Below are 288,358 nucleotides of genomic sequence, written 5' to 3' on the forward strand. Positions count from 1 at the left end.
CGGCGAAACCCCGTCTCTACTAAAAACACAAAAAATTAGCCGGACGAGGTGGCGGCGCCTGTGGTCCCAGCTACTCGGGAGGCTGAGGCAGGAGAATGGCGGGAACCCGGGAGGCGGAGCTTGCAGTGAGCTGAGATCTGGCCACTGCACTCCAGCCTGGGTGACAGAGCGAGACTCCGTCTCAAAAAAAAAAAAAAAAAAAAAAAAAAAAAATGTACATTGGCTGGGCACGGTGGCTCAAGCCTGTAATCCCAGCACTTTGGGAGGCCGAGACGGGCGGATCACAAGGTCAGGAGATCGAGACCATCCTGGCTAACACGGTGAAACCCCGTCTCTACTAAAAAAATACAAAAACAAAAAAACAAAAACATAAAAACTAGCCGGGCAAGGTGGCGGGCACCTGTAGTCCCAGCTACTCGGGAGGCTGAGGCAGGAGAATGGCGTAAACCTGGGAGGCGGAGCTTGCAGTGAGCTGAGATCTGGCCACTGCGCTCCAGCCTGGGCAACAGAGCAAGACTCCGTCTCAAAAAAAAAAAAGAAAAAAATGTACATTATAGCACCATTTGTATAAAAATTTTAAAACCTCAGAAATTGGGCTAGGAGTGGTGGCTCACGCCTGTAATCCCAGCACTTTGGGAGGCCAAAGCAGGTGGATCATTTGATGCCAGGGGTTTGAGACTAGCCTGGTCAACATACCCAAACTATCTTTAGTAAAAATACAACAATTAGCTGGGTGTGGTGGTACACTCCTGTAGTCCCAGCTACCCTGGAGGCTGAGGCACAAGAATCGCTTGAACCCGGGAGGTGGAGGTTGCAGTGAGCTGAGATCACATCACTGCATTCCAGCCTGAGTGACAGAGTGAGACCTTGTCTCAAAAAAAAAAAAATCAGAAATAATGGATGCCAAAAAAACCTCAGAAATCAGTATTATATTTATGGATATACACTATGTAGTAAAGATAGGAAAACATACCACAGGAAGGACCCTCACCAACTACCAACTTGAGGATAATGGGGAGGGTAGAAGGGGAATGGATGGGGAGAATGCTAATCGTGTGTGCAATGTTTTCTTTCTTCTTTTTTTAAAAAAGGATCTAGGTCAAGACTAGCCTGGCCAAGATGATGAAACCTCATCTCTACTAAAAATACAAAAAAACAACTAGCCATGCGTGGTGGCGGGCACCTGTAATCCCAGCTACCTGGGAGGCTGAGGCAGAGAATTGCTTGAACCTGGGAGGCGGAGGTTGCAACGAGCTGAGATCGCACCACTGCACTCCAGCCTTGGCAACAGAGCGAGACTCCGTCTCAAAAAAAAAAAAAAAAAAAGGATCTAGGGTAAATATGACAAAAAGTGAACATCTTGAATCTGGGTTGTGACTTCATAAAGTGCATATTATGATGGTGCCAACCTCACTGGGATGTTGTGAAGAATGAGATAATCCATCTAAAGTGCTTTGAACAGGCTGGGCATGGTGGCTCACGCCTGTAATCCCAGCACTGTAATGGTCTCAAAATAAATAAGTGCTTTGGACAGGACTGGTACATATAGACCCAGTAAGTATGAATCATTAGAATCAGCTGTTATTGTTTCTATACTTTGTTTCAAGGGTTTCTGAATCAAAAATATTTATATTTAAAACCAAAAATAGCAACTCCATGTAAAAAGGCCACTATTAACTGCTGAGCACGTTCAGCTCAGATAGGACTATCAGGAAAACAGTAAAATGACATTTATTATGAGTCACTTCATCTAACTGCAGTGAGAAATGGACAATGCTGCAGAGGCATCAAAAGGAAATGCAGGCTGGGCACCATGGCTCACACCTGTAGTCCCAGCTACTCTGGAGGCTGAGGTGGGAGAATTGCTAGAGCCCAGGAGGTTAAGGCTATAGTGTGCTATGACCACAACTGCAAACAGCCACCGCACTGCAGCTTGAACAACATAGAGACAACCCTCTTAGGTTTTTTTGTTTGTTTGTTTAAAAAAAGGCAAGGCATGATGGCTCACGCCTGTAATTTCAGCATTTTGGGAGGCCGAGGCTGGTGGATCACTTGAGGCCAGGAGTACGGGACCAGCCTAAGCAACATGGTGAAACTCGGTCTCTACTAAAAATACAAAAATTAGCCCGGCATGGTGGCGCATGCCTATAATCCCAGCTACTCGGGAGACTGAGGGAGGAGAACTGGTTGAATCTGGGAGGTGGAGGTTGCAGTGAGCCGAAATTGTGCCATCTCACTCCAGCCTGGGTGACAGAGCTATACTCCGTCTCAAAAAAGAAAAACATGGTCCAGAGAACAGACAGGACTTATGTGATGTTGCCTAGCCACTCAGTGGCAGGTGGGGCAACAGACAGAACTTGCATGCCCTAATTTTTCTGTAGGGCCTTCATGCTTTTTTCGAGACCACTCTGCCTTCCTGGCCCTTCAGACTCTAAGCTCTCCACCTTGGAAACAAGGTTAGCTGTCCTGGGATGCAGCTCCCTTCAAAAAATTCACCTCCTCTATGCAATACATCATCATCTCATCAGCCTCACGGGAGCTTTTTTCTGTTTTCTTTTTCTTTTTCTTTTTCTTTTTTTTTTTTTTTTTGAGACAGAGTCTCACTCTGTCACCCAGGCTGGAGTGCAGTGGCACTCAGCTCACAGCAACCTCTGCCTCCCAGGTTCAAGTAATTCTCCTGCCTCAACCTCCTGAGTAGTTGGGATTACAGGTGTGCACCACCATGCCCAGCTAATTTTTGTATTTTCAGTAGAGATGCGGTTTCACCATGTTGGCCAGGCTGGTCTCCAACTCTTGGCCTCAAGTTGATCCACCCCCCACCTTGGCCTCCCAAACTGTAGGGATTATAGGCGTGAGCCACCACACCCGGCCCCTGGAGTTTTGCCCAGGTTGGTCCAGAGAGGTAGCCTTCCTTTATGATGGCTCTGCTCTAGCAGCATGCATTACTGAACCTTGGAAGGACAGAGAACAGTCTTAACATGTAGCCAAGGACCTGAGTTTTCAGCCCAGAATGATCAAAGCAAGCATCTGAGGGCTGCACACGATGCATATGGAGGTGAGGATGCGGGCCGGGGGGTGAGGGGGCAGTGAAAAGCAGTAGAGGCCCTGCAAGGCCCAAGAGCAATGAGGGGCCAGATAGGACAAAAGGTTGAAGGGGAGAGTAATTGCCTGACAGGCCAGTGGGGAGCTCCAGGAAGCTGCTGAGAGGATATGATGGGGGTTAAGAGAGGGTGGGTGGAGACCGAAGGTAGTGAGCCGCTGAGCCAGGCAGTTATTTAATTACTCCAACTTTGCCTTTTTTCAGAAGTGATTTCAGGTGGCTTGCAAGGGCACACAAAGTATATCAAGGCAGTGTAAATTAAAGATAGAAAAGCAGGGGAGGGTGGACACAAAATATAGCCAAGCATCAGGCTACAGATACATACCACAAAGACCTCTGCTCCCACGAAGGATGGGCCAAAAAGTTGGCTCTAACTAAAGCTTTCTAGCAGCCAACAGGGAAGGGGAAACCTTGTTGTTACACAATTCACAATGTCCAGAAGATAAAAACAAACGAATCGCTCAGAAGGGCAAGTGTTTTCAGTACTAAGATCAGACAGGAATTCCTCCCAGGGGTCCTCAGAGAGGATGCTATGGGATACAATGAACAACAGCCTTGACAACATCCTTTCAATAGCAGTAGCAACAAGTTTCAAAGGGCTGCTTTTCATAAGGACCCTCAGGATCGACTGCCTGTATCCCACCACAGCCAGGTAATTAGGAGCTAAAAGTAGCATGTGAAGATGCAGAACAGTGTGTCTAGTATGTTCACATTGGTGGGAAATGAGAGGGTTATATATAGGTATGCATATGCATGGAACTCCTCTGGAAGAATACATTGGTAACTGGTTGCCTCTAGGGAGAGGAAGTGGAGGACTGTGCCCTGGGGTAGGAGAGAGACTTCCTTTTCATCGTATACTATTTTGTACTGCCTGGATTTTTGTTAACCATGGCTTATTTTTTCAATAAAAGCATTGGTTACTAAGATAATAATGGCATTCAGGGATCTGAAGGTCAGCTGGATATTCTCTCTGAGCCACAGCCAGGCTGAGGATGTCTGAAAGTTATCCTTGATGTTTCAGGAAAGAAGGAAAGTAACATTTATTGAGCAACTCCTGGATGCTAAGGGGCTTTCATTGACATGATCTTATTTAATCCACACAATAAAGTGCCTCATAGACAATTAGCTCAGTTTCCCTGGAGCACACACATGACTTACACTGCTTAGTTTTCTTCCTGCGATTGGCATTTAAAAGAAATGAGCAATTAGGAAGAAAACAAGCAGCTATGGGGAGTTTAAGAAAGCAGTTGTCAATGGGAGGGACTACTCATGAACTACCCACTCAGCTCAGCCTCTTCAACTTACTTTCCCCCATCTCCTTGTCTGGGATACTGGTGTTCAGACTGACAAATCTTATGGTGGCCAGACCTCAGTCATAAAATCAAGATTCACTCACAATTAGGGCAGCCAGATCAAAACCGGGATGCACAGGTGAATTTGAATCTCAGAAAAACAAAGATTGTTTTGGTATATGTCCCCAGTATTGCATAGCTTTGTTCACATCTGGTGGCAGTGAAAATCCCAGCTCTGTAGTGGGCCTTTTCTGAAACCTGGTGGGGGATTGGAAATACCTTCTTGCAACCTGGCTTCCCACTTGGCCCTTGCTGACATGGGTGGGGTGGGGCCAGTTGACTTCGTGGTGTTTGGTTATTGTCTAAAAGTTTTGTCTTGATCGGCTGCCTCTTGCCTGGTCCTTTGCCTAGAGAGAGGCAGATTTTGTTGGGGCTTTTTTTGTCTGTACCCACTGGAGTTTCTGGGTAGCCAGTCTCTCTAGCACCCAGTCTGGGATATGTGAGGCAAAAAGAAAACCCGGGGAACTCACTACCTGAGGTCCTGAGGTCTCTACTGGATCTGCCTTCTCTCCATCTTTCAGAGTCTTATGGTTTTTCAATATATAATGTCCAGACCTGTTATCTGACATGCTGTATTTTTATTTAAAAAAATTTTTTTTTTTTTTTTGAGACTGAGCCTCACTCTGTCACCCAGGCTGGTGTGCAGTGGTGTGATCTGAGCTCACTGAAACCTCTGCCTCCCAGGTTCAAGCGATTCTCCTGCCTCAGCCTCCTGAGTAGCTGGGACTATAGGCATCTGCCACTATGCCCAGCTAATTTTTTTTTTTTTTTTTTTTTTGAGACTGAGTTTTGCTCTTGTTTGCCCAGGCTGGAGTGCAATGGCGCGATCTCGGCTCACTGCAACCTCTGTCTCCTGGGTTCAAGCGATTCTCCTGCCTCAGCCTCCCAAGTAACTGGGATTACAGGGATGCACCACCATGCCCGGCTAATTTTTTTTTTTTTTTTGTATTTTTAGTAGAGACGGGGTTTCTCTATGTTGGTCAGGCTGGTCTTGAACTCCTGACCTTAGGTGATCTGCCCGCCTCAGCCTCCCAAAGTGCTGGGATTACAGGCGTCATCCACTGCACCTGGTCTTTTTTTTTTTTTATTTTTTGAGATGGATTTTATTTTTGAGACTGCACCCAGGCTGGAGTGCAGTCGTGCGATCTCGGCTCACTGCAACTTCTGCCTCCCAAGTTCAAGTGATTCTCCCACCTCAGCCTCCTGAGTAACTGGGATTACAGGCATGTGTCACCATGCCTGGCTAATTTTTGTATTTTTAATATAGACGGGGTTTCATCATGTTGGCCAGGCTGGTCTCAAACTCCTGACCTCAATTGATCCACCCACCTCAGCCTCCCAAAATGTTGGGATTACAGGTGTGAGCCACTGCGCCTGGCCTGTATTTTTATTTTCTAAATCTGGCAACTACCCAGGATCCCTATTACCAGCTGAGGGAGCAAAGAGGATTTGGGAATTTTGGATGAATTTTTGACCACAAAGCGTGGAACAATAAGAAGCTTCTGCTCAACCCCTGTTAACTCAGGAAATCCAGGGTTTTTTTTTAAGGGAATTAAGCTGACTGGCCAATTTTCTTGCCCATTTCTGTTAATCAAAGTTTTGCTGTGCTTCTAGAACCTTGGCAAACTTTCCTTCCCGTATATTTGCCAGTGACATTGAGTTTGTGCTAATGAGGCCCTCTGCTGTCTGCAGAGAGAAGGACAATTCCATAAATCTAGAGGCTGTAGCAAATTTCTCTGCAGAGGAACAAAGTGGATCAGGAGTTCATAAATTACATTCAATTATGAGAGTAGCTGATCCCAAAACTTTGGGGAACTGTAATGCCCTACATCTGTTTAATTTCAAGATACTGTATCCTCACAGAAATGTGACATAGTTTGAAAATGAAGGTCATGGCCGGGCGCGGTGGCTCAAGCCTGTAATCCCAGCACTTTGGGAGGCCGAGGTGGGCGGATCACAAGGTCAGGAGATCGAGACCACAGTGAAACCCCGTCTCTACTAAAAATACAAAAAATTAGCCGGGCGCGGTGGCGGGCGCCTGTAGTCCCAGCTACTCAGGAGGCTGAGGCAGGAGAATGGCGTGAACCCAGGAGGTGGAGCTTGCAGTGAGCCGAGATCGCGCCACTGCACTCCAGCCTGGGCAACAGCGTGAGACTCCGTCTCAAAAAAAAAAAAAGAAAATGAAGGTTATCTCAAACTGTATTTGGGCATTTGGTGACAAGCTCTCCCAGCAACCCTCAAATTGGGGTACTGGGAGCCATCTGGGGACTTCACTGAGGCAGGCCTGGGCACAGCAGTCAGTGGCATTTGCCAAAGAGAAGAAAGGCCTCACAGAGGCCAAGCTAGGACGTGCACCTGTGCTAGCCCAGAACTCTCCAGGGCCCTTACTCCACCATACTGAGAGGGAAGTAGAATAGTGTTCACGCTATGGGGCCAAGTGAACCTCAATCTGTAGAGAGGGGCTAGCTTTACCATCAGCATTGCTTTCTGCTCCATCCAGGCCTTTGCTGATGGAGTCCTGAGTAGGGGCACAAAGGGAGGCAGAGAGAGGCAGTGGGAGCTGTCACGCCGCATACTCCCAGGAAGTACTGAGAAGGACACCACCTACAGTACAGCCACTCTCCTCCCTGGAGCTTTTCCTTCCCTCCCTTAAACCCAGGAGAACAAACATAAAAAGTACTTACTCCCTAGTCCTCCCCTGAAGGGAGGAAGGAAGGGAACAGTGTCAGGAACCTTATCAGGTAATTTACATAATTTATATTATTTAGTGTTCACAGTAGCCTTAATAATAAGGATAGTAACACTTACCCTTGATTGAGGGCTGGCTTATATGCCAAGCACCACTGTTCACTTCATCCTTCACCACATGAGTAATTCTTCCCTCCCTTCTCTCTCTCTCTCTCTGCTTTACTTTGTTCCTACTTCCTTCCTTCCTTCCTTCCTTTCTTTCTCCTTCCTTCTTCTCCCTTCCTTCCTTCTCTTTTTTTCTTCTCCTTCCTTCCTTCTCTTTTTTTCTTCTCCTTCCTTCCTTCCTTCTTCTCCTTCCTTCCTTCCTTCTTCTTCCTTCCTTCCTTCCTTCTTCTTCCTTCCTTCTCCTTCCTTCCTTCCTCCCTTCCTTCCTTCCTTCCCTTTCCTTCCTTCCTTTTTCTTTTTTTCTCAGGGTCTAACTCTGTTGCCCAAGCTGAAGTGCAGTGGCACGATCATGGCTCACTGCAGCCTTCAGCTCGTAGGGTCAAGCGATCCTCCCACCTTAGCCTCCTGAGTAGCTGGGACTAAAGTGTGCACCACCTTGCCTGGATAATTAAAAACATATATTTTGTAGAGACAGGCTCTTACTATGTTGCCCAAGCTGGTCTCAAACTCCTGGCCTCAAGCAATTTTCCTGCCTCGGCCTCCCAAAGAGCTAGGATTACAAGCCTGAGCCACCATGCCCAGCCTGAGTTGTTTCTCCTAAATCTCACAACATCACGCTGAAGTCAGTGCTGTTATTACCTTGCTATAGATCATACAGCCAAGAAGTTATAGAGCTGGGATTTGAAATCAGGTTCAACTCCAAATCCCATACTCTTAACCACTACATTGCACTTCTGGGAATTAATGTAATTCAAATTTGAATCAAGGTCTGTGAAGAACTTTCCAACCTAAGGTGCCTAGGTGAGGAAGTCAGACTGTCAGATGTGCAAGAACCCATATGCACACACACAGTCTGGAAATAACTTTGAGCCAGAGCAGGTCTCAAGCTGTCAGTGCCCTCTGCTACGCAGGCCAGGTAAACGCTATAGAGGCAATGATTACTCTTGTGTGTAGTAAAGTAGTGGCTGAAAGGGGACAAGAGGGGACTTCTGGTTTTTTATCTGGATGACAGGTATATTCAGTGTCTGAAAATTCATTGAGCTATAATTTTTTTTTTTTTTTTTTTGAGATAGGGTCTTGCTCTGTCACCAAGGCTGTAGTGCAGTATCATGATCTCAGCTCACTGCAGCCTCAACCTCCTGGGCTCAAGCAATCCTCCCAGCTCAGCCTCCTAAGTAGCTGGGACCATAGGCACATGTCACCACACCTGGCTAATTTTTAAAAATTTTTTGTAGAGATGGGGTCTCACTATGTTGTCCAAGCTGGTCTTGAACTCCTGGGCTCAAGTGATCCTCCCGCCTCAGCTCCCAAAATGCTGGGATTATAGGCATGAGCCACCGCACCCAGCTTAACTATAAATGTATGGATTGTGCACTGTCTGCTTTTTTAGAGGTATATAGCATTCTAGGAAGATAGAGTAGTTCCTTGTGGTGAGTTCCTTGGGTTTTCACTTTTTTTCTTTTTTGGGTGTGCTTTTTGCCTCCTATATCCCTGACTTGGAGCTGAAGAAGCTGACAACATGGAAATGCCAATGGGTGTAGACCAAAACAAAGTCTTCTGTCTCTCGGTGAAGGACCAGAAAAAGGGCAGCCTAGAAAGACAGAACGTTTTAAATGCTGATCACTCCGTTGTAGCTACACGCCACAAGGAAAACTGTGGCCCCCCGCACCCCACCAGCAAAGCCTGAGTGGAGAGCAGGGACTTCAACCTTTGCCAGGTTGTAATGAGGCACCCACCTGTAGCCCCTGCTAGAGTGGGTGTCAGAGAAGTCCAAGTAGGGAGCTGGGACTTTCATCCCCGCTGAGTGGTAACAATATCCTGCCTCCAGTGGTGTCAATGGAGACCACGTGGAGAGGCTGGACTTCCACCCCTCCTAGGCTGTAATAAGGCGAGCCTCCCCTTCCTTGCTGGGGTGGTATCAGAAGATCTACAGGAATGTTGATTTGACCACCATCTACCAGTAAGAAGGTCACCAGGTTATGGGTGAGGCTTCTTACACACATCTCCCAAATTTTCTGTGATGCTGTTGTAAAATATCTATAATTGTTAAAAGACTCATTTTTTTTTTCCTTTAGACTCTAAAGTTTAAAGTCTTTTTAAGAAGGAGACAGGGTCTCATTGTGTTGCCCAGGCTGGATTTGAACTTCTGGGTTCAAGCATTCCTTCCAGCTCAGCCTCCTGAGTAGCTGGGATTACAGGCACTAGAGCCTTCTTTGTTGGCTTCTATTTATCTTTCTCCTTTAGATATCCCATAACCCAAATTTATATCTTCTGCATTTAATACACTTAATTTCTTCATTGTTCCCTAGCTTTCCTTCTATTCCATAACCTCTCCTACTGTGTCCTTGTCCTCTCAAGACAAACACCAGGATATTTAAGGCTGGCCTAGTTTATAGCCCCATTGCTTCAGCTTCTTGACTATCTGAAGATAGCATTTGGGCAAAAATGCATTGATGATCAAAACCTCTGCTACCTTCAATGGCTGCCTGTTCAGTCCTCCTGGTGAGGTCCCTCAGGCACCTCAAACTTAGCAGTTCCTGAACTTCAGCCTCATCTCCTGTGCTGCTCGGTACCAGCATCCACCAGTCACTCAGGCCAGAAAAATGGAAGTTGTCCTTGACTCCTCCCTCTCCCTCAATCCCTACATTGAAACATCACCAACTTCTCTTGAATTTTCCTCCAAAATATATTGTAAATTGTTCTTCCATCCCACCAGCACTTTTCTCACCTCAGCCGCCTTCCTCTCCCACTTGGGCAATGCACAGCTTCCTAACCAAACTCCTTCCTCTACACTTGCCCCTTCCCAACCCATTCTTCACATTACTGCCAGTCTATTTTAAAATCGAAATCTCATCCTGTTGATGCCCTGTTTAAAATGCTTAATGGCTCCTCTTCGCTCCTAGGATAAAATTCAAACTCCCTAGTGTGTCTTACAAGTAGGGTTCCTGTATAATTTACCACCAAAATCAGGACCCTTTTGAGAGTGAAGGGGAGTGCTGGTAATAAGTATGCAGGGACAACAGACATGTGTACACTCTCCTTATACAATCCCTTATGATCTAGTCTCACCAGCCCACCCCTCATCACGGCTCTTCATCCTACCTGAAAATACACACACACACACACACATACACACACACACACACACACACACACACACGCCACTACCTTTGGGGTGTCCAGGTAAACGTGCTATCCTGCCTGGCTGAAACACCCTTCTCTTCACTCACTCTTTGGCCAACTTCTAGTCAACTACTTCAAAAGTCAAAGTATTTTTCTCCAGGAAGTGTTTCCTGACTCCCAAGGCTGGCTTAGGTGCCCCCCCGCCAACCCCTATGCTCCCATAGCATTTTGTTCTTCCCTTATCATAGTACTTATCATACCACATTGTAATTACCCTATCTGTTTCTTCCCCTAGATCAAGTGCATCTCTGGGTCAAGAACCTTGTCAGGCCGCTTCTGCATTCCTAGCGTCTAGCACAGTTGCTTGGTGTGTGAAAATGACTGAGCTATGCCCTTAGGGCATGCACACATTCCTGTCTGAGCTATGCCCTTAGGGCATGCACACATTCCTGCTGAATGAGTGTGGACTAGGCACTGTGTTGTCCCCTGGTTGCAGCGGCCATACAGGGGAAGAGGGAGCCAGGAGGACCGACAGGTGCTTCGGCTGCCGCTCCTCCCACTGCTGGAGCCCCCAGTCCTGTTGCCCTGGGTGCCCCTTCCCTCCATCCTCTCTGCTAGGCGCCCCCTAGTGGCAGATGGGCAGCAGCGACAGGCCCTGTGAGCCAGGTGGCTGCGGCAGGAAAGGAAGCAAGTGTGTGAGCGTGGAGGGGGTGTCCTCAGCCAGGAGGTAGTTCTGCAGCCAGTCCTAGGGAAGGCTGGGATGAGGCTTTAGCCGGGGAAGCCCTCCCGTCACCGTGCTCCTCCTCTGCCTCGCTGCAGCCCCTCCCACACCACAAAGTCCCCGCCCATTGTTATCATTAGAGGCTCTACCTCAAGAACTTTGAGGGCGATGACTAAAATTGGGCTGTGTGGCTCCGGGCTGCTTACAAGCGGGAAAATCTCTGCTCAGCGTATTGCCCAGGAGGAATGGATTGGTCGGACCTGGCTGGCCTGTTTTGTTTTATATTCAAACCCTGAATCAGAGCCACACCATACGAGTGAGCTCACGGCAACTCTATGGGTGAAGCAACAAGAACCCAGCCACAGCAGTTAGTGGACACGCCAAACGGGGGAGGGGTGGGGACTTGGCTAAGAAGATAAAATCTTGAGCCAGTCAGAAAACAACTACAACAACAACAAAAAAACACAGTGGGGCTGAGGGAATAGGGCCTATTGTCACCCTGTACAGTTTCAGCTATTTTAGCTTCAAAATAACCTTCCCCTTATTTTTTATAGCTGGCAGCTGAGCTATTGGAGGAATGAATATATTGGGGAAGAAAAGCTCAGGAAAGGGGAAGGATGGGGAGAGAAGTATGACTGTCAGTGGAGAGTCTCTGGTTTTCCTTAGGGCATGGGGTCGGGGGGGACAGTAGACCAAGGAGTGGGCATACAGTAGCCCATGAGCAGTGAGGACTAGGGAAGGAGGAGCCACACCCACATGGGCAGGTTTTTAAGTCTCAGGCTCATTCCTGCCTCAGCCTACCAAAGTGCTGGGATTACAGGTGTGAGCCACCGCACCCACGCACTATTTTATTATTTATTTATTTATTTATTTATTTATTTATTTCCTGGCTCCTAGAACTGAACATTTGTTTTAAAAAATAACTTTATATGCCGGGCATGGTGGCTCACGCCTGTAATCCCAGCACTTTGGGAGGCCGAGGCGGGCGGATCACAAGGTCGGGAGATCAAGACCACGGTGAAACCCTGTCTCTACTAAAAATACAAAAAATTAGCCGGGTGCGGTGGCGGGCGCCTGTAGTCCCAGCTACTCGGGAGGCTGAGGCAGGAGAATGGCGTAAACCCGGGAGGCGGAGCTTGCAGTGAGCCGAGATCGCGCCACTGCACTCCAGCCTGGGTGACAGAGTGAGACTCTGTCTCAAAAAAAAAAAAGATCTGCAAGAGAAAAACAAGCCTCCAAACACAGTGGAGGCAAAGCAGAGGGGGAATCTGGCTGTAGCACCCTTGCTTTTAAACCACCATTGCCAAGACAGAAGCCACTTGTTTCAAATAGCAGCATCCATTCTATGTCATACCCCCTCACCTCCTGCATCCTCAGGACCAGAGAAAAAGCTCAGCAGCTCCCTAAGTTGGTGCCTCTATAAAAGATTTTTTTCATGTAAGTTGGGACTGCTAGTCCTGGTCTTCTTTCCAGATTTGGATACCAAGTGTTTTCTGCTATAAGTGTTAACTTGTATATTAATCACACGTTGCCCTTAACAACCTGAAGGCATTAAAATCATAAAAAGCCTGAAATCCCAGAAAAGCATCATTTTCCTATTGCCATGCCCTCCTGCCATCTCATCCTTACTAGTTCTCAGTTGTGGGGGAGGACGAAGAGGCCTCTAGAAGGGAATCTGGTTATTGGAGGTACCTCCCTTACAAAAACTTGAAGTGAGGCTGAGGGGAGGAAGCTTTGCATTACTGCCCTAGGGACCACCACTCATAGAGATGTTGAGTAAACACATTCTATGTGTGAAAAGCAGCCATTACATTAGGTCAGGAAATAAAGGCAGCCTGCTACCCTTATGTTAGTCTGTACCTCCAGTCTTCAGACAGGTGTTCAAGGGCAATCATGTAGCTATCACAACTAGAGTTTCTTGTCAACTGTGCTCGCTGCAACTCCACTTAGCTTTGGTGCTGCCTCCTCCTCATGCCCTGGCAGGTCTGCTTCTGCTACTATCCCCACAGTCAAGAACTGCTTTGAGGCTAGGCATCGTGGCTCACACCTGAAATCCCAGCGCTTTGGGAGGCCGAGGCAGGTGGATCACCTGAGGTCAAGAGTTCGAGACCAGCCTGGACAACATGGTGAAACCCCATCTCTACTAAAAATATAAAAATTCACCAGCTACTTGGGAGGCTAAGGCAGGAGAATTGCATGAACCCGGGAGGCGGAGGTTGCAGTGAGTCGAGATCGCACCACTGCACTCCAGCCTGGGCAACAGAGTGGTACTCGGTCTCAAAAAACAAAAACAAAAAATGGAACTGCTTTGAAAGGGATCAAAGTTGGGGACTGGGCCTTTTTTTGAATAATCTCAAAAGCTCATCCTAAGAAATGAATTACCCAAAAGGGCCCACAAGAGAGATCTTAATGTCAGAATATTCTGTAACAATGAGACCTGACCCACTGATTCAATACTTTAGGAAATAGCATGATGAGCAAGTGAAGGCATTGGTGCTTCACATCAGCTTCCCCCAGAGCAAAGATCTGAGATTAAAGAGGTCTAGAGGGTTAGAGGTGTACATTTCATAATATACTTTAGTCCCTCCTGAATCACTTTTGTCAAAGAGCTAGTTGTAAAGTAGAAATCCCGATATCCAACCAAAGCAAAAACAAAATAAACAAAAGTAGACTTGGGCTTCACAAATAAGGAAGCACTCTTCATGAAGCTCTGGAGCCATGTAGCTTCCCAAAGTAAAAGAGCACCCTTATTTGATGATGGGCCAAGAAACTCACTTAAGGCCGCCATGGTGGCTCACGCCTGTAATCCGAGCACTTTGCGAGGCTGAGGTGGGCGGATCGCTTGAGGCCAGGAGTTTGAGACCAGCCTGAGCAACATGGCAAAACACTGTCTCTACTAAAAATACAAAAATTAGCCAGGTGTGATAGTGCACACGTGTAATCCCAGATAACCTGTAATCCCTCTCAAGGCTGAGGCAGGAGAATCACTTGAACCCAGGAGGTGGAGGTTGCAGTGAGCCAAGATCGAGCCACTGCACTCCAGCCTGGGTGACAGAGCAACAGAAAGATGAAAGACAAGACAGACAGACAGACAGACAAAGAGAGAAAGAGAAAGAGAAAGAGAGAGAAAGAAAGAAAGAAAGAAAGAAAGAAAGAAAGAAAGAAAGAAAGAAAGAAAGAAGAAAGAAAGAAAGAAAGAAAGAAAGAAAGAAAAGAAAAGAAAAGTAAAAGAAAGGAAAAGAAAGGAAAGAAAAAAGAAAAGAGAAAGAAAGAAAAAAAAAAGAAACTCAAAATTTTGGAATGCACAATAATTCATCCTTAAATTTTGTACATTTACCTTCTCAAAATAGTTCTTATTTAGAAGGGATGAAAGTAAATGCCCAGCCGGGCACGGTGGCTCATGCCTGTAATCCCAGCACTTTGGGAGGCTGAGGCTGGCAGATCACCTGAAGTCAGGAGTTCAAGACCAGCCTGAACAACATGGAGAAACCCCATGTCTACTAAAAATATAAAATTAGGTGGGCGTGGTGGCACATGCCTGTAAATTCCAGCTACTCAGGAGGCTGAGGCAGGAGAATTGCTTGAACCCGGGAGGCGGAGGTTGCAGTGAGCCAAGATTGTGCCATTGCACTCCAGCCTGGGCAAGAGCGAAACTCTATCTCAAAAAAAAAAAAAAAAAAGAAAGAAAAAAAGAAAGAAAGAAAGTAAATGCCAAACATATGTCAATTACTGATGAATGGAGGGAAATGATCACATTTGGCAAAATTAGTTCAAAATGAATAAATCACAGAAACTCTCCTCCCATAAGAAAATACCTAATTTGGATCTTCAGGAATAAGAACTAGAAATCCAGCAGACATTATACATGCTATAATTTAGGTATACTGCACAGAATTACACCCTATCACATTCTCAGTAAACTCCAGACATCTTAGTCTTACAGTTGAATAAATCTGCTGCCAATGTCTTCTCTTGCCTTAACAATGAAGCTAATGTAGTTTGGAAACAAATAAGAGCTATCATTGGACAGTGAGACATCTATCTAAACCAAACTTTCAGCAGAGAGATCAGTATAGATTATGATACAGACCCTAAATCACACAGGTACACACACTTTATTAGTTTCCTCTACAAGAGACAATAACATCAATCTTTAACAGGAATCTCAGTTCATTTGAGAGGCCAAATAGATCCAAATGAAGATGAAAATTAAATACTTAAATTAATCAAAAGGCACTACGATACCACCTAAAACCTACTGACTCAGCGGCAGTAGGCTAAGGAAGATCAAACTACAACACATCATCTAATGTAAATGTTAGCAATTACATAGCAGGAAGCATGTTTGCTTTCCAGAAGACTATGGTACAATGTTCATTTGGGCCCAAGAGGATATGTGGCCAGGAAAGGATCAAGATAGATGAAGGTAAAGCCAAATCGAAAGGGATAGGTACAAAGGAGACTCCAAGCTACATAGTCAAGCAGATGGCGATGGATCAGGCTTCTTCCTCCCAAGAAACATTTGCTGCACTGTGCTGCCTCCCCCCTCAACCACCCCCCACCCCCCACCCAATGTCTGCTCAAGCCGAGCTGTCTGCTCCTGCCTTACAGGATGCTCAGCTACCAGAACTAGGTTTGGGGTTGCCCAGGGCTCTTGCTATAATTTAGCATAGACCTTGGGGAGAACTGGTCACACATGGGTTGCTTTTGTTGCTAGTTGTTCTCAACAAAGAAAACACTGAAGCATTTACATGCAAAGTAGTCTAAGCTTCTCCAATTACAGTCAAACACCCTCACACAACATCCTCAAAAGTCTGAAATCTTGCAGCAGCTGAGCTACAGTTAAAGCTGCAAGGCTCACAGAATTATCAAGGAAGCCAGAATGAGATAATGCAGGTAGGAAGTCCCAGCAGTTAATCTCAATCCGTCTTTCCCCAATTCGGACAAGCTCTAATATACCTGATGTGGGATGTAGAAAGCTACACTGGAGCAAGTCGGGTCTTCTGCTGAATTTGTCATCAAATACCAAGGGGAAACAAGGGGTGGGGTGGATTTTATTCTCAAAAAGCCTCAGAAGTTACTCTATTATAAAGGGACATGGCTGAATAGGTAAGAAACGGATTCTCCATTGTGAGTTCTCCTGATGGCTTCTGCAAGGATCATAGAGATGTCAATCACCTAGAAAGGCAGGAAAGGAAATCAGGTTAATATCATATGGTCAGAGATGACTGGCCAATTTGCAGACACTGATGAGCAGCCAAGCAAGTGCCCTTCCTCTTAAAACTACAACACTGTGCTGTTTCCCTGTCATGAAGCTGCACTCAGCTATTCTTCATAACATTTTTAAGATAGCCACTTAGGGCTGGGCACAGTTGCTCACACCTGTTAATCCTGGCACTTTGGGAGGCCAAGGTGGGCAGATCACTTGAGGCCAGGAGTTGGAGACCAGCCTGGCCAACATGATGAAACCCCATCTCTACTAAAAATACAAAAATTAACCAAGCATGGTGGTGTACGCCTATAATCCCAGCTACTCGGGAGGCTGAGGCATGAGAATTGCTTGAACCCGGGAGGTGGAGGTTGCGGTGAGCCAAGATTGTGCCACTGCACTCCAGCCTGAGTGACAGAGCGAGACTCTGTCTCAAAACGACAAAACAAAACAGATAGCCACTTAGGAAAGAGTCAAAATGCTAATGGAGAAAAAACGCTGACTCTGGTTCATCAAAATGGCTGGGCATTGTGGCTCACACCTGTAATCACAGCACTTTGGGAGGCCAAGGTGGGAGGATCACTTGAACCCAGGAGTTGAGACCAGCATGGGCAACATGGTGAAACTCTGTCTCTACAATAAAACAAAAATTAGCCAGGTGTGGTGGTGGTGTATGCCTGTAGTCCCAGCTGCTTGGGAGGCTAAGGTAGGAGGATCGCTTGAGCCTGGGAGTTTGAGGCTGCAGTGAGTCAAGATCAGGCCACTGCACTCCAGCTTAGGCAACAGAGTGAGACCCTGTCTAAAAAAAATGGTGGTGGGTTCGCATTTTAAAATCCTTATGAATAGGCTGGGCACGGTGGCTCATGCCTATAATCCCAGCACTTTGGGAGGCCGAGGTGGACGGATCACCTGAGGTCAGGAGTTCGAGACCAGCCTAAGCAACATGGAGAAACCCCATCTCTACTAAAAATACAAAATTAGTCGGGCATGGTGGCGCATGCCTGTAATCCCAGCTACTCGGGAGGCTGAGGCAGGAGACTCGCTTGAACCCAGGAGGCAGAGGTTGCAGTGAGCCGAGATCGCGCCATTGCACTCCAGCCTGGGCAACGAGAGCTCCATCACAAAAAACGCCGTCTCAAAAAAAAAAAATCACCTGTAATCTCAGCACTTTGGGAGGCTGACACAGGAGGATAGCTTGAGGCTAGGAGTTTGAGACCAGCCTGGGCAACATAGGGAGACCCCGTCTCTACACATAATATCAAAAAAATTAGCTGGGCATGGTGGTACATGCCTGTGATCCCAGCTACTTGGGAGGCTGAGACGGGATGACTGCCTGAGCCTGCGAAGTTGCGGCTGTAGTGAGCTTTGATTGCGCCACTGCACTCCAGCCTGGGCAACAGAGCAAGATCCCTTCTCAAAAAGAAAAAATAAAAAGAATGACGATAATCCTCCAATTACACATATTAATTTCAAAAAGCTCATAGATTAATGTAAACATTTTTAATTAGGCAAGGCCTTGTTCTTTTAGTACAAGAGCACTCAAACTTTAGTGTCTAACAATTACTTGGGGAATTACTTTAAAATACTGGTTCCAGGACCTCTGGTTTTATAGGTCTTAGATGGAGCAAAGGAATCTACATCATTTTAATAAGAACCTTAGGTCCAGAGCACACTGAGAAACACTGAAGTTGGCAGAAGCGTATAATTAGTTTAAAGGTTTCACGTTATATCTACAGGGGCCGATAGTTAAGAGTTGGACAAACACATACTGTAAAGTATGAACTTGAAAACTTTAATTTGCATCAGAATCACTGGGAGAGCCTGTTAAAATGTAGAATCTTAGGCTCCATCTTCCAAAGATTCTGAGGTCTAGCAATTTAAACTTTTAAACAGGTGATTTTCCCAAGGCTTGGCAGTTTGAAAAGAAAAAAAAAGGGTGGTGGGAAGAAACAGGTGATTTTTAACTTTTAGATCACAAATTCTGATGACAAGACTAAATCCTTCAGATCAAAGAAAGATATCTTCAGAATCTAGAGACCTAAACACTTAGAAAAGTCTTGTTTTGCACAAATCTCATCCTCACCTGTATTTTGGAGCAATGCTTCATCTTGTCCTCCTGAGGTATGGTATTGGTGACTACTACTGCCTCAAAGCATGCGTTGTTGATGCGAGAAATAGCCGGACCGGAGAAGATTCCATGAGTCAAGATGGCATAAACTCTGGTGGCTCCAGCTGAGAGAAGTCTAGAGGGAAAAAAAAGTTGGATTCATCTTACTTGTCATTGCAGAATTTTAGTCAGAGAGGAGTATATTAGCCTGCTTAGGCTTCTATAACAAAATACCATATGAAAAAAATAAAAAATAAAAAAAATATTATAAGGCACAGTGGGTTAGGGGAAAAAAATTTTAAGGAAAAGAAAATACCATAGAATGGGTGGCTTAAATAACAGAAACAAATTTTTCATAGTTCTGGAGGCTTAAAGTCCAAGATCAAGGTGCAGACAAAGTAGGTTTCATGCTGAGGCCTTTTCTCTTGGCTTGTAGGTGGCCACCACCTTGCTGTGTGCTCAGATGACCTCTTTGTGTGAGTGTGTGTGTGCACGAGCACGTGTGCGCATGGGGAAATGCTGGCCAGTTCTCCAGTATTCTCTTCTTGTAAGGGCATTCATCCCATTGTAAGGGCTCTGCCCTAGTGACCTCATCTAATCCTAAATATGTGCCCCTCAGGTAACTCCAAATACCATCACATTGGGGTTAGGCCTCAACATACATGAATTTGGGGAGAACACAATTCAGTCCATATCAAGAAAGAACTGCACTAAGAACTTATCTGAATGGGTCTGAATTAGTGTAGAAGGACTCTGGCACAGACTGCTGCACTCAACAAAATCTACTTCCTCTTCTTTCTGGGCACACAGCTGAACTACATTTCCCAGCCTCCCTCATATAGTTCAGTGTGGCCATGTGGCTTAATTCTGGCTGTTAAAATGTGGGCAGACACAGTGTACACCAGTTTTTGGTTGGACTTACAAAAATCTTCCAGGGGTAATCCTCTGTGTCCTTTTCTTTTTCTGGCTGGCCAAAATTGAAATGTCTTCCAAGGTAATCTTGGAAGCCCCATGTTAAAGATACAGCACCAAAGATTGAAAGAGTTCCTAACTATTGCTTAGAAAAAATGAGTCCAGCAAGAACACTTGCATTGGAGTGTGCCATGGACAAAAAGGAAACTATCACGTTAGGGAGTTGATCTGTTATAGCAACTAGTATTCCCTTACTTGCACAAGGATGAAATGGGTTTTATGAATGTTTACTCCAGGATCCCAAACCAAGAATCATTCAGCACCCCAATTTTGTTTTTAGCACCTTATTATGTGCCAGGCACTGTGCAAGGCACAGATACAAGAAAGTTTAAAAAAACCCTTCTCAGGGCTGGGTGCTGTGGCTCACAGCTGAAATCCCAGCACTTTGGGAGGCTGAGGTGGGAGAACTGCTTGAGCCCAGGAGTTCAAGGACAGCCTGGGCAACATAGTGGGACTCCGTCTCTACAAAAAATAATAATAATAAATAATTACCCAGGTGTGGTGGCACGTGCCTGTAGTCCCAACTACTCAGGAATCTGAGACAGGAAGATTTCTTGAGCCTAAGATTTCAAGACTGCAGTGAGCCATAATTGTACTACTACACTCTAGCCTGGGTAACAGAGTAAGACCATGTCTCAAAATAAAAATAAAAGTAAAAATACCATTCTAAGAAACAATGCTACTCATAGTGGCTTGGATTGTAAGTAATGAGGGGCCACTTAAAATATTAAAGAGTGATGGGATCAAACCTCAGTTGCAAGAAGATTAGCAAGCGTGGATAGATGGAGTGGGGAGGTGAGAGAATGGTGTCTGGCAATGGAGAACAGAGTGGGGAGGCAGTTTAGAACAGTGCAGGCAAGAGATAACAAGTAACATAAACATTAACCTGTCACAGGATTAGAGTGAAAAAAAGAAGTAATATGAACAAAAGTAGCAGCCGGTAAAACAGTCGAGAAGTAAGACCAAGGGTTCCAGCTTAGGTAAAATATAAATACGAGCACACATGCCTGTCTGCTCAGGATTTTTACTTTAATTCATTAAAACAAAAAGCAATCGCATGTAGAATACTCAAGGTGATCAAAAAACTTTGGTAATCAGGCGATGGTTGTCTAACATTGTGAATATAGTTAATGTCATTGAACTGTACACTTAAAATAGTTAAATGGCAAATTTTGTTATATATAGCTTAGTACAACATAAATTCAAAAAAAAAAAACTAAGAAAATCTGAAAAAAAAATAAGAGTACTCAACAATTTCCATGTATTATAATCTAAGCCTTGGGTGATAAAAAATCTCCCAAAGTTACTTATCCCCTCAATTTGGTTCCAAAAGGAATCAGCAGGCTGAAGACATTCAGACAGCAATTGCTAGCTTTTTCCTTCTAACTACCAGCCCCATCAATCCACACTTACTTGTCAGCTGCATGGCAGATTGTGCCACAAGTGTCAGCCATATCATCCACAAGGATGGCCACCCGATCCTTCACATCTCCCACAAGCACCATGCGGTCCACTTCATTGGCCTTCTTCCGCTCTTTGTGAATCAAGGCAAAGTCCACATTCAGCCTGTCTGCAATGGAGGTCACTCTGCAAAACAGAGGGTGTTCATATGTATATGTGGCTTCTAAGACAAAAGAAATGGACTAAAGAGGCTGGTGCAGTGGCTCACGCCTGTAATCCCAGCACTTTGGGAGGCCGAGGTGGGTGGATCACAAGGTCAGGAGATCAAGACCATCCTGGCTAACACAGTGACACCCCATCTCTACTAAAAATACAAAAAATTAGCTGGGCATGGTGGCGGGCACCTGTACTCCCAGATACTCAGGAGGCTGAGGCAGGAGAATGGCATGAACCCGGGAGGTGGAGCTTGCAGTGAGCTGAGATAGCACCACTGTACTCCAGCCTACGCAACAAAGCGAGACTCCGTCTCAAAAAAAAAAAAAAAAAAAAAAAAATGGACTAAAGAATGAGCTTGTTTTGGGGAGGAGAATACTCCATGAAACCAATAGTTCCCAGGGCTGGAAGAAAGCAAGCAACTATCATTGACTTCTCATAGGCAAATACCACAAACTGGGTTTTATAAACCAATGCCTCCATATCTCAACAGAAGCTTATGAATGTACTGATCAAACTTAGATGAGTATTCATTCTGGGTAGAGGACAGACACCCTCACCAGTCCTGGGAAGCAGTATAACGCTAAGACACGCATGTTTATTTAATGGATTGGCAGTAGAAAGAATGAGGAAAGAATTAAATAATGCCAGGAGTACACAGACTGTCCCAATTCCCATCATGGAAGACCCGTGACTGGGGATGTATTGAGAAGAGAACCTGACTGGCAGGAGAGGAGCAGCATCCAGCCTGTTCCAATGACTGTGCCCTCATCACTTCCCTCAGTGCTGTTCGCAAAACATCCATCAACTGTCACCGTCAACTGTACCTGGACACCAAGCTTGGGAGTTTCTTTTACAATTGCTAGACAGAAAGTTATACCAATTACCCAGACAAGCTGGACATCTCATCATTTGGTCCAAAGTATCTTCTAATCAAAGAGAATTCTTATTTTTCTTATTACAAGAGAAAATAAACCAGACTAGAAGGTGGGATAGAAGAAAAGTTTGTCTTTTGACAAAGTACCACATAATTCAAACAAAAATCTATTCAGTGTAAATGACAGTGAGCTGCCCAGTGGCATGCCTGTCCGTGCTCCACTATGCCATCTCCGTCATGTGTGAAGCAGCCCATGCTTGGGGATTTGTCCTGTTTTTTAATGTAGAACTGAACAAACTATAGCATTTTGTCCTGTTTCTCTTGTGACTATGGTCACATGAGTTTTTGCTGGATAAGTGAGAACCTGTGACCACATAATAAGGTTTGAACCATAATCTAGGTAACGTTTGTACCTTGATCTAAACCAACCATACCCTGTACTCTCCACTACTACTGCATAAGCACATAACATTAATGGTAACCAATTTGCTTGGAATGATTACTTATCCAAGGCAAATTCATGATCAATTAGTTCAAGTATCCCAAACCAAACATACTCAAAGGTCAACAAATTCAGTGACCAACAAAGCATCAAAAGGGCTAGAAAAAGTAACTCTCTACACCTTTTCACGAGAGAACTACTGTACAAATGAAAATCACACAGGAATCTCTACCTACTCCCCAAACCCTGCCAAGACTGAAGTGATAGACACCCAATTGGAAAATACTCCATCACTATAAGACAATGATAATGAAAAAAACAAATCAGGTAGCAATAAGTTGTCTACTAAAGGCAGTTTTCCTATACCCACCTTTGGAAAGAAAATCCTGCCTATTTCAAATGTGACTATTTTCTAAGTCCCATAGAAAGATATGAAAATAATGACCAACAAATTAAATATGACAACTACTAGCTGTGGGGATGTTTCTTAGGCTGTCTCTAGCTTTACAGATGGTAACTAGCAATTACATGGGACTCACCAAGCCATATATCTGGCTGGATAACAGAACTCAAGTTCTCAGCTTATCGGTTCTGTTGAAGTTACTGAAATAAAAGAGGTTGTTGAGAAACAGTCATTGAAGATTTGAATGGCTTTCAGAAAGTTCTGAATTAGCTCTTCCTAATCATCTGTGTTTTGTAGCTTTTCACTCTATTTCCACAAGAAGAAGAACATGTGTCACACTTTTGAATGCATTACTAACGAGTAATCCACTAAGGAAATCAAGAGCTCTTACTCTGCACCATGTGAGCTGCAAAGCACTGTAACTGGCAATCCCTGGCAATCAGTTTGTTTAAAATGTTAAGATCTTGGCTTTAAATAAAAATATCACGCTTTACTTTCCTTCCTGCTTAATATTTTAATCCCAAGGATCAAAATGATCTAACCAACAGCATTGTAAGTGGAGTGTAAAAGCGAATTTGTCCACCAATACGTGGTTCAATAGCAGCTGCTATTCATTAGAAAACCACATTTTCTACCCTTCCCAAAAGGTTTATAGCTGTATTGCTAGCTCTGTAGTGCCAAGTTACTCATAAGTTATAGTCAAGTCCATAATATGATGATTTAGGACCCCTTTTCTGTCTTGTCTTCCAAGTAGTAACTCAGGACAGTAAAAGAGGAGAGGGTAAAACTATATTCAACCCATGTGCTAGCTACTTATATCTATTCAAAAATACTTAAAAACTGCCACTTGGATAGAAAAACATCACTTTGTGACACAACCATCTGAAAGATTTTCCCAGTACATTGGGAACAATACTAATTTCAACCATACCTCTTAGCTCCACCAGCATCAGGTGAGACAATAGTGCAGTTCCTCCACTCAGAGATATTCTCCCTTATCCACTTTAGGACAGCTGGCTCTGCATACAAATTGTCTACTGGGATATCAAAAAAGCCCTGTAGAAAGAAGCTGGATCAGTTTTGCTTCACTTTACTTCTCTTCCATTTATAAGTGGCAAACACAAAGTAGTAACTCGCTCAGGGAATGTCTTACTGCAACATTCAAACCGATGGGAAGGCAGGTCCAGTGTGGTAGATTATAAAAGCCTCCCTGAATCTGGGCTATGTGAGAGATCCCAGCCAAGATCAACAAAGTCAGCCCTTAGTCAACCCACAACTGAACATAGGAACGTAAGTGAGCCTTTGTAAAGAATGGCTAAGTCCAGAAAAAACCATTAAGAACTGCCAAGTCAACATGCAGACTCAGTGAATTAGTAAATACTGCTTTATGCCACTAAATGTTGGACTGATTCGTTAAGAAGTAAAAGCTAATGGATAAACCAGTTAGAGATGCTATGGTATATAAACTTAATGGAAGCTACTTATAATAAATGGTCACAATGAATAATTAGAAATCAGGAGAGCTGTGTTCTAATTCCAGGTGATACAAATTAGTTGTATTTCTCAATTAAGTCATTCCTTTTCATAAAAGGAATACAGTCCCTATCCAATGTACCTCATTGAATTCCCATAAGCTTGAAATGATGATTTGAAAAATATCTTTGAAAAAATATAAAATAAAGGTGGTATTCCACCCCCCTTACTTTGGGTTTATGCTGGAAAGCAGGCTCCAATATCTGTGGCTCTAAATTTAAGACCACGAGGCCAGGCACAGTGGCTCATGCCTGTAATCACAGCACTTTGGGAGGCTGTGGTGGGCAGATCACTTGAGGTCAGGAGTTCGAGACCAGCCTGGCCAACATGGTGAAACCCCATCTCTACTAAAAGTACAAAAAAGTTAGCTGGGCCTGGTGTCGGGTGCCTGTAATCCCAGCTACCTGGGAGGCTGAGGCAGGAGAACCACTTGAACCGAGGAGGCAGAGGTTGCAGTGAGCCAAGATGATGCCACTGCACTCCATGAATATTAAAGGGGAATAAGAATGATAATAATTAACAATAACAGCTCCTATCTATGAGTACCTGTCATGGGCCAGGCATTATAATATGAATTTAATGTTTTATACTCACAATAATGAAAAAGTATATGTTCAGAGAAATTAAGTAACCTTCCCAAGCTTACAAAGCTAGTAAATACCAGAGCCTTTATTCAAAGTAGTTCTGATCCCAAAGCCTATGCTCTTGCCATAAAACTAGACTGCCTCCCTATCTAACCACCTGAAATGACTAAGATCATGAAGTATGCTTAAGGTGAACACATTTAAAATGTTGTTAACATCTAGTTTATTTCAGATGTACTTGGGCATAATTTTTGGCTTCTCTGTGGTCTTCACCATCATCAGTCTTTTCCTCCCACCTTTCAAACACCAATATTTAGCTTCCACTGATACCTGAATTTGAGAAGCATGTAGGTCCATGGTGATAATATGATCTGCACCTGCTACAGATAGCATATTTGCAACAAGCTTGGCTGAGATTGGTGCCCGGCTCTAAATGGAGGGGAGGAAAGAAAAGAAAAACCAAAAAGCCAATTTGAAAAACAATTCATTTGCTCAAGAAAGTATTTATTGTGTACCTACTATGTTAAAGGCACTATGGTACCCAGAAATTCATAGAAGGAGACATGGCCATTGACTTTAAGTGGATCATAATTCAGAACAAATATTAAGTGGAACATCACTTTTCCAAATCAGGATACACTTATCAATAAAGAAAATACCTTCCTAACTTTTATTTTCTTAATTTAATATACACATTTTCATCCTATTCAAGTGTTTCCAATGCTCAATTATTCAAACTAGGCAGACTTTAAAAAATAATTTTATTAAAATCTCTTTCAACACATACATATGTAAACCTTTAACACCTAACATGTCAGGGTTTGAAGATACATCACAGAATAGATATTATAGTTTCCTTTGTAAATTACATCACTACTTACTCATCTGGTGGTCAACTTTCCAACAACTATGAACTCCTCAAATAAAACATACTTGCCGCACTGTAAAATAGCAAAGTCCATGCCCTTTACTTTTTTTTTTTTTTTGTAGAGACAGTTGTGCTCTATCGCCCAGGCTGGAGTGCAATGGCATCATCTCAGCTCACTGCAACCTCCGCCTCCCGGGTTCAAACAATTCTCCTAACTCTGCCTCCCAAGTAGCTGGGACTACAGGCGCACAGCGCCACGCCCGGCTAATTTCTTTTGTATTTTAGTAGAGACGGGATTTCACAGTGTTGCCCATGCTGGTCTTGAAACTCCTGAGCTCAGGCACTCCTCCTGCCTCGGCCTCCCAAAGTGCTAGGATTACAGGCATGAGCCACTGCGCCCGGCCCATGCCCTTTACTTTATACTCTGTTGGAATAAAAATATCTGACCTTCTTCGAGGCATTGTATGTAAAATTGGGCATTAATTACAATAGACTTGCAAAGTTTTATGTATATGCCTTATCCTCTAATATACCAGATAAAGTAAGATATATATATAGTTTATCTATCTATCTATCTATCTATCTATCTATCTATCTATCTATCTGTCTATCAGATCAAGTATTCATGTAACAGACTTCAAGTTTTATGAAGAGGTCACAACTAGGATCCCAATCTTACACTTTGAAAGGATCTACCATAATTTTAAAGTATACTCCAGTACTCCAGAGGAGTTGGTGCTTAGTCTTACTGATACAATTAAAAATACCAGTGAGCTGACTGAAAGTTATATATGTATCACTGTAATAAAACACAGACTACAAATGTGTTGCTTTATACAAACCAATAATATTTCTATTGTTTTGAAGATAGGGTAATACCTAAGAAAAGGTGATTTTTAAAATTCCCCCTAAATATATATTTGATAATTTTGGAATTTATTTGTGATCTGGGGCAAGTGCTCCTGCTTCCTCTGCTCAAAAAATAAGATTCTGCTCCAGGCCGGGTGCAGTGGCTCAAGCCTGTAATCCCAGCACTTTGGGAGGCCGAGACGGGCGGATCACGAGGTCAGGAGATCGAGACCATCCTGGCTGACACGGTGAAACCCCGTCTCTACTAAAAAATACAAAAAAACTAGCCGGGTGAGGTGGCGGGCACCTGTAGTCCCAGCTACTCAGGAGGCTGAGGCAGGAGAATGGCGTGAACCCGGGAGGCGGAGCTTGCAGTGAGCCAAGATCACGCCACTGCACTCCAGCCTAGGCGGCAGAATGAGACTCTGTCTCAAAAAAAAAAAAAAAAAAAAAAAAAAAAAAAAAAAAAAAAAAAGGATTCTGCTCCTACCTTATCTTTCTTATCCTGCCGGGCATAAGGGAAGCATGGGATGACTGCAGTAACCCGGCTGGCTGAAGCAATCTTGCAGGCATTAATCATGATCAAAAGCTCCATTAAATTGTCATTGATTTCACCACAACCACTCTGAACGATGTAGACATCCTCTCCACGTACACTTTCACCAATTTCCACACTACAATGAGGAAAGAAGGACAACATGAAATAGATTTTAAACCACTGTATTGTCAGACCTCCATATCCATAGGGTCCACATCTATGGATTCAACCAAGTGTGGATTCAAAATATTTGGAAAAAAAATTGCACCTGTATTGAACATGTACAGATTTTTTGTCACTATTTTCTAAATATAGTATAACAACTATTTACATAGTATTTATATTGTATTAAGTATTATAAGTAATCTAGAGATGATTTAAAGTATATAACGGGGCTGGGCACAGTGGCTCATGCCTATAATCCCAGCACTTTGGGAGGCCAAGGTAGGTGGATCACTTGAAGTCAGGAGTTCGAGACCAGCCTGGCCAACATGGCAAAACCATGTATCTCTACTAAAAAAAACAAAAATTAGCCGGGCATGGTGGCAGGTGCCTGTAGTCCCAGCTCCTCGGGAGGCTGAGGAATGAGAATCGCTGGAACTCAGGAGGCAGAGGTTGCAGTGAGCTGAGATCACACCACTGCACTCCAGCTTGGGTGACAGAGTGAGACTCTATGTCTAAAATAAAATAAAATAAAATAAAATGAAACAAAATAAAATAAAATATATGGGAGGGCCTGGCATCATGGCTCAGCACTTTGGGGAGGGCGGGACAGGGTAAAAGGAGGATCATTTGAGCCCAGGAGTTCGAAACCAGCCTGGGCAATACAGTGAGACCCCATCTCTACAAAAAATAAATAAATAAAAATAAAGTATAAGGGAACATGTGCATAGATTATTTCATACGGCCAGGCACGATGGCTCATACCTATAATCCCAGCACTTTGGGAGGCTGAGGTGGGTGGATCACCTGAGGTCAGGAGTTCAAGACCAGCCTGGTCAACATGGTGAAACCCCATTTCTACTAAAAATACAAAAATCAGTCCGGGTGTGGTGGGTCACACCTGTAATCCCAGCACTTTAGGAGGCCGAGACGGGTGGATCACCTGAGGTCAGGAGTTTAAGACCAGCCTGGCCAACATAGTGAAACCCCGTCTATACTAAAAGCATAAAAATTAGCTGTGCATGGTGGCACGCGCCTATAGTCCCAGCTACCAGGGAGGCTGAGACAGGAGAATCACTTGAACCCGGGAGGCAGAGGTTGTGGTGAGCCGAGATCACGCCACTGCACTCCAGCCTGGGCAACAGAGTGAGACTCCGTCTCAAAAAAAAAAAAAAAAAAAAAAAAAAAAAATTAGCTGGGTGTGGTGGCAGGTGCCTGTAGTCCCAGCTACTCAGGAGGCTGAGGCAGGAAAACTGCTTGAACCCAGGAGGCGAAGGTATATATATTACACTATTTCATATCTGCAGATTTGGTCTTGGGACCAATCCCCTGTGGATACTGAGGGAAGACTTTACTATACTTCAATAGAAAATAAGGTCTAAGAAGAACAGCTTCCCTACTAGTATGCTGTGAATAGTTACAGCTACATGTGGATATTGATCACCCAGGCTTCAGGAGATCCTCTGAAGGAGCCTCTATACCAGAAGCAGTTCACTGCCTTAGTTTACTCCAGTGTACTATACAAATGTTATCATTTTCTATGGTAATATTTTCTACTGTTACCATGTGACATACATGAAAAAGATTCATGAAATGGTTGGCACATGTTAGTCTAAAGTACTTACAAATAACTGGACCACAATTTTAGCAGGTGGCCTGTATCTCATTTCATATAGGTACATGTGATGTATATAAAATTTGATGCATCACCTGTTACTGTTACAGAGTCCACAAAAAGCCAAAAAAAAAAAAAAAAAAAAACAGTAGAAATATCATAAGGAGTGAATCACTACCGTTCTATAATAACACTTTAACAGAAGACAGTACCACCTCTACCGTATTGGCAATTTACCCAGTAAATACTAAATGTTCATATGCTCATCACTGTACTAGGTGCTAGGGAAACAATGGTGAATAAAATGTGGTCCTTGCCGTCATTCTGTGTTAACTGTACTCTGGTTCAATTACTAAGTAACTCTATAGGGATTTACTCTAAGTATGAAGTAGGGCTATATTTTACCACAAAAGTTTCAATACCCATATTTGGGTCTCTACCAAGAAAAACCTATCATCTAGAAAAAAAAAATCACCTCTTCCTGTTCACCAGGTTTGAAAAAAAAGAAAATAATTTTAAAAATTTTAAAAATCACTTTAGTGATACCTCAAACAACACTATATTCCCAATTAATCCTCTAGGTGAGGTAGGGGAGTATGTGTGTATATAGACAAGTAGATCAGAATGGCTGACAATACCTACTGAACAAGAGAAAAACTTCAGTTCAAATCAAAAGGCAATAGAGTTATTAAATAAAAGATCTGCCAGGCGCGGTGGTTCACGCCTGTAATCCCAGCACTTTGGGAGGCCGAGAAGGGTGGATCACGAGGTCAGGAGATCGAGACCATTCTGGCTAACACGGTGAAACCCCGTCTCTACTAAAAATACAAAAAATTAGCCAGGCGCGGTGGCGGGCGCCTGTAGTCCCAGCTACTCGGGAGGCTGAGGCAGGAGAATGGCGTGAACGCGGGAGGCAGAGCTTGCAGTGAGCCGAGATCGCACCACTGCACTCCAGCCTGGGAGACAGAGCGAGACTCCATCTCAAAAAAAAATAAAAAAATAAAAGATCCATACTTCTATCTCACTCAAGCACTATCTTCTGTGTGGCTTCAGGAACCACCTACTGTCCTATTTCTGTCACGATCACTTTTACCCACCCTTCTCTCCCCAAACAAAACATCAAGGAGAATTCCAAAAGGGACTTATATGAAAACTGGCAGAGGCAATTCTATTGCCAGAAGAAGCTGACGTAGGAGATAATTATTTATTTATTCCTTTCTAACCCAAGATGAAAGGGAGCTGGGAGTGGTGGCACACGCCTGTAATCCCAGCTGCTCAGGAGGCTGAAGCAGGAGGATTGCTTGAGCCCAGGAGTTCAAGTCTAGCCTGGACAACACAGGAAGACCCTCATCTCAAAAGCAAGAAAAGACAAATGGGGTTAGTTTATATTGTAAAGCAAGAAAAATAAAAGCAAGTGAAAAAAAAAAATCAAACTAGAAACCCATTAAAAACAGGGAAGCTGAGATTCCTGGCAGCCAGAACAAAAAAGAAAATGCACTAGTTCAGGATAAACCTTTTTTAAGACTGGACGCAGTAGCTCATGCCTGTAATCCCAGCACTTTGGGAGGCCAAGGCAGGCAGACTGCCTGAGCTCCCAATTTCAAGACCAACCTTGGCAACATGGCAAAACCCTGTCTCTACCAAAACACACAAAAATTAGGCGTGGGGATGTGCATCTGTAGTCCCAGCTACTCGGGGGACTGAGCTACTGAGGCAGGAGAATTGCTTGAACCTGGGAGGTGGAGGTTACAGTATGCGAAGATGAAGCCACTGCACTCCAGCCTGGGTGACAGAGCGGGACTCCGTCTCAAACAAAACAAAAAAAAACAGGCAGTGGTCATTTCAAGGGACTTTTGGGACTTTTTCAGGTCTTTTTTTTTTTGAGACAGAGTCTCGCTCTGTTGCCAGGTTGGAGTGCAGTGGCACGATCTTGGCTCACTGCAACCTCCACCTCCTGGGTTCAAGTGATTCTCCTGCCTCAGCCTCCTGAGTAGCTGGGACTACAGGCGCACGCCACCGCACCCAGCTAATTTTTTGTATTTTCAGTAGAGACGGGGTTTCACCATGTTGGCCAGGATGGTCTCGATCTCTTGACCTTGTGATCTGCCTGCCTTGGCCTCCCAAAGTGCTGGGATTACAGGTGTAAACCACCGTGCCTGGCCCAGATCTTTCTTTACTACTAGCTCTGCCCTTTGAGAGATGTCAAGCTGAAAGAATCACTTTTATGTTTTATGTTGAACAACTCTGTGGTTGGGAGGCAGACGCAGGAGGATCACTTGAGCCCAAGAATTTGAGGCCAGCCTGGGCAACATAAAGAGACCTCCTCTCTACAAAACAACTTAAAAATTAGTCAGGCATGGTGGCAAGTGCCTGTGATCGCAGCTACTGGGGAGACTGAGGTGAGAGGATTGCTTCAGCCCAGGAGTTAGGAGCCATGATAATGCCACTGTATTCCAGCCTGGGTGATAGAGTGAGAACCTGTCTCCAAAAAAAAAAAAAAAAAAAAAAAAAAACCTCAGAAAATTTTAATCCTGCTCGCATTCATTCTCCATATACCAGCTCCTTGACCAAAATATCCATTTCCCTGGAGGAAAATAAAAGTCAGGCAGGCATACTGATTTCCAAACATGTATCAGAAGCTTATGGCTCTTGTTTCAGTCAAGAACACAGAATACCATCTGTGCTTCAGACATTCACTTGCCAGAGTCAGGATGTTTGATTAAAAGTTGGAGAAGAAATGAACAAACGTAGTTTGACAATTGATATTAGACAGTATAAGGGACAAGCTATTCCGCTATGTTTTTAAACCTTTATCATTATCAAGTAAGACCAGAAAACAACATTCTTAGACCACAGCGGCTTATCTCCCTTTACAAATGCCTCAACTATCAGTCAATATAAAAAATACCCACAAAATTGCTATATTGTGCATGATGTTACTCGATATCACTATTTAGAGGTCTCACCCATAAAATTCTTAGGATTTTGTGCCTGGAAATTTCTAAATAACTTTATGAAAATAAAAACCACATAATCCATTGCATATGCCTTTAACCCTCTGGCTGTCAGGAAGCCAAGGGATACAATTTAAAAAAAGTAACACTAGGAGGGGCAGGGTGGCTCATGCCTGTAATTCCAGCACTTTGGGAGGCGGAGACAGGCAGATCACCTGAGGTCAGGAGATCGAGACCATCCTGGTTAACACGACCATCCTGGTTAACACGGTGAAACCCCGTCTCTACTTAAAAAAAAAAAAAAAAAAAAAAAAAAATTTGCCGGGTGTGGTGGCGGGCACCTGTAGTCTCAGCTACTTGGGAGGCTGAGGCAGGAGAATGGCGTGAACCCAAGAGGCAGGGCTTGCAGTGAGCCAAGATTGCGCCACTGCACTCCAGCCTGGGAGACGCTCCAGACTCCGTCTCAAATAAATAAATAAATAAATAAAATAAAAAGTAACACTAAACTTTAGTAATTGTTTTATGCCAAATTGCTGCCACAATTACTGTAGTCCATGGTTCTGTAAGGCTTCTGATACCTACCTTAACAAACAATTTGTACTTGTGATTATCAAACATACTTCAAATCATTTCTTGAAAGCAGGTGAGATATTATTTAAAAATTAAATTATCACTGCTAATTAAAACATCAAAGGGCATCTAATATATAGCTTTAGTAGAGATTATTATTTTATTTTATTTATTGATTGATTTTTTTGAGACGGAATCTCACTCTGTCACCCAGGCTGGAGTGCAATGGTGTGATCTCTGCTCACTGCAACCTCTGCCTCCCGGGTTCAAGCGATTCTCCTGCCTCAGTCTCCCAAGTAGCTGGGACTACAGGTGTGTGCCACCACACCCGGCTAAGTTTTGTATTTTTAGTAGAGACAGGGTTTCGCCACATTGGCCAGGCTGGTCTCAAACTCCTGACCTCAGGTGATCCGCCTGCCTCGGCCTACCAAAGTGCTGGAATTGCAGGTGTGAGCCGCCGCACCCAGACAAGGTGATTATTTTTAAAATATACATATTCTAACATCACATAAGGCTTGAATAATATTTTTTTATAAATCACTTATCAAACAAAAAATATAAAATAAATAAAAATCACTTATCAGCTCACCACCCAACACAATCGCTAGTACCATTTTTGTTATTATATCACTTAATAATCAACCAACAGCTCAGCTATTTCTCAAAGCCAAACTTTTTAAAATTAAAAGCTACCTTCCGCATAGAAGGATATTTGTTATAAGGCATGTATCTAATAACTTGAAAAGGTTATTTAACTGTTTAAAAAATGTGGTGCTTTTAAAAAGATCTTATAAAAACAAAACAAAAATAGAGAAGCTTAGAAAGAAAATACATAAATAAAATAAGGTGGTGCAAGTAAACTACGTGATACTGCCTTGTTTTACTGTGTATAATTCTAATTTCACTTATTAAGACCAATCTTTCCCTATAGTAGTACTATAACATACAGACTTTGTTTGACAAAGTCTTAAAGAGTCCATGAATTGCACTCCGATTATACAGCTTGGTTCAAGAAGTCCTCTAAAAATCTTAACCTTATTCTTATGGTTTCTTCTAAGTTATGGCAGTGATTGAGAAGAACACTTGTGCCTAAAACCTGTTTGGTCCTAACATAATCTATTAAGTGGAAAACCCTAGTTCAGCAATTTAGAGAGTAATACTCCTTGTTCTCTCCCTCTAGTTAATGGAGTGTTCTCCAAATGGCTTTGGGCCAATCATTCTCTCAGCTGTTTTGGTGAGGCCAGAAGACTGGCTATGTCTGTCCAATAAGTGAGAAAACTAGCTTCTCTTTTCCCTTTCCTTTAAGGTCAGGCATAAGTGTATCCAATTGACATGGAATGTCAAGAAACACCCAAAGTGAGTCTACAAGGTGGATAGTATTCTTAAGAAAATCTGAAGAATTTAGATTATGGAGATACTGGCAAGTGCAAAATACATGGGATGAACTAACCACAACCAGAAAATACAGCTCTCAGGAAAACCCTAGGCAACCAAAGTTCAAGTCTTCCTCCTCTCAGCTAGTACAGAATAACCAAATAAACCAAAGTTATTTACAAATATTGAAGAAAATAGAGTCAAAATTTTAGAATATCTAAAAGTTTTTTTTAAAGCCAGGTGAGAGATCTTGTCAGCAACAATTTAAAAGAACAATAATACCCAGAGCTGGGCAAGTTACTCTGCATCTTACTGTAGTTCCCTTCTCTGTAAAATAGGGATAGTAAGAGTTATTCCTCATAACAGTTTTAAGGGGATTAAACACAATGTATACTAAATGCTTAGCAGGGAAACTAGCACATGTTAGGCATTCACTATACATTAAATATTATGGCTGGGTGCGGTAGCTCATGCCTATAATCCCAGCACTTTGGGAGGCCGAGGTAGGGGAATCACCTGAGGTCAGGAGTTTGAAACCAGCCTGGCCAACATGGTGAAACCCCGTCTCTACTAAAACTACAAAATATTAGCCGGGTGTGGTGGCGCATGCCTGTAATTCCAGCTATTCAGGAGGCTGAGGCAGAAGAACTGCTTGAACCTGAGTGGCAGAGGTTGCAGTGAGCTGAGATCGCACCACTGCACTCCTGGTCAACAAGAGTGAAACTCATCTCAAAAAATAAATACATAAATATTGTTAATATTGTATTATTGCTGATGAGACACATTGGTTCAACTTTTCTGGGGAGTAATCTGGCAATAGGTATCAAAAGCCTGAAAAATGGTATCCACCCTTTAACCTAATAATTACCTTCCTAGGGATTTATTTTAAGGAAATAATCAGAAATGGTCAAAGATTTATGTTCATGGATTTTCATATAAAAGCATTAGATCAAAAACTAGAAATGTCCAGTAAGAATTTGGTTATATAAGCTGGGTGCGGTGGCTCACGCCTGTAATCCCAGCACTTTGGGAGGCCGAGGCGGGCAGATCACGAGGTCAGGAGTTCAAGACCAGCCTGGCCAATATAGTGAAACGCTGTTTCTACTAAAAATACGAAAAATTAGACGGGCATGGTGGCAGGTGCCTGTAATCCCAGGTACTCGGTGGGGCTGAGGCAGGAGAACTGCTTGAACCTGGGAGGCAGAGGTTGCAGTGACCCCCGAGATCACGCCATTGCACTCCAGCCCGGGTGACAGTGCGAGACTCTGTCTCAAAAAAAAAAAAAAAAAGAATTTGGTTATATAAAACTATGGCATAATCATAAGGTAAGACTATATAGCTATTTAAAATAACATAAACTAGCCCACCTCAGTGGTACGTGCCTCTATTCTCAACTACTTGAGAGGCAGAGGCAGGCAGATCACTTGAGCCTGGGAGTTTGCGCATGCAGTGTGCTATGATTGTGCCTGTGAGTAGCTATTGGACTCCAGCCTGGGCAACATAGTGAGACCTCATCTCTAAAAAATAAATTAAAATATTTAATAATAAAAAAAAGAAAATCATATATACTAAGTATTAAAGGGAGAAACTGTTCAAAATATATTGCTAAATAAAGAGAGCTATAAATGTATTAAACATTCTTGAAAAAGTGTATCTTACACAAATATCTGGGGAGTCAGAAATGATCATGTGACATTTATGTCAGGTGGTGAAATTAAGAGGCATATCTTCTCCCTTCTGTGTTCTACATTTTCCACATTTTCTGCAATACCATCACCACCCCTTCTTGTCAACATTTATTGTTGTACTTATGTTTTGGACAAGATCCTAAGAACTTTACTTCTAGCTCATTCAATCCTCATAATAACTGTATGGGTAGGTACTACTTTACAGATTACTGGGGCAAAGAAAGGTTAAGGATTCAGATCCAAGTTTTCTGATTTCAGCACTTTTAACACCCACCCCCTCTGTGTGTGTGTGTGTGTGTTTCCTAAATAACCGGACAGCCAAGGATGATCCTTATGTTAGAAGAAAAGCTACTCTGCTCAAGAAAGCATCAACTAAGAGTCACCTGGGGGAGCAGTTACAGGAAGCAGTTACCATTTCTTCAGTGTAGGAAAAACAAAGATGGGGGGAACTCCATAAAAAAAAAATTGTGATTATGTTCAATGAAGATTTCAGAATATCTAGGAACCAAGAAGTTAATGATAAAGCCAAAAACAAGGAAATCTAACCGGTCAGCAATTATCCATGTTGGACTTAATAGAAATCAATCAGTCAAAAACTAAGTTGTCCTCCCCCTCTCCTCTCCCAATATATCTTCAGGTTCTGGGGCGCTGCATTATGCAGAGGGCAGAAGGATTAACACAAGGAGAAAATAAAGCTTTCAAGCCTTCACATTTTTCCTAGACACATAGGAAAAGGATTAAATATCCACAGGGGCCAAAGAAAACCTCTAAATGAAAAACATTATTGTCCCCTAACTATATTGCCAATCACAAAGTCTAGTCCTGTTTTGTATTCTTTATTAAGGCCCATGAGCCATAATGGTTTGGAAAAATCTAAAGACAGCAGTTTGTAAGCCTCTGTTGACTAAGGTATTGCCTGGTTACAGATGGCAATCATTTGCATCACAATCAGTAGCACAATAATTCGGGAAGAAGCTGTCCATTATCGATGACATTACTTTATCAGCTGGGTCTAAAAGAGATAAGGGGAGTTACACTTGGAAATCAGTACAAAGAAAGCAAAAAAGTCAGCAAAAGCATTTAGGAAAAAAATATTCGAAATATTCTTATCCGATTATTAGGTGAAAACTTTCCCCTTAACAGATCTGTAAGATTGTGGGCAGAGCCCTGATTTAATCGATAGGGTAACAACAAAATACAAATTATACCTATCAGAAACTAAAGATCCCACACTTAGGTGGAGGGGGCACTGAAATAATCAGGTAACCAAGTTATCTCTAAAACAGTCCCATGGTGCCGGTAGAGGGTGTAAGTCAGGGAAGGAAGCAAGTTTTACTGGCAAGGCAATGGAAAAAATGCAAGATGCAATGCACTGTCCAATCCTGGTCTTCCACTACATTAGCTGTCCTCAATTATCTTTAACATTCAGGTATAAAATTGCTTCCTAAATTCCCTACACAGAGCTTAAGAAGTAGCCAAGTTCAGGATGGACTCGGTTACTGAAAAATACGCTTTTGCATTATCTGTACCACTAGCTGCACTGGGGAAGGTCAAAGATTCCAGAATTGAGGTTTCCAAGATTTTCTGGATGGCTCAAGCTGAGATGCTGGCTATCAAGGATGCAGAGTCAACGCATCACTTTAACCAATCAAGTATATTTATGGCTCCGATTACTCAGGTGGATGATTCATAAGATGAGAAAAGCCAACGCTTGCTGATCTAAGGGAAGTCGTAATAATTTTGGCGCCTGCAGTACATAATGTCAGTTTCTCTCAACACCAAGCCGAACAGACCAACACCATTTCGAATTAAAAAGCTGCTTCTTGGACTCTAGGAGAAGAAAGACCAGGAGAGCTCAGTACGCAGGTAGGCTCTCTAAATGCAAGCTAGTCCAAGAGCTGAAGCAACCCTGTCCAGCCTGGGTGGCTCAAGAGCAAAGCCAAGCCACGTGTCCCTACCGCCCTGCCTAAGCGTCGATCCCCTCTCGTCGCTCTATGCAGCCACTATCTATTGGGTACCCCAGCCCTTGCCCTCAAATGCAGAAGCTTCGCCTCACGCTCCATCTTTTGACTCCACCCCACGGCATGGTAAGAATGAACGTGACCCTCGCGCGAGAGGTAAAATAACGGAAACAGCCCGTGGGGTACGCTAGTCACAGAGCTGCACCCTCTCCCTCCTCCCCCAGTCTGAGTTCAAGCGGCGACCCCATCCCTCCTGTCCTCCGCCGCCTGTGCAGGTGAGGTCTAGGAGGGGTCCCAACTTGGTCCTTACCAGGTCTCCTGGTTGCTGAATTTTTTCGTCACCACCTTGCCTAGCTCCAGGCCCAGGCGGTCAGCAATTTTCTGAGACAAATCCTGGTGGGAGCTGCCGCTGAAGATTTTGATATTCGGCATCCTGGCCAACTACCCTAAGCACTCCGCTAAGCGATCACGGATGCTGCAGAGACGGGAACCGAAGTCGGCCAGAGACTCAATACTAAACGCTTTGCGTTGCTACTCCGCCATCTTACATTCCCGCCCGGCGCGCGGCTCTAAATTACCCAGAGCGGCGGAGGTGGGGTCAGCAGCGAAGTCCACACCCAGCTGGCAACGATTAGCTAAGAGGGAGCGAAGGGCGGGGTTTGGTCCTCACTGTAGCTCTGCCTCCTTCTGATTCTCTCAGGTATTGGCTGAAGAGCATGAACGGGGACGAGTCTAACCCATAGCCCGGCCCCTTGTAGCTAGGCGGTCGGGCACAGGAGACGTTGGACTAGGGGTGGAGGGATGCTCGTGACGTCTGGGGCCAGATCGTTCCCGCTAGCGGGAAATCAATCATGCCTGCTTCTTTATTTCCCCTCCCTCAGCTCAGGAAAGTAAGTCTGGCTCTGGTTTAGAGTTTCCTTTAAGAAAATCTGTTTATCAGGATGACAGCCACGAGTTTGCATGTTTCTGAACACATTTTTTATCTCTTTATAAGGATAGGGCTGAATTAAAACGTTTTTACATCACAGACGTGCATGCAAAGAGTTTGCTTGCCCATTGTAATTGCAGTGTCGCCTTTGCCTGCAAGACAGTTTCCAAGGGGGAAGTGACTGAAGGCATGCCACCTGAATCATCCAAGAGACACTGCAAGAGAAAGTTGTTTTGTTTCTAGTGCTGGAACCAAGTATGTTGAGACAAGTGAAGGAGGATGGATTTTCCAAACTATCTGGACAATAAAGATCTAACTTTTATAGCCCTTGGAAAGGAAATACAGTGTTCTATGGGACTTCAGATAAAGAGCCCTGAAGGGACTGAAAAAAACCTGGGTTTTAGTCCTGTCTGCCTCATGTAAGCCTCAATGTCATCATCTACATGTTGCTAATGTGGACTTTTACACCATGTTTTATTATTTTTATAGTGATACTTGTTAATTGGACCTAAGTGAGCCTTTATTCTTGCACCACGTTTCCATTAAGCATATTTCAAGCATGGGTTAAGAGAAGATAAAAATCATACAATTCTGGAATCAAAAGTGACCATTGTGCTCAAAACTACCAAATGTAAAAATAGAAGGGACCTCAGAGATCATATAGTCATTTTACATATGATAAAACTGAGATGGAGGTGGTAGAGGGATTTATCTAAGTGGCAAAGGCAGAAAATACTCAAAGCAGCATCCTATCTTTGTCTTACCGCTATTTTCAGCAGTGTCCATGGAGGACTTCTCCTGACCTTTTGTTGCACGTTTACAAGCTCAGAAATTTAATGTAAGCCCATGTATGTAGGAATACTCAGAGAACGAAGTAAACTGCAAGGTAGAATATTAGTAGTCTTCCATCATAGGCCATTCATCAAATATTTACTGAGTGTTCTATTGCATACAAGGCAGTGTGCTAGGCATTGAGGGGACTACAAAGTATTTGCCCCAAGGGATTCGTTCATTCAATAAACATTTAGTGAACATTCTTTATGTGCTAGGCCCTGTTTATTAGCACAAGAATACAGTAGTAAACAATTAAAAATACCCTGCTCTCATGGAGTTTACGTTCTCAAGCAATAAACATGTAAATAAGCAAAATACGTAGTATGTCAAATGGCAGTAAGTGCTGTGGAAAAAAAATCAGGCAAGGAAGGTGCGATAATGTGCCAGAGTGTAGAGGAGAGGAGTACAATTTTAAGTAGGGTGGTCAGAGAAGACCTGTCTGGGAAGGTAACATTCAGGCAAAGACCTGAAGGAGGAAAAAAAAAAACAAAGAATGAGCCATGCTGATATCTCGATAAGCAAAGAGAACACCAAGGGCAAATACCCTAAGGCAGATGTATCTCGCTTGTTTGAGGAATACCAATGCGGGACCAGTGTTGTGTGGTGGAGGTGGAATGTGTCTATAAAAGGAGGAAGGTGAGGTCAGTGAGATAAGAGTGACTGGAGGCCAGCACGGCATGGTGGCTCATGCCTGTAATCCCAGCACTTGGGGGCGCCGAGGCGGGCGGATCACTTGAGCTCAGGAGTTCAAGACCGGCCTGGGCAACGTGGCGAAACCTCGTCTCTACAAAAAATACAAAAATTAGCCAGGCGTGGTCATGGGCACCTGTAGTCCCACTGAGGCAAGAGAATCACTTGAATTTGGGAGGCGGAGGTTGCTGCAGTGAGTGGAGATCACACCACTGCACTCCAGCCTGGGCGACAAAGTGAGAGTCTGTCTAAACAAAACAAAACAGTGACTGGGGGACTCAGGTGGGCACGATGGCTCATGCCTGTAAAACTCAGTACTTTGGGAGGCCGAGGCAGGCAGATCGCTTGAGCTAAGGATTTGCAGACCAGTCTGGGCAACATGGCAAAACCTTGTCTTTACAAAAAATACAAAAATTAGCCGGGCATGGTGGCAAGCACCTGTAGTCCCAGCTTCTGGGGAGTATGAGGTGAGAGGATCACTTGAGCCTGGGAGGCAGAGATTGCAGTAAGCCGAGATTGCGCCACTGCCTTCCAGCCTAGGCAACGGAGAGAGACCCTGTCTCAAAAAAAAAAAAGTGATTGTGGGGAGAGTGCTGATCATGCAGAACCTTATAGGTTATTTTAGGGGTTTTTGCTTTTACTGAATAAGAATTTTTAGCAAAGAGTGACATGATCTAACTTCCCTTTTAAAAAGATCACCCCAGCTACTGAGAACAGAGTGTAGGAGGCAAGATAGGAAGCAGGAAGACCGATTAGGAGTTAACTTCCAAAGAAAGTTGGTAAGACATTTATACAAACAATTACAAAGCACAGACAGTGTAATACACTACCATAGAGAAGCCTGTGCTTGGATAACGTGGAGGCTGCTGTAACAAGGAGACTCTAAAATATAGCGGCTTTAGTAAGACAAATTATTTCTCTCTTGCATAACAGGTTGGCTGGTCTAAGCCAGTGGGATGATTCTGCTCCATGCTAGGTCATGGACACATCCACATTCTAGCTCAGAGAAGAGGTCTAGGCAAGGGATTTCCTTTTAAGCAAGTGAGATGAAATTTGTCCATCCCACTTTGTCACATCCCTTTGGCAAGAGCTCAGTCACAATTCGCACCTAGCTGCAAGAAAGACTAGGAAATGTTTTGTTAGGTGGCCCCGTTCCCAGAAAGAAGAGAAAGTGAATTTTGGGTATGCAACTAGAAGTCTCCTATAAGTCCCAAATAAAATGCTGTGCAGGTCCAGAGGTAGAAGATATCACCTCTGCATGGAGTATCCTGGGAAATATTTTTGGAGGTAGAGCACACCAACTAGGCTTTGATTGATGAGTAGGGTTTTGACAGGCAATGATTGGGAGGAGGTGGCTCTTCCAGGCAGGAAGAAAAGATGAGGAAGCAGAGAGAGGTTTTGAAGAAGAGAAAATAGTTTAGTTTTGCTGGAATATCAAGTACCATATTGGGACTTCATTCAGCAAGCAATAGGAAGCCATTGACTGTTCTGGAGTAAGAGCATGACACGATCATAACTGTGCTTTAGGTAAACTTTTCTGTGTAGGGTGAAGAACAGGGAAGAGATTGGAGGCAGGCAAACCAGATTGGGAGAGCAAGTTAGTAATGTCATTAACTATGCCAGTAGCTGTAGGGTTTAAGAAGAGGAATGGTAAAGACATTGTGAATCTCAACCTTTTAGAGATTATGGACCGCTTTGAGAATTTTATGACCACTATAGATCCTCTCTCCAGACACAAGTATTCCTCACTTTATTGCACTTTACTTTATTGTGCTTTGCAGATACTGCATTTTTTACAACTTGAAGGTTTATGGCAACCCTCTATTGAGCAAGTCTATTGATGCCATTTTTCCAAGAGCATGTGCTCATTTTGTGATTCTTTGTCACATTTTGGTAATTTTTGCAATATTTCAAGCTTTATTATTATTATTTTATATCTGTTATGGTGATCTATGATCAGTGGTCTTTGATGCTACTATTGTGATCGTTTTGGGATGCCATGAACCATGCCTATGTAAGACAGGGAACTTAATTGATAAATGTTGTGTGTGTTCTATGTTCTGACTGTTCCGCTGACCAGCCATTCCTCCATTTCCCTTTCTCTCCTCATGCCTTCTTATTCTCCGAGGGACAACACTATTGAAAGTAGGCTAATTAATAACCCTGCTGTGCCCTCTAAGTGTTCAAGTAAAAGGAAGTGTTGCACGTCTCTCACTTTAAATCAAAAGCTAAAAATGATTAAGCTGAGTGAGGAAGACATGTCAAAAGCTGAGACAGGCTGAAAGCTAGGTCTCTTGTGCTAGTTAACCAAGTTGTGAATGCAAAGGAAAAGTTCTTGAAGGAAATGAATAGTGCTACTCCAGTGAACACATGAATGATAAGAAAGCAAAACAGCTCTACTGACAATATGGAGAAAGTTTGAGTGGTCTGAATAGATCAACCCAGCCACAAAATTCTCTTAAGGCAAAGCCTAGGCCGGGCGCGGTGGCTCAAGCCTGTAATCCCAGCACTTTGGGAGGCCGAGACGGGCGGATCACTAGGTCAGGAGATCGAGACCATCCTGGCGAACACGGTGAAACCCCGTCTCTACTAAAAAATACAAAAAACTAGCCGGGCGAGGCGGCGGGTGCCTGTAGTCCCAGCTACTCGGGAGGCTGAGGCAGGAGAATGGCGTAAACCCGGGGGGCGGAGCTTGCAGTGAGCTGAGATCCGGCCACTGCACTCCGGCCCGGGCGACAGAGCCAGACTCCGTCTCAAAAAAAAAAAAAAAAAAAAAAGGCAAAGCCTAACCCAGAGCAAGGCCCTAACTCCCTTCATTTCTGCGAAGGCTGGGAGACATGAAGAAGCTGCAGAAGAAAAGTATGAAGTTAGCAGAGGTTGGTTTATGAGGTTTAAGGAAAGAAGCCATCTCTGTAACATAAACGTGCAAGGTGAAGCAGCAAGTGCTGATGTAGGAGCTGCAGCAAGTTATCCAGAACATCTAGCTAAGATTATTGATAAAGATGGCTATACTAAACAACAGATTTTCAGTGTAGATGGTAAAAGCCTTCTATTCAAAGAAAATGCCATCTAAGACTTTCACAACTAGAGAGGTCAATACCTGGCTTCAAAGCTCCAAAGGACAGATTGACTCTCTTGTTAGAAGCTAATGCAGCCATTGACTGCATCGGTCAATGCTCATGTATCATTCTGAAAATTCTAAGGCCCTAAATAATTAGGCTACATTCTACTCTGCCTGTGCTCTATAAATGGAACAACAAAACCTGGATGATAGTGCATCTGTTTATAGCATGGTTTACTGAATATTTTAAGCCCGTTGTTGAGACCTACAGCTAAAAAAAGAGAGATTCCTTTCAAAATATACTGTTCATTGTCAATGCACCTGGTCAGCCAAGAGCTCTGATGGAGATGTACAAGGAGATTAAAACTATTTTCATGCTTGCCAACACAACAACCATTCTGAAGCTTATGGATCAAGGAGTCATTTTGACTTTCAAATCTTATTTTTTAAGAAATATGTTTTGTAAGGCTGCCATAGATAGTGATTCCTCTGATGAATCTGAGCTAAGTAAATTGCAAATCTTCTGGAAAGGATTCACCATTTTATTTCATTTTATTTTTTGTGATTGAAAACAACAACTATTGTATTTATTCACAATTCTGCAGTCAGGAATTTGGGCAGGGCTCAGCTGGAATGTTCTTATGCTTCATATGGTGTCAGTTGGGATATCTTATAAGGTTGCAGTCAGGGTCAGCTTCACAGGCATGCAACCTATGTAGTTGCGGAGAGCCCCACACTCAGAGGGACCTTGCAGTTAGTTTAATGCTCTGCTGTTGCCATCTTAAAATTCTAAATAACTTTTGAACAATGGATCTTGCATTTCTGTTTTGCACTGGGCTCCACAAATTATGTAGCTGGTGTTGGTTATAATCAGATGGTGACTGGGGCTGGACTATCCAGGATAGCTTCATTCACAAATCTAGGGTCTTAGTAGTGTTGACTGGGAGGCTGGGACCTCTTTGTCTCTCTCTCTACATGACTAGCTTGGGCTTCCCCACATGGCAACTGGATCAAAATATTCATAAGCCTTCCATGTTATCAGTTTTTTTCTTGTTGTCACCTCCTCCTTTTTCCAGGGTACATGCTGCTGCTGGATTAACCCCATAGAAAGTTTCAGTTCATAGAGGGACACCAGATTCACCACTTTAGATACCATTAACATTCATGATTCATGGGAGGAGGCCAAAATATTAACAGGAGTTTGGAGGAAGTTGATTCCAGCTCTCCCAGATGGCTTTAAGGAGTTCAAGACTTTAGTGGAGGAAGTAACTGCAGATGTGGTGGAAATAGCAAGAGAACTAGAATTAGAAGTGGAAACTGAAGATGTGACTAAATTGCTGCAATCCCATGATAAAATTTGAATGGATGAGCAGTCATCTCTCTCTCTTTTTTTTTCCTTTGCTTACGGATGAGCAAACAAAGTGGTTTCTTGAAATGGAATCTATTTCTGGTGAAGATGCTGTGGGCATTGTTGAAATGACAACAAAAGCTTTAGAACATTACATAAACAGTGGCAGGGTTTGAGAGGATTGCATCCAACTTTGAAAGAAGTTCTGCTGTGGCTAAAATGTTATCAAACAGCATTTTATGCTACAGATAAATCTTCTGTGAAAGGAAGTCAATCAGTGTGGCAAATTTCATTGTTGTCTTTTTAAGAAAATTTTTATAGCCAATTCACCCTTTAGCAACAGCCACCCTAATCAGTCAGCAGCCCTCAATGTTGAGGCAAGATCCTCCACCAGCAAAAAAGATTACTACTTGCTAAAGGCTTAGATGATCATTAGCATTTTTTAGCAATGAAGTTTTTTTGTTTGTTTTTGTTTTTGTTTTTGTTTTTGTTTTTGAGACAGAGTCTCACTCTGTCACCCAGGCTGGAGTGCAGTGGTATGATCTTGGCTCACTGCAACTTCCGCCTCCTGGGTTCAAGCGATTGTCATGCCTCAGCCACTTGAGTAGCTGGGATTACAGGCGTGCACCACCACTATTGGCTAATTTTTGTATTTTTAGTACAGACAGGGTTTTGCCATGTTGACCAGGCTGGTCTCAAATTCCTGGCCTCAAGTGATCTGCCCACCTCGGCGTCCCAAAATGCCAGGATTACAGGCATGAGCCACCGTGCCCAGCCTACCATAAAGTATTTTTTAATTCAGGTAGTGATATGGTTTGGATATATGTTTCCTCAAAATGACAAGTTAAAATGTAATCCCCAGTTGGAAACGGTTCTGGTGAGAGATGTTTGGGTCATGGAGGTGGATCCCTCGTGAATGGCTTAGTGCTGAACTTCAATAGTGATTGAGTTCTGTATTCTGAGTTCATGGGAGATCTGGTTGTTTTAGAGTGTGGCACTTTTCCCCTTTGTTCCCTTGCTTCTGCTCTTGCCATGTGACATGCTGGCTCCCTGTCACCTTCTGCCATGATTGGAAGCTTCCTGAGGTCCTCACCAGGAGCAGATGCCAGCACCACATTTCCTATAAAGCCTACAGAGCTGTGAACCAGTTAAACCTCTTTTTCTTTATAAATTACCCAGACTCGGGTATTTCTTTATAGTAACACAAAAAAACAGCCTAATATAGGCATGTACTTGTTATTTTAGACATAATGCTATTGCACACTTAACAGACTACAATGTAGTGTAAACGTAATTTCTATATGCACTGGGAAATAAAAAAAATTCATGTGATTTGCTTTATTGCAATGTTTGATTTACTGTGGTGGTCTGAAACTGAGCCCACAATATTTTCAAGGTATGCCTATAAATTATCATAGAAGCTTGGACTCATTAGTTTAAAACTAAACACAGGCCAGATGCAGTGGCTCACTCCTGTAATGCCAGCACTTTGGGAGGCCAAGGTGGGCGGATTACAAGGTCAGAAGTTCGAGAACAGCCTGGCCAACACGGTGAAACCCTGTCTCTACAAAAAATACACAAATTAGCCGGGCATGGTGGCAGGCACCTGTAATCCTAGCTATTCGGGAGGCTGAGGCAGGAAAATTGCTGAAATCTGGGAGGCAGATGTTCCAGTGAGCTGAGATTGCACCACTGTACTCCAGCCTGGGTGACAGAACAAGACTTCGTCTGAGTGATGGGGCGGGTGGGGAACTAAACATTCCATTAGGGCAAAAACTAAGTGCTGTGATCTGATTGGCTATCTGTGGAATGTAAACGTATGTGGAAAGAATGTTATCTTTGCTCCTTATTTCTCTCTAGAAAGATAAGCACAATCAGGGTATGTGGGCAAGGAATTACTCTTTGAGAGATTATTTATTTACTTATTTTTATTTTTGAGATGGAGTTTGGCTCTTGTCGCCCAGGCTGGAGTGTAGTGGTGCGATCTCAGCTCACTGCAACCTCAGTCCGCCTCCCAGGTTCAAGTGATTCTCCTGCCTCAGTCTCCTGAGTAGCTGAAATTACAGGCACCCATCACCATGCCCAGCTAATTTTTTGTAGTTTTAGTAGAGACGGGGTTTCACCATGTTGATCAGGCTGGTCTTGAACTCCTGACCTCAAGTGATCCACCCGCCTCAGCCTCCCAAAGTGCTGGGATTACAGACGTGAGCCACCTCGCACGGTAAGAGATTTAATTTAAATCTCTTTGAGGAGATTTGAATTAAAATACTTTAGGAAAAAAAATGTCCTCAGCCAGGCGTGGTGGCTCATGCCTGTAATCCCAGCACTTTGGGAGGCTGAGGCAGGTGGATCACCAGAGGTTAGGAGTTCGAGACCAGCCTTGCCAACATGGTGAAACCCCGTCTCTACCAAAAAAATAAATAAATAAATACAAAATTAGCCGGATGTGGTGGTGCATGCCTGTAATCCCAGCTACTTGGGAGGCTGAGGCAGTAGAATTGCTTGAACCTGGGAGGTGGAGGTTGTAGTGAGCTGAGACTGCACCACTGCACTCCAGCCTGGGCAACAAGAGCTAAACTCCATCTCAAAAAAAGAAAAAGAAGGCCAGGCGCGGTGGCTCACACCTGTAATCCCAGCACTTTGGGAGGCCAGGCGATCTTCTGACAAGGTCAGGAGATCGACACCATCCTGGCTAACATGGTGAAACCCCGTCTCTACTAAAAATACAAAAAAAAAAAAAAAAATTAGCCAGGCGTGGTGGTGGGCGCCTGTAGTCCTAGCTACTCGGGAGACTGAGTTATGAGAGTGGCATGAACCTGGGAGGTGGAGCTTGCAGTGAGCCGAGATCACGCCACTGCACTTCAGGCTGGGCCGCAGAGTGAGACTCCGTCTCAAAAAACAAAACAAACAAACAAAAAAAAAAAAAAAAGAAAGAAAAAAATCTACTCAAACTTTTAGGGATGGATGAACATGGACAAATTAGACCATCAGAATAGGGAAAATGTATGTGTCAGGTAGGCATTAAGTTCATAAGAGATTTTTAAAAACTGGCAGAATTATATGTAAATCATGGCGAGTTCTGTAAATCTGATATACTGTCATTCAAAAGAAATGTGCTGAGTACCTATATACCAGGGCCTCTGGAGGGTGTGCCTACAGAGAATTAACAGTACACTATCCTTTCCCTTGAGTGGAGCAGACAAGACAGATACTTACAGAAATAAGGTTAATAATGGGGGCATGAGAAACATGATCATATTGAAAGAATCTGGGAAGGGTCTTGCAGAAAATGGGTGAGGTAAGACCAAAGATATTAACCTGAGGATACAGAGCAGGGAGAAGAGCTTTAACAAAGGCCATGGGCAGGTGAATATATGTGTGGGGTGAGGCAAGGAAGGGTGTGTTCAGAGCTCAGGCAAGAAAGGCAGCTAGAAGCCTGTGATGGTCAGATTTTTTTTGTTTTTAAAGACAGGGGCTTGCTATGTTGCCCAGGCTGGTCTCAAACTCCTGGGCTCAAGTGATCCTCCTGCTTCAACCTCCCAAGTAACTGGGACTACAGTCATGTGCTGTTGCACCAGCTGATGGTGAATTTTATGTGTCAACTTGAGTAGACTGTGGTCACAGTTATTGAATCAAACACTGATTTAGGTGTTGCTGTAAAGGTATTTTATAAATGTGATTAGCATTCATAATGGGTCGACTTTAAGTACAGAGATTTTCCTAGTTCGTCTGGGTGAGCCTGATCCAATCAATTAAAAAGCCTTAAGAGTGGAGCTGAGGTTTCTGTAAGGAAAAAGAAATTCCATGTGTGGACTGCAGCTTCAGCTACTGCCCCGAATTCCAGCCTGCCCCTCCTGATGGCCTGCCACACGGATTTCAGACTAGCCTAGCCAGCCCCCACCATGACGTAAGCCAAATCCTTACAATAAATTTCTTAATATATGTCTTGTACTGGTTCTCCTTCTCTCTCTCTCTCTTTTTTTTTTTTTCTTTTTTGAGATGGATTTTCGCTCGCTCTTGTTGCCCAGGCTGGAATGCAATGGCATGGTCTCACCTCACTGCAACCTCTGCCTCCCAGGTTCAAGCAATTCTCCTGCTTCAGCCTCCCAAGTAGCTGGGATTACAGGCATGTGCCACCACGCCTGGCTAATTTTGTATTTTTAGTAGAGACGGGTCTTCACCTTGTTGGTCAGGCTGGTCTCAAACTCCTGACCTCAGGTGATCCACCCACCTCGGCCTCCCAAAGTGCTGGGATTACAGGTGTGAGCCACTGCGCCCAGCCTGGTTGTCTTTCTCTGGTTGACCCTGACTGATATAAAACCAGACTGTGGAGGGCTTTGAATGCCAGTTTGAGAATACTGAATGCAGTCCAGATGAGGGGAGCTCTGAACTCTGACCTAGAAGGAAAGGGAAGGGAAGAGCATTGATAATTCTAGAAAATGCTGAGGGCTGCCCTCTTCCCCATATTTCATATTTCCAACCAACTCCAAAGCTCAGGGAAAATTATGTAAACACCCTTCTCAGTGGAAGGGCTCCCACCCTCTCCCCACCTCGTGGGATGTTTTGGTCTGGCTGGCTATACCTCCCTTTGAGATCCCAGGCATTATAGGAGAGTCTAAATTCATCCACTTGTTCCAATCAGTCATTTCTTCTGTAGGCATTTCTTTTTGTTGCTGTGTATTTTTTTGCTGGGACATGATAATTTTTATTTATTTATTTATTTATTTATTTATTTATTTATTTATTATTTATTTAACAAGGTCTCACTCTGGTGCCCAGGCTAGAGTGCAGGGGCGCCATCTCAGCTCACTGCAACCTGTGCTCAAGCAATCCTCCCACCTCAGCGTCCGAAGTGGCTGGACTACACGTGTGCACCACCACACCCAGGTAAAATTTTTTGTATTTTTTTGTAGAGACGGAGTCTCACCATGTTGCCCAAGGCTGGTCTCAAACTCCTGGCCTCAAGTGATCTGCCCACCTCAGCCTCCCAAAGTGTTAGGATTACAGTTGTGAGCCACCGCACCCGACATTCTGCAGGCATTTCATTCTTTCTTTCTTTCTTTTTTTGAGACGGAGTCTCGCTCTATCGCCCAGGCTGGAGTGCAGTGGCACGATCTCAGCTCACTGCAAGCTCTGCCTCCCAGGCTCACAGCGTTCTCCTGCCTCAGCCTCCCGAGTAGCTGGGACTATAGGCTCCTGCCACCATGCCCGGCTAACTTTTTTGTATTTTTAGTAGAGACGGGGTTTCACCATGTTAGCCAGGATGGTCTTGATCTCCTGACCTTGTGATCTGCCCGCCTCAGCCTCTCAAAGTGCTGGGATTACAGGTGTGAGCCACCGTGCCCAGCCTTTTGCAGGCATTTCTTGGGCAGCAACTGTGGACAAAGTACTGTATAGCGCTCAGCTTCCAGATTACAGAAATGAATAAAATATGACCCTTACCTCTAAGAAGCTTTACAAACAGACTTGTTGAGCACTAACTTTAACAGCAGACAGAGAGAAAGAAGCCCCCTCCTCTCCTCCCTGAAGGACCAGATCATCCTTTTCTGAGCCTGCCACTTTGATCCCCAGCACAGTGGGCTTCTTGCAGCCCAGTGGAAGATTTGACTAGCTGGGCTTCCTTTTCATCTTCAAGCAACCTGGCCCACTCCTGGGTATTAGCATTTCTTTCAGGGTATTTTCTCTTTTCTTTCTCCTATGTCGGCTCCAGTTTTTCCCTCTTGAAGCTAGTGTGACCTACTCTCATTGCTCATATTCCCTCCTTGGCCTTGTCAGCCAACCCCCAATTCAATGCCAACTGGTGGCAGGTGGGTGTTTCACTTTTGTAAGCACGCCAGAGAGCTTTCAAAGGTCACCACAAAGTCTATCACAGATGTAGAGACTGCCCATGCTGCAGCCCATCCTGGCCTCACTACCTCTCAGGAGTTGGTCCTTCTATTGGGGCACAGACTCCCAACCTTTTTTTTTTTTTTTTTTTTTTTTGAGACAGAGTCATGCTCTGTCACCCAGGCTGGAGTGCAATGGCGGGATCTCGGCTCATTGCAACCCCCGCCTCCTGGGTTCAAGTGATTCTCCTGCTTCAGCCTCCCGAGTAGGTGAGACCACAGGCACGTGTCACCACACGCGGCTAATTTTTTGTATTTTTAGTAGAGACGGGGTTTCACCATGTTAGCCAGAATGGTCTCGATCTCCTGACAGACTCCCAACCTTACATTCTCTGAGTCTTCAGCAAGAATGCAGGCTGTCTGAGGGCAGAGGCTATATAACTCTTACAGTCTCTAGCATAGATCAGCCTCAGAGAGAATGCATTTTTTTTTTCCTTTTTGTGGAGAACGGGGTCTCGCTATATTACCCAGGCAGGTCTCGAACTCCTGGGCTCAAGCTATCCTCCCACCTCTGCCTCCCTGAGAGCTGGGATTACAGGCGTGAGCCACCGCGCCCGGCCGAGAATGCATTTTAAACACTTAAAGATTTGAATTGAAAATCTGGATTGACACTGACAGATATCTCAGGAGGTGACTTTATTTATTTATGTATTTATTTGAGACAGAGTCTGGCTCTGTCGCCCAGGCTGGAGTGCAGTGGCACAATCTCGGCTCACTGCAACCTCTGCCTCCCAGGTTCAAGCGATTCTCATGCATCAACCTTCTGAGTAGCTGGGACTACAGGCGCGTGCCACCACACCTGGCTAATTTTTGTATTTTTGTTTTAGTAGAGATGGGGTTTCACCAGGGGTGACGGGGTTGGCCAGGCTGATCTTGAACTCCTGACCTCAAGTGATCAGCCCGCTTTAGCCTCCCAAAGTGCTGGGATTACAGGCATGAGCAACCATGCCCTGCCAGGAGGTGACTATTAATGGCCTCTCCAAAGACTTCAACATAGGAGTCTTCTGAAAGAGCAGAGGACTTATACATGTAAATCATGGTTTTATTAATATAAGTCGATCTTAAAATGAGTCCTGTTCTGGAAGATTTATCTCATAAAGTGAAGCTGGCTTGTTTTACCTTAGATAGGATTTGGCTGAAACCTTTAGATGTGTCTCACTCTTCTAGGGTCCCCGCGAGTTGGTTTCTTGTGAATATAGATGTTATTGTACAAGGTCAGCATGACGGGGAGCTAGAATCATGTAGGGATTTAAAATATGGGAGGTTTCAGTCCTTCCTGACAGAAGGTGATTAGATAAAAACAGCAGGGCCAAGTGAGCTTTGTAGTTTGTTCTGGTGCTTAAGTTTTATGAACTGGGGAGTTCTCCCAGTTTAATTACTGACTTGGGGAACATTGAGTGATGCTGGAAGTACTTGCCTTTGTTTAAAAATGCTTAAGTGAAAGTATGATGAGAAAAGGTGCTTTTTAAAAGCTAATAGACCCTTTAGTTCAACCCATTCATTTTATATGTAAGAAATTGATAGCCAGAGAGGGGAAGTGAATGCCCAAGGTCACACAGCTAGTTTTTGGAAGAGCTACAAGTCAAATCAAAGTCTTCTGGCTCATGGTGTAGGGCTTTCTTCGCTTGCAACTTTGTTACAGAGCCAAGCTAATATGGGCTCAGGGCAGCAGGAACTGCAAATCAAATAAAAGCCTCTTTCATTGTTCAGCAGGGAAAATCTGTCCAGTTTCTTCTTGGTTCCTTGAGTCTTTTCAGGTCCCTGGAGGCATTGTACATTCCTGCTGTGCCAGGTTAGGAAAGGGGCAGGGATGCTTGTCTTTGCTGCCTTGCTTTACTACCAATTCTGTCCTTGGTGACCAAGGCCATGTAGGCTTTTTTGGCTATAAGTCAAACTAGGACGCAGGAATTGCATTTACTTCCAAGAAACTGCAAATGGCTTGCCCATACTGCAGATTTATTCTCAAATTTATATGAGTGAATCAGGGAGGGGCAGTTGAGATCCTTGGTTTATAAGGGAGCAGGCTGAGGGGTTGAGTGATTAGGGCTCTAGAGAAGGCAGAGAGAACAGATGTTACCTCAGTGGCTTGGGCACTCCCCACTGTTATAATCACATAATTGAGAGAAGGGATTTCTGACGGCCACATTACCTAGGTAACACAGCATGCATATCAATTAAAAAAAATCATGGCCGGGCGTGGTGGCTCATGCCTGTAATCCCATCACTTTGGAAGGCTGAGACGGGCAGATCACCTGAAGTTAGGGGTTCGAGACCAGCCTGGCCAACATGGTGAAATCCCATCTCTACTAAAACTACAAAAGTTAGCTGTGCATGGTGGTGGACTCCTGTAATCCCAGCTACTTGGGAGGCTAAGACAGGAGAGTTGCTTGAACCCAGGAGGCGGAGGTTGCAGTGAGCAGAGATCGTGCCACTGAGAGAAGGAACTGCACTCCAGCCTGGGTGAAAAGAGTGAAACTCCGTCTCAAAAAATTTTTTCTTTTAATACAAAAATTAGCTGGGTGTGGTGGTGCACACCTGTAGTCCCAGCTACTTGGAAGACTGAGGCAGGAGAATCACTTGCACCTGGGAGGCGGAGGTTGCAGTGAGCTGAGATAGTGCCCTTGCACTCCAGCCTGGGCGACAGAGCCAGACTCTGCCTCAAAAAAAATCAGATTCATTGCATTCTGCATTGGATATGAGTATATCTGACATTGTAGGAAGCCTTTATGCCCAGCACAAAGTGCTTTATTCAGTTAATCAGATGGCTGAAGTTCATTATATTGCCCTGGCAGAGAAAATAGGGAGATGCAGTTCAAAAGATACAAAGTAGTAAATATGTAGGCTGTAGTATGTAGGATGAAGTCTAGAGATCTGATGTACAACATGTAACATGTCTATGATACCAGGTTTTGCTTGGGGAGAGGAAGAGAAAAAGGTGGGTTTTTGTTGTTGTTTTGTTTGTTTTTGTTTTTGAGACAGAATCTCACTTTGTCACCCAGGCTGGAGTGCAGTGGCGCCATCTCGGCTCACTGCAACCTCTGCTGCCCAGGTTCAAGCGATTCTCCTGCCTCAGCCTCCTGAGTAGCTGGGATTGCAGGCATGCACCACCACGCCCAGCTAATTTTTGTCTTTTTAGTAGAGAAGGGGTTTTGCCATGTTGTCCAGGCTGCTCTCGAACTCCTGACCTCAGATGATCCATTAGCCTTGGCCTCCCAAAGTGCTGGGATTACAGGTGTGAGCTACTGTGCCTGGCATGTTTATTCTCTTTAAAACAAAAACAAAAACAAAACAAAACAAAAAACAAAACAAAAACCCTTTCCTATTAAGCCTAAATGTTGAGGAAAAATTACAAATTCAAGCTTCCTTTAATTACAGCTGCTTTTAGCAAGGAGGATGAAGATGGAGGAAGAGCAGGAGGATGTCAGAGAAACATGTGAGGGGTATTGGCCAAAGGCCAAGATGAGCTTTGTGTTCACCAGACTGTGTCCACTGAGGACAGGGATTCTCCATTGAGGAAGTGAGCTGGCTTCGCAATTTCGAAAAAAAAGGCCCAGAGGAAAAGAGGTCTTGCATGTCTTTTTTGAGGGAAACTGACTGAAAACGGCTTTGCCTGAGAGCAATAGATATTTTGAGAAAACAGTCCCCCAAAGCTCTGTTGGCCAAGTTTCTAGTTCCAGGCCCTTGGTGCAAGCTTAATTAGTTTCTGTGGACCAGCTGCAAATGGGGCAGTTCGATTTGCACTTGTTAAGCTTGTACAGCTAAGACTCAGGATTTTTACAGCTGCGTTTTCAGCATCACCTCATTAATCCTCACAGCCATAGAGGGAGGCTGAAGACTCAGTCATCTTCACTTTAGAGGAGAGGCCCAAAGATGTAAAATGACGTATAGCCCATCATATGGCAAGTCAGTGGCTGGGCTGAAAAATAGAACTGAGCCCTGATTCTAGGGTGAGCTGCTCAGCCTAGCCCACACAGCTTCCCTACTTTGCTTGCTCATTGCAGATGCAGAAATCTCCGGCTGGTTCCCCTCAGTCTGGGCTTGGGGCTGACCTGCTGCTAAAGTGTGTAATAGGCAACAGTTGGGGGGCAGGGGCAGGGAAGGGGAGGGAGCCTTTGATAATGCTGCCCCATCTCCTCTTGGTGTCCCTTTCTGACACCCTGTCACTCCAGGTCTTTCTCCTTTTTTCTTTTAGATACAGGATCTTGCTCTATCACCTAGGCTGGTGCGCAGTGGCAGTGTGACTTCCTGGGCTCGAAGGATCCTCCCACCTGAGTCTCTTGAGTAGCTAGGACAACAGGCATGTACTACCATGTCTGGCTAATTTTCTTTAAAGAGATGGGGTCTTGCTATGTTGCTCAGGTCTCCAACTCCTCAGCTCAAGCGATCCTCCTGTCTTACCTCCCAAAGTGTTGGGAAAACAGGCGTGAGCCACCCTACCTGGCCATTCCAGGTCTCATATCCCTGAACAAGCACTTGACCCCCACCCTGTGCCCAGATCCATGGAAATAGATGGGTCCCAGCTATCCTCCCCTTGAGGCTTATGCAACAGCTGGCTCATCTGATGGGCCCCAAGTGTGTCAATACTTCCATCCAAGCATCTCTATTAGTTGAAGAGAGTGAACTTGGACGCTAGGTAGATGGCTATGGGAATGTCACTGAAAGTATCAGACACAAGACTCAAGTGTCTTTGAAATGATATGTATCTTTAAAAGGCATTCGTGTTTGCATTCCTCACATGATACTTTTAGATAAAAATATTTAATGTGGGCTGGGTGTGGTGGCTCACGCTGGTAATCCCAGCACTTTGGGAGGCCAAGGTGGGCAGATCACCTGAGGTCGGGAGTCCGAGACCAGCCTGACCAACATGGAGAAAGCCTGTCTCTACTGAAAATACAAAATTAGCTGGGCGTGGTGATGCATGCCTGTAATCCCAGCTACTCAGGAGACTGAGGCAGGAGAATTGCTTGAATCTGGGAAGCAGAGGTTGCAGTGAGCCAAGATTCCACCATTGCACTCCAGCCTGGGCAACAAGAGTGAAACTCTGTCTCAAAATAAATAAATAATAATAATGTGTCGTCAGAATGATATTTTCCTCCAAAATCTTGGAGAAAAATTCAAATGTGTCAGGATTATGGGCCACATTGTGACTGTGGCTTTTTGTATCTGCCAGAAAATTGCCACATACTCTGGGGGGCTCAGACCCCAGGTGGAGGAGCACAGGGAGTCCCATAACAATGGGCAGATGGTAGAGGATGAGGGGACCACCTGGGAGCCACATGCATTTTTTGAAGGCTGCTTTTTGGACATAACGCTCAACCCACAAATTTCCATGCACATATACTCTTTCATCCCTGGCTCCCTCAAAGAGGCATGTGACGCAAGGGCAGAGCAGCGAAGATAGGTTAGGGGACAGGTGGACTTGCACTCATACTCCAGTTACAGGCCACCTGTTACACACAGGCTGCCTGGACCCTGAGCAGCAATTACAGGTCATCTTCTGATGAGTGTGGCTGCATCCATGTCTCTGTTTCCGGGAGAAGTGATTGGCAGGTAAGGTTGAATCCGGGCATGGTGGCTCATGCCTATAATCCCAGCATTTTGGGAGGCTGAGGCGGGCAGATCACTTGAGCCCAGGAGTTTGAGACCAGCCTGGGCAACATGGCAAAACCCTGTCTCTACAAAAAAAATAAATAAATAAAAATAAAAATCAGCTGGATGTGGTGGTGGGCACCTCTAGTCCCAGCTACTTGGGAGGCTGAGGTGGGAGGATCACACGAGCTCAGGAGGTCTAGGCTGCAGTGAGCTGTGATTATGCCACTGCACTGCAGCCTGGGTGACAGAGTGAGAACCTGTTTAACAATAACAACAAAAACCCCACAAAGGTGGGTTCCTCCCTGCACTTCCAGATGCTGCAGAGAATGATCCTGGATCCACAGAAAGGTGGGGTCAGGCTAAGTACTGTAGGGTAGTAGTTGAAAGCATGATGGGCTGGGTTTGAAAACTGATAGGCTTACCACTTACCAGCTGTGTGACCTTGGGCTAGTGACTTGTCTAGGCTTCAATTCCTCTTCTGATAAATGGAAATGATAATAGTACCTCTCTCAAAGGATTATTGTGAAGATTAAATGAGATCATGTGTGTAAAGTACTTAGCAGGGTATCTGGCATATGGCAAGTGTTCATACACAGTTGTTTTCGCCTATTTAAGGGCAAAGTTCAATTTTTCTGTGTTGTGGAAGACTCCCAAAAAGGTACAGATGCATATTCCTTTTAGCCAAAACCTTGAAAATGAGAATGAGGAATCAATACCCAGAGGGAAAGACATCACAGACAGGAGAGCAGGAAAAGCTAAACCTGAGCTCATTCCTAAGTGGTAGGTAACCTACCTCATTCCTAAGTGCAGGTAAACCTGCAGCTGAAAACATCACATGGACACCAGAACATGTTCCTGTTATGCTGGGGTGTGGCATCAACCAATGACTTGGTGCATGGATGCGTGGGCCTTTGTGGGAGTCACTAGAAACGCTCATGTGAAACAAGCAGTTCTGTACCTGCAAGAAGGCAGTCTTCATCATTTCCACTTTACAGTGGCTTCCAGCCGGTAAGGACATTGAACCCAAGAACCCCGCCTGGTGTCCAGGACATTTCTCCAGGGACCAGGACTGAATCCTCAGAGGTCATTTCCTCCGACTAGGTGGAGGACTTCCTCCTCGCTCCAGATGTACACCCATAGTCTGGCTTCCAGGCTGCAGGATGAGGAATGGGATGTGGCTATTACCCTGGAACTGGATGTGGTTATTACCCTCATCCTACTGGCTGTTTGCAGGAATTTGATCCTGAGACATAAATGTATGCCCCCTCCCAATGCTGGCAGTTGAGCCTCCCCTGCCTCTTTGGCAGCAAAAATTCTGGCTGAGGCAGGTTCTTTCAATTCATTGCTGATGAAATTACCTATTATCCACAGTGCCTTCACAACAGCTTGAAAAAAAATGTGATTGTGCCAGCACCCACTGGCATTCTGGGCCCATGCCAATAGTATGAACCCATTTTCCTTTAAGTGGCTGAAGTCAGAAAGGCAGGAGTCAGGCTCTGGGACACTTGGATGGGGTGACTGGACAGCATCAGCTTCAGGTTCAGGTTGAGGCCAAAGATGGCAAGGAAGACGCTGGTGGGAATATGGTCTTTCCCTGCACTCCCAGATACTGCAGAGAATGACCCTGGGTCTGAGGTGACTGTCAGTCACCTCAGGAGAGTTTCAGGAGCTTTTGGAAAATAGTTGGTGAAACTCAGCTGAGTTGGTGGGGCATGGGATGATGGCCCCAACTCATCTTTTGATAGGATGCCAGACTGTCTAGCCATGTCCAACTACACTGCCCCAAATCAACCACTCCCAGAGGAGACAGAGCCCTTTTTACTCGCACACAAGTCTGGGATGGCTCTCTCATGACAGTCATCTCATTCAACACTCATTCATTCTACAAATATGTGAATACCTACTATGTGCCAGGTACTGTGTGGGTGGGTACCCAGGGTGTAAAACTAAGTAAGAATGTTTCCTGACCTTAAGGAGCTACCAGTGTAGTTAGCGCAGGGCCTTAGGGCTCCCAAGTTTTTGGATTGTCCAGTTGGGTCATTTTGAGTGGCAGTGGGCTTCACTTTATCACGGCATTGACTCGCACTGAATCCCAACCTTAGTGTTTTGGGACAGTATGCCTGGCAGGCAGCACCCGGAAGAGCTCTGCCTCTAGTCCAAGGGCTGCTGCCGGTGGTTCCCTCCCATGTTTAAAGAGGAGCTTTGGCTTGGTGTTGGGGAACATGCAGAGAAGCCCAGCCTGACTGTGCTGCCCCTGGCTCCTCTTCAATGCTTTGCTTCCAAACCTCTTTAGCCATAACCGTTGCAGACATGGAAAAAAGCAGTCTGTAGGCCAAGTGTGGTAGCTCATGCCTGTAATCCCAACAGTTTGGGAGAACGAGGCGGGTGGATCACCTGAGGTCAGGAGTTCGAGACCAGCCTGACCAACATGGTGAAACCCCGTCTTTGAAAAAAAAAATTAGCTGGGTGCAGTGGCAGGCACCTGTAATCCCAGCTACTTGGGAGGCTGAAGCAGGAGAATCACTTGAACCCAGGAGGTGGAAGTTACAGTGAGCTGAGATGACACCATTGGACTCTAGCCTGGGTAACAGAGCGAGACTCTCTCTCTCAAAAAAAAAAAAGTCTATTATCAATCTTTGGAAGTGACTAAGTAGGATCACTATACACGATTGTGTAGCTTGTATACCTAGCCAATGAAGCAAGTGGGGCTGGACAGGGCTGAAATTACCAAGCCATGTGCCCATCACTCAGAGGGTGTCATGATGGGGGCATGGGCAGCAGGAAGAACCTTTTTCTAATTTGGACAAAGATGCCTCATAGGCTAGTGAAGACCTGTAAGTACCGGAAGAAAATTAGGAAACAGGAGAAACAAAATAATTTCTCACGCTTGGGTAACTCTGAAGAGCCCGAAGGGTTAGCTCTGATTAGGGTCCTAATGCTTCCATACTATGGAAACAATCCCTCCTTCCCACCCCACTACATGGCCAGCGGCTGTTGCAAGGGATTCCATAGCCTAAACTGCGAGGCAGTCAGGCTGCACTCTGAGAGCAAGAAGGCACGGTTCAGAGGGAGAGGCGCCATTTCCCAACCCCAGTCTGAGGAGTGGCCTAAAATCCTAATTTCCAGGCCATCTGATACACTAGGCACAGAGCACACTGTGTTTTTCCACATGCCCCCCCCCACCACCACCTACAACCCTTCAGCTCTGAGGTCACAGCCATGGTGGCCAGGTGAGCCAGAAGCCCCATGGTCAAGAGAAAGTGGTAGACAATTTCCAACTCCCATGAGAAACAGGAGGCTTCAAAGAGGAACAAAGGGGATCCCCTGCGTGTTGCGGAGGTGGGAGGAACAGGGTCCTTAGCTGTCATCACCCACCAGTTCCCAGTACATAAGAGCAGGGGTCCAGGAGGAGCACACAAAGGGCCACCACCAACCAACAATTCAAGGACACAAGGACACCCACAAAGAGGCACCGCAAAGACTTATTGGGATAGTAAGATGAATAGATTTAATCATTCTTGTTTGAAAAACAAGACATAAATTAGTATATATATATAATTTATATATTTTATGTAGTATATATACTATATACAGACATTAGAAAATGTTTCCTCTCCATGAGGCTGAGGGAGAGGTGAAGGATGGCAGTGGAATGACACAGGCAGGGGCTGAGTGGCGAAGTTGGGAGAAAAAGAAGACCATGTCAGCACTCCAGCTTGCAGTGGCTGAGGGGAAAAGGATTCCCCGCTGGCTGCATCTCTGGCCCATTCAACAACTTGGTCCTGGGGGAGGAGAAGCAAGGAAGGGAGGGGCTGGATTCTGCAGAAGAAACTCCCCTCCTCCTTGCTGGGAGAACTCACCACTCAGGGAGACTTTATTGTACTAGAGGCTACCAAGGATGGGCAGGGGTTAAGCACAGTGTACATCTTTATAAAACTCACATCAGAATGAAAGATTTCACATGGACCTCTGACACAGTGATGAAACAGAGGCAGACACAGGGCACAAGGGTGTGGGAAATGGGGAGATATGGAGAGGTGAACAAGAAGCAATCTACAGAAGAAACATTGGCTTTCTTTGTTCCCTACAGTGGGACAGTTGGTAGGGACTCCGTGTCTTCACTCCCAGGAAGGTTGCGGGGGCGGGGATGGGGGTGGGGGGCGGGGGGAGGGTTGGCAGCGGTGGTGGCGGTGGTGGTGGCAGCGGCGGCGGCGGTGGCAGCGCTGGTGGCGATAGGAGGTGTGTGTCAAGGTGGATGTTAAACAGTGTGAATTCCCTTCCAGATGGCTCCAGAGAGGGAGAAAGAGGTGCACGACTGCACCAGGTAAGGCGCTCAGCTTCTTTTCTTAGAGAGACAAATCCACAGGGTCAATACACAGCCAAAAGCATATACTCAGGATTAACATATCACGCTAGCTTCCAAAAGTTTAAGATATAGTCATCAACACCCCCCACCCCTACCCCTTTCCCCCCTCCCCCCACCCCCCTCCCCAATCCACAGCTTAGTCAAACTCCTAAGGACAGTCTATCTGGTAGAGAGATGTTGAGAGCGGAGCCTCACGCCTGCAGCAACAGCCCCTGTGCTGGGCTGGGCGGGCTCCTAGGCCTGCACTGGGTCTCCCCAGGCAGACGTTTTCACCAGGTACCTTACCCAAAACGAGTGGGGTGATTCCAGATGCTTGCTCCCTAGTGGACTGAGCTGCCCTGCCCATCAGTGAGAGGCAGGGCACTTTGGGGATGGCTGGTGTGGAGCTACTGGACCTGGAGGTGAGGGCTCCCCAGGCTGGCAGCCTGTTGGACGGCTGCAAACAGCCAAGTGTGGCTGTTTTCTGCAGACATCTCACCGAGGCACAGGCCCTCAGGGTGGCACCTGCCAGGTGAGTGTGAGCCCAAGGTGGTTGGGCACATCTGGACTGAGCGCCCTCTCCCCTTGGCACGGCAATGTGGCCTGCTGCTACTGCCATTGCTCCCAGCAGGGGAGCCAATGCCACGAGGAGCTCAAGGCCTGAGGGTCCGCTTGCTTCAGGCTCTGGCTCCCCCAGCGCCCAACATGGATTGAGCAGGAAGTGAGCCTGATGTCACTTCTCAGCCCGAGAGAAGAGATAAAATACAGCCCTGCTGTGAGCAGAGTGACGAGGGGCCTTTTTCCTCACAGTGAGGCCCAGAGGCCAGGGAAGGGGTGAGGACACCCAGGGCGGCAGCTAAGTCTGCAGCCCTTAAGAGAGAGCCTTAATCGAGAGAGTTTCCACTCCCTGGAGACTGATGGGCTCTTGGACCCTGACTGGCCCAGCAGATACACACACACTCACCACAAGATGCAAGGACCACAAAGCTCAAACCTGGGGCCATGGTTGGGGAAGGGGGACAGGTGTGGGCAGATGCCCTACTTAATAAGGGTTTTTAAGGAGTGGGTGAATGTGCTCATAACAGTCGCCGAAGTTGGGGAGCCTGGTGGGTGCTCTGTGGCTGCCCCTGCAGCTGCTGCCACCTGCTGCTGCTGCTGCTGCTGCTGCTGCTGCTGCTGCTGCTGCTGTTGCTGTTGCTGTTGTTGTTGTTGTTGTTGTTGTTGTTGCTGCTGCTGCTGCTGGTTAAGGTTACGGGCTGTGGACTCCTCAGCTGCACGCAGCAGGAAGGTGTAGTTCCTCACCACCTCTTCTACCTTGGCCAGCAGCTCTTGGCGCTGGGCCTCGGAGCGCACAATGAACACCAGCCGCACGAAGGTCTCAATGAGGCTGCTCAGCACCTGGAAGCTGCCCGTGATGGCTGCCAGCATGTGAGTTGGGCTCTTGTCCACATTGGCCACACGGCGGCAGGAGGCCCGGAGCTCCTTGAACTTGAGAGCTAGCTCGAGCTTATACTCGGAGATCTGAGAGACATAGGGCTTGGGGGCACGGGCCTCGGGGCTGGCCACACACTGCCGCAGGACTGTCAGCAGCTCGTTGGTGTCCAGCCGGGCAGCCAGGAAGCCATCAGGGAGGCCATAGGCATGAGCCCGCAGGGCATTGATCTTGGCCAGGCTCCCCTCGAAGGTGGACACACGGAGGTCAATCTCCTGAGTGCGGGAGGCCTCAGGGCTGCTGCTGCTGCAGGTAGCAGCATCTAGCACCTGCAGGGTCCTGCTCACCACAGGCACCACCTGCTCGTCCAGCTTCATGCCAGGCAGAATCTTCATGGGGATAGAGTAAGAGAGCTCATCCTTGCCATCACTGGCATCATCTGCCATGTCACACTTGCGGTAGTAGAAGCAGTAGCGGATGGAGCAGCACTTGCTGCTCTCACTGTCCTCGTCTAGCTCGGCAGGCTTCCGGTACACCTCCGCGGGCAGTGAGAACACGGCCATCTGTCTGGGGCCTTTGGTCTCTGGGGCAACCTGGACGTAGGAGGGGTCTCCCAGCGTCGGTGACTCCAGAGACCTGCTTTTGGGACCCAAGGCTATGGGCAGGCTTGCCTCTAACTCCTTGGCCTCCCTGGGCAGCATGCCCAGGGGCGGATGTGGGTAGACATCCGAGGTCAGCGAGGCCCTGTCACCCTGGTCCAGTTCACTGATACTGTAGCGGCGCATCAGTTTCCTGTAGTTGGGAGCTCCCAGACACTCGCCCCCTGAGGCACACGTGGTCAGGCACGAAACACCACTCTCAGGGTCCGATCGGCACTCTCGGGATTCCAGGCTGGTAGAACGAATGCGCCGGACATTGATGGGGCTGCTGAGGCTCACGCCTGGGCCAGCCTCTGGCTGCCTCTGGCTAGGGAGGACCCTGTCCCTTTCCCTCCCCCGGAGGCTGGGCACTGGTGTCTGGGTGGCTTGCGGCCGGGCCCCCCGGCAGATGCGCTTGCAGTCGCAGCTGCGCCTCTGCTCGCGGGACATTCCCGGCCCCTGCTGCACGGGGCTGCTGCGGAGCTGGCAGCTGCAGCGGCCAGGTGCTGGAGGTTGCAGGTACTCGGTGCCTGGCAGCTCCCCCTGGCTTGGTGGCTTTAGAAGTTCCTCAAGGAACTCCAGCTCATACTGCTTTACCTTCTGCAGTTGGGCCTGCCGCTCATCTGTCTCCTTCTTCTGGCGGGTTGGGAAGGTGGCAGAGAATAAATTGCGTAGCCGGAAAGGACCTCGGGATGACTTGGGTTTTGCAGGGCCTTCAGAGGTCGAGTGGGCTCCATTGAGAGTTGTTTCAAGCTTCCTAGAGGGCATGGTGCTCACCTGCCGGCTGGCAGCCTGAGACCTCAGTGGGCTCTGGCCTCGAGGTTGGCAACTGGGGCTCTGGCCTCGAGACTGACTGCTGGGGCTGTGGCCATGGGGCTGGCAGCTGGGGCTGTGGCTTCTTGACTGGCAGCTGGGGCTCTGCAGAGCCATGGAGTAGGTAGCTCGGGGAACCAGGCTGGTCTCTTCGAGCTTGCTTCTTTTGGGTGTGCTCTCCAGCTGCGCCTTCTCTCCTTGGCTGGAGATGGTGCCCTGCTTCTGCAGGGTGGGCTTACCACCCTCTGGCCCACCTTTGCCTGCCATGTCCCCTGTAGCTTGCTTGCCCACTGACTCTCGGCTTGTTCGCAGAAGATAGCTTTTGGGAGGGAAATTTTGAACAGGCAGCCTGTCCTCCTGTTGGGAGAGGTGCAGGCTCTCAGCCCAGCTGCCTGTGGGTGCTCTGGGGCTGGAAGAGACCTCTGCACCCAGCTGATGCTGAGAATTCCGTGAGGTCTCTGGAGCACTGGGGCTAATTTTGAACTTCAGATTCTTATTTGCACTGCTACTCATCATGCTAACCTCTGGCCTCCCCATGCTGGCCTCCAGCCTTCTCTCACCCCTGCTGGGGGGGTTCCCCAAAGCCCCACCAGGAGTGACTAGACTCTTACTGTGAACCACTTGCTGTAGGGCAGCCGAGATGATGGCCGGGGTCACACTGCCCTTTGGGTCCAGGATAAGCTTGGGGCTCAACCTGACCTCCTTGGGCAGGTTGTCCCTCAGCTCAGAGACCTGCTCTTCACTGAGGGATGATGTGGCTGCCCTCAGTGACATTTCTAGGCCTGCCCTAGTGTGGCCAGGCCCTTTGTCCTCAGGAACTGGGGACAGCAGGCTCAGATTCTTCTGTTCACTAAGCTGTGGGGACAGTGCTGGGTGCACTGCCAAGGAGTATGTTCGTTCTCCCTGTACCTGGCCCTCTGACTGGGGCAGCTTCCTCCGAGCGCCAGTGGGGCCAGTACTCTGGCCTGTGGCAATGGGTTGGAGAGATGGGTTGGGATCCGGGCGCCCGAGAGAGTAAGGGGCCGTAAGAACGGCCTGGGCTGCACAGCTCTGGATCCGGAAGGGCAGGTCCTTGCGGGCAAGGAGGCTGTCCTTGTTGAGGTGCTGGGCCAGGAAGTAGGTGGTGTTCTGGTGCTGCTTCATGGCCGACATCATCTCTGACATGTCTGTGAGCTCTGAAGAGTTGGTTTCATGACCCGAGTCCAGCGATGATTCAGGAGTGATTGTGGCCAGCACAATCAGACCTGGAGGAACAGGGATAGGGCTTGTTACGCTTACTGAAATCAAGTTCTTTTCCAGCTCTACACGGTTGTCCCTCAGTATTCATGGGCGATTGGCTCTAGGACTCCTGAAGATTCCAAAACTTGCAGATACTCAAGTCCCTGATATGAAATGGCATAGTATTTGCGTGTAACCTGTGTACATCTTTCCATGTATTTTAAAGCCTCTCTAGATTACTTATGATACCTAACACAATGTAAATGCTATGTAAGTAGTTGTTATACTGTGCTGTTTAGGGAATAATGACAAGAAAAATCTGTACATGTTCAGTATAGACATATTTCTTTTTGTCAAATATTTTTGATCTGCGGTTGGTTGAATCAGTGGATGCAGAACCCTCAGATACAGAGGGCTGACTGTATAGGAGGTGCATAGAAGCCAAGGTTAGCCGGCAGTATTTCCAGCTGGAGAAAAACAATCAGGCCTGGTGAGAATGTAGGGCTGAGGGTGGGAAGAGTGGAGGGGAGGGGACAAAGAAGGGCAAGCTATAAGAAGGGGATGAAAGGCTGGAATCCAAAACAGAAACAAAAGAGGTGGAGCGAGGATCTGGGCAGTTTGATGGCAAATTACCATGCAAATCACATGCAAAACAGCATGCTAATCACAACTATTTTTAGATTCAACAGCTAGGAAATTTTTGTTAATTGTCCTAAAGAGGGGCTGGCAAAGAGAGGTCTCTCTCTATCCCTCCTCATCTGGCCAGGCCTGCCTACAGTCATTGCAGCTGAGGCCATTTAGCTGAGCTTGTCCTCTCTCCAGCAGCCACATGGGACTTGAGCCTGGGAGCAGCTAGCACTCTCTCCAGACTCTAAGCAAAGAGAAATGCCAGCCCTGGGGGCCAAATACATGGGGGCTGCCCAATGTCAAGGGTATCCTCACATACAGAAAAGGCAGGCTTTCTCTGACCCCAATACCTTCACCCTCCCTTTCTACACTTTTCCCTGCCTCACATGCTTTCTCGTGGTCCCTATTCCTCCCTATTCCTTTTCTGTTGCTGTGTCATTTACCTCTTCTCTCTCTCTCTCTCTCTTTTTTAAAGAGTCTTACTCTGTTGCCCAGGCTGGAGTGCAATGGTGCAATCTCAGCTCACTACAACCTCCACCTCTCAGGTTCAAGCGATTCTCCTGCCTCAGCCTCCTGAGTAGCTGAGACTACAGGTGTGCACCAGCCTACCCAGTTAATTTTTGTATTTTTAGTAGAGACGGGGTTTCACCATGTTGGCCAGGCTGATCTTGAACTCCTGACCTCAAGTGATCTGCCCACCTCGGCCTCCAAAAGTGCTGGGATTACAGACGTGAGCCACCACGCCCGGCTCTCTTCTCTTTTTTTAAGGTGTATGTGTATGGAGGGACATATGTGTGACTATGGGTACATGTGTGACGTGTGTTTGTCTACAAGATGGACATACGTGTGTCTATAACAGGGAACAGCATGCATGTTGTACAGTTCTCCTATGAACTAATACTTAGTAACAATAGCTACCACTTACTGAGGCCTTACTGTGTGCTAGGCAGTGCTTACATGCTTTGCATGAATGATCTCATTCAATCCTTATAACAACCCCATGTGATAGAACTACTTTTATAAAACCCATTTAAGGTTACAGAATGAGGGTCAGAGAGAGTAAGTGCCTTGCCAAAGGTTACACTGACAATGACTGAAGAAACCAGGATTTGGGTGCATCTGATTTGGAGCCCATGTTCTTAGGCAGGATAAAGACCTCAGCCATGAGCAGTGATGGCCTTTGGCTCCCCTGGTCCCAGGTCACTAGGTAGTGAGTTGGTCGTTTTGCTTTTCTTTCAATCATGTGCATGCTGGATGTTCTGTTCTTCGCCTGTCTTCTACATCTCTCACAGTTTTTCTCTGATCCTCCATCCTGGCCTGCATCCATAGCTGTCATGACCTCAATCCCTGGGATCTATCTGTAAGGTATTTCCAAAGAGATGCAATGACGAGAGCCAGAACTCTAGCTAGAGCTGAGCAGCTGCTCCCTGCTGCAGCATCATTGCTCCTCTGACACTATCTAAACAACCTTTGGTCCTTCCACTGCCCTGACATACCTCAGTGACTCTGACATCTATTTGGGAAGACACAATGTTACTCACTGGCCCTTCCTGGACAGGAGAAGTGGGAGGAAGGAGGGAGAAGGAATCGGTCATTACCTGCAGTCTGTGGGGGTGGTGGGTGTGGTCCATCCTCGGATGCAGCCAGGGCTTCCAGGGCCTGCAGAGTGGACACCAGGGCATCATCTAGCTCCTGGGCATGATCTCGAACTGTCCGGGTCTGCACACTGTCAATCAATGTCACTGGAATCTCATCGTACAGAAGCCCACGCAGGTGGCGTCCTTGTTCCTGGCTCTGGACAGCCCGGCGCTTGGGGTCATCCTCGTCAGAGCTGTTGTCTCGGAAACCAGGGGGTGGGGCAGCAATGGCTGGCAACAGGGAAGTTGTCTCATCTTCCTCCTCCTCCTCCTCCTCACTCCCAGGTGGTGGGAGGGACATCAAATCTACTATATTGTCACGAGATGAGCCAGGCTTCCCACCTTTGCGAGGGCCCAGCTGCTCCTGGAGCTTGGCTTTGCAAGAGTCACAGTAGAAATTCAGGGCGTCAGCCCCAAGGGAATTGTCCAAGGTGTAGGACCGGGCCCTGCTGGCACAAGGCTCATGGTCTAGGCTAGCTGCATCAAAGTCATCAGGGACTACCTCATAACCTTGGCCGGAACTTTTGGATGTGGGGTCAGACTTGGTTCGGGGCCTGGTCTCCTCAAAGAAGATTAGGTTCTCGTTGACATCTGTCCGACTTTCCTGCTCCTTTCTTTGTTCCCGCATATGGAGGTAGCAGAAGCTGACAAGCTCAGAGTCGGCAGGTGGGGGCGTGCAGCGGCTCGATTTCCTGGGGCTGGTGCCCACGCTGCCCACATAACTACTCTCCTTTTTCCCCAGGTGGCCCCCAGTGACAGGGCGGTGGGCGCTGTGCATGTAATCTAAACCCAGAAAGAGAATCAACAGATGAACCCTGGTGCCGAGGATTGTGACTGAGCTCCCTTGTCGTCTCTGCCCCATGTCTCTGCAGCATGACCGAGTGGCAGGTCCCAAGACAAAGCATTGCCTGGCTGCCAAAGATTAGGGGTAGGGAAGTTGATGAGCTATGTTACTGCTGACCCTGAAAGCAGAGTGAGTTGAGTCTAATAACCTGAGCTGCTAATAGCCCCATCACCTCTGAAATGGGAAAATGCATGGGGTATGGTAGGGGTGGGAGTGAACACCTTGGTTTAGAGCCTGGTATCTGGGCACAGCTGGACTCTTACATGGATACCCTCTGTTTGAAAGTCAGCTGTAGACATATGTCCCACTTGGAACTGTTCCTGCCCCTGCCCCCACCTCTTTTCAGAGCTTTTCCAACCACCAGTGCTCTGTTGTTCTTGTTATCTTGAATCTCTTCTAGCAGAAGGAAATAAATCTGACAAGTTACTAATGCTTTAGGGTCAGAACCCGTTAAACAGGCTACATATAATGCCCAAGAGTTTGCATTTCAGAGACGCCTGTTGATGGAGGGATCCTAAAAGAAAAATGCTCTATATTAGAATTCCAGGGTCTGAATGTGTAAAGTATATGGGAGATATGCTGGGATGTGCATATGTGGGAGGAGGGTAAGGGAAGCATTCTTACAATTCTTCAAATTTTATTCTTTTCTGCATTCATACAGGGCCAGCCCTACCTATTACACATACATGTGGCAAATACTCTCGTCAATCGCTCTTAATGATGGTAGGTGTGTGCATCTGAGAATTATCTATTGCAAATGCTTTATCTGTGAATACCTTCTCTCACTGATTTTGGAGCTCTTCCCTATTTTATCTGCGAGAATACACTCGGACAGCAGACAGACAGATGACAAACAAGCACTAACTTAGGCTAAGGTCCTAATATATGTGATCCTACTTAATCTTCATAACAACCCAATGAGGTAGTTATTATCATTATCTACATTTTACAGCTAAAGAAACTGACTCGCTGGCCGGGCGCGGTGGCTCAAGCCTGTAATCCCAGCACTTTGGGAGGCCGAGACGGGCGGATCACGAGGTCAGGAGTTCGAGACCATCCTGGCTAACACGGTGAAACCCCGTCTCTACTAAAAAATACAAAAAACTAGCCGGGCGAGGTGGCGGGCGCCTGTAGTCCCGGCTACTCGGGAGGCTGAGGCAGGAGAATGGCGTAAAAACCCGGGAGGCAGAGCTTGCAGTGAGCTGAGATCCGGCCACTGCACTCCAGCCTGGGCGACACAGCGAGACTCCGTCTCAAAAAAAAAAAAAAAAAAAAAAAAAGAAACTGACTGGCCTAAGGTTACATAGACCAAGTGGTAAACTGGATTTGAGCCTAGGTCTGAAGGACTTCAAAACCCATGTTTTTAGTCATTGCCCTTATAGCTCATCATGGTGATCAAGATGCTGGAAAACAAGACTTCGAAATGCCACTCAAACTCCAGTTTGACAGAGTCAATATGCCAGTGCTGCCTTTCACTAGAGATTACATGTATGACAAAAGTACAGCACTGGCACCTAACAACAAAACCCCCAAATACAGGAAGAAAAAACTGACAGAATTGAAGGGAAAAATATACAATTCAACAACAGTAGTAGGAGACTTCAATACTCCATTTTCTTTCTTTTCTTTTCTTTCTTTCTTTTTTTGAGATGGAGCCTCACTCTGTTGCCCAGGCTAGAGTGCAGTGGTACGACCTCGGCTTACTGCAACTCCGCCTCCTGGGTTCAAGTGATTCTCCTATCTCAGTCTCCCGAGTAGCCGGGATTACAGGTGCCTGCCACCACGCCTGGCTAATTTTTTGTGTCTTTGGTAGAGACGGGGTTTCACCATGTTGGCCAGGCTGGTCTCGAACTCCTGACCTCAAGTGATCCACCTGCCCTGGCCTCCCAAAATGCAGGGATTACAGGTATGACCCACCGCACCCGGCCAATACTCCACTTTCAATAATGGATGAAACAACTAAGCAGAATATCAACAAGGACAGAGGACCTGAGCAATACTATAAATCAAACTAGATCTAACTGAAATCTACAGAACCATCTATCTAACAACAGCAGAATATGCATTCTTCTTGAGTGCATATGGAACACTGTTGTGAATAAACCATATGTTATGATATAAAATAAGCCTTACTAGATTTAAAAGGAATAAAATAATACAAAATATATTTTCTGAGCACAGCATAATTAAATTAGAAATCAGTAACAGAAGGGAGTCTGGGAAATTCACAAGTAGAAATCAAACAAAACCCCCCCTTTTTTTTTGGATACAGGGTCTTGCTCTGTCGCCTAGGCTGGAGTGTAGTGGTTCAATCTTGGCTCACTGCAACCTCCACCTCCCGGGATCAAGTGATCCTCCCGCCTCAGCCTCCCAAGTAGCTGGAATTACAGGCACCTGCCACCATGCCTGACTAATTTTTCTATTTTTGATAGACATGGGGTTTCACCATGTTGGCCAGGCTGGTCTCAAAATCCTGGCCTCAAGTGATCTGCCTGCCTTGGCCTCCCAAAGTGCTGGGATTACAGGCATAAGCAACCACGCCCAGCCAAAACACTCTTAAATAACCAGGCGGTCAAGGAAAAAAAATCAGAAGAGAAATTAGCAAATACTTTGAGATGAATAAAAATGAAAATACAATATACCAAAATTTATGAGATCTAGCTAAAGTAGTTCTTTTTTAAAATTTTTTATTAATTTATTTTTTGAGATGGAGTTTCGCTCCTATTGCCCAGGCTAGAGTGCAATGGCACAATCTTGGCTCACTGCAACCTCCGCCTTCTGGGTTCATGTGATTCTCCTGCCTCAGCCTCCCAAGTAGCTGGGATTATAGGCATGTGCCACCATGTCCAGCTAATTTTGTATTTTTAGTAGAGATGGGGTTTCACCATGTTGGTCAGGCTGGTCTCGAAGTTGTGACCTCAAGTGATCTGCCTGCCTCAGCCTCTCAAAGTGCTGGGATTATAGGTGTGAGCCACCACGCCCGGCCTAAAAAGTTCTTAAAGGGGAAATCTGTAGCTGAAAGTGCCTACGTTAAAAAAGAGGAAAGACTGGCCGGGTGCGGTGGCTCAAGCCTGTAATCCCAGCACTTTGGGAGGCCGAGACGGGCGGATCACGAGGTCAGGAGATCGAGACCATCCTGGCTAACATGGTGAAACCCCGTCTCTACTAAAAAAAAATACAAAAAACTAGCCGGGCGTGGTGGCGGGCGCCTGTAGTCCCAGCTACTTGGAGGCTGAGGCGGGAGAATGGCGAACCCGGGAGGTGGAGCTTGCAGTGAGCCGAGATCGGGCCACTGCACTCTAGCCTGGGCCACACAGCGAGACTCCGTCTCAAAAAAAAAAAAAAAAAAAAAGTAAAAAAAAAAAAAAAAGAGGAAAGATTTCATATGAATTACCATAAACTTCCACTTCTACCTTAAGAAACCAGAAAAACAAGAGCAAACTAAATAGAAAGAATGAATAAGACCTACTATTTGATAACACAATAGGGTGACTGCAGTCAAAAATAACCTAATTGTACTTTTAAAAATAACTGAAAGAGCCAGAGTAATCAGACAAGAGAAATAAATAAAGGACATCCAAATCGGTAAAGAGGAAGTCAAATTGTCACTGTTCACGGATGATATGATCATATACCTAGAAAACCCTGAAGACTCATCCAAAAAGCTCCTAGATCTGATAGATGAATTCATTAAAGCTTCAGGATACAAAATCAATGTACACAAATCAGTAGCACTGCTATACACCAACAGTGACCATGCTGAGAATCAAATCAAGAACTTAACCCTTCTTACAATAGCTGCAAAAAAATAAAACACTTAGGAATACACCTAGCCAAGGAGGAGAAAGACCTCTACAAGGAAAACTATAAAACACTGCTGAAAGAAGTCACAGATGACACAAACAAATGAAAACACAGTCTATGCTCATGGGTGGGTGCAATCAATATTGTGAAAATGACCATACTGCTAAAAGCGATCTGCAAATTCAATGCAATTCCCATCGAAATACCATCATCATTCTTCACAGAACTATGAAAAAAATCCTAAAATTTACATGGAACCAAAAAAGAGCCCACATAGCCAAAGCAATCCTAAGCAAAAGAACAAATCTGGAGGCATCACGTTACCAGATTTCAAACTATACTACAAGGCATGGTACTGGTAAAAATAGGTACATAGGCCAATGGAACAGAATAAAGAACCCAAAAATAAACCCAAATACTTACAACCAACTGATCTTTGACAAAGCAAACAAAAACATAAAGTGGGGAAAGGACACCCCTTTCAACAAATGGTGTTGGGATAATTGGCTAGCCCCATGTAGGAGAATGAAACTGGATCCTCATCTCTCACCTTATACAAAAATCAACTCAAGAGGGATTAAGGACTTAAATCTAAGACTTGAAACCATAAAAATTCTAGAAGATAACATTGGAAAAACCCTTCTAGACATTGGCTTACACAAGGATTTCATGACCAAGAACCAAAAAGCAAATGCAATAAAAATAAAGACAAATAGTTGGGACTTAATTAAACTGAAGAACTTTTGCACAGCAAAAGGTACAGTCAACAGAGTAAACAGACAACTCACAGAGTGGGAGAAAATCTTTGCAAACTATGCATCCAACAAAGGACTAATATCCAGAATCTACAAGAAGCTCAAACAAATCAGCAAGAAAAAAACAAACAATCCCATCAAAAAGTTGGCTAAGGACATAAATAGACAATTCTCAAAAGAAGGTATACAAATGGCCAACGAGCATATGGAAAAATGTGCAACATCATTAATTATCAGGGAAATGCAAATCAAAATTACAGTGCAAAATCACCTTACTCCTACAAGAATGGCCATAATGGCCAGGCGTGGTGGCTCATGCCTGTAATCCCAGCACTTTGGAAGGCCAAGGTGGGCGGATCACAAGGTCAGGAGTTCGAGACCAGCCTGACCAACATGGTGAAACTCCATCTCTACTAAAATACAAAAATTAGCTGGGCATAGTGGTGCATGCCTGTAATCCCAGCTACTCAGGAGGCTGAGCCAGGAGAATGGCTTGAACTCAGGAGGCAGAGGTTGCAGTGAGCCGAGACTGTGCCACTGCACTCCAGCCTGGGCGACAGAGCAAGATTCTGTCAAAAAAAAAAAAAAAAGGCCATAATTAAAAAAAAAATAGGTGTTGGTGTGGATGTGGTGAAACGGAACACTTTTACACTGCTGGTGGGAATGTAAACTAGTACAACCACTATGGAAAACAGTATGGAGATTCCTTAAAAAACTGAAAGTAGATCTACCGTTTGATCCAAGAAGTCATTATATGAAAAAGACACTTGCACATGCATATTTGTAGCAGCACAATTCACAACTGCAAAAATATGGAACCAGCCCAGATGCCCATCAGTCAACGAGTAGATAAAGAAAAATGTGGTACGGTCGGGCACAGTGGCTCATGTCTGTAATCCTAGCACTTTTGGAGGTGAGATTGCACCACTTCACTCCAGCCTGGGTGACAGAGCGAGATTCCATCTAAAAAAATTAATAAATGAATATAAAAATTTTTTTTAAATGTGGTTATGAGATTGGACACATTCAGGGTCGTATGGCTGTAGACTAAAATGTGGTAAATATATATAATGAACTACTACTCAGCCATAAAAAAGAATGAAATAATGGCATTTGCAGCCACCTGGGTGGAGTTGGAGACCATTATTCTAAGTGAGGTAACTCAGGAAAGGAAAACCAAACATTGTATGTTCTCACTTACAAGTGGGAGCTAAGCTATGAGGATGCAAAGGCATAAAAATGATAGGGTGGACCTTGGGGACTTGGAGGGAAGGGTGGGAGGGGGTGAGGGATAAAATATTACACACTGGGTACAGGGTATACTGCTCAGGTGATGGGTACACCAAAATCTAAGAAATCACCACTGAAGAACTTATCTATGTAACCAAACACCACCTGTTCCCTAAAAAATATTGAAATAAAAATTAAATAAAATAACTAAAAGAGTATAATTGGATTGTTTGTAACACAAAGAAAGGATAAATGCTTGAGAGGATGGATACCCCATTCCCCATGATGTGATTATTTCACATTGCATGCCTGTCTCAAAACATCTCATGTACCCCATAAATATATACAACTACTATGTACACATAAAAATTAAAAACAAAACAAAAATAAAGGCAAACAACCCAAAGCAAGTGGAAGGAAATACATAGAGGATAGAAAAAAATAGAGAAAATCAATGAAACTAAAAGTTGGTGCTTTGAACAGATTAATACAATTGACAAACCTTTAGCTGGAAAGATCAAACAAAAAAAGAGAATACTCAAATTACCAAAATCAGGAATGAAAGAAAGAATATCACTACTGACCATACAGATATGGAATTGATTATAAGGGAATATGAATAAGGGTATATCAACTGGATAACCTAAATGGTATGGACACATTCTTAGAAATATACAACTTAGGCTGGGTGCAGTGGCTCACGCCTGTAAATCCCAGCACTTTGGGAGGTCGAGGTAGGTGGATTGAACTTCTGATCACTTGAGATCAGAAGTTCAAGATCAGAAGTTCAAGATCAGCCCAACCAACATGGTGAAACCTTGTCTCTATTAAATACAAAAAATTAGCTGGGCATGGTGGCACATACTTGTAATCCCAGCTACTTGGGAGGCTGAAGCAGGAGAATACTTTGAACCTAGGAGGTGGAGGTTGCAGTGAGCCAAGATTGCACCACCGCACTCCAGCCTGGGCAGGGCAACAACAGCAAAACACCATAAAAAAAAAAGAAAGAAAGGAAGGAAGGAAGAAAGAAAGAAAGAAACAATTTGCCAAAACTGATTCAAGAAGATAGAAAATCTGAATAGACAGTAACAGGAAAAGAAACGGAGTTAGGAATTAAAACTCCTCCCTTACCCCCTAAAAAAGTCCAGGCCCAGGTGACTTCACTAGTGGGTTCTACCAAATGCTGAAAGAAGCACTAATACCAACCTTTCACAAACCTTCCAAAAATCAAAAGAGGAGAGAACACTTCTTAACTCAGTGTATGAGGCCAGTACTACCTTCATACCAAAACCACACAAAGATGTCACAAGAAAACTACAGACCGATGTCTTTCATGAATACAGACACAAAATCCCTCAACAAAATACCAGCAAACTGAATTCAGCAACATCTAAAAAGAATTATACACCACGACCCAGCGGTGTATAAATACTAACAAACTGAATCCAGCAACATATAAAAAGAATTATACAGCATGACCAAGTGGGATTTATTGCAGTAATGCAAGGTTGCTTTAACATCCAAAAATCAATGTAATACACCATGTTAATAGACTAGAGGACAAAAACTACATGATCATCTCAATAGATGCACAAAAACATAAATAAAAACATAAATCTAACACCCTTTCATGATAAAACACTCAATAAACTAGGAATAAAAGGGAACTTCCTCAATATGATAAAGGTTATCTATAAAAAACTCACAGCTAACGTCATACTTGATTCGAATGAAAGGATAAAAGCTTAGATCAGGAAGAAGACCAGAATGTCTGCTCTCACCTTTCCTTTTCTTTCTTTCTTTCTTTCTTTCTTTCTTTCTTTCTTTCTTTCTCTCTCTCTCTCTCTCTCTCTCTCTCTCTCTCTCTCTCTCTCTCTCTCTCTCTTTCTTTCTTTCTTTCTTTCTTTCTTTCTTTCTTTCTTTCTTTCTTTCTTTCTTTCTTTCTTTCTTTCTTTCTTTCTTCTCTCTCTCTCTCTCTCTCTCCCCTCTCTCTCTCTCTTTCTGTCTTTCTAAGTCTGGGGTCTGTCCAGATGTTCTCACCACTTCTATCCAACACTGTACTGACTGAAAGTTCTAGCTGGGACAATTATGAATTAAGATGAAATATAAGACATTCAGATTGGAAAGGAAAAAGTAAAACTATCTCTTGCAGGATACAAGCTCAATGTACAGAAAATCAATTTTTTTTTTTTTTTTTTTGAGATGGAGTCTTGCTGTATTGCCAGGCTGAAGTGCAGTGGCGTGATCTCGGCTCACTGCAACTTCCCCCTCCTGGGTTCAACAGAGTCCCCTGCCTCAGCCTCCTGAGTAGCTGGGACTACAGGCATGCACCACCACACCCAGCTAATTTTTTGTATTTTTAGTAGAGACAGGGTTTCACCATATTGGCCAGGCAAGTCTTGAACTCCTGACCTCAAGTGATCCGCCTGCCTTGGCCTCCCAAAGTGCTGGAATTACAGGCGTGAGCCACCGTGCCCAGCTAGCAATGAACAACCTGAAAATAAAATCAGGAAGCCCTTCTATTTACAATAACATAAAAAAGAACAAATAGTTATGAATATACTTATTTTTTATTATTTAAACCTTATTTTACTTAATAATTTGTCTTTTTAAAATTTGACTTTGTCTTTTATTATTTAACTAGTTATAAATTTAAAAAGGAGGACAGGGCGGGGTCAAGATGGCTGACTAGAAACAGCGGCGATCAAGTTTCCCATAGAAAAGAACCATAATAAGCATATGAATCCTTTACTGGCAACCAACATATCCAGGTTCTCTCATCAGAACTGACTAGGAGGTTGGCATGATCCATGGAGAGGAAGGAAGAACAATGTGGTGAGGTGGCTTACCTGAGAGCCACACAAGGCAAGGGAGCCCCCATCCCCCAGCCGAGGGAGGTGCCTTGTTGAGCGACATCTCCAGGAGCAGGAGTGAACCGGATGAATAGGGCCTGACGTGAACCCCTAGCAAATAGCAGCAGCCCTACAGAAGAGGGACCTGACCATTGAAAGAAAAACAAACAGAAAGCAACAACAGCATCATCAACAACAAAAGCTCCCACAAAAACCCCATCCAAGGGTCTTTGAGGTTTCAAAGATTGAAACTACACAAACTCATGAAAAGAAGAAAAAATCAATGAAAAAAACGCTGAAAACTCAAAAGGCCAGGGTGCCTCTTCTCCAAATAATCGCAACGTCTCTCCAGCAAAGGCATAGAACTGGATGGAGGATGATAAGAACGAATTGACAGAAGTAGGCTTTGGAAGATAGGTAGTACAAAACTATGCTGAGCTAAAGAAGGATGTTCTAACCCAATGCAAGGAAGCTAAGAACCTTGATAAAAGGTTAGAGGAGCTGCTAACTAGAATCAGTTTAAAGAGGGACATAAATGACCTGAGGGAGCTGAAAAGCACAGCACAAGAACTTCATGAAGCATACACAAGTATCAATAGCTGAATCAACCAAGCGGAAGAGAGGGTATTAGAGTTTGAAGACCACCTTGCTGAAATAAGGTATGGAGACAAGACTGGAGAAAAAAGAATGAAAAGGAATGAACAAAGCCTCCAAGAAATATGGGACTCTGTAAAAAGACCAAACCTACGATTGATTGGAGTACTGGAAGGAGACAGGGAGAATGGAAACAAGCTGAAAAACACACTTTCGGATATTATCCAGGAGAACTTCCCCAACATAGCAAGACAGACCAACATGTAAATTCAGGAAATACAGAGAACACCACTAAGATACTCCATGAGAAGATCAACTTCAAGGCTGGGTGCAGTGGCTCATGCCTGTAATCCCAGCACTTTAGGAGGCTGAGGCAGGCAGATCACCTATGGTCAGGAGTTTGAGACCTACTGAACCAACACGGAGAAACTCCGTCTCTACTAAAGATACAAAATTAGCCTGGTGTAGTGGTGGATGCTTGTAATCTCAGCTACTCAGGAGGCTGAGGCAGGAGAAACGCTTGAACCTGGGAGGCGGAGGTTGTAGTGAGCTGACATTGCACCATTGCACTCCAGCCTGGGCAACAAGAGCGAAACTCCATCTCAAAAAGAGAAAAAAAAAAAAAGAAGAAGAAGAAGAAGAAGAAGATCAACCACAAGACACATAACCATCAGATTCACCGATTCTCAAAAGTCGAAATGAAGGAAAAAATATTAAGGGCAGCCAGAAAGGCAGGCCAGGTCACTTACAAAGGAAAGCCAATCAGACTAACAGCAGACCTCTTAGCAGAAACTCTAAAAGCCAGAAGAGACTGGGGGCCAGCCTGGGCGAGGTGGCTCATGCCTGTAATCCCAGCACTTTGGGAGGCCAAGTGGGTGGATCACTTGAGGCCAGGGGTTCAAGACCAGCCTGGCCAACACGGTGAAACCCTCTCTCTACTGAAAATACAAAAACTAGCCAAGTGTGGTGGCATGTGCCTGTACTCCCAACTACTCTGGAGGTTGTGGCAGGAGAATTGCTTGAACCCTGGAGGCAGAGGTAGCAGTGAGCCAAGACTGAGCCACTGTACTTCAGCCTGGGCGATGGAATGAGACCATGTCTAAAAAAAATATTGAGGGCCAATATTCAACATTTTTAAAGAAAAGAATTTTCAGCTCAGAATTTCATAACCAGACAAACTAAGCTTCATAAGTGAAGGTGAAATAAAATACTTTCCAGACAAGCAAACGCTGAGGGATTTTGTCACCAACAGGCCTGCCTTACAAGAGCTCCTGAAAGAAGCACTAAATATGGAAAGGAAAAACCGGTACCAGCCACTGTAGAAACATACCAAAATATAAAGACCAATGACATTATGAAGAAACTGCATCACCTAGTGTCCAACATAACCAGATAGCATCATGATGACATTAAAATTAAAAGAGCTAAAGGGCCGGGCGCGGTGGCTCAAGCCTGTAATCCCAGCACTTTGGGAGGCCGAGACGGGCGGATCACAAGGTCAGGAGATCAAGACCAGCCTGGCTAATACGGTGAAACCCCGTCTCTACTAAAAAAATACAAAAAACTAGCTGGGTGAGGTGGCGGGCGCCTGTAGTCCCAGCTACTCGGGAGGCTGAGGCAGGAGAATGGCGTAGACCCGGGAGGCGGAGATTGCAGTGAGCTGAGATGCGGCCACTGCACTCCAGCCTGGGCGACAGAGTGAGACTCTGTCTCAAAAAAAAAAAAAAAAAAAAAAAAAAAAAAAAAAAAAAAAAAAAAAAAGAGCTAAAGAGGCAAGAGCAAACTAATCCAAAGGCTAGAAGAAGACAAGAAATAACTAAGATCAGAGCAGAATTGAAGGATATAGAAACACGAAAAACACTCCAAAAAAAAAAATCAATGAATCCAGGATGTGGTTGTTTGAAAAAATTAACAAAATAGACCGCTAGCGAGACTAATAAAGAAGAAAACAGAGAAGAATCAAAAGGACGCAATAACAAATGACACAGTGGATATCACTACTGACCCCACAGAAATACAGACTACCATCGGAGAATACTATAAACACCTCTCTGCAAATAAATTAGAAAATCTAGAAGAAATAGATAAATTCCTGGACACATACACCCTCCCAAGACTAAACCAGGAAGAAGCTGAATCCCTGAATAGACCAATAACAAGTTATGAAATTGAGGCAGTAATTAATAGCCTACCAACCAAAAAAAAAAAAAAAAAAAAAAAAAGCCCAGGACCACATGGATTCACAGCCAAATTCTACCAGAGGTACAAAGAGGAGCTGGTACCATTCCTTCTGAAACTATTCCAAAAAATTGAAAAGGAAGGACTCCTCCCTAACTCATTTTATGAAACCAGCATCATCCTGATACTCAACTCAGGAAGAGACACAACAAAAAAACAAAACTTCAGGCCAATATCCCAGATGAACTTCAATGAAAAAATCCTCAATAAAATACTGGCAAACCGAATTCAGCAGCACATCGAAAAAGTAATCCACCACAATCAAGTTGGCTTCATCTCTGGGATGCAAGGCTGGTTCAACACATGCAAATCAATAAATGTAATAAATCACATAAACAGAACCAAAGAAAAAAAAAACACATGATTATCTTAACTGATGCAGAAAAGGCCTTCGATAAAATTCAACATCCCTTCATGTTAAAAAATCTCAACAAACTAGTTATTGATGGAACATATCTGAAAATAATAAGAGCTATTTATGACAAACTCACAGCCAATATCATATTGAATGGGCAAAAGGTGGAAGCATTCCCTTTGAAAACCAGTACAAGACAAGGATGCCCTCTCTCACCACTCCTATTCAACATAGTATTGGAAGTTCTGGCCAGGGCAATCAGGCAAGAGAAAGAAATAAAGGTATTCAAATAGGAAGAGAGGAAGTCAAATTGTCCCTGTTTGCAGATGACATAATTTTATATTTAGAAAACCCCATCATCTCAGCCCCAAAACTCCTTAAACTGATAAACAACTTCAGCAAAGTCTCAGGATACAAAATCAATGTGCAAAAATCACAAGCATTACTTTACACCAACAATAGACAAGCAGAGAGCCAAATCGTGAATGAACTCCCATTCACAATCACTACTAATAGAATAAAATACCTAGGAATACAGCTAACAAGGAATGTGAAGGGCCCTGTCAAGGAGAACTACAAACCACTGCTCAAGGGAATAAGAGAGGATACAAGCAAATGCAAAAACATTCCATCCTCATGGACAGGAAGAATCAATATTGTGAAAATGGCCATACTGCTCAAACTAATTTATAGATTCAATGCTATTCCCATCAAACTACCATTGACGTTCTTCACCGAATTAGAAAAAGCTACTTTAAATTTCATATGGAATCATCAAAGACCCTCTATAACCAAGACAATCCTAAGCAAAAAGAACAAAGCTGGAGGCATCATGCTACCTGACCTCAAACTATACTACAAGTAACCAAAACAGCATGGTACTGGTACCAAAACAGACATATAGACCAGTGGAACAGAACAGAGACTTCAGAAATAACACCACACATCTACAACCATCTTATCTTCATTGAACCTGATAAAAACAAGCAATGGGGAAAGGATCTCCTATTCAATACATGGTGCTGGGAAAACTGGCTAGCCATATGCAGAAAACTGAAACTGGACCCCTTCCTTACACCTTATACAAAAATTAACTCAAGATGGATTAAATACTTAAATGTAAAACCCCAAATTATAAAAACTGTAGAAGAAAACCTAGGCAATACCATTCAGGACACAGGCATGGGCAAAGACTTCATGACAAAAATGCCAAAAGCAATTATGACAAAAGCCACAATCGACAAATGGGATGTAATTAAATAAAGAGCCTCTGCACAGCAAAAGAAACTATCATCAGAGTGAACAGGCAACCTACAGAATGAGAGAAAATTTTTGCAATCTATCCATCTGATAAAGGTCTAATATCCAGAATTTACAAGGAACTTAAAGAAATTTACAAGAAAAAAAAAACAATCCCATAAAACAGTGGGCAAAAAATATGAACAAACACTTCTCAAAATAAGACATTTACGCAGCCAACAAATGAAAAAAATGCTCAACAATCAAAAAAACAAAAAACAAAAAACAAAAAACAGGGCCAGCCATGGTGGCTCATATCTGTAATCCCAGCACTTTGGGAGGCCAAAGCAGGTGGATCACCTGAGGTCAGGAGTTCGAGACCAGCCTGGCCAACATGGTGAAACCCCATCTCTACTAAAAATACAAAACTTAGCCAGGCATGGCGGCAGGCGCCTGTAGCTCCAGCTACTCGGGAGGCTGAGGCAGGAGAATTGCTTGAACTCAGGAGGTGGAGGTTGCAGTGAGTCGAGATCATACCACTGTGCTCCAGCCTGGGCAGCAGAGTGAGACTCTGTCTCAAAAAAAAAAAGAAAAAAAAGAAAGAAAAGAAAAAGAATGCTCAGCATCATTGATCATTAGAAAAATGCAAATCAAAGCCACAATAAGATACCATCTCATGCCAGTCAGAATGGCGATTATCAAAAAGTCAGGAAACAATAGATGCTAGTGAGGCTGTGGAGAAATAGGAACATTTTTACATTGTTGGTGGAAATGTAAATTAGTTCAAACATTGTGGAAGGCAGTACGGTGATTCCTCAAGGATCTAGAACCAGAAATACTATTTGACTCAGCAATCCCGTTACTGGGCATATACCCAAAGGAATATAAATCATTCTACTATACAGTCACATGCACACGTATGTTTATTGCAGCACTATTTACAATAGCAAAGTCATAGAACCAACCCAAATGCCCATCAATGATAAACTGGATAATGAAAATGTGGTACATATACACCATGGAATACTATGCATCCATAAAAAGAAATGAGATCATGTCCTTTGCAGGGACATGGATGAAGCTGGAAGCCATCATCTTTAGCAAACTAACAGAGGAACAGAAAACCAAACATCACATGTTCTTACTCATAAACGGGAGTTGAACAATGAGAACATAGGACACAGGGAGGGTAACAACACACACCAGGGCCTGTTGGGGGTGGGGGATGAGGGGAGGGAACTTAGAGGACGGGTGAATAGGAGCAGCAAACCACCATAGCACATGTATAAAACCTGCACGTTCTGCATATGTATCCCAGAACTTGAAGTAAAAAGAAAAAAAAGAAAAAGAAAAAGAAAAAAAAAAGAGAAAAATAAAAAAAACAAGAGGTGTAAAATTTGTACACTGAAAACTATACAACATTGATGAAGGAAATTAAAAGATTTAAATAATTGGAATATATTCTCTGCTCATGGATTGGAAGACTCAATCAATATTGTCATAATGATAGTACTTTCCAAATTGATCTATAGATTCAACATAGTCTCTACTAAAATCCCAGCTGACTTTATCAAAATTGACAGCTAATTCATGAATTAATATAGAGTCACAAGAGACCCAGAATAACCAAAACAGTCTTGAAAAAGAAGTACAAAGTAGGATGACTCACACTTTCTGATTTTGAAATTCACTACAAAGCCATAGTAATCAAGACCGTAAAGTGGTGGCGTAAGGATAGATGTATAGATCAAGGCAGTAGAATTGAGAGTTCGCAAATAACCCCTCACATTTATGGTGAAATAGTTCAATTTAAAAATGGACAGATGATTTGATTAGATATTTCACCAAAGAAGATATACAAGTGGCCAATAAGCCCATGAAAAGATGTTCAACATCATTAGCCATCAGGAAACTGTAAATCATAAGCATAATGAGCTACCACTTCACACACAATATGACAGACATATTAATAAATAAAAAGATGGCCAGATGCGGTGGCTCATGCCTATAATCCCAGCACTTTGGGAGATCAAGGCGGGTGGGTCACTTGAGGTCAGCAGTTCAAAGCCAGCCTGGCCAACATGGCAAAACTCCATCTCTACTAAAAATACAAAATATTAGCCAGCTGTGGTGGCACATGCCTGTAGTCCCAGCTACTCAGAAGGCTGAGGAAGGAGAATTGCTTGAACCCAGGAGGCAGAGGTCATAGTGAGCTGAGATGGTGCACATTCACTCCATTCTGGGTGATGGAGTGAGATTCTGTCTCCGAAAAAAACAAAAAAAAAAGATGGACAATAACAAGTGTTGATGAATATATGGTTAAAATTTAACCCTCCAATATTGCTGATGGGAGTGTAAAATGGTATAGTCACTTTAAAAAACAATTGGGCAGTTGCTCTAAAAGTTAAACATGGAGTTACCATTTGACCAGTAATTCCACTCCTAGGTATATACTGGAGAGAAAGGAAAACATATGTCCCTATAAAAACGGTCCCCATATAAACACGAATGTTTATAACAATATTATTCATAATAGTCAAAAGGTGGGAAAAAAAACAAATGTCTATCAACTGATGAATGGATAAAGAAATGTGGTATATCCATACAATAGAATGTAATTCATCAATAAAGAGGAATGAAGTACTGGTGCATGCTGCACATGAATGACCCACGAAAACATGCTAGGTAAAAAAAGCAAGTGGCAAAAGACCATATATTTTATTATTCCATTTACACAAAATGTCCAGCATAGACAAACCTATAGACGGCAAGTAGACCAATGGTTGCTTAGGGCTAGGTGGTGATTAGGAGGGAAATAGGGAGCGACCGCTAATAGGTACAGATTTTGTTTTGGGAGGGGCAAAAAATGTTCTAAAATTAGATTGTGATAATGGCTGTATAACCCTGTGAATATATTAAGTATATTAAAAAAAATTGTATTGTGCGCTTCAAATGGGTGAATTTTATGGCTTTAAAATTATATCTAAACAAAGCTGTTAATTTTTTTAAAGCACAGCTCTGGGCACATGATGAACTCTCAATCTTTAAAAAAAAAAGAGCAAAAGGCTGGGGGTGGCGGCTCACGCCTGTAATCCCAGCACTTTGGGAGGCCGAGGCGGTGAATCACCTGAGGTCAGGAGTTTGAGACCAGCCTGGTCAACATGGTGAAACCCCGTCTCTACTAAAAATATCAAAAAATTAGCTGGGTGTGGTGGCGGCCGCCTGTAATCCCAGCTATTCAGGAGGCTGAGGCAGGAGAATAGCTTGAACCCAGGAGGCGGAGGTTGCAAGGAGCCAAGATCATGCCACTGCACTCCAGCCTGGGCAACAAGAGCAAGACTCTGTCTCAACAAACAAACAAACAGACAAACGAACAAACAAAGCAAAAAAGGGTACTCTGTATTGTGAAGGGACTTTATGTGGTTTATCGCACACAATCCTGTCAAATTCCTCATGAAGCAGGTAATAGTATTATCCTCATTTTACATATGAGGAAACTGAGACGAAGTTTCTGGCATTTAGTTATGATCACATAGCTAAGATATGGCAAAACAGGGACTGGAACCCAAGTCTCTGTGACTTCAGATCTCAAGCTCTTGCAATTTTCCATAGACCATGTTGCTGCTTTAAACATAGAAATTGTCAATGAGTGGGGTTGGTTCAGGCCTTATTGGGCTTTACTGTATCTCAGGAACTCTGGGTCAGTTGGGGGAATATTGTGTAATTACCCTTCATCCAGGCCTCTGAGACTTAGGGAATAAGTGCTCCAGAGGAGCAATCAGCCAGGAGTATGAACTATAAATTCATGATGTCTCTCTACATCAAGACTTTGTCCACAGGTCCTGGGGATATACCAGGTGCTAACTACCTATGAGACAGCTGAGCAATCAGGATAGCCAGCCTGGCAATAAGCTGCCATCAAAGGTGGCTCCAAGTGGCATGCCCAATAAGCGGATAGTGACCCCTCTCAAGCAGAGGCTGGATTCTTTTTTTTTTTTTTAATTTATTTATTATTATTATACTTTAAGTTCTAGGGTACATGTGCATAACGTGCAGGTTTGTTACATATGTATACTTGTGCCATGTTGGTGTGCTGCACCCATCAACTCGTCAGCACCCATCAACTCGTCATTTACATCAGGTATAACTCCCAATGCAATCCCTCCCCCCTCCCCCCTCCCCATGATAGGCCCCAGTGTGTGATGGTCCCCTTCCTGAGTCCAAGTGATCTCATTGCTCAGTTCCCACCTATGAGTGAGAACATGTGGCGTTTGGTTTTATAAATTATGTTGCTATAAAGACACATGCACACGTATGTTTATTGCAGCACTATTCACAATAGCAAAGACTTGGAATCAACCCAAATGTCCATCAGTGACAGATTGGATTAAGAAAATGTGGCACATATACACCATGGAATACTATGCAGCCATAAAAAAGGATGAGTTTGTGTCCTTTGTAGGGACATGGATGCAGCTGGAAACCATCATTCTTAGCAAACTATCACAAGAGCAGAGGCTGGATTCTAAGGGTGGCGGATAGTGACCCCTCTCAAACAGAGGCTGGATTCTAAGGGTGGCTTCCCTCCCTGCAAGATGGAAACATCTGTAAGCATAGACTGTCAAGGCCAGGTAATGCCCTGTCCACCACTTGGTACTATGACTTCCAGATCAGAAGACAAAATGCGCCTGGAGAATCCCAAATCTCCTCCTGGCAGAAGATTAGAAGTGCCAGTAATGCCAGGTGCAGCTGGCTGATGGTTCAGGACAGTATGCCTCCCAGACTGCAAATATGGTGTAAATTGCTCATCAGCTTTCCCCAAGGGGATTGCCCTAGTCTATCCCTCTGTACTCAGTCACTCAGAAGACTCACTAGAAAAAAAATGCTTGCAAAGAACAGGACGGTGATTCAACTGGAGTTGTGTTTGAAAATATATGCAGCTTGGAATACTATGCAGCCATAAAAAAGGATGAGTTCATGTCCTTTGTAGGGACATGGATGCAGCTGGAAACCATCAGTCTCAGCCAACTATCACAAGAACAGAAAACACCACATGTTCTCACTCATAGGTGGGAATTGAACAATGAGAACACTTGGGTACAGGAAGGGGAGCATCACACACTGGGGCCTGTCATGGGATGGGGGGAGGGGGGAGGGATAGCATTAGGAGATATACCTAATGTAAATGACGAGTTAATGGGTACAGCACACCAACATGGCACATGTACGCATATGTAACAAACCTGCACATTGTGCACGTGTACCCTAGAACTTAAAGTATAATAAAAAAAGAAAATATATGCAGATATATATATATATATATATAAACATACGGTCTGTGTGACATTGACTCACCTAGCATTCTAGTACTTGGCCCTGCTCTATTCTATAGTCCAATAATCACTGGTCATAATGACGACCTAGAGGCCTTGCAAGAACCTCATGCTCTTTCTGAATCATCCAAAAAAAGTCTACTATGTTCAGTCTTACTTTAGTACTCTGTACATGTTGCTGGGTTTTAACTACATGAAAATTGGTAAGCCACTCGAGGGATATATAGTAACCATTAACCAAAATGTTCAATTCACCCGACCAAACTGTTTTCTAACCATGGTAGAAAATGTAGAGTGAGTTCCTCCAACTGAGGCCCTAACAGGGGCCCTCAAAGCCTTTTTCTCCTGGATTCCCCCAGGATACAGAGAGCTCAGGGCTGCAGAAAGATGGTAGCTGCCTTTGGATTGCCCACCACCTCATTAGAGATAGAAAACTGGCATTTTTCTAGACCTTTCTCTAAGCTCAGAGCCTTTCTGGGCCCTCAAACCCAGGCACTGCTCTGTTGTATCTGTTGAATCTCTCATATATAAAAGCAAAGGTACTTATGTTATTGACCTTATCCTTTTAATCATCTGTCAGTATTTCCCCTCTATTAGATTGCAAGCTATGTGAGGGCAAGGACCATAAGGACCATGTCTGTTATTCATGGCTGCATCTTCTGCACCTGGCACATGATGAGTGCTTGATTTGTTAAGTGAATAAGTATAGTACCTTTGGTGAAGCTACTGATAAAGCCCAAGAGGGAGTCCCTTCCCTACCATGTCCCCATTCTCCTTTTTTTCTGAGACTTGAAGGAAGATGATGTTTTCACTTTCCCAGTGGCTGGTCTAACTTCATCCTTTAGGCCCAATAGGTTGGGCCCTGAGTTGGACTTGGCTGACAGCCAGCAGCTGATGTGGGACAAGAATAGTGCTGGCCAGACCTCTTCCTCCCTTTCCTGAAAAACCGGGACCTAAGTGGGCTGTGGCTTTGGACCCTGGGGGAAAAGTCCAGATAAGGTTGGGAGGATACCTATTCCCTATTGGCCTTTGTTAAGGAACAACAGTTGGCATTGGGGCTTCTGTTCTGAGTGAAAGTAAGGCCTGGTGTAGGAAACTGATTTCAATTTTGGACCTTGGTCCTAAAAGTCTACAATATCAGGAACTGATAATCCTTCACTGTAACCTGAGCTGAGGTCTCCTCAGTTGTGCCCTTCCCTTCTTAGAGGTAGTAAGACAAAATGTGCACACCAAGTCCTAGAACTTTGCTGGGGCAGTGGCAGCTCAGCGAACTCAAGTAGAGCCGTGAGGATCACTCCGCCCCACTCCACCCACCAAGAGCACCTAACAGTTCAAAAAACTAAGAAACGGGGTCCAAGATTTAAACCATGTACCTAGTGATATGATGCCTAGTTCAAGTTCTCATGTTTCTGGCCAGAAGAGATGGGGAAGGAAGAGCAGAACTTTTTGTAGGTCTCTGCCCCTGAGCTGATTATTTCTACCCAAAAGGGAGAAGTACCGCAAAAACAGACACATCACAGTGCTCCATCTGGCTCCTGCATGGACACAGAGGCCCTGTGCTGGAGGCAACCTGAGCCCCCATCATTCTACAGGCCCAAGGCGGTTCTCAGAAGTCAGGAAAGTGGTTGGGGGTGGGGTGTTTTAAAGCCATGCCTAGCCCATAGAGAATGTAAGAAAACAGATTTGCCTTTGGAAAAGCAACATGGAATGTTGGAATGTGTTCAGTGAGGCTGCGGGAACATACGAAGCACATATCCCTCTACTTGGTGCCACTATCCCCACAGCGAGAGGAATACTTGGGGTCAGCATTGGCTAGGGTACTGATGGGATGACAAAAAACTGTTAGGTAGGGTGGGACTACAGAGCCATCTCCAGTGCCTTCTGAAAGTGCATTCCTTCCGAATAATCTTCACTGTCACATTTGGTCTTTGGCTGGGTTCCAGGTTCTTCACTTTATCTTCCCTTTTCCTTTTCTCCCTCTCTAGCCTACTCAGTAGGAGGTATAGTTTACTTGGATGTGATTAGAGAGAGGAAGACCAGAAGTGACAGTGATAATGCTAATGCTGGCTTTCCATCATTCGGCCATCTGTAGGTTTGCTAGTGTGGCCGCCTCTTCAGTGTTGTTCACCTGGAGACTTGCAGCAACTCAGCCCCCTGGTTTCTTACTATCCTAAGTCAGCTCCTTTGCTTTTCTATGTGGAATCTCCTTCATATGTCTTAGGGCCACCTATCCTTTCCCAAATCTGTGTTTGATGGATTGCCATTTAGTTCCTGTGGACAAGGTCATGAGGCATGTCATGATGATTGTGATGAAGAGACAAGAGGTGAGAAGATGTGTATGGGTGAGGGGTGTCCACAGCCTTCTAGGTCTGGGCCATCCATCAGGAGTGTGTTTCTGCTCTCAAACACCTCGATGGAGATCTGATCTGACTACTGCTTGTTTGTTAGTTTTTGAGGGGGAGTTTTGCTCTGTCGCCCAGGCTGAAGTACAATGGCGGGATCTCGGCTCACTGCAACCTCTGCCTCCTGGGTTCAAGCGATTCTCCTGTCTCAGCCTCCCGAGTAGCTGGGATTACAGGGACCCACCACCACACCTGGCTTTTTTTCTTTTTCTTTTTCTTTTTTTGAGACAGTCTCACTCTGTCACCCAGATTGGAGTGCAGTGGCATGATCTCGGCTCACTACAACCTCTGCCTCCTGGATTCAAGCGATTCTCCTGCCTCAGCCTCCCAAACAGCTGGGACTATAGGTCCACACCACCATACCCAGCTAATTTTTGTATTTTTAGTAGAGACGGGGTTTCACCATGTTGGCCAGATTGGTCTCAAACTCCTGACCTCAGGTGATTCGCCCACCTCAGCCTCCCAAAGTGCTGGGATTACTGGTGTGAGCCACCATGCCTGGCCTATTTTTTTTTTTTTTTTTTTTTTTAGTAGAGACAGAGTTTCACCTTGTTAGCCAAGCTGGTCTCAAACTCCTGACCTCAAGTGATCTGCCCGTCTTGGCTTCCCAAAGTGTGATCTGACTACTCAGAAAACCACAGCCTTGAAGAAAGAAATAGTCAAGCAGCAAGGGCAAGTGGGTTGAGAGTATTCAGCATGTGAGAAGGGCAAAGTCTCAGCTTCACTCATTATTTCTGGGTGCTGGGGTGGAGAAGCACTTACTGCATCTACATGAGCCTTAGGTCTAATATGTGAAGTATCTGTTCTTTGAGCCACCTCCTTTTCATCAGACCTTTATATTCATTTTCAACTCCACTTCAACTGAGCCAGCACACCTGTAAATTTCCTCTAGATCTCCACACCGCTAAAGCTTTGCCTTAGATCCAATGCAACCATTTAATTGGCTCTATTTATCATGTTTGGTATTTTAATAATACATTCATTGGTTGACTCAATCACAATGTTGTCACAGGTATCCTTTGTGGAACAGGTACATGTGAAGGCCAGCTGTCTTTCCCATTGGGCTGTGCCAGCTAGGATACAGTGCTACAGTTTTGGCTCCTGGCAAATCAGGCACTGTTGGCACGGGGTGAGCACTAAGGCAGAGAAGCTCTTCCCTCCATGTCTCCAGGGTCCAAAGGGCCTCTGGCACAGCAAAAACCAACCGAGGTTGAGCCCTACCTGCCTTGATCATTGGAGGTGGAAGTGGCTGGCTGGCAGGCCTGGAGAAGACCATCTTCCTGGAATCCAGCAAGAGGCGGCAGTAACCCGCGATCAGGCAGGCAAAGTTGGTGGCTTCAGGCCACTCCATCAACAGCACCAGAGGCTGCAGAAGAGAAGGGAAGAAACATGAAGACACGGGAAGGAGGGAGGCAGATGCATTTCCAGAGGCATGGTAGCTAGGAAAAGATGACTTGCATAATTAAAGGAACTATACTTTCTGAACCAAAAATTGAGGCACAGGGCTTGACAAATAGTTTCTTCTGATTTGAGAATTTCTTTGTAATAACCTCTTACCCAAGTATCAAAATTAAATCAACCTTTATACATTTAATGAACTACCTTTACTGAAAAGGACTAAAATTATATAACCTCATGTGACTGCTATGTAGCTGTATTTGTGTTTGCCAGGGCTCAGCAGATGTACAGGCCAGCTGGGAGAGCGGGGGTAAAGTTGGGAATCTAGGTTAGACTTCAGAATGGCCTAGATCCCCCCTCGATTCTAAGTCCCTTGGGTGCAAGAGTTATGTCTTGCTCATCTTCACATGCCCCCTGTAACACCCAGAACACCTCCCTGGACATAAAGGAATCTCTGTGGAATCAAGTCGTAACTCTGCCTTTAGGGCCAAAGTCTTTCCGGCCTGCTGTTCTGCTCAGAGCATCATGCTCGGCCGGGTGCGGTGTCTCATGCCTGTAATCCCAGCACTTTGGGATGCTGAGGCGGGAGGATCATCTGAGGTCAGGGGTTCGAGACCAGCCTGGCCAACGTGGTGAAACCCCATCTCTACTAAAAATACAAAAATTAGCCCGTGCCTGTAATCCCAGCTACTCCAGAGGCTGCGGCAGGAGAACCGTTTGAATCAGGGAGGTGGAGGTTGCAGTGAGCCAAGATGGTGCCACTGCACTCCAACCTGGGTGACAGAGTGAGACTTTGTCTAAAAAAAAAAAGCATCATGCTCTATCCCTCTTCCTTTATTTCCCTGTGTCTTTGAGATGTTGTTAATTGGTGCTTATTAAAAGAACTCCTTGGTCAAATATGTTTGTGATATTGGGTTAAAAAACACTATGCAGATAGTTTTACTATGAGAATTCATAAGACCCTTTAATATATCGTTGTGCACTGGGAAACCTCAAAAGAAAAGCTTTAATATTCTAAGTTTTCTAAATTTATTAGACCACAATGATCTATTTTTATAGAACATCTCATGGTAACAAGGTTGTTGTTGTTGTTAACCCACCTTGGGAAATACTAGCATACATTGTTGACTTCTGTTCCTAACTCTAAATCAGTCAGATTAGTCCTGGGGTTAACTGGTTAACTGCTTCAGAGACCAGGCAATGCTATTCAGGAAAATCAGCACTATTTCAAGAAAACCTCCTAGTATCTGTACTATAATTTTAACTGTGGCTTGATCAAGTTTGAGCCAGACTGAAGTCAGCCTTGGGAACATTCTCCTTGGAATAGGGCAGTAGTTTCCGGATAAAGATCGCTGAAGACTGGCTAAAGAGGGAGCCATGGGGCTGTGGGTCACCCAGACCAGGCATTAAGAAATATGAGAATTAGGCAGAAGAAATGAGGCCCCTCTCTGACCAATGAGGAGGCTACTGCAACAGAGGTCAGGGCCTCCACTAGAGTGGTGGCTGGTCCAGTGAAAAGGAAGGGACATTATGAAGACCTGATAGAACTTGATCACCAACTAGATTAGCCTTCCTTGGCTAAATCACCATTACCTGGGGCACAATTCTGATTCCAAACCAGCTCAGCTGTTAGCTAAAGTTGCAGTGGTTTTCTTTTTCCCAGGATTCCAACACAGAGCCTGAGCTGAATATTTTGTAGTTCATATAGGTCAGGGGTCAACACACATTTTCTACAAAGGGCTAGAGAGTAAATATTTTAGGCACTGTGGGCCATGCGGGCTCTGTCACAACAACTCAGCCATTGTACAGAGTGTGGAAATAGCCACAGATAATCTGTAAATTAAATAAATAGGCATGACTGTGTTCTAATAGAACTTTATTTACAGAAACAGGCAATGAGTCAGATTTGGCTCATGGGCCATAGTTAGCCACCTGATCTAGAAGTGAAACTTCTTTCTTGCCTTTTTTTTTTTTTTTTTTTTTTAAATAGAGACAGGGTGTCACTATGTTGCCCAGGTTGGTCTTGAACTCCTGGGCTCAAGTGATCCTCCTTGGCCTCCCAAAATTCTGGGATTTACAGGCATGAGCCACAGCGCCCACTGAAGTAAAACTTCTTTACAGCTAGAAACAATTGTATTCATTCATCACACATCTCAAGTTATTACATTTGCTAACAGCAATCACCTTCTTTGGAAATTCTTCTCTTGGCTTCTGTTTCTGTGAGCTGTGTTCTGGTTCTGTAATCTGACCATTTTCATCTCTCTCTTCGGCTGGCTCTTCACGTGCAACCTCCTCGCCCTAGCTATATCCTAGGCTCAGTGTACAACCCTCAATTCTTCTCCATCAGGGTGTCTGCTTTAACCTCTATGCTGGCGATTCAAAAATCAACATGCCCAGTCTACTCCCTTGAATTCTTTTCCTATCGCAGAAATCATATAGCCCTATGTCTATACTACACAGTCTTGTGTTGGATCAAATACTAACTTGAATTCTTTCATAGTTGTTGTACATTCAATTACAATGCATGCCACAATAAGGCATTTGGACTTTGCCCCAACTTTAAGGCAACAAGTTAGTGATGCTCCTATGGAGTTCATGCAATACCATTGGGAGGAAAAAGGAACAGTTTGTACCCTGAGGAGCAACAGCTTTTTTTTTTCCAGTGAGAAAGGGGCCAGAGATAGGTATTACTTTTTAGTCATTATTAGGAAGGGGTAGAGGGGACATTCATACCTCCAGTTAATGAATGCTTCTCAGTCACAACAGAATAGCCAAACTTGCATACAACAAAATAAAGACAAAAAAGTATGGAAAGGAAATGAACTTGGGGGGCAGGGAGTCAGATACCCCTTCTTGCTGTCTTGCTGCCACTGCAACCCTGCCACTGATGGCAGAAGGATATACAGATACTGAGATTTGAGTGTAAACGGTGGCTACCACCATTACCACGAGGGCCCAAGACTCACTAGGCTTGCCTCAGGGGTATGCACATCACAGCCATCCCTACTGCCACTGCTTCATTTCAGGACCTTATCATCTTCCTGCCAGATCAAAACCCCTCAAGGTATGTGTGAGTGGGTGGCCCGTGTGCTGAGATACTGAGCCTCTCGGCTTCTCAGCCCTATTGCCTCTGGCCACAAGCTGCCTCATCTGGTATATATGTATGCCTCATTTGTTTGTATGTTTTGTCATATGAATTGTGACATTTCTCATGATATGGAAAAGGTTGGGACACACTAACCCAAGAACCTCCAATAACTTCCTGACTGGCCTTCCTCCCTCTAGTTTCTACCCACTTGAATCCACTTCACCTCCAAATTGCTGCCTGAAGATTCTTTTCTACTTTATTATTATTATTAGTAGTAGTAGTAGTAGAAGAAGAAACGTGGTCTTACTATGTTTACCAGGCTGGTCTCAAACTCCTGGCCTCAAGTGATCCTCCCACCTCAGCCTCCCAAAGTGCTGAGATTACAGGCATGAGACACCATGTTTGGCCCTGAATGACCCTGAAGACTCTTTCTTTTTGTTTTTGTTTTTGAGATGGAGTCTCACTCTGATGCCCACACTAGAGTGCAATGGCAGAATCTTGGCTCACTGCAGCCTCTGCCTCCTGGGCTCAAGCAATTCTCCTGTCTCAGCCTCCCAAGTAGCTGGGATTACAGGTGTGTGCCATCACACCTGACTAATTTTTGTATTTTTAGGAGAGACGGGGTTTCACCATGTTGGCCAGGCTAGTCTCGAACTCTTGACTTTCAGTGATCCACCCGCCTCAGCCTCCCAAAGTCTGAAGGCTCTTTCTAAAGCACAAGTCTCATTGTCATTTAAAATCTTCAATAGCTCATTACCTGTAGAAAATCCAACTGCCTTACAATGGCATACAAAGCCCTTCAGGACCTGCACCCAACCTCCATCTCCAACCATATCTGCATTAACTCCACTGGCGCTCCCCTCCCATCACTGTCGCTCACCTTATACTCCAGCAATTACAAAGTATTTACAGTTCCTCATGTTCCTTCACATCTTCATGCCTTAACCTATGCTGTTCCCTCTGGCTGAAATGCTCCTGTACCCTGCTTTGTCCACCCAACAAGCTGCCATAAACTGGCTCGATGCCTCCTGGAGAACATGACAAAGTGAAAGATGCATCCATGCATTCCAGAACCAAGCCAACCTAGTTCCTGCCCTCATGGAGCTTACAATCGAGCAGGAAATAAGACATAACCCAAATCAAATAACCATGCAAATAAATATGATTGCGAGGTGTGATAAGCACTTTGAGGAAAACGTATAGAGAGCTACCCAAACGTAGAATGTCCTGGAGTGTTACGTGGGTGGGTAAGTGTGAATGTGTGTGTGTGTGTGACTAATTTGGTTTCAGAAACTGGAGACAGCTTTGAGAAAATAGCATTGGCTGACAAATATAATGTGAGACCATTTGACCAAAGTAGAGGCTGAATGGCTGGCTGACTAATGAGCTGGCCGGCTGCAGGGCAGTCTGACTCACTCATGCCCTGGTTGACAAGCCAGCTCAGGACAGACAAAATGCCTAACAGCCTCACATTCTTACTGCTGAGCTACCTGGCTGGCTTGTTGGCTGGTTAATGGACAGAATTACTGACTGGAGGCTGGGAGAATGGCTGATTGACTTCATTGACCACTTCGGTTTCCCCTCTTACCCCCAATATAGCCCAGTGCCAGTAATAAAACAGCACGAAAGAAAAATCCTGTGCACAGAGAGGGCCAAGCACATCCCCAGCTGGCTCAGCACAGCACAGCTCATCAGGAGCCTCTCCTTGGCATCCCCAGACAGCCAACTTGGCCCCAGCATGGGCCAAATGCAGCTCGCAGTAAAAGGAACACAGACAGACTTTTTGCCAACAGAAAAATGAAATTTTTGCCAACAGGTAAAAATGAAATCAAAAGCAGGCAAACAAAAAGGTTGGACAGATTCCTTAGAAACCTTCAAAAACAATTTTTTATTTTAGATGGGATTTTAATGATCATGACGTGTAATGTAATGCTTGTCCCTACAGACAGCAATAGAGAAATAAAGCTCAAACATGAGAATAGGAGACATGCTGGGCCACAAGATATCCCTTGGGACATTCCTTTGATGATTTCTTTTTCCACCTTATGTGCTTCTGTGGTAATGGGGTATGGTAATGGCCCAGGTATGCCTCAGTCCCGGGCTGCCATCTCTTGAAGAAAGATATTTGAATACTACCTCATGTTTGCTCCACTAAGAGCAAGTAAGCTGAGTGAAAACTAATTAATATGCCCAGGACATCTTCAAATGTAGCATGAAGAAAGGAGAATGGAGTTGGAGGCATGAGCCAGCCAGGAGAAGGTACAGCAGGGATTCATTTGACATGCTCCAGCCACATCTCCTTCCCAGGGTGCCCTGGGAGCTATCAGGCACTTAGCACTCTGAGATGCCAACTAGGAAAAGGATTTTCCCTGGGGTAGCCTTCACTCACTCTAGCATCCCTGAAAACAGGAAAAGGATGGAATCCAGGGGCCTGGAGGGGAAGGGTAAAAGATGATGGTCTAGAGACCCAAGGGATCAGTATATTTGGTTCTTGCCTCCACAGCCCTAGGAAAGGCTAAATGGGCACAGCCAGCCAATTTGGCAGCAAGGCAGAATATCACTTAAGGTAGTGGTTCTCAGGCCAGATACAAATTAGAATCACCTGGAAGTGGTAAAGACCTGTATACCCCTGGGCCCCAACCCCCCAGAGTTCTGATTTTAAATGGTCTGGGAGGAAGAGTCTGGGCATCCAGTGGTTTTTAAATCTCTACATATGATTCTAATGTGCAGTCAGGGCTGAGAACTACTTTGAATGGATCATCTTAATTTCACCAGACCCTTACAGAATATTACTAGACCAGAGTGGCCTATCTAGGGGGAAATGGGCCAAGTCTGATTTCTAACTTCCATGTCCCCTGTTAAGGATGTTCAGACAGTCCTTCTTCAGTGTATCCTATGCAGTTGTGTGCTGGTAAACATTTCACAACCAGTTCTTTCTTTCCTTTCCTTTCTTTCCTTTTCTTCCCTCCCTCCCTCCCTCCCTCCTTCCTTCCTTCCTTCCCTTCCTTTCTCTCTCTTTCTCTCTTTCTTCCTTTCCTTTCCTCTCCCTCTTCCTTCCTTCCTTCCTTCCTTCCTTCCTTCCTTCCTTCCTTCCTTCCTTCCTTCCCCTCCCCTCCCCTCCCCTCCCCTCCCCTCCCCTCCCCTCCCCTCCCCTCCCCTCCCCTCCCCTCCCCTCCCCTCCCCTCCCCTCCCCTCCCCTCCCCTCCCCTCCCCTCCCCTCCCCTCTCCTCTCCTCTCCTCTCCTTTCCTTTCCTTTCCTTTCCTTTTTTTTGACTGGATCTTGCTCTGTCACCCAAGCTGGAGTACACTGGCATGATCACGGCTCACTGCAACCTCTGCCTCCCAGGCTCAAGCCATCCTCCCACCTCAACCTCCTGAGTAGCTGGGATTACAGGCGCAAGCCACCATGCCCACCTTATTTTGTATTTTTAGTAGAGACGGGGTTTCGCCATGTTTGCCAAGATGGTCTGGAACTACTGGCCTCAAACAATCCACCCCTCTCAGCCTCCCAAAGTGCTGGATTACAGGCATGAGCCACTGCGCCCAGCCCACAGCCAGTTCTTTCAAGTAGTAATTTGTAGCATTGGCCAATTTCCCTGATGTACATACACCCACCATGGCTGCTTTCAAACTATCAACATGATGGCACTGAACAAAGAGATGGGGAGAGATGTGCCCAGCTGGCTCTGATGCACTGTGTGAGCCAGCTCCAGCACACCACTGGCTCAGTGGGTAGATTCTTACTGAGCCCAGGGAAGCCATTCTCTAGTAAGAAGCTTCCCAATTCCTTCCCAGAGCCACCTCTCACTAAACACAAATATTGCTGATATATAGCACCTCTAATAAGCTTTCCTTAATGCCCCCAGCCAGAATTTTGTCCTCCCCTGTACTCCCCTAACATGCTCTTGGTAGCTCTCCTATGGCACTTCCTTCTGTGTGTCATGTATTTGTGCATTTTTTTTTTTTTTGAGATGGAGTCACACTCTGTCGCCCAGGCTGTAGTGCAGTGGCACAATCTCGGCTCACTCCAACCTCCACCTCCTGGGTTCAAGCGATTCTCCTGCCTCGGCCTCCAGAGTAGCTGGGATTACAGGTGTGTGCCATGACACATGGCTAATTTTTGTATTTTTAGTAGAGATAGAGTTTTGCCATGTTGGCCAGGCTGGTCTCGAACTCCTGACCTCAGGTTATCCACCCACCTCAGCCTCCCAAAGTGCTGGGATTACAGGCATTAGCCACCGTGCCTGGCCATATTTGTGCATGTCTATCCTACAAGCTAGGTAAGCTTCTTGAAGGCAAGGAGCCATGGTGTTCTCTCTTTCTTTCTTTTTCATTTTTGTGGAGAACGGGATCTCGCTATATTGCCCAGGCAGGTCTTGAACTCCTGGGCTCAAGTTATTCTCCCACTTCTGCCTTCCTAAGTTCTGGGACTACAGGCATGAGCCACTGCACCCAGCAAGCCATGTATTTTTCTCTTTTAATTTTTTTTTTAAATTTTTTGAGACGGAGTCTCACTCTGTCCCCCAGGCTGGAATGCAGTGGCATGATCTTGGCTCACTGCAATCTCTGCCTCCCAGGTTCAAGCAATTCTCCTGCCTCAGCCTCCCAAGTAGCTGGGATTACAGGTGTGTGCCACCAAGCCCAGCTGATATATATATATATATATTTTTTTTTTCATTTTTAGTGGAGATTTAGTGGAGACAGGGTTTCACCATGTTGGCAAGGTTGGTTTCGAACTCCTGACCTCAAGTAATCTGCCTCCCTTGGCCTCCCAAAGTGCTGGGATTACAGGCATAAGCGACCGTGCCCAGCCTCTTTCTTAAAAAAAAAAAAAGAAAAAAAAATTCTGTGTTTAGCATGCTTCCCAACAACAGCAAGTTCATACTAAATGACAGTCAAATCTAAACCTTGATCTTTTTTTCTCCCTCAATCTTCCCTTTCTCCTTTCACCACAATACCATCCATTTTGCTTCTGCTGGGCACATAGTACCATTCTTCAGAGTATTTGCGACCCATGAAGTAGGCAGAAGGGCTAGGAATAATAAGACATGTGCATTGTCTGTGCAAGAGTGGTATGCAGGGGAGAATATGCACCCACATCTTACTGATTTCGCATGTTTCACATCTCCTCTTTTTTTCTCATTACCACTGCTGTCCCTCCAGCACAGGCCCTTGTTCCTTCACTCCTGGACTAGTGCCATGATCCCCTCCTCACTGCCCTAGCTCCACATTAGCTTTGCTCTCACCCATCTTACACCCTGGTCCAAATCAACTTTCATTTAATCACCCCTCTGCTCAAAGACCTACTGTGGATTCTCACTGTTCTACCACATTGAATCTAAATTCCACAGACTGGCCTTTGAGGCTTTTAACCAACTTGTTCTGCTCACCCCCAATCTCTGCAATCTCTTTTCTCGTTATTCTCCTCTCCAGCCAAGCAACTATGCTTATCGACCTGCACATATGGCTTGCTTATTTCTGTGCTTGCTCCTTGCCTTTGAACACATCCCACTTCTCTCTGCTAATTCATGCCTATCACTTCAAGATCCAGCTTAAAACACCCTCTTGTGGGAAGTCAGATCTGGTTAACTCCTTCCTGTTCTTTTGTTCCATATTCCAGATCACACTTGTCTGCAACATTTACTTCATATTACTTTTTCTTTACTGATGTTTTGCTTTTGAAAAAATAACAGGTCTCATTCATTGAGTACTTACTGTGTGCCAGGCAGTGTGCTAAGACATTTTATGTACATTTTTGCATTTAATACAATGGGCCAGGTGCAGTGGCTCATGCCTGTAATCCCAGCACTTTGGGAGGCCGACTTGGGAGGACTGCTTGAGCCCACGGGTTCAAGACCAGCCTGGGCAACATAGCAAGACCCCCATGTCTAAAATTAAAAATAACAATAATAATCCTGACAAAAACATTTTGAGATAGGCATTCCATTTTGCAGTTGAGGGAATCAGGATTCAGAGAGGTTAAGACACTTTCTGAAGGTCACACAGCTAGGAAGTAGTAGAGCTGGGATTTGAGCCTTGTCTGATTCCAGAGCTCTATACATGTTCTGATGTTGTGCTTTTAAGGCAGGTCGTGTGTCTTTGTCAATCTAGTCTCTCCCCATGACAATGTAGCCTCTCTAGGGCAGCATTCATTCCCACAACTGTGGCTGGATCACTCCTAGAAATAAGCATAGTGCTCCTCACTCAGGCAACACCCACTGATCCCCTGTTCAGCCTGTTTCCTCCCAGAGCTCTGGTAATATAGGTCTCAAGCCTGTGCATTCTCAAAGTGGTTGCATTACACAATCACCTAGGAAACTGAAAAAGTAAATAAATCCTGATGCCTGGGCTTCACCCATGACCAATGAAATCATAATTTCTGAGAGTAGGACCCAGGCATCTGGTTTTTTCTCAAAGCACTTAAGGAAATTCTATTGTGTAGTCAATGTTGAGAATCACTCAAAACATAGAAGACTCAGTTGGAAAGCTGTGTCTCTATTTTAAACCTCTTTTATTTCTCAGGAAGCCACATCTCCCCTGCATGCCTTGTCTTCCCTGCCCCCTTCTCTGCCAGTCCATTTGGCTTTTTACCCAACAACATCTGAGGAGGGCAGCAACCATTGGTTGAGGAGGTAGCCACAAGCCAATTAAACATCGGCTCCAAGCCAGTTCCTAAACCAATGGGAATCCTGTGAATCACAGGTGGAAAAATTAACATATTAAAGCTTTCTGGGTTTCACAAAGACAAAAATGAAGCAAATAATTTTCTGTTTTAGAAACAGCAAACACTCCACCTCTTAATCTGCTACCAATATCTCCCCCTGGGAAATCATTTAAGAAAGGAAAGTTGCAACTCCTCTAGAGCTTCCGCCAGCTGGCAGGCAGGCCTGCCCCCCACCCACAGTGGTCACTGGTATTCAAACAGGAGTGCTGTGGAGGGGGTGGCTGACCAAGACTGCCAGACTTTGCACAGGCGACAGCTGCTTGCCAGTCCGAAGGAGCGGATCTATGGGAATAAATCTAAGGTTCTGGAAGGGCTGGACTCTGGGGGTGAAATAAGGACAAGACTCTGCATGTTCCCCTTCTTCCCAGGCCCCCTCTGTTCTGTTCACATGCTTAGACAACCGCTCTTCAATGACTCAAGGTGCATGTGCCTATGGCAGGGCCCCCTAACTGGTGTGCACATGGAATGGGTAAAGATGGGCCAAGATATTCATTCCTATAGTTTCTGGGGCAGCCAGGAAGAACCTGGGGTGGACAGAGTCTCTGGGGCTGCTCCATTTACTCCAGTGTTCCACATGAATATAATTTTCTTTTCTTTTCTTTCTTTCTTTTCTTTTCTTTCTTTCTTTTTTTTTTTTTTTTGAGACAGGATCTCACTCTGTTGCCCAGGCTGGAGTGCAGTGGTGCAATCACGGCTCACTGCAGCCTTGACCTCTCTGGCCCAGGCAATCCTCCCACTTCAGTCCCCTGAGTAGCTGGGACCACAGGTGTGTGCTACCATGCCCAGCTAAGTTTTGTATTTTTTTGTAGAGACAGAGTTTCACTATGTTGCCCAGGCTGGTCTCAAACTCCTTAGACTCAAGTTATCTGCCCACCTTGGTTGGCCTCCCAAAGCTTGGGATTATAGGCATGAGCCACCATGCCGGCCTGTGAATATAATTTTCTATGTGTGCTATGATATGAGAAAAATGAGAAGCAGTGGCCTGGGGGTAGCTCCAGGTTCTCCAGTTTCCCTGCCCTGTGCTGAAGAACTGTCTCCCTAGCATTCCTTAGTGCTGGCTGACCTTATTATTTGGTCAAAATGGCATGTCCCTGAGGGCTGAGAAGAGACAGAAAGATTAGCCCAAAGAGTCCCAGAGTTGAACCACTTCAGAATTACTGAACCTCACCTGACAGACTCAAATTCTCTTTCTCAAGTTTACTTCTTCCTCTACTCCCAAGGCCTGTTCCTGAACAGAAGGAGACCCTCAAAGCAGGGCTTACCTTGGCATCCATGATGCTGGTCTCCACCCGGGCCACACCCTGGTTCTCCCGGAACAGCTGGATCTTGCTGATCTTGCTGAACTCGGACAGCACAGTGGTGAGGTTGGTTTTGAGGTCAATAACATGGCTGATGCCATGACGGGGTCCCACCAGGAGAGTGGTGGCCGACTGCTTCTCATCCTGGTGCCCAAGAATGACAGGCAACGTTCACAGAAAGAAGGGTAGAGGAGGTGGGGAGAGGAGGCAGAAGGAGGAAATAGAAAACATGCATTGGACGCTGCTGGTAGGATCTGAAAATATCTGGGGTTTAGTGCCACAGTAGGACAACCTGGAGGGGAAAATGGTCTGGGACAGAAAATGGTTCCTGGGATAGAGCCCCAGATTATGGGTCCAAATGAACACCTTAGCCTCAGCAGCAGGTTGAGTAAAGTGCACAGGCAGAAGGGCTGGCTCTAGCAAAATCGTGAAGTAGGTGAGGTTTGTTTGGGGGCCTTTGGAGCACCCTCCCCTACCAAGCCCCAGGGACTTTCCATTTGTTGCTGCAGGCCATTTGAGGCCCGCACTCAGTGCTCTGCCTGAGAAGGCGGCACCCTGTGTCTGGTCTTTACCCTCCCCCCACCAACAGCCACTCAGACTTGCACTTCTCACCCAGGCCAAAAACTAAACTGGCACAGTAACTCTGCCTAAGGTGTTCAGGGTTGATTGGATACTTCATGGCAGCCTCCCTCCTTAAGCAAAGATTGACCTTTTAATAGGCACTCCAGCAGGTATGGCCAATAGAAATTTTAGCAGTGGTAGGTGGGTGGAAGAAAGATTTGACAGTGTATGAAGGAGGTGGGAGGGGACAGTGGGCTTTCAGTGTTCTTCAAATCCCAGTATGTAAATGGCTACCTCTCGGCCTGAAGGACTGGATTCCCTTAAGAGGTCTTGACAGACTCCTTGGAGCAATCAAGCCTGGGTCCTCTGGTGGCCCATTCCCTGGTATTGGCATCACCCTGAGGAACCTCTTGTGTCTGTCTATAGGCACTTTGATAAGTAACTTTCCACCGATGTGCCGCACTAGCTGATAGTGTGCTCCTGGGAGCAAGACAAGCACCTGGATCCAATCAGCAAGGTGATTTGAATTTCCTTTCACCAGGGTAAACTAGCCTGGGGCACAGTCTTAGGGTGGGACTAGCTGTGCCCTGCCCCAGAGTCTTGTTCCTGCAGCAAAGGTGCTGAGCAAGCAGGGGGAGAAGTAGAAGGACTCAGGAAACCTAGGATAGGGGACTGCAGGAGTATATGGAACAAAAATGAAATAGAGCAGGGGTTGCCTAACCATGGCCCATGGGCCAAATCCCACCCACCACCTATTTTTTATGGCCCAGGAGCTAACAATGGTTTTTAGGCTTTTTTAATGGTTGGGAAAAATAGCAGAAGAGGCCTGTTTTGTGACATGTGAAAAGTACATGAAATTCAAATTTTCGTGTCCATAAATAGTTGCTGGCACATAGCCACACCCATTTGTTTATGCATTGTCTGTGGCTGCTTTCATAATCTGACAGCAGGGCTGAGTAGCTGCCACAGTTGCCAGTGCGGCCCGCCTGTAAAGCCTAAAATATTTACTATCTGGCCCTTTATGGAAAAAGTATGCCGAGCCCCCAAATCAAGGAAGAGGAACAAAAAAAGGTCATGGAGGGATACTCAAAACAAATATCTCTTCCCACTGTATCATTTTAGCAGAGGCAGGGCCAGGGAGGGGAGAGGCAGAAGGAGGAGGAAGAGGAAGGAAGGCCTTTAGAAATATTTGCCCCTCCTGCCCCCACACCCAAGGACAAGAGCCAGCAAAGGGCTCCCTCCCCACATCCCCCCATGCTGCCCCACTGACCAGGCCCACAGTGTTGAACAAAACGCCCGTGAAGGTAGGAAGTTCATTCAGAATTCGTAGGTACTGGAGCTTTGCCTGAATTGCAGAACCCTGTGGAAAAACCCATCCAGAAATATGAGAAGCCTGAGGAGCACAGGAAAAGCAAACTCATGTTCTCAATGAGGAGTCTCAACATCCTAGGACAGGCACCAGTCAGCAAGTGACACTGTGGAGATGTGAAGACACCCTTCATAAAACAGCAGCAAGGTTCTAGTTTGGAGAGCTCTTCCCTCTAGTATCTCATCTCCCTTTCTAAAGTCTTGTCCTACCTCCTGATCTTCATTCCTAAAGTATGCAGCTTACTCATTTTTTTTTTTTTTTTTGAGACGGAGTCTTGCTCTGTTGCCCAGGCTGGAGTGCAGTGGCCGGATCTCAGCTCACTGCAAGCTCCGCCTCCCGGGTTCACGCCATTCTCCTGCCTCAGCCTCCCGAGTAGCTGGGACTATAGGCGCCGCCACCGCGCCCGGCTAGTTTTTTGTATTTTTTTAGTAGAGACGGGGTTTCACCGTGTTAGCCAGGATGGTCTCGATCTCCCGACCTCGTGATCCGCCCGTCTCGGCCTCCCAAAGTGCTGGGATTACAGGCTTGAGCCACCGCGCCCGGCCCTCATTTTCTTTTTGGTTTAATTACAACTAACTGATGCTCCACCTAATCCATACCTCTCTCTTGAGATCTTTCAGACCCCTAGAGTCACATAGATGCTGGTCATTCCCCAGCTGGGGGTCCCACTCAATACCTTTCATACTAAGCACTCCTAAGTCCCAAGCCTGCACTTCAGGCATTCCTGGTCTCTATCAGCATCCCATGGGCAATCGAGCCAGAAACCTGTGAGTCACACTGGACTCCTTAATCGTCTCATGTGAGGGCCACCAGTTACCAGATCATCTGGATACTTACCCCCTAGCTCCTTTTCCAATCTATCCATCCCTCTTCTCTAGCCAGTCATTGCCTTGACATTCCTACCTGTGTCAGGGTGACAGCCAGGTTACCTTCAGGACTAACACTCGTTTCCCTCTTTCCCTCAAGTGCCTCCACACACTGTTAGAGGGAGCATCCTAAAACTTAAGTTTAATCACATCAGCTTCCTGCTTTAAACCCTTCAATGGCTCCCAGCTGCCTTGAGAACGAAGTACAACCTCTTTCCTTGGCACACAAGGCCCTTCATGAACTGGCTCCTGCCAACCTCTCTGGCCTCTTCTCTTCACCCTACCTTCACCCCTTGCACACAGCTTGCATTCTCTGTACTTGCTTAGGCTGAATGATTTGCATTTCTGTCCTTGCACCATGGTTTCTCATATCTCTGGGCCTTTGTACAGATGGATCTCCCTGCCTGGGAAACACTTCCTCCCATGACCCATGCCCACGGATTCATCTAGACAAACTTATCTGTCTTTCAAGACCCAGCTCTGGCCTTTTCCACCTCCCTCAGACTAGGCTTAGTATTCTTCCTCTGTGCTTCTAGGGCACCTGTGCCTAATGCACTGTGTTGGGACTGACTAATGTGTTTTCCCATTAGACTGTGCGTGACTCAGGGGCCAAGACCAGGCCCTCTTCATCTTCATATTTCCAACCCAAGCACTGGGGTTCCTCGGAAAAAAATGTTACCTGAGGAAATGGTGGTGAGCACTGATACTCTCAGTTGAGAAGAAAACAATCTGATTAAGTATTCACAGCAAGGTGGGAATGGCTTAACTCTCTGGGGAAATTTGCATCTTAAAAGAGAAGCTAGTTGGTAATGCAAGAAATCTGGAATGGGAGGAATGTATGGGGGCGATTGCGTCCCGTGTGTACATCTGCATGCTGATTCTAGTGCGTCTCACCACTCTTCTGCTTCTTGGGCAGGAAGCACAGGCAGATTGAATCTTACAAAGCTGAGAAGCTGCTGCAGGGCTTGGGAAAGTAGACAATGGGAGTCTCTCAGAGCACCAGAAAGTGAAGGCAGTAACCTGATCCCTCGCCATTCTACCCAGTGACCCATTCTCCAGGACAGGTCTTGTGCCCCCTACTCTCCCCCTTCCCCTTGGGCTGGGGTTTTGTCTCCCAGAATTCCACATCCTAAGACTGATGAATTAGAGGTACAAAGGTACATTTCTTTTTTTTTACTTTTATTGTTATTATTATTATTATTTTTAAAGTAAAGACGCTGTCTCACTATGTTGCCCAGACTGGTCTCAAACTCCTGGGCTCAAGCGATCCTCCTGCTTTGGCCTCCCAAAGCGCTGGGATGACAGGCATGAGCCACCACACCAGCCTAGTCATTTCCATGGAAAACATGTGCCTCCCTAGGGTCCAATGCTTTCCACACGATACATGATCAATCAGCACTGACTAATTGGTGAAAGGGCCTGAGAATTAGCTCCTGCATCTTGGCCCCTTTGCTTTGAGGACCCTGAGCTCTCTCAGTGATGTGTCACTCAGCTGTCTCTTTGTGATGCTCAGGCTTGGGGAAGAGTCCTCTCCACAACTGCCCCCACACCTGGCCAAGCCATATGTGCACCTGAGTCAAAAGCAGTGGTCTAGAGGATCCTTAGAGGACCAGACTCTGCTGGGAAACCACCCAGGATCTCCCTGTGGCCAGTAGTGCCTGGAGCACCATATCCAGTGGCCTACTCTGGATACCTTGGTGCCGCAGGAAGGATGTGTTTGGTGAGCCTTCAGTTGCTGAGACAGAGATTTCCGGAGGTTCTTCTCTTTGATGCCCTGCAGGAGGGAGGGGGGAAGAAAGGGTTCCAGGCCCCACTCCTTCCTAAAAGCAGAAGAAAAGTAAGAGATTAGTGAGAGAGGCAAAGTGGGACAGAGAGAAGATGGTAAGACAGAAACTGACTGAATCTGAGAGGTAGAGATGGAGGAATAGAGACTAGGAGAATGAAAAAGGGACAGGGATGGGAAAATAACATTAGCCATAGATCCCTAGTAGAAGCTGTAGCTCTAGGGCTTCATAGTCTAGATGTGAGGGACTCCAATTCTCACTCGCATCCCATGCCCTACATTTCTGAAAAGCATAGCATAGCTCAACCAGTGTACCTTTTCCCTACGCAACTATTCGCCCCTCATTCCAAAGGGCCCCAGCACAACTCACTCCACATTCTTGAGCGAGATCTTCTGACTAGGTCGAGTGGTCGAGACAGTGATATAGATGTGGAGCGCAGCAAGGCCCAAAAGCATCTCTGGCTTGGGATCCATTCCAAAGCGTTCTCGAATAACATCATTCCGACTCTGTGAGAGAGAGCAGTCCAAATCTATCGGTTGAAGGAGACATTCCTTCCCCATCCCCTGATCTACTCCCTTACATCCCAGACAATACTCATAGTATCAGTAAGGCATGCTAGATCAAGGGACAGAGGAAGGAGCTCCCCTTGGAGAAGAGACAACAGAGGAGCCTCAGGTCTCAGAGACACTGTTCACTTCATTCAGCAGATACTAGATAGCCTTCTTCTCAGTGACAGGGGCACACAATGGCAAGGTATAAGCAGACAGTCCAGTTCACTGCAGAAGTGAGACATGGCACCACTCCCTTTCTTTCCTCCTTTTATAAGAGACTTTCCCACTTTTTTTTTGTGGGGGTTATACTCACCCTTAAGCCATACAAGGCTCCTTTACTAGCTCGGATGGAAACAAGGGGAGAAAGATATTGGGAGGGACTCTCCACAGGGCCCTGGCCCAGAAGCCCCTGGTGAGAGCTGAATTGCAGGGATGGGGGAGCATTCTGCTTCTTGGTGTCTGAAGGACAAACATGGTGATGAGTCAATCTTCCCTTTGCTATCCTAGAGGAGGTCTCCAGGAACTACTGGCCAAGGGTATGACAACCCCCAAACCCTGAGGGTCACAGCCCCAGCTATCAATGAGTCAGCCTTGGTTAGACCAGTCGCCCATTTTGTTAAAGTGGAGCCAGTATGGACTAAGGGACTAGGGAGCCACAGTGATATCACTATAATATAGGAGAGAGTGGAAAAGGAATACATCATCAATGATCATCTATGTAGAAAATTCAGTGGAATCTACTACAAAAAACTACTACAACTACCGTTTTCCCTTGGTATCCATGGAGGATTTCTTCCAGGACCCCCATGGATACTGAAATTTGTGGATGCTCAAGTCCTTTATATAAAATGCTGTAGTATTTGCATGTATCCTATGCAAATCCTCCTGTATACCTCTATCACCTCTAGATTACTTATAATGCCTAATATAATTAAAATGTTATATAAGGCCAGGTGCGATGGCTCATGCCCGTAATCATAGCACTTTGGGAGGCGCAGACTGGTGGATCACCTGAGATGAGGAGTTCAAGACCAGCCTGGACAACATGGTGAAACCCCGTCTCTACTAAAAATACAAAAATTAGCTGGGCATGGAGGTGGGCACCTGTAATCCCAGCTACTTGAGAGGCTGAGGCAGGAGAATCACTTGAACTCAGGAGGTGGAGGTTCCACTGAGCCAAGAGTGAAACTCTATCTCCAAAAAAAAAAAAAAAAAAAAAAGTGCTATAGTGCTATGTAGGCCAGATGCTGTGGCTCGCGCCTGAAATCTCAGCACTTTGGGAGGCTGAGGCAGGTGAATCACTTGAGGTCAGGAGTTTGAGACCAGCCTGGCCAACATGGTGAAACCCTGTCTCTATTTAAAAATACAAAAATTAGCTGGGCGTGGGGTGCATGTCTATAGTCCCAGCTACTTGGGAAGCTGAGGCAGGAGAATTGTTTGAACCTGGGAAGTGGAGGTTGCAGTGAGCCGAGATCATGGCACTGCACTCCAGCCTGGGTGACAGAGCAAGACTCTGTCTCAAAATAAACTAAACTAAAACAAAAATGCTATGTAAATAGTTATTATGTTGTATTTTTACATTTTGTATTTTTTATTACTGTACTGTTATTTTTATTGTTTTTTGAATATTTTCAAAACCCACAAATATGGAAACTATAGATATGAAGGGCCAAATGTAGTGAGTTTACCAAGGTTTCAGGATATAAAATCAATACACAAAAATCAATTGTATTTCTATTCTCTTTAAAATAAATCTTTTTGTATAGAGATGGGATCTCACTATGTTGCCCAGACTGGTCTTGAATTCCTGAGCTCAAGTGATCTTCCTGTTTCAGCCTCCCAATTACAGGCGTGAGCCAACATGCCCAACCCCAATTGTATTTGTGTATGCTAGCAAGAAATGATTGAAAATTGGAATTAAAAAAAAACAACGAAATAATTACGAACAAATCTAACAAAACATGTGAAAGACCTATATACTGAAAACTACAAAATACTGCTGAGAAAAATTATAGAAGATATAATTAAATGTAGAAATATTGTGTTCAGGGATGGGAAGGCTCAATATTGTTAGGATGTCAATTGTCCCCAAATTGATCTATGGTTTCAACACAATCCCAATTCAAATCACAGCAGGTTTTGATAGAAATTATCAAGGTGATTCTAAAATTCACATGAAAATGCAAAGGACCTATAATAGCCAAACCGACTTTGAAAAAGAACAAAGTTGGAGAACAACTACTTCCTGATTTCAAGAATTATTATAAAGCTCCAATAATCAAGAGTATGATGTTGACATAAGGACAGACAAGTAGATCAACAGATCAGAATAGAGAGTACAGGAATAGATCTATATATACAGACAACAGATTTTTGACAAAAGTACAAAGGCAATTCAGTGGAGGAAGGATAGCCTTTTCAACAAAAGGTGCTAGAACAATTGGATATCCATATGCAAAAAATAAAAAAATAAAACCACGAAACTCTGATGGATACCTTGCACCACATACAAAAGTTAATTCAAATGGATCATAGGCCTAAATATAAAACTGTAAATGATAAAACATCTAGAAAAAAATAGGGGAAAATTCTTGTAACCTTGGGTTAGACAAAGATTTTTTTAGATATGACACCAAAAGCACTGTCCATAAAAGAACAAATTAGCAAATCGGACTTCATCAAAATTCACACATTTGCTCTGTGAAAGACATTGTTTTTTTTTTTTTTTTTTTTTTTTTTTGAGACGGAGTCTGGCTCTGTCACCCAGGCTGGAGTACAGTGGCCGGATCTCAGCTCACTGCAAGCTCCGCCTCCCGGGTTCACGCCATTCTCCTGCCTCAGCCTCCCGCGTAGCTGGGACTACAGGCGCCCGCCACCTCGCCCGGCTAATTTTTTTTTGTATTTTTTAGTAGAGACGGGGTTTCACTGGGTTATCCAGGATGGTCTCGATCTCCTGACCTCATGATCCGCCCGTCTCGGCCTCCCAAAGTGCTGGGATTACAGGCTTGAGCCACCGTGCCCGGCCGAAAGACATTGTTTAGAGACTGAAAAGGCAAGCTACACACTGGAAGAAAATAATTGCAAATAATGTATCTAACAAACAGCTTGTATCCAGAATATATAAAGAACTCTCAAAACTCAATAAGAAAACAAACAACCCAATAAAAAAGCGGGCAAGGATCTAAACAGACACTTCACCCAAGAAGATGCATGACATCAAATAAACACATGAAAAGATGCTCAACATCATTAGTTGTTAGGAAAATGGAAATGAAAATCACAATGGGATGCCACTATGCACTACTGCAATGACTAAAGTAAAAAAAGAATACTGAAAATACCAAGTGCTGATAAGGATGTAAGAAACTGAAATTCTCATACATGGCTGGTGGGAATGAAAGATGGTACAACTACATTTGAAAACAGTATTGCAGTTTCTTCACAAAATTAAAGAAAGATAGATCTACCATATGCTCAGACCATTCCACTCCTAAGTGTTTACCCCAAAGAAAAGAAGGCATATGTCCATACAAAGACTGGCACATGAATGTTCATAGAAGCTTTATTGTAATAACTAAAACCTGGAAACAACCCAAATGTTCATCAACAGGTGAATCAATGAACACATTCTGGAACATCCATACTATGAAATACTACTTGACAATAAAAATGAATGAAATATTGATACATGCAACAACATAGATGGATCTCAAAATCAGTATGCTGAGCCAAATAAGTCAGATCAAAATAAGTGTACATACCATATGATCTCATTTCTATATAACTCTAAAAACTGCAAACTAATCTATAGTGACAGAAAGCAGGTCAGTGGTAGCCTAGAACTGGGAGGGGTGAATTACAAAGTGGCTTGAATAAACTTTTGGGGGTGTTGGATATGTTCAATATTTTGATTGTGGTAATGGTTTCATGGGTATAAACACAGGTCAAAACATATGGTATTGTGTACTTTAAACATGTACGGTTTATCATTTGTCAATTAGACCTCAATAAAGCTGTTACATGTAAACAAGAAAGAATACAACTGAAATCCATATCATCATGAAACAGAAGGATAGGATGGACATGATCTTGTCACTAAATTCTAAAATATTGAAACCAAAGTAATCCTTGGAAGCTTGAATTAAGAAATTCAGGGCAAAAAAAAAAAAAAAAGAGAACTAAACTTATAAAATTCACAGAGCAACCACAACTCATTGCCTCCTGGAAGGTTGGTAAATGAACCTGAGGCTGTTTGGGAAATGTTCCTAACATTTTAGGTTGTCAGAACAGTCAAAAAGGACAACGACAATGTCTCATAGCACCTCCCTGGGTATCACCATCAGAGACAGATGAAGCTTTGAGTTTTTTTTTCTCTCAGTAAGTGCTGTTGTATGTCCTATGGGCACCTAAAACTCAACATTTCCCAAAATGAACTCATCTTTTCCCTAAACCCATTCCATGCCTGTATTCTCTAACTTGGGGAATGATACCACCTCTACAAGACACTCGTTAAGTTAAAGCCTATCCATTCTACCCTTTAAATCTCTCTTGAAACCCATCCCCCCTCCTTCATCATGGCCCTGGTTCCAGCCCTCGTCATTTCTTCTGGATAACTGCCACTGCTCCCTAGCTGGTGTACTTCCTTAGCACTGTGTGGTCTTTTGAAATTGCTCATCTGACCAGGCTATTCTCTTTTAATCATTTCTGCTCTCCTACCCTCCTGCAGAATTTCTTTACTTTGGCTGCACATTAGGATCACTTGAGGAATTTAAAAAAACACCAGTGTTTGGACCCCACTCCCATAGATTTTGATTCAACTATTCTTGGATGGGGCACAGCATTTTTCCCAAAGCCTCCCAGATAATTTTAATGTGCATCTAAGGTTAAAACCACCATCATAAATCAGAGGTTCTCAAAGTCTTCTGGGCATCAGAATCCCCTGGAAGGCTTGTCAAAACACAGAGTACTGAATTCTGCCTCCAGAGTTTCTGACTCAGTAGGACTGGGCTGGGGCCTAAGAATTTGCATTTCTAACAAGTTCCCAGTTGATGTTGATGCTACAACTCCAGGAAGCATGAAATTGCAAAGAACCTATAATAGCCACACTTTAAGAACCGCTGCCCAGCCTCAATCATAAAGTCTATACTTGCCTTGGCCTACCAAAAGCCTTTGACCACTGCTTCCTGTCTCTCCAATTTTATTCCCTACTCCCCCTACCTCACATCCTGTACTCTAGCCATAAAAAAATCACTCATGGTTCTCTCATGATCCCATGCTGTTTCATGCCACCATGGCTTTGTAAATGCAAGGCCCTTTGCTTAGATATGCCCCCTCCATTCCATCTCTCTACACAGCAAACTCTCACTCATTCTTTAAGGCTAAGAGCATGCATATATCACTTCCTCCATGAAGCCTGCACCATCTCTCTTGTGTAGAGTTGGAAAAATGCTTCCTGAGTGCCCTCATCTTCGTTGCACCCTACTGCTGTCATATTTATTCACGCACATATAAACTCTAGTGAGCCAGGACAGTTCTTCATTCACTTCTGATTGCTAGTACCTAGCATAGGGCTTAACCCAGAGTAAGTATCTAGTAAATGTTTCTGGATAAACTGAATTGGGAATCATCTCATACTGGAGCTAGGTATTGGGGGTTGGGACTCGTTGAAATCCAAATGGGTTTGTTAAACTGGATCCTGTGAGGATGCCAGAGTTACTGGGGTTGCTTGTTTCTGAAAACTGATGAGATCTGAGTGGACAAATAGACAGGACTTTGAGCCACAGCCAGCTCAGGTAACCAGGCCAGTCAACTTGGCCATGGCCTACAGTGGTAGCAGAAAAGGAAGGAAAGGGCCTTCAGGGCTACCTGGAGGTTGGAAAAACTTATATAGCTACTTCACTGTGATGGCAGAACAGCCTGCCTGCTTCTTTGTCCACTGGTCTGTCTGTGTATCCCCAAGCCAGACTCTACCTGGATGTACAGGTACTCAAAAGCAGCAGGATCCCGACGCAGCAGCTCCACAGGGTCTTTGGGAAAGAAGCTTATTCGGAAGAGGCATTTCATTCCGTGATAGTGTGTCCGCTGTACCACCTGAATTCCAGGGATGAAAGGCGAGAAGAAAAGAGATCTGGAATCAATGGCTGGGGTGTTGGGCAGGCAGCTCAGTGGCTCCTTAAGGTGAGGCTTGAGGCAGAGCTAAGCTGTTGTTTCCTATTCTGTCTCCCACCTGGCTGATTCCAATATTACCCTTAGAGGAAAGTAGTGAGGAGTCAGGTCTTTTCCACACTTCTGACCCAAAATAACAGGAATTTTCAAATCACTTATCTAGGACATGACCTTTATCAACCAATGGGTCTAAAGCCCAAGACACTAGACAGGAAAGGAGGGCTCCTGGCAATGGCTCAGGCTCTTTTCTTGCTGTGGGATTCATGCCTTTACCTTGCAGAGGGGCTCAGCCTCAAGCAGAGTAAATTGCTGATTAGAGTAAATCAAAGGTTTAAAATATTATTTCAAGGTACAGATGAAACATCTTGGCACTATATTCATAATTGTTGAACCTGGGAATGGGTAATAGGGTTAATGATACTATATTCTTCCTACTTGTGTGTATGTTTGAAAGTTTTCATAATAAAAAAGTTTAAAATCCCACTTGCAACAACAGACCAACTGAATTCAAAGGGTTGCTTGGGGTTAAGGGAGGTGCTTAGGCCTCCCTCCAGGCAGGATGCCCACAACCTTTCCTTCCCACCAGTGAGTCTCTGTATTGCATTTGGCTGAGAGCTAAACTTGAATCTCTCTTTCCAAAAATCCTTTCATCTTTTTGTGTCTGATTTGGGGTTTTGTTTGGCTTTCATGTAGGCTCTGAAAAGGTATTTCCTCCACTGTTCCTCTCCAACTCTGTCCCACCCTACTTGATAGTACTGATTGGCTTTGATTGTATCTCTGATACTTCTTGGTGCTTCACTGTTGATGAAATGCTATCCAGCAATCCTGGATTTCCCCAGCCCTTTTCCATATGGTGAGGGCTAGAAAGACCGGATACTTTTTCCTACTCTACCTTGTAAATTGATGTGGGTGACATGCTGCCTATTTTTGGCCCTACTCAGCCAATTCCCAACTCCCACTTGTCCTAGGATAAGTGGGAGTTGGGAATTGGCTGAGTAGGGCCCACTCCCTGACCCTTCCATAACAGCCTTCATGCAAAAGGCCAAGTTTTCTCCCAGGAAGCAGAAAAATCTATCATGTGGGGTTTCCAGGAGACAGGAGACTTGCAACTGCTTCTTATCTCAGCATTCTGGGTGCCATGCGGTGAATCACCCCATACTCTTCCCCCTAGAGACCAAGACTAATGATCTTCATGCTCTTCTCAGCTCACAAAGGCCACTGCCAAAAGCCCTCTGGAGGTGGATAATATCAGCTTTGGGTGAGAACTGTGACTTCTGGGAACCGACTGAGCATAGCATCATGAATTTTCCAGACAGTGAGTGCCTTGGGTCTTCTCTATTAGAGGCCACATGCAAAGCTATCTGGAAAAAAGAGTTACTTACATAAGCCAGGGGTTGCTTGTCCTGAAGAAGCAGAAACTTGTGATTCTGTTCTGGTCCGGCATACTCAAGGACAAGAGCAAAGTGCTCAATGTACCTCAGGGAAAGGCGGTCCTGTAATGTTACCATCACATCCTGTGGGACAGAAAAGAGCCTTGAGAGGGAGATTGGTTCTGGCCCTAAGCTATTCTAAGCACCAACATGGGAGGGGGGATTAAACACCAAGAAAAGAAATATAGTCCTGGGTAGAAGTCTGCAACACTGGCCTTTATGGTAGCCCAGGGTCTGTGATCCACAATGAGTAAAGTGATCCATGAGTGCTGCTCAGAGGCCTGGGCCCTGGGGAGAGGTGCAGGGGGTTAGAGGTAGGTGTTTCTGAATTTCACCTGGCCAGGCATATGGCAAAAGAAGGTCATGTCTCTCCCTCCCTACCTCTTTCCTTCCACTCAACACATTATCTTTTAAATGCTTACTAAGTGCCAGGCACTGTGTTGGTTCTCCCTTCACCTTCTCTTATAAGTCAGAAGATCCACTTGGGATTGTCTGTCAACTCTTAGGAATGAATAAAAGCAAAAGTGACTTTTATATGATTAAAAAGTATACTATTTCTGGATTCATAATCTAAATCAAGTGACTTGAGTTACTGGCAAAATGTTCACTTTTGACCATAACTGGATTTTATAGATGATCAATTTAGCAACTTGAAAAATGTATCCATGCAGAGGAACTATGTCATGTGTTTTGTGTACAGTCATAAATCTGACTACTTCTGGGTTCTGTCTGCTCTGCTGCCCTACTTTTAATATTAGGGTGTCTGGAAACATATCAGTAGGGGCTGCACAAATATCAGTTTTGAGACTTCTGCCACTGATTTGCTGTGACTTTGGCTTATACACTGGGCTCCAATGCGTGTGTTCATGGAGTCAGCATCTCTCAGCCCCCAAAGGCTGGAAAGAATCAAGCTTGGGAATATGAAACATCCTTACAACCACAGTTGCCAAACAAGCTCCTTAATGAACACTGAAAGACGTTCAGTTATTCAAATGTTAGGCTGGAAATTGGTGGGTACTTGAGAGCATCTCTTTGTGTTGTCCAAGTAGTCACAGAGGCGCCAGTGTTGCTGGAGCTCTGTCAGGGACAGATGAGGTTTTCTTTGCAGTTTGGCTGCACTGGGATTGTGGACAGCCAATCCGGTGATTGCCAACTGGTGTTACAAGTGTAACAGCCCCTGTGCCAGGCTGTCAATTCACCCAGGTACCTCTCTGGGACAAGTGGCTTGGCAGCCTGTCAAAGCTCCAATAAGTCGCCAGCACACCCTTCCTGGAGTTAGATTGAGATCACAAGCGAGGGGAACACTGCTGTCTTGGAAGGCTAGGGCTACCTGGAAGCCACAATGGCACTGATGATGTGAGGTGGGAGAACTTCAGAGAAGCCTCCAAGGGGAAAGAGAGGGCACTAAACCCTCCAGTATGGAGACAGAGTCCACAATGGACATACCAAGCCACGAATAAACCACCAAGGAGAATTCTGACACAAAGCGATATTCACATCTGGAGAAGGCACATTTGGGCACCTTCTGGGTGGTCTAGTTCTGTTTCAATGCCCCCTCCCATGCCCCTTTCAATAGCCAAAAGAACATTCTATGGCACCCTAAGTAGTATGTTTTGGTCCTAGGTCCCCTGGTGGACCCACCTAGGCCTAAGCCTTTCAAAAAACTTCTCCATTCAGGGACTGTCCCCCTCCCTGCAGAGCACTTAGCATCTCTGACCCTAAAACACAAAATGCCAGTAGCACACCAAATCATTGGGATGACCTAAAACACCTTTAGACATTTCCAAAAGCTCTCTAAGAGTGGGAAGCACCAATCCTGGTTGAAAATCACTGGCAAGACCCATTCTGAGTACCTGATAACTCCTCTTAGCAAACGTTTGCTGGCCCAAGAATTTCTTTACTTATAGGATTGCCTTGGTCCCAGTATGGGAACCTCAGGGTACCTGTGGACCAAGTTAGGTTTTCTGGGCAGGTGCTGTAGCTGCCCAGCAGTTTGGGCAGCATTAGTTGCATTAAAATACGCATTCTGGGGATGGCATTCTTTTTCTGGAGAGAGTCCAGAAGATGCAGGAATGGATATTTCTGTCCCAGAGCAGAGTTGAATCTGGGGGTGAATCATATCATCACTTCTATTCCTAAGGATTAGAGAAAAGTCACTAGGACTTTCTGACACCTGGCTGAGCTGTTAAGAATCACAGTTCAGTAATTGCTCTTCCTGTGAAAAGAATAGCCAAAGGGGCTGTGGCTGGACATTTCAATTCTTGGTTCAGTGCTTGAGATCAGGCTGTTATTTAAAAGGCAAGGCATAGCTAAGCTAATCTCCCAAGAGACTGTGTTGATTTCTATGCATAAACTTGTGTAGGTGTCATTGTATCAATATAAATCACTATTGCTTTATAAATGGCTTAATGATTTCATATTCCTTAGTTCTTAAGAGTCCTGAAGGACCCCATGTAACACAAACACAAAGCAGTTCACAAGTGTAAGTGCACACACACGGTTTAACAACTACCAGCACACAGTTGGGCATGCAAACTTCTACCACCACTCTCATCTGCATTTTTGCAGCCTTGTGCTAACAAGCATCCAGAACTTAAAGGCCACCTTACTCCAGTGGCAAGCAGCTATGTGCAGACTCAGAGGAACACAGGACACACAACCGCGTGTACTCTGGAGAGGGCAATGCTGGCCAGGGGAGGAGACTGTATGTACCTTAACAGTGGTCCGACCATCAAATGTGAATGACTTGATCTGCCCATTTTCTAAGAAAACCTTCAGGACGTTGGGGATGAGGAGGAGAGCTTCTTTCTTCATCATTTTCTGTGAACAAGCAGGGAAAGGACAAGGAGAGGGGCTCATTTAAAAGGAGGTAGGAAGCCAGAGGAAGGGTGTGAAAAAGGAGAAAAGGTGATGGAGACAGAGAGCCAAAGGTGTAGGAAGACAGAGACAGAGGAAAGAGCAGATCGATAATACATGGGGACCAGAACCAAATTCCCCAACAAGACACTGAGCCATATCAAAAGCTCGCCTCCATTTGACATCATGGAGCACCCATATTCTACTGTAGTTCAAACCTCCACAGATCAGAGCATAGGGATCACTACATATCCCCTGAAGGGCTGACGAGAGGCCTCCTTTGGAGTCTATCTCACCCACCTGATCTCATCTCTGACATTTTTTAAACACCTGCTACAAAGCTTCCAGACTGATCTTATCTCCTGATACCTCCCTTTCCCTGAGGCTCTTCACAAGCCAAGATCATGTCCTGTCAAGACCTTTGCTCTGCCTTTTCCCTGCCCTAGGCCCTTTCTGACCTGGCCCCTGCCTATTCCTAGTACCCACGCCTCTTTCACACCTCCATACCTCCGATGATTCTTCATTATTCAGGGACCGTCCCACTCCCTGCACAACCCACCCTGAGACATGAAGTGCCAGTAGCACACCAAAGCATTGGGATGACCTGAAACACCCTCAGACATTTTCTTTCTTTTTCTTTCTTTCTTTCTTTCTTTTTTTTTTTTTACTTTCCTTTTTCTTTTTTTGAGACGGAGTCTCACTTTGTCGCCCAGGCTGGAGTGCAGTGGTGTGATCTCGGCTCACTGCAACATCTGCCTCCTGAGTTCAAGCGATCATCCTGCCTCAGCCTCTCTAGTACCAGCTGGGATTACAGGTGACAGTCACCATGCCTGGCCCTCAGACATTTTCAAAAGTTCTCTAGGAGTGGGCGGTACTGACTCTGATTGAGACATTCTTAATAAAAATTCACTAAATAAAGGCTGTTCTCTTTCTCTGAGGACTCTAAAAGAAAGAAAGAAAGAAAAGCTGTTCCCCCTGCCTTTCTCTTTTCCTCTTTGGCAAACTCCTATTTATCCTTCAAAACCCAGCTCAAATATGTATTCTGTAAAGCCTTGGTCTAATATCATCAAATACTTGGACCTGATCCTTCCATGCATTCCTATAGCAATTTATGCACACTTCTCGCAATGCTCTTACCGTATTTTGTTTTGTTTTGTTGAGACAGGGTCTCGCTCTATCGCCTAGGCTGGAGTGCAGTAGTGCAATCACAGCTCACTGCAGCCTCAAACCCCTGGGCTCAAGTGATCCTCCCACCTCAGCCTCCCAAATAACTAGGACTACAGGCATGTGCCACTACACCTAGCTAATTTTTTTACTTTTTGTAGAGACAGGGTCTCGCTATGTTGCCGAAACTCACCTTTATCATATTTTTGAAGGATATTTGTCTTTCACAATCAAATGGTGAAATGAGAACACAAAGACCATGTCCTATTTATCTTTGTAGTCCCAACACTAAACAAAGTTCCTGGCACACATTTGGTGCACAATAAATGGCTGCTGAATGAATGGGCAGTAGGTGCTTGATGTGCACTTATTGAATGATCACTCTCATCCCAACCGTTTCCCTGGGCCAACATCGTCATCAGTTCTACAGGAATGGAAAAGCTGCAGAGATAACCAGATTCCTTAATTCACTGGGCATTCACTGAACCTCTACTGTATGCCCAGCACTATGCTAAGTCTCTATGAGAGCTACAGGAGATTTAAGTCCAGTCTTAAATTCTTGTTGTAGTGACTTGGCACACACACATATTATCAAACCAACAGGTATAACATGGCTAAAGTTTCCTACTTAAAGCAAATTGGATTTTGATTTTGAAGGAGACAGTGGGTGTGGATGATTTGAGAAGCCAGATGAGAACAGTCCAGACCTAGAGACTGTCATGGATCATGGACAAAGCATGGGAAGAGGAACAAGCAAATCCTCCTGGGTTGGGGTATGGTTGATGGTGGTGAGGAGCCAAGAGATAAGCTTGGCTGTGGTCAAGCCAAGGTGGGAAATGATGGTATATAAAATTGGAAGAGTGTGACTCCCTGCTTCCCTCCCTGATCTTGAGATGCCTTGCTCCTGCCAGGCCTAGAGGCCCCAGATCCCAGCGGTGGCAGGTTTTATTTAGCACACTGGGTCGGACTCAGATAATTACTTAATTGAATTTGCTTAAAAATAGAGTTGGCAAGGAATGCCCACAGGATTTATTTTTGCTCTGGCTGCTTAATAAAGCCTTGGGACACAAAAGGAAAGGGTTGATAGGAGAGCCTGGAGTCACCTGGGCCTGGACTCCCCCAGGTCCCTACCTGTGATGAGGCTGCTATGGTCCATACTGGCGGCAGCATGGAGGAGGGTGCTGTTGTAACATCAGGTAATTTCACGAGTGCAGCAAGAGTTAGAAGATTGATGTCTATCTCTCACCCAGACAAGAGCCTCACACTATGCCTGGTGGCCTGACTGAGAAAGAAGTAACTCTAGGTGGGTCCTAGCTACTCTGTGGCATTTGCATTCAGATTAGACTGGAGTGGGGGCATCCTTATGCTTATAACCTAGCTGTGCCTGTAGCCTAGCTGTGAGGTATGGAGAGGGGAATCATGGTGGAGGAAGGAGAAAGTGGAGAAGGGGAAGTAGAAGGGAGAGGAAGAGACAAGAGGGGAGGGGAGTGGGGAAGAAGGGAAGGAGTTCTTCACTGGGTGGCCTGCCGTTGACGGATTACTCTGCAATGTTGAGATGGGATAGGATGCACCTGTTCATACTTCCCAAATCCAAGTCATACGTCCTCTGCGTTTTCAAGCACTCAGGACACAAATATCCTCCTGGTTACTTGGACCTTGGGGTCTATTTCACCCTGATTTGCAGGGGCTCCATATTACTCCTTTTCCCCTCTGCTCACCAATTATCACTTCTCTTAAACCTTTTCTTCTAGGATTGACACAGATCCCAACCATCAATTATTCAGACAGCTTGCCCAGTGGGGTCTTGTAGTCCCCTGGGTTTGCCAGCCTTCCTCATGCAGAGATGGAGGAGGGCATAGGCTGAGTTTGGGAATGAGAGTCAGGGAAATGGAGACGGAAGACACCTGTGTCCTCCATCTCTTCTTCTCACTAACTCTACCTCAAATAATATAGAAGTGCCTGGCACCCTGCTGATTTCCCTGCCCTGTCTGGGCCTGCTATCTTCTCCTGACAACTGTGGCTGTGCCTCAGCACATAAATGCCAAGGGCCTCCAGATAGATCTGCCCATCACAGCTATCAAAAGCACACAAGTGCCTGTTAGCTCTAGCTATCCCCTCCATCCCCACTGGGATATTACTAACTTCTGCAGATTCCTGAGGAACTCAGCCAGAATGCATGACTGCTTAACATACTTCTTTTCTGCTCTTCACCTGCCTCTTCTCATTTGCACATCTGGAGCCGACAGTTCATTGCATGTAAACCTCCCGAAGCAATGAGAAACACGGTGGCTGGCCAAGACTCCCCAAATTGGCAGTTGCATGGCATGGGCTGTCAAATATTACCTGTCCTTTGAAACAATACCACCCAGTAGCAGATTTTGTATTGTCTTAATCTGAACCACTTGTCCCCCTCAACATCACTGAGAGGTATCTGGTAGCAGGCAACAAGTATTTATTTTGCCTCCCCTCTAGTGCTAAGAACATAGCAGGTGCCTAATAAAAACTTGGTGACTTAATGAGAGTCTGTATCATTTCCCTTAGGTAACTTCACTCATCACTGCATGGCCTTTTCCAGTCAAGATGTGGAGTTGCAAGATCACTTAAATGTGAAGAGAGCTCAATTTCACCAGCCACTCATTCCCTGGGTCTTCAAGAAGCCACTACTTCCTTCTTGTTTCTATCAAGTAGCAAAAGATGTTTATGGAGCACTTGCTCTGAGTGTAAGCTACTGTGTTAGGGATGGAAATTTCTCTAAGCATCAGAAGGATCTTGAGCCAATCAATATATATATTCCTTCTCCCCACAATACCTGGGGCCTCTCTGGATGTCACATATCCCTCTTCACTTACCACTTTCCCCCCTCCAGCACCTGGACGCTCCCACTCTAATCCACTGGGAAAGCTGTCCACTATAAGTAGCCCCAGAGCAAGAGCTTGACAGCCAGGCAGATTATGGCCAGGGGCTGAGGAGATGGAGCCAAAGCTATACTTACTGCATCTGTTTCTCCAACTGCCACCTGTTCAGAAAATCGAACCTTCACAGGATTGGACCTCAGCTTGGCCTTCTTCGCAGCACTGATGAAAGCAGATTTGGGGGACTGGAAAAAGAACAGAGAGATGGTGAGTTCTCCATATCTAGGGAAAGCCTAACCTTTGTCACGTCAGAGTTAAGATGTCCCAGTACAGGTACACTTTGCATTACTGATCAAGGAGTCAATAAATAAATATTGATTCCCTACGAGGTGCAAGGCAATGTGCTAAATGCTTCCCTGTATAATTGGTGTGTTCTGAAACAGCTGGGCATGAATTGAATTTGGGTAGATTGAACCCCACTATTAATATTCTAGGCCTAGGTGAGTTTGCAAAAGTTCTTTAGTAATAACATACATTGAGTTTTTATATATTTGGTTTTCTTAATGTGAGATAGACCTAAAAGATGTCTTTTTTTTATTACATCTGAATATAAGCATCCCAAAGAATTTACAGAAATGATCTTATTCATCTCACAGACATGCCCTGCCCCTAGGAAGGAGTTGCATAATAAATACTGTTTTAGATGTGGGAGAAAGGAGACCTAGCACTCCAAAAGGATTTTTCCACAGTTACTACACTATTGGGGAATAGAGATGTGAGAGATTTAACCCAAGTCTCCTGGCTTTCTAGTTTTGGGCTCGGCACCACTTTGTTTATCCAATTCTGTAAGAAATGCCCCCAAAATCAGCCAGGCTTGTATTTTTTTTTAAATTTTTTTTTTGAGACAGAGTTTCACTCTTGTCACCCAGGCTGGATGGTGACAAGATGGCGCAATCTCGGCTCACCGCAACCTCCACTTCCTGGGTTCAAGTGATTCTCCAGCCTTGCCTCCTGAGTAGCTGGGATTACAGTGATGTGCCACCACACCCAGCTAATTTTGTATTTTTAGTAGAGATGGGGTCTCACCATGTTGGCCAGGCTGGTCTTGAACTCCTGACCTTAGGTGATCCACCTGCCTCAGCCTCCCAAAGTGCTGGGCTTACAGGCCACCATGCCTGACTGGCTTTTAGTTCTTGAAAACTCTCCCACAATTTTAGTGGAAGCATGATTAGCAAACACTGGAAACTAAGCCTTTCCTGGGTGCCCCTTGGATTCTAGCTCCCTGCTTAGCTCCATATGGCCCAGCAATCAGGAATACAGGGGTCGTGCTGAGGGGCATCCTCATTGTCTTTGGTGGGGGTGGGGGGCATTTGTTCAATCATTTGACAAATTTAGCAAGGGCCTACTACATGCCACACACTGTTCTAGGTGATGAGGGATAGAGCAGTGAGTAAGACAGACAAAACTCCCTGGCCTCATGGAGTGTCCATTCCAGCAGGGATAGACAGACGATAAATATCTTTTAGGTAGTAAAGAAGGACTATGAGGAAAAATAAGGCAGGGTAAAGGACTACGCAAGAGAATGAGTGAGTTAGAGTGGGAGTAGTGAGGGTATTATATTAGCAATTTTGAAATACATAATACATTATTATTAACTACAGTCACCATACTGTGCAATAGATCTCAAAAACTTATTCCTCCTGTCTAAGTGAGCCTTTGTATCCTTTGAACAGCATCTCCCCATTCCCTCCCAACCTTAGCCTCTAGTAATCACCATTCTATGCTCCACTTCTATGATTTTGACGTTTTTAGATTCCGCATATAAGTGAGATCATGCGGTATTTGTCTTTCTGTGTCTGGCTTATCATAATAATAATTATTATTTCACTTAGGATAATGTCCTCCAAGTTCATCCATGTTGTAGCAAATGACAGGATTTACTTCTTCTTAAAGGCTGAATAATATTCCATTGTGTATTTATACCACATTTTCTTCATCCATTCATCTACTAATGGTGGACACTTAGGTTGTTTCCATATCTTGGCTATGGTGAATAGTGCTTCCATGAACACGGGAATGCCGATGGCTCTTCGGCATACTAATTTCAATTCCCTTGGATATATATCCACAAGTAGGATTGTGCGGGTTATATTTTTAATTTTTTTTTTTTTTTCCTGAGATGGAGTCTCGCTCTGTCACCCAGGCTAGAGTGCAGTGGTGTGATCTCGGCTCACTGCAACTTCCGCCTCCCCAGTTCAAGTGATTCCCCTGCCTCAGTCTCCCGAGTAGCTGGGACTACAGGCAGGCATCACCATGCCCAGCTAATTTTTGTATTTTTGGTAAAGATGGGGTTTCACCATGTTGGCCAGGCTGGTCTTGAACTCCTGACCTCAAGTGATCCACCCACTTCGGCCTCCCAAAATACTGGGATACAGGTATGAGCCACGGCGCCCGGCCACTGTGGGAGGTTATTTTAGACAGGATGGTCAGGGAAGACCTAAGGATGAGACATTAAGCAGAAACTTAAGGAAGTGAGGGAGAGAGAGCCACCAGGCTATCCGGAGAAAGGCTTCTGGGCAGAAACTACAGTAAAGGCCCTGAGGTGAATTGAGGTGTATGAAGAACAGCAAGGAAGGCCAAGGTGGCTGGAGTGGCGTGATGGAGCAGGAGCAAGACGGGAGATGCTCAGAGAGGCAGCTGGGGGCTGGGTCATGGAGGATCTTGTAAACCACGGTGAGAACTTTGGATTTCACTCTACTAGAGGGATTCGATTGAACAGAGTCTGATGTGCATTTTAAAAGGAAGCCTCTGGTTGCTGTGTGGAAAACAGAGTGTAGGAGGACAATGGCAAGAGCATGGAGACCAGTTGGGGGTAAGTACAGTATTTGTAACTGCAATAATATGGTTAAAACATGATGGAGGCTTGGGCTAGGATGGTAGTGATGGAGTCGAAAAGTGAGTGAATTCTGGATATATTTTGAATACTGAGTTAGGATGCTATGTTGACTGATTGGATATAAGAGTGAGGAAAACAGAGACTTCAACTGAAAGAATGGACTCGCTATTCACTGAGATGAAGAGGACTAGGGAGTGAATCAGGTCTGGGGCTACTTCAAACCACCACCCCTATGGGCCTTGCCATGGAGCCCAAGTCTTACAATCAGGAATTTCTTTGTGTTAAGGCCCTGAAGGTCCCTGCCAGCTGGGAATACATTAAGCTGTTATCTACCATTTACACTGCAGTTGAGATTCATTTACCAGATCAGCCACAGGAGGGCAGGGCCCTAAGATACACATCAGAAACAAACATCCTCATTGTGTCTTGGGCCCTGGTCCCAGCTGTGTTCTCCATCAGAGCCAGCAATCTCATTCCCACAGAGGGGAGACTGCAAAAAACCACTTGTTTCACCTGAGTCCAGCGGGAACTCAGGCAGTGAGTGTCAGTCTTGGCTGCATAGTAGAAATGCTGGGAGGAGCTTTTAAAAATCCTGAAGCCCAGGGCCCACCACAGACCAGTTACATCAGAATTCCTGGGGTGAGGTCTGAGCATCAGTATTTTTTTTCAAGCTTCTGATGATTTCCAAATGTAGCCAAGATTAAGACCCATTGAGCTAAAGGAACCTTAGACTTCTCATCCTGAGCCAAAGGGGCAATTTGTTGGCAGCAGACAATATAGCACAATGAAATCCAGAGCTGGAGATCGTTGCAGAAAGTGATTACAGTATTGATTATACATGGAGTTGATAAATGCCTCTGTGTGTTGCACAGCCTGGTGCTCCAATCCTGAGCAGGGACTGCAGGCTGAGGCAGAAGCAAGAGAAAGGGGCAAGATAGATAGAAAGATCTGTAGCTATGCTCAGGCAGCTGTGTTTGATTCCATCTCCACAGTCATCCAAAGTTCCACCAAGGTGCCACAAACATGAGGCAAGGGGAATCTTTCTACCTGACAGTCACCTCTCTTCTCTGCCATCATCTGCCCTCAGATGACTGCATGGCACAGTGTGTAGAACGAGGCATCTCTAGAGACCTGAATGGGCCATGCAGCTCAACCTTCATTTTCACATGTGAAATGGAGGCCTGGGAAGAGGATATACTTTACCCAAAGTATTGAAATAATTGCGTAGCAGAGCCGAAACCAGAACCCACGTTTCCTGAGCCTTTGCTTAGTGATTGTTCCCCCACAGCAGGCTAAAGCTGGGAGTCCTTTCCTGATCTTTCATCCACTGGTTCTGGTTCTACCTTGGTGTTACGTAATGGACTCAAAAAATGAAGAACCCCAACTGGTATCCTTTTATGTATTCACCACAGTGAAGAGGATGGCATCCTTGCTATCCCTACCAAAGATGCAAGATTAGATCCTGTCCTAGTGAGTTTCTGTTTGTACCACTGAAAAACCAAAGATTCAGTTAATTATAGGCACAAACCACAAAGGAGGAAATGAAATTGCCAATATTTTCAGGGATTATAATCATTTCCAGGTGTCTGTTTCAGAGTTATTTTCAGCTTGTTTATACTTCATTCCTCATTGACCCTTGTCCTGTCGGTCTCTAAGATTCCATCCTATTCTCAGTCTTTAGCCTTAATGCTGGTGACTCATTCATTGCCAGCTGGTCTCTGCTAGATGTCATGGAGTCACATCTAGCCTTATGCTCAGACACAGGTGAGGCCTGCTTTGCAGTGTGATATGAGGGGTCTCTCAGAGGCCTCCCTGTCCCAAAGCATCTTCAAAGCTCAGCTGTGGGGCTTGAAGTTTGTAATATTAGGGGCACTCCTTTGTATTACAATGTTGAGAATTGGAAAGGCCCTGGTCAAAATGTGAATGAGGTAGTAGGAAGGCATAATACACTTCAGGGGCCAGCATATTACAGGCCTACATAGGCCAAATCTTGCTCACCACCTGTTTTTGTAAATAAAGCTTTACTGGAACACAGCCGTGATCTTCATTTATGTATTGCCTATGGCTGCTTTCGTGCTACCACATATGGCTTGCAAAGCCTAAAATACTAATTATATGGCCCTTCAGAGAAACAGTTTGCCAACCTCTGCACTAATTCATAACCATGCACTAACCAGCTGTTTTTAAAACTTGCCTGATGATAAGAATCACTGAGGAGTGCTTGTTAAAGCACAGATGCCTAGGCTCATACCAGATTTTAAAAGTTAGAATCTCTGGAAGAGTGGGGCCCAGAAATCAACATTGTTGAAGATATCCCAATCCATTAAGCATACATTAATTGAGCACCTTAAGGCTGGAATGTTTGAGCTCTTCACTGACCCTATTTTTTTCTCCAAGCAGCTGGGAATCTCATTTTGCAGCAGGCACCCTTTCTGGCTAAAATGAATTTTGGCCTGAAACATGGGACTAGAATTGCTAAGTACCTCTGGGGCCACTGCAAGCCCCTTGAAGCAACTGTGAAACCAGCAGCTTGGTGGAATAAGGAACAGAAGAGAGTCTGCCTTTCCCTCAGTGCAGAATTCAGCAGCTGGTTATTTTTTGACAATTTTAAAAATTTGGTGTCTGTATTAGTACAGATGTCAGGGTTGTGATCACTCAGATCTTGACCAAAGTCAGGTATAGGGCCAAATATTTTAGAGCAAGATAGGGCCCCACTTTGGTAACTGAAAAAAATGAAACTCAGGTTCTTGAAGCTTTGACTGATTCGCCCTTCTGGCTCACTGCCTTTGACACCTGACCCTACTTATAATCAATTACTATAGCAACCACTGTGGGAGCCAAGACAATGGAGGGTCAGCCTGGCTTCACCAGACCACTACTAAGGGAACCAGGGGGCCTTCCTTCCCACACTCAAGACTGCCTGGACATGAACATATCCTCTGCCTGACTTCCAAAGCCCGCCACAAACTACACCTGACTCTCTAACCACCTCTCCAAGATCACCTTTTGCTGCACTTGGTGGTTCTATCCACAGCTCCCTGCACACACTGGGCTTGCTATCACTCCTGGACCCACCTCACGCTGTTTCCTCCCTGTCCCCATCCTTCAGGGTCTACAGTGTCCTTTTGACCAGCTAAATGCCATCACTTTACAGTTTAGTTCAAACTCTACCTTTATCCTGAATCCTTCCCCAACTCCTCAATTCCCCTTCTTGGATTTCCTATAGTACTCCTGTTAATCCACACTGCCATCACTCATATCCCCAACCAGGCTGTATAAGCAGAGATGCCATTTTATGTTAATATGTCTCCCCCTAGCACCAAGCACATAGTAGATAGGGCATAAAATCTATTAGTTGATTGCTAAAATTAATAATGAATTAGTTCATTAATTCAGCATATATGGTTGGAGTATCTACCATCTGACAAACACTATATGTCAGGAAGCTCTGTAGAAAACCAGTTTTTCTGAGGTGGTTCCCGTTATTTTGGCTTTCTTTTTCTAGGCAGGTGGCTCCAAGCAGAGGGGATTCCAGTTCTTTAAGTACAGGCTGTTTTCAGAACCAGAAAACTAGGGTTTCATTTGAAACAGATTGTCTGTGCTTGCTTTATCAGGGTCATTCTTTGTCATAATCCAGTACTTTATCTGTTTAAAAATATTTACTGATTACCTACTGTGTGTGCCAAGGTCTAAGGGTTTCAAGATTAATAAATATCCAGTCAGTCATGAGGACTAGTTGGTAATTCAAAGATTAAGAAACACCCTTAAATACACAGAAGCTTATTAAGTGGTTATCTATGCAGTATGGTTTGAGGGGACCTGGGAAAGAACTCCTGTGACCCCTCTCCCCAGTTGTCTGCCATGCTATGAGTCACTCTTCCAAGGAAAATGTCATCTGAGAGAGACTCCATATCAGAATCATTTGCTGAGCCTTTTCAAACTAATACCAGGGTCTCATCTCCAGAGCCTCTAATTCAATGAGTCAGGGCAAGAGCCCAAGTATCAATATTTTTATGTTTTCTTTTTTTTTCTGTCTCTGCTGCTCGAATGAATCAGAACTGAGTATTAATAGTTTTCAGAGCTTCTCAGATGGTTCTAATGGATAAACAGGGTCAAGAACCATTACCAGGCCAGGTGTGGTGGCTCACGCCTGTAATCCCAGTACTATGGGAGGCCAAGGCAGGAGGATTACTTGAGGTCAGGAGTTCGAGACCAGCCTGGCCAACATGGCAAAATATTGTCTCTACTAAAAATGCAAAAATTAGCCAGTGTAGTGGCACATGCCTGTAATGCCAGCTACTCCAGTGGCTGAGGCAGGAGAATCACTTGAACCCAGGAGATAGAGGTTGCAGTGAGCTGAGATGGCACCACTGCACTCCAGACTGGGCGATAGAGTGAGAATCTATAAAAAAAAATACCAGCCACAGTATGTAGGAGTAGGTATTAGGCCATTATCCGCCACAGAATGTAGGAGCTATTAATAGAAAGAGACTTGCCGATTGTCTGGTCCAGTGTCTTTTTTTTTTTTTTTTTTTTAATACAGATTCCTAGGCCACATCCTGGACCTATTAGGAGGTTGTCTTCTGGAAGTAGTGGTAATCAAACTTTAACATGACAAGAGTTTTATAATAGGTAGCAGTCTCCTCGCACCCATGAGATGCCAAGTGCCTGCTATGAACACAGTATTATTTTCTGTGATGTAGGGGGTATAACATTAAACACATATTGGGAGTCTTCAAGAAGCTTTCAGTATAGCTAAAGAGAGAATATCTGTCAGTGGAGACTTGTTAAGGTAGTTATGTTCTATAACATTTCCATGAACACTGAATTAGTGAATACTGAACTGTTGCTCCAATATTTCACATAAATTATGGTGTTAAATTTTAAAAACAACTCATCCTAGTAGCTTCTATGTTCTTTATTTTACAAAGAGAAAATGAAGCTCAAAAGTGTTAATGACTTGCCTGAGGCCACTCCACTCACAGGTGCCAGAGTCAAGACTGAAATGCTGTCCAACTGGCCCCAGAACTGCAGTTTGTTTCTTGCACTACACTGCACTGCCCCCTATCGTCTCCATCCTCTGATTACCTCTGTATGAGAACTGACACAAGAAGGCAGAGCATCACCTTGTCAGACCTCGGCTGGGAACGTGTGCATTGGGTAAATCAAAATTTTCACACTCTGCACATGTCTGCAAATGACCAGGAAAGTGCCATGAGTGTTGATTTTGGGGGTTATAAATAAATTTTTGGGAGTAGGCAAGTTGGCAAATAGGGAATCTGCAAATAATGAGAATCGACTGCACATGTATGTAAGCCTGACATTCAATTGGGATGCACTAGGATGGTCATACTAGTTGTAAAATACGGAGAGATTCTTTCACACTGATTGGTAAGTAGGCACTGCCCTAAGCTTCCTGGATGCCACCTGACCTCTCCCCCTGGACCTCCTTACAAACGTAGATCAACTACAGGGTTAACATCTGGCATAATTAAGAGGACTTCAAGACTCTGCTCCAGTGCTATTACTGACTCATATTTTGACTGGATTGACTCCTACTGTACAGGTCATTAAATGTTTTGACAATTAGCCCTGTGTGTGTATACTCATCCACTTCTATGCTCCCAGGGTTTAGAGAGCACAAGGCTGACAACTAGAATGTAAGCTCTGTGAGGGCAGGGACCATGTTTGTCTGGTGCACTGCTATATTCCCAGCCTAGAAGAATGTCCAGAATAGTAGGTGTTTAATAAATGCTTGATGAGTGAATGAACAGATTAGGGAAACACTCACTGAGGTTAGTCAGGCAAAGCTGTTTGGAGAACATGAGTATCGAACAAGGTCTTAAAAGAAACAGACATATATTAGAAGAGATGTGGAATAGTACAAGGACAAAAGTCCACAGGGCAGTAAGACCTAAGAAGGAAATGTACCTAAGAAGGAGAAGGAAATCAGCCTGGCCTCAGCAAAGGGGCCATGGGTTGGGACCTGCAGAGTGAGCAGAACAGGGGGTAAGAAAATGTTGGAGGCATTGGGATGGGAAAGTTGAGATAGAGATTGGGGTGAGTGTTATGCCCTTTATTCTGCACCTAAGTTTGGACACTTGAGTTTTGTTTAGGTTGCTTTGATGGTTGGAAACTGGGTTTCCTTCATTCCTTCAATCAATATTTATTAGCACCTACTCTGTGCCAGGTGCTGGGGATACAGCAGTAACAAAACACAGTCTCTACCCTCATGGAGCTGACATTCTAATGAGGGACAGAGATGATAAACATGTAAATATAATATCTCACGGGAATGTAAAATGGCACAGCCACTTTGAAAAACAGTCTGGTAGTTTTTTAATAGACTATATATACACTTACTATTTGACCCAGCAATCGTACTGTTGGGCATTTATCTCACAGAAATGAAAACTTATGCCCACAAAAATCCTGTACATAAATATTATAGCAGCTTTATTTGTAGTAGCCCCAAGCTGGAAACAACCCAGATGCCCTTCAATGGGTACATGATTAAACAAACTGGTACATCCACACCATGGAATACCGTGGGGGTACTACTCAGCAATAAAACGGAACAAAATATTGATACATGCAACAAGCTGGATGAATCTCGAGGACATTTTGCTAAGTGAAGAAAGCCAATCCCCAAAGGTTACATATTATATAATTATATTTGTATATTATTTTTGTTTGTTTTTTAGAGAAGTGGTCTCGCTCTATTGCCCAGGCTGGAGTACAGTGGTGCTATCATAGCTCAAAGCAGTCTCCAACACCTGGGCTCAAGCAATCCTCCTGCCTCAGTCTCTCAAGTAGCTGGGACTACAGGTGTGCACTACCACATCTGGCTAAATTAAAAAGAAAATTTTTAGAGACAAGGTCTCATTCTATGTTGTTCAGGCTGATCTCAAATTCCTTAGTTCAAGTGATCCTCCCACCTCAGCCTCCTAAGTAGCTGGAATTCCAGACAGGAGCCACAATGCTTTGCTTCCATTTGTATAATATTTTTGAAATGATAAAATTAGGGAAATGTAAAGTCGTTGACAGGGATTGGGTGTAGGGGGTGAAGTGAGTATGATTATAAAAGGACAACATGAGGAATCCTTTTGGTGACAGACTTGTCCAGTTACTTTTTTAAGTTTTAAATTTTTGTGAGTACATAGTAGGTATATATATTTCTAGGGTACATAAGATACTTTGTCACAGGCATGCAACGTATAATAACAATATTATGGTAAATGGGGTATCTTGACTGTGTTGGTGGATACATAAACCCACATGTGATAAATTCATATTGAACCATATACATATGTTGTATCATTGTTGATTTCCTGGTTTTGCTATTGCACATAGTTTTTTTTGTTTGTTTGTTTTTTGTTTTTAAGATGGAGTCTCGCTCTGTCATCCAGGCTGGAGTGCAGTGGTGCAATCTCAGCTCACTGCAACCTCTGCCTCCCGGGTTCAAACGATTCTCATGCCTCAGCCTCCTGAGTAGCTGAGACTACAGGTGCGCTCCACCATGCCAGGCTAATTTTTTTGTGTTTTGTGTAGGGATGGGATTTCACCATGTTGGCCAGGCTAGTCTCGAACTCCTGGCCTCAAGTGATCAACCTGCCTCGGCCTCCCAAAGTGCTGGGATTACAGGTGTGAACCGCTGCACCCAGCCTATTGCACATAGTTATGTAAGATATAACCACTGGGAGAAACAGGGTAAAACAGGGTAACAGGTACATGGTATACCTCTACTATCACTGCAACTTCTTGTGATCTATAATTATTTCAAAAGAAAAGTTAAAAAATATAATATTTCAGCTCTGAAGAAAAAGTAAGCAGTATCAGAAGATAGTGACAGGTAGATGCTATTTTAGAAAGGATACTCGGAGAAGGCTTCTGCAAGAAGGTGAAATTTGAGAAGACCTGACTAACAAAGTAAACCCAGTCTTATACTCTGATCAGAGTAGTAAATTCTAACCACACATCAAGCACGTTTTAGTGAGAGAACTGGTGGTCATTTTCAAGACAGGAGATTGGGAGGTTGGGACTGACTGCCTACTGCCCACGAGGCAACTGCACACGTGCAGCAAAGTGGTGGGGAGGGGACTATTGGTAACAACAATGGAGTGATGGGGCTTGCCTGCCCAGAGACAAGAGAATTGGAACTAAGAAAGGCCTATCTGCCTGGGAGCATTGTGTGTACATATGTGAGAGAGCACATGAGTGTGTGTATATGTGAGTAGTGTATGTATGTATATGTATGGGTATGAGCGGGTGAGTGTATGTGTGTGAGTGTACGTGTGAGGATACATGTGAGTCTATTAGGTATGAGGTTGTGAATGAATGTGTGAGTGTATTGTGTGTATCTGTCAGTGTGTATATGTGTGTGAGTGTATGAGTGTGTTAGTGAAGTTCACACTGATGCAGAAGAGGTCTGGGAGCTGGGGGCCATGGGGAAAGGCAGTTAGTTTGAACCAAGATTGATTTCAATCCTGCTCTTGCCTGGTGAGCCCATGCTGTGCACCTGTGTTCCATCCCTCGCTGTGTCATCTCTCTATGGAAAATCTTGCCCTATCCCTCAAGGTCCAGCTCAGGTGCAGCCTCTTCCTTGAAGCCTTCCCTAATTTCACGTCCCCCACCCCCAACAGATGTGACCTCTCCTGTGGCTATACATTGAGGGTACAGCATCCATGCTGGGGTGCAGAGGACTGTTGGGGACATGAATAAGGGGACAGGTGGGCTGGAGGTAGAGTGAGGGCTCTGAATTTTGCACATGGAAGTTGTGTACCTGGGTTTGTGCATTTAAGCTAAGATTGCTATAAGGATATAACCAATAATGGACACTGAACTTTCTAAATCCAACGCTTGAGGAGAGGGGACTAGAAATTTTTACTTTTAATAAGTAGTCCTGGCAACTATTATGATCAGGTATGTTTAGGCAACACTGTTCTACTTTAAATCTCTCAATGTACAGATGATGAAACAGGTCCAGAATGGGGAACTGACTCATCCAAGGTCACAAAGCCAGTTAAGTGATTGTACTAGGACAAAGATGAATCTGTTTGTCCAAGTGTATCCCCCAGCAACTTTATATTAAATTATATCACATATGGTGCTGTGTCTCATACATTGTAGGTAACTTATATGAATAAGATTGGCACCTATCATCATCCAGGACTTTATGAGAGTTCACATTGGACAGATACATTTTAATGGAGTACAGCCAAAAAGAAGTGGAAACTGTATTCGGAATTGAAGCAGTGGGCAGCTTAAGTGGGTAAAGCAGAAGGCACAGGACAGAACACAGCACAGCCCTTCAAAATCCTCAGCTTTGGACATGAGCAGAGACATGCTATTCAGAAGGTATTTAAGTTCACTCCTAAATCCTTGGCTCATATGTTGGTTGTAGTCTCTGAACCCCCAACCCCATCAGTGTTGCTTTCCAATATGGAAATGTCACCTCTTCTCAGTCAGGAGGAAGGGCAGATGGCAAAGAGGCTCACTCACCTGATGAGTGTGCAGAACTGTAAGAACGATGAATTCCTTAGCGCTCCTACAGAGAAAAGAGGAACAGGAGAGTAGTGTATCATGTACTAGGTATTCATCTAGTATAAGAAGCAACACCAGAATTTTCCCCTGGCTGCATTCAGGTATATGGATTAGGATAGAGGGCAATCTAAGTGTCTGCATGGACACTTTGCCTCCAGTCATTTGTGGAGGCCAACACAAACCATCCATATTAATTCACACAGGCATCCGAAGATGGTATAACCATTACCTCTGGGGTTGTCATTTTTTAGGTCTTCTTTTCATATTCCTTCTCACATACTCTCTGTAGAAATCTCCAAACCTTAGTAGCAATTTTATGTGCAGACTAGAAAATTCTCAAGGAAAACTGAAAGTCTGCATTACGGAATTCAAAGTCAGAGAGTCCTGGGAACCATGTACAATGATTATTGGTAATTTGGTATTTAAGTGAGAGGAGACATTCAAAGTAAAAACCCAAAGGAGGTCATTTGGTCACCATGACTCATACTCAGCAGATTTGTTTTAATTGAGGGACCAAAAAAGAGAGCCAGGGAGCAACAGATGGAAACCCAAACTCTCCAGATAGCAAATATTCAAAAGAATGAAGAATATGAAACTCTTCCGGCAAGAATTATGCCAATGATCAAACAGGCTGTGAGGTATGAAAATTATCTCCCAGGAATACATAATCTTTTAAAAGAACTAAAAGAAATGGAAATAGTTTGCCTTGAAGGAGCTTCCCCTCTCCTTGTTGGCCCTTTTCAAATGTTTACATGAACAAAGTCATTTAAGAAGTAGAGTCAAGCTGCCCTTGATTCTGGATATTTGAGAAATGTCAAGGCCCGCAGCTCTAGAACTCTGAACATCTACCACATTTGGTGAGGCAAACTACAGGGATTAATCAGCCCCAGGATTTGGGAAGTTCCCAGAAGTAAAGAGTTGTGTTCCAGGAAAAATACTAAAGAAAATACTTTATCTTGAACAGGGGAGGGGCATAACATAAGTTGGATTATGTGACTCGTCTCCTCCAGCCCCTTGCCATGTCTCCCCATTTCATTTAGAACAAAGCCACAGTCCCTATGGTGGCTTCAAAGGTTCTCCATTATCTGGACTTATTTTCTACAACTCTCCTCTTTCCTTACCAACTCCAGTCCTACTGGCTTCTCCCCTGTTCCACAATCGTGCCAAACACACTCTTGGCCTTAGGGCCTCTGCACTGGCTGTTCTCTCTCCAACACCTTCTCCTCCCTCAAGTCTTTCTTCAAATGTCACCTTCTCAATGAGGTCAACATTGGCCCTACTGTTTAGTTACATTTTGCACCCCTGTGCCCAGCACTCCTGATCCTCTTTACCTAGATCTACTTTCTATTCTTAATAACGTTTATCAGCTTCTAATATGTTGTAGAACTCCTTTTTTTTTTTTTTTTTTTTTTTTTGAGACGGAGTCTCGCTCTGTCGCCCAGGCTGGAGTGCAGTTGCCGGATCTCAGCTCACTGCAAGCTCCGCCTCCCGGGTTTACGCCCTTCTCCTGCCTCAGCCTCCTGAGTAGCTGGGACTACAGGCGCCCGCCACCTCGCCTGGCTAGTTTTTTGTGTTTTTTTAGTAGAGACGGGGTTTCACTGTGTTAGCCAGGATGGTCTCGATCTCCTGACCTCGTGATCCGCCTGTCTCGGCCTCCCAAAGTGCTGGGATTACAGGCTTGAGCCACCGCGCCCGGCCTGTAGAACTACTTATAATCTTTTCTGCTTATGATGTATCTCCTTTCACTAAAATGTAAACTCCAGTGAGCCGGGGATCTTTGTCTGTCTTATTCATTGCTGTATCTTCAGTGTGTGGAACAGCGCCTGGTGCATCAAGGACAATAATAAATACTGGTTGGTTGATTGATTGAATGAATGAATAACCCATTGGCTCCCAAAGTTATTAAGAGTGTGCTCTGCTTTAACGCTGAAAGAGCTCTGGAACCCCTCACGAAATCAGCCTAACTTGTTTTGGAGCGCAAAGATATCTACTGAAAGCAAAGCAGTGACTTCTGAGGGACCAGGCTGAAAAAACTCCAACATGCCCTAATAGGATAGAAAGAACTCACCTCATATTGGTGTGGTAGCAGAGGGTGGAGAGTGGAGGGTGGGGAAATGCAATATACAACTGAACTTGGAGAAGAGTCAAAGAAAAGGTCATTAGGGATCAGACACATTTCATGGTATTGAGCTGGAGGGAGCATGCCAAGGAAGCCAAGAAGTGCTCTGGACTTCAGGAGGGAACATTCCAAAGCCCTTCAGAGCTAGTTAGAGGGTGCTGTTCCATACACAGATTGCTATGTCTGCCTTTGAAGGCAAGGGAAGAGCTCTGGGACCAGGTGGGCTTTTGGGAGCCTGGAAAGATGAGTGGGATGAAAACACTCTGAACCAGGAGGAGTTGAAGGAGATGGAGGCAGAGATGAAGTCAGACTATGCAAGGGGGAGAGAGAGAGGAGGAGAGAGAGAGAAAGAGAGAGGGAGAGAGAAAAGGAGAGACAGAGAAAGAGCGAGCATGTACATGGTTCCATTTGGAGTGAGATAGCCAATCTCCCCCAAAATGAGGTTAGTCCATGCAATTTGGAGCCTTTACCTCTTATTCTCTAATTCTGTTTCAACAAATGTATGCCAGGGTGTGTGCATGTGGTGTGGATGTGGGGTAGGAGAGTGTGTATGGTGTGTGTGTGTGTGTGTGTGTGTGTGTGTGTGTGTGTGTAATATGTGTAGGAGTAAGGGATAGGTAAAGACAATGTGATTACTCTCCATTTATAAACAGTGGTGATCCCACAACGTTCCTTTTGTCATCAGCTTCCATCTGGGGAGGGCATTTAGGGGCCACAAACACTATGGACAGTATCCACATTGGGAGGTTCTCTTCCTCAACCCACTGGCCACGAATTCTGATTTTTTTTTCTGGAGTGGGGGAGTTGGTCAATGTCTTGCTTGCACTGTGCATATATCTAGGATGTTCTTTTAATGGCTTGATTCTCATCTGTCACTTGGTCTGTCCCACTGGACAAAAAAAAAGGGGGCTGGGGTGAAGAGATTCGTCGGGTGGAGGGAGGTAGGGGTGAGACTCCAGCAGGGAGTTCTTTGTATCTGTTCACATCATTGGAGATGCTAAGCCAGTGTGTATGAAGGCTCCTGCTAACCCTGAATAGCTGGTCCCTGAAGTTCTGGGTTAGCCAGGAGCCCTGTATAGGGCTTCTCTGCCTGGAAGGATTCTGCTCTCAGAGTGAGGGGGGATAGTGGTAGCCCCATGTCACCGGTGAGTCAGGGGTGGGGATACTGATCAGCTCCTGCCAAGAGGCCCCTGTTACCTGATAAGTTCTATGAGCCTCTCCCTCGGGGCTTCACTCACGTCTTCCTCATTAATAGCCACAATCTGGTCACCAGCCAGGAGCTTGTTCTCAGAGGGGCCTCCTGCAAAGGAGAGGAGAGAGATGTGAGGCCTTAGGGTTACTGCTGGTAAAGTCCAGGTCTGGGCAAGTCCCCTGTGCCTGTAGGAGCTGAAGCAGGTGCTGAGGCCTGGAGATGGTGCAGGCTGAGCTGTGGTGATGTAGGGGTTGCTATTCGAGCTCTCTGCTGCTGCTGCTGCTGCTGCTGCTGCTGCTGCTGCCTATAAGCAGATAGAGGGAAGAGGAATGAAGACAGAGAATGGAGTCGGCCTCCTTTAGTTCCATGCCAAGAAAGACATGCTCTGGACTTCAGGAGCAAGCATTCCAAAGCCCTCCAGAGCTAGTGAGAGGGTGCTGTTCCAAACACAGAACGCTAAGTCTGCTTTTGAAGGCAAGGGAGGTGCTCTAGAACCAGGTGGGCTTTTCGGAGCCCCGGAAAGACAAGTGGGATGAAAACACTTTAGCTGGGCATGGTTTAGTAGCAAAAGGTCCCAGACTTAGATGAGGTCAATAAACATTTTACTGGCTTGCTTCTTAACGAGGAACACAGACTTCCATTTCATAGGCGGGACTTGCTTAGGTACAAGGAATGACTTCCAGACTACTGGAGGTGGTCAGGCGACAGGAGGAGGAAGGATCTTCTTACTTGAATATTATTCATACTTACTGGTCTGTAAGGACTTAAGCATTCACTTATCTGAAGACAGAGGAAAAATACCTAAAGGGTTATTTTTTTTTCAACACTGAGAAATGCCACTGTCCAATAAATGAGGGGAACAAAGTACATACCCTTGTGCAGTTGGATATTTGTTTCCTCTCCCTCCCATTTCTTTTCTTTCTTTATTTTTTATTTTATTTTTATTTTTTTGAGGTGGAGTCTTATTCTGTTGCCCAGGCTGGAGTACAGTGGCATGATCTCGGCTCACTGCAACCTGCACCTCCCAGGTTCAACAGATTCTCCCACCTCAGCCTCCTGAGTAGCTGGGATGACAGGTACACTCCACCACACCCAGTTCATGTTTGTATTTTTAGTAGAGATGGAACATCTCCATGTTGCCCAGAGTGGTCTTGAACTCCTGACCTGAGGTGATCCACCTACCTCAGCCTCCGAAAGGGCTGGGATTACAGATGTGAGCTACTGTGCCTGGCTCTCCTTCGCATTTCTACTGCAAGGTTAAGAAAGCAGACCTATCTGAGGGCTGTACCTTCTTGGTTGGGGCAAAGGGTGAGGGTAGACGGGTACCACAAGGCTACGCTGCCTCTGATGTTTAGCAAAGATCTTCTTGGAGAAAAGCTTCTCAGAGACTTGGGGAGAATGAGAAGTCAGATCCAGCCTGACTCAAATTTGAAAGAATTGTTCAGTGACATGACCCACTATCAAACCAGCCTTGACTCTTGTTTGAGTCCACCTTGAAGGGCCAGATCCCAACTTCTCCCTCTCTCTCCAAAGAAGAGGGCTGCCCAAATTCCAAAAACACGAACATATACAACAAATACATCACTTGAGCACAGCTCAATGGCTCTGGAGTGTAGAGCCTATGTGCTGAGGATGGCTGCGCCAGCACAGGCAGCAGGATTCATTGCTCGAGCAGCAATTGCCCTAAACACACTAAGCCAAGTCTCCTGACAGTGCACTGGCTTCAGGAGCAGAGTGTGGTGGTGAAGAGAACACTCTTTACAGCCAGACAGACCTGGACTCTAATTCCAAATCTGCAGTTCACTGGTTGTGTGACCTTGGGTAAGACATTTAATCTCTCTGAGTCTCTCTTACCTCATCTATAAAATGGGAAAATAACAGTACATATGCATCACAGAAATGTTGGGAGGATGAATGAAATGATAAATATACAGCACTTAAAACAGCTGATTGATGTTGCTAAGAATTGGATAAATGGTAGTTATTATACCATCCAAGGGACAATTCCTTTAACCCATTTCATTCCTTCTATCTACTTCTGCCAAAAATGCCAGTCTCTTAGGTGGAGGCCACTCTATCTATCTTCTTCTTCCTTTCCCTCCCCTCCCTTTCTTCTATCTAACAGAAGAGGTCCTCAAGGAACTCAACCTCCTTTATGGGCCTTGACCCTTTGATGGCACTGGTAACATCAGTCTGCTACTGCTTTCACAAATGGTTTGTTGGCTTGATCAACCATAATTGCTCTTCTGTAGAATACTTTTTTTTTTTTGTCTTTATTATGGCCTCAAATGAAGAACCAAACAAGTCCTGTGCATTCAGGAGCCACCTGGACCAGAAGCAGCACTATGGATCAGTCTTTTATGGGGCTTTTATAGGGCTATGCATGCCAGCCCCATGGCTTTTTGTGGTTCGTGCCTGGGGCTTTTCTTCTCTTCACCCCTCCAACTCCTTCTTCATTGTTATACCTTTGGCAGCTGAACCCCTCTAGGCCTGGGGGCTTCCTTCAGCTGTGCAAATTCTGTCTCATTTGAAGTTAAAGTAGGGGCTCCTGGTGGTCTATTACTGAGTGTTAGCTGGTCCCTCTTTCCCAGGATAAATTTGATTTCTGATCAGAGATTCAAAACCTTTTTGCCAAACTGCATGACTGACTCCAGAGCCTTAGGTCAGCCACGGACTCCTGTACTAAATTGTTGTTGTCGTGTGTGTGTGTGTGTGTGTGTGTGTGTGTGTGTGTGTGTGTGTGTGTGTGTGTTTTCCCCCCTCTGTGCCCTCTAGTTGAAGAGAGAGCTTACAAAAATCTTTTTCTTTCCCTTGGAGGATTGCAAAATTCGTCAAATTTCTGCAAGGCCAGTTTGTACTCTGGCTGCTCCTCTTGACTGAGCGAGAAACTGTTGTAAACATCTAAAGCCTCAGGCCCAGCAAGTCAGGAATAAAGCTCCATTCCGTCTGTCTTTTTTGTCAATGCCTAGCACATTCAAAACAAAACAGTACTTCAGTCTTTTCCCATTTCATTCATGATAGCAGGGCTTCATAGCTTAGGTGGGGCTTTGCTTGTTCCATCCCACATGGCCCCTTACAGGACCTACTTCCCCTGCATGGCATCAAACAGGCCCAGGTGCAAACCCTGGCTCTGCTGCTTACAGCTGAGTGACACTGGACAAGTCATTTCTCTTTCATTATGCCTCAGTTTCCTCATTTACAAAATGGGAATGATATTACTTATTTACCTTGCAGGGGTGGCTGTGAGAATTAAACAAGATGATGTAAAGCACACAGTAGATGCTTAATCAATGGTAGATGTCTGTTACTGCCACTCAAGCATTCAGATATTTCATTATCCTCTCCTCTCCTATCCCACCTGTGGTCTGTATCTTCATTCTGGTCTTCAATGGCTGACCTATTTCATGAGTATGTACATGTCTCCACAATCTGATGGTTAGGTTCTTGAGAACAGGAACTGTGTCTTGTACTTCCCTACAACATTGCTGGGCTTAGAGTAGGCAATCTATAAATACTTGTTGAATTAAATAGAATAGGCACATCTTTTTTTGCAAGACATTATGGCTCTTTTATGAATGTTCTATGCAAAGGGAATCTTTATTAAGACCCAGACGCTGTTAAACAATCAACTGCAGCCTTTTTCTAGGGCCCCAAACAACCTCAATGGTTGTGTCTATCAGTCTTAAAAGGCCAGCTCCCTCACACAGTTATTGGTTGGCAAGTCTTCAACCATTCTTCATGAATTCTTCAGCAACACAGTTAGAATGCTTGGAAGCTCTGCTTTTTGGGAAGACATGTGGGTGTTGGGAGACAGGAGTCAGGGCTAGGGGGACACTCTGAGGGACACCTACCTGGCCTCACAGATCGAACCACCACAGGCCTCTCACTGCCAGCCACGAAGCCAAAGCCATATATAGGGTCTCGATGAACGGTCACTTGTCGCAGTATCTCTGCTGGCAGCTGCTCACATTCCATATCATTTGCGCTCTCTTCCTGCATCACATGACTGGGGAAAAGGGAAGATGGGAGCAAAACAAGATGCACAGGGAACTAAGCCTCAGAACCAGCAGGGAGAGAGGCCGGTTAGGGTTCTGGCCCTGGCACCCAGAAGTTTACAGCTTAGCTTCCTACATCCTCTGGAGCCAACAGAAATGATGACTGCCTCATATTTCAGATTGGAGAAAGAGAAACCTAGAAAGTAGAAGCTACTGTCTTCAGGGCTAGAGCCAATAGAAGAAACTGATGTCTTGAGCCTGAAATTAGAGTCAGACCCTTCCTCTCAGATATTGGAACTCCAGAAGGAACCCAATACAAATATTCTGCAGAAGTTAACTGTCATCTTCCACTGACTTAGCTATTAACTCCTTAAAGGAGACTAAAACCTTGCAGGAAGAGACCACAAGACAAGTAAGTGGCAGAAGAAATGTAAAGTTGTTCCAGAAGATGGAGCATCTTCATGAAGCCCTGATGCAATTAAAAAAATCTTTTTTTAAATTTTTTTTTTTTTGAGACAAAGTCTCACTCTGTCACCCAGGTTGGAGTGCAGTGACACAATCTTGGCTCACCACAACCTCTGCCTCCTGTGTTCAAGAGTTTCTCCTGCCTCAGCCTCCCAAGTAGCTGGGACTACAGGCATGTGCCACCAAGCCTGGCTAATTTTTGTATTTTTAGTAGAGGTGGGGTTTTGCCGTATTGGCCAGGTTGGTCTCGAACTCCTGGCCTCAAGTGATCCTTTCACCTCAGCCTCCCAAAGTGCTGGGATTACAGGCGTGAGCCACCACGCCCCGCTCATCTTGATGCAATTTTAAACTTGAATATATCTTATGTTGTATACAAAAATAAATGATTTAGGTAGCATATATAAATAAATGTGCTAATGTCTGGGACCACAATTGTCCATAATGCCAACTTCTTTCAGTTCCACAGGAACTCTGGAAAAGAGTTCCTGTGGGCCAGGAGGGGAGCTGCATCCTGGGGCTGCCAGCAGGCCTGAAAGCCCAGAGAAGCTGGGAGAAGAGAAATCACTGTCCTAACACTGGGGAGAGATTACACATTGTTCTCCCGATGCCCACAACTTAAGTGACTAAAGCTTAGGAATTCCACAAGAGCTTCATAAATGTTCTCCATCAAGGGCCAGGGGAGGCATACTGCAGGCAAGAAGGGGTCTGAGTGTAGTATTCAAACGAAAAGCACTGACGAGTGAGGGTGTAGAGACACTGAAGTCTGTGATGACACTGGTGCCAAGGCCAGGGAAGGAGGTAAAAGGAGGAATGGATGGTCAAGGAGAATGGTAGGGCAGGTGGAGATGGAGGAGAGAGGGCCAGGGCCAGGGCCAAGTGACCCAGAGCCTTGGCTCGCTCATCTGGCACCACTACAGCCCCAGACTTTTAGGCCTTCTAGATAGATGGGTTTAAGTTTTCTAGCCTCAGTATGTGTATTTGCTAAAATTACGGTTCCAGGCAGAGCCCTTTGGAACAAGATACAGAGGGCCAGTAGCTAATTAATGAAACTAGTATAGGTTTGTAAAAGAAGTAGGAGGTTTTGACACTCTGAGAGCAACGCAATTCTTTTTTTTTTTTTTTTTTTTTTTTTTTTTTGAGATGGAGTCTTCCTCTGTTGCCCCAGCTGGAGTGCAGTGGCACGATCTCGGCTCACTGCAACCTCCACCTCCCAGGTTCAAGCGATTCTCCTGCCTCAGCCTCCAGGAGAGTAGCTGGGATTACAGGCACGTGCCACCACAGCTAGCTAATTTTTGTATTTTTAGTAGTGACATGGTATCACCATGTTGGCCAGGCTGGTCTTAAACTCCTGACCTCAGGCGGTCCACCCGCCTTGGCCTCCCAAAGTGCTGGGATTACAGGCGTGAGCCACTGCACCCAGTTGAGAGAAATGCAATTCTTTATTAGCTAAGAATATCAAATTCATCAGTAGCAAATGGTTTGAAGCATTTAGGTTATTTATCAGGACACAGTTTCAGTAATTAGAGAGAAGCTTTAGGACTATTTATAGGGGAAGGAGAAAAGATTTAGAATAATTGTATCAAAGAGAAATTCATAGTCCAGCAAAGAACTCTGAAGTTGTCTCTATCATATGAGATCTCTCTGGCTACACCTCACGCTGGCTTGGAGTCTATCTGTCACCCCTTCAGGAGGTGGAAGGGGATGCTAGGATGAGGTCAAGTCCCTGGAAGGCAAATTCAGAAACTTGCTCCTTCCCTCTCACACCGCTAAGATAAATGGTCACTTTTCAATAGAAAGTCACTCCAAAGCTGGAACGTGGCTGATTAGTGTCCTGGACAGGCACCCTCATGGGACAGGGACCCTCTGAGGGTGGCCACAGGCTGGCGCCTCTTTCATTTTGGCTCCTGGTGGCAGGCAGGAGCTCGTCCTTGAAGGGAGCCAGAGAACATCTTCCTGCAGCTGCCATCTTGCCTCACCCCTAGGGCTATTTGGGAAATGAGCCCTTTGCTTCCTGCCACCCGAACTTGTTGGCACTAAAAGGACTTCTTGGGATGGCACCAGCTCATTTCCAACATGGGCATCAGCCAGGGAAGGCTGTGCAGACTGTGGCGTGGGGAGCAGGAACTCCCGCAAGGAAGACAGACACAGGTGTGCTGTGGAAGCGCTTGGGATACTGTCCTATGCTCAGCGCTCCCCCTTGATCCCTGCCACTGCAGCCTCCCCTTTGCCCCTTTTTCCTTTTTTGAAGCAGAGGACACTTCAATTTCCATTGGACCTTGAGGTACTACCACTTCTGAAGAAAGTGGGCACTCCTGGAGCCAGAGGAATCAATAAGCAAACAGCCTTTTGTGACACAAGTGCTTTGCTTTACTCTTTTGACACATATTAATTAATCAACAAGTATTTATCGAGTGCCTAATCAGACAGTCCAGCACTCTGGGGTACACAGGAGAAGTGACAGGTCTCTGCCCTCAAAAAGCTTTCAGTCTAGCTGCGGGAGAAAAGACAAGTGTGTGTGCTGAACAAGAGAATTACAGTGCTAACTGAAACTGGTAGATGAGATCTATAACTAAGTTCCAACTTGGGTGTTCAGAGGAGGGGGTAGAGAAGCTGGAGAAGACTCCGTGGAGGAAGTGGGGATTGTACTCGCTGGCCAAGAAAGGGCAGAGTTGGGGAGACAGGCAAGAACCAAGCTGTGTGCATAGGTGCATTCTATCTTCCTGCAGGTGGCCCAGCTATGTGGCTTATAGCCGCAGGTGTGTATCCAGGTGTGGCTGGAGCACATTCATCCCTGGGTTGTCCCTAACTGAGCCAGACTAACCACCCTTAACTGCCTTCAATTCTGCAAGCAGCCCTTTTCTCACACCACTCCCAGGTATCTTGAGACAGGAGAGAAACACCTCCATTAACAGACCAGAAGGCCATTTTACAATTCAAATGGAAGTTGTTCCTTCCCTCCTGGGGTTTGCCTTTTTCAGTGTCTGCAGCTCAGTCCCTCTGAAATTTGCTAAGTGCCTGGAGACTTGGGAGTGACACTGAAGGCAAGCAGTGATGGATGACAGGAGCTCAGCTGTCCATGGGTCACATGACTATCCTCCTGGGGGAAACAGGCAATTTGACTTTGAAAGATGTTTGGCTTCTGGTCCCTTCAAATAGGGCATCCCTGAACAAAATTGTGAAGCATCCAATGCTTATCTCCCCCCATCCCCCACCCCACGAGGTTTGTTTCTGAGGCCTGCTATTTGCTTCTGTTGTTTGCCCCAAAGTATGCAATGCCTTCCTTCTCTCCCCTTCTTACCAAAGTCCCCAAAGGTATTCCCTCACCTTGTGCCAGGCTTGCCCTCTCTATTTAGCGACCTGGGTAAAGGCCTAGCCTTTCTCTTCTGCCTAATGATAACGACATTTTATATTCGTGCAGTTCTTTTCATTTTTACCCTCATTACTTAATTTGAGAAAAGATGCTTTCACATCCATTATCACCTCTGTCCTGCCAGACAGGCTAGGTGACTGTTCCTCCTCCATCCCAGCCTTCTAGGTAGGAGATGAAGAGGCACAGACCTACAGTGGCTAAGCACATTGGTGGCCCAGCTGGGGCCACATCTTTATGCTAGGACCCACAATCGCAGCACCCCCTTTCTGCTCCCTCCCACTCAGGGTCCTGGACCCTCTGGCTATCCAGAGTCTCCATTGCAAGCTGCCCCAACCCTACAGTCAGCAGCACTCTACGTCCTAGCCCAGCCTGTATGCTCAGCCCACAACATAATTAACCTGTTTCTGAGCCTGTTCACTCTGCGTTGTTGGGAGAATGAAATGAGATCATGACTACAGAAGCACTTAGGAAGGTTAAGCATATCACACAAATGTAGAGGTGGCGATGTTATTGGCAGCATTATTCGGGGTGGCTGGAGGAGCAGAGAAAGGGAGCCAAATATAAACTTCACCCACTTCACACAGCCGAAGCCCTTCCCCCAACTCCTTGCCTCTAAGAGATAGCCCCGCAACACACTCTGTCCGCTCATTCTCCCGGCAGCTCTTTCCCTGACCCAACTACCAGACAACCTGACTCCCTCTGGATGCCCTGATTCCTCCATGGGCTAAACTGATCCCTCCATCACTGTCCAAAGAGGGACTGGTAGCTCGAGCTCATGCTAACAACTGTTGCTAGGCAGATGTGGCTAAAGGACAAATGAACCGAGAATAATACAGAATGATTCTAAGCTGATGCTCTCCTGAGTTGTGCTTTCATACAGGAAGATGGAAATGTAACAGCTAAATTTCCAGGCATCCACTTTTAGTTCTCCAGCCCTCTTTGCCTTTGGCTCCTTTTTCTTTACATTTGGTTGGCTCCTTGGGGAGTCTTGTCACTCCCCTCAAGACTGGCAGGATTTGGAACCATGTGGGGCCAATTAGCCCTCTGATTCCGGTAACAGAAGCCTGACTCTACTGGAAGCTCTAGAGATCCAGCATGGCAGGCTAGCAGCTGGGACCCCATGAGATGCAACATTCCCCTGGCAGCAGAGATGGCAGCCCCCCCAGAGCTGTGAAGTAGCTGCTCTGGGTGCCCTTTTGTAGGGAGCTTGGGCACAAACCTTTCTTCCTGTAAAGAAGCCCTTGCTTGTTATTTTAGCTAGCTGCTCCTTATTCTAGTAGTGCTGCTCAAACTTTAAAGTACATACAAATCACTTGGGAGTATTGCTAAAATGATTCTGATGCAGTAGGTCTGGAGCAAGGTCTGAGACTCTAACAAATTCCAGGGTCGTGCCCATGCTGCTGGTCCACAGACCACACTTTGAAAAGCCAGGACTGAAAAGAGTGCTATTTTTAGACAATGGAAGAGCTACAGTCAGGTGGGAAAACTGAGGTGCTTTTATTCCACTGGGTTATGGCATTGAAGGCCTGGGTTAAAGCATAAATGTTATGTTTTGTGGACACATAAATTCATGCAAAAAAAAAAAAAAAAAAAGAACTTGCTGGTTGAATCAGATTTATCCCAGGAGAGAACAGGGAGGGCTCTAAACTGACATGAAATAAGACAGATACGGCTGCACTGAGGAAAAGTAGACAGAAGATCTGAAAGAGGGGGCACTGTTTAAGTCCAACTGAAGAGTTTGGTCAGCGAAAGGAAAGCCTGAGAACAGTGGCGTCTGGGAGGAAGGTGAGGAAAATGCTGGAAAAGGGGACAGTGCAGAAAACAATAATATCAGCTGCCATTTATTGAGGACTTACTATGCTTCAGGTGCTGTCCACAAATTATGTCACCCCATTTTCACAATAACCTCATGAGCTAGGTGGTATTATGTCCATTTTACAGATAAGGAAACCGAGATTTTGGAAGAGAGATTAAGTAATTTGCTGAAGGGTATACAACTATATATATTGTGTGGCACAGGGGCAATCATCTTCCACAATCTATGCCAAGAACCTGTGGATAAAGTAGGGGTTTTGTTGTTGTTATTGTTGTTTTGTTTTTGAGACAGTGTCTCACTCTTGTTGCCCAGTGGAGCCATCACAGTTCATGGCAGCATCGACTTCCTGGGCTCAGATGATCCTCCCATCTCATCCTCCCCAGGAGCTGGGACTACAGGTGCATGCCACCATGCCTGGCTAATTTTTTTTGTTGTCGTTGTTGTTTTGTATTTTTAGTAGAGACAGGGTTTTGCCCTATTGGTTAGGCTGGTCTCGAACTCCTGGGGTCAAGTGATCCGCCCACCTCAGCTTCCAAAAGTGCTGGAATTTCAGGCATGAGCCACCGCACCCAGCCTAAAGTAGTTTTCTAGAAGGCAATGAGATAGGCTTGGTAGGAGGATTCAGCAGACTGCTCTTCCCTAAGTGAACTGAGGGCCACTTCAATGCTGTCTGTAAGAACAGCCTCCCTTGAAGTCCCCCTAACCAGCAGCTCACCTATCAGAGACTCCAGCCCCAGAACTGGCTTTTTACATGCCTCTAAGCCTACTCTCCCATATGTGAGACTCATCCAACAAGGCCTCGCCTTTCTGTTCACTTCAGTCACCACCAGAAAGAAGTCTACTTGCCTCTGGTCCTTAGAACCCTGACTCTCGTCCCCATAGCAGTCTGTTTACACTCTTAGCCCATTTTTCTCCTCCCTTTCAAATCCTTCCAGTGTGTCCACTGGAACTCTCAGTCAACAACAAACTCTCCTATAGCCTCCGTTTATTCTCTGAAAGTGTCCTTCACCTTCTTTCCCAGTTGAGACCTGTGTATTCCTTGAGGGCACCACTTCCCCACCAGCCCTCTCAAATGGAAACTGGGGTTTTAGGTTTTGCTTTGTTTTGTTTTTCTCTTGCAAAATTCAAGTCCACCAGGACCTGCAGGTGAGATAGGTGTCCTCCTTGTTGCCAATGCTGCCTCCAGGCCATTACTCCTCCTTCTTTCTGCAAAATATCCTGCACCTTTGAGGAACCTGCCTGCCGCCTACCTCTACCACTCTCTTTCTCCTCATTGGTATCTACAGATTTCCTGAGTCGGTCCCACATTCACTGAGGTCTTTAGTTCCCAGTCACATGTGATCTTTCCCTCCACTCCTTAAAAGAAATCATGGTAAAATATCCATAACATAAAAGTTACCATTTTAACCCTTTTTATTATTGATTGATTGACTGAGACAGGGTCTCACTCTGTCACCCAGGCTGGAGTGCAGTGGCAGAATCATAGCTCACTGCACTCTTGACCTCCCAGGCTCAAGCAATCCCACCTCAGACACACAAGTAGCTGGGACCACAGGCATGTGCCACCATGCCTGACTATTTTATATATATATATATATATACACACACACACACACACACACATATATATATACATACATATATAATTTTTTGAGATGGAGTCTCGCTCTGTCGCCCAGGCTGGAGTGCAGTGGTGTGATCTCTGCTCACTGCAAGCTCTGCCTCCCCGGTTCACACCATTCTCCTGCCTCAGCCTTCCCAGTAGCTGGGACTACAGGTGCCCGCCACCACGCCTGGCTAATTTTTTGTATTTTTTAGTAGAGACGGCGTTTCACCGTTTTAGCCAGGATGGTCTCCATCTCCTGACCTCGTGATCCGCCTGCCTCGGCCTTCCAAAGTACTGGGATTACAGGCATGAGCCACCGCGCCTGGCTTATATTTTATATTTTTTTGTAGAGATGCGGTTTTGCCATATTGCCCAGGCTGGTCTTGAACTGTTGGGCTCAAGCAATTCACCCACCTCAGGCTCCCAAAATGTCGGGATTACAGGTGTGAACCACCGTGCCCAGCCTTACCATTTTTAGAAGTACAGTTTTACAGCATTAAGTACACTCACATTATTATGCAACCATCACCACCATCCATCTCCACAACTTTTTCATCTTCCCAAACTGAAACTCTGTACCCATTAAATAGTAATCCCTCATTCCTCCTCCCTTCCCAACCCATGGAAGCCACAATTCTACTTTCTGTCTCTATGAACTTGATTTCTGTAGGGATCTCATATAAGAGGAATCATACAATATCTGTCCTTTTGTGACTAGCATACTTTGCTTAGCATAATGTCTTCAAGGTTCATCCATATTGCTGCATGTGTCAGAATTTCCTTCCTTTTGAGACTAATAGTCCATTGTATGTATGTATCACATTTTATTAACCTGTTGATGCATATTTGGGTTGTTTCTACCTTTTGGTTGTTGTGAATAATGTAGCTATGAACATGGGTGTACAAATATCTGCTGCAGCCCCTGTATTCTTTTGGGTACATACCCAGAAGTGGAACTGCTGAATCGTAAGGTAATTCTATGTTTTACTTTTTGAGGAATCATCATACTGTTTTCCACAGCAGCTGTACCATTTATGTTCCCACCAGCAATACACAAAGGTTCCAATTTCTCCACATTTTGGCCAACATTACAACACTTATTATTTTCTGTGTTTTTCATTTGTTTTTATAATAGCCTTCCTAATGGGTATGTCCACTCCAACTCTTGATATCATTGTTGGTGAATTCAACATCCACACGGTGACGAGGAGACGTCTAACAATTGCTTCTTCCACTTCACTCACTCCATCATCACCTACCTAGACTTTGTGTTATCAGATATTGCACTACTCCCAAATCTCAATGCCCAATATCCCACTCTCTACGACACCATCTGTCCTTCCAGTTTACCTCCACAAGGGCTCCCACTGCAGGAAGAATCTGAATGCGTCATGATCACCTATTCACTTCCCACTTGATATTCCCTTTTCCTGGAAATCTCTTCCCTCGTTTTTCACAAAGCTGGTTCTTCATCCTTTAGGTCTCAGCTTAAATGTCACCTTTTCAGAGATGCCCATCTGCCAGCACTTTCTCCTACTTATTACTGTTCTTACTCTCCTTCAAGTTCCTTTTTATTTTCACTTCTCTTCATGTCCAGCTTAGAGTTCCTGGTCTATCATTATGATCATTCCCTTCCAAACACCTTCAACTTCCTTACTTCCTCTCCCCCTGCTATATACCTCATCCTTTGATGAACTCAATTCTCCTTGACTGCATCCAAGTAGCTGAAAGGTGCTGGAGAAAAGTCACACAACTGAGTAGCTGGACTTCACTTTAAAATCCATGGGTATACACTCTCAATGCTGTCTGGCCATTTATCTCCTCCCTCCCTCCTTCCCTCCCTCCCTCCCTTCCTTCCTTTCCTTCTTTTCTTTTCTCTTTCTTTTCTTTCTCTCTTCTCTCTCTCTCTCTCTGTTTTTTTCTGAAGTTTTGCTGTTGATGCCCAGGCTGGAGTGCAATGGCACCATCTTGGCTCACTGCAACCTCCGCCTCCCAGGTTCAAGCAATTCTCCTGCCTCAGCCTCCTGTGTAGCTGGGATTACAGGCGCCTGCCACCACACCTGGCTATTTTTTGTATTTTTTAGTAGAGACAGGGTTTTGTCATGTTGGCCAGGCTGCTCTCAAACTCCTGACCTCAGGTGATCCACCTGCCTCGGCCTCCCAAAGTACTGGGATTATAAGCGTGAACCACCACATCCAGCCGTGGTCAACACTTTTTCTGTCTCTAAAATGACTATTTCATTGCTCGCCCTCTCTCCTCCATCTTCCTCACTTTCCCATTTTCCCCAAGAAATCTCAGCTGATGACCTCATCCCATAGATTACTGAAAAAAATAGAAGATGAAAAAAATTAGATGAGAGCTCCTTCATCTTACCGCCACCAAATCTATACACTACCCTGTCTACATCTGTACCAATGTTTTATTTTTCCCTATTAAAATGGAGGATGTTTCTTTTTTTCTATTATGGTGAATCTCCTTGCTTATGTTCTGGTATCATCCCCTCTCATCTTCTCAAGGATTTTACTCCTTTGGGCATTCATTCTCTTCCTTAAATTACCAATCTCTCCACCGCTCCAGAATCATGCTAGCATGCTGATGGAAATAATCCATCCTTAAGAAAACAAACAAAATACACCTCCCTCTACTCCACAATTGCCTTGCAGTGTCTGCCCCATTTTCCTGGTCCCCTTGGGAACAAAATTCCTCAAAAACGTTTTCTACACTATGTCTCTACTTCATCTCTTTTTTTTCTTCTTTTTCTTTTTACTGGCCTCTACATAAGGACACAACACTTCTTCATCTCTTATTTACTTCCCGGTCCACTATCCTCTGGCTTCCACATCTATCACTCTGCAGAGTTGCTCTTGTTAAGGTCCCCAGTGGCCTCCAATCCTCACCTACTCAACTTCTCAACAGGTGTAGACACAGTCAGCCACTGCATCCTTGCTGAAACATTCTCCTCTCTTGGCTTCTAGGACTACCTCCAAACTGCCCTCCAACCTCTCTGGCCACTTTTTCTTAGTCTCCTTTGTGGGCTTCTCCTCCCCTACTTAATCACTAGATATTGGGGTTCCTTGGAACTCAGTTCCAGGACTTCTAGTCTCTCTCTACTCTCTTTCCTAAGGTGATCTCATCCAGTTCCAGTCCCCTGGTTTTAAATACAATCTATATTCAGACAACTCCCAAATTTGCATTCTAACCACACCTCCTCTGTGAGTTCTAAACCTCATGTACTCTGACATGTTTACTTTTATGCCTCACAGGAATCTCAAACTTATCATGTCCGAAACTGAACTCTTGATTTATTTTCCCTCTCAAGCCCAGGCTTCCCTCAGCCTTCCTCATCTCAGCATATGGCACCATCATCTCTTCAATTACTTAAGCCAGAAACCTGAGAGTCATTCTCGAGGCCTGTCTCTCCCTTTCCCTTACCTCCTCACTTAGTCCCTCAGTATTGTGTAAGTATTGTTGGCTGTCACTTAAAAACCCATCCAAGACCGGGCACAGTGGCTCACACCTGTAATCCCAGCACTTTGGGAGGCCGAGGAGGGCAGATCACCTGAGGTCAGAAGTTCGAGACCAGCCTGGCCAACATGGTGAAACCCTGTCTCTACTAAAAATACAAAAATTAGCTGGGCGTGGTGGCACGCACCTGTAATCCCAGCTACTCAGGAGGCTGAAGCAGGAGAATCGCTTGAACTCCGGAGGCAGAGGTTGCAGTGAGCTGAGATCGCACCACTGTACTCCAGCCTGGGTGACAGAGCAAGACTCTGTCCAAAAAAAAAAAAAAAAAAAGGAAAAGAAAAAAAGAAAGCTCATCCAGGATCTGACCAGCTCTCTCGCTCTCCACGGCTGTCACACAGTTCAAGCCACCGTCATCATCTCTCCTGTGGGCTGCTGCAGCAGCCTCCTTACTACTCTCCTTGTATCCACTGCTGCCCCCTTCCAAGTCTGGCCTCTACAGATACTGCAAAAAGTCTCTATCAGATCCTGTCACTCCCCTGCTTAAAACCTTTCAGACATTTCCTACTGCAAGCGAATAATATTCAAACTCCTTTTGTGTGGCCCACAAGGCCCTGCATGATCTCTTTCTGCTGTACCTGCCAACTCCCCCACACCCCCATGTTACTCTTCCTCTTGCCTACTACAATCTTGCCCTCCTGGCCTCCTTTTAGTTTCTCAACACACTAAGGTCTTTGCCACCTTAAGGCATTCCCACTTGGTATTCCTTTTTCCTGGAAACCTCTTTTCCCATTCTTCATATGGTTGAATTTATCCTTTAGGTCTCCATTTAAATATCACTTCCTCACAGAGGCCTTCCCTGGAAACTTTACCTTGGTTTTTCTCTACTATTGCAACCTGTTCATTTCATTCTTGAGACTCATCACAATTTGTAGTTATATATTCATTTATGTGATTATTTGGCTTTAAACCCCATAAGAGTAGGAACTCTGTCTTTTTTGTACAACAGTGTATCTCCTCCACTTGATATGATACCTGGCACACAATTAAGTGCTTAGTATTTTCTAAATCAACCAATGCAGGAATAGAAGTGAATTTGAGGCATACAGATTAGAATCCTCTGGCCATTCCATGCAATTTATTATCAAATACCTACTGCTTGTGTCTCAGCCTGTGAAAGGCAGGTTTCTGAATGGGAAGTCTGGCCCATGGGAGAAACCCCTCAACATCTCTGTCCAAAGACAAAGTCAGAGAGAGAATGCAGTCAAAGAAAGAGTATAGGGAGGGCTACAAGCTAAGAAGGAATGGAAGCGGCATGGCTCCAGCCTTTTTAGGGGAGTGACAGTAGGAAATCCAACAGCTATTCCTTCTCAGAGAAGGAACTTTTTAAGGGTAGACAACTATCCTTTCAGAATGGCAAGAGGCAGGAGGATGGGCAGGGTGACTTTGAATAGTCCTTCCCATTCTGAAAGTCTGGGTAGATGATTTGGTTACTTTCCTAGCTTCCTCTCTATTTCCCTTGCAGGTCTTCATGGCTCTGCAACTTCCTCTTCAGCTGAGCTTGGAGAGGCATCTTCTGGAAAACATGGTGGTATCTGGATTCTTTTTCTGGTTGTCCAAACAGTTGCTTTTCCCCAGTGGGCTGGAATGGAGACACTATCACCCATTCTAGCAGGTCAGGAGGGAGCAGGGGGAGAGACCAAGGTCATCTTTCCTTTCACAAATACCTGGAAGACTGGAGTCACCTTGCAAAAGTCCAACCCCATAATGCTTCAGAGAGGGAACTGCAGAGGACCCTCCATACAGCTGTCCCCTCCCCTGTCCCCTCCTCCCTCCAGGAGCTATAGTCAATAGATTCAGACATGTTGTCTAATAGGTCCAGACATGCTCCTAAACCCTCCCTGCTGGGGCTGCCAGCCCAGTGACAGATGTGAGGGCTGTGCCAGATGTGAGGCTGATGCCATATGGCGCTGTGTGTCACAAGGTCTGAAGCTGCTGCCACTGAGCTGTGGCAGAATTAGTGGGGAGATCCTGTTTTAGCCTCCACTCACCTGTCACCGGCAGAGGCAGCGAGGGAGAACTGGAGCAATGAAACATTCATAAGAGCTTGAAGGAGTTGTCATGTCACACCAAAGAGCCCTGGGCACCCACCCTCCATGTACCACACCAACTAATTCTGAAAGAGGCAGAGACCTATAGGGATTGACTGAGCCAGAAGGCAAAAGATAAGGAATGAAGGAAAAGACACAGTCAAGAGGGGAAGACAGCTGAGCAGGAAAGGGGACCAGGCAGAGCAGAGGGGAGAGGAAAAGAGAGGCCATGAAAACAAGACAAAGAGGAGAAATGAGACAAGAGGAGGGCCTTGCAGACGGTGAAGAGGAAAGTTCAGGCTTGGGGAAGGCAAGCACTGCAGAAGCTGTGCAGCCACCTCTTGTTGTCTTGGCTTTTTGGAGGTGCTCTCCAGTTCCTCACCTGCTCTTTTTAAAATGCTCTTGAGCTGCCCCCCACCAGCCCTGCCCTCAGGGCTCCTACCACTGCTAAAGGGTCACATGGTAATGACAGTCTTCTGGTAGAGTACCTTGGGTGATGAAGCTATGGGGGAGGGGGTTGGTATTTTGCCATACTGAGAGCCTAACTGCACCCTCCCCATCTCACAGATGGGGATGCAGCAGGCAAGGGACAAATCAGAAATGGCATGAAGAAGAGACCCAGGACACCTTCCTGACTTCAGCCAATTTCCCACTCACCAGAGGCTGTAGTGTGTGTGTGTGTGTGTGTGTGTGTGTGTGTGTGTGTGTGTGAGAAAGAGGAGATAAAAAAAAAAAAAAGAAAATATAGGAAGTGGAGAGAATTCCAGAAGGTAGGAGGGAATGGTCATGATGGGAAAAGTGGAGTTGGCAGGGAAAACAGCAGCAGGCCTGAATTCTTCCCCTCAGTGAACACATCTCTCCAAGGCCAGGCTGGGCTGCAGAGCCCTGGCTACAGAATGCTAAGCCAGAAGAGGGTCCCCGGCCACCCAGATCTCTCTCTCCTCTTAGATCTCAGACTTCAGCCTGCCAAGGGCTGAACTGTAAACAAACCTTGGAGGGCAGACAGGGGTAGCAGGTGTGGGCAGGAACTTCTGGGAACTTCCCAACAAGTAGCTGCCTCCAGCAGCCAAAGACCCAGGGCTCAAATAGCACCCCTCTGGGGGCTGTTTGGCAGGTGCCTGCTGCATAGAGCTCTGGGCAAAGCCTCCTGAATCCAAATGTGGGCCTACTCAGCTGGCTGGCTGTGCCATCTTCTTTCTTCCTGTGAGGCTGCTAGGCATCAATGGCCTGGGCCACCAGCTTTCCATGCCCCCAACCGCTGATGCTCATCAAACTCCTGGAGAATCTCAGAGTTGGCAGGGAGCTTGGAGGTTACTGACTTCCCCCTTGCCCACCCTCTGCTAATTTCCAGAAGCAGCAGGGGGAAGCTTTCTAGAAGATGACTGCAGTTGGGTATGGTGGGAAGGGCCAGATTTGAGCAACTGGAGAGGGAGGGCACTGAGAACAGGCCCAGAGACAGAAGGGAACAGGCATATGTGGCACGAGGCATGAACACAATAGCCTGAGTAGATGACGGAGTTGCTGGGGAAAGATTAGTTGGGAAGCAAGAAGCATAACTGACCCAGCATAGACAGTGAGTAGGCCTTTCTCTCACTCCCTCTCTCATGTCTGGCTCTGTTGGGACTCTGAGTTCTACCTTCCACCCTCAACTCCCATGCCCCTTTGGGGAACTTGTGAAGAGAGGGGCAGGCCAGTCTAGCCAGAGCTGGACAGAGAAAGGCACATCTATCTCAACGCTTTGCCTAGATGTCTATGTGCTCCCTGCGCTTGCCCAAGATGATGCAGGTTGTATCTGAAGCCAAAGATTTATGCCCAGCAGTTGCCAAGCTGACTTCCTGTGAGGGAGCAACCCCTGACTCCTTCCAGTGCACCATCTCTGAATTGTCCAATCAGGAGCACAGTCCAGGGACAGGGCAAAAATTAGGCCAAAAAGCCAGTAATCAAAGGAAGATACATGAACAGAGGCCTGGTAAACTCATGTCACCTTGTCTGGAGGCATCCAGAAACGCCAACAGTAGCCTCAGGACAATGAGACACCTTTTATTCTGTCTAATTGCATCTTCCTGCTGAGAGGGAGAAAAGAATTATAAGGTCTTTCTTAAACAGTGGTCAGAAAAGGGGAGTGAAGTTGGTGAACCCTCCACCTAAGAATAAAACCAAGGGCAAGAGCACGTGCTGCGCTGAACCACTAGCACAGAGGGCATGAGTTAGCACCAAAGCACTCTGTACCTCCCCCACGTTGGTAGCTGGGAAACCCCTGTCTGTTTCCTGAAGGTGAGTGACAGATAAATTACAAACCTCAGAGCACCTGTGGGCTTATCTTTGGGTGCATCAAGGACAGGCAGGGAGTGGGTGGGGAAGAAGATTGCATCCTACTATACAACCAGGCTTGGGGGAAACAGAATCCTAGGGAATCCTGAGAACCCACAAGCTCTCTATCTGGCAACACTGATTTGATGATGGACCCCAGACTTGACTCACTAAGGTAGAAAAGCAGACCCAGGCATTTTAGGAAGAATCAAAAAGAGTAAGGAAAAATGATTTTTTTTTTTTTTGGCCCAAACTTCAGTCACTCAGAAACAATCTATTAACCAGAAAATCCATTCCCTAAGCATTCAGGTTTGGGGATTACAATTTTTGTTTTGTTTTGTTTTTTGTTTTTTTTCTTTTTCTTTCAGGAATTAAAATCCACAGAGCTGGGGCTCTCTGTTACAGAAGAATGCAAGCTCTGCTCTGATGTCTCCCTTCTTATAAGGGTAATAATAGCAGAGTCCCTTACTGTGAATCAGGGCTTCCTCCACCAGCATTTAGATAGCATTCATTCATTCATTCGTTCATATATATAATAAAAGTTTATTGAGCACCTACTATGTGCCTGGCATAGTGCTGAGATATGGAGATAACTAAGGCACAGTCTATCCCCTTAGGGAGATTGCAGTCTAAGGTGGAGGCAGGTATGTAAACAGACTAATATAAAACCATGTGTTACCTGGTACCACAGAGGGCAGCAGAGGATGCTACGTAAGCACAGAAGAGACTATGTATGCCCCAACCGTGCTGTGACTCCCAGGGGAAGACCAACACTCCCTCCTCTCACCAAAGGTGAGAAGGACATTCCAGGAAAGGAATGTCAAACCTGACAGCAAATGAAAAATTAAGAAGATTCAGTAACAAGGGAAACCTCTAGGTATTTAAGTCACTACAATCATAAAAAGAAATCATAGAATAAATTCAGGCAAAACTGAAGGGAATGTTTAATTCGAGGACCAATGCTACCCACTGACTCCCTTCATGTCACCTTATGAAATGATACAGTTCACTCTGAAGAGGCCACAGAGACAACCAGGGACACAGCCCAGCACTGGACTTGCCAGCCACATGTCTAACGCACCACCCCAAAGCTACACATGGAAGGTTCCCCTCTCATGAGAGAAGGCAGGAAGGGTGGACCACCAGCAGATGCACTGAGATCCAGCCAGAGTAATAGAGACCAAAGCTATAAAGCTCACATACCCCATTATGCCCACATTGAAGAGGGTCTGTGCGGAGCCAACTCTATGAATGGGCCAGGACCAACAGTGAGGAGCTATAAATAGCCCAACTGCAGGACCAGGTGTGACACAGGAACTCGGCAAGGGACCTGGACACATTCAGGTTTCAGGTTTCAGCTCACAGAGGCCAAGCTGGGGTGAGGGGGACAAATATCAATGAGCACAGCAATACTATTACTCATACCCTAGAAACAAGGCCCCCCTCCCTCCTCAGGAGGTAGGAAGATGGTTTTGTCCAGCATTGCAAGTAAGGCTCTAAAAACTTTTCTGAAAATAATTCCTAATAAAGGTACTCAGATAGAGCCATAATATCGTATTAACAACTCCAAGCCAGCAGGCCAGACACTTGTCTAATTAATAAAACTTATAAAGCAGAACAACTTATTGATGTTACAGGCACGACACTTAGTACAATAACAAAACCCAAATCCATGCAGAACACTCCATCTTCTCTAGGAATCCCTCTCTCAGCCAACCTGTACAATCACTTTCTTAGTGCAAAGAGGGGCTGGGGAATGGAGAGCAAAGTGTAGAGCTCTGGGCAACTGGCTTGGGGGAGGAGGGGACTGTAGGAAAGACAAACCTCTGTCTCACGCACAAATCTTCTAAAGGGTAGCTCCAACTTGAGCTTTGGAGTTAGTGATCTGGGCTGGAATCCCAAATCTGTGGCAAACTGCTTAACCTCTTGAGCCTCAGTTCCTTCATCTACAAAATGGGGTTCATGGGGTGCCTACTTCAAAGCACCTACGTGAAGATTAAATATACATGAAGTACTGGTGCAAAGTAAGTGCTCAATCAATAACTGCTATTAGCAATTATTCTTATCATTATTACTAGGCACCTACTAATACATTCTGCTGTCTTGTTACAGCGCACTCGGTTTGCCTTTCTCCACAGGACGTAATGGGGTTGATTTGAAAATTGATTCAAAACTCTTTGCACCTGGGTCATGACTTCAGAACTACAGAATAAATACACTTTGCTGTAGGGACATCAAACTCAATTTTACTACTTCATTAAAGCCAAATTCTCATCATATTTATAGTAGTTAACAGTGAGGGGGCTGAAGTAAAACTGTTTTGAGATCCAAGGTCTGCATCTCACTGACTGTGGGACCTTGGGCTTGTGGACCTCTCTGTGCTTCAATTTCCTCATCCGTAAAATGGGGATAGTATTCACCCCATAAGGATGTTGTGAAGATTAAACAAGGCAATGCATAATAAGCGCTTAGAACTGTGACTGGCACACAGAAAGCACTGAGTGAACGCCAGCTACTGTTCTTACTCTACATAGACTAGGTAAAGAGCTTAGCACAATGTCGGGCACATAGTTATAATAGTAGCTACTAGGATCATCAGTGCTCTAAGTAAAATGAGTGACTGGGGATGGAGAAACAGAAGGAAGATCTGGGTGTTCTCTGAGAAGGGACTGAGTTAGGATAAACTCACCTTTAGGATCTCAGGCCCCTCTCCCCCGAGTTTTACAGAGCTTAAGAAAGGAAAGTGACAGGTATGCTCCTGCATATTCCGGATTGCTAACATTTCTATGATTGGTGCACCACCTCGAAGGGTAGTCTTGCTTCTCCACCCCGCGGAGCTTCGTGAACGCTAAGGCTTCAACCCGCCCCACCACAGAGCAGGCCAGCCAGAGTATCCCGGCCCCATGGAAGCAGAGGCGCTGAGGGGCAGCGGTGGGAGAGGCAGCTAGAAGCCCCCGACACTTCCGAAGCATAACGGCGGGGAGAGCAGGGTCCGAGCACTCAGAGGGGCTGCCTCCGCCCCCGCTCCACTCAGGTGGTTTCCCTCCTAGCTTCTGGCTTCCCTCGCCCCTTCTCTCCCGGATCCCCCCCGCACCCCGCAGCGGAAAACTTCCCGCTCGCGCCGCCACTTTTCCAACAGCGTCCAAAACCTCATCCCCGCATATCTTGCCTTCCAATTTCCTCTTTCGTGGCCTCGAAGGGACCCGCGGGCTGCCAGGCGACCCAAACGAATCCTTGGGATCTCGGGTAGAGGGACGGAGATGGATGTCTGCTCCCGACGCGCCAACTCAGTCCGAAGACCAGGTGGAGGGGGGCCCATGCCAGCGCCGCCCTCAAGTCACTTTGAGGGGCCGGTGAGGACCCTAGCGCTCGACTGCCGATCCCCTAACTTCACAGACCCCTGCCTCAATGGCCAGATGCCCCCCATCCCGGCTGCTCAGAGCACAGTACTTACTGTCGGGCCCCCCTCCGGGCCGGGGCTGGGCTGCTGCCCTGCCCGGGAACCCTCTCGTCGCCTCCCTCTCGCGCTGCCCCTGGCTGTGCCCAGCGCCGAAGGTAGCGGCAGCAGCGTCTGTGGGAAGAGAAAGATCACGCCTGCCTTAGAAACCCAGCCCCTGCTGTGACCAGAATCTTAAAGAAGTAGGCGACTGGCTCAGCCCCAGAGCCGTGGCTGAGGTGGCGACTAGCGAGAGAGCTATAAACACGGCGTCTGCTGCCTCTCACCCACCTGCAATCCGGCCGCCGCTGGGACAGTCGGCGCCCACAGGAGGACCCCTCCCCTCGCCACTGGGGACGAGCCCACTCGGGGGAGCTGGGAAGGACATAGATGTGCAAACAATCCAGCTGCCACTTGCTTACTTACTAAGTGCCAGGCACTGTGCTTTACATCCATTTTCTCATTCCAGCATCCTCTCCATTGTACGGAAAATAAAATTGAGGCTCAGAGGAGCAAAGCAAAGAGCCCCCAGTACAAGTGCTAATAATATGTGGTGGGACTGATTTAAACGCCAAGGGATCTCAAATTCCGGGCTGCCTGCCTCAAAAGCTACCTTGTGCTATTGCAAAACAGCATTTGAATACCTGTGTCCCTACCTCCAGTTTCCCCATTTTTTTTTCCGACAGGATTGGGAACGAACGGCAACTCCAAGTCAGTTTGCCTGTGGAGATCGGGTCCTGGCAAGCAGGACCTGACTGCGGTGCCTAGAGCCAGGGAGTGGCCATCCCTCTTTACCTCAGACAACTCATTCATCCCACATTTATTATGTACCTAGTATGTGCCAGACGCTGTGGGAGACAGAAAAAAAGTAAAGGAAGAAGTCTCAGTCCAGGTGGCATTCCAGGAGACAGTCATTGAGTCTTTGAGGTCTGGGTTATGCTAGAAGTGTCAAGGGGATGACGGTGCAGCAATCCTAAAGGAGCAGGCAACCAGTGTTCTCAGACACCCCTTCCATGGCAGAACTTCTGGAGCCACTGTTAGGGGACATGGGGAGAGACAGGGCTTGCAGAGACAACGTGGAGAGAATCTTCGTCCCATGGGGCTGATTCTGACTCCTTCCTGCTACTGGAGTAAGGACCCACACCACCCATTCCTCTTTAAAGGATGAGTGGAAGGCAGCTTTGTTGGGACATTAAGCTCCATGGCTTCCTTATGGGAGTTACCCCAATCTTCATGCCTTGGCAATGGCATCTGTGAAATGAGAAAGATATCTTACGCCTTCCTTCCTGGTCAAAATGATGAAATAACACATTTCCTGCCCCTTCTTAGTTTGATCATTTTAAAAAGAGCACTTTTAGAACTTGTATTTCTTCCAGCTTTGCCCCAGCTTATCCATGCAGTCATTCATTTAGCAAATATTTATTTATGTATTTATTTATTTTGAGACAAGGTCTGTCTCTATTATCCAGGCTAGAGTGTAGTGGCACGATATCAGCTCACTGCAACCTCTGCCTCCTGGTCATTTAGCAAATATTTACTAGCATCTACTTTGTGCCTGGCACTGTGCTAGAAGCAGGGCACCTCTGTGGTTCTGTGAAGGGGAGTCTGCATGGAGGTGGAAAAATTACAGGGCTGGAAGTTAGGAAACACTTTTGAATCACTAGTTCGTTGACTACATAGCTGTGTGACCCTGGATGAGTCATGTATCCTTTGGGGACTTCAGTTTTCTTGTTGGTCAAATAGAGATAATAACACTTTATCCTACTTCACGGGAGTATTTGTGTGGCTCGATGGAGATAATAGATGTGAAGGAGCTTTGAAAAGTATAAAGCCACTAGACAAATGTCAGAGATTAGTCTGTCTCCAAGGTGGGAGGGGGCTGCTGGAAAGTAAAACTTAAAAGAAATCCTGGCTGACTCTCCCAAATTGATTGCACTAAATTCCATCTTCCTTGAATCACTGAGCCTGCACCTGGGTGGGAGTCTCTGCTCTGTGAAATACCATTCTCCCTCAGCAGTGCCCATGACACACAAGTTAGTGATGACTTGGCCTTAAGCCTTGGAGATTGTTTTAGGGACTTGAATGGAACCAGCAGGACAGTCTTGGCTCTAGTTTTCTAATTATTGGCAATGGCAATCTCCTCTTCCCACTCAAGCCCACCCAACTCAAGGACTACGGGTGTCTGGGTAGAAACCACTTGACGCCTCCAAAGACACCCATTTCAGAAAGCACAGGGCTCATAGCAGACAGCAGAGGTTGGCCATGGGGGTGGATGCTTTATTTTGTTGGCAGCTGGGGGTTCTGTATTCTGCCCAGATAGCTGAGATCTACAACAGAACTAGTGGGGACTTTGGGAAGGTCTTTAGCTTGCTGTTCTCACCCGCTATAAGCCACTCCAAGTATACCTACAATCTAAATTACAGTACTATGCTTGCTATGCAAACATAGCTTCAAGACAATTTCCCACATTTCCAGAAGCACTCTTTTCTACCCTCTCCTACCACAAGTAAATGCACACTGTAAGGAAATATAGGGTCTTGCCAGACAAAACCAGTTTCCAGACAAATCCACTAGCCTCTTCCCTTCCCCTCTCCTTCCCACTAGTTTGTAACCCTGAAGCCCCTTGGATATAGAAACGCTAGAACTGACGGCAGAGCAGAAAAGGAACCTGGGAACCATAGGCAAGCCTGGAGTTGCACTGCACAGCTCTGGAGCAGAACCAGAATGGAAGTCAGAGGGAGCAACAGAAAGCACCTGGCCTTGAGCCAAGGCACCTGCAGCCAGCAAGTCCCTGGGGGAAGTGCAGAACAGACAGACTCCACACCCAGCCTCCCTTGGCAGTCTCAGAGCCCATTCCTCTTGTGGCTGAGGCTCCTCTCAATGTCTTCATAGATTCCCTTGTCACATCCATCTCACCCAGGCTGCTTCTCTTAATAAAGTGCCACCGCGGACACTCCAGACAGGCTGATGTTATCCTTTACTCTCCCGCCCTTCTTGCCAGCATGGGCCACACAGCAGTGATTCAGGCCTCCCAGGTCACTGTGCAGTCTCCTGGGGAAATGCTTTCTGAGTGCTCAAGCTAAGGTCTGACGGAAGCTTTGGGTGTGGGCATTATCAAATACTCCTTCCTTGCCCATCAGGGTGGCCTGAACCCTGGATTCAGTCTTGCCCTGAGTTCCCATGCCTACCCCAGCTTGCAGTTTCTTCACTGGACCAGCTGCCACTGCTCTCCCCAACTGTGCAACCTGTGTCTAATTTGTGAAACCTTTCTCCCAGTGGTTGTCACGGGGTCTGTGCCCCCATGAAAGACCAGAAAGCTTCAAGATCCAAATGAATGAATCACTGATGGTGAAATTTCAGGCACATTGACAGGCAATTGAGGAGACATATTTGATCACATCATGTTTACCTACGCGTAAGGCTGGCCCTAAGGATATTATGGTATTTTCCCTCAAATATAATGAAGACTTGGGATAGATAATAGCAAAGAAGGCGATAGAAAATACACCAGGCTGGGAACAGGGACATCTTGCTGCTCATCCCAGCTCTTACACTAATTAGAGGTATGACCCCACATCTTCCCTTCCTAGGCCTCAGTTTCCCCCATATATCAAGAGATCACTGACTTAGCTAATTTCCAGGCTTCCTTGTTGTTTTAATAAGCTCAGATTCTAAGCTGTCTGGCATGGAAATAGAGTGACGTTCCTCCAAGAGTGGGCCCTGATTCCAGAACTCTGGCCATGTCACTGTATATGCATGGGGGTTAAACAGAGAGGAAGGGCTGGCACTATGGACATGGGCTTGGTGCTGCTATTCAACAGTGCAGCCAGTGTCTGACCCACCCTTTGCTATGAGAGCAAAGGGAGAATTTGTTCATTGCCTCCACTCCTTCTTGTACCCCTCAGGCTTCCAGTGGTAGCTATGTGCCTGTGAAACCCCCTCATCCCCTCCAGAACTAGTTCTATCTGCCCTAAGATGAGGGCTGACATTCCCTCCATGAACACCTATACCACCATCCCACTTGTTCAAATCTTACATTCCTTACTTAGTGATGGGTAAACAACTGCTGCTTCAAACCCCTCTGAGTGTCCCTGATTGTCCTGGCACTCCCCCACAACACTGCTTCAGATCCAGCAACTTAGGGGTTAATGCCTGGCCCCATAGAGGCCTTCCAGAACACTGCTTTGTCAATGCACCTGCCATATAGGCAATATAAGATTTTAAATATCATCCTAGTCCAGGATTCCATTCTAGTTCAATGCCCCTCTCCATTCCCAGGCCATTTCTCTATGAAGATTTGTCAAGGGCTGCTTTTTTTTGGTGGGGATTTTTTCGTTGTTGTTGTCGTTTTTTTTTTTTTTTTCCAAGGGTTTTTTTGAATTGGTGCCTGACTTCCTGCCTCTGAGTCAGGTGGACCCTGGTTGTTTCACAGAATGAAGGAAAAGAAGGCAGCAGAGGTGGAGGATCGGGAGGGGACTGGCTCCGTAGTTAGTGCAGCTGCCCTGGTGACCCTCTGCCCTGTGTCCTGGATCCAGTTGCCAGGGGATGAGGCCAAATATGTTGAAGTTGCAGGGATATTCCTTCTTGCTATTACCCCCACCACCACTGATTTCCTCATCCAAGGGCTGTCAGGTGTTCCTGACTGACCCCCAGGCCCACCTGCTATTCTTTTTCCCTCCTTCATAGCTAACCTCTTCCTTTCTGCTCGTAGCTGGAGCAAGCCTCCCTAGCACTGAAAACCCCCCTCACTTGGCCCCTCTCTTTCCTCCCTCTGCTATTCCACATCCTTCTCCCTGCCAAGGCCTAGCTGCTCCAATGGGTGCTTTGCCCCTGCGGTGCGAATGTTCTGTTCTTGCTGGGCCCAGTATTAATTTGCTCTCATTTGTGAGCTGCTTTGTTAACATGCGTGGCCTTTTCTCAATGTGTAGTGCTGTTCCCTGCTGCCTCTGTTGCCTCCCCACCCACACCCTCCTTAACCTTGTAATAATGTGCCCTTGCCTGTGGAGAGGGGGGCTGGGTTTTTGAAAGCACTTTTTATACGTGATGTAATAAGTTCACCACATCCTCAAAATCACCAGAGGATATGAGGCAGGAGTGACTCCTAATCCCTGTGGAATGAGTGAGGAAACTGAGGCTTGCAGAGGTGAGAAGGCTTTTTTTGTGTGGATAGCTACTGTGTAATGTCCAAGCTTGCCTAGAAGTACAGCTTATTCCCATGGCACCCCACATGCTTATGTCATTCATCTTCTGCACTGCCCCTTTGAGGCCCCAACTGAGTCCCCGGAAAAGTGTACATATGCGCACACACATATAAATTTTGCTTACTATTGTGTAAGCAGTCATAAAACCTCTGAGGGTCAGGCCCCTATGTCAGTACTTTTTATAAGCTGTCCAGGTGATTCTAAGGTGCAGCCAAGGGTGAGCACCACTGCCTGAAAAGAAGATATAAAAATAGGAGACAAGAGAATTGGCTTTAGTGGCCAAGAGTTTTCTTTAAAAACCTTGGGCCTCCCCAATAGGAACTGAAGGTAGAGTGGATGTGAACTACGGCCCTAGCTTCCATGCCTCAGTTTCCTTCATTCTGCAGGCCTTTGCTGTCCTTCCCCCATGCCGTGGACTGGCTTAATAAATTAGACATCACTGAGGTTGCTGTGGGAAGGTGTATAAAGAAAGAAACACATCTCTCTCCCCATATGCATATGCTTGCCAATTGCTGTGTAAGTGTATCTTTAATATTTTCTGCCTGCAAGGGTGGAGCTAAATTGCCCTGATTAAGGAAGCCATGGGGTCTAACTAGAGATGAAGGATACATACTTCGCTGTCAATCAACTAGAAAGAGGTGCTCCTCAGGTAAGAGATAAACTTTTAGGAATAATAATCATCCTAATAGCTATCATGTATTAATCACTTACTATGTGACAGGCATTTCAGTTATAGTACCTCATTTTTTCCTCATAATTAGTCTCTGAAGTAGGCATTGCTTTTTTTTTTTTTTTTTTTTTTTTGACAGAGTCTTACTCTGTCGCCCAGGCTGGAGTGCAATGGCACAGTCTTGGCTCACTGCAACCTTTGCCTCCCGGGTTCAAGTGATTCTTTTCAGCAATTCTCCTACCTCAGCCTCCTGAGTAGCTGAGATTACAGGTGCCCGCCACCACACCCAGCTAATTTTTGTATTTTTTAGTAGAGATGGGATTTCACCATGTTGGCCAGGCTGGTCTTGAACTCCTGACCTCAGGTGAGTCGCCTGCCTTGGCCTCCCAAAATGCTGGGATTACAGGCATGAGCCACGGCGCCCAGCCTGAAGTAGGCATTGCTATTATACCTATTTTACATATTAGGAAACCTAGGCTCAAGAGGTTAAGTTACTTGCCCAAAGGCCGCCCAGCCGCCCAGCTAGGAAGCAAGGGTGTTTTGTTTGGCCTACACAGTGTTTTCAAAGCACTTTAATTTATTGTTAACACTTTAAAATCCTCAGATTTTATATAAGACTCTGGATTTTTGTCTTCTCTTGAAAAATCCTACCTGGCAACCCTGGACCTGAAGGGCCCACCCAATAATAAATAGCTGACGCTAAGTAGCAGTAGCCCTTATGGATGAGGGATGGGCCCTCCAGGTCACCCCAGTCCTCACCACTCTTTCTGCACCCTCATTATGGGGCCAAGTGTCAGCTGGCATTTAATATTTTATTTGTAATGTTGTGTTGCCGTTTTTATTAAAAGAATAATAAAGAGGAAAATGGGACATTTCTTCGGCATATATTTGATCTTCCACTAGTGAATACATAATCCCTCCTCTCTGTTCCCTTCCACTGCCTCTTTAACATGGTGAGAGGAAAAGCTGGGCACCCCACTCTTGGCCTGCCCCTCCCAGAGTATTGGTGTTTTGGAGGGCAGTTATAGGTGGCTGAGGTTACAGACAGTCTTTGGCTTGTGGAGGCAGGCCCAGAGTTGGGAGGGAGGAATGGGTTCCCAGAGGACCTCAGCAGCAGAAGATAACTGAACTACACTTTCTAAGACCAGTTGTCTAGTCTGGCTTCCTGGTCCTCATCTGTAAAACAGGCATAGTAACAATAACAGCACTATGCCTACTTTATGGTTATTATGAGGGTTAAATGAGTATATATACAGATACATGTATATTTAGAATCATGCCTTGCTCAGAGGAAGTGCTTAACAAATGTTAGCTATTTTTATTATTATTAAATGCCACGTTGATTTCCCTTTTGTGATCCCTTAGCCTCTAACATATGGTTTTGTCTGAAAGTTTCAGCCAGATCTAAATGATACTGTGGATTATTAATGGACTCCCATGATGAGTCACTATTATGGGTAAACAGGAATATTATGGATGCTTTTTCCCACTGAAACAGACTCCTTCTAGAGCCAATCATGGAGGTTCTGGATGACATTTTATTAGGAGGATGGCATTTCCTACTCTAGAGAGAAGGTAGTCTTGCCTTTCTCATGGGGACCACACCAGGCTTTCATACTTCCATACTTTCACACTTGTTGTTTCTTTACCCAGAATGCCCTCTGCCACCTTGTTTACCTGGCAACCTCCTACTTATCCCTCTGGACTTAGCTCAAGAGTCACCTTATCTGGGAAACTCTCTCTGAACCTCATCTGCCTCCTTATGCAGAGTTAATTTTAAAGGCTACCTTCCACTAGAATGTGAGGGCAGGGTGGGACATATGGCTTTTTGTTTTGTTTTGTTTTGTTTTGTTTTTTGTGGGACATATCTCTTGTTCACTGTATCCCTGGCACAGGAATAGGTACTCAGTAAGTGCTCTTTGAATGAACTGGGGGGAGGGATGTGTGGGGAAGAAAAGGGTTCAAGATGACACCCTAGCAGCCACATTTTGGTGGGGGGCTCTCTGGCTCCCAGCAAACCTCCTAATTCTGCTTCTGTCTGGCACCCCAAGTTCTTCAAACTAATGTCATAGATTCTCTGCACTCCTCCTGCATCTATTCTAAATTTCTCCTGTAGAATAGGTGGACGTGAAAACATTTGCAGAGCTTTTTCCCACTTTAGCATGCCCCTTCTCCTTTGGACAGCCTCTCACTGTGATGGATCCATGTGCTCCTCCTTCCCCAGGCTTTGCAGGGTGTCCCCAAAGCATTGAGAATTTCCTGGGGATCCTCCTGAGCATCAAAATGATGTTTTATGTCCCCATTCCCTTGAGCCCTACTCTCTCACTAGATCTTCCTTCCCAACATATCTGGATTTCCAATGCCCCTATCTGAAGGGGATTTCCAGCATTGGGATGCTAGTTGGGGAGCTATTTCTAGGTGAGTGAGGTTCCAGTGCTCCTCCAGTCACACCCCACAGTCTGCCCCATAAATTAGGAGAGGATTTTCTTCAAGTCATTGTAAGTACCACTCTTGTGTGGAAGACCAGGCTAAAACAGCTGGGTGAGATTTGTATCAGCAATCCTGCCACCTCTGTTAACAACAACAGAGGTAGCCATGGAAGCCCCTCAGCCCTGCTTAGCAGTCTTTCTCCTTCCACTGCTACCTAATGTGGTCCTGGTCACCATCTCCTATGTCATGGCACCTTCCCTGTCATGTTTCCTTTAGGCAATCTGAGTTCCTTTGCCAGGAGCAGTCTGCCTGCGTGAAAAAACAACCTGAGAGCCATTAACGGGAAAGTGCATCTTTTTGAAAAGCCGGATGATTCTAAGGCATTAGTGGACACTTTTGCAGTCTTATTTCAGAAAGAGCTAATGTCTCTTAAACTGGCTGGCACTGAGCCGAGAAGTGTTCTGATAGCAGCCTCCAAGTATGAGAATGCGACCAAGGACCCAGGGTATGCCAGAGGAGCCAGGTAAGATCAGGGAGCAGTGAGAAAACCCAGAACATGAGTTCCCATAGAGTGCCAATCCCAATGCCACATGCACGTGCATGCACACACACACACACACACATCCAGAAACACAGGCAGGGCCACACGTTAGCACGAAAACACCACCCACACTCTTGCTACAAGACCCACATGTGATTTGCCAACAAATTGCAAATTAACCTCCTAGTGAACAGATTACTGGTATTCATGATAATTTACACTCTAAGTTTCATAGCAACAGACTGATCATTCTGGTTGTGGAAGAATTCAAGGATTTTTAAGTTCTTGGAGACATTGTAGTAATTAACCTGATAAGCCTATGCAAACTAGCTCCAATTTGACACTGTCATTTTTGAATCCAATATCCAGGATATTTGCCCAGAAGGCTGCCCATCGCCACTCCAGATCATTGGCTTGAGGTGCTAAGCTGACAGATGCCAGTCTGCGTTTGTCTATACAAATGAGGCCCCTGAGCAGAACTCCCCATCAGGCCTGGAAAGGTACTGGACAGTTACAAATGGTCTGCTGCAGGACAATGAGAATGGAGTCAAGTCTTCCAGGAGAAATGGGGAGGGGGCCCCAGCCAATTTGCACAGGTCTGACACCTATTTCTTTAAGGTCCATGGTTTGAGCATGAAAACTCCTTACTTGGACAAGAATTTGGGTTTTCCACCTGAAGGTCAGGAAGAAGCAGCCTCTTTGTGGCGTATTGCCAAGTGCCACTAGAATTTTTTATTTTTCCAGAAAGATCAGCTTCCTAAAATAAAACCAAAAGCTGGGGTTCCCAGTTTCTTCCCTGGGAAGGTGAAGTTTAATTGGCTCTGTTGCCCATTTTGAGCAAAAATCACAGAACGTACTCAACTCCCTCATCAAATCAATCAGCCTATGGGCACAGCTTGTGTGCTCTCTCTGCGGGTGGACTGGTTCCTGTCTAATAATGTGTAGCCTCAGGGGGTGGCCACTCCTCCTCCCACTCCCACACTGAGCTCCATCCTTGACCTCATTCTTGTTTGATCTCTCAAACCACCAGGGCTCGCTGAACTCCCTGGTAAATCCACCCTGTGTTTCCTGCCCTGCAGGGCACAGCAATGAAGTGCCAGAGAGGAGATCATTCTTGCCCACTGGCGACCCACTGCTGCTGCCCAGCTCAGCTCTCCCCAGGACCTCAGGTGGCTGTGGCTCTTTCAGCTGCAGCCCCACAGGACAGCTTTGTTGAGTCTTCACTGAGGGTAGGGGAGAGCTGCGGAGCTCTCTGTGCATGGAAATACTGCAGAGAAGCTGTTCAAGTCACCCAGACCCAAATCCCCCACTAATAGGTTACCACCTAGAACTCAGAACGCTTTCTGGAATGCACGGTCAGACACAGTGGTGATCACAGTGGCTTTACCATGCTTAAAAAGCTAACACTCAGAGGTGATAAAACACTTGAAACTTTAAAGCCATTAGGTAATAACTATCTTTATCTGTCTCCCTGACTAACCTTTAGCTAAATCGGGATTTCAAAAGTGTTAGAAGGCCTCCCATGCAGCTGCTGGCTTCCTCTCTGAATATGTACATGGAGACATCATTCCAAGATGCTGCCTATGGCCACTCTCAACTCTTGTCTACCTTCCCATTCTCACTATGCCCAGGCCCCTATTCACCCAGGCTCCAACCCATCTTCTTTGACTCCCAGCAACACTTAATGTCTGTGGCACCAGCTCCCAGAAGTATAGGCACAGGACCCCAGGGACTCTTGCAGAGTACACAGTACTGCAAGAGGGATGCAAATCCATACACCTGGAAGCATTGTCTGTGGTCTCAAATAATAACCCACGATAATGATGATGATGATGATAACAGCTTCCATTTGGGGAGCATTTACAGGTCAGCCACTTTACATGAGCTCTGCATGAAGTATCTCACTGAATATTCACAACAACTCTGTCAGCTTGGTACTATCATTAGCCCCCTTTTGCAGACAAGGACACTGAGGCAAAGGTTTAAGAAACTTGCTAAAGATCACACATGGAAGAGGCAACACTGGAAATCAAACTCCTAGCTGACAGATGCCAGAGACGGGCATTTAAGTGCTATCCTGAAACATTTCACACATGTATGTATCACTATTTATCAAACTTTAGGCAGATGTCATAATGTTTAAAAAATGCATTTCTATTTTAAAATATTACTGCATTCATATTAGTTTGTAGTCATTACGTGTTTACTAAGAGTAAAGTTGCTGTGAAGAGCAATCCAGATTATGGGTCCGTGGCTTTGGCTGGATTGAGAACCAGGAACATTTTGTTGCATACAGTAAGCCCACCTTATGTCTTCCTACCCATGAAGTCACACATTCCTCTTATCTGCTCATCTTCTATGTTATCTCAAAGGCTCCATGTGTCTCTATAGATATGGCAGGAGTAGGAAGCTATATCTACAGCTATCTGCATATTCAGTCACTTGTCATGAAAATATTTACCGGGATCCTATGATGTGCCAAACAGTTCTATACACTAGGGATACTCAGTAAACAAAATAGATTTTAAAAAACATTCCCGTTCTAATGGAGCTTGCATTCTAGTGAGAAGACACAGACAGTAAACAAATAAATGGGCAAAATTATGAGACAGTTCAGAGAATAAGTGCTTTGGAAAAGATACACCAAGAAAAGAGGGTACAGGTTTGGAGATAATTGGCTGCAATATTTAAAAAGTTGGTCAGGAAAGGCCCCATTGAAAAAGTGATGACTGAGCAAAGAGCTGAAGAAGAGAGGGAGCCAGCCATGTTGACCTCTGGGGCAAGAGCCTGTCAGGCACAAGGAGTAGCACGTGCAAAGGTCTAGAGGTGGAATGTGCCTGGGGAGACCAAGGACTGTGAAGAAGGCCAGTGTTGCTGAAAGAGTTGGTCTGTGACAATGTATGCAAATGGTTGTGCGTGTAGCGATTCAGCAGTAGGCTGTGTCATTAGATTTCCAAGTGGGCTATGAGGCCCACCTTAACAACACTTGCTTGCTGGGCTAGTCCTAGGTGAAATTATGAGGCAAATGTGCACGCCTTTTGATCCTCAACCCCCTAGTCCTTCCTTTTTGTCTCTCTAGGAGCCAATTTGCCCCCTCAGAATTCAGGGCCTCTGCAGTGCTCTCTGCCATCACAGCCAGTCCCCAGCCTAAGGAATAAAGAGTACAATTGGGAGTTCCACAGATCTGGGTTTGCTTCCAGTTTCCACTACCTATTAGCTCTGTGACTTTCTTTGGGTAGGCACATCATCGACTTTTCTGAGCCTCAATTTCCTTATCTGTAAAATGGAAATAATAAAGTATTGTGAGGATTGAGATAATGTATGTAAAGTGCTAAGCCCAGTACCCAGCACTTAATAACTGCTCAAGAAATTATAGCTATTACTCATCTACACCCAAGCATGAATTATAGACAACAATCTGTGCACCTTCAGTCCCCTGAAAAGCCTGTGGATTTTGTATAAGGAAAATTCTTGAACACACCAATTGTGGACTGTCAGTAGACAGGAAAAAAATCAAGTAGAATCATTATTGTGGGAAGTATCCCAAATGTTTAACATTACAAATGGGTTTTGATACTTGGAAAGGTTAGAAACCAATGGCATCAACGGTTGCCTCTTCTAGGCGGGTTTGCATTTAGCTTCAAGTTGATTGGGACTCTGAATGGTATCATTTCCAGCATCATTGAACAGGTAGGAAATTAAGGTGAAGACTTGGCTCACCATATCCAGCTGGAGGAAAGTATTTACATAGTCTCTTCTCCCTATACTTTGTTGCTTCTGCCCCGATGGGAATGTAGGAGAGGTAAGAATCACTGTTCCAAATGCATAAATGCATAGCAGGCAACCTCTGGGACTGGTAGACCTTCCAGCCCTAGGGGCCTAATGGTGTAGTCTTTCTCACTTTCACATATCTCTAGGTACCCTCCTGCTGGCTCATCTTCCTCTTCTGCCTGCACTCTGAACAGATGATCCTGGACATCCACAGAGAGTGGCCACTGAGAAGGTGCGTGGTGACAATCTCCAAGAAACCTTGCTGAGAGCTTTCTTGAGCTTGTGCATGGCAGAGCTTGGTCACAGGAGCACCTTACCGTATAGAATGGACGCATCCTCGACAGGTTTCTTGCAAATCAAATTTTCACATATCAAAGCCTATTTTCCATTTAACTTTTAACATGTAATTGGAGATGTGTTTCTCTGAGGGCAAAAAAAAAAAATGGGGCCCTGAGACTTAATAAAAGTCATATTTATGAATTCAATGCAGCAATACACTTGAAAATCATAAATGTGAATGAAAAAAATGAGAATTTTCTTATAAAATATTAACAATGCCCCCAAATGAGTCGCAAGACCTGAATACAAAATAGCTAACATTATTTTGATGTTTGGCATAATAGCTTAAAGGCCTAAAAGAAAAACAATTGCAGCTTAACTGAACAGAACACACCGGACTGAAAAGTTGCCCAGTTTCTATAAAACTGCCTTTCTAATGTTCTACAGCAGGAGATCATGCAATATTCTTTGGCTGCTCAAATCTTGAGCTTTAGCACTCTGGAGAAGCTTCTGGGTTTAAGAAACAAACAGGTTAATCCAGACCAGAGAACAGACCAAGAAGCACAGACGTGATCCTGCTTTAAAATGCCCTAGGAAATGAGTTAATTGGGAGCAAGTGGGTATGGGAAGACTTTCTGGTAATACAAGATTCAGAAGACTTGAAACTTCTGTAAAATGAGTCTCTGGGTAACATATAATGAATCAGTCCCCCAATTTCTAAATGTTGCTTCAGTTAATGTCTTTTTTCTTTTTTCTTTTGACAGGGTCTCACTTTGTCACCCAGGCTGGAGTGCACTGATGCAATCACGGCTCTCTGTAGCCTTGACCTTCCTGGCTCAAGCAATCCTCCTGCCTCAGCCTTCCCAGCAGCTGGGACTAAACAAGCATGCACCACTACACCAGGCTAATTTTTCGTTATTGTTGTAGAGATGGGAGTCTCATTATGTTTCCCAGGCTGGTCTCAAACTCCTGGGTTCAAGCCATCCTCCTGCCTTGGTCTCCCAAAGTGCTGGGATTACAGGAGTAAGCCATCATGCCCAGTTGCTAGTGTCTTTCTATAGTCTCCAAACAATGAAAACTCCTGTGAAAGGGTTTCGAGCTGTGGCACTTCCCCAAAGTATGTTCCAGGGAACACTAGTCCCATAGGAGGCTTCATAAGAGGGATCCATGGGCAAAAACATTTGAGAAATGTGATGTACTCTAAATCCGTGCTTCTCGGTATTTAATGTGTATACAAATCACCTAAGGATGTTGTTACCATGCCAATTTTGACTTGGAACCTCTGAGGTAGAGGCCTGAGATTCTGCATTTTTAGCAAGCTCCCAAGTGATGCCTATGTTGCCATCCTCAGACCACACTTCGGCAAGGCTCGAAATGTCCTCTTGGATATTCATGATCCCCATTATAATATTAAAGGCTCTGCAGTAAAGTTTAGCTTATCTAACCCAGCATTCATCAAACTCATTGGTACCCAGAAACCTCTTTTCCCCCATGGTACCTATTAATCTCTCACACTCAGGGTATCATGAAAGCCAATTTGGGAAATGCTAATCAAGCTAATACTACTCTACCTGGAGTGACTTTGTATCATCTGAGAAATGCACATTTTGGGTCATGGCCACAGACCTCATCTACAGCTAGTTAATAGCTCTGCAGAGACACAGGTATGCCAGAGCTGTGAATTGCCATTGGTTTTCAAAGACTCCAAGCTCAATGACAGCAAAATATCATAAAACTCTATTTACTATCTTGAAAACATTCACAACTTTCCAAAGTGCTTTACAACCTTAATGTGGTTTGAACTGAAATGAAAACAGGAAAAAAAGGAAGAGATTTGGAGCAGAGAGGAGCCTGGCATTTTTGAAAGAGGTATGAAACAAGACAATGAGCAAATGATACTGAAATTAGACAAGAGGTAAGGGAGTCAGGTTAGCTGGGGTGAGGAGAAAGAAGGAGGCATCAGCAAGGGATGTCAGTGGGCAGGGTGTCTCGGGGGTGTAATGAGGAGAGAATAATTACTCTGTAAAGTCCTACTTTATCAAATGAGGAGGAAAAAAACATGAAGGGAAGAGTCATCTTGTTTACCTGGTCTCCACCTTTACAGGTCTCAGCTACTGTATTTGTTTTGCTATACAGATTGCTTGGCCAGGAGGCCGTCTCTGGGCAGATTTCTTATTCTCATTGCATTGGCTGCCAGATGGAAAGGGTCTGGGTTGTCAGTTCATCAGGAGGGCATCTGCTCATGCCCATGGTGGCTGGCCACTCCAGCCCCTATCCCAGTTAGCAGATGGGTCTGAGAGAGTTCTCCGATTATCAGAAGCCAGTGGCAGACAGTGCTCCCAAAAGTGTAAAAAGGGAGAGACAGAAACCTCTTTGTAGGCAGAGCCCCTAATACGAGACGTAGTATAACACAGAAGGTTCTGGTGTCAGACAGAGGTCATATCCCAGCTCTACTACTCACTAGCTGTGAGGTCATGGGGTAAATTAGCCATTCTAAACCTCAGTTTTCTCTTCTCTAAAATAGGGCTAAGAATAGTATCTATCTCATAGCAATATGGTGAGGAATGATTAATGTAATCCTTGGAAGAGGTTTAGGACCATACCTGACACATAATGAGAACTCAGTAATTACTAATGGCTATTAATGCTATTTATTATTATTAAAAGCATTTTAGTACAGTGCTTAGCACAAAGTGCTTCTCAAATGACAGCTGATATGATGACATTATGACAACAAGCACGATGACAGTGATGATGTTGCTGTTATTGATGATAAGGGAGCTTGCTTTCCCTCAGCTCTGCTTTGGAGGTTGGCATCAGGAGATGATGTAATTTGAAAGGTGCTCGGGTCAGATAGTCATGGGTTTCAATTCTGACTCTACTAACCAATAGTAGGTGGTCAGTTTTCACAGTTGTAAAATGCAGATGATAACACCATCTACCTCACCGCTGCGAGGATGAAATGAGATGATGCATGTGAGGTAGCAAAGCTCAGTGCCTGGTGCACTGTAAAAACCAAAAGCTATCAACCAGCTAGCTAGTCATCCAGCATCTGAGAACTTGAGAGAGCTCCAGGAAGGAAAGTTTCAGGGGTAAAAGTGCCCTCACAGTCCAATTTGAAAATCACGGACAGGCCCATGAAAGGCTTATGTACATACCACATACCTTTCCACACATTACCATTTCACACACACAGGGAAATAACGTATTCAGGCCCACATAAAGAAACCCACCTGTTTGCAGAAGAGAATTTCCAGGGTGCAGAAGTTCTTGATTCAGGACTTATTAAAGTGTTTTTTTCCCCGTCAGAGAGTGCTTTTTAGTTCAAGAAGAGGAGTTTAAAAAGGACAATAATAAAACCCACTGGACTGAAAGTGCCGGGTCGCAATCAAATCCAAAACACCTAGCCCAGTGGCTGGCATATGATGATGCACAGTAAATATCCACTGAAGAAAATGTCACATCTTCACTTCAAAATACTTTTGTGGTAACGGTGTCTCTATATTTTTTTAGGCCATGAATCAGGGATGTTTTTCTCTGCACTTGGGAAAGTCCTGTCAGTCTGCAAACGGGCCAAATTTGAATATTAGCCATAAGGGCTAAACACCCACAAGTACACAAAGACTCCCTCAAGTGGATACACAGACAGTCACTTTCCAAATGCTTTGCCAACTTTGGGCCTCCCCTGCAAGATCTGGGCCCTGGTTCTTTGGACGGAAATAGCAGAGCATGCGGCTGTGATGGTTATCAGAGCCAGTGGAGATATAATGATGAGGCCATTCAGGGTCCTTGTCAAAACCATGTGGATCTAGGGTGAAATTTCAATCATCTCACCAGCTGGCACCAGAATCCTTCTTAGGGAGGGAACTGGGACTGTCTTTAGGAAAGGGTTTTGATAAGCTGCTTGTCTTGACAGCATGGGTAGGCAGGAGCCAAGGCAACGGAGGAAAGAGCTTAATGCTGTGTGGTAACATTAAACAGGACTTAGAGATTGCAGAGAGAGCAGAGAGGAGAGGAGGAGATGGAAGAGAAAAGGGAAATGAGGCACTGGGTTTAAGCCTAGAGCCTGACTGAGAAAATGACCAAGGGACTTCTTCAGCCCAGGATTGCTAACTTTAAATGTTCAGTTGTTTGTGCTGCTACAAGGAGAATCCTTTTGTCACTCCTAAGCCTTCTATACACATTTCCTTGGGTGAATGGTTATTCGGGTGAGATTAAGGAAGAAGAGCGAAGCTCCACATTTTGGGTGACATGAAAAGATACAAGCAAATGGACAACCGGCACTTCTTAACTCTGGCTACACATTAGAATCACCTCAGGAAGCATTTAAAACCTGGGGATGCCCCCAGGGAGTCCCCACAGAGATTCTGGTGTAATTGGTGTGGGATGGGGCCTGGCATCAATACTCAAAAAGCTCCCCAAGTGGAAGTTTAGAAATTCTGGTCTCCATGGAACTCTTTCTTTTCAGAGAACCAGAAAAGAGCCTGTGGTGGGGTGGGGGGTAAGGAGAATGGAAGCCCTCCCTGGGAATGCAGAGATCTAGGAGAGCATGGGTTTTGAAGGAAACTTATCTTGATCTGAAGGGCAGGGGAGACCATGAGAATATCCAGACTACAGGCATAACTGATGCCATTCGTCTCTGACTTCCCTCTTGGCTGTCCATAATGCCTCCCAACCCAAGCGATTATGACTTCCAGCAACCCATTATTCCTCACCGTGTTGCACTGCAAACGTCTCTTATCTTTCATTCCTATCAAGCATTATTTTCTCTGGATCCCATTTCTTTTTGTTAATTATTTTTTCATTTTTTTTTTTAAGTTTTTTGAGACGGAGTCTTGCTCTGTCGCCCAGGCTGGAGTGCAGCAGTGCAATCTCAGCTCACTGTAACCTCCACCTCCAGGGTTCAAGCAATTCTCCTGCCTCAGCCTCCCAAGCAGCTGGGATTACAGGCGCCCACCACCACACGCAGCTATTTTTTTTCTTTGTATTTTTAGTAGAGATGGGGTTTCACTATGTTGGCTAGGCTGGTCTCAAACTCCTGACCTCAGGTGATCCGCCCACCTCGGCCTCCCAAAGCACTGGGATTACAGGGGTGAGCCACAATGCCCGGCCCTGGATCCCATTTCTCTGTGAGCCTGCTCTTTGACACGTAAAATCCAGTGAATCTGCTATATGAAAACTTTCCTCAGGCAAAAAAAAAAAAAGGACTTTTTTTTTTTTGCAAAGACTGAGAGTTTTTACTTATTTCCTTTCTTTTTTGAGCTCTTGGTATTCAAGGAAATCTCTGTCAAAACACAAGATGACCACATGCTCTAAAGGGATAGAGATTTCAAAACTTACTACAAAGTTGCACTAATAAAAACACTGTGGTACAGGCACAAGAAGGGATATATGTAAGAATGAGCAACTACAAATAAACCCATTTATCTACAGTCAATCGATTTTTGACAAGAGTGGCAGGACCTTTCAATGGCAAAAGAACAATCTCTTCAACAAATGGTACTGGGACAACTGGATATCCATGTGCAAAGAAAAAGTTGGACCCTTCCTTTATGCCATATACAAAACTCTATCCAAAATGGACCAAAGACCTAAATATAACAGCTAAACTATAAAACTATAAAACCTTTAGAAAAAATATGGATGTAAATAAAAAATGTACATTTTCTTTGGAGGACAATGCCTTGACCCAATGCAATAATTTTCAGGGATCTTGGCAAAGCATGGAGAAAATATTTTATGGTCAGAAGGGACCTGTGGAGATCCTCAAAGCACACCATGTGGGTAGATAACCATGAAGCTGATTACTAAAGATGTAAGTCTGAGAAATATCTGAAACTGTTGAGCCCATTCTTCCGGGATCACTGGAGATGGCACCCAGGAAAGGGTCAGGGTGTCCCAGGTCTCTGGGGCTCTTTTCACACCCAACTATGTCTTCCTCCCCACTCCTCCACAGTCCCTCCTAGCTCTTTACTCTTCCAGGATTTTATGCAGCTCTGAATAAAGTAAGCTTCATAGGCCAAGCTACCAGTTAAAAGCTCACTCCATCATGGACAAGGCAGGAGTCAGCATTTTAGCAGCAGTTTAGTCGCAGCCAGAGAAGACAAAGGCAGAGAATGGCCGATTGCAGGTGCCAATTCCCTGGTTTTTATAGGCCCGGGCCTGAGGGATGGATCATCCTGCCTTACCCCCTGGAACTAAAGGTGACAAATGAATGCTCCTCAGTGGGGAAGCTATTAAGTGGGATGGGACCAAGCACAAAGGACCAGTTCTCTTTCCCTTATATCCCTGCTTCCTTCCACTCCTGCCCTTAGCACTGGGGTAATGGCCTGGCTTAAGGCGATGAGATAAAATGAGGCCTCAGAGGCTACTGGCAGGGACCAGGTGGTCACAGCTCCCATTTCTCAGGATAATTTGCTCAGGGGCAGGAGCTAAAATTGATCAGATGAAGCTCTAAGTCAGAATGAAAGCTGTTAATTTGTTACACGTCTTAGAACTTCACAGATACCTTTCTTATTGAACACAGCACTGAGGTGCTTTTTAAAACCTAGGAAGCCAATTAAACCCAGGAAGAAACCTGCATATTTTCTAACATGGTTGAACAAAATTGAAACTGTTGCTACATCTGAATAGAACTAGAACCTAATTTGGTCCAGGATCCTTCTCAGTAGCTGGGACATGCTAGTTTGGGAACTCTTTCCTTGGCCTCAGTCTTTCCCCCATTAACCCCTTCTCCCGAAAAGAAAATCCTGACAGGCACAGTCCTGCAGTCTTTGCAGTCCCTGCAAAGACTCACCCACTCCTAAATCAGTTTCCTGAGGAACTGTCTCACCAGCAGAGGAACCCAAGCTCCATGCACAAGAAGCTCACTTCATTCCAGTGTGCCTTCCCCTTTCCTTCCCCCTTACCAAGTTACTTGGTTGGCCTAGCCCACTGGCGTGACTAAATTGGAACATTCTTTCAGGGTATGCAGTTCTTTCCAAGAGAGTTCAGAAGAACCAGGAAACAGGCATTTCTGATACAGAACAAACAGAATCTGGGGTTCTCTCCCCTTTATAAACCTCGCATCTTGCCACGACCAGATCTTTGGCTTTCCCAATTAGTCAATCATATTCTTTGGGATTGACACCCACCTCTGGGAGGTTGACTGAACTGTCAGTAGTCCTGGAGGTGAAGGGTGATGGTGAAGCAGGCACGGGGAAAACAAGCAGCTTCTACTCTTCAGAGGCAGCGGAGACTATTGCTGGACTCTACAAAGCTTGGCTGCCTGACCAGTATCTATTCCGAGTTGGACCTGCCCTGGTCTGTACCCTCCCTAAAGGACCCCAGGTTACTGGACTTTTCTATTTTTGGCCATCCATGGAAGGGCACTTCAGCCTTCTGCCCTGGCTCTAAGACCCAGTGCCTGGACTACTTCTCATCTCTCTTTTCCCCTGCTCCTCCTGGTTATGACCCACACCAAGCTCCCCTCCCCCTAGCCCCAGGGGAGCCAGCTGGAGCCAGTGATGACGCAGCTTGTCAGGGCAGGAGATTGATGGCAGGCCCTCTGCTTTCTTTCCCCGCCCCTTCTTCTACTGTCTGGCTCTCTCTCTCTCTGGGATTTGGGGAGGAGGGAGGAGGCAGAGAGGGAGAATGCTTAGCTGTTCCATTCACATTCTTCTTAATTCAAGGGCTTTTGCTAGTCCTCAGCTGAGCTCCATCTTAGAAAGGAGAGGAGGGGTTTAGGGACTCCAGCTCCCTCCCTGTTACCTCCCTGCTGCCTGGCCCAGTGCTGGTTCTGACCGGAGGCCCCTTTCTTCCCCAGCAACACTGGGTTGGACAGTTTGCATTGGGCCCATCTGGCACCGTAACCCACAAGCCCCTGGGAGGGCCCAGTGAGCTCATTTGGAAGCTTTGGGCCTGTGCTGTAGGAAAGTGGGGGCGGTGGGCTTCGAGTATAGCCAGAAGGAGCTACTCTGATCTCAAGGACCCACCTGACTCCCCACCCCCACCACCCCATGGGGGTTTCTACCAGTTCCTGGCCCTGCCACAGCCCCTCCCCTGCAGCCCGGGGAGGGTGGGTGTCTGGTGGGGTCTTGATAGGGCACTATGTGGACATAACAAAGCTCTTCAGCTGAGAGCCCCTGGCCACTGTCACCCCCCTTGCACACCCAGTGTATATGTTCTTTTGCAGTGAAAAGCACCAACAGGAGGCCTCCATCCAGATAGGCAGGCAGAGAGCAAGAGAGGGAGCTCAGTGAGCCCCACCCCTACCCCACCCCCGCGTTAGGCCCTACAGACCCAGGATGTGTTCTGGCTGTGACAGCTGATTACAGAGGGGCAGCTGGGAGGGCAGAGCACAGAAAACAGGGGACACAGCAGTCAAAGTCACGATGCAGACAAACAGTTGGCACCATTCTGCTAGGAAGGAAACGAGCATCCAAGATGTGGTGGCTGAGCCAAACAGGTGGGTAGAGCACAAGGGCAGAAAATCCAGGACTGAGAAAGCTCAGAATTCTGGGAGCCATCATGAGGGTGAGCCCCAGACCCCAAGAGACCTGCCTCAATGGATTTTCTGCTCTTGTGCTCAGAGGGTGGCCGCCAAGAACGAAAGGTCTCAGCCTGGGTCCAGGGGTACACTGGAAGAGCCTCAGTGGGGGAAGTTAGGAGCCTAGGGATGGGTTGCCATAGGGCACTGGCTAATGGCAGTAGTCTACTCAGTGCCTTTGTGTAAAAAGCTCAGAAAAAGTTACTCCTTCTGGGTGAATGCAGCCCCACAAACACTGTAGCTTCATCGGATGAAAAATGTACCCCTTCATCCAGGTCCACTTAGCCTTGCACCAGGGAACATGGATGTACCCCTTCATCCAGGCCCACTTAGCCTTGCACCAGGGAACATGGTTCGGGGAGCAGAACATGGGCTGGATTTCCATTCCTACTTACCCTCTTGGCCGAGTACCTTTATGCAGTTCACAGCCTGCACAACTATATATGGTAGCCCTATCTGCAGCAAATAACTCCCCTCCTATTCCATATTGAGGCTGAGAGAGACTGAGCTGCCAACGCCTTGCTCGCATCCCATACTCATTCGTTCCAAAGCGTGGAAACAGCTGGGTTTGTAGATGGAGATGGTGAACCTGACTGGGACATCAGACCAGTGGGTTGAGGTAGTCGCGCCTTTTTCTTTTGGAGGGAGTTTTTTCGAGAACTGCTCTGTTCCTTCTGCCCGTCAACAACTTTGCAACTTTCTGGTTTTACTGTGCTTTATTCTATTGTGAAAATCATGCATGTCTTTTGCATCCTTCAACCTCTCTCTTGCACTTACCTCTTCAAGAGCTGCCACTTAACTGCCCTGCTCAATAGTGTTGATACTCCTACTCAAGCAAACTCTTTGGTGACTCTGCTCTCTCATGGTCTGCTCTAAAATGAAAATTAAGCTACATTATTGTGATGGTGTTCCTCCATTTCCCTATATATACATTGGAGATGGAGTAAGGTCCTTCCTGTTCTGGGGTCTTGTGACTCTGAAAAGCCTCTATTCCTCCTGCCCCAGGGTTTGCTCCTTAGTCCTCCCTTCCAGCAACCCAACAGAGGATCATGTGGCCCTGGAGGCTGGGGTGAAGAAAAATATGGGCCCCAAGGCAGAATCTAGTGACCCTTGGGCTCCAAGTCAAAAGTAAGAAGAGTTGGGCCAGGTGTAACAGACTGAGATCAGGAGCCTCAGACTGAGACCAAGGGAAATGGTCAAGCCTTTATTCAGCCAGCAGCTACCTACTAGCAAGCACTTCACTGACATTATCTACATTTCAGAATGGCCTTTCCAGTAAGCCTCTGCTGACAAAGGAGAAGGAGGGGGAGCAGGCAGGAGACAGAGTGAGGACCTACTGGAGCTTGGCCTGACTCCAGAGCATGGCCACCTTGCTGTGGGAAGACCAGGAGGGAGGAGGGGAAAGCCTTTTCCAAGACTGGATTTTGGTCAGTGCTGCCTTGCAAAGATGTTTGAGAGAAAAATAAAAATAAAAAAACTCTCAGCTCACGGGGGTTTTTCCTGCCATCACAATGTGTCATGATTTATAAAAAAGGACTGGATTAGGACTTGGGGGCTCTACCTGGACTAATTAGCTGGGAAGCCTTGGGTAAGTCCCTTCCCCTCACTGAGTCTCAGTTTACTTATGTGCAAAATTAGGAAGAAAACTGAACTAGTAAATAATCTCTAACATTCTAGTCTATCCTAGTCTATCCAATCTCCCACCTGCATTCATCTGTTATAACTACATTGCATTAACCCTTGCTTACAGCCTGATTTCTTTTAGACCTAGCCTCAATTATTTTGGAACATGGTTCTCAAACATGACTTAGAAAGAGATCTAATTTTCAAGAAGGGTGAAGTCCTACAGATTCAGGAGTTGAGGTAAGGGCTCACCAAGGATTCATTCTGACCAGCTCTTCTCCAGACCAGCTTCTTTCCTTCCATTAGGCCCCACTGCTTGCCCAAGCGCTAGCTCTCCCTCTCTCTTGCTCTCTCTCTCTCTCTTCATTTTCTTTGTGGCATTTATCCTTTATGGTGATTAATGTAGACACCAGGCAAATGCTGGCCAAGGGAAAATGCAAATTAAGTCCCTGTCCCTTTTCCTTATGCACTAGGAGGGTCAAAAGCCTGTCTGCTGAGGAAGGATGAGTCTTTGGTGGGGCTGAAGCTGGGCAGGTCTAGCAAAGCAACATTGGGGACAAAGGGATCCCCATAAATTACAGTTCATCATGTGGTTGGGAAGCTGGACCCCAACCTAATGACTCTGTTTGTTGGTGCTGAACTCACCCTCAGGCCCTGCCAGCACTGAGATGGATGCCACCTTTATACTCCAGGCAAGAACATCTGGAGGGCCCTAGTGCTGGAGAAGATCTTCCCCTTCTCCCTCATCAGCAAAGCCTCAAATGGCCAACAGATCACACATAGGGAGGTCTGGGTGATTGAGTCACAGGTCCTTCCTTTTGACATCTCCTCTCACCCAAGCTTGGGCTATCAAGCCATTCTGGGTCACCTTTCAGAGAGCCCTTCTGACCCCCCACCTAGAGGATGTGTAGTTTGATGAGATTTCGAGAGTAAAGCTGGGTGGCACAAAGCTAATCTAAACAAACTGATGATAGTTTCAGCAACGTCTATTTCTTTCTTTCCTCTTTTTTTTTTTTTTTTTTTTTTGACAGAGTTTCACTTTCACCTAGGCTGGAGTTTAGTGGTGCAATCTTGGCTCACTGCAACCTCCGCCCCCGGGGTTCAAGCATTTCTCCTGTCTCAGCCTCCTAAGCAGCTGGGATTATACGCACCCACCACCACGTCCGGCTAATTTTTGTATTTTCGGTAGAGACAGGTTTCGCCATGTTGACCAAGCTGGTCTCGAACTCCTGACCTCAGGTGATCCACTCACCTCGGCCTCCCAAAGTTCTAGGATTATAGGAGTGAGCCACCGCACCCGACCAGCAACAACGGTCTCTCTGCTTCATTCGCACATAGAAACTACAATCACCACCATGGCCCACAGGAGGTATGAGGAAGAAACTGCACAGTCAGCCTCTGAGTAACTCAGAGCCCTTGAGAAACACCTAACTGTGAGCTACGTTATGCTGTGACCTGAGTACCCTCCATGTAACAACTTTCACTCACCTCAAGTATCAGTCAGAGTTGACAACTGGCTCAGCTTTGCCATTTTACCTATCAATGGATCAACAATGCTCAAGACTGCACAGGGACCCATCTACTGCCTCCTCTCCATCACCACACTCCAATCTTCCACATGCTCTTAGGGCCTGCGACTCATCTTTGGTACAATCTTTGGCTGCTACGGATAGCCTGGTGTCTATTTCTCCAGAAGTCTGCTCACATTAAGAATTTCTTTTATTCCCTACATTTTATTATGAATATGTCCAAATATGCAGAGCAGCTAAAGTATCCTTAAGACCAATACAATAATCATCTTTTTTTTTTTTTTTTTTTTTAATGAGACAAGGTTTTGGTCTTGAACTCTTGGCCTCAAGCAATCCTCCTGCATCCGCCTCCCAAAGTGCTAGGATTACAGGCATAAGCCACCACACCCAGTCTTGTAATCACCTTTTTAATTCAACATTTATTAAAATTTTGGCCAGTTTTGCACTCTCTGTGTGTGTGTGTGTGTGTGTGTAACTGTGGTAAAATACACATAACACAAAATTTACCACTCTAACCATTGTTAAGTGTACGATTCAGTGGAATTAGGTCCCTTCACAGTGTTGTGAAACCATCACCACCATCCATCTCAAGAGCTTTGTCATCACCCCAAACAGGAGCTCTGTATCCATTAAACAATAGCTCCCCACCCCCAGCCCCTATTTATATCTAAATGCTGTGCCATTTTAAAGTTTCAAACATCATAATTCACCCCCTAAATATTTCATCAGTCATCTCCTAAAAATTAGAACATTCATACATAACCACAATACTATTCTCACACCTAAGAAATTCACAGCAATCTACTGTCCAGTTGTCAGGATCTTCCTAAATAAACAAAAGTTTCTACACTTAGAATGAAGGCAATGAGTCACATTTAGTTGCTTCATATACTATGAAGCGCTATATAAACGTCAGGCATTAATAATCTTATTAGATGATCTTGAAAGTTTTTTTTCAGCTCAAAATACAATTAATGTTTATGATTTTCCAAAGGGTTCCCCCTCCAGAGCAGTGGATGTGGCCAGGAGCCACTCTTAACCCCTTCCCAGCTCCCTAAGGCGGGGAGACAATCCCTACAGGTGGAAGCAATGACCTCCCTTAATTCCAGCCCAGCCTCCTATGTCCTTACAAGTGATTAGCAATGAACAAATACATCAAATAAATCCATAAAAGTCCCAGCACTGTGATGCCACAGAAAAGTGTAAAGGCCATGAAACAGGTTCTCCAGACTCAAGCATGGAGGAGCCTTAAGTCCTTGGCCACAGCCAAGTGGGGGGCTTCAGCAGCACATGGAGGACTGCAGCAGCCAACTTGGTCATTGGTTTGGGGGTGAGGTGGAGAGACAGGTAGCAAAGAACCTAGTGGGGTGCCGAGCAGCCTCGTTTCCCACCTCTAGCACTACCCCCACCCCACCCCAAACCAGATTCTCAGCTTTGTTAGCTTAGCACAGAACACAAGCCCCTCGCACATTTGAGCTGCTTAGTCTCTGTATTTGTCTCTGCCTCTAGATATCTGCACACGGTCACCAATCACTTGAGTTTTCAGCTGCTTTTTACCTAGCCATCTTAACAATCAATTTCTGTATGATTGCATGGCTCGGCTTTACAGTCTAGCAAAACCAGGCACGGAGTCAAACATTTTTTTTCTTTATTTATATTGTGACTTGTTTCGGAAGGGATTTAAAATGAGGAGACAAACATTTAGTAAACACCCTGGACCAGATGCTTGAAACTGTGCTAGGTGTTGTGGAAAATGCAAGAGAGAACACATGGTTTTCTTTTCTTTTTCTTTTTTTTTTTTTTTAACCCTCAGTTGAGTTTACAATTCACTTCGGGAGACAAAGCTCTCTGAGGAAACAACTAAACCACAACTGCACTGACCTGGGAACTGGGAGTCTGACATCTAGGTCCTACTTCCATCTCAGCCACTTGTCAGCTGTGTTATCTTTGAAAAGTCACCTTACCTCTCTGGGCCTCAGTTTCCTTGTATGTAAAACAAAGGGGCTGTATATAAATGTCTATATGATCATAGAGACAGAGCACAGAGACTTGTAATACTGGTTTTTTGAGAGGATGGGATTTGAGAGCCTTGAGAGGGAGATTACTTCTCTAACCCTCTATTTTTTTGACTTGTTATAATAAGCATATATTACTTTTGTGGTTAAATACATGTAGCATTTACAAATGAGAATGAATGAAACTAGCTAAATTCTCATTTAGCTCTAACCATAGTCTGTGATTATCTGTGGTTCAGATGACACAGAGCCTTCTGAGTTGGGAGAAGGGAAAGCTTACTGAGGATTTTGATAGCCAGGGAAGGCTTCCTAGAGGAGATGTGGCTCTAGGTGGGTCTAGAAGGGCTGGCATGCTTTGGATTGGCAGAGACAAGGAGAGGGCATCTCTGGCATAAGATGGAGATGAATAATAAAACTGGCTGAGGCCATAATAGGGGGTAGAGGGCAAAGATGAGAATAACTCTTTCCCAAGGCCCAGATACTAGATTGGAGGGTTTCCTGGGCTGTGGAGTCTGAGAGCTGGAACAGCTTCACTCAGTCCCCCTCTCCAGAGGGCAACCCCCAGGCCCACCTACCATCGCAGCAGCTGCAGAATCTGAGCAGCAGAAAGTCTAGAGGCCCAGCCTGGTGCTCTTGGATCACAGAGTAAGCATAACACTTGGGTATTAGCTAATCAATCTCGTAAATTCATCTCCCTTTTACTGGGATCTGTCAGGAAGCTGATTAAATGCTGTGCGAGTGGAATTTGGCTCAGATGCTAGCCGGGAGCTTGGGGCTGAAGTTTTTCAATGTTCAGCTCATGCATAAAATTCATAGTTTATCATTACCCAGACTTGCCTCTCTAGAACTATCCAGATGGGAATATTTCTATATGACAGTCCCATCCTGGGTGAGCCAGTTGCCTGGCCTCTCCCCCGACAGTTCTCTCTGCAGTAGGTGCTCCCCACTCCCCAGCCCCCATCTCTCACCTCCACCAGCTCAGCTCTGCCTGCAGAATCACTGAGCCAGGATGCCAGCAGCCCTAGGGCACCCAGCTGGCTCTTCCTGTGTCCTGGGGCACCGAAGGGATTCCCTGGGGCAAGGCCAGCACACTACAACTCCAGTATCCTTAGGCAAAACTGGGGAGTAGGTTGGATATCTTTAAGAAGAGATATATATGCTACCACTATCACCCCCCTTGCCCCAGTCCCTAGCTAGATGCCCTCTGGCTGTCCTTTTAGCTTGGCTTCCCCATTCATTCCTGCTTTCCTTTATTAAGGCCCCAGGTTCTCTCAAGTCGCCTAGGCTTGGAATCCTACGCTGGAGGCCAGTCCTTCCTTTATCCCAAACCCTCAGCCTAACCAGGTGAAGTAATTCCAGCCAATGGGCAGATGGGAAAGAGATGGGGGAAGGGACTGAGCTGAAACTGCAAACTTCTTCAGCTTTTTCCTTTCTGAAGAGAGCGTGGTTATACTTGCCTCTTGCATATGGCCTGAGTTAGGACTGTCCAGCTGTACATTCCCCTCACCATGATTCTGCATATAACTCCGGCAATTGCAAAAGAATTGGAAACTGTGCATTCATTTCCACTCTCTTCCTCAGTTTCTGGGTAGACCCAAAGAATAATGATACCAGAAATAGCAGCTACCATTTACTAAGCACTCACTGAATGCCAGGCACTGTGCTAGTCCAGAGATACCAATGTGAGGATCCTGTCTGAGCCTACAGCCTGGCCCAGTGGTAGGGTGACAAAGGCATCAGCACTGGCACCATTACTAAATATGACTAAGCATTGGTGACATGTTTGCAACTGGGAGCTAAGGGCTCCGAATGATTTGAACAGATACAGTATGTCCTCGGTGCTTAAGATTCTAGTGAGGAAACGGGATAAATTATAAAAATTCAGCCAACAAAATCCAATCTATTCGATCTATTGATTGATCATATACCTTTTTTCCTTCACTCAGCTGTTTGGAGAAAGAGGCAAAGAATAATGAAGTAAGCCTGCATGAGGAGATAATTCAAGTAAGTAATTTCCAAGAGATGGTCTGAGTTCAGTCCACATTTTTACCTATACTTTCTCCATCTTATAAAAATAACACCACCTCAGGCCGGGCATGGTGACTCATGCCTGTAATCCCAGCACTTTGGGAGGCCGAGGTGGGCAGATCACCTGAGGTCAAGAGATTGAGACCATCCTGGCCAACATGGTGAAAAGCCGTCTCTACTAAAAATACAAAAAATTAGCTAGGCATGGTGGGAGGCACCTGTAATCCCAGCTACTCGGGAGGCTGAGGCAGGAGAATCACTTGAACGCAGGAGGTGGAGTTTGCAGTGAGCCGAGATTGTGCCACTGCACTCCAGCCTGACGACAAAGCAAGGCTCCACCTCAAAAATAAAACAAAATAAAATAAACCACAATTTTACAGGTGAGGAAATTGAGGCTCAGAAATGATAAACCACTGCCCAAAGTCACCTGTTAATATGCAGCTGCACTCAAAGTTGAACCCACATCCTCTGACTCCTACAATTCAGTGTTCTAACTGCTACACCATACAACCTTTCTATGAGACTAAATATTATGGCTGATATTTAGAAAGCAAGGTCCTTAGTCATCAAACACAGAATGCATTTCACTGGGCCTTACATTCTAAGGCAAGAAAGAGGTTTCATACTTTAGAGAGAACTTCAACAATGAATCAAAATTATAACCCTGATTCACCAGAAGGCTGTGTAATTATCTGCCCATTCTCAAATATTCTGGTCAACAGAGGTTTTGCACCATCTATGGATAATTCTCCTTTAGGCACCTGGAAATAATAGCTGAGCTGACATTTCATTGGCTCAGAGATTCTTCTCAAACCAATGATTGCTTCCCCCTTTGGATGTTGTTGAGGAAATAGCAGCTCAGGCTAAGGTTGGGGCAGAGGAAAAAGGAACCACAGAAAACAAAAACACATCCCCAGTCAGGGCCCCTCTTCCACAGAGCAGAGCAGACACTTGAAAGTAGCTCAAAGCGGGAGGAGAGCTGAGATTAAGGTGGCTTTCACCGGCCAAATGAAGACCCACTGACACCCGGACAAGAGAAAGAGAGTATAATCTCTCTCATACACACATACTCACATACTCATATGTGTTATCCATAGGTGTGGAATGCATCTGTGTTCCAGGAGAGGAAATTTTTCTCCCTATGAGCATACACACACACATACACGTATTCAGACACATTTGGTGTTCTCTACTCTAAATTCAGAGCTAGTCCCCCTGTTGGAGGTGGGCCTGGTAGTACTCTAAAATAAGATTCTGAAATATACACCTGTTCTCTTCTTGTAATCTCCCATACTGAACCTTCATTTAGTCCGTTTGTCCTCCTTGGGCTGCAGAGCACAAAATCCCCATTACCAGCCCTGCCAGGAAAATCTAATCTGTTGCAGCCTTTGAGCCTTTTCCATTTTTCCCCCCATGTACTTTCTGCTGTTTCATTTACTTCAAACTCATATTTTCCAGCACAGAGTAGGCACTTTACAAATGTTATTCATTAGTGGCAGTAGTGGCAAGGGGTGGCTTGCAGAGGAATCAGCCTTCCCCCATTAATCCTTCGCATCATCTGCCATTCACCCCCACAAGCTATTTCCAATGAATATGCAACCTATGTAAAAACCATGTGGCAAAGGGAGTTTTCAGAGAAGCCTCCTAAACCCCCTACCAATGAGATTTTTGTCCCCAAATTATTCCTATATGACAATTCTGAAAGCCACCTAGTATTTCTCTACATTTTGCTCTTTGAGTTGCCCTCTTTATCTTTTACCCATTCCTTCATATCTCTCAAACTCCTCTCTTCCTTGATTTCCTCTTTTCCTATCTCTTGATCCTTGTGCTTTTTCTTCTTTATTCTCTTTCCACCTCTCAGGCATGCATATTCTTCACCTAGCCTCCCTCTCTCTAGACCAAGCCTCAATTCTGGAATCTTCTCTATTCCGAATTCCTTACCTCAAGCTGCAAGGGTTTCAAGCTCTTCCTTCTCTGCAGCTATTGTAAATAAAGGAGAAACTGCCCTAAGCTGCAGTCCAGGGCAAGTTGTGGCCAGCCCAGATGGCCTCCTCTTGCTGCAGGGACTGAGGTTCCCGTGGTAACAGGGAAAGGATACCTACATCTCTGGGAGGAAGACTGTGTACTTGGAGCTTAGCATTTTGGTTTTGTTTTGTTTTGAGAAAGAGTCTTACTCTGTAGCCCAGGCTGGAGTGCAATGGCGTGATCTCAGCTCACTGTAACCTCCGCCTCCCGGGTTCAAGCAATTTTCCTGCCTCAGCCTCCCGAGTAGCTGGGATTACAGGTGCCCATCACCACGCCCAGCTAATTCTTTGTATTTTTAGTAGAGATGGGGTTTCGCCATGTTGGCCAGGCTAGTCTCGAACTCCTGACCTCAGGTGATCCACCCGCCTCGGCATCCCAAGGTGTTGGGATTACAGGTGTGAGCCACCACGCATTTTAAACAGGCCCTCAGATACACACACTCACACCTGCATCCCTGTTTCTTGGACTCAGAAATGAGTTCAAAAGGAAATTGGCCATTTGGGAGAAAAGTGTGTGTATGTTGGGGGTGAGGGTAAAAGAGTGTCATATTACACTAATTAGAACCTCTACTCCTGGCTCTGCCATGTGGAAGTGTAGTAGACATTTCTCTGCAAAGTCAAGTTTGTGGGGCTCCAAAAGGTCATATGATCTGGACCTAAAGCTTTCTACCTTTGTAGCCAAACTCTGGCACAGGTATCTACCCCTATCACATCCTGAAATCATGTTCAGGGCCAAACAACTGTGGGGTGGGAGAGAAAAAGGACAGATTCCGTGCCCGCAAAGGCAAACCTGGCATCTACACAAAAGTCTGCAACTACAAGTGCATCCAGGACATTATGGCCGCCAACTGAAAGGTTTCCAACCTCTCTGGTTCCAGGGCCTGGAATCCACTGTAACTTTTTCTCAACTCTGCAGGAGCTCATATCTCTCACATAGAGGTGTCAATCAAATACTTTCCGTAAAAAAAGAGAGAAAGGTCAGATTTGGGACCACAACAGATTTGAGTTACGGTCCCAACTCTGCCACTTACTAGCTGTGTGTCCCTGAGCAAGTCACTACATCTCTCTGAGCCGGTGTCTTTTTACATAAACTGGAGATCATTAGAGTGCCTTACTCATGTAAAGTTCTCCACAAAAGAAGGCACTTACACTCAGAGAGGGTTTTTGATTGGCTTGGGTAAGGGGTTCTGTTCCAGGAGAGACCTGCCCCTTTTGGGCTGGGTGGTCTGAGTCAGGGCTGGGTAAATTAAGTAACAGCAGCTACCATTTATTGGTGTTTTACCTACATGAGCTCACTGATTCTTCACACCGCTTCTGTAAGCTAGAGACTATTTATCTACATTTTGCAGAGGAAGAAATGGAGGTGCTGAGAAATAAAGTGACTTTCCCTAAGTCACAAAATCAGCAAGTGGTAGATCTGAGATGGGAACACAGAAGTGATAAAGAGAAAAAGGAGATGTCAGCAGGCAGTTGCTGGCCTAGTGCACTGTTTTGCCTGGGGCTGGCTGGGCCCCTCTACCCAGTGCCTCAGACTCAACAGGTCCAAGGGAGTCCATGCACCTTTCATTACTGTTAGCCAAGCTTACCCTCCTGTAAAAAGCAGCTTGTATGACAGAACCTGGATACCTTGGTTGCCGGTGAAGGATTCACTCGCTTATTATGGTTTTCTTTTTTTATGGGAGCCTCCAAATGCCGCTGCTTCTAGTTGGCCACCTTGGCCCTTATACAAAAATTAACTCAAGATGGATTAAAGACTTAAATGTAAAACCCTAAACCATAAAAACCCTAGAAGAAAACCTAGGCAATACCATTCAGGACATAGGCATGGGCAAACACTTCATGACTAAAACACCAAAAGCAATTGCAACAAAAGCCAGAATTGACAAATGGGATCTAATTAAACTAAACAGCTTTTGCACAGCCAAAGAAACGCTCATCAGAGTGAACAGGCAGCCTACAGAATGGGAGAAAATTTTTGGAATCTACCCATCTGACAGAGGTCTAATATTCAGAATTTACAAGGAATTTAAACGTATTTATAAGAAAAAATCAACCCCATCAAAAAGTGGGCAAAGGATATGAACAGACACTTTTCAAAGGAAGACATTTACATGGCCAACAAACATGAAAAAAAGCTCAACATCACTGATCATCAGAGAACTGCAAATCAAAACCACAATGAGACACCATCTCACACCAGTCAGAATGGCGATTATCAAAAAGTCAGGAAACAATAGATGCTGGCGAGGCTGTGGAGAAATAGGAACGCTTTTACACTGTCGGTGGGAGTATAAATTAGTTCAACCATTGTGGAAGACAGTATGGCGATTCTTCAAGGATCTAGAAACAGAAATATCATTTGACTCAGCAATCCCATTACTGGGTATACACCTAAAGGAATATAAATCATTCTACTATAAAGACACATGCACACATATGTTTATTGCAGCACTATTTACAATAGCAAAGACATGGAACCAACCCAAATGCCCATCACTGATAGACCAGATAAAGAAAATGTGGCACATATACACCACGGAATACTATGCAGCCATAAAAAGGGTGAGTTCATGTCCTTTGCAGGGACATGGATGAAGCTAGAAGCCATCATTCTCAGCAAACTAACACAGGAACAGAAAACCAAACACCGCATGTTCTTACTCATAAGTGGGAGTTGAACATTAAGAACACATGGACACAGAGAGGGGAACAACACACATCAGGGCCTGTTGGGGGATGGGGGGTGGCAACTTAGAGGACAGGTCAATAGGTGCAGCAAACCACCATGACACACCTATACCTATGTAACAAACCTGCACGTTCTGTACATGTATCTCGTTTTTTTATTTTTAGAAGAAAGAAAGAAGGAAGGAAGGAAGGAAGGAAGGAAGGAAGGAAGGAAGGAAGGAAGGAAGGCAGGCAGGGAGGGAGGGAGGAAAGGAGGGAGGGAAGAAAGGAAGGAAGGAGAAAGAAAGAAAAGAAAGAGAAAGAAGGGAAGGAAGGAAGGAAGGAAGGAAGGAAGGAAGGAAGGAAGGAAGGAAGGAAGGAAGGAAGGAAGGAAGGAAGGCAGGCAGGCAGGCAGGCAAGTGGCTTGAAGCTGATACTGCGGCAGCGGCCTGTGGGAGGCAGCCAAGGGCTAGCTCAGCATAAATGACAAACCCTCCTGCTTCAGCCCCTTGTGTGAAGCTAAAATTAACAACGTTCCCAACTGCAAACAAATGCAATTGCTGAACCTGCATTCCCCTCTCCTGCTTCTGCTGCCACTGAGCTTCGTGGGCCTCATCCTAGCTTTCTCCTTTTTCCCTGGCCATGCCCATAGGGCTGGGCTTTCTGAGCAAGGGCAGGTGATACTCTGCACAACAAACTTGAGCTTGGATCTAAGGAGGGTCCCAGGACTTCAGCAACCCTAGATGTGGTTCAAATACCTTCCAGGTACCACCACCCACCCTTTGGTTCCTCTCTTTGCTCTTTAGGTACCCAACACTTTTGGCTACCACTAATCCTAGTAATTATTTATGCTGGCTTCCAGTTAGCCAGGAGAATCCAATTTTTCATTTCACTAGGGCCTTTTCTTTTACCTCCTACCATCAGTACTTATCCATCTGTGATAGCCAGCCTGTAAAATGTTGCCAAATAATCCCCACCTCCTGATGTTCATACCCTTGTGTATCCCCTCCCCTGAGCATGGTCTGAACCTAGTAACTCACTTCTAGTGAATAGAATATGGCAGAAGTGATGGGATATAACTTCCAAGACAAGGTTATAAAAAGACTGTGGCTTCCGCCTTGGGCTGGCCTAGGTGTGCACTCTCTCTGTCTCATCAATGACGCCAGAGAAAGCAAGCTGCCGTGTTGTGAGGAGCAGCCTAATAGAGAGGCCCAAATGGCATGACAAGGAACAGAAACCCTCAGTCCAACAGCCTGTGAGGAAACAAAGCCTGCCAGCAACCATATGAGTTAAGTTTGCAGGCACATCTGTCAGCCCCAGTTGAGTCTTCAGATACTGCAACCTTGACCCACAGTTTGAATGCAACCTCATGAGTGACCCTGAGCCAGAACCACCCAACTAAGTCATAACCAAGTTCCTGATCCACAGAAACTGTAAGATGGTGTTTATTGGGATATAACCCAATAATGTTGGGATAATTTGTTACATAGCAATAGTATCCATTTCCTCAAAGCTCTGCTTTATCCCGGTTGACAATGGCTAGTGATCTAATGGTCAATTTCTTTTTTTTTTTTTTTACTGCCAGATAAGAGGAGACCTTACTTCAGTTAAAAATACTTGAGTCTTCAGATTGCTACTAATGAACACTGGGGATTTTAGATGCTGGCAGAAGGCTAATAGAAAAGATTATTGGGGCAGAGTGTCCACCGTTACTTTGCATACAGTGAGTCCTAAGCCTAGGCAATGTTCACAGCACCTTAGAATCCTCAGATGATCAAACTTTGACCCAAATATACAAATCAAGGGCAGTATCCAGACTGTACCCTCTTCATACCAGTTTCCTCTTTGGATAATGATAGCTAAAGTTTATTGAGTACTAACTAAATAAGCACTGTTCTGTGACTTCACAATTATTTACTCATTTAATCCTCATAACCACCCCATTCTAAAGAGGAGGAAACTGAGGCACAGAGGAGTTAAGCAACTTGTCCAAGTTCACAGTCACTAAGTGGCACAGCTGGGATTTGAGCCCATGCTCATAACCATATTACTCAGGGAAAGTCCACATGTATTGGGCAAAAGGAAGGATTCTGGTTACCAAGAGGTATCAGAGCCCTTTCTTTCTATCCTTTTCTTCCTTTCATTTTGATATGGCTTGGCTCTGTGTCCCCACCCAAATCTCATCTTGTAGCTCCCATAATTCCCACATGTTGTGGGAGGGACCTAGTAGGAGATGACTGAATCATGGGGGCAGGTTTTTCTCATGTTGTTCTCGTGATAGTGAATGGGTCTCATGAGATCCGATGGTTTTAAAACCATTTTAAGCCATCTTTGCCTGCTGCCATCCACGTGAGATGTGACTTGCTTCTCCTTGTCTTTTGCCATGATTGTGAGGCCTCCCTGGCCACGTGGAACTGCAAGTCCAATAAACCTCTTTCTTTTGTAAATTGCCCAGTCTCAGGTATATCTTTATCAGCATAAACGGTGATAAATGGTGATATATTAGTCCAGTGTGAAAATGGACTAATATACCTTTCCTTGCTCAAAAACCTACAGCAGTTTTTCAATGCCTACTGGATCAAGTCCAAAGTCCTCTTCATGACCCTTACCATAATCCAACCCCACTCTACATATCTTTCTCTATTCTCTACCACGTAACCTCTACCTGTAGCTACAATAATCCCCTGGTTTCCCCATATATCGTTCTCCTGAATTTCTCCCGATTTTCTCCCACCTGAAATCATCAATGCTTGTTGGAAACAATTAGGTATAAAATACAAAAGGATTTTATAGTCAGATCATCTGGAGAAATGTTGAAGACCCTTTCTCTTAGAGTGGTTATGTGAAATTCCAAAGAGAAGACTATGAATCCTCTACCCAAGTGGAGGTGTATCTCTCAGTTTTGCCAAAGTGAGGCCAATGCTGCAAAGCTGGTGGCCAAAGCTCTGTCTCACGCACTGGACTGAACCAGACCCAATCTCCTCCCAAAAGTCTTCCTCAGTTTTTCCTGCCCGCATTTTTCTCATTTCTGAAATCTGATGCCATCTGTAGTCTGAAGCATGCAATGTAGACTGTTCTCAGGCCATTCAATTCTTAATTCAAATGTCACCTCTTCAGAGAAGCCTTTCCTGGCTGCTCGAGCTGAAGTAGCTCCCTGTTACTCTTCAGCACAGCCCCTTGTTTCTCTCCTTCCTAGCACGTATCAATACAAATAGTGATTATTTATTTGTTCACTTTTAAACATGTGTCCCTACTGAAACACATGCTCCAGCAGGGCAGGGATTTTGTCCTGTTCACCATTGTATCCCCAGTATCTCCTATGTTCCAGAGCCTGGAACATAGGAGGTGCTCAATGAATATTTGTTGGTTGAATGAAAAAAATATTTCACCTGCAAGTTTGTTTGTGTGCTCTTCCCCAGCTAGAGAACAAGTTTCATAAGGGCAAGGCCTGTTATTGTCTTCCGTTTTCCATGGCATCTAGTAAATCCTGCGACCATACTTGGGGAGTAAAATTGTTGCTTGCCCATGCCTCAATGTTTTCATTCATTTAACCATACCACCCTGCCTTAATAGACTGCCTAGGATAGGGAGAAGTAGAGTAGGGGTGGGGTTTTTGATGGCACAAAGTTCTAGTCTTGAACTTTCCAAAGAGGTGATCTGCAGAAGCCCGATGTGGGAGTGGGAAGATTGGCAGGTTTTCTGCAGTTTCCGGGCAGTGGAAAGAGTCTTTGTAGTGGAGAAGCCACAAAGAAGTCAAAAGGAAAGATAGAAGAAGTTTGCCACCAGACAGGCAAAAGCTGAGGACCATCAATATACGTTGAAGGAAAGGAAATCTAAGGAAATTTTGGTTTTAGAACAGGAGGGGGCATTCGGTACCCAAACTGCAAGGTGGCCAGGACATTTTGAGGCTGCAAAGCAAACTCTAGGAGTCTCTGTCTGAGTAGGAATGTGGAATAATACTGCAGGCCTCAGTGACCCTGGTGTGGGTGAGGAAAAATGGAGAGAGAGAGAGAGAGAGAGAGAGAGAGAGAGAGAGAGAGGCCTAAGCTCTTCACATCTAAAACCAGAAATAATCTAGTGAGGGAGGGGGAAAAACCCATTTCCTAACCTTAATACAGTTAAGGAGCAGAATAAACTGCCTAGTGAGGATCTTGAGTCATTGGCATAAGAAGCATTCAAACTAGGGGAAATTGGCCAGACATGATGTACCATGTAAAATGAACTACGATAAATAGATCTTTAGTGGTGTAGTCATAAGGTGTGAGGGGAAAGGAAGTCCCCTATAAGTAGTAAGGGACCACTTATCTATGGTCCTATGCTTAGGTCTTTTGGTGAGCCTGTGCCTATGGAATGTGAACGTGGTCAGTGGGGGGAGGTGTTGGAGTCAGTCCTCAGAGGCCACCACACATGTGCTTGCACTCTCTCTGTCACACACACACACTCACATTCACATTTACACTTCTGCACACTAAATGGAAAAAAAAAATTCTGCTCCATCTTCCCACAGCTTATCTGTTTCATTGATGACAAAAGGGCTATCACACTACAAAGAATGTATTACTTCTCCTCACTGACAAGTCACTTCTTGTGATCCTGATGTACCCCTGCAAAAATCCAGGTGTCTCTCAGGCCTTTCCAGTCAGGAAAAATTCAACCTTGCAGGTTTACCTTCAGACATGAATTCTCTCTCTCTCTCTCTCTCTCTCTCTCTCTCTCTCTCTCTCTCTCTCTCACGCACACACACACACACCCCTCCAACCTGACTCAATTTCAACAGATATCAGCTGGACTCCAGCCTCAAGTCTTTCTGGTTCCCAGAATGCTATGGACTGTGAACGCGGTCAGTGGGGGGAGGTGTTGGAGTCAGTCCTTTCTTCGCCTTTCTGACTGTCAACTCCTCTTAGAGTCTCTTGGCTAAAGGTGAGAGTTTTCATTGCTTCCAGAGGAATCTATGGTACCCCTTGCGCCAAAGCCCAGTGGCGACTATAAAAGGGCCCATTCCTGCTCTGAGGGTCCAGGGAAAATACAGACTTGCCCCAAGCGCTGCAGAAAAGGCCATGTGATTTTCCTTGCCTTTCCTCTCACTCCATCCTCTCCTTCTTCCCTTTGGCCGCAGCAAACTCAAAGGCCTTCTCTCAGTCCCACTGAAGGGAAAAGGAAAGAACAAGACCCAAATGAAATGGATCAACTAGTAGACTGGGAAATTGAAAATGCACCAGAGGCCCAGGGAGGGAAGTGGAGGGCAGCAGGGCAGGGAATGAAAGTGGAAAGCCCCCAGCTGAGAAGCCAATGACCACAAATGGCCCTGCAGGGTCCTAGCCTGGCCAAAGCTGCTCCACTCTGTTCACTGTTAGCTCAGAGCAGAGAGCACAGAATCTATCAGGGCTGGCCAGTGGCAAAACTGCAAGGTGCGGGGAGCTGGTCTCCAGCATTCCCTGTTCGGTCCTCATCTCCATTTTGAGGTCCCCTCTCCCAGACTCCCAGTGATTTCTCTCTGTTCCAAGAGTCTTGTACAACCTCCCCACAAAACAAAATTCATCTGTCCCTGTCCCATTTCTGCAGAACGTTGGGTGCATTAAGTCATTTGTGCAGCAAGGTGTGAAATGATGGTCATGGCTGAAAGCTTTGTTCTCCACGGCTGTTATGTGGCTGTTAATAAGGTGTATTTGAGGAGGAAAAGAAGAAGCTGGCGACCTATAGTCAAATAAGTATTGGAAGCCACAAAACTATGTTTTTAGCAAGTTTCTCTACTGCAAAACTTCTCAGAGCCTTTCATATGCTAATGTGCATTACAAAGCTCTAAGAGAGGTAAGTATACAGCATTTCTCAAACTTATTCGGCCAACCACGGAGTTTTTTTCCTTTTTTTTTCTTTTGGGTAGAGCAGCTTAAAGGACTAGTATTTTATTTGATGTATTTTCCCCCTCAGATAACTTAGTTGCATTTCATAACAGTCCTTAATACTTAAACGTTAAAGAGTGACTGTAATGGTGGGAAAGTCAGGCACCCTTACAATTAGAGAAGACAGTGATGGTTAGATTGGATCAACCACCAGGCCATAGGGAAGATATAAATGACCAAAGGACCTTGGTGATCTGGCTGTTTTGTACCACACATTATAGGTGGTTGTCACTTACCAATTGGTTTGCTCCTATCTCATACAGTCCCAAGTGTCTTTAATACTTATTTTTTGTGTGCTGTGTCTGGGAGAGTAGTATGGAGGGAATAGAGGAGAGTCTATCTTAAGACGTGTCTATTTTTTTTTCTTTTTCTTTTTTTAAACACAGTATCACTCTGTCACCCAGGCTGAGTGCAGTGGCACAATCTTGGCTCACTGCAACCTCCATTTCCTGGGTTGAAGTCATTCTCCTCCCTCAGCCTCCTGAGTAGCCAGGATTACAGGTGCGCACCACTATGCCTGGCTAATTTTTGTATTTTTTGTAGAGACAGGGTTTTGTTATGTTGGCCAGGCTGGTTCAAACTCCTGACATACAGTGATCCACCTGCTTTGGCCTCCCAAAGTGCTGGGATTATAGGTGTGAGCCACCATGCCCAGCCTAGACATGTCTATTTCTCATGTTGATACACTCATATTTGATAGCTGAATCAGGTCCTTCCTGAATCATCTGCCATTTGTGACTTTGTTCTTCACTGACACCACCAGTCCCCCAAACTCCATTCTCTAAACCCCACTGGGCATGATGCCTCAAGAAAGACTAGCTGGGAACACTGGTCCTCTCTCTGGGTTCTCCCATGTATGAGCATGAACCAATCACTTCTTTATAGTTCACAGTATTAGAAAAATGGGAGGCATTGGGGAGAACTTGAGGGCTGTTCTCTGTGAACTGTTCAGTCACACTGCTTCTCTGCCAGCTTATTAAGTGGCCTGACCAGATAGGTCCCCAAAAGTGACCTCCAGTAGCTCCCCTTAAAATAGCTGAGATGCTCATCAACCGTTGAACTGAGTGGGGTGGACACCAAGGTGTTCTTTTGAATCAGGTGACCTAATCTTGGGAAGTGTCAGCTACCTAAGAACAGGAAGTTCTCATCCATTAAATTGAGAACTCTGCAAAGTTGAGAACTGTGCAACATCAGGCAGCTAATAAAAGCACTCTGGCTACTGTACTGTGTGCTACTCCGAGTACTCCAGGAGTACTGTGCTCAGTTTTGGAAAGGACCCCTAAGAGGCAGCCTTACAAATTGGAGTGTTGCCAAAGGAAAGTAACTAATATGCTATTGGGTCAATAGGCTAGGACATTTTCCAGACATGTAGATACAAGCCAACATTCTATATAAAATTTCAGGAGGTTCACGGACCTCCAGGTTAAGAAGCTCAGAGGTGGAACCATATCATAAGAGGAATCACTGAGCAAACTGGGTAGATTTAGCAAAAAAAAAAAGAAAAGAAAAGTCGAAAGCTAGACAGACTTGAGGGAACGTGATAGCTATATTCAGATATTTTAAAGGGGCTGCCAAAAGGAAGGAGGAAAGAAATATAAGATTGTTTTCAGCTCGATATCAAAAAATGTGCTAATTAGAGTTGTTCAACAGAATGGGCTACCTTGGGAGGCAGTGACTGCCTTGATGATGAGAGTTAAAAATTCGAGGGGAAGAGTGGATTAGATGATCTCTAAGGTCCAACACCCCTTCCAGCTTTGCATTTCCTTCCAGTCATATGTTTCTGTCTGTGTCACTGAGACCCTTTCTAGTTTATCACAGAAAAGAGCCACAATCTTACCAACAAACAAATCCTAAAAGGCAAGATTAGATTAGATGTGGCCCCAACCTCAGGACTACCTGGTCCCCTAGCTCCACTCCCACCTGAAATTATCACATCTTACCATCCCCCATACTAGGGCTCTCAGGGTTTGCTTGGTGACAGCTAGTTAATCTGATAAACTAATCTGCACTAATGGGATCAGAAATGCTAATGAGTTAATGCGTTACCTTCCCAAGTGACATATTTGCATTTTAACAGAGGTCTTCTGGAGATAATGCCTTAACTCAAATGAGTGATTAATGTTGAAATTTTGTCTGTTTGGCAGTCTAGCAAGGAGATATTTTTAGAAAGGGAACCTTTTTCCATCCTTCACATCAGACCATCTGCTAGAAGAAACAACATGTCCCTGCCCTTGTGGGGTTTACAGTTAATATAGTGGGGGGATTACAATTGCTAACATTTATTGAGCCTCTACCAAAGTGGAGAGCATAGCACTTAGCCCTGTGCTGAGTGCTGTAGAAATATTATCTTTGAGTTCTTGCAACAATAGCCTCCTGACATAGGTATTTTGCAGATAAAGGAACTGGGTCTCAGAGAGGTTAAGTAACTTAGTACTGCATTTCATTGACTCTAAGATGCTATCAACTGTAAGAGGCAACATTTTCTCAGGTTTCCCTAAGAAAGAAGAAATGCTGGCCAATTAAACTACAGTGAACCATGGATCATCAGAAGCATTTCAGTTTCAGAAATGTTAAAAATGTGTATTCAAATATGAAATACACAAAATGGTAAGGCCGACTCCAGAGTACACACTCTGCCTAATGCTTTTTATAAAACCCAAATGGGAAATAGCTGAGGAACACTTTGATATGATCATATAATAGCAAGTACATATTAATATTTTAAAACAAAATAATTATACAAGCACCCAGAAGATTGCACACTGAGTATGAGGTCAATGGCAGATTATATTGCTGGGGATCACAAACCTTAGTGGTGGAGAAAAATAAGGACAGTATTTGTGGAAGAAGGACTACCCTGAGCTGGGCCTGGAGCTGAGGTTGTGGGGGTGGTGGCAGACAGCAGATAACTCTGAAATTCAGTTTTCAAGGAGATGGCACATTGGCTGGCTTGGTTAAAGTGAAGGGATTAGTTGATGAAATCAGGAGAAATACTTTAGTGAGAAACAAGGAAGGCAAATGAACTGGCAGGTGGTCTGCAAAGACCCAGATGAGAGATTGCCCTTTAATATGATAGACAAAGGGGGCAACTGTGGATTCTTGCCAGTTAATGCCAAAATATTAGGAAAAGCTGATCCTGGCCACCAGGATGAATTAACTTTTCCAGGGGCTTCCTAAAGGGGTAAAAATCTAGCATGGCAAAGGGGTTGTGTCATCAGAGGCAGCAGAATTCCAGGGCATTTTGCACCCTAAGCTTTCAGCCCTCTCTTGAGAGAAGGGTGCATTCCCTTCTCTCCCAGTGCATCATTCCTCACCTGGAAGAGGAAGTAACAGAGCCATTGGCTGTGTGGGGCACGAAGCCCCAAGCCCTGATGCAGAAACATGCACCCCTCTACTCTAGGCCACGGTGGAGGGTTGGGGAGGATACAGCCTGGATGATGTATGGTTCATCTCCCCTTCCTCTACTAATTAGTGTTTGTTGAGCCCCTGCAATGTGTGTCTGGATCAGGCCTGGAGGATACCTTGATGAAAGAGGCCCCTGAAGAGTTCAGTCTCTAGCTGGGGAGAAAGAAAAATTGAAGTAATATGAGATAGTGGGATCAAGTGTTGAACTGTGGTGGAAAGACTGTTCAGATTCCAAAAAGGAAGAGGTGGAATTGTGTGTGCCTTTTTTTCCTGTTTATTTTTCTGTATTCTCAAAGTTTTCTACTATGCATAGATATTACTTTTTTTTTTTTTTTTTTTTTTTTTTTTTTTTTTTTTTTGAGACGGAGTCTCGCTCTGCCGCCCAGGCTGGAGTGCAGTGGCCGGATCTCAGCTCACTGCAAGCTCCGCCTCCCGGGTTCACGCCATTCTCCTGCCTCAGCCTCCCGAGTAGTTGGGACTACAGGCGCCCGCCACCGCGCCCGGCTAGTTTTTTTGTATTTTTTTAGTAGAGACGGGGTTTCACCGTGTTAGCCAGGATGGTCTCGATCTCCTGACCTCGTGATCCGCCCGTCTCGGCCTCCCAAAGTGCTGGGATTACAGGCTTGAGCCACCGCGCCTGGCCGATATTACTTTTATGATAAGGGGAAAATTATAATTTTAAAAATGGGGGCAGCCAATGAGAGCTAGAATAATCAGGAAGTCTTCATAGCAGAGGCTGGACTTGAGCTTGTTGGTTGGAGGATACGATGGAAGGATTTCCAGAGATGGAGCAAAGGGGGCCACTGCAGGCTGGGGGAAGAGAAAAAAAATGGCTGTAGGGACAAGAGTAAGCACCAAGTGGGGTACAGTGGACAGGGAGAGTAAGGAGACTAGGGGAGCCTGGGGGTTGGGAATATATATATATATATAGTGAATTCCAGATGTTGTGGAAGGCAGGCCTCAAATACCAGGAAGAGGAGCTTCTATTTGATATAGTAAGCAAAAGGGCGCTATTACAGGTTCTTAAGCAGGGAATGACATGATGAAAGATGTTTTAAGGAGACTCCTCTGGCAGCAGCATTGAAGGATCACTTGGCGCTGATGGGAGGCTGAATGCAGAGAGACCAGTTAGGAGGCTGCTGCAGTAATCTAGGCATGAGGTAATGAGAGCTTGGGCTATGATGGTGGCTGTGGGAATGGTCAAGAGGGGGTGGATTTGTGAGGCACCTGTGAGAGATGAACTGCCAAGACAAGGTGACTGACTGGAGTGGGGAGGGAGTGATTGATTCCAAGTCTCAGGCCTTGGGCTATCAAAAGAGTGATGGTGTCATTGATAGAGACAGAGATACAGCCTGCTGAAGAGGGGCAGGAGCTTTCAGCATGCAGGGTAAGGTTGGAGAGGAGATCCCGAGTTTGCTTCTAGATGTGATGAATTTAAAATTATGGTAAACTCCAAAGAGAAAATGTCCTTAAAGGTAATAATGAAATGCAACTGGAGCTCCGGTTAAAGGCCAGACTTTATCATTTCCAGCAATCACCTAGAATTCCAAAGCAGGACAAGCTATATTTAGACTAAGTGTGGAAATCTCTAAAGCTGGTCGGGGGAAGTAAAGAAAGCAGACCCAACAGTCAATGCTGATTTGGACTTTGCAGGTGACAGACACTAAACTGTGTGGTGGCAGCAGACTAGTGGGTCTGTTTAAAGAACCCCCTCCTTTTTCTCTGTCAGTGAGTGATTTCTCCACATATTAGAAAGATTACAGCTCGACTGTATGTGACGAGATGAATATGGAACAACACTCACTTTATTAATCATATCTGCATTCTCTGCAATTTCACTGATGGTGGCAACAGAGCCAGTGCGACACACAGGACCTTCACCAGCCCTGTGAGTGGGCTGGTTTTCAGAACCCCAGTCCACAAAAGAGAGATCCAGATTCCTGGCCATACTGATACAGGATTGGAGGCAAATTTATTTAAAACATCCTCTGGGGGCTGGGCACGGTAGTTCATGCCTATAATCCCAGCACTTTGGGAGGCTCAAGTGGGAGGATCGCTTGAGCTCAGGAGTTCAAGACAAGCCTGGGCAACACAGTGAGAGCTCATATCTACAAAACATAAACAAAAATTAGCTGGGCATGGTGGCATGGACCTGTAGTCCCAGCTACTTGGGAGGCTGAGGTGGGAGGATTACTTGAGCCCGGGAGCAGAGGTTGCAGTGAGCTGTGGTGGTGCCACTGCACTCCAGCCTAGGCAACAGATAGAGACCCTGTCTAAAAAAAAAAAAAAAAAAAATATCCTCTGGGTACTTCAGTTTCTCCCTGTGGCAACTGGAAAACCATCTGAAACCAACTTGCTTGGGTCTAGGTTAGAAGTGGGATGATAAAGAGAACAATTACTGAAGGAAGAAATGTATAAACCAATGACAAAACTTAGGAGAGAAACAGCGAGTACAGATTGTAGCAGAATCTCCAAATTGAGAGATCTTGACACTTACCTGGTTGACTCCTAAGCCAGTTGTTGCCACCATGCCCTTTTCTTTCTGCCTTCAATGGGCAGTAAATATACAAACTGCCCTAGTCAGTGACTTGCATTCTCTCTTCTCAATCCTTCACCTGCATAAGCATTTTCCACTCTGGACACCTGCCTACTACTTAGCCACCAACCACCACCCCTGCCTCAAATCTGCAACCAGAAGACTTTACAGAAATCAAAACAGAAATCTTTAGCAGGGAAGTGCTGGAGGCCGCTGATTGACAGACTATGAAGAGTGTGTGTGTGTGTGTGTGTGTGTGTGTGCGCGCGCGTGTGTGTGTGCGCGCACACACACACGTGTGTTCATCCACCAATCTGGCCATCTGTTCCTCTGTTTTCCCAGTGGGTTTGGATCAGAAGCAAGGAGAGGCCTGTTTGGTTGGGTGGTCCTGCCCTCGAAGCAGAGCTCCCTTGGCAGTTAGGAGCCCACAGCCTGAGCAGAACTACTGTACTCATTCATCTTTACAAGGCATCATATGCTCCCACAAGAAGAACCAGTAAAAGGAGACTAAAATCTCACAAATATCTCTTTATCTGCAGTTCTCTATTTCCCTCAAATCCAGGGCTGGCAGACCTGGCCCAGACACCTACCCAGGGCTGATATTCAGTGGATTGGGTAGGGAGGGGAAAGTTGGTAGGGGAGGCTAGTGAGCAGGCAGAGGCCCTGGCCATGACTCTCCCACCTACCTGTGGACTCCTCACTTCATTTCCTCATACCAGCTGCAACAACAGAGCTCCAGCTGGCATCAAAGTGCTGTGGTAGCTCTTGCCATGCTCTGGCACAGGTGTGACCTCCACTGAGATGATTCCCAAGTGCTCAGAAGTATTTTCAAACTGATTCTACCAGGGAAGCTGAAAGATGTCTCCTCACTCTTACCAGCTCTCAGAAGCCCTGGGGGACTGCCTCCGGCCTCCCTGTTGGGGAATGTAATACTCAGCACCCTAGGTTGGCTATCATCTCAACTGCATTCTGCAGCCAGATTCCTCACTGCTCACTGTTTCAGGTCATGGCACTGAAGGCCCCTGTGCACATCTACTTTACTTGGAATGGATAACTGATTATAATGCTCAATGTCATCTTAGCTCCAGAAACTGCCACCTTAAGGTCCTGAGGGCATATGGCAAAGAAAGTGTAAGTATTGAGGCTAAGAGGAAGGAGTGAGTGAGACAAAAACAAATCAAGAAAATCTACTTGGTGGCTTATCAGCCACGCCGATGCCTTGAGAGACTTTTGGATTCGACCCTCCTCTCTATGCCCACTGCCACCACCCTTATCACCTCTCACTTAGATTGCCGTAGTATCTTACAGGCTGGTCTCAAGTCTCTCCCTATTCCAATCAGTTCTGCTTCCAATTGCAAAGCTAACCATCCTAAACCACTAGACATAATTGTCCGACAGCCTGCAAGGTTTCCCCAAGTCCAAATTTCTCCTTCTGACATCAAAGGCTCTTCAAATCTGGGCATCCCATACCCAGCCAATCATTTTTTCCCCACTGTGCCTGCATATACACCCTCTCCTCTAGTCAGACTTCTTTCTGACCCTTTCTTGATAACACCCCGACCATTTCCATCTCCAGCCTTTTCCCTATGCTGTGCCTCCCCCTCAGAAGCCTGCTCTTTTTCTAGTCAACAATCTCAATCTCACATGTTACTCAAAACATAACACAGGTTCAACCTCTTCTGGGAAGCCTTCTCCCCTCGTTCCAGCCCACACTCTCATTCTCTCTGTGCTTTGAACCCCTACAGTGCTTACTGTTTAGAGCAAAAAAATGTGGCACATAATTGTTTTCCATCTTGAATTATTCTTAGTTACTTCATATGAATCAGTATTGTTTTTCTGTTAAATTACGGATTTCCAAAGAGCAGGGCCTTTGCTTTCCCCTTCTCACCACAACATTAGTACAGGGCTAGATCCTGGAATTGTCAATAGACTTCTGTTCCCATGCCTTAACTCCAGTATGAACGAAGGATGAGATAAGTGAAGCCCTCTGAAGATCTCCCCTGTTCATTCCCTCACCTTTCTCAAAAGATGTTCCAGATGGCAGAGGAGCTGAGGCTGCGGAGTGAGACATAGGCAGCCAATCAGCTGTCAGATCCTAGCTTTCAGAACACTCCCACCTCCTAAGGTTTTCTGGGCAATCAATAACGCTGCTTAAGTGATCAATCTGAGACACAATGGGCTGCAGAGGCCAGTGTTTGATTAACTCGAGAGAATAAATGTACGCTGGAAGAGAAAGAGCAGGGAGAGGGGAGCAGAAGAAAATGCAAGAAGAAAGATGAGTTAGGGGAAGGAAGAGAGAGAAAAGCCTTTATGAAGGAGGATATGATGGGATGCAGCTGAGAGTAGTTCTCACCTAATCCAATTCAACGACTTAAGCAAGTTCCTACAGAGGTGTCGAAATAATCGTGGGGCTTTGTCAGAGTCCAGTGAATATCACAGGGCTTTCAGGCAATTTTTGACCTTGGCAAGAACACTGTTGCCATGGTCCACTGAGGGTCCACACAGCCTCCGCCTCCATATTGGGTGGAAGAGTCGGTGTGGGATAGAGACTTCAGGGAACATCAAGGAAGGACATGGATCTTGAGCTATGCTCATTGGCTGTGTCTAGAGAAATCCCAGGTTCTGGCATCCTCCACTCCCCTACCCAAGCCTGATGACTCAGAAACCCATGATGATACGGGACAGTAGGCTCATCTGCAAGGGAGATATCAGCATTACCTTCTCTCTATCCAGAATTGTATATACTATCCTCCCTCTCAAGGCTCTGGGGCTGGAAATTTAACTATTTGCAGTTAACAAAAAATAAGGAGTCCCCTTCCAAATGTTTTCCAAACATTAGCAAATGTTTAGCTATACCACAAATCAAATTTTTTTCTGGGAAAGATAGTATTATCTGGAAAAAAACAGAGCAGATAGCCTCTTACTGTGAGAAAGTTCCTCCTTTAATCTAACCATGATACCTGCTGCTCTCATTAAAAACTCATCCTTCGCATAGGGTGGTATTGGTACCCTCCTGGTTATGCAGGCTCAAAGCCTCAGAATCATCTTTGACTTCCTTCTTCCTCTCCCCACGCATCCAATTGGTAGGTAAATCAGGTTTCTTCTACCTCCAAATACATTCACCCATCTTCTTTCTGTACCCAGCCATCTATGGTAACAACCTGTTAACTGGTCTTCCTGCCTCCAGAATGATCTTCTTTTAATTACTATGCCAAAGCGAGAGAAAAAGAAAAAGGATCTTGAATCTAATTAAGCCCACAGCTAACTTCCATTTACAGAAAATATAGGGGATAGGTGAGCAAGCTAACTGACAATAAGAGGACAAACCAGAATGTGGGAATTGTGCAGAGCAAACAACCTGATTTCTGTGACAAGTCAAAGAGAGAGGGCTGTTGAAAGGGCCTTTAGAAATATAACAAACAAAGGTCATGTGTGGAACTTTTTTGGAACGTCTGTCAAACAAGCCAACTGTAAAACATGTTTTGAGAAAACTGAGGGCATGTGATTATGACAGAGTAATGGATAATACAAAGGCATTATTGTTACTTTTGTTAGGTGTATTAACAGTTCTGTAGTTATGTTAGAAAATGTCCAGTTTTTAAGAGATGCATAGAGAAATATTAGAAATAAAATGATGTGATCGATATTTGGCATGATAGTTGAAGCAAATATGGCAAAGTCCTGATAACTAGTTAATGTGGATAATGAGTATATGGGGGTTACTATACTATTTTCTCTAATTTTTTTGAGGTTGAAAATATTTATAAGAAGAAATAAAGACAGGCTGCACGCAGTGGCTCATGCCTGTCATCCCAGTGCTTTGGGAGGCTGAAGTGGGAGGATTGCTTGAGCCCAGGAATTGGAGACCAGGTTAGGCAACACAACAACACCCTGTCTCTACAAAACACTAAACATTAGCTAGCTACTCAAGAGGCTAAGATAGAAGGATCACTTGAGCCCAGGAGTTCGAGGCTACAGTGAGCCATGATCATGCCACTGCACTCATTTGGGCAATAGAATGAGACTCTGTCTCTAATAATAATAATCATCATCATCATCCACTATACCCACTCTATCTTCCTAGCCTTATCTTCCATTTCTGCCCTATTTCTCTATGACACAGCCACCCTACGTCCTTGCTCAAGTTTTTTCCAATCTGAACTTCATCCCTTCACTTATTCACGAACTCATTCATTTGATCAATCAACAAGTATTTATTAAGTATCTATTCTATGCACTAGGCACTATAAATTCAAAGATGACTGAGGAGAAGGACAGGAAGCCTCCTTCATCTTTTGTATTATCCACAGCAACTAGCACAGTGCCTTGTACATAATTGGTGCTCAATAAATGTTTTGTGAACTAATGTGCAGGGGGAGATATGATAGAATCCCTGTCTAATATGAATCAACAAGTATTCAGTCCAACTCAACATATGCCTATTGAACATCTACTATGTATAAGGCACATATGCTATGGGAATTTTAAAAAATTTAAAAAATGATGTACTTGCCAAATGTATTTTTATTTATTTATTTATTTAGAGACAGGGTCTCACTCTATCACCCAGGCTAGAGTGCACTGGTGCGACCACAGCTCACTGCAGTCTCGACCTCCCATGTTCAAGCCATCCTCTCACCTCAGCCTCCCTATAGTCCCGAGTAGCTGAGACAACAGGTATGCACCACCATACCCGGCTAATGTTTTAGTTTTTTGTAGAAACAGGGTCTCGTTGTGTTACAAGGGCTGGTTTCAAACTCCTGGGCTCAAGCGATCCTCCCACCTCAGCCTCCCAAAATGTTAGGATTACAGGTTTCAGCCACCAACACCCAGCCCCAAATGTATTTTAGAGACAGAGGAGTTCACAGGAGACAGAGATCACTTTAGTCTAAAATGATCAGAGAAGATTTCACAGAGGAGGTGAATTTGAATGTAGAGCTGAAGGATAGGTATAGTGATATTGAATAGGAGAGAAGCATAGGCAGAGAGGAAAGGGCATTCCTGGTGAGTGAAATGGAATGAACAAAACATAGAGGGGGAAAAAAATGTACAAGGTGTGTTTAGGAGATCCTGGGGTAAGAAACTTGCCTAGAGTAGAAGGGTCCATGTAGGGCTTTGTTTCACAAGTAGACCAAGTGTATCAAAATCACTTGGGGAGCTTGTTCAAATGCATATTCCTGAATCAGAAGCTCAGGAAGTGGGACCCAGGAATCTGCATTATAACAAGTTCCCTCAAGTAATTTTAAGACACATTAAAATTTGAGAATCAATGATGTGGACCAAGCGTGAGAAATAGGGTTGGAAGAATATACAGGGTTAGATCCACACAAGGAGAGCTTTGAATGCCAGGCTAAGGAGGCTGAAATTTATCCCACAGGCAATCAGCTATCACCCTCCAAGGATGATGATCAGAAGCATTATGAATAAAGGATATTCCACAACATTCATCTAGCAGTTGTGTGTATTATGGACTAGAAAGGAAAGAGACTAGTGCAGTGTGGCTGTGAGGTGGTGGCAGGAGGCACAGTGGACTGGGGTATAGGGGAAGAGTCAGAGATGGCTCTGAGGTTTCTAGTCTGGGAGACTAGAAGGCTTATGGTAAAAGAAAGGTGAGAAGAGTGAGTCACCTCTGAGAAATACTGAGTCTGAGAGCAAGTTATCCAAAGGGAAATGTTTAGCAAGCAGCTGGAAATACAGGACTGAACCTCAAGAGTGGGGTTAAGTTTGGGCTAGAGAAATGGGAATGGCTGGTAAAGAGGTGAGAAGGGAAGCCATGCATGCCTGTGTGTCCCTTGTCAACAAAGAAAGTGGAAAGCAAGAGGAGCTGGAGAACACCCAGATTTGAGGGGTAGGAAGAAGAACTAGCAATAAAAGAGATAAAAGGAGGGGTCACTTGGCTGGAAGGAGACCCAGATATTAGAACCTAGCAGAGAGCTCTTTCAAAAGCTGGGAGTGGCTAGTAGTGTGGCTAATGGCAAAGTGAGTTTGAGGCTCAGAGCAAAAACACTGGCTATGGCATGCATGCTGAGAAAGCTGCGAGAGTGCACACACCTGCTCATTCTCATGTTCCTTAACACAAACACACAGGAACAGACACACCTGCTCCTACAGATACAAAAGTAGCACCTCTTTTCCTCTTTCTCCTTTCCCCCGCCCCACATTATACACATATTCCCATTTCCAGGCTTATTTTCTGACTACCAGGGATTGGGCACTAGTGTGCTGCAGGCTGTTAATGTTCTGTTGTAAGGATGGTGCCTCAGGTCTCAGAAAAGGGGGCGCTGCCTGTCATGGGTGGGAAATAATACAGAACCCCAAGATCACTGTCCTTGCCTTTAGCAGCTCAGCTGAGGGGAGGAAAGGAGAGAAAATGGCATGTTTCTCTGGATTTGCTCCCTACCCTACCCCTTTGCCCTAGGCCCAGTATTTCTCAGCAGATAATAAGGTCCACCCCATTTTGAGAGTCCTTCATTTTGGTTGCCGATAATGCAAGAGAATGTTTTTGTTTCTGAATTTATGGTAAAAAGGAAAACAGAAGTCCTTGAGAGAAGAGCCAGAACAGAGTTTTCTGCTGGGAATGTTAATGGCCTTGAGGCTGCCCCACAAACAGAAGCTGACTTGAGTGTGCTTCCTCCCAGGAGGCCTGTCAAAGCCAAGGGTTTTCATCCAGTATCAATAGTTATCAATCCCAGTTCCCCTAGCAATGATTGCTAGGGCCTATACGTGAAGGCACGAACCCCCCAAAACCAACTTTGTCTGCGTGAGCCTCTCTTTCCACAAATTGCCCCAGGTATGTGTTGCGGTGTGGGGGTGTGCCCGAGGGGTGTGTGTCTTGTGTGTGATGTGTGTGTGTATTTATGTGTGTGTGTGTGTGTGTACGTGTGTCTTATGGCTTCAGTTAGCCTGGAGGTGCCACAAAAACAGGGATCTTTCCTCTGTTGCATTGGTGCTGCCCCTCCAAGTGCCTTATCAGGCATTGGCCACAGAGCCCAATCATTTATGCGTAGTGGGAGTGGGTGGGTACAGAGCGCTTCGGTTGTCCTGCATCCACCCATGCTCCCTCCAAGGGCTGAAGTAAGTATTACGGCGATGGGGCAATTCCTCTCCTCTACCCATCTCACCAGAGACTACCCTGTTACCCACCCCCAACCCCATCTCCAAGTGCCTTTCCCAGCTTGCTGCTGTCATCAGCAATCCCAGGGCTTTCTTGTTGCACTGTTTCAATCTACTACTGCTACCATAGGATGTCGTTGGTCACAAAATCCCCCAATTGGGCCACACAGCTCACTTCTCAAGACCCTTGGACTGCACCACTTACAAGAGGGAGGGGTCCCCTGACTCATTCCAAATGCAGCCCGCAGCCTCATAGGAGTCCCCAGACCTCTCCTCCAGTGGGGTAGAGGCTCTGTTGCACTATCCAAAGAAGCTGTAGCACCGACAGCATCACTAGCTTCTGTCGGAGGGGGCACTTACTGACTTCAGGCCAATAGTCTGGCCACTCAGCAGAATGCCTCACGTATCTGGGAAACCCTCAGGGGCAGAAGCCTGGGGCAGTTGCCACCCTCCCCTGGCCAGTCTCCTCTCCCTGGTGGCCTTCAGCCCACAACTGCAAGGCAGTTGTGGTGGTGGGTGCCAGCGAGGGATAGGAGGTATTCTCTCCACATGCAGCAATGAGTGTTTCTTTCCTGCTTAGATCTTATTCCTTCCTTTCTCAGAATCCGGCAGTGGCTCCCAATTGCCTCTCAAGTCAGTTGAAACCTTCTCTTTGTAGGCCTCAAAACCTTCCACAATTACATCTCACCTTCTGACACCCTCACTCCCACACACACATCACCCATAAATCTGGCCTAGGCGCAGACAGTAGAGTAGACAGATGACGTTGTCCACAAACTGCTCCTGCCTGGGTCCTGCCACAGGTGCCTGAAAGCGCCACCAACAGAGTCACTCCTCTGTCTCCTTTAAAAATGCAAATGTCACCTGTGAGTTGTAAGCAGTAAACCTCTATCAGCTATTAACACCTTGGCCTGGCAGGGATTCTGTCATCAAATTTGCCCCAGCAGTGAGCAAAGCCCCGCCTAAATAATCTAAGGGGGCAGGGGAGAGGACCCAGAGGAGTCCTGAGCCGCTGACGGGAGGGGCAGGAGCAGGGAAGGGGCTCTGACGTCGAAGCCATCACCGTCACGATTTTACCAATCTACATTCTAACTCCGCATCTCTACTTAAACCAGTGAAACCCACTAGTGCTTGCTCCCCTCAACCTTGCTTCCCCCATCCACAATACATTATGCCTTATTCCACCTCAGGGGTACCTTCATGACAAGCTGCTAAGGTTGAATTAGTCCTCTCATATGAAAAACAAATCCAAAAACAAACAAACAATAAAACAAGCCATGAAATTGGGTAGACGCTGGCATGTTTGCTTGGGCACGGCCAAGTCTTGTTGAGGTCTCCCCGGTTAGAGCAAGATCCTTTTGCTCAGTGGAAACAGTAAAGGCTTCCCGAAAAGACTCTCTTAGCTCCCAAGAAGCTGGCAGCTGGGTTTCCCCTGCTTCTCCTGCAGTGAGCTTCATGGGCAAGGAAGGGGAGGGAGGGGCAGGGCCTCCCAGCTGAGGGCCTCTGTGGCTGAACAGGCACACTATCCTGTGTCCTCTCACTTGGTGCTTCGCTCTGAGTCAGCATAGAATCCCCCACCCTCCACTTCGAGAAGGGCGCCCCCAAGGGAGCCTTGCTCTTATAGCAGTTTCTCCGAAGGCAGGAGTCCAAAGACTGCCCCGCCCTCCCTAAGAGCTGCAGGATGCTAAGACCACCCGGTGGACTCCCCGGTTTTGCACCTGGACCAAGATGCCAAGGGGAGGGGGCAGGTCTAGCAGAATTCGGCATTTGCTGTGATCAGGGGCTCTTTAGTTGCAGCTGCAAGGGTGGAGGTGCCACCCGCTTCTGGGGGAAGGTGTCAAACATTTGCCCCTGCAGTGGTTTCAGTGTGTGTGTATGGGGGTGTGGTGTGTGTGTGCAGGAAACCCAGGAGCTCGAGTGTGGAGGGTATGACTACCAGAGTTGGGCACGCTTTTTTGCCAGAATGGGGTTCTTAAGGGATCTGGTGGAGGTGTCTACAGTAGCTGCGTGTGATGTGATGGGGGGGTTGCTGGGTGTGTACTGGGGGAAGCAGCAGGTACTGGATCTGCAGTAATGTGTAGTTGTCATGTAGTTTCTCAAGACCACTCTGAGAAAACACACACACACTCACATACACACTCTTCAGCCTCCAAAGCACTAGGCTGCGGAGTAGAGGAGTGTGTGTGTGTGTGTGTGTGTGCATGTTTTAGCAGCGCTGGGGGGAGGTGCATATATCTGTATATGTGTTTGAGCTTTATTAGCATCTTGGTGGGAGGGGGCAAGTGTAGCGCTCTCGCTCTCTCTCTCTCTCTCTGTGTGTGTGTGTGTGTGTGTGTGTGTGTGTGTGTGTGGTCTTTGCATGGGGCTGTGTGGCTGAGCGCCGGGTATGTGGTGCGGCTGTGTGTGCGTGTGTGTGCGCGTCAGTGTCCGCTTGTGAACATGGCCCCAGGAACCACGCACATGCTTCAGACAGCTGTTTCTGGCAGCCCTTAGGCTCGGGTTTCGCCGGGCACCCCGGCTAAGTGGCCACCTCCCAGCAGCCAGGCCCCGCGTCTCTCCAGCTCTCCCAACTGTGCCCACAGCCCAGGCGCGCACACAAAGGCTCCATAATGAACGCGCTGCACTCCCCTGAGCTCGACTCCTCACCCCGCACCCGCGGCGGCGAAACGAGCCCGCCAAGCCAGAGACTCGCCCGGGCAGTGGGCACGCAGCGGGCCGTTACCCCGCCCGCCCAAACTCCGGGCGGCCAGACGCTCGGCGCCCCCCGCCCTGCCCCCGGCTCCCGGGGGCGCCCAAGCGCCAGTCGCCCCCCAGCCCGCCCGGGGCAGAACGCTCCCGCCGCGACCCACCCCCGGTTGGGCTGAGACAGCGGGCGCGCCCCCCTTAAGGCAGAGCGCCTCTTACCTTCCTCCTCCTCCTCCTCCTCCTCCTCCTCCTCCTCAACCTCCTCCTCCTCCTCCTCCTCCTCCTCCTCCTCCTCCTCCGCCTCCTCAGCGGCGCGGCAGCGGCGGCGCAGCGGCGGCGGCGGCGGCAGCGGGACTAGGGCGCCCGTGCCCCCGAGCCCGGCATGGGCTTGGGGCTCAGAGGCGCCGGGCGGCGGGGCGAGCAGAGGTTGGCTGGGCGGCAGCAGCTGGCCCGGGACGCGGGGAGCTGGCGCGCAGGCGGCGGGCTGCGGGCAGGATGGCAGCAGCGCGCGCGGGCTCCTCGGGCGGGCTTCATGGCTGCGCCGCGGGCGGCACCATCGCCGTGGCTCGCTCGTCGCTCTCTCGCTCCAGGAGTGCGGCAGGCAGCGAGGTGACGGATGGCGGCGAGGCTGCCGGACGGCCGAGGAGGGGAGGGGAGAAGGGGCGGGGGGAGGGGGAGGGGGAGGAAAGAGGGGAGTGCAGAATGAGGGGCCTCTCCGGCGCCTCCCGACCCTCGAGTGCTGGCGTCGATTTCCCCGAATGGGAAAGCGGCTTAAAGGCGCAGTTCCTGGCTCGGGTCACTACTAAAAATAAGCAAAAAAATTGACAACTGGGGAAAGAATCTCCCAAGAACAACCCAGCAACCCAGCAACCCAAACTGGCGCTGCTTCACTTCTTGAATCTGACCGTTCCGGCCGGACTCTGCCGGAAACTGCTGGCTGCCGAGAGGGCAAGCCAATTTCCAAAGTGAACCCGCGAAAGGGGGGCGGGGAGTGAACTGCGGAGAAGGGGCAGCAGGAACGCTTGCTTCCGAGACTCCATTCCCTGGCCCCTGACCTTGCTTCTCGCCCCTTGTTTGCTCGCCTTCTGCTGGGGATGCCCTCCCTGCAGCTCCCCTCCTGGTCACCATCGCAAATATCCACACGCACCTTGAGTTTCGGCTCGGGCTCCTGCTCTCAGCGCCTCGCTCCAGCACTGGAGTGTGAGCGGCTTCGAGCCCAGGCCTAACGCCAGGAGCCCACCTCAGTAAGGGAGCGATCTGTCAGCTGGCAGAGGTCTGCTTAGAACATGCGATTGGTTTGGTGAAAAGGGAAGAAGGGTAAGGTGTGTGTGCATGTGTGTTCACCAGCAGATGGAGGGAGGGTCCTGGCCACACACACACACACACACACACACACACACACACCCGTAAGGAGAGCAGCTAGGCACACAGCACAGTGCCTGATGAATGATCTCAGGACATTTTTTAGAGACATGCTGTGAATACTAAACATGCAGCAGCCGAGATTCAAGATGAAGCTCTTGGCCTCCTAGCGGGCTTCAGACCCCTTCAGAGGAGTTTTGAGGGCCAAGAAAAAAAGGCCACTCTTCCTTCCCCCAAAAGGGCAGCCTCACTGGGGACCCAGAGAGACTGGGAAGCTGGACAGTGGCTCTGGGTAGGTGAAGTTAAGGCCAGGGAAGAGAGAAGCAGGAGGAAGCAGTGGAGTTGAGGAGCTCCTGCTGATGCCAAATACATGGTGAATTTCCGAGTGTCAGAGGCACCTTGGAGAGACAGCTAAACATCCGCACCTTTGGGCCTTGTGAGTTCTAAGGTGAAAAGTGAGCCGTCCTCGATTTCCTCTGTGTTCCTGAACTCTAAAGGAGGCTGTTGGCATAAAGGGATCCATTCTAGTTGGAATATTTCCTCACTTTCGGTTCTTTTCAAGCACTTGGTTAAAGCTTCAGAAGAGGCTGGAGGGCTACTGAGGGGCAACTGTGGGACAAGGGCTGTTCTCCTAGGCTGTACGGAATTTCCAGGATATAGAGGAGAGCTCCGCGCACAGGATTCTGTGGCTTCCCGCAGCTGGGCTCAGCAGTGGAGTAGCTGACTAGCAGATTTGGCCATCCCTCCACTGAGCACACTTTTTGCTTTCTTCCTGGCACTTCCCACCTTGAAAAAAGGATGGAAATTCCCTGCATCTGGATGGGAGTAGCCTAAGCTGGGAAACCAAGCTGAAGGAATTATTAAAAGCGGATGGCAAGTGAAAGTGAAGACATGCAGGGAGAGAAACACACAACATTCCCTGCAAATGCACAGGCAGAGCCCATCCTGAGAAAATGCTCTGAGGAACACAGCACACACAAAGGGACACACATGGAGTCAGTCACATGTGGGGCCACAGACACACTGAGCTAGTGCAAAAAAAAAAAAAAAAAAAAAAAAAAAAAAAAAAAAAAAAAAAAAGGCTAGCCAGAGAAGTGACTCAGACTTTATTTCTAATCCTTCCAAAGGAAAGAGATGAAGAGAAGCAGGGAAGAATTGGCCTCCCATCTCCAGGGACTGGAGAGGGAGCCAGGAACCAGCTGTCCAGTATGAATAATAATATTTCCAGCCAGACTGTCCCTGGCAGATTTTCTTGGGGTGATGTCTCAGGAGGTGGGATCCCCTCCAGGGTCTCCTGAGCCTCACCTTGTTCAGTCTTTATTAATATTAATAACACAGGTCCTGACAAGTTGGTTTGTATCAGTTATTATAATAAAGCTCATGGTTAGTTAAGAACTAAAATAAATGCCTCTCAGGAATCTGATTAGCCCTCTTCTGCTGCTTTCTGGGCTCACTCAAAGCATATGCTCAGGCTCCATTCAAGCTGCTGTGTGGTAAACAAAATAAAGAAGCGGTGGTGAAGCAAGAAAGAGTATTGAGAGGGACTGTGTCACTAAACAAATGCACGCTTGAGGGTTCCTGGGTGACCAGTGAGGCACTGTCTGGTTTAGGATAGCGATTAGGTGTGTGGCTTTCGGAATCTACTTCTTACTAGTGATGTGATCTCAGGTAGCTCACCTAACCTCTTTCAGCCTTACCTGTGAAATGAAGACGATGGCAGAATCTACCTTATGGAGTTATTGGAAGTGTTGAATGAGATAACAGATATAAAAGGTCTCAGTAAATGTTAGCTGTCACTCTTCCTCAAAACCAATCTGCCTCCTAGTCATCTATTTAAAGGCTCCTCGTTCTGTTCATATTCTGCCTAATTCCAGTCTGAAGTGATGCAGCATTTGCATTGTTTCTTGCTCTCGATTAAAGTGAGTTCTCAGGACTTGATGAAAACTAGCTTGTTTCACTTCCAAAGAGAGAACTGTCACCCCAGAAAATCATGTAGATGGAATTTTCTTGTTCTTATTTTTGTTGTTTGACAAGTTGTGTGTACTTCCCATGTCCAATAGAAATGATGGAGGTGGGGTACAGAGAGAACATGGTGAAGATTCTTCAGTGTTCTTAACTGTGTACCAAAATGCAGCAAAATAAACACTTTCATGTAAAATGGGGACCCTGGATCCAGTTGCACTGAAATTTGGTGAGGGCCCCTGGGGGCAAGAGTTCAGTCTCTTCAAATCTGAGGACAATTGGATGACAAATGAAGATGGTCCAGCCAGAAGTCTATTTTCTATTGAAACCAATACATTGCGATGAACATAATAAGTGACTGTTTTTCTTCCCTGCATACTGAGAGTGAATGGAGGCAGCCTGGCTTCACTAGCACTTTGCTCTGAAATCAGCACTTAATATCCAAGTAACCAACTTGCCATTAACTGAGAATCCAGGGATAAATAGACAGAGAGTATCCTGGCCTCTAGTAATAATAGTAATACTGACTACCATTTATTGATCCAACACTTAACTGTGAGCTAGGCACGCTGCTAACACTCCTAGGAAAAGGACAGCAGTTCCTCATCTCAGGGATGCAATTACTTCAACTCTCCTGGTAGGACCTCCAGCCAGCCCTGAGAGCATTACATGCATTAGCTCATTTCAGGATCACCACTCCCTTTTACCAGGTAACATCATTATTCTTATTTTACAGAGGAGGAAACCAAGACTCATGTAGCAGTAAGTAGTGGAACCTGGATTCCAACCACATGACAATTCATAATAATAATTATTATTGTTTTTATTGATCACTTTATGAGCCAGGCAATGTGATGGCATTTTACATGCATTATCAAATTTAATCCTCACAGTAAACCAAGAGGGTAGGCTCACAGAGGCTGCTAAGTAATTTCCACAAGGTCACACAGCTAGTAGAACCTAATCTAGGATTTGAACCCACGCTTGTTTGACTACAGAGTGATAGTATTTCCAAAAAAGGCCATGACTCCAAGACTTCAGCTGAGATTACACAGAGAGACAGGTTACTAGCCTTTCCTGCAGACACTTTACTAAACTGCTTGCCTCTGCTGGGGCAGCCCGCCCACTCATTAGCACCCAGGAAAAGATAAATGCCTGAAGGGCAGAGTGTCATCAATGGCTGGAGTATGTACTGCAACTGCCTAAGGCAGCAAGGGGACTCCCTCCGTAGGTTGCTAAGCTGGCCCTGGGATGATAGAAAGGAGATGATATCATCAGAAAGGTCAAGGAGGGAACCCACTTTATAATTTTGTAGCCTCCAACCCTTTAATTTCCATCTTGCGTTTCAGCAAGACCCAGTCACCCCACAGCATCTAGGGCCAACCAGGGCTCTGGTGTTTGGTACATGGTGGGTGAAGGAAAAGGGAGAGAAGCCTCCTGAGCCACTGAGCTACTGGGAAGACTGGGAGCTAGCAGGAACGCTGGGTGACAGAGAATGCATGCAGAAAATGTGGAAGAAAAGGATCATTCCAAAAGATTTGTCACTAGGAGAAGAAAGGACAAAAGGCTGGGAAATTATGCTAAGAGGGCTTTTCAGTGGCCCTTTGTGTGCTAGCTGAGCCTGCCCACCTGGTGTGGGCTGGAAGACACTGAAGGGCCAGACATGGAACAACTCTGGGCTGATGAGCTGCAAAGTGTCAGCCAACTCCTTTGCGAAGCTGACTGGCAGGCACCCTCTCCCCTCAAATGCAGCTGCTGAGCAGGACTCACTGCCTGCCATTTTCGTGTGTCTCAGCTAGCTCCCAGCTTCCCTGCCAAAATTCACCCCTTCCCAGATCCTCAAACTTGCTGGAAAAGTGCCCAGTCATGGGTAGGGGATCAAAACTGGGGTTCATACTACCATGGTGCCCAGTGACAAAAATGAGGTCACTCGATTCCTGGCTCCTCTCTGGGGACTGGGGTCAGGCAGCCACTACTTACAGTAATAAAGCCCAGGTCTTTTTTGTGCTGCTGGGAAGCTGGCTGTTTTGATTCTAGCCTTCCTTGCTTCTGCCCATTTCACTTATTTAAGTATTGGGTTGACAAGATTTCCTTCCAGCATACAGAGACGCACCTTCCTTCAATAAGCCCTTAGATTCCTAGATCCTCTCTGAGTGTCTTTCCCTGGACAGCTCCTCAGGTTTCGGGTGTTTTCTGAAAGCAATTTCTACCCCCTATCAAAATTTATCCATCCCTAGTCTTAGTCTTAGATAATCTGATAAATGAATCTATACTAAGGTAAACACAGATGGTAATTGGCAATACTTCTCAACCTTTAAAACGAACACACGCACACACACACACACACACACACACAGAGAGAATCCCTAAACATAGAATAAAGTGAGAATCTGGAAGTGAAAGCCATCGTGGCCAAAATCATAAAATTTTTTTGAATCTCACATTTTATTTTGAAAACACTAGAACTTTCACATTTTACTCCGAAGTATACTTGTGTTTGATTTACCATGAAAGTACCACATGTCTCTAAAATCCTTGCATGAATTGAAGCTCGAAAAAGATGCACTGTGTTGATCTTGTGGCTCTATGTACCTCCTAGGAGGTAGAGAGATCCCCATTCGAGAAGTGCTGAATGAATGCCCAGAATCTGTTTGCCTTTTGGCCCACTATCTCTATTGAAGACAGAAGTGAGCAGAATGAATGACTAGAATCGTTTGGCGTGCTGGGGTGTGGGGGCATGGTGGGTGAGCCTGTCTTCTTCTCAGGCTCCATTTCCCCCCACAGGAATTACAGCAGAGCCAGCCACACCCCTAGATCATAGAGGGTGCATGCAGCCACATACTTGGTGTGATACCAGCCTTCCCCTTACTCAAATTCACCTGCCCTCCAGCTGTGTGTGCCGGAAATTCTCCTTTGGGTTAAAGCCCAATCTCCAGAAGGTCCCGGTAAATTGCACATGTTATCTGGAATGGACAGCACATTAAGTCATTAGCGCCCATTAATGCACTTGCCTGAATAAATCTATCAGATTGCCTGTCACCTCTCACAGGAGGGTAGAGCAGTAAAGGAATGAAATACTGACCAGGGACGTTTTCCTGGGGTGCCATGGAGTGAGGTGGGGGAGCTTGAGTGCAATATTTCCCCAGCTATGGGCCTTGACCCAGCTGCATCAGAATCCTGGGGATCTGGGAATTCTTTCTACCTGGGGAGCTGTAGAAAGGCTGATTCCTGGGCCCCACCCTAGAACCCATGACTCTATGTTTTTTAACAAGCCCCTTGGGTCTAGGTTGCATCTGCAATGAAGCACAGCTGAAGCAGGTCTGAGAAGAGGAATGCTGCTCCAGAGGGCATGGAGTCCAGTACTAAGAGGACCTTGTGGGGGCAATCCACCTCAACTCTGACCCTGTTCTGGAGCTTCCTTTTTTCTTTCTTCCTCTTCTTCTGCTGCTTATTTTTTTAAATTTTTATTTTTTATCTTTCTCTAGAGAGCTTCCAAGGTGCTGCCTCCTCCTTGCCCACCTCCATTGTGCAGAGGGAGCCCCACAGAGGGAAGGCCTGTGGCTCTGGAAGGCTTTGGAGTGGAAACTGAGTTGATAGTCTCCAGGGAATCGCCCATGGCTTCCTTGAATGCCTTCCTGCTGTACCCCCTGCTGGCATCTTAGGGCTGTTTGCCCTCCTGGAGTTAGGAAGCAAAATACCAATTTAAATTGATGCTGACAGAGCCTGTCAGATGCCAAGTGCTTGCTGCGTTTGCCACCAGTACAGCTATTCCTCATGAGGGAGTTCAGGTGTGTGCTTGGGACAGTGCTGCCAGGAGCCAGCCTCCTCCCCCTCCTCACCTGTCTGGGTGGGGCTGAGGATGGGAGGATATTTGCAGAAGAGAAACTGGATGGACAGGAAATGTAGCTAGGCTGGAGAGCAGAGGACTAGGTGCCTCTGATAGGCTCTCAATCCTGGGTAGGGCACTGTGTGATCATGGACATTTTACTTAACCTCTTTGCGCTAATGTCCCCCTGGGAAAAAAAAAAAAAAAAAAAAAAAAAAAACCTGAAGGAAAATTGAATGCCTGCCCATTGCTTTTTACCGGGATGCAGACTTAAAGAAGGATACACCTGGAGCTTTTTGAGAAAAACAAAAAAACAAGCAAACAAACAAACAAAAAAAAACGCCATGCAGAGACAAATGTCCCTTGAAAGACTGAGGAAGAAAGGGTGTTAAAAATCCATCTCTGCCAAAGGCCCTGGGGGTCGCCACCAATTTGATAAATGAATTTTTGCTAATGTGCTAGTGAATGCTGATGGGCCAATGAGTTAACCTCTGAACAGTTTACATTTTATCCAAACCTATCTCAGTATCTCTCTCTAAAGGCATGATTGGTAGTGGGGATGTTTGACTTGGAGGCAGAAAGCTGAGGAGTTTGAGGGTATGGTGGTCTTTCCTGGTTCACCAAGATAATCCCTTATAGGTATACCAAGTTTTACAGTTGAATTTGATCTTCACAATAACACTGAGAGGTAGGGCAGCTATAATTCCCATTTTATAGATAAGGAAGTTGAGGCTTAGATTGACTAAATGACTGTTCCAAAATCCCACAGGTAAGAAGCCACTGATTCTTTGATCAAGTGCTCTTCACTCTTTTCCATGCCTACTCCACCTGAGCGGAGTAAGGGGCTCAGAAATACCAGGCCTGGAAGAGATCAGCTGGCTTCTCCCGTTCTCTTTTTCTGTCTGTCACCAATTTCTCTTTTCTTCATTCTGTCTTTCCGAGACCCCATTTTCTGTTTCTCTGGCTGCCTTTCACCAGACAGGGAAGAAAAAAAAATCAGCTTTGAAAGGAAAAGCAGGTGTGGGTTTACATGTCTCGGTGGACTAAAGCAGTAAATTCCAGAAAGGCCTGACAAGAATATTCTCACCACTGGACTGTCAGTAACTTCCTGTGTTTGACCTGGAGTCAATTGATTAACCTTTCTGTCTGCAAGCTCTCATATTTTCAACCTGCATAAACCTTGCCAGGCTCATGGCAGGATTGGTGAGAGGGAAAGAGAGGGAGAGGAGAGCGGGTGGGAGATAGGGATGGCTAATGAATAACAAGAGCAGAAAAGCACTTTGCAACCATTCCTAAGTGCTGCATCGATATTTAATGTCATTCTTTGCCTCAAAAGCTATGGTTCAGAAATGGGAAACATTCGTTAAAGCACTGCAGGCAGGTCCCTGGTTATCCAAGAAGCCTCTCATTTAGGGGGAAGGCCTAATTATAGTGTCTTCTTTTCCTTATCTCCTTCTCTTGTTCATTAAGACCAAAGGACATTTGCTTGGGAAATCAGATCTTGGTTTCAGAAGATTTCATCTGCTCCCACAAATTGAATTTCCCACCTGGAGTCAAACTGTCTATTTATAACAAAGATATCATCTGCCCAGAAATTTGTCCTTGGTACGGGCCTAAGTTTGCTGAGATGTGCTGTGAATGATGACCAGCTCCTTGGGCTGGGTGGGCTTGAGGGAACTGAGGCTGTGGTCTCAGGGTATGGAGTCCAGACTGCACCTTTTGGAGAGATCACTGGACCCCAGCTAGCTTTGTCAACTGAGACCTGGCCCCTGTCAGCACTTGGGCACATTTTCAGTGGCTACAGCTGCAGGTATTTTCTTAGTGACTGTAGTCTTAGGCCTGGTCTCCCCACCTCCACTTCCACCCCACCATGCCTAGACAGATCGATCTTGCCAAAGCACAACTGGTACCACGACATTCTCCTGCTCAGGAGCCTCAATGACTGCCCAATACCTGCAACATAAAATCCACACTCTTCTGCTTGTGTCCATCTCTCACTACTCCCTTCAAAGAACTGCTCACCCCAGCCAGGTATGGCTCCTCATTCTTCCTTGCCCATACCCTACCTCCTGTATTTTGGTCTTGCCAGTTTCCCAGACCTATGTTGCTTTCCACCCTCTCTGCCTAGCCACATTGTGTACCTCCCTCTAGGCTCCAGCCCCACCACCTGAGAAGATCCCTTCCTCCTAGGAATGCTGAACATTTCTCACTGCACCAGTCATTTGGCACATAGCAGCGAGTGAGTTCCTTGTCGCAGAGCTTGCATTCTTGGCTTGGATTGCACTTTGTCCTTTTGTGGGTATAATCCTGTCTCTCTACCTTTGTGGGCACAGGCCAAGCCTTAGGCCTCTTTTGATCTACCAGAATGCCTGGCCCAGTGCTGGGCCCATGGTGGGGTGCTCAATGGAGGTACCTGGGCCCGGGCTAACTGCCCCTCCTCCCACAGATCCCCGCAGCTCTGCGGTCTCTGGCGGGTGCTTTGCTTTCAGCCTTCAGGGCCTCCTCCTCCCCATCCCCTTTTCTTGTCCTTCACTGGAAGCTCCTAGCATCACTCAGTAGCTTCTTCCTTTTATTAATCATTTTGATGGTTTTTCCTTGGACCCTCTTCAGTTTCTCTGAAATTAATAAATCTAGAGGCAGCCAAAAAAAAAAAAAAAAAAAAAGAAAGAAAAAACAATACTGGGAAGTCGAAGAAGTTTGTCTTTCATACGACCCTCCCTCTTCTGGTTGCTCAGTGTTTGCTATTGAGGCAGACAATCCTCATTTTCACTTCCTGTTCCCCGAGAGTAAACTTCACTAAAAACAGGCGTGTAAATGTCCTTTTTATAATTTACAGATATATATATATATAGCTTAGCAAGAAGCTAGGAGTTTCTTAACTGGGTAGCCAGAAGCTGGGACAAAATGGTTGTTCTAAGATAGTCAGAAATGCTTTTCCTGGGTCTAAAAGGAGGCTGGTGGGAATGTGTCCTTAGGGAAGGAAGAACCTTTCTCTGTTCTGGGAGGGATCACTTTCAGTTACATGTTCACTCATGGGCCTTCATGGTCCATTAAGGTATTCGAGTACAGCTACTTCAGCCTGTCCTGGAAAATTTTCTCTTTAATCAGAAGATGGGGATGTTCTAGCTGGAGGAGAGACTGCATCATTGTTTGGTTGAGGAAAAAGAGCTGATATTTACTGAGAGTTTATCAGGTGCCAGGAAGGGATCATGCCCCACAGGTGACGTCAAAGATCTAAACAACTCTATGAGGTGTTTTTATCCTCAATTGTAGATGAGGAAACTGAGGCACAGAGAAGCAAAACTTGCCTAAGGGTTCCACTGGTAAGTGGCAGAGTTGGTACTCAAGCCCGGATCTATCTGTTGCCAAAGCCTGTGAATTTCATCATCACTCTATTCTGCCCTGACAAAACTGCCTTTGTAGAGCAAGTATATAAACAAGGGCTACCCTTTGACTACCTTCTCTATGCCCTCAAGGCATGTTTTCAACCTACTACCTGCAATTTATCTCTTCATCGTAGTCTTAACAACTACAATATGCCCCACACTGTGCTCAAATTACCTTTACTTATCTAGTACAAAAGCAGTACAGGCCAATGGATGACAGCACAGAATCTGGAGCCAGACTACCTGAGTTCAAATCTAGACTCTGACATATTATAGCTTTGTGACGCTGGGCAAGTTGCTTAATCGCTCTGTGCCTCAGTTTCCTCATCTACAAATTAGGGCTAAAATAATACCTCACAGAATTGCTAAGAGAATTAAATGAAATAGCGGATGTGTTGGGCTTAGCACAATACTTGGTACCTAGTAAGGTCTCAGCAAATGCTCTGTATCGTAATTCTCCCATCTTTTGCCCTTTCTTACCTGGGGTTTCCAGAGGCTTTATGCCATCCTTGGATTATCAAGGATTCCTGTCCATGGCACCCTTTCAGGCTTGCTGCTGTACTGTCCTCCTTTGAATATCAGCCTTCTCACCTCAAACTTCATGCTGAGTCCAACCCCTTCTTCAATTATTAACCCTTAAAAAGCAATCCTAACATCATCAAAATTAAAAACTTTTGTGTATCAAAGGACACTATTCACAGAGTGATAAGGCAGTCCATGGAATGGGAGAAAATATTTGCAAATCATATGCCTGATAAGGAATTGATATTCAGAATATATAAAGAACTTTTACAATTCAACAACAAAAAAAGCAACTCAATTAAAAAAAGGGGAAATGATTTTAATAGATATTTCTCCAAAGAAGATATATAAATGGCCAATGAGCACATGAAAAGATGTTCAACATCACTGATCATTAGAGAAATGCAAGTCAAAACCACACGATGTACCACTTCACACCCATTAAGGTGGCTACTATGAAAAAAAAAAAAAAAAAAAAACAGAAAATAACAAGTGTTGGCTAGAGTGTGGAAAAATTGGAACCCCCACATATACTGCTGGTGGGAAGGTTAAATGGTACAGCTGTCATGTATATTTTACCAGAATTTTTTTTTTTAAATCCTTTAAATTCCTCAACCCTGTGATGGTGTTAGGCACTGAGGATGAAATGGTAAACAGAACAGACAAGGTTACTACTCTCAGGGGGCTTGTATTTTAGAGGAGGGGGAGAAACAAACTCTATTCAACAATTGAATGAATATTTTCAGATAGTGGTAAGTGCTATGAAGAAAATACAGCGGTGATGGGGGAAGTTACTTTAGATTAAATAGTCAAGAAATGCTTCTCCGAGGAAGTGACATTGTAACACTGACCTTAATTCTGAATGAAAAGGAGCCAGTCATATGAGGACCTGGGGGAAGGACATTCTAGGTAGAAGGGACAGCTAGTGCAAAGGCCCTGAAGCTTGAACTAGCTTAGTGCAAACTAAGAACCTAAAAAAGTCCAGTGAATGTGGAGATTAGTTTGGAGAAATAGGCAGAGGCCGGATCCTGGAAGGCCTTACATGATGAGGGTTTGGATTCCAATCTTAAATCCACAGAAAGCCATTAAGCAGTTTTAAGCAAGGGAGCAACATGATCTGAATAACTGCTTTAAATAGATTAATAGCATCTGTGCGGAGGATGAATCCAGGTGAGAGGTGATACTGGCTTGATGATGGCAGCAGTGGAGATAGAGAGAAGTGGATAGATTCTGGATATATTTGGAAGTTTGACAGACCCTGCTATTGGATTAGATGTAAGAAGTGAGGTGAAAGGATGACACTTAGGTTTTCCTGAGCAACTGGATATGTGGTGGCATCACTTACTAAAGGTGAGGAAAAGTGGGAGGACTAACTTGGAGGGCACAAGTTACAAGTTTTGTCTTGGTCATGTTAAGTATGAAATGCTTGTGAGACCTCCAAGAGGCAATACCAAGTTAGCCAGTCAGATACCATCATCATCATCACCATCATCATCATCATTATCATCATCTATTTATTGATGCTTACTGTGTACCAAATACTGTCCCAAATGCTCTACATATATTCAATCACTTAATTTTCACAATTACCTTGTAAAATCTGATATTATTATCCTCTCACTTTACAGAAGAGGAAACTGAGGCAAAAAGGTCAAACAACTCACATAGTAAGTGATGGAATCAGGATTTGAACTCCAGACCCTGTGCCAGAATGCCATGTTTGGAGCTCAAAGGACAGGTGAAGGCTAGAAATATAAATTTGGGTGTGTTCATCTCATTAATGCTGTTTAGAGTTATTGAGCTGAAAGAAATTATCTTGGAAGGGAGTGAGTGAAAAAGAGGTTTAGGGTTGAGCCTGAGAGCATCTCAAATATTTAGAGGATGAATAAAGGAAAAGGAGTCAGCAAAGCAGACAGAGAAACCACAAAGCAGGAGGCAAGCCAGGAAAATGTGGTATCATGACAGCCTAAAAAGGAGAGTGTCCCAGGCCAACTGTGTCCAGTGCTCCTGAGAGGGCTTGTATGCTGAGGACAGAAACATAACCATATTGGTATGACCAATGTTAAATGAAAGGAAGGGTAGTTTACTAATGTTTACATACCAAGACTTGTATAATACATGGCTCCTTCCCTTCCCTTTCTTTTTTCCCTTCCTTCCCTCTTTCATTCACCCATTCAAATATTCTGAGGTCCACTTCTGTACTAGTATCTAAGAAAGGTGACCAAAAGGTTCAGCTCTAGAATCTCAGGGTTTCCTACTCAGTATTTGCTTTGGAAGGGATTTCAGAGTCAGTTTCAGGTTGCAAGAGAATTCAGTCATGCCTGACCCCGAAGAAGGATTTTAGTGGGACAAGACAGCCTTAGGGTGTCGCTAATTTGTTGAAGGTAAGTAAAATTGGCACCAATTTTCCTTAGCAGCTTGGGCCTCCTTCCTGGGAACACAGCCTCAGGAGCATTGTATTTTCCACTCTGCAGGACATTTCTTCAGTAAGCCATAAACAACTACTACCATGCCTTTCTCAATACGTGAAGATTTTCCAGGGAACAAACACGCTCTATACATAATTTTTTACAGTGAAGACCCAGAGTCCAGTTTTGTCTTGCTCAGGGATTCCCTGATTCTGAACTATTAGTTCACTCTGATGTATTCCTGGTCACTATCCAGCTCTTAGAAAAGTATGTTCTGTTTCTAGGAACATCGACCTCTGGTCCAGGCTGAACTTTACTTGAGTAATCAGTAGGTCTCCTCTGCCTTCCAGGTCTCACAGAGACCTATCATTACTTTGTTTTGCTCTCCCTTTAACTATCCTTTACTTAGCTCCCACCAAAAATAGGGGGGCTTATCTTTCATCTGCTTGTAGAATGAGGAACAGCTGGCTACACTCAGGGCCAAAGGAACCTGTCTCCAAGACCTGTTATACTGTAGTTACATTTCTGAGCATATACAGTCCCCATCATTTAGCATAGATATGCCCACTGTACTCCAGGCTAGGGCAGAAGGATGGTATTGTAAAAGGAGGGCGCTCACTAAATTCTTGAAGTGAAACTAATTTCAATTATATATACACATATGTGTGTATATGCATATTCACACACATATATAACAACACATATGCAAAACTATATATAAAATAATATATACATAAGCTATATAGTTCTGTATATGCTCATATATGGACATAGATCTATTTATGCATTTCTACTTGTATAGATAATAGATATAGAAAACTATAGATCTATTTATAGATCTATATATAAAGGGAATAGAGAGCTACACCCCAAGACATACAATGCCTCATAACCTCCTCCTGAAAGCCAGCTTTTCCAGTGGACAAGTGATTTGAAATCATCTTTGTATCTCTCTCAGCATCTGACCTACTACCACACACAAACACACACACTAATAGTAGATCCTTACTGGATACATGTTGAATTTATTGCAATTAAATGTGCAGGCTTTGATGTCTGACATTGCTAATATCTATAGGACTAAGTTGTGATTCTAGTTCAATGTGATCTTTACTAAGTCGCTTTATCTTTCTGGATCCAACTTTTGATAATCTGTAAAAAGAACAAATTAAACTAGATTATTTATAAAAAACCTTTCCAATTCTGATAATCAGTGATTACCTGGGAGAAATTATGAATACTACAGGGTGGGAAGGGTGTATGGGTGAAAGGGAGGACAAAGAGAGGTAGGTTAACAGGTACAAACATATAGTTAGATAAAAGGTGTAAGTTCTATCATTTGACAGCAGAGTCGAGTGACGGTTGCTAACAACAATTAATTTCGTATTTCAAAGTAGCTAGAAGAGAGGACTTGAATTGTTCCCAACACACAGAAATGATAAATATTCAATGTGATGGACACCTCAAATACCCTGACTTGATCATTACACATTTTATGCATATTACACAGTATCACACATGCTCCATAAATATGTAAAATATGTATCAGAAAATAAAAATAATTAAAAAATGATTACCTGGGTATGGGACATATAAGAGATGGAAAAGATAAAAGGGAAACCCCCCCTTTTTTTTTGAGATGTCTGTCGCCCAGGCTGGAGTGTAGTGGCGTGATTGGCTCACTGCAAGCTCCACCTCCCGGATTCATGCCATTCTCCTGCCTCAGCCTCCCAAGAAGCTGGGACTACAGGCACCCACCACCACACCAGGCTATTTTTTTTCTTTTTTGTATTTTTGGTAGAGACGGGGTTTCACCATGTTAGCCAGGATGGTCTCTATCTCCTGACCTCGTGATCCACCTGCCTTGGCCTCCCAAAGTGCTGGGATTACAGGCGTGAACCAACATGCCCATCCGGAAATCCCTTCTTTTAAGAACATTTAGCACTGAAAGGCTTGCAATGTCTGGAGAAGGATGGGAGAAGTTCGTTGTGGAGAGGAGGAGCAAGTATCTGAAACTAGAGAAGCAGGGGCATGCAAGAGGGAAAGAAAGACTTTTCATTCCAACTAATAGCTAACATTACTGAACCCTAACTAGGTGCCTGACTCATTACAATCTCATTTAATCCTCACAACAGATCTATGAGTTAAGTACTATTGTCATTCTCATTATAGAGATGAAAAACTGGCACAGAAAGGTAGGTAAACGGCACAAGGGTGCATAGTTGGCAAACAAGAGTTGGGCTGTGAACCCTGGCAGTGTGAACCCAGAGCATGTACCCTTAAGCACTACTCTACTGCCTCTAGAGATCAGAGGGGAAGAATTTATAGAATACGGATTCCATTTGGGTACTTGATGACCAACTCAGAGGAAAGGAAGCCAGACAAAGTGTAGGAACTTGGAAGAAACCAGTTAGAAGTTAGGAAGACATGGAAGTTAGGCTCTGAATCAATTGCATGTACTAACATTGTCCAACTAAGAGACTCCTCATTGCCCACAGTGAAGTAGTTACTGCAGATCTCGAGATGTGGGAGGGCCAACGAATCCAGGGAACTGTGTTCTAAGGGCTGAGGCAAACCTGCCCTTGAACCACTGACAGTAGTAGTGAAGACACTCAAGCTGTCTGCCCGGCAGCAAGCTGTGTGCTGCCACCAGCTTTTTTCAATCACTGTGAAAGCAGGAACACCATGTCCTGCCTTTGCCCTAGGCCCTAAGAAGTAAGCCCAGCGCAGGAGGGGCATTTTTCATGCTTTCTACTCCAAGCCCTCCCCACTTAAAAGAAATGGCCTCAGTGTTCATTTCTCCTCTTACAACTCCCCGTCTTTCTGTGACCTGAATGAATCTGCCAGTTGACCCAGCAGCTCTTGCCTTTTTTCAGTTTACTTGGAAGTCTCCCGATGAGAGCCAAAGACTGAGCTACATGCAGCAGTAGTTCAAAATGGATCAAACAAACCCCTGTCTTTGAGTTACTCATTCTAGAAAGATTCTGAGTGACTGCAGTTGCCTATTGACAATTCACCCGGCCCCAGGAATCTGGCCACAGGGAGGTTCCAGCACCTGCTAGACAAAGCTGAAAGACAGTTTGTTGTCTTCCTAGAAAGAGGAAGGCACAATTACGGGTGCTAGGTTTCTAGACCTGCAAGCAAGGACTTCTCCCTGTGAGCCATCTTGACTCTAACCCACATCCTCCAGTGGTGGCGTCGTAATTCCTCATTGGCTTTTTTCTATGCTTCCCTCTTTTGGGTTCCCCTCATTAGAAGAATGTTCTCTCCAGGAAACCCTAGACAGCCCAAGGGGTCTGATGGGGTTGTCTGAACCTCGAAATCTCCCTGTCTGTGACTCTCCAGGGATCATGTGTGAGGCTATGGCCAGGAGGGAGCGGCCTCACAGATCACCTTTCCTCATTTAATCAGGAAACAAACAGGTCTGCCCATACCATTCACCCCAGCATATCCAAGGTTCTTATGTAAGTGGCTCTAGAAGATATGACAGCCCAATTCCTCTCCTCCATGCCCCAGGCTCTCTTGTTCTGACCCTAAGATAATCTTCAGCTTTGCTATCAAGCAGTTTCCAGAGCCCTCTTCAGAACTGCCCATGAAGGACCACAAAAATCAGCTTCATCTACTGGACGTGCCTGTACTTGCTGGCAGGTACAAGCCCAGGCAGACTGAGAGAAGCTTCTTTAGCTAGTGTGGAAATGCCAACGGCTTATATCTCCCAGGGCTAAGAGGTGCCTTTGCTATTCCCTCTTCCTTTTACTCCCTGCAAAATGCCCACTTGAAGGCACTCTTTAATGTTCTTTTAAAGAGGATTTCAATGCTGGAAGAATAATCTGATTTACCCCAGCTCATGCCCTCACCAGGGAAGGTTTAGAACACTTTCTGGGGTACTATTTGGCTGTAGTGCCTTTCTCTGCTCATGGCCATCCCTGCTTTTAGCCTTTTGGAGGACACTGCCTTTCCACAACAGAACATCTTCCATCTCAACTGCCGGTTGGTCCTAGAGGAAGCTTGGAGAGGCTTTTGAATAAGAAGTTCCCAGAGTGCTATGCAAGGTGTAATCCTGGTTCCTGGGCTACATTCTATGCCAGGCACTGGGGATAGAATGGCAATGAAGACAAGACTCTGTTCTTGTCCTTGCAGAGCTTACAGTCTAATGGGAGAAAAAGACATTAACTGAATCATCACACATATAACTAAAATAATTACAGATTGTGATGAGAACAATGAAGGATACAAATGATGCTCAAGTAGAGACTAACAGGGGTGAGAGAAGATGACTTTTTTAAAATCGAAATGACACATGAACCTGGTTAAAAAAATCAAACAGTACAGAAAAACTTATAATGAAGAGCAAAACCCTTTCTGCCAGCCCATCCACCTTCAGACCCACAAAGCTGCCATTTTTAATCTTTCTCTTTTAATTCTTCTGACGATTGACCTCTAGTTCACTAAATAATATGCCTCTGCTCTCTTCCTTGATTTATCAACTTGAGATACCTATCTATTTAATTTCTACTATGATAGATGAGAGGGCAGTACTCAATAACATACCCACTTCCCCTCCTTCACACCCCCAATAGAGTTATGTAATACTGTTGTTCTACTACTAATTACTTTTAGAACATTGAATAATATATCTGAAATCTTATGTATTATACCATAAACTATAGATAGCATCTCTTGACTCCCCATTTTTATCAGATGGAGCTAATCAAGTCCATATGCTTCCCTCCACCTCTTCTCCCCTTCTACTTACATTTTCTGTCAAATGTATAATTACTTCTACATTGTCAAGGTTGATAGTATTTACATTTTCTTCTATAACTTTGAATACATCTCCCATGCTTTGTTTATAGGTTGATTCTAAAAGTTGACAGCCAATAAATCATGTTTACATTATTGTAACTTTGCCAATATAATTCACTACAGAGAGGAACGTATTATGATTTGCATGGCCAAAGGAACTTTGGCCTTCCTGCACACTTTCTTCATTAAACAAAGTATATTTTATGACTGCATTAGTATAAAGATAAGTATATTAATATTATATGCTGAAACATCTTTGACCTAAAAGTCCATTTTTACTTCTGACTTTAAAATAAGTTAAAACATTTTCACATTCTCAAACTTCACATAATGGAATCATATGTAGGTAACTTTTTGTGTATGACTTCTTTAAATTAGTGTAGTTTTTATAATCTTTTAAAATAGCTTTACTGAGGTGTAAATGACCTACAATAAACTGTACGTGTTAAAAGTGTACAATTTGATAAGTTTTGACATATGTTTATACTTGTGAAACCATCACCACAATCATATCCAACACCTCCAAAAGTTTTCCTCGGGCTCCTTTGTAAATCATTTCTTTATCCCTAAGCAACCACTGACCTGCTTTCTGTCACTATAAATTAGAATCATGCAGTATGTATACTTCTGTGTCTGACTTCTTTCACACATCATAATATTTACGAAATTCATGTTGTTTCATGTATCATTAGTCAATTCCCTTTTATTGCTGAGTAGTACTCCATGGTATGGATTTACTAAAATTTGTTTATTCACTTTTATTGGGTATTTGGATTGTTTCCATTTTTTGACAATTGTAAATAAAGCTGCTAAGGAGATTGTGTACAGGGTTTTGTGCAGACATATGTTTTCCATTCTCTCTAGGAGTGAAAAAGCTGTATCATATGGTTGGTGTTAAGTTGAACTTTATGACACTGCCAAAGTACTTTCCAAAGTGGTTGTACCATTTTAGAATCCCACCAACAATGAATCAGAGTTCCAGTTGCTTTACATCCTTGCCAAACTTGGTATTAACATTCCTTTTTATTTCAATTACTAGTGGCTCTGTAAAGGCACACTTTTGCAGTTTTAATTCTCATTTCCTGAATGATGAATTTTATGTGTTTGTGAGCCGTTTTTGTATCCTCGTTTGTAAAGTGACTTTTCAAAATTTTTTTTGCCCACTTAAAAATATTGGTTTGTTTCAGTTAGTTTTATTGAGTTTGATTGTTTTTTGGGAGATGGAGTCTCACTGTGTTGCCCAGGCTGCAGCCTCAAGTGATCCTTCTTGGCCTCCCAAAGTGTTGGAATTACAGGCATGAGCCACTGTGCCTGGCCTCTTACTAAGTTTTAATAGCCTCTTCATACATTCTAGATACAAGTTCTTTGTCAGATATGTGATTTGCAAATATTTTTTCCCAATTTGCAGCTTGTCTTTTTATTCTCTTAACAGTATCTGCCACAGAGCAAAAGTTTTACATTTTTATAAAGCCCAATTTACCAATTTTTCTTTTTTATGGATCAAGCTTTTGGTGGTATGTCTAAAAGTTCTTTGCCTAACCCAATGTCACAAAGATTTTTCCCTTACATCTTCTTCTAAAAGTTTTATAGTTTTAGGTTTTGCATTTAGATCTAATATCTATTTTGAATTCACTTTTATATAAGGTATAATATTTAGGTCAATGTTCTTTTTTTGAAACTGTGGATGTTCAACTGTTTCAGTATTATTTGTTGAAAAGATGGTGTTTTCTCCACTGAATTGCTTTTGCATCTTTGTCTTTTTTTTTTTTTTTTTTTTTTTTTTGGAGACAGAGTCTCACTTTGTCACCCAGGTGCTGAAGTACAGTGGCATGATCTTGGTTCACTGCAACCTCTGCCTCCTGGGTTCAAGCAATTCTCCTGCCTCAGTCTCCCTAGTAGCTGGGATTACAGGTGCCCACCACTATGCCTGGCTAATTTTTGTGTCTTTAGTAGAGATGGGGTTTCACCATGTTGGCCAAGCTGGTCTTGAACTCCTGACCTCAGGCGATCAGCCCTCCTCAGTCTCCCAAAGTGCTGGGATTACAGGCGTCAGCCACCATGCCTGGCCTTTTGTCTCTTTTTGTACATCTTTTTCTGAACTCTCTTTTCCATCTCATTGATTTATGTGCCTATCTCTTCACCAGTAACACTCAGTATTGATTACTTAACTTTCTATAAATCTTAAAATCATTCAGTGTGATTCCTCTAATTTAATTTTTTCCACAAATATTGTCTTGGCTTTTCTAATTCCTTCCTTCCTTCCTTCCTTCCTTCCTTCCTTCCTTCCTTCCTTCCTTCCTTCCTTCCTTCCTTCCTTTCTTTCTTTTCTTTCTTTTTTCTTCCTCTGAACTTTTAATCAGTCTCCGGGTCCCCAAAGAGTACCCCGCTTCTGCTGGGTTAATATCCCAGACACCACTTTGTGATCCACTATCCGGAGGGTGGTGGTCTTTTGAATGGTTTGCATGGAATTGCTGGTGTCCAGGGCATCACCAAGATTGAAGTCCTCGCCATCTTCCAGCAGGCGGCGGTAGGTGGCAATCTCAGCCTCCAGCTTAACCTTGATGTTCAACAGGACCTTGTACTCCTGGGCCTGGCGCAGTCCCTCTGCCCGGGTCTGTGCCAGCTCTGACTCCAGGTGGAGCAGGATCCCATTGAGCTGCTCCATCTGCAGGTCATAGCAGGCCTCCACTTCCCTCAGGCTGCTCTCCAAGCTTGCCGTCAGATTTCTCATTGAGTCCAGGTCGGCCTCCAAGGACTGAACTGTACGTCTCAGTTCCGTGAGCATCAACTCAGCAGCTCCAACTTTAGCGGACTGCGTGGTGACCACTGTGGTGCTCTCCTCAGTCTGCTGAGACCATTACTTGTCCAGCTCCTCTTGGTTCTCCCAAGCCAGCTCGTCATATTGGACCTGGATGTCTGCCATGATCTTGGTGAGGTCCTGAGATTTGGGGCATCTACCTTCATGGTCAACCCAGAGCTGGCAATCTGGGATTGTAGGCCTTTTACTTCCTCTTCGTTGTTCTTCTTCATGAAGAGCAACTCCTCCTTGAGAGCCTCGATCTCTGTCTCCAGCTGCAGCTGAGTGACATTGGTGTCATCAATGATCTTGTGGAGCCCATGGATGTCACTCTCCATGGACTGGTGCATGGCCAGCTTTCTCATCCTTGACTCTAAAGTCATCAGCAGCAAGACAGGCATTGTCGATCTTCAGAACGATGCGGGCATTGTCCACACCTTTGCCTTTTCATATTAATTTTAGAATAAACTTGTCTATATCTGCAAGAAACCTCTTTGAATTTTGATAAATGTTGCATTAAATCTATAGCCAGTTTGGGATAACTGGCATTTTAACCACGTTAAGTCTTCCAATTCATGAATATGTTATGTCTCTCCATTATTTAGGTTTATCTGATTTCTTTTATCAGCATTTCGTAGCATTCAGCATATGAACCCTGATATGGTTGGGAATGTGGCTTTGAAAAACACAACTCTGCATGACATTCAGTTGGCTTTTTCAGTCAGAAAACTCGTTTTTCATCGGCTTTCAGAAATTTTATCATATTACTTCTTTGATAATTTTCTCCCTTCTTTTTGGAATTTCTAATAATTGGATGCTAGATGTTGAACTTCCTAAATTTTTCTTCATTATTGCTTTTCCTTTATTTCTCATCTATTTTTCCCCATTGTGAGGGATTTCCTCATCTTTGTCTTCCAGTCCTTTGTAGTAGGCAGAATTCTACAATGGCCCCCAAGATTCCTGACTCATGTACATGTCCTATATAACCCTCTCCTCTTGAGTGTGGGTGGGACCTGTGAATAGGATGGGATGTTACTTTCATGATTAAGTTATATGGCAAAAGTAAAGGAATTTTGCAGGTGTCATTAAGATCCCAAATTAGTTTATTTTTAGTTAATCAAAAGGGATATTATTCTGGGTAGACCTGACTTAATCAGTGAACTTTTTTTTTTGTATACTTTAAGTTCTAGAGTACATGTACAGAACGTGCAGGTTTGTTACATAGGTGTACATGTGCCATGTTGGTTTGCTGCACCCATTAACTCATCATTTACATTAGGTATTTCTCCTAATGCTGTCCCTTCTCCTTCCTCCCACCCCATGACAGGTCCCAGTGTGTGATGTTCCCCACCCTGTGTCCAAGTGTTCTCATTTATCAATTCTCACCTATGGGTGAGAACATGTGGTGTTTGGTTTTCTGTCCTTGTGAGAGTTTGCTCAGAATGATGGTTTCCAGCTTCATCCATGTCCCTGCAAAGGACATAACCTCATCCTTTTTTATGGCTGCATAGTAATCCATGGTGTATGTGTGCCACATTTTCTTTATCCAGTCTATCATTGATGGAATTTGGGTTGGTTCCAAGTCTTTACTATTGTGAACAGTGCCGCAATAAACATACATGTGCATGTGTCTTTATAGTAGCATGATTTATAATCCTTTGGGCATATATCCAGTAATGGGAAGGCTGAGTCAAATGTTATTTCTAGTTCTAGATCCCTGAGGAATCGCCACACTGTCTTCCACAATGGTTGAACTAGTTTACACTCCAACCAACAATGTAAAAGTGTTCCTATTTCTCCAAATCCTCTCCAGCACTTGTTGTTTCCTGATTTTTTAATGATTGCCATTCTACCTGGTGTGAGATGGTATCTCATTGTGATTTTGACTTGCATTTCTCTGATGACCTGTGATGATGAGCATTTTTTCATGTGTCTATTGGCTGCATAAATGTCTCCTTTTGAGAAGTGTTTGTTCATATCCTTTGCCCATTTTTTGATGGGATTTTTTTTTCTTGTAAATTTGTTTAAGTTCTTTGTAGATTCTGGATATTAACCCTTTGTCAGATGCGTAGATTACAAAAATTTTCTTCCATTCTGTCGGTTACTTATTCACTCTGATGGTAGTTTATTTTGCTATGCAGAAGCTCTTTGATTTAATTAGATCCCATTCGTCTATTTTGGCTTTTGTTGCTATTGCTTTTGGTGTTTTAGTCATGAAGTCCTTGCCCATGCCTATGTCTTGAATGGTATTGCCTAGGTTTTCTTCTAGGGTTTTTATGGTTTTGGGTCTACTATTTAAGTCTTTAATCCATCTTGAATTAATTTTTATGTAAGGGGTAAGGAAGGGATCCAGTTTCAGCTTTCTACATATGGCTAGCCAGTTTTCCCAGCACCATTTATTAAATAGGGAATCCTTTCTCCATTTCTTGTTTTTGTCAGGTTTGTCAAAGATCAGATGGTTGTAGATGTGTGGTATTATTTCTGAGGCTTCTGTTCTTTTCCACTGGTCTATATATCTATTTTGGTACCAGTAGCATGCTGTTTTGGTTATTGTAGACTTGCAGTATAGTTTGAAGTCAGGTAGCATGATGCCTCTAGCTTTGTTCTTTTTGCTTAGGATTGTCTTGGCAATGCAGGCACTTTTTTGGTTCCATATGAACTTTAAAGTAGTTTTTTTCAATTTTGTGAAAAAAGTTATTGGTAGATTGATGGTGATGGCATTAAATCTATAAATTACCTTGGGCAGTATGGCCATTTTCATGGTATTGATTCTTCCTATCCATGAGCATGGAATGTTCTTTCATTTGTTTGTGTCTTCTTTTATTTCGTTGAGCAGTGGTCTGTAGTTCTCCTTGAAGAGGTCCTTCACATCCCTTTGAAGTTGGATTCCTAGGTATCTTGTTCTCTTTGTAGCAATTGTGAGTGGGAGTTTACTCATGATTTGGCCCTCTGTTTGTCTATTATTGGTGTATAGGAATGCTTGTGATTTTTGCACATTAATTTTGTATCCTGAGACTTTGCTGAAGTTGCTTATCAGCTTAAGGAGATTTTGGGCTGAGACGATGGGGTTTTCTAAATATACAATCATGTCATCTGCAAACAGGGACAATCTGACTTCCTCTTTTCCTAATTGAATACCCTTTATTTCTTTCTCTTGCCTGATTGCCCTGGCCAGAACTTCCAACACTATGTTGAATGGAGTGGTGAGAGAGGGCATCCCTGTCTTGTGCCAGTTTTCAAAGGGAATGTTTCCAGTTTTTACCCATTCAATATGATATTGGCTGTGGGTTTGTCATATACAGCTCTTATTATTTTGAGATACATCTCATCAATACCTAATTTATTGAAAGATTTTAGCATGAAGGGCTGCTGAATTTTGTCAAAGGCCTTTTCTGCATCTATTGAGATAATCATGTGGTTTTTGTCTTTGGTTCTGTTTATACGATGGATTATGTTTATTGACTTGTGTATGTTGAACCATCCCAGGGATGAAGCCAACTTGATCGTGGTGGATAAGTTTTCTGATGTGCTGCTGGATTTGGTTTGCCAGTATTTTATCGAGGATTTTCGCATCGATGTTCATCAGGGATATTGGTCTAAAATTCTCTTTTTTCGTTGTGTCTCTGCCAGGTTTTGGTATCAGGATGATGATTGCCTCATAAAATGAGTTAGGAGGATTCCCTCTTTTTCTATTGATTAGAATCGTTTCAGAAGGAATGGTACCAGCTCCTTCTTGTACCTCTGGTATAATTCATCTGTGAATCCGTCTGGTCCTGGACTTTTTTTGGTTGGTAGGCTATTAATTATTGCCTCAATTTCAGAGCCTGTTATTGGTCTATTCAGAGATTCATCTTCTTCCTGGTTTAGTCTTGGGAGGGTGTATGTGTCCAGGAACTTATTCATTTCTTCTAGATTTTCTAGTTTATTTGCATAGAGGTGTTTATATTATTATCTGATGGTAGTTTGTATTTCTGTGGGATCGGTGATAATATCCTCCTTATCATTTTTTATTCCATCTGTTTGATTCTTCTCTCTTTTCTTTTTTATTAGTCTTGCTAGAAGTCTATCAATTTTGTTGATCTTTTCAAAAAATCAGCTCCTGGATTCATTGATTTTTTTGAAGGGTTTTTGTGTCTCTATCTCCTTCAGTTCTGCTCTGATCTTAGTTATTTCTTGTCTTCTGCTACCTTTTGAATTTGTTTGCTCTTGCTTCCTTAGTTCTTTTAGTTGTGATGTTAGGGTGTCGATTTTAGATCTTTTCTGCTTTCTCCTGTGGGCATTCAGTGCTATAAATTTCCCTCTACACACTGCTTTAAATGTGTCCCAGAGATTCTGGTACGTTGTGTCTTTGTTCTCATTGGTTTTGAAGAGCATCTTTATTTCTGCCTTGATTTCGTTATTTACCCAGTAGTCATTCAGGAGCAGGTTGTTCAGTTTCCATGTAGTTGTGCGATTTTGAGTGAGTTTCTTAATCCTGAGTTCTAGTTTGATTGCACTGTCGTTCTGAGACACTGTTTGTTATGATTTCCGTTCTTTTGCATTTGCTGAGGAGTGTTTTACTTCGAATTGTGTAGTCAGTTTTAGACTAAGTGTGATGCAGTGCTGAGAAGAATGTGTATATTCTGTTGATTTGGGGTGGAGAGTTCTGTAGGTGTCTATTAGGTCTGCTTGGTCCAGAGCTGAGTTCAAGTCCTGAATATCCTTGTTAATCTTCTGTCTCATTGATTTGTCTAATATTGGCAGTGGGGTGTTAAAGTTTCCCACTATTATTGTGTGGTGTGTGAGTCTAAGTCTCTTTTTAGGTCTCTAAGAACTTGCTTTATGAATCTGGGTGCTCCTGTATTGGGTGCATATATATTTAGGATAATTAACTCTTCTTGTTGCAGTGATCCCTTTACCATTATGTAATGCCCTTCTTCATCTTTTTTGATCTTTGTTGGTTTAAAGTCTGTTTTATCAGAGACTAAGATTGCAACCCCTGCTTTCTTTTGCTTTCCATTTGCTTTGTAGATCTTCCTCCATCCCTTTATTTTGAGCCTATATGTGTCTCTGCACGTGAGATGGATCTCCTGAATACAGTACACTGATGGGTGTTGACTCTATCCAATTTGCCAGTCTGTGTCTTTTAATTGGGACATTTAGTCCATTTACATTTAAGGCTAATATTGTTATGTGTGAACTTGATCCTGTCATTATGATGTTAGCTGGTTATTTTGCCCGTTAGTTGATGCAGTTTCTTCCTAGCATTGATGGTGTTTACAATTTGGCATGTTTTTGCAGTGGCTGATACTGGTTGTTCCTTTCCATGTTTAGTGCTTCCTTCAGGAGCTCTTGTAAGGCAGGCCTTGTGGTGACAGAATCTCTCAGCATTTACTTGTCTGTAAAGGATTTTATTTCTCCTTCACTTAAGAAGCTTAGTTTGGCTGGATATGAAATTCTTATTTGAAAATTCTTTTCTTTAGTAATGTTGAATATTGACCCCCACTCTCTTCTGGCTCGTAAAGTTTCTGCCAAGAGATCTGCTGTTAGTCTGATGGGCTTCCCTTTGTGGGTAACCAGACCTTTCTCTCTGGTTGCACTTCACATTTTTTCCTTCATTTCAACCTTGGTGAATCTGACAATTAGGTGTCTTGAGGCCGCTCTTCTCAAGGAGTATCTTTGTGGTGTTCTCTCTATTTCCTGAATTTGAATGTTGGCCTGCCTTGCTAGGTTGGGGAAGTTCTCCTAGATAATATCCCAAAGAGTGTTTTCCAACTTGGTTCCTTTCTCCCCATCACTTTCAGGTACACCAGTCAGATGTAGATTTGGTCTTTTCACATAGTCCCATATTTCTTGGAGGCTTTGTTCATTTCTTTTTACTCTTTTTCTCCAACCTTGTCTTCTCACTTTATTTCATTAATTTGATCTTCAATCACTGATACCCTTTCTTCCACTTGATTGAACTGGCTATTGAAGCTTGTGCATGCATCACACAGTTCTCGTGCCATGGTTTTCAGCTCCATCAGGTCATTTAAGGTCTTCTCTACACTGTTTATTCTAGTTAGCCATTCATCTAATCTTTTTTCAAGGTTTTTAGCTTCCTTGCAATGAGTTCGAACATCCTCCTTTAGCTCGGAGAAGTTTGTTATTACTGACCTTCTGAAGCCTACTCATCAGTTAGCTTTTTAAAGGGAGTCTAGGAGTCAGAGACAGAACCTGGAGTGACTCTTTCACTGGCCTTGAATAAGAAAACAGTTGTTTTGTGAACTGCCTACAGAGAGGGGCACCTTTGAGTTGTAAGGGTCTCATTCTTACAACTTTGAGGAATTGAATTCTGCCAACAACTCGAATGAGCTTGGAAAAGGACCCTGAGTTTGAGATAAGAACACATCTTAAGGTTACCTTGATTGCAGCCTCATGAGGCTCTAAACAGGAAACCCCTGCTATGTTGTGCTTGTACTGTTGGACCTGCAGAAATCATAAGATTAAAAATGTGGGTTGTTTTAAGCCACTAAGCTTATGGTAATTTGTTATGCAGCAATAGAAAGCTAATACACCTTTTATGATCTTTTATTTTGCCAATGATATATTTTATTTCCAAGAGCTCATCATTTTAAAAAATTTAACTGCCCGGGCACTGTGGCTCATGCCTGTAATCCCAGCACTTTGGGAGGCCAAGGTGGGTGGACCACCTGAGGTCAGGAGTTCGAGACCAGCCTGGCCAACATGACAAAACTCCATCTCTACTAAAAATACAAAAATTAGCCGGGCAAGGTGGCAGGCACCTGTAATTCCAGTAACTCGGGAGGCTGAGGCAGGAGAATTGCTTGAATCCAGGAGGCGGAGGTTGCAGTGAGCCGAGATTGCCCCATTGTTCTCCAGCCTGGGTGACAAAGCGAGACTTTGTCTCAAAAAAAAAAAAAAATTAAACTAATTTATTTCAAATTAGTAGTACCTTTGTGTGGTTCAAACATCAAAGCAATGTACAAATGTTTATATTGAAAAGTTTTGCAAAGAGCTCAATTGCATTCTTTGTTCTTATTTTTTATTGCATTCTATTATTGTTTTACAGATGTAATATGGTGTCAAATTTCTCTGTGGATACTACTTGAAATTTTATTTATAGTACCTTTAGTTCCCTAAATCAATTCTGCTTGTTTCATTAAATATTGTGATTTTTCTTTAAAGTTCCAGTCTTCTCTCATATGTCTAATTGTCTAATATTCTTTTGTTTCCTGTTTATCTTTTAAAATGAGGCTATAGAGAGTCTGACTGGGAGCTGGGTATATGTGAGCAGACCTTGACAATGGGCAGATTTTGCTTAAGGACAATGGGAGGGGATCTGTATATTAATCTTTTGCAGGGGATATGGAGTGGGGTTTAAATACCAAACTACAAAAGGCCTAACTCTGAGTCACTGACATCCAACTAGCTGCCCTAATTATCTCTAGAGACTTTATTCAATTTCTGTAGTGAAGAAACTCTTTGGTTTTAGGCTGGCAAGTAAATATTTGGCTTCCAGGTCATCTCCATGTAGGGACTGGGGGTCAACTCTTCTTTTTACAGACCTTCAGTTAATCGCCCTGTTGTCAGCCCCAGTCCTCACTCTTATTTCTGTCGTACCTGTAGTCTTGCTAAGGTTTGCAATGTAGGCGAGCTGTCTCCTTAGCTGCAGCCCTTCCACACAGAGTTTCAACTGATTGTTTGCTCCACTCGACTTCATCAGTTAGCACTGCTCAGATGCTTTCTGACTTCAGAAATTTATTTAAATTTCTCAGCCACTGATGGCCTCCCTCCCGTTCTCTTTGTTGTGGTGGGTTTATGCATTTTAAAATGTCTGTGCTATTATTTTAATGAGGCCTCTGGAGGGACAAGACTTAAATATTTGTGCTCAGTCTACCATCTTGAACTGGAAAAATGTACAATGGGGATAATAGTGGTGCCTATTACATAGTTTTTTTTTAGATTAAATGATTTATGCATGTAAATTCTTTAGCACAGGGCCTGGCACATATTTATTTGTAAATATTAGTTATTATTATTCTCTGGACAGCGAATCTTTTCCAAATGCTGTTTAAAACCATACCAGGCAGGTGACCACTGCAGCCAACATCAATTCAGGCTTGGTCTAAGTCTGAGTTTTAGTTCCTTTAGCTCCTGAAATGATGCTTCCAAAAACAGCTTTAAATTTGAGCAAAAGCCATGGGGGAGGGTGGTGGGTGGGTAGAGCTGCATGCCCCAGGGAGGGTAAGCACTGAACGGAAGCAGTGGAAGCAGAACCTGAGCAACAAAATCTCAATTTTTCCTTGCAGCAAACTGGGGAACCAGATGTGTTAATGGATGGAGAGTGGTCCTAAGTAGCAGCAGCAGCGGCAGCAGCAGCAGCAGCAGGCTCAAGTAGAGGCCAGAACTAAGGCGAGAAGGCTGAGTATTAATACAAAGGCTCAAATCTGTCATTGACCCAAGAAAGTAAACAGGGTGGAGGCTGGAACCAGGAGACAAATGAGTAAGATTGGATTTGTTTTTCTCTCAGAAGGATTGAAAATCTTCCCAACAGCAACTCATTCCTTTCCTTTTTCAGCAAGCTCCCTCACTTCCTCCTGAGTGATTGTGGGCCCTGCGCTTGGCTGCACCCACTAACCCCATAGGCAGAGGCCAGAAGGACCTGCTTCTGTGAACTGTATCCTCAGTCTTCTCCTCCAGTGGAGCCAGCTCCCTGAGGATGGGGCTGATCATATATGCGATAGGAATAGGTAACCTGCCTACGTTTTGTAAAATCTTTAGCAGAGCTGCCAAAAGGTGATCCTGCCCAGGGATACCTCCCTAACTAGCCTATTATGCTACCTGAAATTCCACAGTTCTTTTGGGCTTGGTGTCTTCAGAGTTCTGAGTTAAAATGCAAATGCCATGGCTATTTGCTATTCAGGCATGGGTTCATTACCAGCCAGAAGACATTAAGTCTAATTTGTTTAGTCAATCAAAGGGCCATCTAGCAGACTTCCCAAAAGGGGAAGCGAGGAAAAGAAAGGGTACCCGTACCTGGCAGAGAGAGAGAGAGAGAGAGAGAGAGAGAGAGAGAGGGGTACCCTCGAGGCAATCTTCTCAACTTGCATAGAAGGCTGGAATGCTTTCCAAGGTCTTTTCCTTATGTGATTCTACAATTCTAAATCTTTGGGAAGCTAGAAAGTAAAATGATTCAGCTATTTCTCTTGCTCATTTGGGAATTCCATAGTATCCAGTCACTTGAAAAAGGAGGGAAAGATAACAGGGGCAAATGTCTGGAAAGGAATTTGGATCAAAGCCTTGGGAGGTCCTTTGCCTTCCCAACACATTCAGGGAAATACAGTAGAGTTAAGAGAGTCCTGAAATTTGACGTTAGGGTTATGATTCTATCCCAAACCCACTCTATTTTCCAGGGCAATCACTTGCTTTTTCTGCCTCAACCTCTTTCCATACAATGGACAAGATGATCCCTGCCCTACCTATCCCCACAGGATTGTATGGAGGATCGAATTAATTGTAGGTCATGGAAGTGGTCCAAATCCCCCAGAGTTCATTAAATATAAGATACTTTTATGTATTAGGCTTCACAAGGTATAGTAGCTAGCCTCAATTTGAAGGAAAAAATTTTTTTTTGAGAAGGGATCTGGCTATGTTGCCCAGGCTGGTCTTGAACTCCTGGGCTCAAGTGATTCTCCTCCTCCAGACTCCTGAGTAGCTGGAATTACAGGAATGTACCACTATGCCTGGCTTGGAAAGTATTTTTTAAAATAACTTTTCCTTAATTGTATAAGTAGTATATAATCATGGAAAATATAGAGAGTTATCAAGCAAAATATTAAAATCACCCTTAACCCACCCAAACATAGGTATCTTTAATGATATGGATTTTGGTTTATTTCCTTTTAGCCTTTTTTCCTTCATTAGGGCAAAGACTGTCTGGCCCACTGCAATATCCCCAAAATCTATCACTATACTCAGTAGATCTTTGATACATTTTTTTTGAAGTAAAGAGTACGTATACTTATTATATTTTAAAAACTATACGTTTTACATCCCGATTTCTTTACCTAATTAAATCCTGAACATTTTCTATGACACTAAATATTATTTTAAAACATGACTTTTAATGTCTGCATTGTATTCCATCATATCAATGTATCAGTCCTCTATTATAGGACATTTGGGTTGCTTCCAACCTTCCACTATTATAATTAAAGCTTAGATTAATATCCTCATAGCAAAATCTTTGTGCCCACATGGTTTATTTCCTCTGGATAAATTCTTAGCAGTGGGATTCCTGGGTGACATGGTAAGCACATTTGAAAGGCTTTTAATAAATATACCATATTTCCCTCCATGAAAGTTGTACCAATTTATTTACCTGCCAGCAATGTCTGTTTTTTTAATACACATAAGTTTTTTATTTCAACTTTGTCACATGTGTCTATATTTTTCCTTTGTGACTTCCTCCACTTCATTTATGCTTAGAAAGTCCTCAGGGAAGACCTTTTAATATGATAAAAGGTCAATTTGTATGCAGTTCCTGTTTTTGCAATGCAATGTATTCATGGAAGCTTTATCATACGACAGTCTACATACTGGCAAATGGACCAAGCTCATGCATACACATGGCTGTATTCCTCTATTCCAACTTGATTGGTTTCATCAGTGGAAACTAATGAATTGTGGATAAAGGCAGCAAGGGGTGAAGTGTAGGTGTTCAGAAAGCAGTGTTGCAGGGCAATCAGTGAAGAACAGCACTTACCTCAAGTGGCTCCCATGTCTTCCTTGGGTATTAGAGAGTCTTCAAGCAAACTGTTCTGGAAACCGCTTTCCAAAGGTGGAAGTGTCCTACAACACAGGGCTTTATCTGACCAGCTGGTGGAGGGAGGCTTAAGAAAGGCCTAGGATCATTCCAAGATTTAGGAGATGCTGGAGAGTGATAAGCACTTCAGAGAGGTTTGCCCTTGATTTTGATCCCTTTTGACCGACTGTCTTCAGTGATTTGAGGGTCTGGCTGAATGGTTGGATTTTGGAATGAATAAAGTTCAAGCTGGCCCTCAGCAGGGAGGTGGAATAATGTCTCTGGTCAGTGTTGCCCAAGAAAGCTGTTTTTGGTTCACTCTGGAGCAGAGAAAATAAAAGAGATTCCAAAAGGAGAAGTTCAGTCATTGATTACCTTTATTCCCCCAACATCTAGCAGAGTGCCAAGCGCATAGTTGACACTCAGTAAGTATGTGTAGAATGGATGAATGGATAAATAAATAGCTGCTTTGTTAGCCTGTGCACCTGGAGAGGTTCTTGTTCACTCTCTGGTATTTTCTATGCCTTGGCTTTCTCCTTTACTGCCCAAACTTCCTTATGCTTTTTCCCATTTTCTCAGGTAGGCTTTCTCAAGGCCATGAAATTAGATGTTCTAATTGTAACATTGGGTAGTGATTAAGAGCATGAGTTCAAGGGCCATGTAAATTTGGGGTAGCTCTCTCAGTGTAACCATTGAGTTATATGTGACATTGGACAAGTTATTTATCATCAGTAAATCTCAGTTTCTCTATCTGCAAAATGAAGTTAACAATAGTATCTACCTCTTCGGACTGTTGTGAGGATTAAATGAGATAATGCATGTAAAGGACTTAGCATAGTATCTGGCACATGGTAAACGCTCAGTGGTTGGTAGCTGAATTAGTTTTCTATGGCCTCTGTAATAAATTCCCACCAACTTGGCTGAAAACAACAGAAATGTATTCTCTCACAGTTATCAAGGCTGGAATCAGTTTCACTGGACTGAAATCAAGGTGTCAGCAGGGCCTCCATCCCTCTAGGGGCTCTAGGGGAAAATCTATTTCCTGCCTCCTCCAGCTTCTGGTGGGTGCTAGAATTTTGTGGTTTGTGGCTGCAGCACTCCAATCTCTGCCTCTTTGATTACATTACCCTCTCATCTTCTGTGTGTCTAGTTTCCCTCTGCATCCCTCTTATAAGGATACAGGGACTTGCATTTAGGGTTTACTGAGATAATTCAGGATAATCTCTTATAGTGTAAAAACTAAACTTTCACGTGCTGCCTTGACATCTTTGAGCCTCCCAGGGCCTCAAAGTCCAACCATGATTTCCTCCAATCTTGCCTGGTATGTCCCCCATCCAGCAGGAATAGTTTCCTACCCAGCTAGTCTCTCTATCAGCTGTACCAGCTACACACCACCTAGTCCTCAACCTAATGGGTTTCTCCTCTTTGGGAGCCTATGCAATTATTCAGACAAGGCAATCACATCCTCCCAGAGGAACCAGGGGATACCCCACCCTTCTGTTACTACAAAGCCTACCTCCCTGTCTCTTCTGGTTTACTCTGTTCCCAAATGCAACCCCTGTGTGGCCCTGCATGTCAAGTAGTGTCCCTCTCCTTTGGGCTGTGACTGTATGTAACTAATAAGCTGCTGTCAGTCTCATTCATTCAGTGTCAAGTGTCGTGTATTTGGCCATTACCAGAAACCTAGGGCAGTACTCCCTCTCTCAATAATGAGATGAAGTGGAGGCAGACAAAACACCTCCTCATCTCAAGATCCTTAATTTAATCACAGGTGCAAAGACCCTCATCCCCCTCTTTTGCCATATAAGTTTACATTCACATGTTCTAGGGATTAGGATGTGAATATTTTTGGGAGGTGGTGGTGGTGTTTTTTTGCCACAGTAGCCCTTATTATTTTTTAAGAAAGTGAAAGTTCACACGCCTCTTGGTAACTTTAAAGGGCTGATTATTTAATGTGGCCTATCTGAATTCCTGTTGGCTTCTCTGTTAAGGGATACCAAAGACTTATTCAGTTATTACTATTATTATTTTGTAGAGACAGCATTTTGCTCTGTCGCTGAGGCTGAATTCAAACTCCTGGACTCAAGTGATCCTCCTGCCTCAGCCTCCCAAGTAGCTGAAACTATAGGCATGTGCCACTCTGCTTGGCATATTCAGTTATTTTTTAAAGAAGTGAGGCAACATTGAAGCATAGATAATTTAAGATTACTTTTGAACATCATTTAAATGGTGAGAATCTTTCTCTTTGGCCAATAAATCTTTTACCAATTCTCCCTTCTTACCTGATTTCCAGGGCTGTGACAGAGCCTGCTGTTTGCCCCCTCCCCAATATCTATTCTCTTATTCTTCCATTGTAATATAAACTTTAGCTAGGTGCATGGCTTTGGCTTCCCAGAGAAAAAACTTTCTACTTCCTAGTTTCCTTTCTAGATAAAAGTGGCCATGGGTGTATAAGCCATTGGTATGTAAAGTTCAGACCAGTGGGATGTAAGCTTAAGTGATATGTGTCAGCTTCTAGGAATATTTTTTGAGAAAGTTGTCTGAGCACGGTGGCTCACACCTGTAATACCAGCACTTTGGAAGGCCAGGATCATTTGAGGCCGGGAATTGACCAGCCTGGCCAACATAGCAAAACCCTGTCTCTACTAAAGATACAAAGATTAGCTGCATGTGGTGGCACATGCCTGTAATCCTAGCTTCTTGGGAGGCAGAGACACAACAATTGCTTGAACCTGAGAGGCAGAGGTTGCAGTGAGCCAAGATCGTGCCACTGCACTCCAGCCTGGACGACAGAGCAAGACTCTGAAAAAAAAAAAAAAAAGCGCCCATGTCCTTTGCCTCTTTGAAACTTCTTTTGTCCTACTGTCTAGAATGGAAATGTGATGAATTGTGCTCTAGACTTCTCCTTCTCCTTCCCCTCCTCATCCTCCACCTCCTTTTCCTCCTTCTTCAGCTTCTTCTGGTTGTTATTGTTGTTCTTTGAAAGGACTACTGCCTTCAAGTAGGATTAACTTTGCTTATTTCCCTGTATGACTTCAACATCCATGTGGACAACTCATTCATCTGGCTTCTCAGTTCTTTGGTACCTCATTCTAATGACTTTGTTCTCTATGCCACCTCAGCCACCCATGACTGCTCAATCTCCACAATCGATAACTCAAATATCCCACTGTTTGAGTTCCTCTCATTCTTGATTATTTGACTATTCCCACTATGACCTTTTTAAAACCTAATTAGAAACTCCAATATACTAACCCCTTAATTTTCTCTCAGTCCATCGACTCTCTTCTTTTTTTCTTCCATTCTTATTCAATTTATATTACATGATTCATCATTTTATCATCTCGCCACTGTCTCAAACCCTCTTGTCCCTCTGAATTTTTGCTGCATCTGTCTGGTAAAACCCTAATTCTGGATGAACTCTATTGTCTACTTCTTTGATGCCTTTACCCAATTACCTAAGCACTGACAAAGAAATTACACAATGGGACAGATGGAATCACTATACATTTTTGATAATAGAGCATAGAATTTTAACATAGCACATTGAACACCTAATCTTTCATTAAACTCCACTAAAATGGGGATAAAGACATTTTTTAAAAAGTGTAAACACATGAGAATAAAGAGAGCATAAAAGGAGACCACAGAGGAAAAGAGATAAGAAAAACTTTGGAAAATGGAAAGCAGATAGAGGAGTTAGCGCAGCTGAAAAGGCAGAACACCATGCAAGAAATATTCCATGCAAGGAATAATGCCAATGAGAAGCAAACCAATTTACCTACAGAATCCCAGAAAGACAGGAATTGGAGTAAAGTTGGGTTGGGAAAAGAGTGGAGTTGAAAAGAGTCTGGCTAAAGGCATGTATAAGAAAGAGTTGGCTAGGCGCGGTGGCTCATGCCTGTAATCCCAGTACTTTCGGAGGCTGAGGCTGGCAGATCATGAGGTCAAGAGATCGAGACCATCCTGGCCAACATGATGAAACCCTGTCTCTACTAAAAAATACCAAAATTAGCAAGGCATGGTGGCATGCACCTGTAGTCCCAGCTACTTGGGAGGCTGAGGCAGGAGAATCACTTGAACCCGGGAGGCGGAGGTTGCAGTGAACAGAAATCGTGCCACTGCACTCCAGCTTGGCAACAGAGCAAGACTCTGTCAAAAACAAAACAAAACAAAAAAGTTACACCCCTGAGTCTCTTCCTCCATCCTAGTACGAGACAGGAGATTTATTCCATGGAGAAACTGAATCAGAGAGGCGCTGGTTTTGGAGATATTAGGCACACAGTAAGGTACCATTAGAAAACAGTGGGATTAAGTAAAAGTCTACATATTCAATGGTGAGATCCCCTGTAACTCATGTGCTGCTCAAATCCAAATGTTAGCACCTAGATATATAGTCACCAGGCAAGGGATTGAAGGATTGCTCCCCAGAGAAACTGAACAGCCCAGACAGAAGATTTGTAGATGCTGGTAGTCCTTGCTTTCACAGTAGTGCAAGACCATAAAAATGACCATTGCAAGCTGGAACCTTAATAATCAATGAGGAAAATTACAATTGTTCCATAACCTTTAAAATTGTTTGTCAAAGCATGAACAACTCTTACTGTCAGGTATAAATGTATAGGGAATAGATGGAATAGTAAAACTGGTATTAGTGCACTGTAATTTAAAACAACATTGAGAATTAGACTTATTTTTTAACTTAAGAATTAATTTGCCCTCTCTGGCAGCAAGCCCTAGGTGCCATTTTGAGAGTTTAACACTTGGGCTGCTTCCCACCCTCGGGCTGAGTTCAAGTTGATGTGGATTGCAGCCTGGCTGAGGAGGACAAGGACACCAGGCTCTCCTACGCATACCTAGGACAATATCCACTGCCTTGCAATGGGCTGCTGTGAGACTGAGATTCAAGCAGACCACACTTCCCATGGCTTCTTGCAATGCTGCTTGCCTAAAAGGCCTCCCACTCTCTTTCTAGTCACAACCCCACAGGTGGCACCATTTTGAGAGTTTAAAGTTGAGCTGTGGCCTACTCTCAGGCTGAGTTCAAGGTTATTTGGCTGCAGCTGCCACATAGCTAGGGTAGGGACACAGAAGACCAAGCTCTCCTAAGCACACATAGCACAATACCCACCACCCTTCTATGGATGGCTGTGGGACTGGGGACTAGCTTGCCCAACTTATCACAGCAATCAGGAACACCAATTGGGTTCCAATGGGTTGCTCCATCACTGCTACTGCCATCACCCACATGACACTAGCTTCCCAGGGGCCTGAGAACCTGAGAACGTGCCAGGCCCACCACTCTCCCAACTACTAGCTTTTAAGGAAGCCACCTGGAGGTCCAGGAAGTAGCTCTCCAGGACCCACTAACACTGGATCCAGTGTAAGCTGCTCTGGGGCCTAAAACCAGGTTCATCAGCCACACTGCTGCCACCACTGGGGCCTGAAGACTGGTGCAGTTGACATCCAAGTCCTCAGAAAAACTTCACCATCACTTCAACTAATAATTGTACTCTAGCCACCATGGAAATCACAGATACGACTGCCTGTGTACTGCCTGTGTACTACCAAAAGAGCCATACAAAGGTCACGCTATTGCAGACGCCTAAAATAAAAGCCAAAGTGTCCTATTTAACCAAAAATATTTATCATTTTCAGGAAAAAATTCTCCCTCATAAAAGCAATTTTAAAAAGTTGGAACAAATGACTGCTACACCAGCTGTACAGATATCAATGGAAAGGACACAAGAAATGTGAAAACGCAGGGAAATATGACAGCACCAAAAAACCACGATTGTTCAGCAACAGATACCAATCAAAGAATTCCTCAAAATGTCAGATAAAGAAAAATTCAAAATATTGGTTTTAAAGAAGCTCAAGGAGATGCAAGAGAAATCTGAAAACCAGTACCAAGAAATCAGAAAATTAATTCAAGATATGAATGAAATATTAAACAAGGAGATAGATATTATTTAAAAATGCAGAAATTCTGGAACTGAAAAACTCTGAAGGAAATACAAAATACATTGCTTACATCAAAAGCAGAAAGATCACAAATTAACAACCTAATGTCATACTTCAAGGAACTAGAAAACAAGAACAAACCAAATCCCAAGTTAGCAGAAAAAAAGTAACAAAAATCAGCACAACTAAATGAAAATAAAAACAAACAAACAAAAAACACAAAGGATCAATGAAACAAAAAGTTGGTTCTTTGAAAAAAATAAATAAAATCGATAAACCAGTAACTAGACTAACCAAGAAGAGATCCAAATGAACACAATCTGAAATGAAAAAAGAGACATTACAACTGATACCACAGAAATAAAAAAGATAATCAGAGATGATTATGAACAATTATATACTCACAAACTAGAAAACCTAGAGGAAATGAATAAATTCCTAGAAACATACAACCTCCCAAGATTGAAACAAGAGGACCTAGAACTTCTGAACAAACCAATAATGAGCAGTGAGACTGAATCAGTAATAAAAAATCTCCCAAGAAAAGACACCCAGGACCAGATGGATTCACAGCCAAATTCTACCAAATATACCAAAAAGAACTAATACTAATCCTCTTGAAACTATTCCAAAATATCAAGGAGGAAAGAATTCTCCCTAACTAATTCTGTAAGGTCAATATCACCCTGATACCAAAACCAGACAAGGACACAACAAAAAAAGAAAGCTAGAGAACAATGTCTCTGATGAATATAGATACAAAAAATCTCAACAAAATAGTAGCAAATCAAATCCAACAGCACATCAAAAAGAAAATACAACATGATTAAGCTGGATTTATCCCAAGAATGCAAGGACAGTTCAACATATGCAAATCAATAAATGTGACCCATTGCATGAACAGAATTAAGGACAAAAACCATAGGATCATCTCAACAAATGCAGCAAAGGCATTCGATAAAATTCAGCAATGCTCCATGATAAAAATCCTCAACAAACTAGGCATAGAAGGAACATACCTCAACATAGTAAAGGCAGTATATGTCAAACCCACAGCTGACATCATACTTAAGGGGAAAAATTGAAGCATTCCCTCTAAAAATTGGGACAAGACAAGGATGCCCACTTTCACCACTCTTATTCAACGTGCTACAGGAAGTCCTCATCAGAGCAATCAGGCAAGAAAAAAAAATAAAAAGACATCCAAGTTGGAAAAGATAGAGTCAAATTATTCCTGTTTACTGGTGATAAGTTCTTATATTAACATCTAGAAAACCCTAAAGATTCCACCAAAAAAACTCTTAGATTTGATAAATAAATTCAGTAAAGTTTTAGGATACAAAATTGATGTACAGAAATCAGTAGTATTTCTATGCACCAATAACGATCTACTGGAGGGCCAAATCAAGAAGGCAATCTCACTCACAATAGCTACAAAAAAATAAAATACCTAGGAATATATTTAACCAAGGAAGTTGTGATGGTTAATATTAGGTGTCAGTTTGACTGGATTGAGGAATGCCTAAATGGCTGGTAAAATATTCTTTCTGCGTGTGTTTGTGAGGTGTTGCCAGAGGAGATTGACATTTAAATTGGTGGACTGGGAGAGGAAAATCCACCCACATTGTGGGTGGGCACCATCCAATTGGCTACCAGCCAGCTAGAACAAGGCAGGTGGAAGAAGAGGGGATAAGCTTGCTTGCTGCATCTTCTGGCTCTCTCTCTCTTCCCATGCCAGACACTTGCTTACTCTCCTCATGCTCTTGGATCGGACTCCCGGCTCTTTGGCCTCTGGACTCTGAGACTTGAACCAGCTTCTCGGGGGCTCTTGGGCCTTCAGCCACAGACTGAATGCTGCACTGTCAGCTTCCCTGGTTTTGAAGCTTTTACACATGTACTGAGCCACTACCGGCTTCTCTCTTTCCCCAGCTTGCAGAAGACCTACTGTAGGACTTTGCCATATAATTGTGAGAGCCAATTCTTCCTAATAATCTCTCTCTCTCTCTCTCTTTCTTTTTCTCAATCTCTCTCTCTCTATCTTTCTCTCTCTCTCTCTGTTTCTTTCTCTCTCTCTCTCTCTCTCTCTCTCTCTCTCACACACACACACACACACACACACAATTGGTTCTTTCCCTCTGGAAAATGCTGACTAATACCGAAATGAAAAATTTCTATTAGAACTACAAAACATTGATGAAAGAAATGGAAGAAAATGCAAATAAATAGAGAAATAGCCTGTGTTCATAGATTGGAAGAATTAATATTGTTAAAATAACCATACTGCCCAAAGCAATCTACATATTTAATGCAATCTCTATCAAATTACCAAGGTTATTTTTCACAGAATTAGACAAAACAATCCTAAAATGTATATGGAAGCAAAAAAGAGCCCAAATGGCCAAAGCCATCCTAAGCAAAAAGAACAAAGTTGGAGGCATCACATTACCTAACTTCAATATATACTATAAGGCTATAATAACTAAAACAACATGGTACTGGTATAAAAATAGACATATAGATCAATGGAACAGGAATAGAGAAACAAAGCCATATAGCTACAATCAACTGATCTTTGACAAAGTCAACAAAAATATACACTGGGGAAAGGACAGCCTATTCAATAAATGTTGCTGGGAAAATTGGATAGACATAGGCAGAAGAATGAAATTGGATCTATACATCTCACCATATACAAAATTAACTCAAGATGGATTAAAGAGCTAAACATAAGACCTGAAACTATAAAAATCCTAGAAGAAAACGTAGAAAAAAGTCTTTTGGACATTAACCTAGGCAAGGAATTTATGACCAAGTCAAGTTCTCAAAAGCGAACCCAACAAAACAAAAATAGACAAATAGGATTTAATTAAACTAAAAAGTTTCTGAACAGAAAAAAAAAAAAAAAACATAGTAGACAGACAAGCTACAGAATGAGAAAAAATATTTCCAAACTATGTATCTGACAAGGTCTAATACCCAAAATCTGCAAAGAACTCAAGTAGCTCAATAAGACAAAAAAAAAAAAAAAAAAAAAAGCCCATTATAAAGTGGGCAGAGGACATGAACAGACATTTTTCAAAAGAAGACATACAAGCAAACAACAAACACATGAAAAATGTCCAACATCATTAATCATCAGAGAAATGCAAATTAAAACCACGAGATACCATCTTAAACCAGTCAGAATAGCTATTATTAAAAAGTCTAAAAACAACCTATATTGGTGAGGCTGTGGAGAAAAGAGAAAACTTATACATTGTTGGTGAGAATGTAAATTAGTTCAGCCACTGTGGAAAGCAGTTTGGAGATTTCCTAAAGAACTGAAAATAGGCCAGGCATGATGGCTCACGCCTGTAATCCCAGCACTTTGGGAGGCTGAGGTGGACGGATCATGAGGTCACGAGATCGAGACCATCCTGGCCAACATGGTGAAACACCGTCTCTACTAAAAATACAAACAAATTAGCCAGGTGTGGTGGCGGGCACCTGTCATCCTAGTTACTCGGGAGGCTGAGGCAGGAGAATCGCTTGAACCCGGAAGGCAGAGGTTGCAGTAAGCAGAGATCGCGCCACTGCACTCCAGCCTGGCAACAGAGCGAGACTCCGTCTCAAAAAAAGAAAAAAAAAAAAAAAAAAAAAAAAAAGAAGGAAAGAAAAGAAAAGAAAAAAAAAAAGAACTAAAAATAGAACCATCATTTGATGCAGCAACCCTACTACCTACTGTATACCCAGAGGGAAAGCAATCATTATACCTGCACTCACATGTTTATCACAGGACTGTTCACAATAGCAAAGATATGGAATCAAGTGCCCATCAAGGAAGGATGGATAAAGAAAATGTAGTACAAATACACCATGGGATACTACTCAGCCATAAAAAAGAATGAAATCATGTCTTTTGCAGCAACATAAATGGAACTGGAGGCCATTATCCAGGCTGAAATAACTCAGAAACAGAAAGTCAAATACTGCATGTAGTCACTTATAAGTGGGTGTTAAACAATGGGTACATGTGAACATACAGGGGAGAATAATAGGCATTAGAGACTACAAAAGGTGGGAGGGTGGAGAGGATGAGAGCTGAAAAGTTACCTGTTGGGTACAATGTTCACTATTTGGGTAATGGACACATTAAAAGCTCAGACTTCACCACTATGCAATATATGCATGTAAGAAATCTGCATTTGTACCCTCTAAATATATAGAAATGAGAACATTTAAGACTGGGCATGGTGGCTCATATGTGTAATCTCAGCACTTTGGGAGGCTGAGGCAGGAGGATCACTTGAGGAATTCAAGACCAGTCTGGGCAACATAGTACAACCTCGTCTCTACTATTTTTTTTTTTTTTTAATTAGCCAGGTGTGGTGTCATACACCTGTAGTCCCAGCTAATGGGAAGGCTGAGGTGGGAGAATCCTATGAGACCGGGAGGTGAAGGCTGCGGTGAGCCGTGATCATGCCACTGCACTCCAGCCTGGGTAACAGAGTGAGACTCTGTCTCAAAAAACAAAACAAAGCAAAAAATTGAAAAGAAGTAGTTTGAACAGTGCGTCTCTTCTTGTAGTATGATGTACAATATGAATCAAGCATCTTTTCCATGCCTTGGAAGTTTGGATCAGCTTCCAACATTTTATCCTTTGTACTTTCAATCTTGCAAAATATCTCTGAAAGTTCATTTAATGTGAAGGTCTTTTCCCCAGTATCTCTTCCTCTGGGACATCTATATCCTTTCTGTCACAACCACTTTCCTCCTTTATGTCAATAAGTTCATCTTCACTAAGTTTCTCTGGCTGCATATCTAGAATCTTTCCTTTATGGTCGCTTGGTGCCCCTTCATCTTTTGTCGTATAAGTTATTGATGGGGTTGCCTTTCAAAAAGACCTGTCTCTTCAACATCAAATGGTCGATGATTACCATAACCACCAGCCTTAATTAATCTTTGGAATCTGGGTGCAACTTTTACAGTAGTACACGTGCTAGTAACTTCTCTAGATAGGTTAGCACTAATCAATTCATGCAGACTTTTTAAATGATTAAAGCAGCCTTTACTGGAAATAACTTCAATGCTTTGGCCTGAACACTAGCCAAACTGATTGTGATTTTTAAATTACAGTCTTCAATCCAAAGTATTGTTTTAACCATAAGCAGCTTTCTGTTCCTAGTGCAATTTAGATTAAAAGATGTTGATGTGATTTTACCTTTTAAAATATTCACTGAAGTTTTCAATATTGTTTGCATCATAGGTTTATGTAGACTCTGTCCTATCTTTGCTTTGCTATCACATTTTCAAATCAAATTCAATTTCACTTCCAGTACTTTCACTTTTCGTTTCTTTGCTGTACTTTCATCTTTGTTAGCCAATTCCCTCTTTGATTATTCATTTCTGTAAAATATCATGTGGGTTTATCACTGGGGGACAAGGAGACAGCACAAGAACAGTCCATGCTTTGTGGTGTGTGCATGAACTGGATAACAGATGCACAGTGACCAATCACCGATAGACTTTGGTATTGATGCACATATTTATTTATTTACATAGTTATTACATAGTTATATACAGTTATTTACATAATTATTCATGGGCTGAAGATCTAGCAACAAAGTTTGTACTTTATGGTATTCCTCACAGTTAATATTCTGTGATAACTGAAATTTGAACTGTGCTGTTGGGGGACTGGTGGTAATTAAAATTTGTGCAAATTGGGATCATGCAACACAAGGATCTCTTGTGTTGATAATTGTCCTTCCAGTGGAATTTCTGGGTTCCTGCCCAATCATCTAGAGTGAAGCCTACCAGTTAGTAAGACTTAAAAATACTTCCATTTAAAAATACAAATAGGTAGTAGAGGATGTTCAGGCAATTGGGAAAAGCATCTAATGTGAAAGAGAGAAACAACACAAATACATACACAAGCGCACACACACACACATACACAAAGAGAACAAAAAACTCTAAGAAAACAGAGACAATGCATAGAACAGAAAACTTTAAAAACTCAATAATTAATTTCCTTAGAGAGATAAGACATTTTTTCCTTTTGTTCGGTGCCTTAAAACAACAACCACTCTTATTTGCTCATGATTCTGTGGGTGAGGAATTTGGTCTAGGTTCAGCTGGGAAGTTCTGCTGATCTTGCTGAGGGTCGCTCATTGTGACTGCAGTAATCTAGTGATGTTCTTGGGGCTGGATGGTCCTAGATGGTCCCATTCACATTCTGTCAGTTGGTGGTACCTGTCAGCTGGGCCTTTTTAAAATCCATTTAGTCTCCTGTCCTCCAGGGGGCTAGCTTGGGCTTCTATTCATGGAAGTCCCAAGGTTCCTAGATGGCAAGAGTGAAAACTGAAAGGCTTCTTGAAGTCACATCGCTTCTGCTGCAATCCACTGTTTGCAAACAATCTACATTTTTGCAAGCAGAACAGTCTTCTTTATTGCTACAATCATTTACATTCATTCCAGATGCAAAATGTAGTCACCTTCTCCCCAGCAAAATTCTCATTTCATTATGGTTTCAGATGTGGAGTCCAGGTTCTTACCTAATTGAGTCCAGATGTGAATGAGTCACCTCAGGTACCGAACCTCCTATGTGACTCCTCTTAATCTAAAGACCTGTGAACTGAAATGAAAATTTACATGTCCTCATCACACCTCAATATGCAGTGGTGAGAGGAACAGGGTAGCTTCAGTAGACATTTCCTTTCAAAAATTAGAGGAACAGGAAGCAAGTAGAAGGCATTCTGAAATCTAGACTGGGGCATGTTGTCAGGACTTCCTTTCCTTGGGACAAGGAGTGTAATTAGGACCTACTTCTGTTCTCTGGGAGTGGTTCCCGTTCCCCAGTTCAATGTTCGCCGTAATTCTTGGCTCTGGACTCTGAGATATCTTTTGTTTTCCAGAAGAAATGATCCATATTTGTACCTTAGTAGCTTTCTTAGTCTGCTTCTTGTCCATAGAAACTTGATGGTCCAGAAGCCTCTTTCCATTTTGGAAAGTCCCAGCCTCTTTTAGTTCAAGGAAGTGGCGCTTTTGTCAATACATCTCTCTCACAACTTTGTAGAGTTTCTTTGGATCTTGTGTTCATTTATAACTCCAAGGACACATTTTTAATTATATATAATAATTAAATTTTAATTCTATATTTAAAATTTTTTTGTAGAGAGGGAGTCTCACTATTTTGCCCAGGCTGATCTTAAGCTCCTGGCCTCAAGCAATCCTCTTGCCTCAGCCTCCTAAAGCACTAGGATTGCAGACATGAGTCATTGCACACTGCCTATAATTATTTTTAATAAAATCTCTCTTGATCCTGTATATGTTAGGCAGCTGTGAGATAATGCCCCTCTTATGGGCTGAACTGAGTATCCCCTAAATGCATATATTGAAGCCCTAACCCACAATGTGATTGTATTTTGACATAGGGCCTGTGAGGAAGTAACTAAAGTTAAATGGGGTCATAAGAGTGGAACCTTGATCCAATAGGATAAGCGCCCTTATAAGAAGAGACACCAGAGAGCTCAGACACACACACACACACACACACACACACACACACACACACACACACACACACACATTCTCTCTCTCTCTCTTCTCCTACTCTGTGAGCACACGGCAATAAGGTGGCCATCTGCAAGCCAGGAAAAGAGCCCTTAGCAGAAACTGAATTGGACAGAGCCTTGGTCTTAGACTTTTCAGCCTCTAGAACTGTGAAAAATAAAATTCTGTTGTTTAAGCCATCTAGCCTGTGGTATTTTTTTGGCGGGGGGAGACATGCGATAATTTAATACATTCATATAATTTATAAAGGTCAAATCAATATACTTGGGATATTCATCACCTTAAATATCTTTTTTAAAGCTACAGCCATGCAAATTCTTGTCTTCTAGCTATTTTGAAATGTACAATCGATTATAAAATATAGTCATCCTACTGATCTATTTAACACTAGGTCTTATTTCTTCTACCAAATTGTATATTTGAACCCGTTAAAATTCACTTCTCTTCATTCCCCCTCCCCCAAAAAGAGATGTTATTTTATTCAAGAAACTGAAATAAGATCCTTTTTAAAAAAGGAATATAGGACAAGAAACAGCCATTAGAAATTTAAAACAGTATTACTGGATTTTAAATAATCATTGGAAAAGATATAAGATAAGACTCTTACCCAAAAAGGAAAGCAAAAAGATAGTCATGGAAAATTGGAGAGAAAAGATAAGAAAAAATAGAGAGTCAATCGAGAAGGCCAAAATTCAATCAATAGGAGTTCTAGGAAGAAAGAAGAGAGAAAATGGGTAGTAGGAAGTTATAAAAGAAATGGTATACATTTCCCATTAATTAAGGACATAAGTATCCAGATTGTAAAGGTCCAACAAGTAAATGCCCAGTTCAATTAACGAAAATGAAGTTGCATTATGGCAAATCATCACAAACATTGAGAACATAGGGGATAAATAAAATATATTAAAAGCTTCCAGAAAAAAAAAAAAAAAAAAAAAAAAAGGTTATACATAAAGGACTGGGGAGCCAGAATGGCATCAGAATTTTTAGTAGGCACACTGGAAGTTAGAAAACAATGAAAAAATGTTATCAAAATTCTAAAATTATTTTTAAATAAGAATTTTATACCTAGCAAAGCTATTAACCAAGATTTAGCTTAGAATAAATAAATTTCCAAACATGTAAGATCTAAGATAACTTACCTCCCATATATCCTTTCTTAGGAAGTAACTAGAGGAAAGGCTCCAAGAGGCAGGACTGTTTGGGACTCAGGAAATAGGAAATCCATCATAGAGCAGGGGAATGAAAGGAAGCAGTAAGACAGTAGCCGTGCAGCAAGCCTAGAGGGCAATCAGTCCAGAGTGGATCAAAGGAATGGAGGCCTGTAGGACAGATTCCCCATTAAAAATATGAAACTGACAGAGTTCCAGATTCCTTTGATCATGTGAAAAACAGTATTCGGGGAAGAGGAGAATTTAAGGAACATTGGTGATAAATAAAAAATCAACACTTTTTTAAAAAGGACACACTAACTCTAGGGAGAAAAGAGATGTAGAAGAGAAGAAATATAATCATAGTGTAACTTGACTCAACAGTGATAGATATTGACATAGTCATAATAATGTAAACAACGAACATCAGTTTAAATAATAATTGCAACATGACTCTATTGGAAGGATGAAGGGTAGGGAAGTCCATGTTTATGTGTGTTGGTAAGGAAGGGTGTGTTTTATAGAGCAAAAATTCTATACCCTCCTTAAATTATTGATGATTTGATAATATTGTCTCTGTTCTACATTAAAGTATTTCTTCTCTCTTGGGTCTTTCAGCTTTTAAACCTATTTAAAATTCTCTCATTAATACAATAGAGCAAAAATAAAAAGAAAAGAAAACCATCCAGCCAAATAATAAAAACATCTTTCAAATTGACATTACCCTTCAGCTAACTACTCTCTCTCCTACTCCTTACCACTGCCAAATGTCTTGACAGAACAGTTTATAGTCTCTCCCTTCATTTCCTCCTCAAAAAAAGCTACTTCCTCTGCAAAATAAGTTAGTTTGTCAAGATTTCAAGCCACAAGATCAATATATAAAAATTAATTGTACTCCTATCAATGTCTACCCTCTGAAAATTGACCTCTGAATTCGAGGCAATCTCCATCAAAATCCTAGCTTATTTTTGTAGAAATTGACAAGATTCTAAAATTTGTATGAAAATTCAAAGAACCTAAAATATCAAAAACGATTTTGAAAAAGAGTGAAATCATGGTATTTATACTACCTGATTTCAAATGTTTTTATTTTAATATTTTTAATTTTTATGGGTATATAGTAGGTGTATATATTTATGAGGTACATGAGATGTTTTGATGCAGGCATGCAATGTGAAATAAGCACATTTTGGAGAATGGGGTATCCATGCCATCAAGCATTTATCCTTTGAGTCACAAACTATTCAATTACATGTTTTCAGTTATTTTTAAATGTACAATTAAGTTATTATTGACTATAGTCACTCTGTTGTGCTATCAAATAGTAGGTCTTATTCAGTCTTTCTAATTTATTTTTGTACTCATTAACCATCCCCACTTCCTCCCCAGCTTCCCACTACCTTAAGCCTTACTATTAGACTCTACTAATCTAGACAATGTGATATTGATGTAAGAATACACATGCAGATCTGTGGAACAAAATAGCATATGTACAAATAAATATATATAACATATAATTTCAACATATCTAAATGATAGGTGTATATATGTATTCAACTTACTTTTGACAAAGATACTACAAAAATTCAATGGAGAAAGTATACTCTCTTTCTCTAAAAATTAAAAAAAAATTTTTTTGTTGATGGGGTCTCTGTTGCCCAGGCTGGAGTCCAGTAGTGAGATCATAGCTCATTGCAGCCTCAAACTCTTGGGTTCAAGTGATCCTCTTGCCTCAGCCTCACAAGTAGCTAAGCTGACAGGTGCATGCCCTTATACCCAGGTAATTAAAAAAATTATTTTTTGTAATGACAGGGTCTTGCTTTATTGCCCAGTCTGGTCTTTAACTCCTGGGCTCAAGTGATCCTCTTGCTTTTGTATCAAGTAAATTTTGTCACAAAAACATCTTAAAAATATAGAATGTGGTCACATGGCCTCTTAGCAAAAAGTGATGGTTCAGTTCCATGTCCAAAATACTGCATAAAAAGTACTTCTGGCCAGGCGCGGGGGCTCACACCTGTAATCCCAGCACTTTGGGAGGCCGAGATGGGTGGATCACCTGAGGGCAAGAGTTCGAGACCAGCCTCGCTAACATGGTGAAACCCCGTCTCTACCAAAAATACAAAAAATTAGCTGGGCGTGGTGGTGGGCAACTGTAATCCCACCTACTCTGGAGGCTGAGGCAGGAGAATCTCTTGAACCCAGGAGGTGGAGGTTGCAGTAAGCCGAGATCACGCCTTTGCACTCCAGCCTGGGCGACAAGAGCGAGACTCTATCTCAAACAAAACAAAACAAAACAAAACAAAAATCCTATTAAATAACTGTCATTATTTTTTGTGTCTTTTTTCTTTTGTTTTGTCATTCTTTTTTGTCTTTATAAACATATTCTTCACTCGTCAATTCTTGAGTTTGAAAAAATTCATCTAAGATATCTTCGTCTGAAGAAGACTCATAATCTGAGATTTCACTTACATAATCAGTTTTACTATCATCAGTCTGGAGTGCTTTTATCTTTCTCTTTGTATTCACATCCTGCTTCATCTAAAAATTATAAAACTCCCCTTTGTCAATTTTTCTTCTATTTGTCACTATGGGAAGAAGATATGAAAAATATCTGTATTCTCAAATGGGTTTATTCCTAAAAGCAAGCTATAAAACAAAAACAAAATAGCATTGAAAAACATCCAATATCTAAGAGCAAAACCAGAAAAAGTGTGCAAGGCTTCTAAACAGAAAGTTCCAGAACATTTTTTGAGAGGAAGTAAATGAGACCTAAATAAATGGGTAAATCGTAAATCTCAATATTGTAAAGACATCAATTCTTACCGATTTGATCTATAGATTCAAGACAATCCCAAATTCCAACAGGATTTTTTTTATTTGTGGAAATTGACAAGTCAACTCAAAAACTTATACGGAAATGTAAAAGGCCAAGAATAACTGAGGCAAATTTGAAGGACAAAACAAGACATAATGACAGAAACCAAGCCTTATCTAGCTATACGTATGAAGTTCATATGGCATTGACACAAGGATAGACAAGTAGACCAGTGGAACAGAGGATCTAGAAACAAATCCACACATACGTTATGTCAAAGACAACATCGCATTTCAATGGGGGAAATGACAGTCTTTTCAATAATTGGTGCTTTCGGTAAGTAATTACTTAAGTATCCATACAAAGGAAAATGTATGTTGACCTTTTCTTCATACCATATACAGAAATGAATTCCAGATGGTTTGCAGATACAAATGTGAAAGGTAAAACAATATAGCTTTCAGATAAAAAATTAGGAGAATATCTTTATAGAATAGGCAACTATAGGGAGTTGTCAGTGGCCATATCTGGGACAATTTGAACAGCAAAGTAAGTAAACGATAATAATGGATTATAACTGATAGAATAAAAGAAATATACTCGGGTCCACACTGATGTAAAGTTAGGAGAGGGATAGCTCTTTCTTTCTTTCTTTCTTTTTTCCCTTCCATTCTAGAAAAGCTAGGGACAGCTTTTTCTTATAGAAGAATTCCAATTAATAAATGCATAAAGAATGATGGAAATAGATAATAATCATTAGGCAAACATCACAGTAATAATTATTGCCAGCAAGAAATGTTGATGGATGCTAAAATTAGTGGGCAAAAATGTGAAGAGAAAAAAGATACTAGTGTAGTCTCAAAGTATCTACCCCCCCAAAATTCATCAATTGCAAAAGGGAAAATAACAACTTTATAGTGGAGAAACTGAGTAAACACCATCTTAGCCAAGTGATCAAGATTACCATCAGCAGTAATAAGGCATATTGGCACCACGTACCCCCTGACATGATGCATTAAGAGTACAATATCACATCTGTGATATGCTTGCCAAAAAATGCATAACCTCAATTTAATCATGAGAAAATGTCAAACAAGCTCTAATTAGGGACATTCTACAAAATAGCTGACTAGTGCTCTTCAAAAGTATAAAGGTCATTGTATTAGTTTCCTATTGCTGCTGTAAGATATTACCACAAACATAGTGGCTTAACGTAACACAAATTCATTTTCTTACAGTTCTGGAGGACAGAAGTCTACAGTTAAGGTGTCAGCAGAGCTGCATTCCTTCTGGGGTCTCCAAAGGGAGAATCAATTTCCTTGTCTTTTAACCTTCTAGAGGCCACCTGCATGCCTTGGTTCATGACCCTTTCCTTACACTGCTCCACCATTTTGCTTCCATTGTTGTATTTCCTACTACTGACTCTGCTCTCCTGCCTGCCTTCCCCCTTATTAAGGACCCTTGTGATTACACTGGGGCTACCTGAACAATCCAGAGTTATCACCCCATCTTAAGATTCTTAATTGTGTCTGCAAAGTCCCTTTTGTCATATAAGATAAGACTGGGGTTAGAACACGAACATCTTTGGGACCATTATTTAACCTTCTGCAGTCACGAAAGATAAAGACTGAGGAATTGTCACAGATTGGATGAGACTAAGGAGACATGGTAATTAAATGCAATTGGATTCTTGACCAGAAAGAAGACATTAGTGGGACAACTGACAAAATTCAAATAAGGTCTGTAAATTAGCTAATTGTATTGGATCAATATTAATATCATGGTTGCTAAAGCTGAACTATGGGTGTTTAAGATGTTAACGTTAGCTGGCATGGTGGCACACTGCTGTAGTCACAGCTACTTGCAGGGGGCTGAGGCGGGAGGATCCCTTGAGCCCAGAAGTTTGAGCTATAATACTGCCAGCCACTGCACTCTAGCCTGGGCAATAGCATACGACACTGTCTTAAAAAAAAAAAAAATTCTAGCATCAGGGGAAGTTAGGTAAAGGGTATCTTGGAATGCTTTGTACTATTTTTGTAACTTTTTCATGAGTCTACAATTATTTCAAAATAATTAAAAGAAAGACACAGACAACAACAAACCAAAAAAGATACCACTACATTTTCATCAGCATGGCTAAAATTAAAGAATAAAAAAAAAAGACAATGCCAACTGTTTAGCGAGGATTAAGAGAAACTTGAATTGTTATTAATCACTGGTAGGATTATAAATTGGTACAAGAATTTGAAAAACTCCTTGGCAGTATCTTTCAAAGCGGAATATATATCCATGCTGCATGACTTAATGATTTCAATTCTAAGCACAAACTTAACAGAAGTGCAACTATGTTTACCAAAAAACATGTATAAGGCTACTATTGCCGCTGCAGCTCTTGGGAACCTGAAAAAGAGGAAGTGAGAGGAATCTCTCAATTCTCTTTAGATAGTGGCTGCAGTGGTGGTCAAGGCCATTGGAGAAGCATAGTGGCCAGGGTGGGGCTCCACAGTTGCAAAGACGGGTGGGCAGGAGGAAGCAGTTCAGCTGTGGGGAGTAAAAACAAGGAGAAAGAATCACCAAAAGTGGGGAAACGTGGGAAAAATTCAAAAGGACAAAATACAATAGAACCAGAGTGCTACAGAGTTTGAAATTACCAATGAAAAAAACTGAAATGTTGGGCTCTTTGACACTTCCTCACAAGGATACCAGAGGCAGCATGTCATATTAAGCTTGATATGTGACAGATCATTGTGTAAATTATTTTGCAGGAATACAAATTGATTCACTTATAGTTCCTCTGAACTTTGAATTGATACTTTTTTTTATAGTTGGTTTTTCTCCCTCATTTTCACCATCCTATTTCCACCCACTTCTAGTACCACCCACTTACTAAATATGATTGACTCATGCATGTGAATTAAACCATTATTGTACATGTTTTTACTCTCTTGTCTCTCAACATTACTCTTAATTTGAACATTTCAACCTGAACATTTCAAATAGGTTTAGTATTTTCATGTCACTTTTCAAACTTCAAAATCTCACATCCACTTTCACAATCAACAGCTGCTCAGATTATCCTGTGAACTCACCTTTATTAAGATAGTATATTAGCTTTGAGAGGTATAGAAAGCATGTACCAGTCCAAGATGTTGTAGCTTGAAAACCTTAGGAAATAATACTAACAAAGAAAAGATTAAAGAACTTGGACACATGGATAATTGTATTTCAGTATCTGAAAGTTTTTTTTTTGTTGTTGTTGTTTTAGAGACAGGGTCTTGTTTTGTTGCTCAGACTGGAGTACAGTGGTGCCATCGTAGCTCACTGTAGCTTTGACCTCCTTGGCTTACGGAATCCTCCCACCTCAGCCTCCAGAATAACTAGAACTACAGGCAAGCACCACTATGCCCAGCTAACTAAAAAATACATATATTTTAGATAGGAAGTGGAGCAAGATGACCAAATGGAAGTCTCCACCAATCATCTGATCTGCTCCTCAGGAACACCAAATTTAACACTATCTGTATGAAAAAAAAGCACCTCCATAAGAATAAAAAATCAGGTAAATAATCACAGTACCTGGTTTTAACTTTATACTGCTGAAATAAGCACTGAAGAGGATAGGAGAGACAATCTTGTATTGCTGACACCACCTGTCCCCCACCTCCTAACAGTAGCCATTTATCACTAAAAGATGATCTGTTTGCTTGGGAGAGAGAGGGCACAGCAATCATGAGACTTTGCGTTGAATTCAGTGCTGTCCTGTCACAACAGAAAGCAAAACTGCACTGAACTCAGCTGATGCCCAACCATAGAGAGAGCATTTAGATGAGCCCTAGCCAGAGGGGAATTGCCCGTCCCAGTGGTGGGAACTTGAGTTCTACCAAGCCTCACCACTAATGGCTAAAGGTGTCTGGTGCCCTAAAAAACTTGAAAGTAGTCTAGATCACAAGAACTGCAACTCCAAGGCAAGTCATAGTACTGAGCTGGACTCAGAACCAGTGGACTTGGGGAACATGTGACCTACTGGGACACCAGCCCGGGTGGCTAAGGGAGTGCTTGTACCACCTGTCCCCTAACCCCAGACAGCATAGCTCACAGCTCCTAAAAAGACCCCTTCCTTCTACTTGAGGAGAGGAGGGAGAAAAGTAAAGAAGACTTTGTCTAAACCTAGAGAAAGATATCAACATCCAATTACAAGAAGGTTATAGAACACCAAGTAAATATATACACACCCAACACTGGAGCACCCAGATATATAAAGCAAATATTATTTGAGCAAAAGAGAGAGAGACTCCAATACAACAATATCTGGAGACTTCAACACCCCACTTTCAGCACTGGACAGATCTTCCAGACAAAAAACCCAACAAAGAAACATGAGATTTAATCTATACTATGAAACAAATGGACCTAATAGATATTTACAGAACATTTTATCCAACAACTGCAAAATATGCATTTTTTTTCCCCTCAGCACATGGATCATTATCAAAGATAGAACATATGTTAGGTCACAAAACAAATCTTAAGGTATTTAAACATTGGGACAATATTAAGTATCTTCTCTGACCAAAGTGGAATAAAACTAGAAATAAATAAGAGGAATTTCGGAAACTACAAATGCATGGAAATTAAACAATATGCACCTGAATGACCAGTGAGTCAATGAAGAAATTAAGAAGGAAATTGAAGATTTTCTTGGAACAAATGATACTGGAAACACAACATACCAAGACCTAAGGGATACAGCAAAAGCAGTAGTAAGAGGGACGTTTATAGTTATAAATGCCTTCATAAAAAAGATGAAAAATTTCAAATGCATGATTAATAAAATCAGTAAAATTTCAAATCCATGACTAATAAAATTAGCAAAATTAGTAGAAGAAAAGAAATAATAAAGATCAAAGCAGAAAGATTGTAAATGAAATTTAAATGAAGAAAACAATATAGAAGATCAACAAAACAAAAACTTTTTTAAACCTAAAGAAAATTGACAAACCATTATTCAGACTGACTAGGAAAAAAAGAGAGAAGACTCAAATAATATCAGAGCTGAAAAAGGAGTCATTACAACTGATACTGCAGAAATTCAAAAGATCATTAGTGCTACTATGAGCAACTATGTACCAATAAACTGGAAAATCTAGAGAAATGTACAAATTCCTAGACAAGTACAACCTACCAAGATTGAACCAGGAAGAAATCCAAACCCTGAAGAGACTAATAACAAGTAATGAGGTGGAAGCTGTAATAAAGTCTCCCAGTGAAGAAAGAAATAAAGGGCATCCAAACTGGAAATGAAGAAGTCAAACTATCCTTTTCATGCAGATGATATGATCTTATATTTGAAGAAAACCTAAATACTCAACGAAAACACTATTAGAACCGATAAGGAAATCGGTAAATTTCCAGGATGCAAAATCAACATAGAAAAATCAGTAACATTTCCATGTGTCAACAGTGAGCAATCTGAAAAAGAAAGCAAGAAAGTAATACCATTTACAAGAGCTACAAGTAAAATTAAATATATAGGAATTAAAGAAATTAATTTTGATAAATCTAAAAAGATCTCTACCATGAAAGATCTCTACAATGAAAATGATAAAACACTGATGAAAGTAATGGACGAGGACACAAAATAATGGAGGGATATTCCATGTTCATGGGTTGGAAGAATCATTAAAATGTCCATACTACTCAAAGCAATCTATAGATTCAGCACAATCCCTATCAAAATACCAACGATATTTTTCACAGAAATAGAAAAAACAATCCTAAAACTTATGTGAACTATAAAATACCCAGAGTAGTCACAGCTATACTAAGAAAAACAATCAAAACTGGAAGAATCACATTACCTGACTTCAAAGTATACAACAGAGCTATAGTAAACAAAGCAGCATGGTACTGGCATAAAAAGAGACACATAGACCATTGGAACAGAATAGGGAACCCAGAAATAAATCCATACATCGAGAGTAAACTCATTGTTAACAAAGGTGCCAAGAACATACAAAGGGGAAAGGACAGTCTCTTCAATAAATGGTGTGGGAAAACTGGATATCCATATACAGGAGAATGAAATTAGACCCCTATCTTTCACCATACACAAAAACTAAATCAAAATTGATTAGAGACTTAAATATGAGACCTGAAACTGGGAAACTATTACAAGAAAACTTGGGGGAAAGTCTTCAAGACACTGGACTGGGCAAAGATTTCTTGAGTAATACCCCACAAGCACAGCCACCCAAAGCAAAAATGGACAAATGAGATCATGTCAAGTTAAAAGCTTCTGCACAGCAAAGGATACCATCAACAAAATGAAGGGACAATTCACAGAATGAAAGAGAATATTCGCAAACTATTCATCTGACAAAGGATTAACAACCGGAATATGTAAAGAGCTCAAACAACTCTATAGGAAAAAAAATCTAATAATCCAATTTAAAAATGGTCAAAAGATCTGCATAAACATTTCTCAAAAGAGGGCAAATAAATGGCAGTCAAATGAAAAGGTGCTCAATAAAACTGATCATTGGAGAAATGCAAATCAAAACTACAATGAGATATCATCTTACTCTAGTTAAAACGGCTTATATACAAAAGACAGGCAATAACAAATGCTGGTGAGGATGTGGAGAAAAGAGAACCCTCGTACACTGCTGGTGGGAATGTCAATTAGTAAAACAGTTTGGAGGTTCCTCAAACAACTGAAAATAGAGCTACCATATGATCCAGCGATCCCACCGCTAGGTATATATCCAAAAGAAAGGAAATCAGTATATCAAAGAGATAACTGCACTCCCATGTTTAGTGTAGCACTACTCACGAAAGCCAAGATTTGGAAGCAACCCGAGTGTCCATCAACAGATGAATGGATAAAGAAAATGTGGGGGGCGGAGCAAGATGGCCGAATAGGAACAGCTCCAGTCTCCAACTCCCAGCGCGAGCGACACAGAAGACCAGTGATTTCTGCATTTTCAACTGAGGTACTGGGTTCATCTCACTGGGGAGTGCCGGACGATCGGTGCTGGTCAGCTGCTGCAGCCCGACCGGCGAGAGCTGAAGCAGGGCGGGGCATCGCCTCACCTGGGAAGCGCAAGGGGGAAGGGAATCCCTTTTCCTAGCCAGGGGAACTGAGACACACAACACCTGGAAAATCGGGTAACTCCCACCCCAATACAGCGCCTTAAGCAAACAGGCACACCAGGAGATCATATCCCACTCCTGGCCGGGAGGGTCCCACACCCACGGAGCCTCCCTCATTGCTAGCACAGCAGTCTGTGATCTACCGGCAAGGCAGCAACGAGGCTGGGGGAGGGGCGCCCGCCATTGCTGAGGCTTAAGTAGGTAAACAAAGCCGCTGGGAAGCTCAAACTGGGTGGAGCTCACAGCAGCTCAAGGAAACCTGCCTGTCTCTGTAGACTCCACCTCTGGGGACAGGGCACAGTAAACTATAACAAACGCAGCAGAAAACTTTGCAGACGCAAACGACTCTGTCTGACAGCCTTGAAGAGAGCAGTGGATCTCCCAACACGGAGGCTGAGATCTGAGAAGGGACAGACTCCCTGCTCAAGTGGGTCCCTAACCCCTGAGCAGCCTAACTGGGAGACATCCCCCACTAGGGGCAGTCTGACATCCCACACCTCACAGGGTGGAGTACACCCCTGAGAGGAAGCTTCCAAAGCAAGAATCAGACAGGTACACTCGCTGTTCAGAAATATTCTATCTTCTGCAGCCTCTGCTGCTGACACCCAGGCAAACAGGGTCTGGAGTGGACCTCAAGCAATCTCCAACAGACCTACAGCTGAGGGTCCTGACTGTTAGAAGGAAAACTATCAAACAGGAAGGACACCTACACCAAAACCCCATCAGTACATCACCATCATCAAAGACCAGAGGCAGAGAAAACCACAAAGATGGGGAAAAAGCAGGGCAGAAAAGCTGGAAATTCAAAAAATAAGAGCGCATCTCCCCCGGCAAAGGAGCGCAGCTCATCGCCAGCAGCGGATCAAAGCTGGACGGAGAATGACTTTGACGAGATGAGAGAAGAAGGCTTCAGTCCATCAAATTTCTCAGAGCTAAAGGAGGAATTACGTACTCAGCGCAAAGAAACTAAAAATCTTGAAAAAAAAGTGGAAGAATTGATGGCTAGAGTAATTAATGCAGAGAAGGTCCTAAACGAAATGAAAGAGATGAAAACCATGACACGAGAAATACGTGACAAATGCACAAGCTTCAGTAACCGACGCGATCAACTGGAAGAAAGAGTATCAGCGATTGAGGATCAAATGAATGAAATGAAGCGAGAAGAGAAACCAAAAGAAAAAAGAAGAAAAAGAAATGAACAAAGCCTGCAAGAAGTATGGGATTATGTAAAAAGACCAAATCTACGTCTGATTGGGGTGCCTGAAAGTGAGGGGGAAAATGGAACCAAGTTGGAAAACACTCTTCAGGATATCATCCAGGAGAACTTCCCCAACCTAGTAGGGCAGGCCAACATTCAAATCCAGGAAATACAGAGAACGCCACAAAGATACTCCTCGAGAAGAGCAACTCCAAGACACATAATTGCCAGATTCACCAAAGTTGAAATGAAGGAAAAAATCTTAAGGGCAGCCAGAGAGAAAGGTCGGGTTACCCACAAAGGGAAGCCCATGAGACTAACAGCAGATCTCTCGGCAGAAACTCTACAAGCCAGAAGAGAGTGGGGGCCAATATTCAACATTCTTAAAGAAAAGAATTTTCAACCCAGAATTTCATATCCAGCCAAACTAAGTTTCATAAGTGAAGGAGAAATAAAATCCTTTACAGATAAGCAAATGCTTAGAGATTTTGTCACCACTAGGCCTGCCTTACAAGGGATCCTGAAGGAAGCACTAAACATGGAAAGGAACAACCGGTACCAGCCATTGCAAAAACATGCCAAAATGTAAAGACCATCGAGGCAAGGAAGAAACTGCATCAACTAATGAGCAAAATAACCAGTTAATATCATAATGGCAAGATCAAGTTCACACATAACAATCTTAACCTTAAATGTAAATGGACTAAATGCTCCAATTAAAAGACACAGACTGGCAAACTGGATAAAGAGTCAAGACCCATCAGTCTGCTGTATTCAGGAGACCCATCTCACACGCAGAGACATACATAGGCTCAAAATAAAGGGATGGAGGAAGATTTACCAAGCAAATGGAGAACAAAAAAAAGTGGGGGTTGCAATACCAGTCTCTGATAAAACAGACTTTAAACCATCAAAGATCAAAAGAGACAAAGAAGGCCATTACATAATGGTAAAGGGATCAATTCAACAGGAAGAGCTAACTATCCTAAATATATATGCACCCAATACAGGAGCACCCAGATTCATAAAGCAAGTCCTTAGAGACTTACAAAGAGACTTAGACTCCCATACAATAATAATGGGAGACTTCAACACTCCACTGTCAACATTAGACAGATCAACGAGACAGAAAGTTAACAAGGATATCCAGGAATTGAACTCATCTCTGCAGCAAGCAGACCTAATAGACATCTATAGAACTCTCCACCCCAAATCAACAGAATATACATTCTTCTCAGCACCACATCGTACTTACTCCAAAATTGACCACGTAATTGGAAGTAAAGCACTCCTCAGCAAATGTACAAGAACAGAAATTATAACAAACTGTCTCTCAGACCACAGTGCAATCAAACTAGAACTCAGGACTAAGAAACTCAATCAAAACCGCTCAACTACATGGAAACTGAACAACCTGCTCCTAAATGACTACTGGGTACATAACGAAATGAAGGCAGAAATAAAGATGTTCTTTGAAACCAATGAGAACAAAGATACAACATACCAGAATCTCTGGGACACATTTAAAGCAGTATGTAGAGGGAAATTTATAGCACTAAATGCCCACAAGAGAAAGCAGGAAAGATCTAAAATTGACACTCTAACATCGCAATTAAAAGAACTAGAGAAGCAAGAGCAAACACATTCGAAAGCTAGCAGAAGGCAAGAAATAACTAAGATCAGAGCAGAACTGAAGGAGATAGAAACACAAAAAACCCTCCAAAAAATCAATGAATCCAGGAGTTGGTTTTTTGAAAAGATCAACAAAATTGACAGACCACTAGCAAGACTAATAAAGAAGAAAAGAGAGAAGAATCAAATCGACGCAATTAAAAATGATAAAGGGGATATCACCACCAACCCCACAGAAATACAAACTACCATCAGAGAATACTATAAACACCTCTACGCAAATAAACTGGAAAATCTAGAAGAAATGGATAATTTCCTGGACACTTACACTCTTCCAAGACTAAACCAGGAAGAAGTTGAATCCCTGAATAGACCAATAGCAGGCTCTGAAATTGAGGCAATAATTAATAGCCTACCAACCAAAAAAGTCCAGGACCAGATGGATTCACAGCTGAATTCTACCAGAGGTACAAGGAGGAGTTGGTACCATTTCTTCTGAAACTATTCCAATCAATAGAAAAAGAGGGAATCCTCCCTAACACATTTTATGAGGCCAACATCATCCTGATACCAAAGCCTGGCAGAGACACAACAAAAAAAGAGAATTTTAGACCAATATCCCTGATGAACATCGATGCAAAAATCCTCAATAAAGTACTGGCAAACCGGATTCAGCAACACATCAAAAAGCTTATCCACCATGATCAAGTGGGCTTCATCCCTGGGATGCAAGGCTGGTTCAACATTCGCAAATCAATAAACATAATCCAGCATATAAACAGAACCAAAGACAAGAACCACATGATTATCTCAATAGATGCAGAAAAGGCTTTTGACAAAATTCAACAGCCCTTCATGCTAAAAACGCTCAATAAATTCGGTATTGATGGAACGTACCTCAAAATAATAAGAGCTATCTATGACAAACCCACAGCCAATATCATACTGAATGGGCAAAAACTGGAAAAATTTCCTTTGAAAACTGGCACAAGACAGGGATGCCCTCTCTCACCACTCCTATTCAACATAGTGTTGGAAGTTCTGGCTAGGGCAATTAGGCAAGAGAAAGAAATCAAGCGTATTCAGTTAGGAAAAGAAGAAGTCAAATTGTCCCTGTTTGCAGATGACATGATTGTATATTTAGAAAACCCCATTGTCTCAGCCCAAAATCTCCTTAAGCTGATAAGCAACTTCAGCAAAGTCTCAGGATACAAAATTAATGTGCAAAAATCACAAGCATTCTTATACACCAGTAACAGACAAACAGAGAGCCAAATCAGGAATGAACTTCCATTCACAATTGCTTCAAAGAGAATAAAATACCTAGGAATCCAACTTACAAGGGATGTAAAGGACCTCTTCAAGGAAAACTACAAACCACTGCTCAGTGAAATAAAAGAGGACACAAACAAATGGAAGAACATACCATGCTCATGGATAGGAAGAATCAATATCGTGAAAATGGCCATACTGCCCAAGGTAATTTATAGATTCAATGCCATCCCCATCAAGCTACCAACGAGTTTCTTCACAGAATTGGAAAAAACTGCTTTAAAGTTCATATGGAACCAAAAAAGAGCCCGCATCTCCAAGACAATCCTAAGTCAAAAGAACAAAGCTGGAGGCATCACGCTACCTGACTTCAAACTATACTACAAGGCTACAGTAACCAAAACAGCATGGTACTGGTACCAAAACAGAGATATAGACCAATGGAACAGAACAGAGTCCTCAGAAATAATACCACACATCTACAGCCATCTGATCTTTGACAAACCTGAGAGAAACAAGAAATGGGGAAAGGATTCCCTATTTAATAAATGGTGCTGGGAAAATTGGCTAGCCATAAGTAGAAAGCTGAAACTGGATCCTTTCCTTACTCCTTATACGAAAATTAATTCAAGATGGATTAGAGACTTAAATGTTAGACCTAATACCATAAAAACCCTAGAGGAAAACCTAGGTAGTACCATTCAGGACATAGGCATGGGCAAAGACTTCATGTCTAAAACACCAAAAGCAACAGCAGCAAAAGCCAAAATTGACAAATGGGATCTCATTAAACTAAAGAGCTTCTGCACAGCAAAAGAAACTACCATCAGAGTGAACAGGCAACCTACAGAATGGGAGAAAATTTTTGCAATCTACTCATCTGACAAAGGGCTAATATCCAGAACCTACAAAGAACTCAAACAAATTTACAAGAAAAAAACAAACAACCCCATCAAAAAGTGGGCAAAGGATATGAACAGACATTTCTCAAAAGAAGACATTCATACAGCCAACAGACACATGAAAAAATGCTCATCATCACTGGCCATCAGAGAAATGCAAATCAAAACCACAATGAGATACCATCTCACACCAGTTAGAATGGCGATCATTAAAAAGTCAGGAAACAACAGGTGCTGGAGAGGATGTGGAGAAATAGGAACACTTTTACACTGTTGGTGGGATTGTAAACTAGTTCAACCATTATGGAAAACAGTATGGCGATTCCTCAAGGATCTAGAACTAGATGTACCATATGACCCAGCCATCCCATTACTGGGTATATACCCAAAGGATTATAAATTATGCTGCTATAAAGACACATGCACACGTATGTTTATTGCGGCACTATTCACAATAGCAAAGTCTTGGAATCAACCCAAATGTCCATCAGTGACAGATTGGATTAAGAAAATGTGGCACATATACACCATGGAATACTATGCAGCCATCAAAAAGGATGAGTTTGTGTCCTTTGTAGGGACATGGATGCAGCTGGAAACCATCATTCTCAGCAAACTATCACAAGAACAGAAAACCAAACACCGCATGTTCTCACTCATAGGTGGGAACTGAACAATGAGATCACTTGGACTCAGGAAGGGGAACATCACACACCAGGGCCTATCATGGGGAGGGGGGAGGGGGGAGGGGGGAGGGATTTCATTTGGAGTTATACCTGATGTAAATGACGAGTTGATGGGTGCAGCACACCAACAAGGCACAAGTATACATATGTTACAAACCTGCACGTTATGCACATGTACCCTACAACTTAAAGTATAATAATAATAAATAAATTAAAAAAAAAAGAAAATCCCATAAATTGTTCATAAATTATAAGAAATGTTTTTGTATATAATCGTATGAATTTCTTTCATCAGATTTTCTAACTCTCTATGAATATGCTGGTTTTTGTTTGTTTGCTTTATTTTTTGTGACCCTCAAAAATGTCAACAACTGGTCACATGAATACTGGTTTTCATGTCTTTGAAAAATCAAATCATTTTTCCATATAATTAACTCTTTTTCATCTGTTAGCCTGCAACATGTACACATTGAATTCAATGAGGTATGGAACCACCAATCTTGTTTAACTTGGCATTAAATCAATAAAGGCTTTTAAGTGGAAAAAAAAAAATATGGTACATATACACAATGGAGTACTATTCAGCCACAAAAAGAATGAGATCCTGTCATTTGCAACAACATGGATGGGAATGGAGGTCATTATGTCAAGTGAAATAAGCCAGGAACAGAAAGACAAACTTTGCATGTTCTCACTTATTTGTGGGAGCTAAAAATTAAAGCAATTGAACTCATGGAGATAAAGTAGAAGGATGGTTAGCAGACGCTGGGAATGGTAGTACGGGATGGTGAGAAAGTGGAGATGGTTAACGGGTACAAAAAAATAGAAGGAATGAATAAGACCTAGTATTTGCTAGCACAACAGAGTAACTATAGTAGAAAATAATTTAATTGTACAGTTTAAAATAATTAAGAGTACAATTTGATGGTTTGTAACACAAAGGATACATTCTTGAGGTGATGGATACCCCATTTACTCTGATGTGATTATTACTCATTGCATATCTGCATCAAAATATATCATGTAACCCATAAATATATATACCTACTATATACCCCAAAAATCAAAAGTTAAAAAAATTAAAAATTCCATGAGGTAATAAAGAGATGAAAATCAGTGTAAAAAATATTTTTTTTGAGATGGAATTTCACTGTACTGCCCAGGTTGGTTTCAAACTCCCGGCCTCAAGCCATCCTCTGGCCTCGGCCTCCCAAAGTGTTGGGATTACATGTGTGAGTCACTGTGCCCAGCTATGAAAGGTTTTCATAATAAAATCCTGGCTGACTGGGCCGGGCGCAGCGGCTCACACCTGTAATCCTAGCACTTTGGGAGGCCGAGGCAGGCGGATCACGAGGTCAGGAGATCGAGACCATCCTGGCTAACACGGTGAAACCCTGTCTCTACTAAAACTATAAAAAATTAGCCGGGCATGGTGCCGGGCACGGTGCCGGGCGCCTGTAGTCCCAGCTACTCAGGAGGCTGAGGCAGGAGAATGGCGTGAACCTGGGAGATGGAGCTTGCAGTGAGCAGAGATTGCACCACTGCACTCCAGGCTGGGTGACAGAGCAAGGCTCCATCTCAAAAAAAAAAAAAAAAAAAAAAAAAAAAAAAAAAAAAATTCCTAACTGACTGTTTTCTAGCCTTACCAAAGAATGTACAGGGGAGAAACTGGCTTAAATTGCAGAACGCTTTTGTAGTTAGAAGCAAGGGGAAATTTGGTGGTATGGATTTTTTGGTAAGGAAGCCAAAGTCTTGGAGATTAGTAGTAAAAGATAGAGTGGTGTAGTGGAAAGTGAGTGGTTAGAAAATAACACTGCCAATTCCTGCTTCTCATAAATGTCACCACATGCAAATCACTTATCTTCTGTGGCACTGTTTCCTCTTCTCTAAAATGTCTTGAACTTAAAATTTAGTTGTTTTTAATATATTGAATAGATTAAGATCCTTCTTGAAAGAAATTTCCCTGCAAGATATATGGACAATTAAGTTTTCCAATGCTACAAAATATTGTTCAAGGTTATATTGCTATTACGTGATTTTTGACTTTCCCTATTCTGTTTCTTGATTAAAAAGCATTGTTACCTTTTTCTTTTTCCCTTTCAAATAGGATGTTTGTTATAGCCCAATATCCTTTATGATTATAGATGCAAAAAGCCTCAGAAAGTACTAGCCAACTGAATCCAATAGTATATTAAAAGGATTATTCTCCATGACCAAGTGGAATTATCCTAGGAATGCAAACGTGGTTTAACAAAGGAAAATCAATCAATGTAAACCACCGTACTAATAGAAGGAAGGAAAAAGACCACATGATTATCTCAACTGCATTAAAAGAAATTATCAAGAAAGTGAAAAGACAACCTACACAATGGGAAAAGATATTTGTAAACCATATATCTAATAAGGGTCTAGTGCCCAGAAAATATAAAGAACTCTTACAACTCAATACAAAAAGACAAACAACGGAATTATATGTGGCCAAATAATTTGAAGAGACGTTTCTCCAAAGAAGATATATAAACGGCCAAACAGCACATGAAAAGAAAAGATGCCCAATATCATTAGTCATTAAGAAATTTAAATAAAAACTGGAATGAGGTTTTCACATTCACTAGGATGACTGTTAACAAGAAGTGAAAGGAAACAAAACAGAAAATAATAAGTTTTGGAGAGGATGTGGAGAGACTGTCTTAAATTGCAGAAGATTTTCTACATTTCTGGTGGTAATGTAAAGTGGTTAAGCCACTACACAGAAAAGTTTGGTGGTTCCTTAAAAAGTTAAACATAGAATTATGATATGACCCAGCAATTTCACTCCTAGGTGTATACCCAAAAGAATTGAGAACAGGTACTATAACAAACACATGTGCATTCATGTTTCCAGCAGTATTATCCGCAATAGCCAAAGTGGAAACAGCTCAAATATCTGTCAATAAAGGAATGAATAAACAATTTGTGGTACATTCATACAATGGAATATTATTCAGCCATGAAAAGGAATGAAGTACTGATATATGCTGCAATGTGTGGTTGAACCTTAAAAACTCTGTGCTAAGTGAAGGAAGCCAGACACAAAAGGTCACATAATGTATGATTCCACTTATACAAACTATTCAGAATAGGCAAATCCATAGAGACTGAAGGCGGGTTGGTGGTTGTCAGGGGCAGAGAGAGGGGGTAAGGAGGAATGCAGAGAATCTGCTTAATGGGTAAAGGTCTTCCTTTTGGGATGATGAAAATGTTTTGAAACTAGACAGAGGTGATTGTTGTACAACATCATGAATGTACTAAATGTTATTGAACTGTTTGCTTTTATAAATAAATGGTTAATTTTATGTTATGTAAGTTTCACCTCAATACATTTTTTTTTTTTAAATAAGATGTTTGAATTTGACTTGTTGCCTATCCACATAGGTCCTGGAAATAAAAGTTTCTTTCCAGTACTTAACTGCTGGTTTATATTGTAGCAAATATTTAAGGAATGTGGCCATAAATGGGCTTATGGATTACTTGAAGCTGGAAAATCATTTGGAGATTTACAGAGGGGATTAGTTTTTGAGCAACTCTTTCATAGTAACACTCAAATATATGGAAATATAACTAGAAACATCTTACGAATATTTACAATCTTAATAAATTGCTCTGAGATTCCTGAAGTTAATTTACAAAATCAGATCATAGGATAGTCTTTAAGATTTGTGTATTTTTTTTTTACAAAGTTATGTTTTTTAAAGTTTGAGTTCTTTGTGAGAAATCACTTGTTTGAAATACATTCAAGGTTCATTTGAGTATTTAAAAAAAGAAGCACATACAAGACTGTACTGCTTTGTAATGACCTCAAACTGGAAACTACCCTAATATCCTTTAGCAGTAGAATGGATAAATTAACACACTGGGATAATATGCTACAATGAGAGTGAATACAACGCTATTATACATAGTAATCCAGATGTATCTCACAAGCAATGCTGTGTGATAAAAGCCAGACACAAAAGAATACATACTGGATGAGTCTATTAGAGTTCAAATATAAGGAAAATTACTCTGTGGTGTTAGAAGTTAGGATAATGGTTACCCTTGTAGGGGCGAGTTACTGAACTGGTCACAAGGGGACTCCTGGAGTGTTCTTTTTTTATCTGGATGCTGATTCCACGGATTGTATTCAGATTGCGAAAATTCATCAAACTGTACACCTGATTTGTACTTTTCTTTATGTATGTTATACTTCAGTGAAAATTTCCAAAAACAAGTAAGCCAGCAGACAAGCAAACAAATTCTTCAAATTCACATACCCTTTCAGCTAACTGCCCCATATTTCTTTGCTCCTTCTTAATCACAGCCAATTTCTTGAATATTCTATACTCACTGCCTTTATTGCCTCACTTTCTACTTATTATGCAACCCACACCAGCGTGGCCTTCTGTCCCCAAAATTCCCCAAAATGAGCTCTCACAAAGATCACCAAAGGCTTCTCATGTTGTTAAATCTGAAGGAAAAAATTCTATCCTCAACTTGCTTCACTTCCCAGCAATATTTATTTATTTATTTATTTATTTATTTATTTATTTATTTATTTATTTCCCCATACATTCTAGCCCATGAAGAGCCCAGCAATATTTAATTCTGCTAAACACTTCTTCATTCTTTAAAGCGTTCTCTTCCCATTGCTTTTGTGACACAGTACTCCTGTGGCATTCTTCCTACCTCTCTGATTACTCCGTCTCTGTCTCATCATCATCTTCTATCCAGTCATTAAATGCTGAAGATTCCATGAAGACTCAGTTCTAGGTTTTCTCTTCTTATTCTGTACTCCCTTCTTAAATGATCTCTTTCATTCCTATGCCTTTCAACACAATCCTAAATCCTAAGTAACATAAATATCCCAGACTTCTCTAAACTCCACACTCATATATTCAATTACCTAATTTACATCTCCATTTGGATGTTTCACAGACATCTCAAACTTAGTTTGTCCAAGACTAAAATCTTGATTTCTCTCTGCCCTAAGCTTTTCTCTTATCCGTCTCAATAAATTGCACCAACATCCATCCATTTTCTCAAATCAGGGACTTTTTAACAAGTTCTTTAGTTGGACTGGGTGCAGTGGCTCATGCCTGTAATCCCAGCACTTTGGGAAGCGGGTGGATCACTTGAGGTCAGGAGTTTGAGACCAGCCTGACCAACATGGTGAAACCCTGTCTCTACTGAAAATACAAAAATTGTGTGCGGTGGCACACACCTGTAATCCCAGCTACTTGGAAGGCTGAGGCAGAAGAATCGCTTGAACCCAAGATGCAGAGGTTGCCGTGAGCCGAGATGGTGCCACTGCACTCCAGCCTGGGTGACAGACCGAGACTCAAAAAAAAAAAAAAGTTCTTCAGTTGCTCACATCCAAAATCTGGGAGTCCTATAACTTTCTTCCTAATTGTCAATTCTAGCCATGAAAGAATGCGGGAAAAGAGGTGAAAGGATTCACAGCAACCTGTTCTGAAAGCTTTTTCTGAGGTTTGGCCAGGTAACTGTCATGGGTATCATGGTGCACCACCTAGATCTCCTCCAGCTGCTGGAAGTGTTGGCTGCTGATGATTCACAGCTGTGTCCCTCTTTCGGTAATTGCTCTTAGCCTAAAGTGGCCTTGTCCATTGTTATGTCCTCCCATGAAGGATAGAGGTGGTAAGCCACACGCATCCAATGAGAGTACAAAAACTCACACTCCTTGCCTCAGTTTCAGACGACTCTGAAAGGTCATTCCGGTTTCAGAGCTCCCCGTGGGAGCAGCTGGAGCTTTCCATTTTAACTTCTCCCTCTTCCAAGTCCTGCTTCCCTCACTTCCTCACAGGCATTGATCCCAAATGTATTCCCTAATTAACCTCTTGTATGCAAATCTCTGTATCAGAATCTGTTTCCAGGAAACTTGACCTAAGATAAACTAAAATTGTGCCTACCTAGAAGAGTGAAGTAGCTGGAGGCAGCATCCAATTTAATACAAAGGGACACATTAATATAAGTGTGTGGTGGAGGGAGACAGAGCAACTCTACTTACAAGGAAGCCAAGATGGCTACAGTTCAGGGAACGAATAGGGAAGGCTGTGCTATTACAGGCATAGCTTAGAAAGCTCTTACCTCTGCTCATGAGCAGATTTCAGCTGAGGCCCTTTTTATGCAGCTAGTCTAGGTTCCTATCACTGCTTTTTTCTAACGAAAATAAACTCCTGGCCAACAAGCTCAGAAAATAGCACTTTGCTAATAGCCACAGTGTGAAGCAGGAAAAGACTGATGGTGGAGGGCTCCTTCATCCTCTGTGTACACCTTTCCTCAACACACACAGACACACACAGACACATAGACACACACACAGTGTTGTTTGCCGTAGATCAAGGTCTAAAACAACCTATTTATATACCTGTCTGAGGGTAGTTACAGTTTTGAAAAATTATCAATGGGGAAGACAATGTTCTAAGCCCAAAGAATTAATAATTTACATACAAGTTTTCTGCAAATAATTTTATAGTTTTAGCTGTTATATTTAGGTCTTATATTTAGGAATTTATTTGGAGTTAATTTTTGTATATGTTGTGAGATTGGGGTCCAAATTCATTTGTTTGCATGTGAATATTCAGTTGTTCCAGCAATATTTGTTGAAAAGACTATTCTTGAGCCAAAATTTTTACTCTTGTCAAAAATCAATTGACCATAAATGTAAGGGTTGGCATTCAGTTCTTCCTTTAAAAATTATGTGTTATATATTTTCTTAAGGCAAAAGTAATGTATGTTTACTGCAAAAAAATACATATAAGAAAAAATAAAGATCATGTATTTTTCCATCAATCTCAAGGTTACACATTCCACTACTGTTAACATTTTAAAAATACCCTTCCAGACTGTTTTCTGAAGTATAATGTTATAATATAATGTTGATTTTTATTCTGCTTTTTAAAAAGATTTGCAGTGCCATGTGTATATTTCCACATCAATAAATATAGATTAACATCAAATCATTGGTTATATTGACTTCATGACAGTCCAGAGTATGATTGTGCCTTAATTTTTTTACCTCTTCCACTATTGTTAGATATTAGGTAGTTTTCAGCATATTCCCACTGTAACCTAGCTCTATGAACACGCTTATGCATACATCTTTCCACACGTGTCCAGTTATTTCAGAGGTAGAAAACTGCTAACCTACAGGCTGATTTCTGCTCACAGATATGTTTGGCTTAGATAGCACACCGATTTTTTAAGAAAAGTTATTCTAGGTTGGGGGAATTTGCCAGGATACATTCTTAGGAATAAGACTGCTGGGTCTCATGGCACTTGGTTATGATTTGGCAAGGTTCTTCCACTTGCTTGCTCCAGGATGATTGCTGGACATTCTTCCTGGCTGGGCTGGTGCATATTGGGCGGATGAAAGACAGAGAGGATAGGGGGAGGCAAGCCTTAGCATTGTTTTGTGAGGTTATTGATGACCCAACCAAGAAAAGTCTCTGAGGATACAGCATATCAAACTAGAAGTACTACTGGATTATGCATTAAAAGACATGGATCTAGTTCTAAGTCTATTATATAGCTCTATCAGTTTGGGCTAGTTATTTAACCTCTCTAAGTCTTATTTCCTTACAGGGTTGTTAGGAGAATCAACTGAGATATTGTGTGAAACATGTTTTGAAAACCACAGAGTCCAATACAATTATAAGGCAATACTATTCTAAATTGCCCAAACTGTTTACACAGGGTCAAACAAATCTAAGCTTAGAGTGTAAAGCACTGTGTGCTCTCAGAACCTTGCTTTTAGAGGAGCTACTTTCCAAGGATAGTCATGATTCTAGGTTGCGGAGAACTAATCTGGTACACTTCAGTCCCACAATCATTTACGGATGATTTCACATGCCAGATACTGTGGGTACAAAGATGATTATGATTAGTCCCTGTCTTTTCAGAGCTTTATAGTCCCCTAGAAAGAGACAAACATGTGTTGAGGTCAGCAGAAAACAGAGGGGTAAGGAATGTAATAGAGGAGAGAACCAAGACTGCAATACATAAGAGAAACACTCAAGGCCTGAAAGGGAGGGGGAGTGGTTTGAGGCAGAGTTCCACAGATAGGGTTGAGGAGGAGAAAGGACCAGGTGTGTATATGTGTGTGTATGTGTGCACATGTGGGTGAGTGGTAGTCCATGCCAGTTGAGTTAATCTGGGGCTAGACTTTATCTTAGAATCTATGTTCATTTCTATGCATTTGCATTTTCTTTTTTTAGTTTTGTGTTTCCCTTCATTTTCTAGTCAAGTTCTTTTTGAAAAATGCTAATCTGGTGTTAGCTGTACTAACAGGAAAAAAAGATCTGTCTACACCCATTCCAGGAGACTTACAGAATTCAAAGTGTTCTTGAGGTCACTCATGCTGGTAAAAGTAAAGAGCCCATTTGGAAACTGGGGAAGAGCTTGGAGGCGCTCCTTTTTCCCTTGCTGTCTGCTTCATCTTGTGTTTTTCCTGGATCGTATCCAAACCCCTTACCTTCCAACCATTTTTCTGCTGCTGCTGCAACAGCAGCAACTACAGACTTCAGAAAAGGCCAGCTAAACATCATGCCCTTCCCTCTAGCCCACCTCCTTCCCCCAGTTTGGGTCATCTGAACTTTTCCATTAAAGATAAAAAGCCAAATGCAATAGTTATTGAAGCCAGAAGAAATAAAGGATGTTGTTCTACTCTTAATGCTTATTAAATTCGGACTTAATCTTCTTCATCACAATTAAGCCGTTAAACTAGCCAATATACTTAAACGAGGTGAAATGAAAAGACTTACTTTAAGAGATGACAACAGGCTCTTCGGGAAATTAAAATCTCCAGAGATTTCCAAAGTGAGAGTTACTGAGCCAGGAAGGGGAAAGAAAGAAAAGGATTTTTAAAGCTTAATAAACAGGATGCCAATTAGACCATGGGATTAAAAAGCTAGGTGATGTCAGTGTTATCGATGGGAGGAGGGGTTAACTGGAGCCAGGGAATTAATAAGCGCTGTGTTTCTTCCAGATCCTTCTTCGATTCAGTTTCCTTTAACCTGGACGGGTGTATCTTTTCTATCTCAGTTTACCTTCTGTGACATGAGAAGAAACACGTGGTGATGAGGAAATGCCTGCTGACTTGTGTAAAGATTCTAAAATGGTGTTTCTTCATTTTCCAAGTCCTTAATACAGTTCTGACACCTTTAACGCTGTTAACTTGAGTGAGCTCCCTGCCTAGTGACCACAGTCTGAAACTATGTCATCTCAGGAAAGATAAGGCTAAGGTTCTCCAATAACCCAATACGGGTTTGGGCTGGGAAAATGATCTCTGTGGTTCCATGGGTGCTTGATATTCTGTCACCTTTTTGGACAGACAGCCTTTTCCCAGAGGCCAGAGGTCCTCCCTTCCCCACTTCACGCTTCCCCACTCTCTCAGGGCAGACTAGAAGCAGCGCTAAGGCGTAGGAAGGATGCCTCCCAACTTGGGAGGTTTTCCAGGGCCCCAGTTTCCACCAGCCAGAAGTTTGATTTACTGGCACCATCTGTGGGAAGACAAATGGCCCCTTCTGGCTGTGCTGGTCAGATGCAGAGAAGGAAGGAAAGAAAGAGAAATAAATGGAGGAAGGCAGATTAGTACATCAATAGATACCCAAGTGACATATGACGAGTGAACAAATAAAAATCCCTCACAGGAAGGTGGCAGGTGTCCTGTGATGGTGATGTTGAAGTGAAAGGGGTGACACTTTCCTTTTTTTTAGCCCAAGGATAATCTCTTAAATTCTGGGTACAAACAATACAGTATAACTCTTATGGTTGCCATGACAACGTGAATCCCTCTCCTCTGATGTCAGGCTGCTCTTCCCCCTCCTTTAGAATCCAAATGCCAGATTTCTTTCCACAGTAAATGCTGTGCCTGGTTTCAAGGGCTCAGTGATGGGCTTGTCTAATAACTCCCTGTCTCCCAGGACTGTTTGTTCTGGAACCCTAAGGTCACATTCTTTTTGGGGCAGAGGGAGCCTGACATGTGGGAGACTAGACCAGGGAGGACAGATTGTTCCAATTAGGCACGTGACCTAATTCTGCTGATGTCTGGGCCAGCCTCTGACCAGTCCAAGGTCCACATCTCTCCTCCCTCCACCTTACACTAACACCATATCTGCCTTTAGGAGAGCACAGTACTAGGACATGCTTTGGGGAGCAGGTTGGGGACTACAGTATAATTTTAAGCCTTTCTTCTAAAAATCTCTTTATCCGTTGGCCTGCACAAAACTCCCATTATTAGAATCACTTTTATAGATGAAAACCTTAAAAATAGCTGCCAAATTAAAATGCTCCCTGTGTGAGGAAATAGGAACTAACTTGTAAAACCTTAGAGTAAATTAGAAAGGGAGGACAGAGCTTTTGAGGGCCTGAGACACAGTATAGATCAATTTGATGCAGGATGAGGAATAGGTTCATAATACTGGGAACTCCTCAGTACACACTGATTTTTCACATTCCTCCCAAGTCTATTCCCCTTTTATCCTAGCTCATTAAACCTAGAAGGCATGCTCGATACCTCCCTCTCAGCGCTCAAGTCCAACTAATCATTACTTCATGTCAATTCTAACTTCTTCAAATCTTTCGAAGCCATCTACTTCTCTTCACCTCCATAATCACTACCCTAGTCCAGGTCATCTTCATTTCTTACCTGCGTTACTTTATTGCACAAGCCTCTTAACTCATCTCCCTAGTCCTATTTTTCCACCTTTTGCCACCCATTCTCCACCCTGCAACCATTCTCTAACATGAGAATGTGATCATGCCACTCCTGTGCTTAAAATACTTCGATGCAATCCTATTGCTTACTCGGTAGAGGTCAGCCTACTTAGCACAGCACTCAAGACCCTCCACACGTGACCCTGCTCTTGCATCTCCAGTCACATGTCACATCTCTCACTCCACCCCAACACTTCCCACATGACCTACGCTTTAGCCACAACTAACTACTCTTTGTGGTTTGTTGAACTTACCAAGTTTCTGATCTTTTGCACAAGAGGCTTGCTTTCCCAGAAACACGCTCCCATTTATTTCCTCTTTATCTAATTTACTCCTATTACTCCTAGTCCTTCAAGCGTGAGCTCATGTACCACCTCTTCCAAAGTCTAGATTAGTTACTTTTCTGCCAGGGACCCACAGTACTCGTATCTTTCAGGAAATGCAGTAACTAAGTTGTATTGTAGTTATCTGTTGAGTTACAGATACAGATATCCCCCAGTGGGCTGTGAGTTTTGTGAGGACAAAAACTGTGTCCTTATTCACTTTTATATCTGTAGTCCCTAATACAGTATCTGTCAATCGGCAATTCTCAGTAAATATTTGTTGAACAAATGAACAGAACTCAGACAGTATGGATAAACTAGGGGAATAGCTGCTGTTCTTGGTTGGGGAGAGAAGGCAAAAGAAGAAATTGAAACCCAGGAAGAAAAGAATAAATAAAATTCAGGAAAATTCTGAAAAACAGCATTAAAGAGGAATAAGGCCTATTAGATATTGAAACATGTTATGATGCTACATTAAAACAGTTGGCTTCTAGAGAAAAAAATAGATAAATGACTATTAACAGTCCTAAACACATGTGGAAAATTAGTATATTTTAAAGATGGCATATCAAATCAACAGAGGGGGGAAGATGAATTATTCAAAAATTACACTTGTACAACAAACTAGCTGAATTCTCAAACTAACTTTTTACACCAGAATTAATTATGGATGAATCAAACATTTTAATATGAAAAATGAAACCTTAAAAGTGCTAAAATAAAATATTGGAGAATTTAAATATATACAATCCTGGAAAGGAGTGGGCCTTTCTAAGCAGGCCACAAAAACCTTAAAAATTGGACAAATCTGACCACATAAAAATTTAAAACCTTGCCACAGCAAAAAAATACAAAAACAAAGTCAGAAGGCAAATGACAAACTACAAGATATTTGCAACACTTAAAATTTCCAAAGAGCTCAAACAAATCAAAAGAAAAACACCAACAACCCAGAGACAAATGAGCAAAGGATGTGAAAAGGCAGTTCAAATAAAAAGAAATACAGGTCAGGTATGGTGGCTCATGCCTGTAATCCCAGCACTTTGGGAGGCCGAGGCGGGTGGATCACCTGAAGTCAGAAGTTCGAGACCAGCCTGGCCAGTATGTTCAAACTCTGTCTCTAAGAATTAAAAAAAAAAAATTAGCTGGGCATGGTGGTGGACACCTGCAATCTCAGCTACTCTGGAAGCTAAGGCAGGAGAATTGCTTGAACCCGGGAGGCAAAAGTTGCAGTGAGCTGAGGTTGCACCATTGCACTCTAGCCTGGGCAACAAGAGTGAAACTCTGTCTCAAAAAAAAGAAACACAAATGGCAAATACACATATTTTTAAAGTTCAACCTTACTTGTAAACAAATAAATGCAGATGAAAACAGCAAGATTTTTTTTTTTTTTTTTTTTTTTTTTTTTTTTTACCAAGCATACTGGCAAATTTTTAAAGAGATTGGTAATATCCACTGTTGATGGCAGCATAGCGGAATAGGCAATTCAGCTGCTAAAATTTTTAGCGTACATATTCTCTGACCTAGCAATTCTACTTATATTGCATAGTGATTAAGAGCACAGGCTCTGGAATAAGCCTGCCTACAT

At 44.1% G+C, this 288,358-nt stretch overlaps 2 protein-coding genes and 1 pseudogene across 5 annotated transcripts; all 3 read right to left on the reverse strand.

Annotated features, from left to right (window-relative positions):
* Positions 1-15,245: 15,245 nt before the first annotated feature.
* LOC105490446 (phosphoribosyl pyrophosphate synthetase 1) lies at positions 15,246-38,047 on the reverse strand. The gene is made up of 7 exons (XM_011756064.2): positions 37,780-38,047; positions 27,098-27,281; positions 25,221-25,319; positions 23,705-23,829; positions 20,851-21,024; positions 18,442-18,601; positions 15,246-16,327 (listed from the first exon to the last, which is right to left on the reverse strand). Exons 1-7 carry the CDS (start codon positions 37,899-37,901, stop codon positions 16,235-16,237), a joined length of 957 nt encoding a protein of 318 aa, XP_011754366.1. The 5' UTR covers positions 37,902-38,047; the 3' UTR covers positions 15,246-16,234.
* Positions 38,048-59,292: 21,245 nt separating this feature from the next.
* Positions 59,293-158,724, reverse strand: LOC105490445 (FERM and PDZ domain containing 3). Of its 4 annotated transcripts, none has more exons than XM_011756063.3 (15): positions 158,589-158,714; positions 139,871-140,025; positions 136,025-136,127; positions 132,667-132,712; positions 120,410-120,514; positions 116,110-116,217; positions 113,350-113,481; positions 111,773-111,892; positions 105,621-105,757; positions 105,161-105,287; positions 102,503-102,592; positions 100,636-100,815; positions 89,385-89,529; positions 66,479-67,300; positions 59,293-64,279 (listed from the first exon to the last, which is right to left on the reverse strand). In XM_011756063.3, the coding sequence occupies exons 2-15, from the start codon at positions 140,016-140,018 to the stop codon at positions 61,191-61,193; spliced, it is 5,352 nt and encodes a 1,783-aa protein (XP_011754365.2). In that variant the 5' UTR covers positions 140,019-140,025; positions 158,589-158,714; the 3' UTR covers positions 59,293-61,190. The 4 variants fall into 4 exon arrangements, with proteins under 4 accessions (XP_011754365.2, XP_011754364.2, XP_024651387.2 ...); XM_011756062.3 differs by lacking the exon at positions 158,589-158,714 and adding an exon at positions 156,338-156,623; XM_024795620.2 differs by lacking the exon at positions 139,871-140,025 and having other exon boundaries at positions 60,304-64,279; positions 158,589-158,717.
* A 75,418-nt stretch (positions 158,725-234,142) lies between these two features.
* LOC105490505 (keratin, type I cytoskeletal 18 pseudogene) lies at positions 234,143-234,984 on the reverse strand (annotated as a pseudogene).
* Positions 234,985-288,358: the final 53,374 nt, after the last annotated feature.

The sequence above is a fragment of the Macaca nemestrina genome, chromosome X (assembly GCF_043159975.1).
Source record: "Macaca nemestrina isolate mMacNem1 chromosome X, mMacNem.hap1, whole genome shotgun sequence".
NCBI lineage: Eukaryota > Metazoa > Chordata > Mammalia > Primates > Cercopithecidae > Macaca > Macaca nemestrina.

What these genes read in the sequence shown, in the direction of transcription:
- LOC105490445 (XM_011756062.3), bottom strand. Translation starts at nt 156,474, where the DNA reads ATGTGTCCAGGTCCCTTGCCGAGTTCCTGTGTCACACCTGGTCCTGCA. An exon ending in AGGCTCATAGAACTTATCAG is followed by an intron (nt 132,713 to 136,024) that starts GTAACAGGGGCC and finishes TTTTCTCTGTAG; the next exon opens with GAGCGCTAAGGAATTCATCG. An exon ending in ACAAGCAACCCCTGGCTTAT is followed by an intron (nt 111,893 to 113,349) that starts GTAAGTAACTCT and finishes CCTGGAATTCAG; the next exon opens with GTGGTACAGCGGACACACTA.
- LOC105490446 (XM_011756064.2), bottom strand. Translation starts at nt 37,901, where the DNA reads ATGCCGAATATCAAAATCTTCAGCGGCAGCTCCCACCAGGATTTGTCT. An exon ending in GGCAGGATAAGAAAGATAAG is followed by an intron (nt 25,320 to 27,097) that starts GTAGGAGCAGAA and finishes CCCTCCATTTAG; the next exon opens with AGCCGGGCACCAATCTCAGC. An exon ending in GATGCTGGTGGAGCTAAGAG is followed by an intron (nt 21,025 to 23,704) that starts GTATGGTTGAAA and finishes TCTGTTTTGCAG; the next exon opens with AGTGACCTCCATTGCAGACA.